The sequence below is a fragment of the Anser anser genome, assembly GCF_964211835.1.
Source record: "Anser anser genome assembly, chromosome: 13".
In the NCBI taxonomy this organism is placed as follows: Eukaryota; Metazoa; Chordata; class Aves; order Anseriformes; family Anatidae; genus Anser; species Anser anser.
In genome coordinates this window covers 13653864-13925114 of record NC_139734.1, presented here as the reverse complement: position 1 = coordinate 13925114, position 271251 = coordinate 13653864, and the positions used below count along the sequence as shown (strand labels likewise).

The window sequence follows — 271251 nt, the reverse complement described above, 5'->3', positions numbered from 1 at the left end:
AGAAAAGGACTATAGGCAACAAATCTTCACGCATCAGCATCACCCTGCAGTGACCAGGAAAGCAGAGAATCCGCTTCATGAACTGCTCAAACTCTAAGCCCACCGTGCACTTCTTGTAAGTCATGGACCAGCTCAGTTCCGCCAAACAAGAACAGAATCTCTCCTGAGCACTCAGGCACCTTCTTAGCATAAAGGTAAGCTCTGTGAATGGATGTTAGACTTCTGTATAAGTACCTTATCTAGTGAGCACTTTGCAGGGATGCTTACAAGTTCTTCGTGAGTATAGTACATATGTGCTGCAACACAGGAGACACAAGTTAAATAGTCTATTTTTATTTCTGTAATCTTCTATTTTTATTTTCTAATGCAAGTTAGATTCTATGCTTGACACAGATCAGATACTTTGCTTTACAGTAATTATAACTTAATGAAAGTGAGATAAGATTTATGATAGGCTACATTGTAAGGGAAAGCAATTGGTATGTCTTATCTGCACAAGCTAGTTAACTTGCATAAGCTTTGCATTTGACCACAATAAGCAAAAGAGGACTAAAGCAACAGCCATCATTACTGAAACAAGAGCAGAATGATGACTCTAGATGTTTGGAAATTACAGAAGAGTTCTGCAGACACACACCTGGATACAAGCTGATCCATAGTAAGCCATTAATTAATACTAACAGAAGAAAGTAAAGCTAGTTAGGCAGATGACCACCTAATAGACAGCTAGCCAATGCACATCTAAAAGCTTGTGATACTTCAGAAAGCTGAAAGAACACCTTGAAGAGATACATGGATAGTAAGTTAATTGCTTATAATCTTCAAATATTTTGGAGCAGTTAAAAATAAAATCCACAGATAATGAAGTTCATTACAGGTAGGCATTTAAGTCATATGTCTGCCTATGCAGGAATTATCAGAAGATAAAATGTTAACTTTCATTATCTGAAAATAAACAACACCAAAAAAAAAAGTATTTTCTGCTGTAGTTTCTTCCATACTTTCCAGTAGCAATTCTTCACCAGAACTGTTCAGCCACGATGTCAGGCCTCTCCACGTTGTCAGCCACTCCATCTGAAAAATCAGTTTCTTACTGAAAAGTTATTTACATTTTCCTGCTTTCAATGGGAGAAAAAACACACCTTTCCCCCCACCAACATGTAAATTTAAGAAAGTTTTCCACATCACTGCATAAACACTTTCTGCAGTCTAAAGTAGATGCTTTTTCCCATAAAACATAAGCACTTTGGCCATAAACACAAAACACAAGAATCCACATATACTAACCCCCAGAGATATTGATTGCACAGCAGCTTTAAGAAAACAGAAGAAAAAAAACATTAAGTACAGACTACTAGCTAGAAGTCCCCCACAACCTTTTACACTAGTTAAAGGCTCAGAGAAAAATTCACATAGAAGTTACTGAAATAGAGCAATTATGGATATTTAAAGTATGCATCTTTAACAGCCAAGTAAGAAAACAGAAGGCAGACAGAATTAGGTTTTTTTCAGTTCTAACATTTTAGATACATTAAGTAACTCAAAAGAATCTTTATCTAAACAAAGATATTTATTACTGAATAAAGGCCTTAAATATGCATAATAGAACAGATCATAAGTGAATAAAATATGCATAATAGAACAGATCATAAATGAATAAAATCATGAAACTATACTTAAAGTGAACTAAAAAAGTTAAGGCAACCATTCTAGACCCCACTTTAAATTAATTTAAAAAAAAAAAAAAACAAACTACATATCAGTTTTTCCATAATACAACATCCCATCCCTACTACCCAAGCAAACACAAACACCACCTCCCTACCAGATTACTCACCACTCCCTAACAAGGGCCTTTTATATAAACCTACCCTTAGCACAGTGCTCTGGAGGCTGGTCCTATAAATTTGGCAATGGCAAACAGCTGCTGCTTATATACACCAGAGAGTTTGAGACAAGAAGCTGCTTCTGCCTGGTAAGTGTGCCAGTTTCAGGGTTCTTCTTTCTTTCTAATGATTAAGCTGATAGCTTGTGCTCCTTGTAAAGTATAGGATACAGCTATGTTCTGTATGTGGTGAAAGCTGCTTCTAAAGAAGTATTTGTTATAAGTGAGTTATCTTTCCTAAGATAACAGGAAATGTCCTAATTGCTCTGTGAAGCACTTTCTCCCTAATAATGAGAACTTGTAGGTACTGTAAGGAAAAATGCCATAGCTTTGCAAGTATGATGGGACTATCACTGGCTGCAGCACATCATGACTCTCAAAAGTATCATCTGTCCTCAAATAACCTATCTGAGAATAAGGAAGTAATAGTCAATTAGGCAACTTTGCTCCCTTTGTCTGGATTTACAGCAAGAGGATAGTATCCCACAAGTGATGAGGCTAACAGGGTATTAAAAATGTTATTCTTAGAATAACAACTGATTTCAGCTGTTATCTGTGTTGATGCTTAAATACAAAGTGAGGACTTAAGTGCTTGGGAGCTGGACCTATAACCTATTAGGTATTTGTTATAGTTTAAAAACTGAGTTTTTCTTTGTGAACTGCTTCTTAAATTAGCTTTTGACACAAAAACTGATTTAGAGTCTTATCCTATATAGACTGCTGTTATATCCTCAGTGATGCTATAAGAAAGTATGTGGCTTAACTGTAAAATTAGCCAGCTGTAATGCTTTTATTAAAAGCTCCTGAAACAATGGGGAAATAACCTTAGTTTAAGTAACAAATAGACTGTGGTCTATGGTATGCCTTAATATTATGATCTTGCATTGAATTTTATATCCTGAAAGAGAAAAAATGTAATTCTACAGTAACCATAATTCTGAATAGAAGTTAGAGATGTGTCAGGAGCAAACGCTCTATTTTAAAGACTTACCTCCAATGCAATAATAATGGTATGTTTTAAGTTGGTAAATAATGTAGGGGGTGGAGGGGAGAAGAGAGAGGAAGAAGCTAAATACACATGATAATGTAGTAGAGCAACTGAAGTAAGCAGTAGACACGAGGTGTTTATGTTTATTGGCAAGGGAAATACAACATTTTTCTGGAAAAACATAAGTACTGGCCATGGAACAGCACAACCCACTGACTCTGCTCTAGAGTCATCATATATTTCAATGCAGGGCAAGTGGAGCTGGATCCGTGGGGTATGTGTCTGTATTGCTTCATTCAGTAAGTTGTGTCTACAGTGTAATTTCTAGTAAAGCTCTCTATCTATACAAAGGCAAGTGACTAACTAGAAACACAATTGTGTTATAATTAAACCAACCAGTTCCTTTGTAGACAATACAAAAAAATAAGAATAGTTTCAAATTATGTGCAAGTATACCCTGGGACTACCTCCTATCATGTCTTAAATGTAATACTTAAGATTTGCTTTGTTTGTTATTGTGTGGCTTCAGTTAAATATGCAATGATAAGGCAATTAGGAAATGGCAAATGATAAACATCTTCAAAGTCTAAACTAGTTTACGTTCCAAAAAGAGAATTCTACATCTAAACAAAACCAATTATTTCAATCTTAGGAACCATCAACAAAGTATAACATGTAAATCTTACAGGGCAGATCTCTAATAGAGATAACAGAATCTGGTAACTAAACTTTTTTAATGAAAGCAAAACTTCCTTGTTGAACTCTTTTCCTTCTTTCCCCTCCTCCAGGGACTTAAAGAAAAACCTTGTTTGCATTGCTATAGCTTTAGATATGCCATGTTACTCTTCCCTAAAGTTAATTTCCTGTTTATCAGTGCCCAATCTGAGATTTGCTGTGGTGTGCATCATGCACTCTTTATGCTCTCTAGCATTTGATCCTCAGAGCTCCTGCCATTAATCTCAATTACAACAATGAATGATTAGCACTTACAAAAATCAGTCCATGCTGTTTCCATGTACTTTGAAAATGAAAACTGTAAGGACCACCCATGAAAAGTTTCAGGCAAGTGATTTGCCTCGTATCATACAAGCTCAGTGATGGGAGATGAAATAAAATCAGCTCTCCAGAGAGGATTTTCCCTATCCTTAACAATACTCTCACAATCTATACTCTAGATCTGCTTAACTACCAGACTTCTGGCGTGGAGGGAAAGCTATCTGATAAGCTTGTTCACCCCAGACTTTAATTCCTTGAAGGGTTCTGGCCTTCAGGAAAAAGCAACCCTAACCGTTGAGCTTAGGGCTGCGATCCGCGCCCCCTTAGGCTGGCAGTTTACTTCTGGGTAATTACTTCTGGCAACCCAATGTCTCAGTGTGCCTATGCCAGGTAGTTTCTAATGTAACCAGTTCCATGTTACTGCCGTTTATCAACACGTAGGGATCTGTAGATTCATAATGGAGATATCTTTGCCTTCTCCTATTAGCTTATGTGGGTCAGTTGCCAGCTGGGGTGGAAGCACAGCCTGTGCCGCTGGCTCTGGTGGTGCACTGAGTTTTCATTGTTTGTTACATGCTGAGTGAGTATGGAATAATGATTATAGAAACATGTGCTTTCTTCACGGGTCTTGACTCCCTTAGGAGATTAAATAAAAGCACAAAATTCCCTAAAACGGTCAAATTAGAATACCTGTTTCTCGTAGGATAGAAGCGGTACAGTGAAAGACGCATCCAAAGGGTGACTTGCAGCAGTGCTCGGCTCAGCACGCTGCTGGTCGCCACTGGCCGCACGAAGGCCCGAAATGTGCATAAGAGCAAACGAGGTGTAACCGCACGTCACTTCCAGGGCCCTTTGGCAGCACCGAAGCGCCCCGAGCCCGGGCTCCCCGGGGCAGGGACGCGGTTTGGGAGCCCCCGGGCGAGGCGGCGGCAGCGCGGGCCGAGGCCGCCCCCTGGCGGCGCTGAGCGGCGTGCCGCCTGCCCGCACCCAACATGGCGCCCGCCCCTTACGCTCCCTTAAGCGACGCCACTGCCCGCACTCAACATGGCCGCATCCTGCCGCCCAGCGGCGGGGGGGAAATGGCCGCTGGTTGCCAGGGAGCCGAAAGGCCTCGCAGCAGCGGGCCTGCCGCCGCCCCCGTCCGAGCTCGGGGCAGCCCGGGGCCGGGCGGCGGCTGCAGGACCACAGTGCGGGTCGGCCGAGCCGCGGGCAGGCGGTGGCGGCTGTGCGGCAGTGCCCTCTGCGGGGCGGAGACGGTCCCTGCACGCCTGGTCCGGCCCTGGGTGTCCCGCGGGGTCTGCCCCGGGCTCCCCCTCGTCCCGTGTAACCTCAGCCTCTCTGCTCGTGCTCGGGTTTTCCCGCTGCCTAAGCTGTTTCTTGGCTGAAGTGCTTCATCCTTCCCTGGTGCACGTCTTCACCGATTTATAACCTGCAGCCCAACATAAAATGTCTTTACTGGTGACACAGGCTCTTTCTCCGTTCCTTTGCACCCTGGGGGCTCTGGCCCAGGCAGCAGAGCTGTGTAACAGCACCTAGCGACCTTTGCTTCCTGCTCCATGGCACCAGTGTTGGTCTGTGCCATGGACGAATCTTGCTGGTAGCTGCTCGCAGCTGACTGTTTCGGTGACCTCTGCTCCCTGCCAGCTGGGTTCAGTGACGTTCTTGGTCATCGCAGTGGCATTCTTCCTTTCTGCTCACTCCTTTGGGAGTGGGGCAATTAAGGTTATTACACCACTATCCCTGCAGTGCTCCAATCCATATGCTGATAAGGCCTTGCAGATGTACTTAATCAGCATATTCTGCAGAGCTATTTGCTGGTTTGTGCCAAAGACGTAAACAGTGGCATAGAATAACAACAGCTGTAAGGGTGAGTAGTGAAACATCTGTCCAGCCTGGCAGTTGCCATGTCCCTGCAGGAAGCTGTCATTTCCCTGTCAATCGATGCTCTCAGCTCCATTCCAGGTTGTGGAAGATCATGGGGAAGGGTCTGACTGTCTGTTGGCACCATGGACTACAGCTGTGCTGACACCTGGAGCAGAGGACACAGCTGTGCCAGGGGGATGGAGGGAATTGCCCTGTCCATCTGTTGTCTTGGAGCCTCCTTTCTCTGTTGCTTTGGCAAAGTTTGGGTGCGTTACCTCTGAAGCATTTCCCATGGCTAAAGACAAGAAACCGCTTCTACCTCTGCCTCAGGACGCTTCTGTCCTGGGCTTCCTCTGCAAGGAAGGGAAAAGCCTCCCTCGCATGAGGGGCTCTGAGCAGCTTCTCGCTGAAAGGCCCAGCAGTGCCAGCAGCTGCCTCCATCCTCCCTCCCTGCTCCCACAGCCTTAATCCTCCCTGTGCGTGGGCTGCCTGCAAACTCCCCTGCGCTGAGCCGTGCCGCCCCGCGGGGCCCCTTCCCCGCTTCCTGAGCGGCCACAAAGACCCAGGCACAAAAGGCTCTCCCGGCACCCTCCCTGACCCCCCGGCAGCAGTCCGCCCTCGCCGGCCTGTGCAGGCCTGCAGGCGGCACCGGCAGCCCCGCCGGGCCACGAACACACCCAGCAGGGTGTGAGCGGGCGGCACGGAGCCGAGTTGCGCACCAGCACCCGCCTGGGAGTTCAGCCCCGCGCTCACCTGGCCACCCAGTGCCCGCTGCGGGAGCCCGACAGGGAGCAGGTATTTCCCCGGGGGAAGCACCGAGGGGGTGGCAGTGATGCTGGTGGGGCAGCAAAAGGGGAAGGGGTGTGTGGGGGTATTGCCCTGCTGGGGGGTTGGGGGGAAAGGAGCTGTCTGTGCCGCTCCCACAGGCTCTGGAGAGTGGGGATGGTGAGCACAGGGGGATGTGGGGTGGGAGGCTGGGAGTGGGGTCTTGTGCTGCTGTTGCTGCTTTGGGATCCCCCCCCACTGGGCTCTGCTTGCCCTCTGATGGGGACAGCAGGGCTGGGGACACTGGCCAGGTTCTACGTGACGTATGGCACAGTGTGTGAGCAGGTGGCACCCAGCCCTGCTTCTGGCCACCGGAGTGTCCTGCTCCAGCACCCGGGTGGTGTGGGGGCTCTCCACGGGGCTGTGAGCATGTACGCTGCTGTGTCAGCGGCTGTAGAAACGTTATCTGATCCCAGCAAGCCCTCTGTGCTCGGGCTGGCTGTGTGCCTTGGAGCTGTCTGCTGGGAGCTGAAGGAGGGCTGCTTACACCCCCAATGGTCCCCAGCTCCCCCCATGGAGCTGTAGCTGAAGCTGTGCAGCATCCGCTACCTGTCCAGCCCACCTGTTTGGGACCTGTGCCCTGTGCAACGGTGACGCTTGGTGACATTTGGCACTGCCGCTGCAGTCCAGCCCTGGGATAGGGGAACGGGGGGGCAGTTTCCCTCCGATCCCACTGCAGTACTTTCAGTACCCTCCCGATCGCTCCGGTGGGGTAGGCGTGTGGCCAGTCCCGTGTTGCTGCTGCCAGGCTCAGCTGTGAGGTAGACAGCACAGGGCTGAAGTTCAGCTGGTGACCACAACCACTCCCGCTGTACTTTGTACCCTGTGTGGGAGTCAGCTGGTGTCGTGACAGCATTCCTCTGGTGCCAGCAGCTGCCCAGTGCCCAGCTGGTTTGGGCAGTGAGAAGGGGTCAGGGTCAAGTGCCAGGGGATGCTGGCTGAGCCCACTGCTCCCTGGTGAAGTGGTACAGCAGGACAAGCAGTAACGGAGATGGGGTTTTGGGGCATGAATAAAGGCAAGCCCCTTATTATTTTTTTTGCCTGCTTCCTGCAGCTGAGCACTAGGAGTGCAGGGACCATGGCAAAGCTTCCCAGCCCTCCTCCCCTTGCCGGTGTGTGAGGAGCCCTGCACGCAGCCTGGGCTCTTGCAGTGCCTGCGGTCCTTGCAGCTGGGGGTGCTGAGGCTGCCGGAGCCTGGAGCCTGCTGAACTGGTTGTGCTGCATTGCCCTCCCTGGGCACTGCCGCTTGTCCTGGCACCGCACCTCGCCTGGGGCCATGGCCAGTAGCTCTGCTAAGTCCCGGGGCTCTGGGGCAGCTGCTGTTAGCTGGAGCCGGGCTGTTGTAGTGCCCCATCCCCATGGGGGCCGGGCGGCAGGAGGTGTGTGCCGACACGCTGTGTGCATCCCTTGCAGGATTGTGACCCATTGGCCTGCGACTGCCCTGCGCTATGGCTGATCCCCCCGGCTGCTGCCGCCCCTGTGCCACCTGCCTGCTCTGCCTCTACAGCTGCCAGTGGATCACTGCCAAGAAGGAGAAGAGGAAGGGCCTGAGAACCACCAAGGTGATGCCGTGGGAGATGCTGAGCTCGGGCTGGCCAGCCTCTGTGTGGGGAGCTTCAGAGTGGTGGGGAAGGGCTGAGCCCCCCAGCCCAGATGTTGGGCTGCCGGCCCCATACCACTGGTCCTGAGCCCCAGGAGAGCCTGGGGTGCTCTGGGACCCTCTCTGTGCAGGGGCTAACAGTGGGAGAGAGATGCGAGGGTGTCAGGGAGAGGATGAGCCCTGTTCCTACTAGGTGACGAGAAAGGCAGCGCAGCAGTGTGAGTCTGAGCCCCAGCCATCCCCTGCCCAGCTGGGCGCACGTCTGTGGCGAAGCTCGCACGTGCCTGGGCGGGCAGGTCCTCGGGCACAGGGTGCCCCGCGAGGCACGTGGAAGGCACGGTTCCCGGGCAGGGTGCATCCCCATGGGGGTGCTGGCAGGGGGTGTCCCCAGTGATTTATAACCCAGGAGGGGTGAGGCCCTGGGATTTTCTGAGGTCTCCAACTCCCATGGGAGCGGCTGCGCTGCTGCTTGCCCCGTCTTGCCTGGAATGTGAGAGCTGGTCCAGGCTGCCAGGTGTCCCGCTCAGCACCTGGCACCTTTGTACACATGCGGGGCTGGGGATGGAGACCTTGAAGCTGGACCTGCCTTTAGCTGGGTGGCCAGGAGCTGTCTGGGGGCTCAGAGCTGCCACTGCAGTTCTGGGGCACAGCGCCCTTCTCTGCCCAGCCCTTCCAGTTAGACCAGCCCATGCTCAGCCCAGCTAACAGGACAGCACCTGGTCCCTGCCCCTGCTGCAGGCTGGATGCTCCCTGGAGTCTCAGCACCAGCCGTGCGCTGGGTGCCCTGCAGATAAGTGCATGGTTATCCTCTCTCTCTGGCTTTCAGTGTGACTGCAGCTGGTTCCTCTTCCTCTTCTGCGTCTTTCTCTTCACACTGGTGTGGCTCTACTTTGCCATCATCATCCTCAATGATTTCCACAACTTCAACGAGTGAGTAGGATCCCCCATCCAGCCTTGCTCCCCACACGCCCCCATCCCTCCGACCATCCCCTTTGCTTGCAGGTTCATCTTCAAGCAGCAGAAGCTGTGGCTGGACTGGTCCCTGGTCCTGCTGATAGCAACGGCAGTGCTCATCACCTACTCAACTGCGCTGCTGGTGAGCCTCGCCGATCCCCCCTGGGCTGCCAGGGGATGGATCCATGCTGGGCATGGGCCAGGTGGAGCCTGCAGCATCCAAGCCTGTGCGGCTGGAGACCCTGCATGTGTTCAGGGGCCCGGGCTCCTGTGGGAAGGCTGGGTCTTTTGCCCTTTGAGGGCTGAGGTATGGGGTACAGCCCAGCTCTGATGTCTCCTCCTTTTTCTTGCAGGTCCTTGCTTTGTGCTTGCAGCTCTGCGGCCAGCCCTTGAAGCTGCACTGGCTGCACAAGGTGAGAGGCTGGTGCAGAGAGATGCTGCCAGCCCTGGCCGGCCCCATGCCATGTGTATTCTCTGCCCAGACCCTCTCCTGCAGCTTTCTGCTTCTGGGCAGCAGGATGTTATATGTGCACCCCTAACTGCCCTGTGCCCTGCCCCACAGACCCTGCTGATCATAACTGCCCTCGTGGTGGCCGCGGCCTTCACAGGTCTGGGAATAAAGTGGGCAGAGGAGTGGAAAAGTGCACGCATCTCCCTGCAGGTGAGTCAGCTCGACGTCAGGGACACCCCCACTGTCCCATTACCTGACTACCATGCTGACCCCTCAGCATGGCTGTGTGCTGTGGGGGCTAACCCCTGCTTCAGTCTGGACTGTGCAGCCCTGCCTGGAGCAGTTGCAGTCAGGTCACGGATGGTGGTGGGACTGGAGGGGCACCCTGTCCTTCCCTCTCTGGCACTCTGCCTCTTCCAGTGGCTCTAGCTACACCAGCAGCTAGTGATCCCTGCCATTGGACCACGTAGATTTTGGGGGCAAGGGCTGGGCTGGTGCTGGCTGACACCCTGCCTTTGCCTCCCCAGGAGACAGGTCCCTTCCTGCATATTGGAATCGTGGGGGGAATGACGCTCCTTGCCTGGCCACTGGCCAGCGTCATCTACCGCACCCGCAACACAGGTAACCCCCCCGAGCTCCCCACCTCTCCCTGTGGCTGGGCGCCCAGCCTCCTGCACCCCACTGAGCAGCACTGGCAGCAGAGCAGTGTACAGGGTGCAGTAGGAACAGGTCCTCAGGACTTAGTCTGGTAGTGATGCATCACCCCTGCTCGTATTTGTTGCTCATCATACCCGGCCCTTGGCGGAGCTTCAGCCCTGACTGCTTTGCAGCTGGAGGAGAGGTACAGATGGTAGACTGGGTCCTGCAGAAGTCCTGGGTTAGGGCGCAAGGGCATGTGGGGGGCTGAGAAAAAACCTGCAGTGTTCTTGAGGCTGGGGATGCAATATTTGACCTAGGGTAGCCATAAGTGAAAGCTAAGTGAGACAGCCTTGGCTTGTTCCTAGCAGCTCCCAGAATGCTTCCTGTGTACCTCACTCCACCTTCTGTCTGTGCCTGCAGGTCTCAAGGTGTTTCTGCTGCTTGCGTACTGCGCAGTGATGATCGCGCTGTACCTGGCTCCTCTGGGAATCACCTCCCCTTGCATCATGGAGGAGAACCAGCTGCCCCCCAAGCCAGCCCTGGTTGGCCACCGAGGAGCCCCCATGGTAAGCGACAGCACCTGCAGCGTGCTGCCACGGGGCTCAGGGTGATGGGCAGGCTGTCCCTGGCTCTGAGGCACTGGCACTGGACCCTTGCTGCTGCACCCTGGCTGAAAGGGGTGCCTGGGCCAGCACAGGGCTGGAGGAGGTGGGTGAGGAGTGTGGGTGCTGCTTGCTGAGCTCTGCTGAACCAGGAGCAGGTAACTGCAGAAAGCTGGACTGTGTAGCACGCTGGGAAATGGAGACCAGACATGCTTTGCACCCATCCCTCTCCAATTCCCCACCACACCAGGGTCACATAAGTCCTCTTGTGGGTGCCCTAATGCTCAGCTGAGCTGCTGGGTGCTGTCTGCAGCCAAGTGGGTGAGTGCCTGCCCCTTCCTGTGCTGACACCACTTCCTTGACAGCTGGCCCCCGAAAACACCCTCATGTCGCTGCAGAAGGCGGTGGACTGCAATGTGCAAGTCTTTGAGACGGACGTCATGGTGAGGTAAAGGGAGAACAAGGACGTGGAGGGTGGAAGGGGCCCTGTGATCCCGGGACACTGCCCGCCATGTGGGTGCATCGGGAGCAAACCTGCAGGACTGATACAGCTTGCATTTGGTGTTAGACCTGTTAAAGGGCTCTGCCATTCCCACCTCCCCAGCATGGGACTGGGTTGGGGGCTATGCTTAGAGTGGCTAGGAGGGGGGTAGAAATGCTGAGGCAGGGTTAGGAGGCAAACAGCATGTGACAGCCTCCCTCTCTGCTCCTTTGACAGTGCTGATGGGGTCCCATTCCTCATGCACGATGAGAAGCTCACCAGGACCACTGATGTGCAGAAAGTGTTCCCTGAGAGAGCTGACATGAACAGCACTGCTTTCAACTGGACAGACCTGCAGCAGCTGAATGCTGGCAGATGGTTCCTGGAGGTCAGGATGGGCGCACTGGGGGGCAAGCGAGAGCCCTGTCCTGGGGAGCACTCCCTTTGCAGATACCTGAGCAAGGTGCAGGAGCACTTCCATGCCTGCACGAATCCCCGGGGTGCAGTTACACCCTGTGCTGGCTGCTGCAGCTGGGGTTTGCTCTGACTCCGCAGCTGAGTCATGGGGAGGCTGGTTTGAGGGCAGATGTCTGATGTGCCCTGACAGTGCTTGTGCTGAGCTGTGCAGCCTGCCTGGGCTTGGAGGCAGCTGTGGCAATGCTCTTCAGGTGACTAACAACCTGCTGAATGCCCACAGGTGCTGGGGCCTCTGGAACAGGGCTGTTAGCAGGGAGAAGGGGAGAAATGTCCTGTGGATGTGCAGGCAAATGAGCCCTGTGCCCCTCCACAGAGAGACCAGGATGGGAGGCTAGAGCCATTACAGGCACGAGTCTGGGAGATGGAGGCTTGCAGGCTCTGCATGGCTGACTGACTCTCTGTTGCAGCGGAAACCATTTCCCACTGTGCAAAGTCTTTCGGGTGGCGATCGTGCCTTGGTGGATGAGCAGAGGATCCCGTCCCTGGAACAGGCACTAGAGGCAGCTAAGGAGAGCAATATCTCCATCATGTTTGACCTTCGGCCAGAGAACCACAGTGATTACTGGAGCTTTGTCAATGCCACCCTGGATGTCATCTTAAAGTCAGGCATCCCGCTGCAGAAGGTGAGCTGGCCTCCACCCCACTGCTGCTGGGCCCTGCTGTCACCCTGCTGCTCTGCCACCCAAAGCACCCCCACTGCCCCGCACACCCCATGGCCACATGTCCTCCTTGCTGGGCATCCTGTTGCACAACGGACCCTGGAGCAGCTGTTGGCTAGGTCCAGGCATAGCCCTGATAGAGATTCTGGGGATTTCCAGCTGAGATGTTGCCAATGATTAATAGAGGTTAATGCCCAAAGCTTCAGACCCCTGCAAATACTCCGATTCCCCACTACTGGCCACCCTGGTGTGTAAACAGTGACTCAGTCAAGGGAGGGGAGCACAAGAGCGTGAAACAAGTGCTCATATTTCCACCTCCCTGCACTGCACCGCACCTCTCCCTGCAGCTCCTTGACTTGCTGCAATCTCCTCGCTTTCCTTTCCACTTTACCCAGCCTCCGCAGCGCAAGACACGTTTTGCCCTGCAGGGATGAATTAGCACCCAATTCGCTTTCACTCTTGGCTCTTTGGGAATTCAGGGCATAGCAAAAGCTTCCACTATAATGTTGGTCCAGGGTACATTCTTGCTGCAGAACTGGGGCCAAAAGGATGCCCTGCTTGATCTATTCAAGACATAATGACATAAGAAAGCTGCAGCAAGACATTTAGGCCAGAGTTGCTTTCCCCTTGCAGTGGGGTTTGTTGTGCTTGCTTCTTGGCTGGGACAAACTCCTAGGAGTCTGCCCTGGCTGAGATCCTCCTGGGAGACCTGAGCACGGAGGTGGGCAGGAAGCAGCTGTCAGAGCAGGCAGCGTGTGCCTGGGTCTGCAGGGAGGTCTCTGAAGTGCTTGAAGTGCCTCTTTGCTGCATGTGCTCCCTGGCTCTTGCCTAGGTCCTGTGGCTGCCGGATGGGTTCAGGGAGCAGGTCAAAGAGAGAGCTCCAGGCATCCAGCAAATTTATGGCCGGAAGAGGCTCCAGGATGAGGAGCCACTGCAGCATGTCAACCTGCGCTACCAAGACATGAGCTTTGAGGAAATCAGGTGAGAGCAGCAGGCTGCGATGCGAGGTCAGGGCACGGTCCCAGCTCTGTCCCAGGGTCTGGCAGAGGTGAGGTCCCACCAAGGCCACGCATGCCCCACCAGGCAGGGCTGGGGATGGAGCTGGCTGCCGTCCTCTGCCTGGCCAGCAAATCTGCCCTGGGTCTGGCTCTCCAGGCAGTTCTCCCACGTGGCTGCAAGTGCTGGATAGCATCCCAGACATACGGGCCTCTCCGGCTGTGAGCCCGGTGTGCTGGCACCCCCCTGTCTGCCACGCTGACCAGGCTCTCCCCGTGCAGGCAGTACCGCCGGGACAATATCTCGGTCAACTTGTATGTGGTGAACCAGCCCTGGCTCTTCTCCGTGCTGTGGTGCTCAGGGGTGAGCTCTGTCACTACCAATGCCTGCCAGGTGCTGAAGGAGATGGAACACCCCATCTGGCTGCTGGTAAGTGAAACCTCCATTTTCAACAAGCCTTGTACAGCACAAGAATGTGGGTCCCATCCTGCAGCTGCCAGCAGGGTGGGCTTTGTCCCATGCTGCGCTGCTGTGGCAGCGTGGCCCTGCAGGCCCCCGGCTGGCATGGTGGGCTGCGTGGTTCCACCAGCACGGTGCTCACGGCTTGGCTCATTGCCTCCTTGCAGCCTAGCAGCACGTACCTCATGATCTGGATTGTCGTGGACTGTGTTTCCTTCCTGATGATCCTCTGGGCCTTCCTCTTGCTGAAGTAAGTTTGACCCCTGGGGCAGACTCAGGGGAGGCTGGGGTGGGCCCTGGGTGGCTGGTGAGTCCCTAAATCTGTGGTGTCTGCTGCCACCCACCCTGCACTCAGATCCTGAGGTCCTCTCCCATCTGGCTGGGTGAGACAAAAGTGCATGGAGGCAGCTTTTTCTTGTGCAGCCTGCTGCTAAAAATCTGACCTGACCCTCTCCTAAGCTGCTGGATGCATTTGGCCTGCACTCACTACCTTGCTGTGCTCACAGGCCAGGGGCTGCGGGACCTTGGGCTTCCTCTTGTACCAGTGCCACATCTGCCAAGAGCAGATTCCTGTGGACTGGGTGCTGTGGGGCCCTAGAGTCTGCGGCTGGGAGCTTGGGGGAGGGATGGGAGGGGCATGGACTGAAGCACTAACATCGATCCTACTCCATCTCCTAGGAAATGCTCCCAGAGAAGGCAGCCAGTGGGTAAGTGCGTGGATACCAGCTCCCCTCTTCCTGGGGGCTCCCCCCTGCTGGCTGGCAGCCTGCTCCAGCGGAGCGTGATGGAGCTGAACGGGCTGGCAGAGGGCAGGGAATCCCAGCACAGGGAGCTCTGGTCCTGCCCTTAGCAAACAGTCCTGTGGGGTGGTGCTGGGGAGTCCCACGCTCCCCAAGTCCCTTCAAACCGGCTTTTCAGGCAGCTCTGCCTGTCGCTGCGGGATGGTGGCTGCCCACACTGACTGTTCTTTCTCTCTGGTCCCCGCAGAGTCTGAGACGGACGTGCTGCTCACCAAGATCAACAGCCTGATGCAAGATTGACCCCTCTAGCCTGCATCAGCCGTGGGGAGGGGCAGACAGACGTGCGCAGCTCAAGCAGGGAGTGTTCCTCTGGCCAGCTTCGAGGCTGCTTTCCTTTGTAGACTCCTTCCTGAGCTTGCAGTTCCTGGCTCCTGGCGTGGTGCAGAACTGCCCTCATCTGAAAAGACCTGGCACTGTGTCCCCTGCTCCTGCTAGCAGTGAGGGGACAGAGCCTGGGCGGGGGGGTTGCTGGTGCTGGCATGTGCCCTAGGGGCTGAGCTTTTTTCCAGCCATGCTGGGGTCAAGACCTCAGCTTTGGGATGCCGGTTTAAAGGCTGGTGGGGTTTTGAGGCACTGTTTGGTGCAGGTGTATGGCGGTCTCAGCCTGTCACCATCACCTCTTGTGACAGGGCCACCTTGTTTAAAGTGCTGCTGCCCACGGGGCGTGAGGAATTAGGACTGGATGCAGTAGGGGCGTAGGATGGAGTGGGATACAGGAGCCCCGCTGCTGCTGCTGCCTTCACACAGCCCCTGCCTGTGCTGCTGGTGCTGGGGGGGGGGGGGGAGAAAAGGGGCTGGGGGTGGAGGGGGCTGGCTGGGCCACGGCCCCCCGGGGCCGGGAGCACTGTTACTCAGCATCGGGCACTTTGCGGCGGGGCCTCGACTTCCCTCGCTCCTCCTTATTTATGTCAATAAACGTGCTGAGAGGTAGCCGGGCCCGGCGGCGGAGGCGAGCTCGGCAGGACCGCTTCCTCCTCCCCGTGCCTGCGGCGGCGCCAGCCGGGGCTGGGCTGCGCCGTGCCCGGCTCGGGGCGGGCGGCGATGCGCGGTGCGGCCGTGCCACCTAGCGCCGGCACCGGGGAGCGACACCGGGCCGGGGGGGGGAGCGGCGGGGACACCGGACCGGGCGGGCCCGGGGGCTGCAGCTACCCGTGCGGAGGAGGCCGGCGGAGCCCCGGCCCGGTGTCGGGGGGGGGGGCTGGCGGGGCGCTCCCGGAGGCGGTGCCGGCGGCGGGGGTGGGAAGGGGGTGGCGGGGGCGGCTCCGGTTCCCGCTGGGCGGGGCAGGCGGCGCGGCCGCTCCCGGGCTGGCACCGAGCGGAGCGGCCGCCGGTCGCGGCGGAGCGATGATCCGCAGGGAAGGTAAGGAGCGCCCTGCCCTGCCCCGCCGTGCCCTGCCCGCCGCACCGGGCACCGCGGCTCAACAAGTGGCCGCCCCGCCGCTACCGGAGAGCTGCGCCCCCCGGGGCTCCGTCCTGGCGCCGCCGGGGCTCGGGGAGCGTGGCCGCGGGGTGCTGAGCGCCGCACCCCGGGGTGCTGCGGGAGAGGGGCGTGGGGGGGGGGGGGGACGCTGCCGGTCGGCGCGGGGTGCGCCCCGAGGCAGGGCGAGGGGAGCCCCCGGCACCGGCTGCTCCTTCCTGGGGGTGCAGGAGGGGCCGGGGCTGCCCCCCCCCCCCCGGGTTTGGGGTGCGGGGTCACCCCGCTCCCGTCCCGCGTCTCCCGCTGCTCCTGCACGGCACGGGCCGGGGCGGGATGTTCGCAGCGGGCTCCCGGTCCGTGTCCTGCCGGGGTGGCCCCGGTTCTCCTCCTGCCTCTTCAGCCTCTGCCGATAAGGTGAGGAATGACCAGGCGAAGATGACTCAACCCGGCTCGCAGGAGGCTGGGCACTTTGCGGAGCTGCCGCCTGCTCCTGCCGAGAAGGAAGCGCTTGGTGCTAGCACGGGGCCGGGACGCCCGTAACGCCCGTAACAACGCCCGATGAAGCCGGAGGGCTGGGAAGCGGGAAGTCCCTGCTTTTCCCAAAGCCGGCGTGGAGCCCAGCTCTGAGCAGGGGCGACTCGCACTTCCCCAGCCTCCTTTCTCTTCTCCTCCCGCGTTGAGTCAGTGTGGGCTGGTGGCACGGGCGAGCCCCCTTTCCCTTTCAGGAGTCGGGAGGAGAGCCCGTCGGGGCGGCAGGTGGCACGCGCCCTGCCAGACACAGGCCCCCTTGTCTGGTGACCTGAATTCCCTGCCGAGAGCCCTGGGACAAGCAGGCCATCCTTTCTGCATGAGTTCCTGGGTCAAGAGATGAGCCCCTGACAGTGGCGGGATGCCTCCCCCGCCTCCTCGCACAGACGCCCTTTGTCTGCGGGCCGCCAGCGTGACAAAGGGAAATATTCAGTGGCAGGGCCGGGACGGGCTCAAGGTCCGTGGGAGCTCCCCACCCATCCGATATGGGTCCCATCTGGGGCTGGCGCTGGATTTTGCCCGGCTATGGAACTGAGCTCGGCAGCTCCGCACGTCTGCCCAGAGAAGCATGGGGCCACCCAGGCACGGGGAGATCACAGCTCTGCTACTTTGGGTCCGAAATTGTCCCACGGCTATGGTGAGCCCAGTCTTCACAGCAGCCTCCTGCTCCCCTCCCGGCCAGCATCCCTCCTTCCCTCTTCCTTCCCTGCTGTGTCTCCTGCTGACCCAAGGCTGCTCGCTGCCTGGAGCAATTCTCACACCTCGCCCTGTAAGGTTTTTCTGCTCGTGGAGCTGAGCTGTTTGCAACATCTTGTGAACGGGGCAGCTGCAGCTGCACTCGTCTTTGCTACGGCCATCTAGCCCCTCGTGCGAGAGTGTGCAGCACCTCGTGGTAATGCTAGCAGCCCTGTGCAAGGGGGATGTGTCTGCCTCCTGAACAGCTTTTCTGCCTGGCTGGGAGGTAGCAGTGGTGCTCAGGCTGCCTGCAGGGACATCAGCACAGGTCTAGCTCTGATTTTCAGGGTCAAGGAAGGCCAGCATGCAGGATGAGCTCCCTTACAGTCCCTGTCTGCCCCTTCTCCATGGCTGCTCTGCAGCTCACAACAGGGTTAGCTGCACTCACACATTTAACTGGTGTGCCTGGGGTTTACCAGATGTAAAAATGGTGAAAGAACTCTTGCAGGTGTGTGTAGAAGGCTGCTTTGGTGGCTCTCCAACTCTTTTAAATCCAGAGGTAAAAGACAATTGAGGTATTACCTAGATGAGCTCTTTGTACCACTCCGAGGGTGCACTCGAGCCTTCCTTGAGGATGTCTGTCCATCTTTCAGTATTAATGCCTTGTTACTCCTGTGTTGCCTCTACAGACACCGAAAAGGCAGTGGAAATCCTTACAAGATACCAAAGCACCCTGCTGTCCCCAGAGGAACAGGAGTTAAAAGCCTCCATCGGAAAGATCTCGCACATCTTCCAAAGTGAACTATTCCAGGCTCTGCTGGGTGAGCCCCTTTGTTTTGTTCTCTGGGGCTTTGTGGTCAGTGGGTGCTGCTGGTGGCCTGATCCTGCGTGGGTGCGTGGCACTGACCGGGCTGGGTGCGTCCTGCACAAGCACCTGGGTGCCTGTAATGCCGGGGGCCTGGACTGCGTCTCCTCTCCGGGGCTTGGGCAGGAGGTAGAGGGAACAGGGGCTGCAATCACTGGCTGTTCGTAGTGTGAACAGGATTCCTCAGGCAGGAGACTGTGTCAAGGGGTAAAGCCTTCTCCATCCTATCCAGCACCTCTGATCTATCCAGCACCTGCTAAAGGATGCTGCGATGCCCTAAGCGTGCCCTGTGTGTGCAGACAGAACGTGTCTGCAGCTCCTACTGGGTTTGCAGCCCTGCTGCCGTCGAAGGACACCCTGGCGGCAGGCTCCCATTCCTTCCTGCACCCCTCAGCCTGATTTCAACCTGCCACTTCCCATTCTTGCTGCTGACCTGAAAGAAAACTGGATCTTCTTACCTCTGGGAGAGAATCCGCGTGTGCCCAGCTCCTTGCGGCATAGGATGGCCTGTCCGTGTTCAGCCCACGAATGCTGTTGAGCAACGTGCTGTGTGGGCACCTTCGTTTCATTTGAGACGTGGACGTGATGATGAGGCTTGTCCTTTACCTGGGACCAAAAACGCAGTTGGGAGTACGGTGTAGCTCTCTCCATGTGGATTTAGGCAAACACAGCTGGACTCTCATCAGGGAACACAGCTCCTCTGTGCAAAGCGCAGCTGTCTTTCTGAATGATGCCATTTGAAAACCCGCTTTCTTCATGAAGGTCTTTTTTTTTCTTAAAATGGAAGATCCAATGTGTTTGGGTTCAAAAGTCGCTTGAATCCACTCTTTGCCGGAGCAGACCAATTCCTAGCTGGGTGATATCAAACACAAATGTGTGGTGGGCACAAATTTTGGACGTAATCCCATTTACAGAGGATCTGACATGCCGAGAGGTGCAGGAACTCCTGCTCAGCTCCTCTCCTCACTCCTGCTTGCTGCAGGCTCGGGGGAAACGTGTGCAGCCCTGGAGGTTTCCATCCCAGGGCTCCTGCAGAAAAGCCAGGATTGCCTTTCCGACCTTGCTCACACTGACAAACCCCAAACCAGCCCAACCCCTGTGTCTGCCTCGCGTGCTCCCCCAGCCCAGCTCCGGCTGATAGGAAGGCAGCAGTGCAGCTCTCACAAAGCGCGGGGCTGTTTATGTTAGGACAAAAGTGGCACGGAAAGAACAGACCTGGAAGGAGCAGGTCCGTGCACATGGAGCCAGCTGCACGTTGCATGCTGGCGTGCAGGGAGGGAGGTGGCACGGGCTGCTCAGCAATGCTGTAAGCCGCTGTCCCAGTGTCCTGTCAACACTGGCACAAGGGAGTGTCACTTGATTGCTGGTGACCTTTTTAACTGGTTTAACAGGATATTAGTTCCTGTGCAACAGCAAGTTTTCTCTCGATGTGTTTACCAAACTGGGAATTTGCATTAATTACTTCCGCCCCCTTCCCCGGAGTGTGTGTTTGTGAATTCCTTGGCCCTGCACGGTGCTGTGTCCGGCTGCGTGGTGGCCGTGCCCGCACAGCTGGCGCATGCCAGGCTTCTTCGGTGTCCCTGCCGGGGCACGGTGACAGGTGGTGCTGGCTTGCTCCCGGAGGGTGGAGCGCTTCCATTTTATCTGCTTTTCACCCACCCTTTTCCCAGTGGGCTGCTGTGTCTCTGTCTGAAGTTTGCTCGGAGCCGGAGGGCTGGGTCGGGGTGTTTCCGAGGCAGGCTTGCAGGGTGTGCCGGCTCTGGCTTGCGCCCGTGCTCCTCTTCACACAGCAGCAGGTGCTGGCTGCAGACTGCTCTCAGCTACAGAGCTCCATCCACTTCCATGGTGTCAGCAGCACGTGCCGGCTTTTTTTTGACCCCTAGAGAAGGCAAATGCATGAGGCTGGTACCTGCTTGTCCTCAGACATACACCGAGTTTGAGCACCAGAATGCATTAAGCAGTAGTAGAACTGCTGGAAGTGCTAAACGTCATGGAGCTTTACATGTTGTTCCACATGAAAAATGCAAGGGATGTGGCTTCCCATGCGCTTTTTTAGGAGTAAGCTGTTTTGTGGACTCCAGAAACGCCAACCTGCCCAGCTCCGGGAGCGGATCCGCTGGGATGTTCAGGTGGAGCATGCCTCGTGCCAGGGCTGGATGTCCCGCTCGCTGCGAATGTGCCAGTGTCGCTTGGCCCATACACCACTTTCTGCCAGACTGCTCAGAGTACACACAGCACAGCCCCTTACATCCCTGTGACCGCCGTGCAGGACCCGATCACCCTCCCTTGAGCACTTGGGCACGCTGACCCTGCCAGGACGGATCCTGCCCCAGCAGGGTCTCAACGCAGTGCAGGGCAAGCAATGCGGGAGCTGCTTTGTGCTGGAATGCACCAACCACAGCACAAAAGAAATTCCTTGGCTGCGCAAGCTTCACTGGTTCCCTCCTCCCGGCCTCTCTGAGCGCGTTCGAGGCCGCAGAGCCAAGCTCGTGACTCGCAGGGAAGTCTCCTGGCAAGAGGGTGCTGAGCCCGGGGTCAGGAGCAGCCGCAGCTGGGCTGAAAGGGGCCCTTGTGCCCTTTGCTGCTGGGGAAGCTGGGTGGACAGGCACAGCTTGTGCGTGCTTGGCCACCCCATCCACCAGCAGCCGAAAGGGCAGCCCCTCCCGAAATCCCTCCGGGGCTTGGTGCTGGTCCATGGCTGAGCAGTCGCTGGCACGGCTGCTGCTGGATGCTGTTCCCCTGCTGCGTGGGCCCCCAGCCCTCCCCCTGCATCCAGGAGAAGCCCACCACTGGGGTTTCTCCTTGGGGGGAAGCTGACCTCTTCTGTGCCAGCAGCTGTCCCTCGGATGCAGGTGCTATGGAAATGTTTAATGACATTTATTTGATGCGTTAACCCCAGGAGGAAATTGTTAAAGTCTAATCTCTGTTCATCTGCGTACGTCTTGAGTTACTCTTCCTTATTAGATCTAGAATGGATTTACACTTTCACCAAAGAGAAACCAGCCTGTAAGACAGAGCACGCAGCATGGCTTTTGCAGGCACGCCGTCTTCTTACTGAGCCTTTTCGGGTAGCACCGCTCTTGGAGTGTGCAGGTGAAGCAAACCTGTGTGCAACTTGTGATGCATGAAGAAATGAAGGAAATGAGCATATATTTAAATAAGCATTAATGACACAGGCACACACAACCTAAAACATCCTTCTGTCGCTGCTGTGCCCTTTGCTACCCGAACCTCAGCTGCTGATCCCAGTGGACTCCTCTGATCCCTGGTGCCAGCAGCAGTTCCCTCTCCTGCAGTGGGCTGGGGGCTCGGAGGTGGTGTGGCTGCTCCCCAGGACATCCTCCCTGCATCCCGGGCTCCTCAGCAGCCTGGCTGCCCGAGGCCACGTTCCTGCAGCAGGCGGGCGACGAAGGAGGCTGCCAGCAGCGGTGCACCCCTGCGACGGGGCCGTTCAAATCCTGTTTTCGTTTGCGTGAAGCTGTGTGCATTCCAAGGGTAAGCCGCGCAGCGAGGAGCTCGTGGCATCCCGTTACGCAATGACTATTTTTATGAGCAGGGGGAGAGATGTTTGTGCACTAAAACAAAGTCCCGACTGTCTGGCTGTGCGACGAGTGCTCGCTGTGACCTCGTGGCTGATTAATGATGGCTTTGGGGGCTGCCGGCGGTGTTTTCGGCACCAGTGGAGACGCACCTGATGCGTGGCGGGTGGCCCTGGGGACTCCAGCCCCTCCTGATGTTGCCAGCTGCCCAGTTTCTAACGGGGCACAGAACAGAGCCTGGTGACGATGCAGCCTGAAGCAGAAGCTCCAGAAGTATTACTGAGCCTGGGCAGTGAGACGGTGCTGCCCGGACAAGGGCTCCCAGCAGGCACAAAGCTGCGCAGCGGGTGGAGTGGATTTATAGCAGCGTTTTCCCCGCAGCCAGGAGGTAACCAGGAAGTGCCCAGGAGCAAGGCGATGGAGGATCGATGCTGTTCTTCTTCTCATCTGCAACGTGGACGCACTGCTGCAGCAAACGGGCACGTGGTGAAGCCAGGGAGAGGATGGGGATTTCTGTATGGGGTGTAATCCTGCTTTGTGAAACCCTGCTTGGCAAACAGCCTTGGACAGTGCTCAGCATGTCCCTGCCTACGGGCTGGTGCACCTGTTTTGTTGTTTTTCTATTACAGTTATTTATTTCCCTGGGGTCCTGCGCAGTTCTGGGCACTGGGATAGCTCTTCTGAGCACTGCTCAGCCCTGTGCTGAGCACTGGTGCTGGGCTTTGCCTGGGGTTTGCTCTCCCGACAGGAGAGGCGTGCACAGAGCAGGGTTTGCTATGGCTGAGGCAGATTTCTGCATTACACGAGCACGTGCGCTGTTGCGCAAAGCCTGGGGACAGCAAGGCAAGAGGCCCTCAGCACTCTTGGTACTTTCTAAGCTCAAGGGAGTGAATTTAGGTTATTATTCTGCCCAGCCTTGCTCCCTGTACAGCCCCCCGTGCAACTCTGCTCGCATGTTCTCCGCTGTGACAAACAGCGCTGTTTTCCTGCTCCTGTTTCCTGTCTTATGACTTTTGTCCATCCACATCTCCCCTCTCTTCCCATGGCAGCGGGGTTTCTTGCAGGGGACCCTTGCCAAGCACCAGGTTTCCTTTGGAAATCTTATTAAACGTGCATTCAGTAAGTACCCCTTGAGCCGAGAGCTTCTGGCTGCCCTCAGGGCCGCCTGCAGAACTGGTGCTCTCCAGGCTCCTCTGCAGTGGACTCAGAAAATGAATTTGGTTTTCCTGCTGTGGCTTTTCCCCTTCCAAGTGCTTGTTTACACTGCAGTCACTTTTTGGCCCTGCAGCCTCCTACCGGCTTCCTGTCTCCCATGTGCCTGAAGGGATTTATTACTTTTTCATGCCTTGTACTAAGCATTTACCATACTCTCTTGGCTGACCCCTTGGAGCTTTACATTTAACCTGGCAGCATTTACCATCCTTTCTGCTTTTCTCATTTGGACACAGCTTAAGCCGTTTAGGAAAATGCCTTCTCCCTTTTAGTAGCCTCCCTCCCCTGCAGTCCAGCCGTGCTTTCCTCCGTTTTGCCTTTACAACATCCTCCGGGCCGGCGCTGCGCGTTGGCTCTGATGTCTCGGTGTGGTGCCTCTAAATAGGCTCGCTGCTTCCCACCCTCTTTGTTACCCCTTTCGGTTTCTTTTTAAAGAGCTTCTCGCTTCTTATGCAGTTCCCCTTCTGAAATCAAACACTTCTGCCGTAGTCGTGTGAGCTTTTGCTCTTCCTACAGAGATTCTGAACCTTGTGGTCAGAGCCCAGCCGGACTCCGGAGCGGCCTGGGCGGGAGGAGCTGGGTCTGCTGAGCGCAGCAGGGGCTTCAGTGGGAAGGACCAAGGACCGGTGCAGCCCTGCTGCTTCCTGCAGTCCCCTGTGGGTGACCAGGAGAGACTAAAGCACTCTCGGCAGGGGTAGGAGGGGGTCCAGGCACCCACGTCCTCTCTGGAGCCACCCCCGGGGCAGTGGCTGTCCCACTGCCGCCCCATAACTGTCTCCGGAGCAGCGGGGCTGGGACGTCCCGTTCTCACACCTCTCTCCAGAGCCCCTGTGTTTTATAGCGACAGGCCAAGGTGAGGATTTCTGCTTGTGGCACTCTGGTTGCATCGTGCCAGGTGGAAAGAGGGAATTTATCAGGGAAGGAGCAGGAGGTAACACAGTGGCAGCTGTCAGCTTCAGAGCCTGTACGTCCTGGACCTGGAGTCTGGTGCCCTGTGACCGCACTCTGGGGGCAGAGCCGGTGGGCACAGACACGGCACCCCTTGCAGGGTCAGGCCGCCTGCCCGGTCCTGTGAACATTTCTCACGCTGTTTTGCAGATATCCACGAATTCTACGACTTCACGCTGCGCTCTGCACCCCTGCAGCCTCCTGGCCCGGACGCGCGTTGTGGCACAGCCCGGCAGCAGCATGGGGCCGGCAAGCCCGGCTCCTCAGACACCCCCAGGGAGCCCCAAAATCTCCCCGAGGTAAGAGTCCCTCCGGCACGATGCTGTGGGGCCGGACTCTGCCCCCCTGCACCAGGGGACAGGCTGGGCACCAGCTCCCATGCCCGCAGCATGCAGGCAGCCGCAGCACCACAGCCCAGCCAGCTCACGCCACAGAGCGATTCCACACCTCCTCTGTTGTAGCTTGTCTCAATAATTAGGCAACATCTCTGGTTCAGAAGTGTTAATTGAATTATTCCTAATGCAAGGAGCTTTAGCTCCAGCTCAGCTTCCTGTTCTGATGCGTTCTCCCCTGGACACGTTGGGACTGTCTGATCTAGCCGCCTCGCAGGCAGCTTTTGATGACTGAAGTAGGTTGGGCCTTTTAAGTTTCTTTTTTTTAGGATTTTTTCTGGCTCTCAGGTAACTTCCATGTCTCTTGTTTGCGTTCTCTTTAATTTCCAACAGCCTTTAAAAAGATAATGGCGGCAGGCAGGGAGGCAGCAGTTGAGCAGTAGGGTCTGAGTTACCTCAAAGGCATGAAGGCAAACCAGATTGCCTCGTGAGAGCAGGGGCAATTTTGCCTTTCCAGGCCCTGCTCCCCGCGCAGCTCTGCTCTGTTGATTGCTGCCTCGCACCTTGCTGAGGGATGCTGTGGGATGCCTCTGTGCTGGGGTTACGGGAACATTTGTGAGAGTCATCTGGTGATCAACAGCAAGAACGGGGGGGGCAAAAATGCCAACAATCAGTGCAGGAGATATCCGTCCCTCTGACTCAGGAACCATCTGAGCCCCATTTTTTCTTGAGCCCTTCACATTGGTGGTCTTCTCTTTAAAGGCAAAACTCCAGATGTAGTCTATTGTTAGGGATCAGTTTTCAGTGGAATTATACCTTATTTCTGGAGCAACAGGCAGTGAGATCCCATTTTGTTCTCATGGGTCTCTTGCAGCCCCAGTCTCTGCAGACAGGCCAGCCCGTCAGGCCCTGAGGGATGTGATGGTCAATAAGGGCATTTAAAAATCCATGTGGAAACAAGTGGGAATCCAGCAGCAGGCTGGAGGGATGCTGCAGCGCTGTGCCCTGCTTACAGGGGATGCCTCCTGCACTGAGCGAGCTGCAGAGCAAAGCAGCAAGGTTTTGCTTTGGCCGAACACAGCCCGAGCACATGGACACCATCAAATCCCTTCTCCAAAAAATACGTATTGATGCATCCCGTGTTGGCGGAACATCTGTGCAGAAGAAAAGCAGCAGGGAGCTGCCCCTGGCCAGCTGCGTGATGCAGCCCTGCCGTCCCCCCTGCCCGCAAGCTTCTGTTGTCCCCTGCAGTGACCCCGACGCCCATCCAGAAGCAGTGGGGGAGATGTGGGTGCATCCAGCCCGCCCTACCCACCCGTGTCCCGCACCTCGTTTCAGGAGCCGGCCGAGGACGGTGAGCGGAGGCTGCCCGTGGCCACCTGCAGGACGCCGGGGACCCCTCCGCGGCTGGTGAGGGTGACGGCCCGCAGGACGGAGGCACCGACCAGCGTCTGCAGCCTGGTGCTGGGCTCCCGCAGCGCCCTGCCCCAGGTGAGCCCCCGCACCGCGTCCCACCCGGCCGGCGGCTGCCACCGCGGGGACAGCACCGGGGCCGCGTGCCCGTAGCACCGTGGGACGGTGCCGGGGAGGTGCTCCCCTCGCCGGGGCTGGCGGTGTTTCCTCGGGCAGTTCCCATCGTGCTGGCGGTGCTCAGGCTGGGAAATGTAGCGGCGACCCGCGCCTGGCCGCATGGCTCCGAAAACATCCCTTTGTGCTAGCGCTAGTGTGGTCCGGTGGCAGCCCGCCGTGTTCGGAGGGCAGATGGATATGGCACGGGGATAGAAGCTGCGTGGGATGGAAATCCACCCAGCCCTGTCTCTCTTGCCCCCCAGCTCTGGCACTCTCCCACCTCGCAGATTTCCAAATTTTTCTCCAAGATCTTAAATGGCAGGTCCATTCCTCAGCATACCAGGAGCTTTTCTCCGCTGTCTATTTACCTGCAAACACCGTCTGTTCGGATGTGCATCGTAAATCTCAGCTTCCTCCTGGTGCGAGTACATCGTCTGGGCTACGCATCTGATGCTAGTTTTAGGGACGAGTGAAGGGCAAAATGCGCTCTGAGCCTTTTGGGAGGGATGAAGTGGCCGTGATGGATGGAGTTTACCGCAGATATAAAATAATATGAAAACGTTGTTTTCCTTGGCATGGTTTGAAACAATGCTTGTTTGCTAGGTCGGATTCTTCTTCCAAAATATTTTAAAGATGAAAATGACACTGCTTCTTTTCTCACCTTTTTAAATGTTTCCCTTCTTGTTCTAGACCACAATAAAATGGGTAATGCCCCATTTTTTCCTTACTGTTTAATTTCTCCTTTTCCTCCTGCTACTCTCTACATTTTCAAACATTCACCAAGTCTTTACCAGTGGTGGGAGGGTGGGACTGTGGTTGGATGAAGACGACAGGAGGACAGGAGCAGTTCGGATCCGCTCGGACGCCGGTCGGCAGCGGGAGGGAACAAAGGAGAGGTGCAGGGGCCAAAGCTAGGAGCCTCCCTCGCAGAGACAATGGGCTGCGAGAGAGAGAACGGGCCAAATGGTGGCTCTGAAAAGAAGTGTTTTTACAGATTTCGGGAAAAGGTTGCTTCGGAAAAGAGCGTATTTTTAAAATTAAGCAATTGGAATAAATTCCTGGGCTGCACCTGCGGACATGGGGCAGGCCCGGGGCAAAAACCCACAAGGGGCAGGAGCCTGATCAGCCACCGGTCAGCCTGCGGATTTCAGGGGGTTTCTTCCTCAGTGCCCCAGGCTGTGGAGTTCGGGTCTCTTGCATCCAGCCCCACGTCTGCCTGAGTTGCAGTGTTTCCTTCAGTAAACGACACCTAGCCTCAGCTTTGGGACTTCACACGATGGGGAATCTGCTGTGGGGAATCTATAGCCTGGTTGTCCTGGTGGTTATTTACCTTTTCCATTAAAAACCTGCACTTTGCTGCCAGCCTGGATTTCTCTTGGTTTAGCTCCCAGCCCCAGGAGATTTTGCTGCCTTTGTTTGCTAGGATAAAGGGCCGCTGCGATCAGAAACGTTCCCAACATGCAGGTATTTATAGCTGCGTCTGAGTTCCCTCTTAACTTTCCCTTAGATAAACTAAACAGATTGGCTTCTTCACTCTCTCAGTGTGAGGCAGGTTGTTCCAGCCCTGAAATAATTCCTGTCGTTCTTTTCTGAAGCTTTGTTATTTTCAGCCTCCTCCTTTCCTATCCTGTATCAGTACGGGTCAGGAGCAGGCGCTGGGTGCTGGTGCCTCCAGCCAAGGATCTCTCACCTGCAGCCTCATCTGTCCCAGAGGATTCCCATGCGCAGAGCAGGGACCTGGAGGGATAAACCTTTGGGACGGTGGCCTTCGGTGCTGGGCTTGGCCCTGCCTGTACTCAGCTTGTAGTCCTGCCTGAAACTCAGCTTTGTGCGCGGCGTGGGGCGGCTTTCCTGGAAACCGGGGCCAAGCTGTGCTGGAGAGCTGCGGGCTCGAGGGCTGCTCCTCTCTGGGCGCTGCTGAGCCAGGATGCGGGCGGTTTGACGTGGAGGTGAGCCCGTTCCCTCAGCTGTCGTCGTCGGAACGAGCTCGTCGCTGAAAGCACGCTTTGTCCTGGTGGAGCAGGACAGCGGCAGGCCCCGCGTGAGTGACCCAGACCACGAAGTGAGGGCAGCAGTGCCTGGGGGCAGGCTGGGCCACCGGACCGCAGCGCGGGCTCCTGCTTCGCATCCGCGCCTTCGTGCTGAGGATGTCTCGGCTCCTGCCCAGCGCTGCCTTGGGTCTTGGCTCTCAACAGCCCCAGCGTGCAGGATGTCTTCGGGGCTGGTTAACCCCCCGCACCGCACTCCTGCCCAGCTCCGTAGGGAGTTCCCGTTCCCCAGCTTTTGGTGTGAGCTTTTTGCCACGGACATTCCCAAAGCGGGTTGCAGGAAAACACTTAAGTTGGCAAAGGGCATTCAGAGGAACCAGGGAAGCAGCTATAATAGGTGATGTTTGATGATAGGGCAGGTGGGCACCAGCTGCAGGGCAGAGCAGCTGCACCCTGGTGCTATCAGCCCAGGAACAAGAGCTGTAGCGGACACCCTGCCACTGATAAAAGGCGGAGAGATTAACTGGCTTGTCCTGCCTGAAGTAAGTGCAATTCTCTTATCGCATCCATCAGTGTAAATGAGTTTTCTGTTGTCCTGGCTTTGTCCTCTCCCCTGCCTGCAGCTCTCCCCGGCGGCGATGGCAGAGCAAAAGCCACCATAACCTGCTTTAGCCGGGAAGACGCTCAAGAAACAAATTGCCTGTCTGCACAAATGCTTCCAGGAACAGGAAATTTTCTGTCTGCTGGCAAGGCTGCACGTGCACTCGGAGTAGCCCTGCAGCGTGCAAATGGCTGCTGCTCAGGAAGCGGGACCGGCACATACAGCACCAGCGTGGTTCCTGACGGTGAGGCTCAGGGCGCTGAAAGCATCCCTCAGTGGAAAAGTGGGTGTTCAGCCTGCTAAGGGGCTCAGCCAGCTGAAATGCCCTGCTGAAGCCCTCGGAGGCACAATCACGCGTGAGCTGAGGGCTTCATGGGGTTTTATCAGCCAAATCCTCCATTTCAACCTTTCTCTGAGCTCCGCGGTTGCTTTAGCAGGGCTCCTCAGGGCTTGCGGGTGCCTGCTGGGGGAAGACCCGCGAAGCTGCTCCTGCGGCCGGTGCTGCTCGCCTGCGCCCGGAGGGTGGCAGGAAGGCTTCATCCCTCTGAAAACCCCGTCCTCATCCCCCCCCGCTGCGGGGAGCAGAGAGCAGCCAGCTGGAGAGATGAATTCACGAGGAACAATACCGCTGATGAGCAGAAACTCTGCGCCTGCGAGGAAGCGCTGCTCTTCCCCTGCCATCCCCTCCTGCCTCCCGGCACAGCTCCGGAGCTGCTCTGACTTCATCTCTGTCATGGTGCCAGCGCTGTGCCGCCCCTCCTGCAGCCGCCTGCCCTGCGTCCCTCCTTCCCCGCATCGCTGAGCGCCGCGGCTCTATCCTTGCTCATCCCAACAGCCGCCGCTGAGCACCAGCAGATCTTAGTGTGATGGGGAGAGAGAGCACACGGGAGAGGCTGCTTCAGTAAACAGACGTGCCTTGTGTGCTTCTGCAGTGCCAGGGGATGGGCAAACTCACTGGTAGAGCGTGCTGCTGCTCCCCCAGGCTGGGGGTGCAGGGGGTGCTGCGGAGCCTGCCTGCAGCGTGCTGGGTGCGGGCTGCGCTTTGCCGCTGCTGGGCTGAGGCCAAAAACATCCCCTTCCCCCCTTACATCCAGGGAGGACGTGTCCCAGCTCTGCAGAAATGCCCCTGCCGGCTATTAGGAGTCCTCCCTGCTGCCGTTGCCACTGCAGAAGAGGCATCTGTCCGCTCTGACCTGCGGCTTGGGTGCCAGAAAGGTTCATGGAGCTCCCCAGGGGCTTTGGCAGAGAAAGGCAGGCTGTACCGCCAGCATGGCGACCGGCTGTCTGGTTCCCCTCTCCTTCTCTTGAGTGCTTTTTCCTGCCTCCCAATTTCCCGTTGGCCAAAGATAAGGATGTTCCCATGCTCTGCGCCTTTGCTGGCAGGCGCAGCTGCTGCTGCAGTGGCTCAGGGCACCTGCAGGGCTGGGGTGAGACCAGCAGATGCTGTGGCTGCAGAAAAGCCCACTGCAAGCTCCCCGCTGCCATAGCTGTAGCCCCACAGCTCTTCATTTCCTCTGCAAGGTGTGCAGAGGGAAAGGGAGCCAGGCTGCCCGGCTCCGGCCAGGGCATGCCAGGTTGCTGGAGCATCGGGTCAGAGAAGCGGGTCCTGAACGCAGGTGGGTGTCTGACAATTAATGCGTCCCCTCCCCGTTCTGAGAATAACATTTAATTTTAGGAGAAGCAGAGAAGAAAAGCAGCAGCCCAGAGGCCCAGGAGGTGAGCTTTGGATTCTCAGCTTAGTTGGTCTCCAGCAGTTTTGTGGTTCAGCATTGCAGACGCAGCCTCGAAAGCCAAAGCACTGAGGCCAAGAGGATGTCTGCCTGCTGTAACTCGCTCCGACTGAGCCGTACGTCAGCCTGTACAGCACGGACACCCGGCTGGGCATCTGGCTGCCTGCATCGCGAGGATGCTGCTGTGCGAAGGGGATTTCGGCGAGCGCTGTGTCAGTGAGAGCTGTCACTTCGGTGGACGTTTTGGGGTTGAATGGCCTCGGCTTTACTAGAGGCTCTTGCTATTCCTGCTGCTGAGATGAACCAGGAGATGCGTAGACCTCAGTTCTCCCAACTCAATATACAGCTCCAGTGAAGGATGAAGAAGCTGGTGGAGCCACCAGCCTGTCAACCAAAGGGTCATGCACAGCCACCTGTTCCTACTCTATTCGTGGACTTTCTGTCTAAAACCAGTAGCAAAAGGAAGATCCTCATCAGGCTCCGAGGCTTTTCTGGCTCCACAGCGTCGGAAAGCCCTGCTGGAGAAAGGGCTGTTGGTCTGTACGTTCGTTCAAGTCATTGTCACTGATTTGGATTTACTTTGTTTGGTGATGGTGCAAGCATGTGCGGTGGTGGGGACTGTCCCACAGATGGCCACCCAGACAAGCCTGGAGTCCGTCCTCCTTTCACATTCATGTTCCAGCTTCATTTACACCCTTCTGGTGCACGTCTGCTGTCCCAGAAGAGCGGGGCTGCTGTGGTTATTTGTACACCGAGAGTCACGCTTTTCCAGGGTTTAATGCAGAGCTCTGAAAACAAGAACTGAGACCGTTCACCGGCATCTTTGTGGGATGGGGAATAAAGGGGCCAGCCCCCTCAGTGCCTTGGCCAGGACCTCCCTGACCACTGCGCTCTCCCTGTTGGTTTGCTCATCGAGTTCCCAAAACGAGCTGGTGCACCCTGCTGCGGGACCCACAGCAGCACCCAGGTCCCCGCTGTGCAGGAGGTGATGCTGTGGGGTGAATTACTGTGTTACTTCTGGAGCCCACCTCCCGCAGCACAAAGCAGCCAGGAGCTTGGAAGGGATCCCGGTGGTGCTGCGCCGCCTCCTTGCCGCCACCCTGCTTTGCTCTGCCGCCCTCCTGCTCTCTTCTGCCTGCTCCCCCGCCAAGCCCCAGGTGCACGCACATCGTGCCTTGCAGCGGCGGCTTTTGCGCCAGAGTAATTTGGATTATAGGACAGGTGCTTGCACAATGGAGCAAAATCCTGCTCCGAGGCAAGCGCAGGGGGTCTGTGACCCACGGAGGAGCCTGCAGCGGGGGATATGCCACCCCAATCCCAGCCCGCCTGCACTCCGCTCCCCCTCGCAGCCTCCCCAGTCTCTCAGGAGGCTGATGACAAATCTCCTGGGTGCCTTTCTGCAAAACAAACGGGCTCTCCTCTCCATTTTTTTTTAGAGGAACAAACCAAGCTTGAACGCGGAGCCTGGCAGGCCAGCTGCTTTCTATCTGGAACGCTGGAGCTGGGGGAACGTCGCTGCATCTTAATGGCATCGGGCTGGACGGAAATCAGGATTCTGGTGGCAGAGGCAGCACCAGCGCTGTTATAAATAGAGCAGCCATGATAACTGCTCACGAGGGTTTTTAGTCTTTAGGATTTGGAGGATCAGCCCTGAGCTACGCTGAGAGATCCATTATCCTTGGCTTTTGTAGGAATTAGGGGAATCTGCAGGGGAACGAGGGCAGTGGATGAGCGCAGGTTTGGGAATTGTCCCTCGCGTGAGTCTGAGTGTGAACCTGTTTTAAAGGAGCTCTGCTACATGCTGCTGCCTCTGGCTTTGCTCTGCTCGCTCTGAGGCGGTTGGACCACGCGTGGCTGCGGTGACACGAGCGTTTCAGTCAACCCACTGCCCCGCTGGGGGAAAGCAAGGATTCGCTCCGGCGCCCGTTGTAGCCATGCAGCCTGCACGCACACAGCACCGTGCGAGAACTTGGCTGGCGTCGCGCCTAAGAAATGATTCCAAGCACTGGGATTCGGGCAAAGGACCTCTGCGCTCTGTGGCCTAGATAGCTGTTGGAGCTGGCACCGCCCCGGCGTGCCGGTGCCCAAAGCAGTGGCCTGCAGAGCATCGTTCCTGGCCGGCATTGCTTCCCCAGCCCCACAGCCAGGCGCTCACCTGCGCGTGTCCAGAGCAGGGCTCGGGGCTGCCAGGACCACGGCAGTGTCCTGCCAGACACCTCCCCGCTTTTCAAGGTAATTCTGAGAGCAGGTCACTTCGCAGCCGGGTTCCAGCAGGCTGCAGGAGGGTTTGCAGAGAGGAACGGAGGAGAGAACTGCACTGCGGTGCTGGGGGAGGCACAGGCTGGTCCTGGGGCCGGTTTCACTGCTGAAACCGGGGCGCGCTGTGCCCGCTGCACCATGGACGTGCTGCAGCCCCCTGTTGTGCTCTCAGGTCCCTCTCCCTGGGCCAGCTGTGTCGCCGTGTCCCACCCCGCAGCGGCAGATTTTGCAAGCTGAGGCTCGCGTGGTGTTCTTGCAGGGAGATTTTGCGCGCGTCGGCGTTGTGCTGCTGCAGGGGAGCACCCGCGGCACTGCCTTGGTGCACAACGGGAGTGTGGGAAGAGGAAACCGCTCTCCCCGTTGCCTGCCCTGGCCATGCCGTGGCCTGGTGGCAGAGCGCGTGGCTCGGCTGCCCTCCCGGTGAAACCGAGCCCGTCCGTGATGTCCCACTGATGGCCAGTGCCTGGGACCCGAGCAGTGCGTGTCCAAGCCTGAAGCCGTGGTGGGGGCAGCGGCACTGTCACCCCTCCAGGTCTCCTGTCACCCCGGCCTTGTGCCGCCGGTGTGTCAGCCCTGTAGGTGTGTCTGTGCCTCTGCCAGGCCGAGGTGAGCGTCCTGCGTGCCCGCGGGTAGGCGCACACCTGAAGGTCACCTCAGGGCTTGGGAAACGCAGCTTTCTGCTCTCGCCGTGCGGGCGGCGGAGGGGAAGGGCTGGCGGTGACACTGCGCCTTTAAGAGAGGGCCGGGAGTCGGCTGCGGCCCTGCGGCGCGCCCGCTGATTGGCCGAGCGGGGGGCAGGCGGGCGCGGGGCGGGGGCAGCCATTCAGAAATTCCGAGCGGCGCTTGCTCCCTTAAAGGGGACGCGGCAGTGTCCGGAGGGAAGGCCAGCGCCGAGGGGGCGGCCGCCTCGCGTCCGGGGCGGGTGGCTCCGGGGGCCGCCGGCTGCCCAGGGACATCAGCGGGCTGCTGCCCCGCGGCGGGGGTGGTCCTGCTTGGGGTGGTCACCGTGCCCCCCTGGTCGCAGGGATGCTGCGCCCGCTGCGGGGCTCCAGCCAGCTCAGTCCTTCTCTGCGGGTGCGTGTGTCCGCCAAAAACCCCAAAAGCCGAAAAAAAAACCGAAGTCCGACCCGCTGGCACCCCGTGTGTCCCACCTGGCTGGGGCTGCACCGACCTGTGCAGGCGGGGGCTGCAGGAGGGGGGATTTGTGGCCCGGGAGGGGCAGGTTGGAGCAGGGCTGCCGGTTCCAGAGAGAGAAGCGAGGACGCACTGAGCTCCCTTCTCGTCCTCCCGTGCAGGCTGGGAACAAACCTGGCTCCCTGCACCCTGGGTGGGTGGAAAAGACCCTTTGGGCACGACTGTGTTGTCCTGGCTCTGAGCAGAGCGGTGCCAAGCCCTTGCAGCAGTCTCGGGGCCTTATGCAAGGAGTCATCAGATTTCCCTCCTGCAAGGAGACAGAAGATTTCAAAGTACCTCTTTTCTCTGCCTCTGGCTCTGAGTTGTGAAGTTGTGCCCTCGCCACATTCTCCAACTTTCCCTCTGCTCCATCAGCCACAAGTGTGCTCTGTGTACGAGGAAGCGAGGCGTGCACAAGGACTGGGCACCCGCAGACCACGAGACGTGGCAGTGCCGTAATTGCCGTGCCAATGCAGCAACTGAGTCCTGTTAATGTTTAATCTGGAGTAAGGGCCTTTTCCCTGTATTTTATGGGCTTCCAGCTGTGCCTTTGGTGCTTAAAATCACGGCTTTGCTCTGACACGTCATTTCCCCAGTGGACATGTGCTGCGGAGCCCCCATAAAACCCCTGTGCTAGGAGCAGGAGCGTGGGCTTCAGGGCCAGGCAGGAGGCTCTGTCCCAGGTAGCTGGGGAGAGTGGCTGTGAGCACCGCAAGGCCCTCAGTGAATCCACAATGCCTGCTGCAACTGCCTGCTGTTAAATAGAGCCCTGGGCTCCCCTCCATGTGGAGGGAGCTCAGGCTGTGCTGTAGGGACCTGCTGCAGATCTCCGCCAGGAAGCTGCGGTGCTCTGCTCCTCTGCCCCTTCCACACGCTGGGGAAGAGGTTTTGTTTGCTGGAATTGCAACTGCTGAGAGTAGGTCTTGGTGTTTAGTGAAGAACCTTGTGCAGTTGCTGCCACAAGTGAGGATACGGGAACCGTGGCACTGGGCAACGTATCAGGGATCATTAATAGAATGAAAGTGGTTTTGCCCTGGAGGAGAATAATTTGTTTGGCAACTGCGCTGAGAGCGCTGAGAGCGATTGGTCCCTTGGTATGCCCTGTTATTATTATCCTAACTGCGCTTTTCCCAGCGTGAATCGCTCCTGGTGGGGTGGGGAAGCAGCCTCAGCAGGAGGGATTTGCTCTCCTGCCCCTTCCTCTCCCCTGTGGCAGTGCAAACCCTCGGTGGCTCACGGGACCCCGCCAGCCCCATTTGCTGCTCTCTGCGGCCCAGGCAGGGCGGTGCTGCAAGGTTTTCATTTGACAATCCACAGACATCGCAAATCCCTGCTGGAACTGGGTCTGGAGCCAATTGGCAGGGCCGGACCAAGTTTGTTTGGTTCTTCCCTTTGCTTCTTGTCTCCCTGTGACCTGCTCCCTCTGTGCCTTTACCTCCCATTGCTCCTTGTCCCCGCTGTCGGCCCTGTGGTTCGGATGTTGGGCAGCTTTCTGCAGGTGCTTGCAGTCCAGCAAGGTACCTCTTATGCCAGACTGTTCCCAGCTTCCTCCTCATATATTAATTAGAAAAATGAGGCTTTCCCCACCTGCACCCAGGCCCCACACTAGCATATGGCCTTGGGGCAGTGGCAGCGCACCCCGCTCGCTGTCACGCAGGCACCGCTGGTGACCAAATCGCCCCCGCGAGAGCCAGCACCGCTTGGGCTAAAGGCATCTTCCATTCCTAGAAAGGCTACAAGTGCTACAGAACCCTCTGAAACGGCTCAAACCCCTTTCTTCAGACTGCCCTTGAAAGGCTGCTGAGGGAAGGATGCACCGTGCCTCACACTTGCCTTCCTCTTCCCGCAGGGCTTCATGTGAGAGGAAGGAAGCGCCAACAGGGGCTGAAATGCCGGCAACGCCAGATAAAACCTAGCTCCGTGCCGCCTTCGTGCCGTGTACATAGCACCATCTCCGGGGATTTCTTGATGCTTTGCAGAAATTAGCACCTGTAAAAAGAGCAGCTGCCAAAGCTGAATTTAAATAAGACGGGCAGGCTTCTGGTAGGAAGAGGCTAGAGGATCAGAGAGCGCTTGGTTTCCTTGAAATGCTTCCGTCGGTGAAGGCACCTGTCTGGAAACCAGCTCCCGGCTCCTTTAGCAGTGCTCAGTGCCCAGGTGAACAGGGCAAGACGCCCACAGCTGCCTGAAAGCGTGGGGCACAGCTCGTGCCCCACGAGACCCAGGTGTGGGCGCACTGGGGCAGGCGCTTGCACCCCGGGGGTACGGCGGTGCCACCCCCAGCAGCTGAGATGCAGACACGCACTGAGGGTAGCTTGGGCCAGGCACAGCCTGGATGCGGCTGGCACTGGCCTCCTTGTAAGCCTGAGAACGTGTCTCAAGCCCCACATGGTGTTAGGGAGTGCTGCAAGCAGGCAGCAACAGCCAGGGAATTTTCCCCTTTTAACTGGGGCTAGCAGACAGCACGTGTGGCTCACTGTAAATGAGGAGGAATTAAACAGCTCTCCCGGCAGGGACAGTGCAGAGGAGATGGAATGGGATGGGAGGGCTTTCAGGCAGGGAACTGCAAGTGGTGGGAAGCTGGGAAGGGCTTTGTGAGAGCAGCAGCGCGTGAGGCTCGAGGGCAGGAGGGAGCTCTCAGTTTGCGGGTGGTGATAGGGCACCCACAGACAAGTGGGTTGGGGGAAGAATGCCTGCTGCATGTACGGCTCTCCTGTCTGCAGGGGTGCCAGAGACTGACCAGGGAGAGCACCAGAGACCTTCCTTGTGAGGGGAACATTTCAGCCTGCCACGGGGGAAAAAAATCAAAAGCTTCTCTTGTTTATTCAGCTCCTTATTAAAGTGTTTTTCCCTAACAGGTCTTGTCCTTTGCTTTTGCACTTCTTCCTCTAAGTGAAAGCCCATAGCCCGACCTGCCCTGACTGCAGGGCTGAGTGAAGGGAGACATGTCTGGAGCTGGGCAGCTGTGAGCAGTCAGGGCTGCAAACACAGCACGTGCCCTGCCCTAGTGCTCTCCTCCCGCCCAGGTCTGCCTCTTCCAGACGTGGGCGTCCCGCCTGGCCATGGCCCAAAGACGGCTTTGGCAGAGGTTCACGGGGGCGGAGGGGGCCCTGGATCCGTGGTGAGGCTCCGCAGCCAAACTGGGCCATCTCTAGGGTGGGAACTGCGGTCAGAGGGAGGCGTGCAGCCGGGTCAGAGCAGTAATTAGCTGTCGTTGTGTTACAGACTCTGGGCATGTCTCTTTGATGCTGCTGTGACTCAGATCTCAGTGTTGCAGGGTGGGAGATGGCAGGAGGCCAAGATGGACTTCATGTCCATTGATGTTCACGGAGGAGGTGCTGACTGCTTGTTTCTACAAGGGTTATTGCTCTGCTGTGGTGCATCACACTCCTTCCTCAGCTAAATTCCTGCCCCGGTCCCTCTAACCCTTCCCACCTCTACCCTCACTGCTGCCAGATGCCCTCTGTCCATCCTGGTCACCCCCAGCTGTCAAGGTGCAGCATCTCCCCAGCACAGGGACATCAGCCCAGCATCCTCCAGCACCACGTGCTCTGGGAGATGGCAAAAGGAGCAGCAGCAGATGTGTAGATTATCCTAATTGCTTAAAGCCTGAAGTGTAAAGTTCTCTATTAATTCCAACGCTGCACGCTTTCCTTCCACACAAAAACAGAAACAGTTTTTCATTGATGAAAATCACTCGGCACAGCCTCGCTTTGCTTGCAGGCATCCGATCCTTCTTTGCCTTACTGAGCTCTTGGTGGCTGCAGTGTCCTGTGGCACTGGGCTCCACAGGTCCTTACGTGCAGCCGTTGGTTTCACCTTGCTGCATCTCCTGGTCACTGGGTCGGTGCCACAGTGTGCCCAGGTCCCGTAACTGCCTGTATGTCAGCGAGAGCCCCTGGGAGCAGCAGGGTGAGCCTCACCCGCAGACGTGCTTTCTGAGAGCTCAACAGACTTGCTTGTCTGGGGACGTGATGGCTGTCCGAAACTTAGCGCCAGGGGAATTTCCGCGTGAGCCTGTTCGAGACACGGCACAGCTCCGTGTCATTAAGCACAGAGCAGCGCATGACTGTAGCGTCCGTCCTGCGACGGAGGTAACCTGAGCAGCCCAGAGGCAAGGAGGTGCAGCCGGTGCTGGAGAGGACGGGCTCTGCGCTGCGTGGTGCTTGGGGCTTCTGGGACAACGTGGATCTCACGGGGGTGTCTTCTGCCCTCTTCCCTTCACCCAGAAGCAAGCGTTGCACTTGGCTGCTTGGGAGAAAACACTGCAGGAGCTCTTCTGTCTGCCTTAGTAAAGTGCAGGATTTCTGCAATGGGGCTTAAAGAACTAAAGAAACAAGGCGCAGGCAGGGGCATGCGTTTGACCCACTTGTGCTTCCTCCACCTGTGAGCTGGGCCAGCCTCACGGAGGCCAGTAGGAGCCCATAGATCTTGCAGCCTGAATCGGGGTGTTGAACCACCACATCTTATGGACCAACTTGTGCACCCCTCCTGCTTGTCTTACTCCTTTACCTGTGCCCTGCATGAGCCCTGATACACTCCTTTCATCCCTCTGATCTTCCAGAGGGTTTTGTACTTTTTCTTCAAATAATTCTCCACCCACCCCAGTGTTTATTACAACTGCTAAGGAACAGAAGGCCAGGTTCAGGTTCTCCTAACTGGTCAGGTATGCTTTTTTTGCAGTGGTCTTTCTTTCTGTCCTTCAGTTTGCCTCGGTGACTGTTCTGCACTTCTGTGCCAGAGGCGAGGGGCTGCTGAGCTGTGCTGGGAGTGGTGTCCTCGCCCTGCTGCACACACGAGGATTGCTGCGGCCCCAAACACTGCACTTTCATCGTCCCTGATGGCAGTATTTGGAAGGCCCAGCGAAAGCCCTCGGAGTTTCTGCACCGCAAGCATGCCTGTGGCAATGGTGGTGTCCCCAGGGCGTTGTGCTAGAGCGTGCGGTAACAAAGCAGGGGGAGGAAGGAGCTGAGGTGGGGATGCGGCAGAGCTGCTGCCGGGCTGGTGACCGTCGCTCGGGTCTGGAAAAAGGATTTCGTCCTCCGGGGCGGATCACGGCCGGTGTGAAGTGAACCCGTCCGGGTGGGAACCACAGAGCCGGCAGGGCTGGCGCGCCGGCAGCACCCATGTTGTCCGGAGCTGGGGATGGGCTCGGGGTGAGGGCGGCCGCAGGTGATGCGTGACACCGTCGAGCGAAGGCTTTCCCTTCCTCTCGGATTCCCGCACGGCGCCCCACGGAAGGACGTCTCCCGGGTTTGCCGGTCGCGGGCGGGTTTTGGCAGGGCCGCCCGAGGGGAAGAAGCGGCCCCGGTGGGTGCGGGCAGCGCGGCCGCGGCGCCCCCTCGTCCCCCGCCTCACCCCCACCGGCGCTCCGGGGGCGGTGCGGGGCGGTGCGGGGCGGTGCGCGGAGGCTCCGCGGCGCAGATTGGCGGGGAGCGGGGCCGGGGCGGGGGCGGGGGTGGGGGGGGAGGCAGAGGATGCTCGGCGCCGCCGCAGGTGCCGCGCTCCGCGCTCCCGAGCCGAGCCGTGCCGGGCCGAGCCGGGCCGGGCCGAGCCTCCCCATGCAGCCGAGCGCCCCCGAGCCCGAGCGGAGCTGCGGGCGGCGCGGCCCCGCGGAGCTGCCCGCGCCGTAACCGCCCCCCGCTCGCCTCCCGCGGGGCCCGGGGGCGAGGAGGCGCCTGGAGCGGGGCGGGGGCCGCTGCCGCCCCCCGAGCATCCCTCCCCGCGCCCTCCCCGCTCCCTCCCTCCGTGCGCGCATCGCTCCGCGCCGCCCCCCGCTCCCTCCGTCCCTCCCTCCCTCCCTCCCCCCTCCCACCCTGCCGGCTCTATGGTGTAGGGCAGCGATGCACAAGCACCACCACTGCTGCAAGTGCCCCGAGTGCTACGAGGTGACGCGGATGGCGGCCCTGCGGCGCATGGAGCCCCCCTCCTACGGCGAGTGGCAGCACGAGCAGTACGGCTACGGGGGCTACGGCTCGCAGACCCTGCCGGCGCCCGGGGGGGCCGCGCCCGCCGCCCGCGGCAAGGCCAAGCTGGGGCCCCCCGCCCGCGACGCCGCCGCGCTCAAGCCGCCGCCGCCGCCGCCGGGGAAGAGCGCGCCCAAGGTGAACGGCAGCGGCCCGGGCTGGTGGCCCGAGTGCACGTGTTCGAGCCGCGACTGGTACGAGCAGGTACGGGCCAGCCCCGGGGCCACGCTCCCCGGCGGGGGTCGGTGGGGACGGGGCGGGCGGGCCGCCGGGGGGCTCCCCGGGGAGGGCGGCGGGGCCGTGCCGGGGCGCGCCGGCACCCGCGGGGCGGTCGCGGGTGGCCGCCGTGGCGGTGGCTCCGGTTGGCCGTCATCGTCGCCGGCGTCGCTTGGCTTGGCCGCCACCATGGCTCGGGCCGGCCGCCGCGGTGCTGCCCAGCGCAGGGGTCGCGCACCTGTGCCTCCTCCCAGGGGTCTCGCCACGCACCGGGCGGGCGTCGGGCGCGATGGTTTTCGGCGCCCACCCGACATCCTCGCCGCTCCCCGTGCCGTCGCCTGAAGCCCCGGTGGCGTCGAGGGCGTCTCATCACGCTGTGCTTAGCAGGCGTGGGGCACGCTGCCCGCCGGGCAGCCTCGTGGGCTCTCGGTGCCGCTTGCCAGCGCTCCCAAACCGGCACCCGCTTTTTTCCGTTGAGTTGTGGATTCCTCGCTCTGCTGCTACGTCCCTGCTCCCATAGATTATTACGTAACCCTTCTCTGATCGCCGGCATGCTGTGTGCTTTCTGCCCCATTTCACTGCCTCCATTTCTTCCCACACACGTTCATTTTATTAGTGTTCTCCTCCAGGACCCATTCTCAGGCTCTCTCTCTCTTTCTCCTCTAAATGGAGAGACCAGTCTTGTTTTGAACCCACAAGCCAGCTCAGAAAATGGTTGGAGCTGTTTGCAAAGCATTAAAATGGAGGCTAGACCCTGCCTGAAAAACAATTTACCCTGCTTTAAAGAAAGGCATTTCAGTTTGCTTCTTCTGCCTCTTTCATTCATTATCTTCAAGCCTCACATGATTTCTTATTGATCCTTCTAATTATTATTTCAAGATGCAGTAGCAGGCAGACACACAGGAATCAATGGGAATTCTCTCCTCCTTTCCCCTCGGAAAACACAACCCTCTTCTTCCCTTTCTGTGTTTTTCTTCATTACTGTCTGAGTCTGTAGCTCTGGTCAAAATAATCTGATTCCAAGCTGATACGCTCAGAAGATGTTTACAGAAAGCACCCAAAACCCCGGCTACCTCGCTATAAACCTGCTTGTGGTTTCTCTCTGCTTCTCTGCCACTCTTTGCATCAAAATCAGTGTCATCTCTCTCTCGCCTGCTGGTTCTGGCAAGTGGTTTTCATCTTTCCTTTGCTATCTCTTTCCTTCGCTCCATCCAGTGCGGTGAGCTCTGGGAACTGGGTAGGAGCAGGGGACTGGAGCCGGTCTGCTCCCTCCTTTCCTTTCCTCTCCTGCTTGCAGGAAAGGTCTGGCCCAGAGCTGCTGGTGAGATGACTGCAAGCAGGCTGGGAGGGAAGCGATGCCAGCTGCAGCACTGCCGTGGCCGGCTGGGCAGGGGAGCCCCTCGTGCATTGCAGTGGTGGGAGAGAAATCATTGTCTTTGTGGTGCTGCCACAGAGCCCCAGGGCTTGGGCTGGTCCCAAAGTCCACGTAGGGAATCTCTGCTCAGCCTTAGCCTTAAAAGATGAAAATCAAAACCTCCTCGCTGCATTGCAAGCGACAGAGGATGCCAGCGTGCGAGGCTACGTGAGCATAGCGGGGTCTGCATGTATAATATGACGTGTGTGGTATGTGCACTGCCTGTATCAGAGAAGGCAGGATTGCTCCCTGGTGTGTAGCAAATGTATGCAATGAGTAAAGCTTTGCAGCAAATGCCTCGGCACTGTTCCCCTTCTGATCCAAGGGTGCAAAGTGTCTGAGCCATCAGGAATCCACGTTCTTCCCGGTCTGGCCGTGGGCAGAGGGACAAAAGGTGGTGAAATGGGAACAGCCGAGCCATGCTCGCACCTGGCCGAGGGTTTTGGCTCCAGGGGGCCAGGAGATGTCATGCTCCGGGGGGTGGAAATTGGCCGGGTGCCGGGTGCGAAGCTGCTGTGCTTTGCTGGAGACGAGGAGGCAGCCCCTCAGACCTGGAGAGCGCCGGGGAGAGGCAAGGCTGCCATTGTTCAGGGCTGCCCCTTTAAGCGGTGTCCCTGTCCCTGGAAGCACTTCCAGCAGCAGAGGTGGGAGCAGGCAGAGCGGCGAGGAGGCAGAGCAGGGCCAAGAGGCTTCCCCATCAAAGCGAGGACCTGCTCACCTCCCTGGGAGCTTCGCCACCCCCCCGTTCAAGCCTTTTTCTCCTCTCCCATGCGTGCAAGCAGAGGAGGGTGCACAGCCAGCGCGTTTGCTGGAGCGGCCGCGTGTGCAGATGCTCTGACACGGGGAACATGCTCACGGTTGCATGTGGCGGTGTGTGTTGCTGCCATCATGCGTACTCGCAGACCCTGTGCACAGCCCCACGGCGTGTGAGCTGTGCCCACACGTGCCCAGCACACAGCACAGTCCCAGCATCAACCCGCACCTCCTCCCACTGCCGGCAGCGCGTCGTTCCTCTCCTTCTGCCTCTCCCCTTCCCCAGGACACAAATTAGCTTGCTCAGGCAATGCCAGTAACTGAGAACCCCTAATCCTGACCACAGGGAGAGAGGAAATCTCTCCGCTCTGGGTTTCTCATTTCTTTTTGCTTCGCTTTTCTTCCCTCCTCCTTTTTCCCTTTGGAGATCCCTTCCATTTCTTCTCCCTTATCTCACTGTTTATTGCTTCACGTTCCCCGTGCTTGCTGCCATCGCTGCTCTCCATTGTTTCCTTCTCCGTCCCTCCATCCAGCCCTGCGCCCTCCCCGTCCCCCCTCGCTCACTGGTGGGTGACACAACTCCCCCCCCCACCACCACCACCGGACTGGGGTGAGAGGAGGACTCCCCGCTTTGGGGGAGGCATGGCAGCGCGATCCAGGGAAGCATCGCTGATGCGCAGCGGCTGGAGGAGCCAAGTGCTCCAAACCCCTCCTCTCCCCGCACAGTGACGCCCACGGCTGCTCAGGAGCGCAGCGCTGAGATGCTCGGCCGTGCTCGAGCCCCTTCTCCGGGGCTGCTCCCCGTGCCGGGGTGAGGCAGCCGGCACCTTGCCAGGGAAAGGTCCAGCCCCACGGCTTGTCTCACCCCGGGTCCCCAGTGCCAAGCTGGTGCCGGAACAGGACCCAATATGGGGCTCCAGAGGGGTTCATCAGCCTTTTTTTGCATATTTGGGGTGCCCTGGGCATGCGCACCTCCCTTCTGGGAAGGGCACGGCTGAAGGTTGCGTGGGGTGGGTGGCTGGGAAGTGCCCTCCGCCCCTGGAGGCTGCCCCGGCTCTCCCGGCCCTGCTCGGCCAGAGGTGCCCTCCCTGCGGGCACACGGCGATGCCCTGCTGTCCCCCGTCCTCCCTCCCCCGGGGCCGGGGGGATGCGGGGTGGGTCAGAGCAGCACCGCGGGGAGTCCCTGACCAGCTCGGGGCCACACCAGGCTTTCGTGGGCCTCCTGGGTGGAGGCGTTTTGTGGCCAGGCAGGTGGAGGAGGGAGAAAGGACCTCGCTGCCTGTCTGGGGCTGCGAATGTGTCACCGAAGGCGGTGTTTTTCCACGCACAAACATTGCTTGTTATAGTTCCTCCCGTGCGCTGGGGAATCACCTGGAGGAGGTGGGCACAGTCTTGGCGGAAGCAGCAGCCCTCGCACAGCCTCTGGCTGGGCGCAGCAAAGATTTGAGGCTCCTGGGGGGTAGGAAATGGAGGGGGGGAAGAGCCTTGGGGGGGAGCTGGCCTTCACCCGGCGAGGACGTGGTGGCCAGGCCAGGTTTCTGAGCGATGGGCAGGCAGGGCTGGAGGGAAAGAGGGTGAGCGCTGAGGGGCAGGCGGGGAGCCAAGTGCGGGTGGCTTCGTGGGAAAGGGCTGGAGCCCCAGATGTTCCCTGGGGAGGTGCGAGGGAGGGTGAGAGGAACGGGGTGCCGGGGACACGGAGGCAGTGGAGGTGGTGAGGTTGGCAGGGTGATGTTGCTATGGCTACTCATGTGCTATTCATAGAAGAAATTAGCTAAATCTTTGCACTCGAAGGTGGAGGAGGAGAAAGGAGGAAGGCGTTCTCCGTGTTTGGAGGGGAGGAAGGAGGGAAGGAGAGAAGCCAAAACAGGAAGGGGGGGGTCAGTTTTCCTCCTGTGCTCTGTGCCCGTGCCACGAGGGAGCATTTGAGGAAAGTGCTGCCGCTGGCCTGCCCAGCACTGGCAGGGTGGGGGGGGACACGGCAGGGATGAGCAGCCCCATGGGACAGCCCCCGCGGTGTCCGTGCAGAGCCCCGTGAGCAGGGCGAGCTCTGCGTCACGCCGGGAGACAGGAGACATCCTTTTAATTAAAGACATCCAATCTGCCAGAGGTATTTTTGGCAACCTAAATGTAGATACAACTGTAGTGAAACTTGCATTTCGTGCCTGGCTCCCTCACGCTCAGCGGGGCGTTTCGGTGCCCGACCCCGTCCGCCCGCTCGGCCCCGCGCTGCGGTCGCTGGCTGTCCCCCGGCTGCCCCGCCACCTCCGGCGGCTGTCCCCGCCTGTCCTCTTGGCAGCCGGAGTCCCGCAGGGTCTTCCCTCTCCACCGCTCCTCATCGCACCCCACTCCCTCGCGAGAGTTTCATTCCCTTCCCACGGACCCGCTTATCACCTCCTCACTCACGATGTGTAAATCTGCGTGTCTGTTCCTAATATATCTCCTTCCATCTGATTTCACCTCTCAGCTTGTTTCTCGGGCATCTCCGTCTGGTGATCCTGCCGTCACCACCGACTCGGGTGGCTATAACCAGGCACCGAGCTGCTCTCCTTCCCCCAGCCCGTGCCCCACCACCAGCCCGGCCCCTCACCCCGCAGACCTTTGAGGCAGCCGCTGTTTCTGATGATCTGGACCTTCTTTTCCTGCCACCCAGCCAGTAACATGGTCCCGCCAACACTTTCTCAGGTCATTCCCGGGGTCACCTCCCTTCTCTCTGTGTCTCCTGGGAGTGGTATTCCTGAACACCCGCGTGCTGGCTCGGACTGATCCCCTCACCCACCCTGAGCGTCCCGTGTCCTGCTCTCACCCGAGAGCATCAGAGAAGCGGCAGAGCTTAGGCCCAAACTGGCTGTGGCAGAGATGTGGCTGCTGCTGCGAAGGCCGAGTCTGAAGCCACGCAGGTGGGAGAGATCCCATCAGCACAGCGTGGAGGAAGAGGGAGGTACCCACTGGAAATAGGAAGACGCGGCCCTGCTGTGTTGCTGGGGGAGGAGGAAGGGGAGAGCGCTGTGGTGAGGCAGCCAGGCCAAGGACAGGCAGCTTCCAGCAGGGAAGTGGCCAGTGTGGAGGAAATGGCTCCTCATGAGGAACGTGGTGGTGGTAGGAAGACGTCAGCCTCCCCTGCCGGAGGGTTCCCCCCTGTGCACTGTGCTTTCAGACGGTCTCTTCCCCCTTGGCTTCGATGTTAGTGATGTGGTGGGACCTGCCCCGTCCATTCCTGGTCATCTCTGGGGTCGTGGTGGGGCTCTGCCGGCTGGTCTCAGGGCGTGCTTGAAGCAGGGAGGGGTCTGTGGGGGCTTGGCATGAGAGGCAAACTCTGGGTCATCCATCCATCCATCCGTCCACCCGTCCACCCATCCATCCGTCCATCTGTCCATCCGTCCATCCATCCTGGTACCCTGGGTGGGAAGGTGGGAGCGAAGCAGAAGCTGTGGCCATCCCCAGAGAGCCACCTCGCTCGGGTGAGGCCCTCTGCACACAATCTGCCATGATCGGAGGAGCTTCCGCTCCTTCCTTCGCTGCGGATGCTCATTTAGAGAGAGGAAGTGATTAAGACTAATCAGGCCACAATCAGCCGTGGCTGCGTGCCGTGCCGGGCGCTGCGGCGCTCAGCCCCAGGCAAGATGCCCTCCCGAGGGGTCCTGGTCTCCAGTCCCCAGAGGAGAGCGGATCCGGCACGGGTCTGCTCTGGGGTAGGGGAGCTGGGCGTGCTGGGGCAGCCCCGGAGGGACAGCGTGTCCCTGGCTCAGCATCCCGGCTGCAATTTGGGAATCAGCTTAACCCTCGCTCCGCCTGTAAGGCAGTGAGGGTGCTGTGAGCGGCACAGGGCGTGCAAGCGCTCGTGGCTGTTTGGAGCACGTGCAAACACGGGACGATGTGGGGATCCCTCAAGGGCACTTGTAACTCCAGCAATATGCTATGAACGTGTATCAGTAATGTGGAGAGAAAAGGCTTTAACAGAGCATTTAACATGCTCAGAATACCTGAATTTGAAATGCGGTTCACAGTTTCGTCTGCAGAAGCTCATTTGAGCAGGGCTCGCTGAGGGACTGTTCAGGGGTTGTAATTATTTTTGGTGACATGTGGCACTTCAGAGCACCCTGGGACCTGAATACCCTCTTGTTGCCTTCATATTAACTGTAATTTAGTTTGAGGCCGTGGTGATGGATCTTGGTTTGCTTTTGCAGCACAGAAACAAGTTTATTGAAATTTTGTACCTAGGCGTGCATTGGAACTTAGAGAAAAAAGCAGGATATTTGAAACCCAAAGAAATCTTTAATACCGTCCTTTCTTCACTCTTTCTTCCCCTGTATATTTGCATTTGTCAGGGGGGAGGCATGCAGGTTTTTCAGATGATAATAATTCTCCCTCTGCAAAAAGGAATAGAGTCATTTTTATTTGGCAACATCAGGTCAGAAGGAAGCGATTGGAGCCCAGCACCTCTGCAAATTGGGTCACTTATTTTAGCGGTCTGAGCCTGGAACAGGATGTCTAACTTTCAAGCATGAACACACTGGCCTTAATGGCTTCTAAATGGAAACTTAAACTCCACAGAGCTCCTGTCTGGGGAAGCTTTCTTCCTTTCCCACTGAGTGAAGGCTTTTTCCAGTCCCTATTTAAGTGTAGTCTTTAAAAAAAAAAATGGGGGAAAGAAAAGCACCAAAACAAAGATTAAACCCTCAGTAGCTGCTTGTGTTCGCATTAAACTCTGGGCACTTCAGTGGCTTTGCCAACGATCCTTGTGACCACGGAGCTTTCAAGTTCTGCCGGCGCTCCCCATCTCCAGGATGCCCGTGGTGCTTTGAGCCCGTGCCGAGGCGCAGCACGGGGCGGGGGCTGCTCACGCCACCGAAGTGACCAAGCTGCGAAATGTCCCTGACGCAGCCTGGAGGGGACGTCTGGTGTCACCGCCTGCGCACGGCGCTGGCTGGGAGCCCAGCACGGGTGGGTGGGGAGCAGGCGGCCGGACAGGGCATGCTGCTGGGGTGTTATGGCAAAGGCTCAGGGGGAGCCAGCCCAAGGAGTGAGAGCCAGTGGGCAAAACAAAGTGCAAAAAGAGTTATTTTGTCTAGTCTGGTCAAAAGGAAGGGAGATTCATCTCTGGCCATGAAATTCTTCAGCCTCCAGAAGGTTTCAGCCCGTTTTCCTTCCGTCATCCTACCCCTCGGCTCATCCGTCTTGCACTGGGGTGGTTGCAGCCCTCCGATGCTCCCAAGCAGAGCTCAGCTCCGGCCACAGTGTGGAGAGAAGGCAAAACCAGGTGGTCACAGAGAGCTGTGAGAAGGGGACAGCCCCTGGCAGCAGTTTGTTACCTCTTCCATTAAGAAGTGGAGGAGTAGGAAGACCAAAGCGTGGATTTGGTATTGAGAGGTAGGAAGAACCCATGTGTTACCACGGAGCCAGCGTTCATTCCAGGGAGTGATGCGCTGAGCATCATTTCTTGTTGGGAAGGCTGTGAGGTGGCTTTGGGGAGCCTCTTGCATCAGGTGTGTGTCCTGTGCTGAGCTTGGAAGCGACACCTGGGTGTCTGTGGAACAACCGTGTCATCTCAGATGCTTTGGGAGACGATGTTTTTGGCAGCTACAGGTTTGGGCTCTCTGTTGGTGCTGGGAAAGGCAGTGTCTGCGTGGAGGGCAGGAATGCCTGGCGCAAAACAGATGAGCGTGTCAGCGCTGATCAGGGTGAGCCGCGGCGAGCACGGGCTCACCGGCTATGCTGCGCCGCCGGGACCTGGGCTCGCTCCTGGGAAGTCCGTGGGTTTGCACGGCGTGACCCCGCTCCCCGTGCATCCCGCGCCGACACCGCTCCCCGGCATCCGTCAGTGCCAGGACCTGCGTGCTCACAGCAGGGCCCTGCCCTGCAGCAGCTGTTCTCCACGCTGCACATGCACAGCTTTCACCAAGATTTTACACCCTTAAAAAAAGAAAAAACAGCAACAAAAAAAAAACACAAAGCAGATGGAGCCTGGCCCCGCCTGTCCACCCGGTTCAGATGCTTCTGTTGGGCATCTCCCCACTTGGTCTCTGCCCCTGAGAGCTTTTAAAAGGATGTAAAGACTGAATTCCACTTATCTCCAGAGCCATTTCCTTCTGAGTGTTGCTATTATACCTGAGATGATATAAAGGAAAGGATATTAAAAGGCAGATAGACTTTTCACTCTGATCCAATCTGGGAACGTTGCAAAAATCAAGCAGATAAGTTAGTGCTTGGCTACTTATGCACGAGCTGAGAGTAGCAAATATTCACTCTGTGTTGCGGATCCCTTTGTGCGTGACACCCAGGGCACGCGGGCCTCCTGCAGGGACCAGCTCTGTGCATCCAGACATGAATTTGTCAGCTCTGGAGGCTCCTGCTTCAGCCCTGTTGCTGGTTGAGATGGAGATGGGTTTGTGTGTGGGCACAATCCAGTTGCAGCAGGTCTCAGCGGTCTGCAGCACATTTATTTTGTCTGGAGGAGGTACATAATTCCTGACCTCTGCAGGCCAGCCCCTGTGCCAGATCTGCGGAGGATGTGAACCTGATGCAAATCTTGGGGATATCAGCATGGAGAGAACAGCTTGGGCTTCCAGTTCAGAACCGACCCAGTCCTCGTGGGAATGCTGCAGGATGAGCCTTGCTCCCTCTGTAGCACGCTAACAATCCTCCTCCATTTGCATTTAATTGCAGCTTTTCTTTCAGTTGGAAGTTTTGGAAAATTGTCACGTTTTGCAAATCCTACCTTCGTCCCAGCAGATGATACCAATAGAAACGGAGGCAAAGGGGTGATGCACTAAAAATACCTGGAGCTTGACTGCCCACTGGTGACTGGCACTAGTGCCCCTGGGCTGACAAGCCTCTGCCTTCCTCCATCAGGCAGGCACATTTACCAAGCCCTCTGCTAGCCAGAGCAGGAGAGAGATCATCGTTATTTTTTGCTGGGCAGCAGGAACATGCTGGTGAATTAACCATGCCCTCAATTCTATAGGGAACGGTAAGTAATTTATGCCCTAAGGAGCAGGGGGTTGCTGCATGCAGGGAGGAGAGGGAACAGGGCTGTGCATTCAGGTCACATTCAATGGGGGCTGTCAGATCTCTTCCGTCTAAAACGCTTCATCACACTATTATTATTTACCAAGCCCTGCTGGTGCTTGGCGGTTTACAAGTGAAAAGAGGTCCAAGCCCTGTGGCGTTCACCACACGGCAGCATGACCACCGAAGCCTAGTGGAGCTGGAGGTGCCCTGGCCTCCCTCCACCAGGCAGAAGCTGCACGGATCCTGCGGCTCAGTGTCTGAAGGCTGCGGGGAAGGTGGGACTCAAGGAGGACCTTGGGGAGTGAGGGGGGTCACCGCACATATGCAGAGAGATTGATCTAGGCACAAAGCCAGCGAGGCAGAGGACAGCTGTTGGGAAAATCTGGGCAGCAACAGGAGCTGAAGGGAATAGCGTTGAAGGGGGGTGAGGTTTGAAGGTCAGGATTCAAGTTTTCCCTGGTCACTGGGGCCTAGAGAAGTGGAGCCTATGCTACCAGGCAAGGTGCAAATGTTGGGATATTTGGAAGTGGAAGTCAGAGCTAAAATCCAATCACCTTTCTCGTAGTAGCTGGAATAGCTGGCCACAGGAGGCAAACGGGGATTTCCTGGTCTGAATTCCTTCTGACCATGTGCGACTTCGTTTTAAGCAGCCACTCTCATTCAGCATCTCCTGGGTCCCATCTGGAGCCTGAGTGGGAAATTGTGCTCCTAGCAGTATTCTGAGATGTAAAAATCACTAGTGTGGAATGGCTGCAAAGGATGCTCAGTGCGCAGCGAGCAGGCTAGACAAAATATGTCCTTAGGGCTCACCGCTGTGTGAGTGAGGCAATGCGATGTGTGATTTGTGGGCTATTAGTAATTCAGCAAAGAGACTGCAGTGGGGCTCACTGGAGGACTCAGGCTGGACCTGCAAACGCCTCTATAACATTATCATACAGAGCACTTCTCCCTGGGAGGGATCCAAAGCATCATTTGTGGGGTTGAATTCATGTCATAAATCAGGGGGCACGTGATGGACTGCATTTACTTAGGCTGCCTCTTCTGCATCCTTCCTGGAAACTCATCTAATAAGAGCTGGCCTCTGGCACACCAAGGTTCAAACATCCACCGTTTGTTAATTGCTGGCAGTAGAAGTGCTGCTTTTTTGCCTTGAAATGTGGAATCCCTTCCTAGAATTGCACTGGGGACTAATAAAAGCCAGTGCCAGGTTTAATATATGCTATCTCACAAATTATCTGGATTAAATACAAGGACTGTGTACTGCCAGAGGGGGGATATTCCCAGCTTAACACTGCTTCTGGGCCATGGAGATCCCAAGACATTGGACCTGAAAATTGTGATTCTCTTACGTGTGTGGGAGGGGTTTGGCAGGAGAGCTTGGAAGTGGTCATATTTGCCTGAGCTAGAGAATTAATTGCCATAAAAACTATGGGTTTGTAACCAATAGTTACAGCTGCAGGAAAGATCAGAAAGCATCTGAATAAATCAAATTAAGTACCTCCTGCTCCCATCCTTATGAGAGCAGAACCTTTCTGGGCAAGATCAGAACTACAGTCCAGCTGACCCTTAACTCTCCCGCTTACAAAACCCCAAGTCCGGAAATACCGTCAGCTAGAGCAGGATAAGGTGGGGAGTGCAGTGCTGGGTTATGGGGTGAGGTGGGTCTTCATCAGGGAGATATATACCAGAGGAGGGCAGCGAGGCCGTAGTCTGCTCCTGAGAAAGTCTCACAGATTTAGAGAGGCCACCGGGCCGTGCAACCCGCAGTATTGGACAGTCCGTGGTTCCAGTTAACTGCTACCCTAGCCTCCACGATGACTCAGTTGCTCCTTGCCCTGACTGATATTTGTGATGCCCCAAGGCAGAGGACTCACGTCCCCTTGTAGCTCATGTCTCTCAGCATTTCCCCATCCAGCTCTGGCTGTTGCTTTCCACGCAAACCTTGGAATGATGATCCCAGCGCACCCCCGACCTTCCAGATTTTGCACCACTTGCTGGTGTATGCCGGTGAGGAATGTTGGCCTTGTATTAGTCTGAAATTCCTCCTCTTTAGGAATTTAGGAATTCCTCCACTTCTCCCTCACGCTCTTGTTGAGAAGCCTCCCCAAGCTGGGGATGCTCCAGGGGGAAAGGGCAGCGCTGCAGGCATGGCACAGCACCTTCAGGAGGTTGTGGTGCTGGACAGCTCTCGGAATGGCTCAGCACGGCACGGAACAGCCCGGCATGGCTTGGCATGGCACAGGACGGCACTGCTTGGCTTGACTGGGCACGGCTCGGCTCGGCTCGACTCGACTCGGCACAGCGGGACCCCCCCAGGGTAGCCTTCACCTCAGCCCCCGGTGCTGGAGCACTGCCCTGTCTGCCTCCCCTGAGGGAGCCTCCCTGCCTTCAGGGCCTCGGCCCTGCCTCCTGCCTTCTCCTGCCGCTGCACGCGTGTCCCTCCTGCGCCCACCCCTGCCTGTTGCCTCCTCACCGAGCCTGGTTTCTACCCAAATGTGAAAAGCCGCTCTGGAAGCCGTCTCCTCAGCATCTTTTGGCCTCAGCAGCATCGGGGCTGGTGCTGGTCCAGTTGTGGGGTGTTCGTGCCGAGTGGGTCAGGCTGGGAGCAGCTCAGAGCCGTGGAGGAGCCGCAAGGAATCCAGGGGAGCCACCGTGAGCTCCCAGAGGGCAGCTCCTGAACTATGAACTGAGCTAACGGGCAGAGCCCAGGTGGCAGAGGTGAAGAGGGGCATGGAGACAGATTTGGGGGTGTCCTGCGAGAGAGGGGTGACATCTGCTCAGGAGGTGTGCGTGAGGAGATGCAGAGGAAGAACCAAGGGCACCGAGCAGAGGTTTTACCCAGGGGTAATGAACATGGGGGGTCCGAACACCGCCACCTCTGCAGGCCATGGTGGTCTCCCCATGTTTAGAGGGGCAGCAGCAGCTGCTGCAAGGTGCCTGAAGGTCTCAGGGCTCGTCTGCTGGCAATATATCCCCCCTGCAGAAGGACTTCCTTCCCTACCCCTCCTATTTCCTAATCCCTCAGCAACGTGGATTTCACGTCAGTTTTGGTGCTGGTGTGATTCTGGCCCGAGGCTGAGAGAGAGTTTCTGGTGTTCGCTGTCTCCTTTATTGCAGCCGAGGCCACACGGTGTTTGGGAGGCCTGAGGAGGGGACCCATGCCCCGAGCCGTGCTGTGTCCCCACGTCCATCCCAGGGCTGCTGGGCACGTGGAGGAGGGCCAAGAGCAGAGCCCTTCCTCAGCTGCCCTCTTCTGCCTGGCCTGGAGGGCCTGTGGTGGCATGGCCGGGCGAGGCTGTGCGCCACGAAGGGCTGGGTTCGGCGCTCAGCTCGGTGACATGCCGCTTTTGTCTCCCCACAGGCCAACCCTGCTCCCATTATCGTGAACACAGACTCGCTGGAACAAGGGCTCTCTGTAAGTCTCCTGGTTTTGTTTCACTTCTTTTCCACAAGCGGTGCTCGGCGGTGCAGCAAGGCTCCTCCACCCGGGGAGGCCCCAGCCAGGTGGCAGAGGAGCCTGGGGCCTGCGCCACGTCCCCGCAGCGCATCCCAGCCCTGAGCCCCGCTGGAGCTGGGCCACGCTGAGCAGAGCCACGGCTGCCAGCAGCTGAGCAGCGCTTGGTGACGGGGAGTGTTTGCAGCCATAGTGCGCTTGGCACTCTCGGCTTGCTATAGAGCTACTCCTCCTCGGCTCGTTGCAGAGAGGGTTTGCGAGCTGCTGCATCCCTCACCAGAGCGTCTGCAAATCGTTCCTGCAGGGGGGATGGAGGGAGCGGGGCGGTCGGCGTGGATTTCTGCACTGCTGGCTCTGTGCTTCGGGGGTGCTCCCATTTTCTTCCCAAAAGGGAGCTCAGTTGACGGCTTGCCAGGGCTGTGTGCTTTGCACCTGTTTTTCTTATGATGCAGCAAGTTTCGGTTGCCTTCCATGTTAATGAAGCAGCACTGGGACTTGTATTAGACTTGGTTAGCCTTTGAACTCGAGGCGGAAGGCTGTGGGTTACTTCTGGTGGTCGAACCTTCCTCCTAACAAATTGCAGATGTCAGCCCACGGCCTCTCATAGGCTTGGTGCACATCAGAGCCGTGCTGGGCCAGTTGGGCTACCAAAAGGAGGGGAAGCCCAGCCAGGCCCTCTGCAGCCCTGGACACAGTGTTTAATTGTGCCTCAGATGCTGAGCCAAAGCCTCCTGGCTTTCGGGAAGAAGGTGATGGTGGTCCTGGGCCCAGCAGCCTCATACAGCCGTGGCAGAACCCAGTAGTTATACCCAAAGGATGTTCTGCTTTGTGTGGTACCAGTGCAGAAACCAGCCTTCCCCGCTGGAAACTCAGTGCCAAAAAATGGCTTGCAAAGAACATGTCTCCCACATGGCTGTGGCCCCACTTTGGAGCCAGGGCGAGCCCTGCTCCATCCTGTCACCCCCTTCCCAGGGAGCCGGGCTCCAGGGAAAACAAAGCTCAGAGGCTCCCCTCAGCAGTTCCGCAGGTCGGCAAAGGAGCCACAACAGGGGATTTCTGCAGAAGAACACGGTGAAGTGGCAAGTCTGGCACAGAGTTCTTTTACAAAAACAAAAGCTGAAGCCTGTTGGTACAGTATGTATTTGGAAGGGTTAATGTCACGTCTTCCAGTCTTTAATTACTTAACTATTCAATGCTTTCCTTAATGATAAACAGATGGATGTGGTCTAGTTCCTTCCTGTTCTAGCTCCATTGATTACATTGGACTAGCTGCTGGGCTGAATTTGGCCCCGGCTGTTTATCAAGAAGTCTGCTCCACATTTCAGTCCCTCTGTCCACCCACCTCCATCCCCAAGAGCATGTGGCACCACCAGCACCACAAGGTACGAGCTGCGGCCCCGCATCCCGCTTGCTGCCGGGGCCAGTGCTCAGCTATGCTGCCTACGGCTACAAACCCAGCACTCCCAGGGTGTAAAACCCCAAAAAAATCCTCATCAATTTCCTTCTGTATTAAAAGCAGCCCCTGAAGGATAGGTAGTCTGTAGACGGTAGTCAAGCTGGGCTCACACAAGCACCCACCTACTGCTCCAGGTTGCCGCTCACCATTTCATCCACTGGTGTGTTTTGCTCGCCCTGTCCCTAGAGGGTAGATGGAGCATCGGAAGGACAGCTCCCATGGCAGGCAGTGCTGTCTGTGTTTCAGAGCTGCCTCTCTGAAGCTGAAACAAGTTATTTCTGCCCAGCGTGTGCAGAGACTGCTGCCAGGGAGCAGGGAGGGTCACTGCAAAGCCCCGTCGTGGGGCTCGGCAAAGGCTCGGCTGTGTGCCCCGACCTGCAGCCTCAACCAAAGCGAGGTGCCGGCGCCTGGCCCCACCGCGTGCTAACAGCAAGGCATGGGCCACATCCTGCTCAGAAAGCAGGAGGATTACTCTTCCTGTGGGTTATTCTTCTTGCAGCCTGTTGGGCTATTTGGGTTAGTTTGAGGAACCCCATCTTATCCTTCTAAATTTGGCCTCCTTTTTTTTTTTTTTTTTTTTTTGAAAAAACCCTGACTCTCTAGCAAATTGCAAACTGCGTTCCACGTGCGACGGTGCGGTGTTGGCCGGCTGAGCCTGCAGACAGCTTGCAGTAGCTCTGGAAGGTGTGCGCTCTTCTGTTTATCAAATGAGTGTTAACTCTGCAGCCTTCTGTTGATGATTTAAATGTCATCATCGCTAACTATTTCCCTGCTGCTCAAAACACGAAAGAGAAGCGAAGGCCAGAGAGGGGGCCTCTTCCTGAGGCCTCAGGTGGGCTTGCTGCGTGGGATGGGCTTGGAAAAAATACCCTGACTCTTCTCCATTACAAACCAGCTGCTGCTCAGGATTGGGCTGTGCTGGGAACAGCTACTGAGCCGCACACCCCCTTGAGCTTTGCAGGTGGTACCCAGGGAAATGAAAGCAGAGTGGGGTGGGCTCACCCTGCCCAGGAAGGGATGGCCCCGGGACACATCCCAGGACACCCCCATGAAAGCCTGAAGCCAGACATCTCCCAAACAAGCCCCAGATAGGAGCTAAAATGTGTCAGGTCTGCACCCCTCCCTTAACAGGAAGGCAGCACTTACATTGGGAGGGAGCTCAGCAGAGAGTTGGACAGGGAATCAGGGCATCCCTGGGAGTTTCTCATCATGTTGCATGGGACACGGTCCCAAAGCAAGCTGGGGAGGAGCACGGCGTGCCCCCTGCGAGCACAGGGACAGCAGCCTGTGGCACATTCAGGCCGTGGTGGCTCCGGTGGGTGCCACGGGCGGGTTTTGCCGTCAGTGAGTGACTGGTATTCAATTTTCCGATGCTGGAACGTTTGCTTTGTTGGCTTGTTCCCTTGGTTACGTGGTATATATTAAGGTCTCCATTTGGCTTCCTTATGCAATTAACTGGCGTTCTGTTGCACGGGTTTTGGAGACGTAATCAGAGCTAGAACTTCACGTCCAGGCTTGGCTCACCTGGCACACGCTGTGCTGGGCAGGTGCCGACCCTGCTTATTTTCAGGGAACGATGCAAAACATGACACAGAATGCAATACGAAATGCCCCTCGCCATTGACAACCCCAAGGTTTTGAGGGGGAGCACCGTGGGGCCACGTCCCGGGTGCCCCCACACCCCGTGCCGCGGGTCCCTGCCCGGGTGCTTCCCGGCGCGGGCGCTGCTGGCTCTCCCTGCGGCTCACAGATTGTCAAAGTTTTCTGCACATCCCCATCCTGGAGGTATGTATGTGCTGTTCCTCTGCGGCCGTGGGTGTGCATATGGCTGTCTGTGTGGCAATAGCGTTTAATGCCAAAGCGGAGAGGACAATGTGTGTAGTAGCGGCGGGTGCCAGGAATCTGAGTTGCTGGAAAGCTGGGGGGGAGGCAGAGCCACGCACCGCACGCCGGGCCACCAACTGCGGCGGCGAGAGGAGCCCGGGGGCTTGGGCGAGGGAGGCGGTGAGGGGGACTCGGGATTAGTCAGTGCGGTGGGACGGGGAGGAAAAGCGGTGGCGGGGGGGTCCTGCAGCCAGGCAGCGACGTCCCTGCCCGTGGAGGGCTCGTCTTCCCCCTGCTCTGTACCGTGCCGGTGCTGGCCGAGGGGGTGCAGCGTCTGTGCCCCCAGCATTCATGGGCAGAGCAGGAGCTGGAGGGGAGAAGGTCTGCCAGCACACCTAGCGAGTGCCTCCCAACTCCTGAAGCCCTTCCGAGGGGTGGCCTTGCCTGACTCCAGCCCAACGATGTTTCCGCAGCTGTCGAAACCCTAACAGCACATCCTGAGGCTTTCCTTTTTCCCAAAGCTTTCTTTATGTCCCACCTGGATCTCCCTTGTTTCAGGCCTCTGACTCCTTCTGGTGGTCTCAGTTGACACAAAGGTCCTGCAAGGCTCTGGAGCTGGCCTGGCCTGGAGCGGTGCCGGGGCTGAGCACCGCCGGGCTGACCCATGCTGTGCATCCCCAGCAGGCTCCTGTCCTTCCTCTGCTGCCACCGTTTGCATTTGTGTCTTGGGTCTGTGTTTTCCTTCTGTCGCTTCAAGGGCAAACCCACCGCAATCCCTTCAGCCTCCTCTTCTGGCCCACGTTCCCCACAGCCCCAGTCACATCCCGCTGCCCCGGGCTTTCTCCAGCCTCATTCTTCTGGAAGCACGGTACCCACAACGGGCTGGGGGACTTGCAGTGGGGGCCTCTGCAGCACTGAAGAGCACTTAGGTTGGGCAAAACCACTCTGTGGGGACACGGCTGTGCCATTCAGTGCCTGCCTCGGCCATGGTCACCCTCCTTTTGTGCTCCCTTTCCATTAACGTCCCGCAGGGCACATTCAGGGACAGGAAAGCCGTGGAGCCGAGGGTCGGCTGCAGCTTTGGGAGCTGGCGCTGGACAAGGGCACCCATGAACAAGAGCACAGCAACACCAGTTTGGGAGCTCACAGAAAGCCACCCGCAAGCCATCCATTGATGACCAGATTAAAAGCTGCATTACGAACCCACAAACTGCTCAGGGGACTGAGCCCAGCTCCTCTGCCTTGCAGCCCTGTAGCCAGGTCCCCCGTCTCCCAGAGGGACCTGAAGTGTGAGGTTTGAGCCAACCGCTCCCAAAGTCCTGTGGCCACGTAACAACCCCGGAGGTTTGAACATGCAGTCGTTTTCAAATCTTCCTTATTCTGAGGCCTTCGCAGCTGCTTATGGCCTGACTAATGTTACCCGGAGCATGCAGGCGAAAAAGTTGTTCGAGTGCGTTTTAAAACTGCCACCTTATTTTTCTGTACGTTTGTGGTGATGGGGAAAATGGAAGTTTTTGACCTGTGCATTTAGCGTTTGTTATTTCAGAGCCTACAGCTGCACCCCTTTTGCTTTTGGTTTTCTTTCTGATAACCAGTGCCCATTTCTCAGCCCCTTCGTGTGAGAGGCGATCAGGCCCCTCACCGTTACATTTCATCATCGTTGACGTGATGGCTGTGGGAGTTTCTTGAGTGCAGGGAGCAGTATGGCATGCAGCATCGAGGCTATACCATTCTGTTGTTTAAGGGGCACCTTATACGAAAGGTGTATATACCACTTTGTTTCCTTTGTGACCAACTAATTCAACAGAACAGATTATTCCAAATTACTTGCTCTTCCATGTTAACAAAACCAGGCTGCAAAAACATTTAGAAGATATAAGCTGCTGAAGATGTACATTGTGTTATTACAGACCTTTCTTTTTTTTTCCAGTCGACCAAGCCCCTTTCCTTGCTTCCTGCAGCAGTGAATTCCCGAGGTTAATTACATGCTGGGTAACAGAGGCGTCATTGCTTTGTGTGGATTTGGTTGAGCTCCTTTTCATTCCTCACAAAATGAGCTGCCAGAATAAAAGGTTTGAGCTAAAGTACATTAAAGTCAGTGGGCTTTGGGTCATGCCCAGAAAGAAAAGCAGCGAGCAGTTTAATTCCAGGGCAGGCTTGCACAACTGCATTTGAGGTTTTCAGCTGTGACGGCACGGGTTTTGGGGTGGATTCTCCATATTCCAGTGCCCCGGGATGCATGCGGAGCCCTAACGCGCTCTTTCCCTCTCCCCAGGTGAACGGCAGCGATGGGATGTTTAAATACGAGGAGATCGTCTTGGAAAGGGTAAGTGCTGGCCGGGCGGCACGGTGCCGACCATGCGGGCGCCTTCCCCATGGCAGCCCCCACTCAGCCCCCACACTGATGGGCACGGGGGGGGCTCCGCTCCCCTCCCCGGAGGGATTTGGGGGTGTCTGGCTTTCCTTCCCCCGCGGCAGGGGGCTGGGCTCACCGCTCCCCCCGCGCACCCCTCCAGAAGGGAGGGAGGAGGGTTTCTCCCTCACCTCCCTCTTTCGCACCCTCGCCCCCGCAGCCCCGCCAGCGCAGAGCTGGGGCTGGGGGGGGGGGGCTCTTTGTCACCGTCTTTGCCAGAAAATGGAGGCAGAAGGAGCTGCACTCGCGGGGGGGGGGGTTCTGTCTCTCGCCTCTCGCCCAGCTGCCGCCCCCCTGCCCCAGTGGCTGGCTCTGGCTCGCCGCGGGGCACCGAGCCTGCTGACGCTGAGCAGCGAGGACAGGTTTTCTTGTAGCCCGGACTGCAGCGGGGGGAGCTCCTGCCTGCGCCTTCCCCCGTCCCTTGGTGAGACCCTGGCCACGCAGAGCTGACGCTGGGTGCTGCGCCACAGCCGATAAAATCGGCTCCCACGGGGGACGGGGTCGGTCCTGGGAGCAGCGGGTGGCGCGCAGAGGCAGCATCTCTGTGTGCGGGAGGGATGGGGAGGGAGCAGGAAAAGCTGCCCCAAGCTTTGCTCCGAGGCGTGGGCACAGCAGGGCCAGGCAGCACCACGGGACGAGCGCAGGGCTCCGCAGCCGCAGCCCTCCGCCGCTGCGTGCCGGGGGGCAGCCCTGTCCCACCCCGTGCAGGGTCTCCATCGCCTGGCACAGCGGCACGAGCGAGGCGAGGGCCTCCTCCTCGCCGCTTGGCCAGCAGCGCAGGGGAAGACGCATCACTCGTTCTCCTGTTCCTTTAGTCATCCCCCTCCTCCCCCCGGCTCTGCATCACGGAGGTGGGTGGACGGAAGGTTATCTGGGGCTGCAGCCTCACCCACCGCTTCCCCAGCGTGCCTGACGAAACGAGCCCAGGGGATGCTTCCTTTTTGGGCTGAGTGCTGCCTGCTCCGGGCCCTATTTAGAGGCAAAAGCCTTGTTTTCGGGGATGCTGCAGAGCATCCTCAGCCCACAGCCGGGGGGGGGCTGGCGGGGTCAGGCTGGTATGCAGCTCTCACTGCTCTGCTGCTGCGGGGATTTGCTACCTGGCTCCAGGCAGCCAGAAACCACAAGGGAAATGCAGGGCCAGGACCAGCACGGACCTGACCCAGGTCTGTCCCCTTCCCCTGGCCCAGTGGGACCACTACGGCCCCATCTCCTTGCAGGAGGAACTCCTTGCCGCCTGCAGGTGAGGGACTGTCCCCTTGCTGTGATGTTCAGCTCCCAGAGGCAACCCCAGCATATCCCAGCATCACCTCTCTGTGATCGATCCCTGTCTTTGTTGTAAAGGGCAAAGGCAGCAGCGTTTTGGGGCAATAACCAAGGGAGCTCTGCCCGCAGAGGAGCGTGGCGGTAGGCTGATGGACACTGCACGTGTCTGTAGCAGGTGCTGCCCCCCACGGCTCCAGCAGCCCCGATGCCAGCAAAGAAATCCCTTGAACTTGATTTCTTCTGGTTTATCGGAATAAAAAAAAAAAAAACAACTCCTGGATTGTTTCCAGATTTCTTAGCCAGCATCGCAGAGACGCTACCCTTCCAGGGCCGGACAGAGTCAATGTCAGGAGTCCACTTTAGGCAGCCACACCTCCCAGTGTCGTAGTGTGGGTGCAGCCCTCCTGGCCACGGGTCCGTCAGGGGGCTTCCAGAGCTCCCCGTCACCACTGGGTGAGCAGCAGCACCCCAGGAGCCCTGGGCGGCTGGGACAGTGCTTGGCCTGGGCGCAGTGGTGTGTGAGAGGCGGGCATGGTAGGATGTGACTAAGTGTCAGCTCTTCCGCATGAGAAAACAAGGCAACGAGCCATCTGATTTTCAAGGCAGAGCAGGGGAAAAAAAAAAATCGGTGATTGTCCACTTGCATCAGGCACGGCAGAGGAAGCGGCGCCCCTAAGTGTGTGACCGAGCGGGGTCCCGTGAGCGGGGCAGGCAGCGCGGGGCTGGGCAGCAGAAGCGCCTGCTCGCAGTGGGACGCTGCTGGGACACAGCGAGCGTGCCAGGACAGGGGCACGGCGTGGCTCCCTCCTTCCTCTTCAGGCTTCATCTCCATCCCTACAGCCCCCTCCGCTGCCCTAGGGCAGAGTTTGGCAGCAGCACTGCGCGGCTGACGAGGGAGCCGCTTGTTTCATGGTGCCGAGACCCAACGCGGCGTTGCAGGAGCCGCCAGCCAGCCGGCACCCTGAGCCTCGGGGTGCGCAGGGGACAGATGCTGGTGGTCGGTCCAAGCCCCGCTTCCCCGCACGGGCTGTGCTGTCGGTGTCTCCTCCTGGGGAGCCGCCAGCGAGGGGAGGTTTGCTCCGCCAAGGACCACCCCCTCGTCCCCCCAGCTCGCTGCCTGCCTCAGTCTCTCGGCAGAGACGTTGCGGCGAGGGAGGTCCTGGCGGCTCCCACGCTCCCGCTCCATCTGTTGGGTGCTCCGTGCCGAGCGCCCGGGCTGACGAGCGCCGGCCTCCCCTCAGCCACGCGCCCGCTGCCCTCCCGGACCACGGCGGATGCTGTAAGGGGGGTGCTGCCGGGGGGCTCGCTGCTCTCAGACCGGCGCTGCCAGCGAGCAAGTGGCCGCGTGGGACAGGCGCCGCGTGTGGTTTCCCGCAGGGTAACTCCGGCCTCGGCTTCAGCATAGCAGGAGGGATCGACAACCCCCACATTCCAGATGACCCGGGCATCTTCATCACCAAAATCATCCCCGGGGGAGCGGCAGCCATGGACGGACGTTTGGGGTGAGTGTATGGGGCTGGGGGGGTCACCCCGGATCCTGACTCCGTCTGCCCCGCTGGTCAGCCCCCACCCCTGCTCCCTCCCAGCCCCTCCAGCCCCTTACCCATGGCCAGGTCACCTCTGCAGGGATCCCCCTGCCATCAGCATCCTGCCAGCCCTCCCCGCCTCTGGCTCCCCTCCTTCCCTGTGCGCCCTGGGGCAGGATCCATCCTTCCCCCATCTACCCTCTCCAGCAGGGTGACAGCACGGGGACCAGCCTCGCTGCCTCCCCCCTTGCCTCCGCCCCCTGGGGAGGGACCCCGCTGTCACCCCACATTTTTCCTCCTGCAAACCTCCTCATCCCAAAGAGCAGGACCTGGCCAGCTCAAGCAGTTCCCCCTTGCACGAGGGTCTGCACAGCCGGAGGAGGGTGGCAGAGGTTCTTGGGAGCTCAGGGTCACGTTGTACCCGCAGGGTGAACGACTGCGTGCTGCGGGTCAACGACGTGGACGTCTCCGAGGTGGTGCACAGCAAAGCCGTGGAGGCTCTGAAGGAAGCGGGCCCCGTGGTGCGGCTCGTGGTGCGGCGCCGGCAGCCCCCGCCGGAGACCATCATGGAGGTCAACCTGATGAAGGGACCCAAAGGTGAGTCCCACGGGCTGGTGTGGGGTGTCCCCTGGGTGTCCACCCCAGCGTTGCAGGGTGGGATGCGACGTGGTGCAGGGTGTGGGGCAGCCCCACGGTGAGGCACGTAGTGGCCGGGCAGCGAGAAGGTGGCCCATTGGGTTGGGAGCGGGGTGGGAAAACCCAGGGAGCTGGCAGTGCCAGCCCCAAAGTGCAGCCAGCCGTCCCTCACCCCGCTCCTCCCCTCCCGCTCATCCCCAGGACTGGGCTTCAGCATCGCAGGGGGCATCGGGAACCAGCACATCCCCGGGGACAACAGCATCTACATCACCAAGATCATCGAGGGAGGCGCTGCCCAGAAGGACGGGCGGCTGCAGATCGGGGACCGGCTGCTGGCGGTAAGCCCCGTGCCTGCGGTGGGCAGCCGGGCACCCGCAGTGCCGCGGTGCCCATCCCTCGTCCCCTTTCCCGGGGTCCCTGCTGGGACGGTGCTGCGGGAGGGGACAGCCACCATCTCACCGCCCCCCTTGCCCCCGGCAGGTGAATAACACGAACCTGCAGGACGTGCGGCACGAGGAGGCGGTGGCCGCCCTGAAGAACACCTCCGACATGGTGTACCTGAAAGTGGCCAAACCCGGCAGCCTGCACCTCAACGACATGTACGCGCCCCCCGACTACGCCAGCAGTACGTACGCTGCCGGTGCGGCAGCCCCGGGGCACTGCGGGGACAGGGGGGGGATGGCGCAGCGGGGATGGGGGATGGCACATGCCGGAGCTGGCAGGAGATGCCGGGCTGGTCTCTGCCATCCACGTTGAAGCCGATTTCTGCTCCTGACGCCTGTCTCCTCTCCTGCAGCCTTCTCAGCCTTGGCTGACAACCACATAAGCCATAACTCCAGTCTGGGCTACCTGGGCAGCGTGGAGAACAAACCTGCCTACACCGTCCCCCCTCAAGTGACCCCCTCCAGGTACTCGCCCATCCCTCGGCACATGATTGGGGACGACGACTTCACCAGGTGAGAGCCAGGCACGGGCATCCCCAGAGCCTGCCCCTTCTCTTCCTTCCCTTTCTCTCCCTGACCTCATCCCCATACCCTGCTGTAGCGGGTGCGGAGCCTCAGCCGTGGCTGACAGCCTCTGTTTGTGGGTGCCATGCAGGGGGTGAGGGGCTTGGGGGGGGGCACAGCTCTCGGTCCTGGTACAGCTCCTCTCCCCGTGCTCCCCAAGCCTGGGACCTCAATCCACCTGCGCCCAGGTGCTGCGAGCCCTGAGGCGAGCGGTGATCCAGGGCTGGATGCTGGGTTCCAGCTGCGTGTTTAGGGCTGATGCTTGGGTCAGGACCAGGGTTGGCTCCGTGGTTATGAGCGAGGCTGCAGCCTCGTCCGGGCTGGGACGGTCCCATTCTGTGACGCTGATGGATCCCGGAGCGGAAGACCCTGGTGTGCCATCGGGCATCAGGCAGGTGGTCCCGGAGAGCCCCTGCCATCGCGTCCACCCCATCCATTCCTCGCCTCTCGGTGGGCCCTGCTGTGCACCACGACCTCTGCAGCGCTCGCCTCATCCAGGCCCTTGTCTCCTGTGTGCTCTCGGCACCGATACCACCGGCCCCACAGCCTGTCCCCGCGCTGCTTCCTCTCCGGATGCAGCCATTCGTGTGCTGCCCGGGCACCGGGGGAGGATGCTGTGCTGCAGGAGCTCCGCTTTCTCCGTTTGTATTGCACCACGGAAGGTGACTGATTCCCAGCGCCACCGCACCATCTGTCCCTCCTCCAAGGACCCCTGATCCCAGCGGATCCCACACGCGCTGATGCCCTTACTGGCGGGCCAGAGAGGGACGAGAGCATCCTGCGACCCAGGCACCACCCAGCAGCGGTGGCTGCGGTGCAGCAGGAGCCGGCGGCCGCTAGAGGATGGTGCTGCCTTGCGAGGGCCCCACGGCAGCAGGCTGAGCCCAGCGCCCCGGCTGCTGCCTCTTCCCCTCCTGCCGGCACGCGTGCTGCTGCAAGCACGGACCTCGAATCATAGAGTCATCGAATATCCCGAGTTGGAAGGGACCCACGAGGATCATTGAGTCCAACTCCTGGCTCCACACAGGACCACCCAAAAATCAGACTGTGTGTCTGAGAGCATTGTCCGAATGCTTCTTGTACTCCATGCTGCGACGACTGCCCTGGGGAGCCTGTCCCAGTGCCCGACCACCCTCTCCATGAAGAACCTTTCCCTAACACCCAGCCTGACCCTCCCCTGTCCCAGCTCCATGCCGTTCCCTCGGGTCCTGTCGCTGTCCCCAGAGAGCAGAGCTCAGCGCCTGCCCCTCCGCTCCCCTTGTGAGGCCGCCATGAGGCCTCCCCTCAGCCTGCTCTGCTCAGGGCTGAACAAACCAAGGGACCTCAGCTGCTCCTCATACGTGTCCCCAGTGACCCTCGTGTCCTGCGGTGCCCGGGACCAGAGCAGCTGCTCTCCCCATGAGCTGCACCACGGACCTGCAGAGCTGGCACAGCCCCGCTGTGTGCCCAGATCAAGGTGTCAATGCCACAGTGTCCAGCGTGGGATCCATCTGCAGGAACGTTGTCCCGCTCAGGGTGCCTGGAGTGCGTACCGTGACTGAGACCTGGGATAAGCGACTTACCTGCCTGGGGCTTTGTTTCCTCTCCTTGGTTCTTGTGGTGTCTCTCTACCTTCTGTCTTCATCCATGCTGGGGATGCTTCCTCCAGGGCAGCAGCGAAAAGCAAGGGGCAGAGCGAGTTCATCGGCTGGTTGGAGGCACGGTCTTGCAGACCCAGAAACCTGACCTATTTCTTCCTCAGGAAAATCTCTAGCTCCAGGCAAGGATTTGCTGCAGAGGGACAAACAGCTGCAGCCCTCCCTGCCCCTGGGAGCCCCCTGCACCTACCTGGCCCCACAGCCTCCCCACCACCGCTCCGGGAGCAGAGGAGCAGGCTCCAGGAACAAGGCGCTGCTCAGACCCCGAGGCTGGGCAGGCTCCCAGGCAAACACACAAGCAGCAGTGGAGCGAGGACCTGGGGGCTGAGCAGCAGAGCCAAGTGCTGGTGGCAGCCCCAGGACGTGGCGCTGAGCCTCCATGGGACCCAGCGATCCCAGGGGGGGGCAGCTCACTGGTGTCCGCGTGGAGTCTCGTGGGTCCCCCCAGCCCCAGCGTGTCCCAACCAACCCAAGTCCTGAGCTCTGCTGAGCTCAGAGCTCAAACGTGTCCAGAGGCTGTAAGGATACAGGCGGTATTTTCTGGAGGACGCAAGGTTCGGCCCCTGCTGCATCTGACACGCGGAGCTGCCGTAGGCTGCGGTTGCGATGCTGCTGTGCCTTCGCGTTGGAGGGAGAGGTGCCCCGGCGATGCGCAGCGGGGGGCAGGAAGGGGTTAAGCCCACTGGGTCTAGCAGGCGCCAAAGCCTGCGTCCTGTCGTGCTGCCATAAAAATCCCAGGGTGTGGGTATGGGACCGGGAAGCCGCGTGCCCCGCCGCCGCGCCAGGCGGGAGGCAGAGAGGAACAGCGCGGGGCGCGGAGCTCGGGGTGTTCCTGCCCCTCGCCCTCCTGGCCGGCCCCGCCACGCCACGATGTTCACCGTCAACGTCTCCTCCTCCATGTCCTACCGGGGACGGCCGCCCCTGTCCCCTGCCAGGCAGCAGCGGGGCCACGGGAGCAAGTGCGAGCAGAGGTACGGGGTGGGGACGCGGCACGGCACGGGGAGAGGAGCTGCTCACAGCCGGGAGGGTCGGGCAGGGCTGGGTGTCCTTCACGTCTGTCTGTCTGTCTGTCTGTCTCCTGCTGTCCTTGCTCCTTATAAGGTGACAGCCCGAGCTGTCTGAGTGACATTCAGCCCATCGGGACTCCCCCAAGGGGAGGGAAGGTGGGACGCTGTTCCTGGGGTGCTGGCTTGGGTCCCTGGAGGTAAATCCTGCCTCCTGCAGCGCTGAAAGCACCAAAACCTTCCCCCGTCAGCCCAGGTGACGGCACTGATGCTCCGGGCTGGCCAGGGGGGGGATGAAGAAGACATTTGCTTGCGAGAATCGCCTGGGAGAACGCTGCCGGGCTGCGGGCCTTCGTGCTGGCTGCTGAGCCAAGCGTTATTCCCCTGGGCCTCCCCACCTTCCTGCCTGCCACAGCAGCCGGGGGGCAGCCCCCTGCCCCAGCCTTCCCTCAGCACGGGGCTGCCAGCATCGTAGGATCCACCGCGAGTGCCGTGGTGGTGCCTGAGGCTCTGGCATCGCTTCTGCCACATCCCAGAGGACGCGGGTGGGTCCTGTCCTTGCGGCACGCACCCCGCATCCAGCCCATCCATTTTGGTCACCGAGCCGACATGCCGATGGTCCCCGACGTCGCGTCGGCTGGCAATTGCTGTCGGTCCGTGCATTTTTTGTCAGGGTGCGCTCGCTGGCGTCACTTGTTCCTTGTGCTTTTAACGCAGCCCTTGAGCTGGGAGCTGCTGCCGTTCCTATCGCGCTTATTTTTTCCTAGCTGAAAATCGGCGCTGGATTTTTGCGATGCCGGGCAGTCTTTCTGCCTGTGCCTGCCTATTGTTTGAACTGCAGAAGAATTAAGTCATCGTTGAAAAATTTAGGGCTGCTGGTGTGCAGCCGTGCGGGGCTGCGCCGTGTGCGGCTGTGCGGCTGCGGGCACGTGGGCCGTGCAGGGTGCAGAGGGCTGCGGTTCCCCTGTCCTGGCACCATCCCCAGTGCCTGGGCTCCCGGTGCCTCCGCACCATGCGTGACCCCCCCAGCTGATGCTCTGTCCCCGTGTGCATACTGCTTTGTGTCACTGTGAGCCCCAGTTGTGCGGTGCACCTCCCCTGCCCCGGCCCCTGGCCCCATCACCCGCGTTGCTTCTCGTCACCCTGACGTCCCCATGTCCCTTGTCTGTCCCTCCAGAGAGCCCCGGAAAATCATCCTGCACAAAGGCTCCACCGGCCTGGGCTTCAACATCGTCGGGGGGGAAGATGGAGAGGGCATCTTCGTGTCCTTCATCCTGGCCGGAGGCCCCGCCGACCTCAGCGGGGAGCTGCGGAGGGGAGACCGCATCCTCTCGGTGAGTTGGCCTGGCGGGGAGGGACGGGCACCGGGCACCCAGGTGGGGGCAGACCCGTGTCCGGGGGTACCGGGGCTGCGGGGACGTGGTTCGGCAGCAGGTTCGGCAGCATCCATCCCGCAGTGCTGGTGTGGCCCTGGGCCCTGGGTGCGGGGCCCTGTGGTTCGCTGCCCGGCGTGGTCCTGGCATGGAGCAGGGGCTGGTGGGGTGGGCAGCCCCGGGTCTGTGCTGGCTGGGGTGTTGGTACCAGGGGTGCTGGTACAGGGGGTGTCAGTACTGGGGGTGTTGGTACTTGGGGTATGGGTACTGGGGGTGTCGGTACCAGGGGTGTCGGTACCAGGGGTGTCGGTACCAGGGCTGTCGGTATGGGGGGTGTTGGTATGGGGGGTGTCGGTATGGGGGGTGTCAGTACCGGGGGTATAGGTACCGGGGGTGTCAGTACTGGGGGTGTCGGTACTTGGGGTATGGGTACTGGGGCTGTCGGTATGGGGGGTGTCGGTATGGGGGGTGTCAGTACCAGGGGTATTGGTACTGCGGGTATTGGTACTGGGGGTGTCAGTACTGGGGGTGTCAGTACCAGGCATATTGGTACCGGGGGTGTCAGTACCGGAGATGTTGGTACCGGGGGTATCAGTACTGGGGTGTCGGTACCGGGAGGGGGCGGTGGTACCGCAGGCACACGGCGGAGCAGGGGCTGGGTGACGGGGACACGGAGAGCACCGGTACCGCGGTGCGACGGAAGTCCCGGTGCAACGGAGCCGCGGTGTCCCGGCAGGTGAACGGCGTGAACCTGCGCAACGCCACCCACGAGCAGGCGGCGGCGGCGCTGAAGCGGGCGGGGCAGACGGTGACCATCGTCGCGCAGTACCGGCCCGAAGGTACCGCCACCGGCACCGGGAGGGGGCGGCGCGCCGTATGCAAACGAGGGGGGGCGGTGTCTGTATGTAAACGAGGGGGGCGGGGCCTGTATGTAAACGAGGGGGCGGGGCCTCGCTCGCTCGCAGGGGGCGGGGCCGTGTGTGGCGCGCTGAGCGGGCGGTGCCCGGGGGGGGGGGCACCCCGGCGAGGCGTGGATTGGCGCGGAGCCGGTCCGGGGGGCGGGGCTTGGCGGGGAGCGCGGGCTCCGATTGGCCGGCGCGGCGGGGGGGGCGTGTCTCCGGCGTCCCGCCGGCGGTGCCTGCGCGGCTTTGTGTGCGGGCCGGGCGGCTCCGGGGCTGCTGCCGGGGCGCCGCCGCCGCCTCCCTCCCGCCCGCCCGCCCGCCCGCCCTCCGCGCCGGCTGCAGGTGAGCGCGGGGCCGCCCGCCGACAGGCCCCGTCCCCCCCCCCCCCCCTCCTTCCCGGGCACGGCCGAGCCGAGGCCCCGCCGGGCGGGGGCTCCTGCCCGGGGCGGGGACCCCCTCGGGGCCGCCTCCCTCCGGCCCCGCCGCAGACAAAGAGCGGCCCCGAGCGCTGCCCCCGCCGCTGGGCGAGGCGCCGGCCGCCCCCCGCTGTCCCCCCCTCCCCCCCGTTCGGCCCGGCTTCCGCCTCCCCGCCGGTCCCGGGCCTGGGCGCCGGGCAGGAAGGGACCGGGGGCAGGCAGCGGAGCGGAGCCGTTAGCGCCGCCCGGGGTGCCGGGGGAGCGGGCTGGGCTGCTCGTGGGGCTTTTTTTTTTTTTTTTTCCTCCTTCCTTCCAGGAAGCGCTCCCTGCTCTCGTGTCCCTGGGCTCCGCTTGCCATTGAGCCCTGGCACGGGACGGGACACGAGTGGTTCCTGCGTGTCCCGGGGCACGAGTCGCTGCGGCCCCCCCAGACGTTGGCTCAAACCGCAGCGCCCGGGAGCTGACGGCCCCCCGGGGCCGTGTGTGGTGTCCTCCTGCCACGGCTCCTACGGAGCGCATCTGTGCAGCACCGCCCGGCACGTGGGCTGCCGCTGGGAAACAAATACAGGCGGCAGGGAGCCGAGGGGACCTCGGAGCTTCAGGGGCCTGGGTGCGACTGCTGAAGTGCCGGCTGGCCCTGGCACCGGGCAGGGCGGGCGGTGTTGGGCACCCCGAACCCTGCGGGGAAGGGGTCAGTGGGGCCGGCCTCCCCCCGAGGAGGTGCGGGAGGTCCCAGGTGTTTGCCTTGTCTGCGCAGGTCACAGGTCTGCGCTGGTGGAAGAGCGAGAGCTGGGTCGTGGAGGCCCCAAGGAGTGCAGCGGCACCAGTGAGCGTGCTGGCTGCGCCGGCTTCCCAAAAGCGCGACCTGCTTGTGCAGAAGGAAATGGCAGGCCTGTAGCAATGGCAAGTGAAGCGTGAGCCCGGTTGCAGCAAACCCGACCTGAAAACAGGGCAGGAATTGTTGCTAGCCAAAGGCAGGTTGTGAGGGCCCATCAGAAGGGGCTCTGAGGGGCGAATCCGTCCCAGCAGGCGTGGAGGACTGCCATTCAGCTGTCTGCTGCGTGTGAGGAGGAGCAGGGCTTGCGCAGGGTGCTGGACAAACACGCACGTGCTCAGGGTGTGCTCTGCTTTAGTGCAACCTCCGAGGCTGCTTGCATAAGCCTCGTGGATGAGGTGCCCTCCCAGCGGGGTCCCGTGAGCGGTTAGGAGTGGAGGAGAGCGAAGACAGAGCGGGGGAAGGACGGCAAGTCGCAGTCCTGTCTCTCTTCTGAGCACCCGTGCCTGGCGCAGCCCCAAGCTGTCTTGCGAGGAGGCCGCTCCGTGTGATGCTGCCTCTGAGCTGCTTGTAAGATCTCTTTCCTCAGAGTGTTTCTCCGTGTGAACTTTGTCTGCTGTTATCACAAGTGCTCGGGTTTGGCAATTACACCTCCTGAAGCCCCGTGGAGCGCAGCTTTGATATCCTTCGCTTTAAAATACAAAAACTTGAGCGGCGGCGTTTCTCTGAGCTGGCTGCTAAAAGGAAACTGCCGAGACCTTGCAGCGGCTTCCAGAAGTTGCCAAAGCTCTCGGCACCTCTGTGCTCACCACTGCTCATCTGAGCGTGCAGCACAGCCTGCCCTGGGTCTGTGCTTGCCGTGCCTGGGCGGTGTTTGTACTTCGACCCCCCAGCTCAAAGGTGCGTGGACTCAGGGCAGTAAAATGCTTCGCTGAAGAGGAGCGATGGAGCTGATTGCAGATTTCACGTGTGACAGGCGCCGGGCTGGAGCCTGCGGCTGAAAGGTCCCCAGGATCTGCTGATGGCCGGATCCAGCCTGAGCCAGGCTGGCGTTTGTGTGCCTAAAGCGGTGCACGTGCTTTGTGCACAGGCTTTGTGCACGCTTAGGGATCGCTCTCTGATGCGGCTCCCCATGCTCTAGCTGCACTTTCTCCCTTCGTTTTCTGGACACGAGGAAATAGCACAATTGCCGGGGCTGCAGCACAAGAGAGCAGGTCGGGAGGAAGCGGCTCCATCGCGCTCTGGCTCCGCTGCCGTGTGCCAGCTCCATTTGCTGGGTTTGTTTGCCATAGAAACAGCAGCTCTGTAGGGAGATGAGCCTGGGGATCACAGTGAGCATTAGCCCGTGCGGAGCTGAAGCCAGCGCTATTGAAAACAGGATGCGTTTTCCACTGCGAGGGTGGAGAGGCAGAGAGAGCGGCAGACAATGGCCCTGTGGATGTCTAATCCCAACGCTTTGAAACCTGGGCAGCTGAAATCCCTTTGGGCTTTCTCGTGGAAGAATGCAGAGGCCAAAGGTTCCTCCGGGATGGGATTGGGGCCACGGGGGGCTGCTCTGTGCCCCGCAGGCTCAGCCCCTCTCCAGGAGCACCTGCATGGTGCTCGAGCTCTGGAGGAAGAGCCACAAGAGCGCAGAGCGTTGCTTCGTCGCCTTGCTGGGTGGAAATAACAAAGCGCTGCTCCTCCTGGCGTCAGGCTCCCACAGGGGGACCTCTTGCAGCAGCAGCAAGGCGGTGGCACTTGAAACAAGAGGCGCGAGTTCACCTGTTGCATATTTTCTATCTTGATAAGTGTGTCCTGAACATGTCCAGCGCCTGGGTGCTGTGGGAGTGCCGGGGAGGTGGGGATTAGTAAGAGCTCCTGGCGCTCACCTCCCTGCTGTGCGGCGGGCAGGTTTCCCAGGCGAGTTTCTGCCGCGCGGCAGCTCTCCTTCCAGGATGCAGAGGCAAGGTGGATATGAGCCAGTGAACGGAGATAGAAGTGCTGCTTGCTGGAGGTTATCTGCCGATAATTGTCGAGGAGGCTGTTCCAGCACGCAGATAAGGGGGGGCCCGGTTGCAGCCGAGCACATCCTATGCTCGCTCCTGGGGTAACCCTGCCTCCCCTGTGCTCGCAGGGAGGCTCCGGGTTTGCTTTTGCAGCTGGCTGTTCCTCCTCCGCCCAGCGCGCTGCTGAGCTGCTGCTTGGCTGGCACCTCTCGCCTCGCCCTGCTTCCCTTCCGTCCCGCAGCGGTGGCACCCTGCCACCCCGCTCCCGCCTCGCTGCTGCTGCTGCTGCTTTCCCTGCCCTGCGCGGGTGCCGTGCGGGCTGGCGGCTCCATCAGGGAGAGCCACGGCTGCTGGAGGAGGGCTGCTGGCAGAGCCCAACCCTGCAAGGAGACATCTGGGCTCGCCCCGTGCAGCGCTCGGCTTCCCGCACCACCTGGCAGTGCCCGTGCAGCAAGGTGAGGGTGCTCGGAGCGGCTCTGCCCCGGACACGGGGTGTCCAGAGGTGGTGGCACTTAGGGAAAGATCGAGGTGGCCGGCGCTGAGCACGGCAGCGTGGCGAGGAGGAGCTGGCTGGTGGGGGGACGTGGCCGCAGTGCAGGCGGAGCGGTGCCTTGCCCGTGCTGGGAGCCGGCACGGAGCTCGAGCCCCTCTGGGGTTAAACCTGTGCAAAGCAGTCGCTGCCAAGCGCAGCACGCGCAGTAAGCAGCTCCGTGCTCGCTGTCGCAGTTTCCTCGCTGGTCTCGAGCCCCGTAACGAATGAGGCGTGGGGCTCGGCGGCGTGCTGGGAAGCCCAGCTCCGCTCCACGCTCCTGCGGAGCTCCAGGACGTCGGTTCCGTGGCCCTGATCCGTACTGTGGGTGCCGCAGTCCTCCCTGGCGCAGGGTGAGAGGTTGCCAGCAGGGCTTAGCTCGGGCTTTAGCCCACTTCTGTCTGTTGGGTGCCGCATCAGTGAGACTCCGGTCTGGGTGCAGTTAGGGGCGTGTAGAAGTGCTGCTTTGGTGTGATAATTTTATTTTCTACTGGGATAAGCGTTGCCCTTGTTGTGCGTTTGCCTGTGCAGGCAGTAAGGCTGCCCCTGCCTCTTGATGTCTGGGGGCAGCGCCTGCTGCCACGGGGGCTCCCTTTGTCCTGTTCATCTACAGCCAGCCTGTGCTGGCTGGGGCCTTCAGCATCAACCCTTGCTTCTCAGAGGGCAAACCTGTGGGTAACACGCAGCTGAGGAGGTGGCAGCCCTGTCTCTAACATCACGTAGGACACGTCCTAGCGGCTCAGGACCCAGGCGAGCCCCAGGAGCAGTCCCGCTCCCTCCACACTTACCCAGCCGCGGTAGCAGCGCTCAGCTCCACGCAGCCTGGCTTGCGGGCGAGCTCAGCAGCACCCTGAGCGCAGCCGTGGCCCTTACAGAGGGGGAAGCTGCTGGGCTAACGCACCCCGAGTGTGAACTTCCACATCAGGGAGCGTTGCCCGTGAAATTTTTAACACGCCTCCGAGCACATCTGCTGCCTCTCTGCCCCTGCCCTGGGCTCCCTGCCTCGTTCTCTGCGCAGTGCAGGTGTTACGGGGTGAAATGGTGGCGCAGGTAGATGCAGCGCTTCCGAGCTTCCCACGGGGCGCAGCAAATCCATCAGCCAGATGGGCCAGGAGAGGACGGGAGCCGCAGCCTTTACGTAGCCCCCCGCCCCCTGAGCCACGCAGAGGGGGCTGCGGGAAAGGCGAGCGCAAGGCAGGCTGCCGCTCGAGGTGCCGCAAAGAGGAGGAAACCCGGCTCGCTTTACCCTTCTCGCTGCACGCCCGCCAAGGGTGATGCAGCGGCAGGCTGCTTGCAGATGGCTTTTCAAGCTGTCCCAAGCGGCAGGTTCACATGTGCTGCATATGCTGGGGTTTGGGGTTTTAAGAAAACCAGCAGAGCAGGCTTCAGAGGCTGGGGCTGCAGCACGGCTCCTATACGTGGCTGTGGAATTTTTATGTGTGGCTTGAGGTTTTCGGTGCGTATCTTTTTTCTTTTTTTTTTTTTCCTGTAGTCTTTGAGTAGCATTCGACAACTCTGTGCAGAAGGGAAGTCTCGAGCAGGGTCTGGCTGCACGGTTTAGGGCTAGGTAGCCAGGAAATGCCAAGCCACGGTTGCATAACCCCAACCCCGCGTGCATCTGCGCCGACGGAGCAATCTCCCTCCGTGCACAGCGAGGGGCTGTCTTTCAAACAGCCCGCAGTGCATTTCTCAGCGGTGATCCCGCCGCACGTGCGGGATGCAGCTCTGCAGGCTGGGCAGCGCCCTGCCCGATCCTTCCGCGGAGGGAGCTCGGCGTTGGGGGCAGCACCCCCAGTGCCCACAAGCGGCTCGTGCCACCGTGGGGGCTTTTGTAACCCATGTGTCCGTGCCCGGTGCTCCCCAGCAGGTTGGCCGGTCTGTCGCTGCAGCAGCAGCCGCCGCCACCCGGTCACGGCGCCAACGAGCGCCCTTTGCTGGGTGCTATCAGGGGAAGGAGGGAGCGGGGCCACCTCTGTTGCTCTTCGGCTGCGTGGGAGCAAACCCTCCCTGCTCTGCCCTGGGTGCGCGGGGCTGGAGCCTCCGCCCTCCGCTTTGGGGCCGACCTTTACACCCAGCTGAAGGTCGCGCTGGCGTGGCCGCAGGGAGGGAGGGAGGGAGGAGCTGCAGGTGGTGGCAGCTCCCGTCCTGCCGCTGCTGGAGGTGCCGCTGGCTCCCGGAGGGTCTCCTGCTGCCTGGGATGTAGGTGACGACAGGTGAATTCCCCTTCTCGCTTCCTAAGGCTGCGGGGTGTGCTTTGTCCCCCACCCCGAGCCGGGGACGGGCTGGGGGCTGCCACCGAGTTGGGGGCCGCGCTGCAGCGGAGGTGGTGCCGCGTGCGGGGCGCTCGCCCTGTGCTGGCACCGGTGGCCGGGTGGCAGCCGTCCCCCTGCTCCCGGTGCATGCCTGGGGCTCTGCTGCCAGGCACTGCTGGGCTGGGACCCGAGGCGTGGGGCTGCTGCCCTCCAGCCGTGCCACGTCGCGTTGGCCAGGGGGTGACAGTCCCCTGCGAGGTCTCGTTCTTTGTCTGTGCTTCGGCTCGCTCTGCAGGGCAGCAGCTCACGCAGGGAGGCGATCGCCGCGCTGGGACAGGGGCGTGCAGGGCAGCTGCCCCCAGCCACACGCCCCGTGGCCAGGCTGTAGTCTCCTCTCAGTGCTTACTGGGTTAATCCGGCGCGCTGATTGCGCCCTGCTCGCTGGGGCGGCGGTGGTGGAGGCTCGGGGGCAGCCCCTGCCTGCGCTGACCCTCTGTCTCCCCGCAGAGTACAGCCGCTTCGAGTCCAAGATCCACGACTTGAGAGAGCAGATGATGAACAGCAGCATGAGCTCTGGCTCTGGCTCGCTCCGGACAAGCGAGAAGAGATCCCTCTACGTCCGGTAAGGCTCTCCCCCGTCTCCATGTCTGTCGTTGCTCCGGGCAGCCAGTGCTGGATGCACAGCGCGGGGGGTGGCGGTGTCTTGTCCCACCGTGTACGCGTGGGGCGGGACGGTTCGGTCTGAGCTGGCTTTGCACCCCTGTGCTGCGTTACGCAGGGGCCCTCGTCCCTGCACGCGCGTGAGATCTCACGCAGGGCAGAACGCCCGGTGCCACCTCCCAGCTCTGTGGCTGCTTGCCGCTTCTGAGCTCGTGCCAAGCGCTGGGTCGAGGAGGTGGCCCTTCCACCCGAGGGGGTGTCTCAGAGCGGGACCCGCTCTTGCTTTGCCGCAGCCCTGCTGGCAAGGAGGCCCGTTCCTGAGCGCGCACGCGAGGGTTGTGCTGTGCCTGCTGGGGGAAGTGCAGCAAACCCAGCGCTGCTGACACGAGCGCGCCTTCCAGGAGGTGTCTGTGGTTCCCCTGGGTGTGCCCGGCAATTGGGAATGAGGAAGGAAAATGTCAGTGCAGCCTTACGGATGAGCAATTCATCCCTGGGCTGGTGCTCCCATGCCAGCTGGGATCGCATCCTTACACCTGTGCAGCACCTCCGCGGATGGGTGCTTCGCCTCGTCGGAGGTCACGCTCCCCTGCCGCTGCGGGGCGAGGGGAGGGGGCGTTACAAACGAGGCACGAAGCCTGCAGGGTGGAGCAGGGGAGCAGTGGCTCTTGCAGGGGTTCTGCAGGGCTGGGTGCTCTGCACTCGGATGCCTTTTGCTCGGGCTGCTGTGCAGGGAGCTGGGCCGTGCTGCGGCCGGGCGGCTGCTTCCAGGGTGAGCCCTCAGGGGCTGGAGGAACGGAGCGGGTCCGAGGGAGGACGCAGGCAGCGGTGTGAGCAGTTGGCTAAGGCCCTGGTGGCAGCAGTGCCTGGCCCCTCCAGGTACTGCCGTCCACCCACGAGCCGTGGGGCAGCCCAGCCCGGTGGGTCGCTCCCCCAGCTTGGCAGCAGCCCTGGGGTCTCCAGCAGCTGGAACAGCCCCGCTTCTGCCCCCGCAGCGTGCAGGGCGCTCTCCTCTAACTGCTCCCCACTAACTGGCTTCTCCGTCTCCTCCCCTGCTGGTCCTGCGGCAGAATCTGGCTGGAGGGGAGCTGAGCTCTTAGGAGGATTATTGCTTTGATCCTGAGATGCGCTTTTGGGTTGGAGCCAGGTGCGGAGCAGGCAGGGGTTAAGCGGCCGCGCGGCGCTGGCTCTGTACCTGCTGCACGTCCTGGCCATCGCAGCCCCGTGCCCGTGCTCGCTGCTGGCTCCTGCCTTCTGCCCCTGCCGCCTCCCGGCTTGCTGCAGCGCCTTCTCTCGCAACGAGAGTCAGCGTGGTGACAGCTAACAAGTAATTTTAACTTGCTCATTAAAATAATCCCATAAATCCTCACCTTGCACAGCCTGTTGCGGATGGGGATTGGCAATAGCAAGGGACGCTGCTTTTCCCTGCGGTGAGGAGGATGAGAGCTGGGGCTGCTTCAGCCTCAGCCTACGTCTCCTGTGGCATGGCTGCGCTGTGCAAAGGGGCTTCGGGTTGTAGGGGACCGCACGGCCAGCGTGAGCCCAGCCTGGCACAGGGGAGGACTGCAGCAGTAGGCTCCTGCAGCTCACAATTTCACGAGGCTCTGCAGAGTCTTGCTTGATTCAAGATCTGCTGTCGCAGTGACATCCTCATAAATGCAGCAGGGGTTTAGACCAGGTCCGGCATGAAGTGAGCGTGCAAACCTCTTGTTCTCTGCCCAGGTAGCCGCTGCATGTGCCAGGGCAGGCCTGCAGAAAAATGCTGCTCCACTGGCAGGCTCCCTTCACTCTGCTTTTTAGCATCCCACATCTTTTGAGAGCTGCCTGCTGCTTGCTGGGGCCCTTACACAAGGACGGGGTACGGCTGCGTCCCTCTGCGTGGCTCCGGTGGCATCTACGGCGCTGTGCCAGACAGGAGCTGGGCAGCACCTCGCTGGCTCCCCCAGCTCACCGGAGGCCAGCCCGGGGCTCTGCCTGGCTCCGGCGGCTGCCGCACGCTCCCCGTGAGCGTGTGAGAGCTGCCAGGGCTGCCCCAGCCCTTCTGGGCGGGGTGGTTTCGGGCGCAGGTTCCCTGAAACCGGCTGAGCTGCTGTGTTGTGGACAGGACATCAATTACGGGACCTGCTACCAAACTGCTTGAGTCAGCCCAGCGAGGCCGCGGTGCGCCCCGTCAGCGGGGCCCGGGGCCGGGCACGCCACCTCCCCGTGCAGCGCCTGCCTTCCTGCGGCTGCCGGGGCTGCTCCTGGCCCCGCGGTGCTCGGGTCGTGTTTTGGGGCCAGGACCGTGTTCCTGCGGGGCAAAGTCCTCGGAGCCTGGAGCCGTGCCCGGTGGGTAGGGGCTCGGGCCGGCTTTGTGCCCAGCGTGGGGAGCGAGGCCCTGGCGGGCTGCGGCCCCACAGGTCCTCACGTGTGCGCTGCCGTGCAGGCTGAGGATGGGCCCCATGGGAGCGGAGGCGCCTCGGGGAAACGCTCCTGGGGCCCTCTGGAAAAGGTGCCTCGTGCCTCCGCTGTGCCCCATGCGTGGGCCTCGCACGAACCCTGCTGGGGCTGGCAGCGCGACCCGTTTCTGTGACCCGTCAGCTCAGGGGCCCTCCTGCTGCCAGCAACACCTGGGTGACCTCTGCTTCGTACCTGCCCGGGGCTCTTCCTGCTGCGCTTGGCTGCAGCCTGCCGGCTTCTCTGCGCCTGACCTTGGCACTGGGGCCGCCGGTGCCGAATTCCCCGTGCGGGCGCTGGGAGGAGCGGGGCAGGGCTGCCCTGAGCACGGTGCGGGGCTGCAGCACAGCAGCTCGGCTCTCGAGCACCCCACCGGTGCCGTCTCCTCTTCCCCCAGCTCTGCTTGCCTGAACTCCCCTTTTCCCCCCTCCCCGGGGCCGTGGCACGACGCTGTGAGCCCAGGGGCTTTGCCGGGAGCTGGTGGCAGCGGCAGCAGAGGTGCACGGGGCGTGCTGTCGGTGCCCCCGTGCAGCAAAGTGAGCACAGGGCTCGGGCTGAGCGCCCCAAAGCCTGCGCTGGCTCGGGAACCTGCCTGGCCAGTTCTCCGCGCTCTCTTTCCTCCTAATTGCGCTCTCTCCTTGCTCCTAATGGCGCTGGTCTGGCAGGGGCGTGCCAGGCACGCAGGCAGCCTTATCTCTTGGCAGGGAGCAGGTGCCTGTGAGGGCTGCTTGCCTCCAGCTGAAGGGCCCTGCAGTGTTTTCGCCGCCGGCTCCGGCGTGCCACGTGCTGTGCCTGGGGGCCGCCCTCCGTTCCTGTTCTCCTGCAGGACTGAGCACGAGGGCCTCCCGGCTACAGCGGGTGAGCCACGGCCCTGAGCAAGCTGGGAAAAGGAGGGTGGCCTGGTGGCCGAGCGAACTCGCACACGAGACTTCATCAGGCCTTCAGGTCACTGCATGAGAGACTGCCGCGCGGTCCCTCGGTCGTTCCTGTCCCGGCTGGAGGCTGGGGCAATAGCTGGAGCTGCCTCTGGGGCTGATCCAGCCAAAATCCTTTTTTTGCGGCCTTGCAAATGACATCTGGTATTTGAACTCACCGGCTCTCGTGCAGGCGGGTGCTATTGCCCACTTGTGCCTGGTGCTTGGGAGGTGGGAGGAACGTTAGGGACGCCAAGTCCAGGCATGTTCAGAAGGGGCAGTTTCTTTGGTAAGGCTCCCTCTGGGCTGGAAGATGATCTGGCTCTTCCTAGCTTGCGCACCGACACCATCACCAAAAATAAGGTCCTGCAGGTCGATCTTGGCGTCTTAGTGAAAGGCAAACCAGGCAGTAGCTGTCCCTGCAGCTGCAGCCACTCCGCGTGGTGATTTAGCCAGTCACGACAGGTGGGAGAAGCTGGGAGCAGGGGCAGCTTTCCTGATGGTGCAAGAACTGATGCATCCGTCTGCTTCCCTGGTGAGAGGAGCCCCGGCTCATCCCGAGCTGCCAACCACCGCCGGGAGGGAGACCTGCCCTGACTCTTGTCAGCCGTGCTGGGCAAGGAGAGGTGTCTTGTTAAATGTAGCGGGGAAGCAATTTTTGAGAGCGTTATCTAGGCAGCTAACTCTGCAGGAGGCTGATGCACAGCATGCCTGTTGCTTTTACTATTTATGGAGCCACGGTTAAAAGGATTCAGCTCGAAGATCAATGTCACTTGCGCTGTGTCGCTTCAGACCCCCCTTAGGGTTCCTTGTAGGGGAAGAGGGTGATGAGCAGAGCAGGGCGGGGGGGGTTGTTCTTGTGGCTTTCCCCTTTCTTTTCTGCCTGGATGAGGCCGGCAGCTGGCTGAGCCAGGCTGCTGGTGCAGTAAGCACCCGTGCTGGCCGTGCCCCAAACCCTGCCACGTGGAAAGAACGAGGGCAAAAACGGGGCTGCCAGCAGCAGGGCTCTGCGTGACCGCTCGTGTGTTTCCATTTCTTGCAGGATGGACACATCCGAGGAAAATAGATCTGGTTTGAGATCTGACATTAGTAGAAAGAGTTAGGAAGCCACTGAAAGCAGCTTGTGGCAAAGGGCTGCAGCACGGGTGTGTGATAACTCGCACAGGAAGAGCATTAGTGCTCCTCTTCCTTAGTATAAAAAATAATCTTTTCTGTAGCTGGATAGTTGAAGAATATTGAAGATAAAGCTTCTCTGTCGTAAATTAAAAATTTGTCCGTAAAGGAAGTATTTACAAGTCTGAAAAGGAACAGCTGTAGGAGCAGATAAACATTGAGATGCATTCATAATTCTCAGCCTCTGGAATAAAGTGCCCGTGTACGTAAATAAAAGTGAACGCTCCGCATGCCCTGCAGTCGTCTTCTGTGTGACTGCTCGCCGGCAGCAGGGCAGGGTTATATCCTATCCGCCTCCACAGCCTTCTTGGTCGTGGCAGAGGAACAGGGCAGACGCTCTGCTCCCCGCTGCACGGGCAGACTGCCGGCCCGTGGCTTTGCTCCTGAGCAAGGGTGCGGGGGGGTGAGACCCAGCTCACCCCCGGCGATGAGTGGGCGGCTGGGTTTTTCCTCCTGTGCTGTTTTCCTGATGGGCAGCGGGGCGGGAGGTGCCTTCTCCGTGCCCGTCTGGGCTGGGAGGGTGTCATAAGGCAGGGCCCTGGGGACGGGTGGCTGGTGGGGGCACGGTAGGGTTATAGGGTGAAGGGGAGCAGGGAGGGCTTTTTGAAAGTTCACCCTGGGGTACCACGTATGCGCTGTCGTATTCTTGAGGCCGCTGAACTTTGAATGACTGTCTACCTGCTTTCTAACCACAGCCTTCTTCAGCGTTTCTGTGGTTTGTGTGCCTCTTGCAACTAAAGTCAAGAGCTAGTTTGTTGGTCCAGGACTGCTGTTTCTGTGTTGCACACTGGTGGGTTCGTGTTGAGCACCTCACCCTGGCCTAGAAGGGTGTGCTGGTAGCTGCACAGCACGGTCAACTGCAGCAGAAGCTGTCCCAAAAGTTTGGTTTTAAACCCTCGAAGGTGTGAGGGTGGCAGTGCCCTTGGAGACCTGCAGTGCAGGTGCTTGTTCGTGGCCCTTGATGCTGCTAGGCTCGGTAGAGGAAGGTTTCGCTCCTCTCTGTTCCTTTGCAGAGCTCTGTTTGACTATGACCGGACCCGGGACAGTTGCTTGCCCAGCCAGGGGCTCAGCTTCTCCTACGGGGACATCCTGCACGTCATCAATGCCTCTGATGATGAGTGGTGGCAAGCCAGGCTCGTGACACCCCATGGCGAGAGCGAGCAGATCGGGGTCATCCCCAGCAAGAAGAGGTGAGTGCCCATCAGCAGGAGCTGTCACACACGGGGCATAGGCCCCCCAGGCCTCGGGGCCTGCTCCGTGAGCCTTGCAGCCCTTGGGGCCCTGCTGGGAGCCATGCCCTGTGGTGCACCTTGTGGTCTCAGCACCAGGAGCCCATCTGCCCCTCCGTGTCTGCGTGGCGTTAAGGGCGCTGTGGGATTTGAGCAGAGCCCGACCCTGCTGCCTCTGCAGTGCCCCTGGTAGCACCCACCCTGGTGCTCAAGAGCAAAGCCAGCCTTTGGCCTCCCTGGAGTCAAGGGGGAGTTCTTCAATGCACGTGCCCCGTCTCCTCTGTCCTCCATCCTCCTCGCAGGAAGGCTGGTTTGTTCCCTCTGTAGGCCTTGGGTGTGGTTTTCAGCCTGCCCTGGTCCTGATCAGAATCTGGGCTGATGCCACCTCCATCCCTCCAAGGAGAGGAGCTCCCGTTTGTGAGAGGGCCCACCACCCACGGGTGCTATGGGCAGCCTGGCAGCCAAGGGGAAGCCTGCCGGGCCTGGTGGGGACAGCCCATATGCCGGACCAGCAGCATCTCTCTCTTTTAACTTCCAACCAGGGTGGAGAAGAAGGAGAGAGCGCGGTTGAAAACGGTGAAGTTCCACGCCAGGACCGGCATGATAGAGTCCAACCGGGTAAGTGCTGGGGCTGGGGCTCAGGAGGGCACGCTGAGCCGGTAGCTAGCGGGGGCAGGATGAGTGCGAGCAGCCAGCGCCGTGTTCCCACCAGCAGCAGCTGGAGCAACCCAATGGAAAGAGCAGCGCGATTGGACTCAAATTCCTCAGGCACGCGTCCACCTGGCTCGGCCCAGCACGGGTCCCCTCGACAGCAGGGGGGTGAGCGGAGGAGCCTGGGCAGATGTGACAGCGCTGGTGAAGGACACCCGTTGTGGTAGCAGTGGTGAGGGAGCGGAGCACATCCCACTGTGGCCTGGGCAGAGCACTGGTGGCTGGGAGCTGACTGCAGGCAGCTGGTGCAGGAGAACATAGCTTCCCTCACACGGAGCGCTTGAGCGATCGGACGAGGCAGGGAGAATGGCCTTGCTCCTCCTGCAAAACTGCTCGTTGGCTCATCAGCTTCCCAACATCCCTAAAACACATTTTTTCTCTGCACTTAATTTTTTTCCTGCATTACAGTTTTCATGTAATCTCCATGATTTCATTTAAGGGTAACCGCCCTGACACAGCTCCTCATTGTCTCTTCATTTTAATTTTCCTTGCATGCATTAAACACCATTGTTTTTTCTGTCCTCCCTTCCATCTCCATGTTCTTCACAGTCGATCAAAACGAAACGTAAAAAGAGTTTCCGCCTCTCTCGAAAGTTTCCATTTTACAAGAGCAAAGAGAACCTGGCCCAGGAGAGCAGCGGACAGGAACGTAAGTAGCAGCTGGCCAGAGAGGGCAAGCGTGCGATCCCCCCCGGCCCCTCTCCTGCCTCGGGGAGGAGAGATTTGGCACTTTTCTGTAACCACTGAGCCTGGCACCTGCCTGCATTGGCCAAACAGCGCTGTTCCTGCGAGGCAGGCAGAGGCCAGGTCTGTGTCCTGCAGTACTGGCAGGTTTCCTCCCAGCCACAGTCAGGCACAGATTTGACCCAAGGAGCAGCTTCCCTCCCTCAGGAGGCGTGGGGACGAGGCACCTTCCCCCTTGCTGAATGCTGGTGGGAGAAGTGTTGACACCTTGTCCGGCCTTCCCCTCGGTGGCTGCGTGGGGCTTGGATCAGGTTCTGTGCCCTTCAGTCATGCCATCAGGGAACAGTCCGAGTTGGAAATAAAAGCAGTGGCTTCTGTAGCACTTGGGGCAAATGCCACCCGGATGAGGGACCTCACCGCTGAATTTCTCGTCCCTTTGCACCCACTGAAGTCCCGGCCACGAGACCTGTGCACGGGCAGGCTCTCCCAGCTGCTGCAAGTCCGGCTGCCCCTGGCCGTGTCTCTGTGCACGGTCTGGCTCTCTTTCTCTCTCATGTTTGATGTCTTCATCCTTTCACAACTTTACACTCGCCTCAGTCTCCGCTCTGCCTCCTCCTGCTCTCTCCCATGTGCTGTGGGCTCTGCTCCCTCCCTCTGCCTGCCAAGGGCTGCTCCCCTCCCAGAGCAAGGGGCCGGCTGGGCTGTGCAGAAGCTTGTCTCCTGTCCTGTTAGGGGCTGGCGATGCCCTGCCTGTGCTTCCTGCCTCCTGTAGAAGTGACTGTGGGCTATGCATTCCTGACAGCCTCAAAGCCCTTCCAGGGGGGTGAAACCCCGTGGGCGTGAGGGACGCGTGCCCTCGCTGGCAGAGGCGCTGCCCACACGCAGCGGCTGAGGCACGTCTTTGGTAGCTGGCTCCAAATTTTGGGGAATACCCAGCTCTCACCTGGGCCCCGGGGCTCCCAGCGAGGGCAGGCCGTGCTGCGGCTCCTGCCGCTGCTGCTGCTTGCTCCCTGCAGGCCGGGCTGTGCACAGACACATCCCGGGTGTTGAGGAGGGTGGGAGAAGGGGGGGTGTAAGCTGGGGACACCTCCAGGCTTGAGAGCTGCTCTTTCCTTTGGCAGAGCGTTCAGGTTATTGCCCCAAAATCCTGACATCAGGAACGCTGGGGCCTGGAGCACGGGGAAAGCTGGCTGGTGCAGAGCAGCTGAGAGGCAGCTGCCAAGCACAGAGCTCCTCCTGCACCGGAGCACACGTCTGGGAAGGGCTCGTTCCCCACCCTCCAGTGCAAGGACAGAACAGCCTGCCCTTGCCGGGCACAGCTGCTCACCGAACCCAGCTCCTCCTCTTTCCAGATGCTAAATTGCATCCGCTCCTTCAGCAAGCATCCACGGAGAGAGCTGCGGTCCTTGCAGCTCTGAGCAGAGGAGGTGGGCAAGGCAGAGCGGTGCCCGTGCCCAGGTGCCAGCGCAGTGAGTGCATCCCCTCCGGCTGCTGTCCTGGGCTGGATGCAGAGGCGGGTGGGTGGCTGGAGCCAGGCTCCGTGTCCCTCAGCCAGGCTGCCAGCGGGCGTCAGTGCCCTCAGCACCCAGCCTGATGGCAGTGGTGGCCTAAGTCTGTGTGTCCAGGAACCAGCAGAGCGTGCGGCTGGGCTCACAGCAGACCCCCTGCCTGTAGCTTGCTGGAAAATCTCTGTGATCAAACAGACCTGCCTGCAGCGGGCAGGCTCAGCCGTAGGAAGCTCTTTCCCTCCCGGCTCCCCTTGCTTTGTGGTGGGGTGCAGGCACCCCGTGCTGCTGTGCCGGAGGTGGCTGAGCAGCAGGACCCGGGAAGGTGTGGGGAGGAGGTGGTGGCGAGCAGGGGTGCTGGCAGACCGTGGCTGCCATGTCGCAGCCCCCCCGGCTCAGGTCAGCGCGGTGCCTGCAGCTGAAGGTTGTTGAGGTGCTGCTCTCAGCCGGCCCTGCGGCGCAGGGACATATGGCACGGGCACGGGGCAGGCTCTGCTCTTCGCTAGCCCACGTCAGAGAAGCCTGCAGCCAGCTCCCTTGCCACGCTCTGCTGCACTGCCTGTCCCGGCGCGCTGCTTGCAGCGGGGGGGTCCTTTCCCCCTGGTTTTCACAGCCCGGGCAAGTGCTGGGGCATGGGCAGCTAACGCACAGGTAGGAAAAAATGTGTCCCCCTGCCGTGCCGCTAGAGGTACAGCAGTGTGCTTTTCCCCTCTAGAGAGGCTATGGGGAGGCAGATCTTCTGTACCTCATGCAAAAAAACAAGCGGGGCATCAGATAAATGCCTCGGAGCTGCTTGCCAGCAGCTCTGCCCCGGCCACGCTTCCCTCCCGAGCCCCGGTGCAGCAGAGCGAGGGGCCCTCGGTGGCCTCTGGGGCTGCGGGGGCAGCGTGGGCGCACCCGGCTGGGTGCAAGGTGTGCTGGGGGGGGGGTCGGCAGCACGAGGTGAGATGTCGGCACTCGGCTGCCCGTGTCATCTCCGAGAAATGTTTCTTAACCTCACTTGCAGTTGCAGCTCTGGGCCGTTCTGCACTCCTGTCACTAATGCTCATCTGGCTCTGTCTTCTTCTCCCCTCTCTCTGACCGCCCCTCTCCCGCGCTCTCCTCTCCCCCTCTCCCACTTCTCGCTGTCTGTGAAATCAGGACTTCCCTGGGTTAAGTGACGATTATTATGGAGCAAAGAACCTGAGTAAGTCGAATTTCAATGCGCATCCTTCACTTTCCGTTGCTGGCATGCCTGGTGGTGCCTGGGGGAGGCCGGGCTGCGGCCGGGGCGTTCGTGCTTCTCTGGGTGCAGGGCACGAGGAACCCCGCGGGCTTGCTGCCTCTCCCAGCGGAGGGTCCTGGGCTTTCGGAGGTGCTGCCTGCTGCACGGGAGAGGGGACGGGGAGTTTGCTTGGGGATTTCTGCCGTGCCCTAAGCACATGTGAGGGGACTGCCCGCGGCACCCAGGTGGAGCTGTGCCTCCTCCCCTGCACCCAGCCGGGCTGGTTGCTGGCTCTGCTCCGTTCTTGGAGCCCTGGAGCCGCTGGCTGCCGGTGGGGAGGTGGCTGTCCCCAAGCCAGCTTCCCTCAGGGGCAGGTGAAAGCATCTTGCCGCCTTCCTCTGGAGGTATATGGTTGCCTGTGTACTCAGAGCTCCACAACAACAGCTCCTCGGCTCTCCCTGCTGTGCCGGAGCTCCCGCTCACTGCGTTCCCAAAGCCCCTGTGGGGCTGGGGACAGGCAGCAGCAGGGCAGCCGCCAGCCTCTGCGGGGAGGTCACAGCACTGGGATCAACCTAAGCAAGCAAAGCCCCGAACTCTGTCCCATCCTGTCCCTGTCTTGTCTCTGTGATTCCCAGCCCTGTCCCCGCAGGCAGGCTCCCCTGTCCCCCGCCCTCCGTGTGCATGCTGCACCCGCTCCCTCCCGCGCCTGGGCCAGCCCTGCCCCTCAGCCCCGCTCCCGGCTCCTTCTCCCATCCCTCCAGAGTAGCCAAGCGAAAGAGGTTCCCCCTGCACGTCCCCCCTTTCCCCCTGAGAGCGACAAAGGGCGAGAGATGCCCTCCCGCCTTGGCACCCCGCTCCCAGCCCACCCGCCCGGCGGGCGCCAGGACCTGTATTCTCCGTGATGCCGGTGCCGCCTGGCCCCCTGCCCTCCGTCACTAGTGCCGGGTGACAGCTCTCGCGCCCTTGGCGAGCGCTCGGTCTCAAGGGGGTCTCTCTGGTTGCTTTGCAGAGGGCGTGACATCAAACACCAGTGACAGCGAGAGCAGTTCCAGTAAGTGTGCGTCTCTCCCGCTGTCTCACCTCCGTGTGTGTGTGTGCGCTCTCGTCTCGTCTCGTCCCGGTGGTGTTTCTGTTCGGAGGCCGGTCCTTTCTGCTGGTGACACCAAGATGCTGTGGCCAGCTCCCTTCCCAGGGGTCAGGAGCAAGCCTGGCTGGTTCCCCGGGCTCCCCTGGCCGTGCAGACTCCGTGGTGGATTTCCCAGCCCACAGAGGACCTGTCTTCAGGGCATGCTGCGGGAAGCAATGGCCAGGTGCTGGGTCTGAAGCACGAGTGGCTCCCAGAGCCCGAGCCTGTGCAAGAGCATTCGGGTCCAGCTGCAGCCAACGCTCCCGTTAGCTCTAGCAGGTCCTCTGAATACCTGCAGCACACCCACTGGCCGTGCCCCCCCAAGTCCAAGCGTGCAGTGGAGGGGAGGGAAAGAGGAGGCCAACCCCAGAACTGATACGTGAATAATTAACGCGAATAAAGGGCTGATTACTGGATGGGCTTGAGAGCCTGTCCCCAGGGTCTGAGGTGGCTGGGGTCGGAAAGCTGCTGGTGCTCACGTGCCTCTCTTTGGCTCTGTTTCAGAAGGACAAGAGGACACTATCCTGTCATACGAACCGGTGACACGGCAAGAAAGTAAGTGCTGGGGCTGAGCTGTCCTGCTTGGGCACGGGCATCAAAGCCTGTGGTCACAGCTGTGCTGTGTGTGGGTAGCTAGGACAATCTCCTTGCCTGCCCCAGTGGGACAGGGGAGGGTCAGGCTGGGTGTTAGGGAAAGGTTCTTCACCAAGAGGGTGGTTGGGCACTGGGACAGGCTCCCCAGGGCAGTGGTCGCAGCCCCAGGCCTGCTGGAGTTCAAGAAGTGTTTGGACAATGCTCTCAGATGTAGGGTTTGGTTTTGGGGTGGTCCTTTGTGGAGCCAGGAGTTGGACTCGATGATCCTGTGGGTCCCTTCCAACGCAGGACATTCGATGATTCTGTTCTAGTCCCTGCCTCAGCAGCCTGTCCTTGCCAGGAGCGGGATCAGACTCTTACAGCCCTCTAGCTCACATCTCCAGATATCCTGGTTGTCTGCTTCATGCCCCCGGCAGTGGAGCAGCTTTGCTGGTCTGCGACCCGTGAGACCCTCGGCACCTTCCCCAGCGTGCGGGCGGGCGCCTGCTCCCCCGGGGCAGCTCCTTCCCCTGGGCCGGCCTCATGCTGGCAGGGGGGTGGAGATGCAGGCATCCACGGCAGCATTTTGCCTGCCCACACAGCTCATCTGGGTCAGACGAGAAAGATTTTGAACACATCCAGGAGGAGATAAACTTGCACAGGGCTTCCTGGAGCGCAGGCTTGGTCTCACAATGTGGCTTTTGTTTGCAGTTCACTATGCGAGGCCAGTGATCATCCTGGGGCCGACGAAGGACCGAGTTAACGATGACCTCATCTCTGAATTCCCACACAAGTTTGGTTCCTGTGTGCCACGTAAGTCCCAGCAGGTGCTTGGGCCTTGCTGCAGGGAGGGGAGGGTGGGGGCTCGGTGACCCGCGGGTCCGGGCGTGAGGAGGAGGAGGAGGGCTGTGGGGACGCGCAGGTTTGGTGTGGGTCTCTCTGGGGTCGCCCCTGAGGCCTGCTCTCCTCCAGACACCACCAGGCCTCGGCGCGAGAACGAGGTGGATGGACAAGACTACCATTTCGTCGTATCCCGAGAACAAATGGAGAAGGATATTCAGGACAATAAGTTCATAGAGGCTGGGCAGTTCAATGACAATCTCTACGGGACCAGCATCCAGTCGGTGCGGGCGGTCGCGGAGAGGGTGAGTGTGAAGGGGTGAGCATTCCTGGGGCCGGGGCTGTCACTGCGCCAGGCGGAGGCTGGCCCAACCCCAGACACGGCCAGCAGTGCTCTTCCTCTCCCCGTGGTCCTAAGGAAGGGCTGTGACCCATCAAGTAAGTGTGGAATGAGCTTCTGCTCCCTCTGTAGTCCTGCCAAACCACGTAGCTGCTTTTCTCAACCGTGTTACCCCACCTTGGTGTCTGGTCTCCTTCAGCCAAACTCCACCCAAAAGCCCAGCTCACGTTCAGGAGTTCACAGGGCAAAGGTGCCCGGCTGCTCTCAGAGGAGCCGAAATGTTTCCTGTGCAGGACTGCTGGGGTGTATTGATGATTTGTGAACAGCTTTTCAAGCGTTCAGAGAAAAAATCGGTCCCCTCACATTGCTGCTGTCCTGCCCTAAGCAGATGGGAATGTAAGGGCATTGGGAGTTGGCCTGTGTCTCGGGACTGGTGCTTCATCTCTGTGGCTCCTCTCTTTTGTAAGCGTGTCTGTATGAGCAAGCTGTTTTCTGCACAGAGCAGACTGTGTGGGTAGGTCTGATCCTGATCGTCTCCTTTCCAGGGGAAACACTGCATCCTGGACGTATCTGGCAATGCTATCAAGAGGTTGCAACAAGCACAACTTTATCCCATTGCCATTTTTATCAAACCAAAATCCATCGAAGCTCTCATGTAAGTGTAATGACATCTCCTATTGCCTCTCTGGGGTGAGCAGCCCTGGCAAGTCAGGGGTTCGTATTTCTGCTGCCTCTACTTTTTGGAAAGCAGCAGAGGTGGTTGCTGGTGCTGAACTTTTCCTTAAGAGGAGCTGGGCCCATTACTGTCTCTGTGGTGTTTTTCCACATCCACAGTGGGTCTAATGCCGTGGTGCATCCAGTCTCCATGTATTGCTGTGGCTTAAAGCCCTTTGTTTGCACCAGGGGATTTTCTGTGGGCAGTGTAAAAATGCTCGCAAATATGTCTGATGTAACCTGCTCACCTGGGCCCTGAGACCAGCCAGGAGAGCTGCTGATAGCCCAGAGTGATGGATCACAGCTGGAGGAGACGTTTCCTGTGCCCCTCAGGGGAACCTTCTGCTGCTCATGGCCCTGGGAGGGGTGTGAAATCTTCCAAGCATCGACAGAGAATGTTATCTGTGAGGAAATTCTGTAGCTAGAGATGGACTTTAAGGTCAGAAGAGACTCTGCTGGTACCAAGGGGACTGGGAAAACCCCTTCTCACCACCAGCAGTAGAATTGTTCATTCTGGTATTATATGAACATGAGGGAACCTAGGCAAGGAGGGTGGCGATGGGCTTTGGAAAAGCAAGGAGATTTTTTGCAGTGGTCTTGCAAATTTAGAGGATTGCCTGGACTTCCATGCATTTCTGTGTTATGGTGCAGTGGGAAGAACTTCACTGTTGGAAGTTGGGGTGAACTGCCAAGGCAATAAAGAGTGTGTGGGGAAGGTTCTTGCCTTTGTGAACTGGGTCTCATGCAGCTTCCATTTCTGATGTGCGGAGGCTTCCCAGGCACCCTGGGTCTGTGGGATATTTTTGCTTTTGTTCGTTGCTAAGAAAGAGAGCTAAGTTTCTATTTTTTGTGCGCGACAGGGAGATGAACCGGAGACAGACATACGAACAGGCCAACAAGGTCTTTGACAAAGCCATGAAACTCGAGCAAGAATTTGGAGAGTATTTTACAGGTGAGTGTCCCGAGTAGGTTTGTGTCTGATTTAATATTTTCTAGCTGGCAGCTGTGACCTCTGCCAGCACTGTCTTACTGCAGGGTCATGAGAAAATGTCCAGCTTCATCAAAGCAAAAAGAGATGGCGCTCTGCCAGCATGGCTGTGCGAAGGGACTGTTCAGAGATCAGCGGATAAGAGTAAACCAGCTCTAGAGGAGAGGAGTTGTCAGGCAAGATTTTCTGAGTTTGTGAAAGCCTATCACCAACTTTAGTAATAGTAATTAAAAAAAAAATCCACACAGCTAGGGGAAGCACAACGTAGATTCAAGGTGCTATAAGGCTGCAGGAAATAAAACTCCTTACACTGGGGAGAGGGGAGCATTTTCAAAAAGAGAACAGAGTCTTTTTAAAGAGGAAATATAAGAATTAGTGACCTAAACGGTGGAGACTGTCCAGAGTTATTACAAAACATCTTCCAAAAAGGACTGGAAGTTTGGCTGACTTCCTAAGTAGTCTTTTTTGAAAGTCAGGGGCTGCCTGGTAGTTTGTGCTTGCAGGGATGAGCTGCTCATGACAAAGGCATCCTAGTGCATTAAGGAACTAATGTTTGTAGCATGTGGTTAATTCTGGAAAATCATGAGCAGGCAAAGAGGCAGAGGAACTGGTCTTCCTTCTTTTCTCCATTGTGGTAACTGTTTCCTCTAAAGCTGAGGAATGATAACCCTGTCAAATACTGTGTTACCCACCTAACAGTTACCATGAGAAATCACAGGCAGAACATTTTCCAAAAATGGATCTTTGCTGAGCAAATGTCAGCATAAAAGCCTTCCCCAGAACCCCTTTCTTGGGGAGCACTTCCAGAGCTGCAGGCTGCTCTTCCAGGAGCAACACAAAGGAAACGCACACCGGAGTTTTGCCAAACCCTCAGCGTGCCGTCGTGCAGCCTCACGTGGACAGTAAGCTTGCAGTTGACCCGAGGAAGGAATGCTCTTGGCTGAAACCCAGCCCAGTTGAAAGAAGTCAGTAATGGGCAGTAAGTTGGAGGCAGTAGGAAGTTCTGTGCCAGGAACTTATAATTAGGGAACAGAGACACTGGAGGACAGCCCTGGCTTGGCTGCAGAGGTAGGCAGAGTTACCAGAAAGCGCTGGCCCCCCGTGCACATCTTCCCCTCCTGATGTAGGGAACACGGTGAAGTTCTTAGCGTTGCATCCGTGCTAAGCAGCAAGACTGCAGCTGGTCTTTGGGAAAGCATTACTGCTGGGAGCAACACACGTAAGCTGGCCTTTTCCAGCACGACAGTGCTGCAGTTCCCATCCCGAAGTAGAGGAAGTAACAAACACGAGGAGTCCTCAGCAGGAGACCAGACTGGATGGACAAATCCAGCACCTCAGGGTATGCGCCCGGTGCGCGCCGGATAATCCGAGCGAGGCTCCTCCCGCGCATCACAGCGGCGCAGCGGAGAAGGGGAGCGTGCGGGGGCAATGACTGCGGCCCAGCCGCTGTGCTGCTGCGAGTTCACACCCTGCCCTGCGCCGCCGTGCCTCGGCCAGCTGCCCAGAGCCTCAGCGCGGCTGTGTGACACGGTTCGCAAAGCTGATTAGCAGCCCTTGTGGAGAGCCCGGCTGGCGCTTCACACGCGCAAGTAGCTGTGCCGGCGTGGGATCAGCGCGATCTCTCGCTAATCCCCTTGGACACGCTGGTTTAACCCTCTGTGTCACCGCGTGCCTGTTACGGCTCCTTTGACGCAGGCTGTGCCGGTTGTTGGCTGCGCTGTCCCGGCCCCTTGGCTGCAGAGTGAAGGCCTTTCCCGTAGCTCACGGCCGGGAAGGCGCAGCGCTGCCCCACGCTCAGGGTCTTCCTTGTTCTCTCCTCTTTCAGCCATCGTACAAGGAGACTCTCTTGAAGAGATTTACAGCAAAATCAAACAGATCATTGAGGACCAGTCCGGGCACTACATCTGGGTCCCGTCCCCAGAGAAACTCTGAAGATGACCCCCACCTGCTTCCCCGTGAGCAGAAGACCTCTGAAATCCCACCCCACCCGAGCCCTCTGCCCCAAGGGGGAGGATATGAAAACTATTCCTGCCCCCTTTTTTAGATCGTCGCAAAATTGAGTTTTCTAGTCCTGTTTCTTTTGTTGGGATGAACTGATCTCATTCATCACGTGACTGTTCCTACCATTCCTGCATGGACCTTCCCACTGCTCCATTAGAGACAGACGAGAACCCATTCAAGAGTTGTTTTTTATTATTATTATTATTATTATTATTATTATTAACTAAACCAAGAATCAAGATGGGAGGAGGCGGCTAAGGACTAATGTAAGAAACAAGTGAAACAACGGACTCTGAGAACATGAGCTGGTATCAGAGCTCCAGGGGCATTTTTCCAAGTGTGACTGTCTAGCAGCTCTGAACAGTGCGACAGAAAGGCAGCAGAAGGCATTTTATTTATCTGTATATGTAATTTATATATAATATAGAGAAAGATATTATATATATATTATATATATGTGTGTGTGTGTGGACTAGGAAACCTGAGGGACCTCTTAAAAGGTACTGTATTACTGCAAGGATCTTTCAGTTTCTTTGTCCCAGCCGCTGGGCATAGGGAGTCCACTTGGGCAGGAAGAGATGAAGCCGGTACCACGCGCTTTGGGAGCGTCTCCCGTCCGCGCCAGCCTCCTGCCAGCCACGCCAGGCCTGTGAGCAGAGCAGAGACTGGGACGCTGCGTCTGCGGAAGGGACCAGGGGTCCGGAGTGACCCAGCAAGGAGCAGCGGCCACGGAGCTGGGTGAGGCTGGGAGGCATTGACTGAGCAGGAGGCTGCAGAGCAAGAGAATGGATGATGCTACATATTAAATTGCACATTGTTTTACACACCACCGTACGTGTTTGCATGAGAGGTTTCCTTTTGGTTCTATTTTTTTAAGCTGATGTTAAACCAAAACCATATTGTGTTGCTGTGTTGGCTTTTTTTTTTCATTATTCCATTTTTTTTCTCTTGTTAATAATGAACTGAACGGGTATAAAATCCAGTTTTTTAACTTATTTTTTAAGCTGGCTCTATTGTAAATAGAATCTAGACCTGCGGTGTTCAGTTAGGAAATACTCTACCAGCCACATGAAACAAATGTACTTGCTGTCCTGTGTTGCTGTGGAAAACCTGGGAGAGCGGGCTGGCGCTGTACCTGCGGTCACAGGTGCAGTGATCCCTTCTGGCTTGTGGCAGCACGCTGGCATTAGCCACTGACAGGAAAAGCCCCCGGCTGTGCCTTGGATGGACGCTCACGCTTTTCCAGATCAGTAACAGCTGAGCAGCAACAGAAAACCTCCCTCCCTCCCTCCCTGCGTGCCAAATTCACTGCTCTGCTTCCTGTGCGTGCGGCGGTGGCCTTGCCGGAGGAAGGGCCGTGCTCCCTGCGCTGCGAGCTGGGAGAGGCAGGGAAGGGAGCGCTCACCTCGCCTGGTTCTGCCCCTGGCATCTCTGCACGAATCCTCCAACTGAAATTGGGCTCTACTCCCTCTCTCAAGTTCACCTTGGGAAGCTGTTCTGGGTGCCCTGTGCCCACAGCTCTGTGGGGCCGGGGTGATGCAGCTCTGCGCTGGTCTCGGTGCGCTGCGAGTTTGCGTATGAGGCAGCTGCAAGCGCTGAGACAGCTGGCCCAAAATGCAGAAGTGTCCAACCTGGAGGAAACTTTGGCCTTTGCCTTGGGGTGGGGCTGCACTGTGGGAAGCGAGCCCTGTGTCAAGCTGTGGGGAAACTCACACAGCCTCTGAGCTTGAGCTGCTTTTCCAGGTACTCATAGAAATAAGGTAGAAGAGCCCTCTGTCCTTACAAAGACCTTGCCAGTGCTGTTTCTCAGGCACAGCCCCATGCACCAGAACAAAGGCAGTCACCGCGAGCGTAAGCAGGTAAGTCTTGGCCCATTCTCCCTCGCCCTTTTGTACGGGGGTAAGTGAACGCACTGGGTGCCAGTCCCCTTCCCCGATGGTAACGCTCACCGGTGTGTCAGGCGGCGCACAGCACGCAGTGTTCAGAACTGCTGTGAGATTGTACAGGTGCTCTGGTGAGAAGCTGTCCTTCCTCGCCCTGCCTCGAGGAGCCCTGCAGGGACTGAGCAGCCTCCTGGGACTGAAAGCAGTGCTGCAGAAGAGACGCTGCTGCTAGCACAGGGGAGCGGAGGAAGGATTCTGCTGCCAACGGGACTTGCCCTAAAGGAGCGAACTTTGGCCGTGGATCCCTGTTCAGCATCCAGCGCCCTGCCCCGCTGGTCCTTCTCCAGGGGCTGTAGACATCAGTCTCTGGAGAAGTGGAGTAAGTGAAACAAAAGTGCTTAAGATGCTAGACACACGGTCGGTTCCTGTCTCGTCTTTTTTTCTAATAGCCTGTCTCCCTCTCATCAAGTCACATGGAGAAAAAAGCTGCTGTACTCCATGGCATAGCTGACAGTATCGAATCGATCATGACAACACTAGTTGGTTACCAGTGTTTCTTCCAAGGAGACATATATTTTTAATAAACAGAGCGTTGCAAAGAACTCTGTCTTTGAGACCTTCTTGTGGAGTCTTTCATTGTGTGCCAGGTCTGTTTTCTGATGCAGATCTTAGCAATTATTGATAGGTCCCTCCACAGCAATTTTAAGTGTTGAAAGCATCATACTGATTAAAAAAAAAAAAAGCTTCATACTATCAGGTGGTCGCTGTGCACTAGCCTAAAAGAGAAAAGGAAGTGGCCTTCTTTATTTCCAGCCATAACCAGGCCACCGAAAGGCTCTCTTGGGTTGTTGTCACACAGGGTGATTTCAGTTTGATGAGTTGACACAGTAAATGTATTTTGGGTCACAGCTTGAAGTGTATGGAGTTTTCTCTGTGAATGTGGGTCAAATAATAGGGTTTCTATGCTGCTAGATAATTGTTTCTGTATTGGATGGAAAGGCAGCAAAGTGTGTGTGTGTATATATGCGTGTGTGTGTATACATAGTCCAGCTAATAGAGAGCATCCTTTTATGGTTTAATGTTATTTATACAGCAGAAGAAGACAAGCTGTAAATACAACAATTATCTTCTTCTAGTATTTTAAAATACAGAGAACAGGAGTGTTCACTGGCAGACAAGTGTGCCTAATGGGGAATCATTATACATTCCTGTCTGAAGCTGCTTCGTCATCTAGCTGAGCTAATTCAAAGGTGAGAGGAGTTTTGTTTCTTAAATCTTGAAGGTTTTTTTCCTTCTTTTCAAACTGCACATTTCTGCCTCTGTGGTTCTGGTTAATTAACCCTCTGGTCCTTACCAAGCATGGGAGCACAGTATCTCTGAGGCTGCTGGGAGAGGGTTTTACAGGGAATTTAGTAACAGCTTTCTCTGAAAGTTTTTTCTCATCAGCGCCTGAGGTGCAGGCACCTGGATAGCTGTCATACGGGGCTTGTCTTCCTACCGATGCTTGGCAGCATAAGCTGCAAGGATTACTCTTCCCTGCTTTCCTCAGCCCTTCACAGCAGGATTCATGGCTCTAAAGCATCTGCTGTGAAGACGATAACGTCATTGTCATACTAAAGGAGTCTCTTTCCTCGAAGAATCCTTAAGCACTCCCTGTTCTCCAGTGTTTGTTTACATCCCTTGCCTCCAAAATGAGGGGCATGTGGTTTGACTTGAGTTTTTTTAACCCTAATTAAAAACATTGAGTTGTTTGGGTCAGTCAGTGTAGCAACGGCTAATGGTACAAGCATGCAGAAGCCGCTGACTGTGTGATTAGCAATATCTTGTTGGGACCACACTTGGCTCACCGCAGGGCTGACAGTGGTATTTCCTCCCTATTCTTAGTTCCAGTGCACTACTTGACAAAAGCTTCTGCCCAATCCTCTAATGAGCTTCAGTCCTCTTCCAATTACCTTGATTTCTGATTACTGTGATCACTTCAATTCTTCTGGGCTTGACCTAAGTGCTAGTGGCCAGGCCAGCCCCTCTTCCTGCCTCTCCAAAACACTCAGTGCAAGCACTACAGTAGCAGAGAAACACTTCTTAAACTGTACGGAGGGAGGTAGCCCTAGGTGCATCGTAAGTGGAAGGTTTCCTTGCTCATCTAGACTGTTGCTGCTTCCCAGATAGTTAAGAAATTATCAGATTAGAAGAAAGGGCATAAAATACAGGCTTGAGGGGGAAGGATTTGTGAACTACTGCCCTGGAGGATGCATTTATGTTCTCAGAAGCAAGGAGAAACTGCAGTTGCAGAGCAAACACCCCAGCACACCCTGTTGTTTGCACAGTGATGTGTAAATCAGAAACTGCTGCTGCGATGCCACCTTCTGGAGCAATCTGTTAGCATCTCAGGATAAGCACCTGAATTCTCCAAGGTGAAACCATGCTGCACAAAACTGAGCGATAAAAGGAGACTTGTGAAGAGAACAGCACCAATTTTTATTATTTTTTTTTCAGGTCAGCTCTTGTTGACTTAAGAAGATTTATATCCCGTAGTCATCCTAGCTGGACTAACTGGGCTATAATGCAATGTTTAGCTTAGTAAAATAAAACTTGAGACCAGCTTGCATGGACCAGCCTGCATCTATGCTAGCAAACTCAGCCTGCAAAGCAGGGTGTTTGCACGCAAACTACCTGTTGGAAATGGTCATTGGAAATTGAGCTAATTAAGGTCTGATTCAACTAAAAGAGGAATCTTTGTGCTGCTTAAAACCTATGGAAAAATCTTACGCCTGGAATAAAGCATACAATGTTAAAACGAGCAGCGATGAGGTAAGAAGTATCATCAGCAGTGTCTGTAACTGATCTGATTTGGACTCATGAGTAAAGTCTGTAGTATAACAGAAATCAAACTGAGCATCTCCAAGGAAAAAATTCAAACGATGCTGGCTGTAGGCAAAAACACCTTTAATGCTTACTGCCCTTCTACGGCTGTATGTAATTACCTGCAATACTTCCTGGGCAAACATGACCTCCTCATCTGGTGCAGTCTGACACCTTTACCTGTTTATTTGTGCAAGTCAGAACTCAGAACCATAATTAAAGGTGGCCTGGCAGGCACCAAGGAGATGCACAAGCAGCAAGGAATACCTTTGACTCTGTGGCATCCATTTACAGTGCCTACATTAGTGTGATGCAGCATCTGTCTCCAAAACTGTTACTCAAGAAGAATTTTGTGACAGTTGAGGCCTGGCTTTTTATGGGTTCAGAAGTGTTCCTTAGTTAAATAGCCAGCACACAGTCCATTAAAGATCCGAAAGTAGCTGCCCTGAGAGGTCTAAATCAGACCCCTTGGAGTGAGCTTCCAACAGGCCCATCCTCCTACTTGTGTGTCACTGGAACCGTCTGCAGTCAGACAGCCTGGCTCATTTCTCTGGGTACCATCAAGGGAATGCCACACAAGTTCAGTGGAAGCGGCTTCCACTGCTTATACCACCTCAGCTGGAGGAATAAAGGCCCTGGGGACCCTCAGGAATAAAATCAAGTATATAATCTCCAGTTGAGGACAATTATTTTTTGCATCCCACTTGACTATTGCCACAAATGTACCTTCCTAATCCTACCACGACATAGTTCTATCAAGCTGAGCCTCAAGAGCAACGAAACTCTTCATAACAAACTCTCTGGCAGAGGCACAGCTCACACAGCACCAGTCTCAGCCACGGTATCCAGTATCTTGCTATCACTGGCACCAGATCCTATAAACTTCTCAGTACTTCCCTGTTTGCCATCTTCAACGTAATGCACTCCTGGGGGAAGGCCCATTCTTGCACTGTTATCCAGAAGCTGATATTGACCCGTGCAGTACTGCAAAGTATCTGGTACAATATGTTCCAACTTACGGTTGCTGTAAATGCCACACTCTGTCACACGTCTGCACGTAGCTGCCTTCAGGAAATGAGCCAGTATCCATCTGCGTAACAGGCAAGAGGATGTGGCAGCTTTGCTGAAGGCTGCTTTCCAGCGTCAGCAGTAACATTCACCGTGGTGCCTGATGCACGTGAAAAGCAGAAATCACTCCTATTATTTGCTCTACTCAGACTGGGAAAAGAAGACGGCCGTGGAACTTAGAGACTGCAGTGCAGCTAACTGTTCTAATTACTTCTTGCTTGCAAGGGCCCAGACCACTGCACTAAGCACAGTAAGCTCTTCTTTCAGAGCACGTCAGTCCTTCAGAATGCAGTACAACTACTGCAATTTCTTCTGTTATATAGCCAGCATCCTGCTGTTAGCAGCCATCCTCTTTCTGAATAGGCTTTAATAATCTGATCGTAAGTAAAATATACTTCTAATTTTTTTTAAATGAAGTTAGATAAATAGTGATCACAAACCACATGATCTTATAGCTGAAACATACTGTTCCATCAGTATATTGGTCCATCAGCCCTCCCTTCTGTGTAAAGCCTGTAAAGAATAATTACCAAAACACTTACAGCTCTCTAGTAAGCACTAGAGAGGGTCCCAGTAGGTACAATGTCCCTCAGGGGAGCTTGAATTTCTTCTTACAGAAAAAGCAGAAAAATCTATTTATAGGATGTATGCCCAGTTAAAAATCATACAAATTGTATACAATGTCTATCACACAAAAGACAGAATACACGATATTAACTTTGTTGTGCCTTGTGCCTTTTTACTATAGTACGCATCCCTAACTGAAAAGCAGTCAGCACATATCTACTAGCTATGATATCTCCTTACCTCATCTTCTAAACAATCAACTGAAACCACGAATTTTTTGTTTGTTTGTTTTTTATTTTTTTTTTGCTCAAGCACCCTATCAGCCTTTTTTTTTAAACTTCTATACTAAGTGCATTTATCCTCTGCTAGAACTCACAGTACTGGTCCCCTAGCACTCAAAGGCCTTCATGACAGTGCGCTGTTGCTTCCCTCGACTCAAGTCACCTTTATTTCCTTCCAGAGAAGGACCGGGCACATCAGAAGAGGTATGCACTTTGACCTTATGCTCATAAGCACATAAAATGCAACCATGATTTATCCCCCGGAGTTAGGACACCAAGGTGCATCACTAAGTGCATCTGTCCCACAGCACAGAAGACAGCACTCAGGCCATGTATCTTCTGACTTCTGAAGCTGCTGGTAAACCAGCAATGGTTGCACAGAAGTAATAGTATTTCGTACCTCCACTCCACCGCACTGAATTTCAGATGGGACATACCTCCTTAGGCAATCCAGCTGTAGTTGAATCCATCTATTTACCAGCCTGTGTTTTTATATGGATTTGGGGGGATTTTATGCCAAACTGGCACGTCACAGTCAGTAGTCTATAAAAAAGCAGTACCTAGTTAAAGCTTTAGCTTTTTTTTTGTAGCACCTGCTCTTTTATATTCTAACTAAATTGTGATCCTGGCAAACAGCTCTGAATTCTTATCCATACCAAAATGGACTGAAAACTAAACAATCTGATAAATATTTATGTAGCAAGGCAGCTATGGCATCCAGAGGAGATGCCTGGCCTTGGAATACTATTATTGTTCACGGTGCCACTTACTACTAAATTTAAATTTAAATTCTGATATTTAAATTAACCTGTTACGCAACTGCAGGCCCATCTCATGAGACAGCTATATATTTATTTCTGTTATATAGATCCACAGAATGAAAATTTTTCCCTAGAAGAAAACAATTACATTTATTCAATAAATGCTTCCTAAAAAGTACGTAACTTAAACACCAACAAGAGGGAGATCCTGGTTTCTTTTCCACTGCTCCTGTGACCTCATGCCTTTTTGCAGAGCTAACAGCCTCCTTCAGTCAGCAGGATGTTTCCACGAGACTGCTGTCCTCCTTCTTCCAGTTGTGGCTATCATTATTCTTCATTTGGAATAAACCCTTTTGCTCTGTCCAATTTGTCCAGAACCTCACTATAAAGACCAACCATCTGGAGAATATAAGCACCATATTTGTCTGAGTCAGCAAGGATGGATAAAGTATCATACAACCAGGTAATTTAAAGAAATGGCAAGGAACAGGAGTAGGGGAATAGGTGGGAGACTACAACCAGCTTCTAAATTTAGAATTCATGTAAAAATTTAAACAATTTTGGATTCATAAAAAGATTTAAACATGCACAGATTTAAACATGGGGCTTTAGTTTAAATCAGCTGCACCTCAAAAAGGTGGATTTATTTATACTGACATAAAGCATAGCCCATAGCCAAGTCTTTCATCAATTAACAAATCTATTCTTATTGTCTTAACTGATGTACTTAAAATAATACAAAAGTTGCAACCAGCTCTTGATTGACTGGCTTGCGCATAAGAGACTGACTGACGATCACGTAACACCAACCAGGCTGCGCCGTGTTGCAATCAAGAGGAGCACCAGCCAAAAACTACAGAGAGAAGCTTACTTGTGACAGAGTAAGAAAAAGCGTTGCTGCTTTCTGTAGGGGTACTAGCCCTGAAATTTCTCCCTCACAGAAGAATTTCTCCCACAGAATTTCTCCCTCAGCTAAGCTACTCCTGAGAAGATGTGCTCTAATGATTTCATTCATGTCACTTAAACCCTAGTTATAAGATATTAGATCATACTGAAAACCAAGCTTTAAAGTATTTATGCAACAGATGATTTAAGTAAAATGGTACAGCATCATGCCTTTAGCAAGCAGGCAAGGTACAAGGAATTCCCCACAGCCACAAATAGTCTGAAGTTTACTTCCAGTAAGCCATTTGTGCAATCCTTCCAGTAAAAAGACATTACATGGCTCTTTCTACCGTGTATCAAATCTATTCTGGCCTCACTTTGAAAAAATTCTTTAAGCATCAAGCTCCCCGAAAATATTTAGGTACCATGCTGCTTCTGAAACCCTTTAAAGATCATAGGAAGTGATTTCTTCACCCAGATCCATTCCTTCAAAATGAAATTTCACTTCCTCCCGTCCACTACTACCTATTCCTAACAAATTCAACCCAGACATTCACCCCCATTCCTCATAACCGTCTGGTTACACTTACATGGCCTTCGTAGGTTTTCTTCAGAGATCCTAGATGATTGAGGAAACGCATTCCTAATCCACACCATTGCTCTGCTTCCTTATATTTACCAATGGTATACTGAAATATTCCCGTGTTCCAGGCTCTTGTCATCAACCAAAGGGTCTCTATCTCTGGGTAACCATCCTGGAGTAGCAAACAACAAACAGCAGCTCATCAGAAAATGGACTTTTCTCTTGACTAGCCAAGAGTACATCAGAGCTTAGTTTTCAAGTGGGAAAACAGGGATGTTTTTTTTCTCCTAAGCAAACGAGAATTCTTTCAGAGCTATTCTGTACTTCACAGTCCATCTGCACTATTGTCAAACAGCTTGTTTCCAACATGGATAAGTCACGTTGCAGTTACTTATTGGTAGGTCAGAAAATACAATTCTGTGGGACTGGGAAGATGCTAGAATGGAAGTTTGTTTTCCTACAGTCCATCTGCAGACAGGCTGGTCTTACTGCTGCAGTACTTAGCAGTTTATCCAAACAGTCCTGTATAGCAGGACCTAGCTGCTCAATGAAGATCAAAAGCAGTCCTTGAAGTGTTCAGAATTTCTTTACATGCTGTGGCAGTGCCTTACCAGTGTGAAAGCAGCCCTTAATAATAACTGCAGAACAGAAGCTGAAGTACCCAACAGGAGTTAAAACCTCATTCAGTTAGGGAAGGCAAGGGCAAGCAGATAGATTGATAGATCCTTCTCATCGTAAGTATGAGGGCCCAGAGTGAATTTCTGAACTGTGGCATCCATTTCTGAATAGGAGGTATAAATCATGAGTGGTATCCCAGTTTTCTAACTGACAGTGTTCTGTTGTGCTGCTCCAGGCTCCTCCTCTTAGCATGGTACCAACTAACAGCCATAAGCAAGACTGCAAAAGAAGGCCTTCTAGTACAGATGAAATTATGCTGTTACGAGTATCAGTCCACGTTAACATATCATTCACACCCCTCACGATATGAACATGAAGTTCTATACAACAAGAACATTACCAAATTTATAGACGAGAACTTTAATGAAAGGCAGGTATGAATGTGGGCATGTTCTTTTTTGGTAAGCAAGGAACAGCGTATCTTTATATTATTTTTATAAAAGAGACATTCAAACCTGACTAAAGAAACAGTCATGCACTGGAATGAAATTATGAAACCGTATTGGTTCCACTAGTCCTGCATAACAGGAATACTCCTTAACTGATTAACTCCTTAGCTATTGATTGTAAGTAGAAATATCTGACTTCCTCATTACAACTGCCTTTGCTGTACAGCACATGCTTCAGGCCTGAAAGGAATACCAGCAATGCTTACAGAAGAAAAGATTTTCTTCTCCATATACCTGTCGTCATAGAAACAAGGCACTCAAGAACAAATGTGGTTCAATAAGTACTGACAGCACAGGAATCTAGTTCTAGGTCATTTGGAAAAAAAATAAAAATACAGTAATACATTAAGTCCCTAAATGCATCTACAAAACATTGAGGGAAAAAAAAAAAAAGCAGGACTGCTATCCAAATTTTAGCCGGCTTTAAAACAATCCAGAAAAGCAATATGCATTTACAAAACCATATTCAGCAAAAGAATGTAGAAAGCAAGAGGAGGAAAGATAGATGTTCTAGCTCAGGATGTTTATAAAAGAGGCACTGAAAATTTGGGCTTAAGTATCTCTAAAAAGCCCTAAAAAAATCTAGGAAAATTCATAATTCAGTTATAAATATCCAAAAGCCATTTCTTTTGAGGTAATTTCAGTGCATCTTTTACTGAAGAAGTCTTAGCTGCTTCATATATAACACTGTATAATGTTCAGTCTACTAAGTATTCTCAATCTGATGGGAAAGTTTTTTTAAACTTGTTCAGAATTTCCCCATCTTTTGTTTTCCTGTTCAACTTACTGTGCTGCTGATTACACTCAGAGCATCTTCAAAGTAGCCCCATACCTCTTGCAGCACACAAGCATCCAAGTCTGTTACTCCAGTTGGCAAAGAAAGATTAATCAAACTATGTAAGCATTTGCTGTTAATCAAAACAGAGTGAAAGAGGAAACATTAAATACCATGTGCACAGAACACACAGCTACATTTTAGCACTAGCAGCACACTTATTTGTGTGTCTATTATGATTGCCACCCTGGCATGTCCACCCCGTGCTTATTACGTTCACAGTCTGACAGCAGAGACATACATTTTCCGAGCATCAGAACTCATTCATACAGACTGTGCAAAAAGGGAACCAAGAGCAGTAAATACTTCTTTATTTTCATATAAAGTATGAAAGTAGAAATTCATTTCTAAAGTAACACAGGCTTATAATGTTTTCATGGCTTGCTATACACGACAGCAAAGAAAAAGAGAAGATACCTTTTCTAATTTCACCAAGAGCTAAGTACTCAGTGTCCTTAGAAAATCAGTAACAAATACATAGGTTCTAAAAACAGATCTTTCTTTCTCAGTGTGAAGTAAGAAAGGCAGTGTTAATGGTTGCTTCTGCCCAGTGGTTACTGCACAGAACTTGGTAAAATGGAAAAAAAAAATCTATTACGAGATACAGCTGAGAGAGAAGGACACACCAGGTTGTTTTTCAGATTCCACCAGCAACATCTGTTGCAGAGCTGGTTACCCAGCAGAATAACTCATGTATGTACTATGGCATCATGTCACTAACTTACAGCTCGTGGCTTTCTTTTTAGCTTTTGTCTTAATTTTCCAGATCACTACTTCACTGCTGCAGAACAATGTTTGCAATGAACACCTTTATCACAGGAAACAGCCAGAGATCCTTTCTAGATCTAATTTTCATTTTCTATCCTCAATACGTTCATTTATTGAAAATATGCCTAGCGAATAGGTTGCAGTTAACACACCTGTTGAACAGTCATACTTCAGTGGTATGTTGGTTGGCCAGCGATTAGTGAAACTTTGAAAATAAGCCCAAACCCACTTTTTCCAGTTGCAGGCTTTATTCCCTATCACATTTCCAATCAGAGACTCATGGCAAAGCTATGTGATAACACTAACCTAAATTTCACAGCATCAATGGCAGTCTGCTTTCTGTGAAGGTTTAATGCACCCTGCAGAGCTTTCTTACACAGTACAGGATACCGAGCTGGAGGTTCCATTGCTAATGCTTAAAAACAAAAGAAAATAGAGAACAAGAAAGAAGTGACTGGAGCCAGACTTTAATCTCATTGGTCACTAAAAAAAGCGTGGTATAATATAGAGAAGAGCTATTTACAAATTAACTACGCTAAGTTGAAACTCCAAATCTAGCCAAAGTACACATCCTAAAACTTCTGTCTTGGGGCACGAATCAACTAGGGCCATTCTCTTGCCTTTGCCAGTTTGGATGTTGTAAAAGTTTATCTGAACAACATTTTCCAGACTCACAGCCTCCACAAATGTCTTAGGTTCTAGAAATGGAAGGACATCATTAATTACTGGTTCATCATCCATATAATACAATGACATTTCAAAATGCAGATCTCCTAATACTGCTGAGAACCAAAGAATATTTGCTTCAGGACAAAAGTGTATCATTTTTTGCATGCTGTGCAACACAGAATAATCTATGTCACCTCAAATGAACAGGAAAGAGTAGCATAAGCTGTTTTTCATGACTTGAAGAACTATGAAAGTACAAATGCAGTCCTTACATGCAATGATCTCTAGCGTCTTGACCTCTATTTGTGGCTGCTCCCACACTGACTCCATAAGGTTATTGAGCGTTGGATCATTAAGTTTGGATTTTGCTTCAAATTCATACAGCAGCAGCAAAGTGTCTGTGGGATCTTTAGCAAAATCTCCTACAGGAAAGACAGAATTGCCTGTTTGTAATGGTTCATTCTCTTAAAACTATATGGTGTACCACAAGGTACACATTTTGCTTCCAACAGGCAGGAAAACCCTCATTTAACAGTAGAGCAAGTGGAACACAGCAGGAGTCTTGGAGAAAAGCCTCAGATGTCCAAAGCAGAACATTTTCAGCATCCTCCAGGGCAACAGACTTATCCACACACTGGCTAAGGTCCAGTGAAGAAGTGAAGGAAACACCAGGCTACCATCCCACAAACCTCTGCAATAAAAACTCTGATCTAGTGAAATGTCCCTGTACTGAGATCATCAAACCCACGGGTTTTAAGGATAGGAATACACAGAATTCAAATGCAAGCTATGTAATGAAACTTTAGTTCAGAAACAATAAAGTTTATGCAAGTAACATTTTACAACAAGTAAATTTCTTGACAAAAGTTAACTATTAATGCATCTTACGATGGAAACTCCACAATGTCCAAAACCTAACACTGAAAAGAAACTGGACTGCAGGTCAGACAAGGACTGTATAAATTTGTCTACCAATTTATTACCAAAAAGGGGAAGCGTGCAGCCTCTAAGCTAACAGTCACACAGCATCTCAGCTGTCAGCTGAAACCACTCCAGACTCCTGTGATTAGTCTGATCTAAAAGGACACAGAACAGTCAAGGAACAGAGGATGGGTTTTGGCACTTCAAAGTACAGCAACAGGTCTTTCTGTAGTATCTAATGCCTTATATGGGAAGAGTCCAGTAAAACTATTGAAACCATATCTTACTCCAGCACAAGAATAGTGTGAAAAAGAAAAAAAAAGCATGGTAATCTGGCACCAGTCTAGTCTAGAGCAAAAAGATGGAGTTTCTTAACAGTTAAGACAGAAAAGTCAATCAAATTCACCCTGAAAGATCTTTCCCCACTTCACAGCACCTATATAATAAAAAGCCAGCAATGACATACAAAAAAACGTTGTCAATTCTTATATCATATTGCCATATATTTGCTTCAACACTCCTCAGCTAAAACAGTAATTCCACACGTGCTGTATTTTCAATGAATTCAGTGACTACACCGTGTGTACTGAATAGACACACCTTGCAGCTTACCTGTTAATTTCAGAACTTTCCATATCTCCTTGCATGCCTGGAGATGTTGAAGGGCCTGAGTCAAAAACTCCATCTAATTCACAAATTTTAGAATAAATTTTTGTCATAATTTTACAAGCAAAAGGAATATACAATTCACAACTAACAACAGAAGAGAGTTCTCCATATCTAATTATATAATAAATGCAGAACCAGCCTAATTAATACATCATCTACATGAGTTATTGTTTTGTTTTTCTCTCTCTCTCTTTTGCAAAGACCTCCACATTTCAGGCAAAGACTCTTCATACTGAAAGTTCCATTAGTCCAGAAAGGGCCTTATGTGTCCCTATGGGACATAATTTATTTTAGCTCTCAAACATAAAATAGTGTTATTGAGACTGAGAAACCACTGAATCCCACATAACAAATTCCTTCTTACCACAGTAAGTAACAAACCCTCAGAAAGGATGTATGAAAAAATAAAAAGGTGAGCTTTATCATAACCATATAACCACACTGGTAACTATTTTCAGTGATGGCATAATCCTAAAGACACAGTAATTATCTGCCTGACAAACCTACGTTTAGCAGCAGACTCCTTACATAACAAATGAGGTAGACTGACATTCCTTTAAGAAAAGACACTGTCCTGACCCTTTGCTGATATAGATCTGCTCAGATCCACTGAAGTCAACAAAACTACTTTACAGACATCCAGCATTTTCAATTGCCTGAAAAGCATTAGGTGTATTGATTCAAATTAATTATGGAAGGTTCCCATGCCTACATTTTAATATCCTGCTCTGAGTAAAACAATGAAGACTTCAAAATCAAAAGAAAAAAACACTGCACTGAATGTTCATTTCATGAATACCTACCAAATCAGGTAACAACAATGCCCTACCTGTTCAAAAGATGTTATTTGTTGTCTCCCCAATTCCAGATCAATCGCAGCTGCCATTAACAGGCATGTCTTCTGAGCAATTAGAACAGCTTTGTCAGAAGGACAAAACTGGGACAACTGAAACCAAAAATAGGAAGAAGTAATGGGAATTCTGACTATATAAAGCAATTTGCTCTTGAACAGATGATTGCCAAGTGTCCTCTACGACTTGTCTAGTAATCAGGCATGAATAGTATATACATATATATATATATATTTTGCAATACTGTTTGTAAAATTACACAAGAAGATTTTTTAAATATAAAGAATACATCAGTGTTGGAGCCCCTTCCCTACAAACACATACAAAAAGTACATTGTTGGTAGAAGTTCTGAATGGAGATCAGGACTCAAGTATTTCTCTGTGTAACATATTCCTATTAATGATACAGTTCCCAAACATCAGAACCTATTTATTTTAGAAAGTTCTCACTGAGGTCTAAATTTCTTACAATATTTTTAAGCAACAGAATGCAAAGTATGAAAATAATGCTTTTTTTTTTTTTTATTACAAGCCAATTGCCTTCTGACAGAAGCACTCCATCTTTGGAGCAGACACGCGTGTCTCCAACAAGATACTTGATACATGGATGTAATTTCTAACAGAACTAGACAGATAACAATATTCCTCTATCAGAGATATTACAAGCAAGAGAGTACATACCTTGAAAGACAGTACAAAAAAATCCCTCATCTTTTCAGGGCAGTCCTTGAACTGTACAGCTAAGTTCCAAGCTAACAAAGACATAAAATGGAGACTAGAATAAAAATCTTCAACATGTTATTGGTTATGCCCATCTAATCTCTAGTAATAAGCAGTACACATTGTGCAATTCAATTTCTTAGTCAAAATATCAACACCTCATTTAATAGCAAGAGATATTAGTGATTTGTTAACATAGTTTTTTCATGCTTTCAAATCTTGTTTTAATCATTTTATCACAATAAAGTATCTGTTCTAACATGTACCCTACCCACAAGAGTATGAATTGGAAGAAGCACTTTCTGGTTAGTAAACAAGAACAGAATCTGAATAAAAGTGTTGACTAATATTCCCAAGACAAGGAGAAAAAAATATAAACTTTCTTTTTTTTTGAAACATTCTCCATTTTTTCCCAGTAGGGTCAGTTAAACATACAATTAAACATACAGCTCTGATTAGTAAATGGTTGAGCAATAGCCACCTAAAGACAACTGAAAATTATGTACGAGAATCCAATCCAATTACATGTTTAGATTCTACAGTGACTTTGCAGATTCTAACTTTCACATTAATTTATTGCCTAGGACATTTTTTTGCAATGCGTGAATTGTTTCTTCAGTGCATGAGAATGCTGCCTCGGAAAAAGCACAGCCACCACAGGTCAGTTCCATTCAACTCGTGTTACTGGATCTGACCTCTACAGTTTCTCTTCCTTCTTTGCTACCCTTTTAGAGCACTGCTACGTTACAGAGGATGTATGCAAAAGCTCATCTTGACAGATGTCTTCTGCTATTGATTTCAACTATTTTCTTCCCTGTATACTCTGGCTGAAGCAAAAATCTAAAAAGTTTTTTTCCATTCTTTACCCTACCCTCATATTTTTATTTACAGACAACAAATACACTAACTTCCTCACCAAAACAGTTTAACAAAGACTGCTAAACAGGAGAGACATACCGTCTCTAATAGGAGACATACCAGATAGTTTCAGAAGATAGAAAAATGCATCAAAACTTAAACACTAAGGCAGATACTGCCAAAGGTGACAAGTTCTGTAATACTGCATCTTTAAACCCTTCTTTCTTCCTTAAGGTCTGGCTAAGTGAAGGTGGAGGTGATTCAGTTTAGATCTTAAGAATGCAACCTACCAACTTTTCTAAACCAGTGGGCTTCAAAGGTCCTTATGTCCCTTGCCAAATTCTCTTCTGTGAAAGGCTCAGCAAGTTTCCTGTGAGCTGCAGAAAATGTGTTGTTCAATATATGTTACATTTTCTGAGCAGAATAAAAACATTTCCAAGTCAAATAACTACATTACAAATATCAGTTTCCAAAATTCCCTTGTAATTCCCAATGAAGAGTTATTTTCACAACTTAAATCTGATATGCTTGACCAGAAAAGCTTACAAAAAAACATCAAAATGTGACTTAAACAGCATTTAAGGTAAGATACATAAGGCTGCCAATAGGTATTGCCTCCTCACAGTTTATTGACACTGAAGCCTAATGCAGAGAAGTTTTACTTAATTTGTACAAAAAGTTGGGTGGGGATTAAATTTAATAGCTGTTGTTTAAGGCCTTTCTTTAAGGAACCTTTATTTTTTTTTCTTCTGTTCTTCATTCTCTTCTCTGAGTTGCAGTTAAGAATGACTAGTATAGAAAAAGTTCTACAATTTCATTAATTTTCGTTTCCAAGATAGGAGGAAAGGGGTAAAAAAGATTTAGTGAAAAAATTTATTTTGATGGAAAAAAAGAAGTACTCTGTGAAACCACTGTACCTCTTACAATGCAAGTAAGACAATTCTACTTCAAAGGATGGCACAACTTAAAAGTGGCAATCAATTTTGACAAGCATTTCCTGTCATTCAACAAATTGCTATTGCTCCTTGCAGTTTTCTAAACTGTCCAGGACAAAATAAACAAACAAATAAATAAATAATAAGAAATAAAAAAGCACTAACTTAGTTTTAAAAATCCTTCCTTTTAAACAGCTAGAACAGCAAAGACCATCATTGGCATTTAATTAATGCCAACAGAAAGTCATGCTGCTAGTTCAGAGTACAAAACCAAACTTCTTCCTTTTGTGGTAGCTCTGCTACTAAAGATACTAACTTTGTCCCTGCCAGTGCAGTCAGAGTATGAGACGGTCATCTGAGGCCACAGGGGCTGTGGCTTGTACCCAAATATCTGTTGCTTGCACGCGTGGCCTTATGAAGCACTAAATTCTCTTTCCTACAGCAAAACTGCCTAGAAGAAAGAGTCCTTTGTCTCAGAGAAGCTGCCAAGAAAAGGCTCTATTGGAAACAGTTCTTCCTGCACTACCCGACAAGCTTTCCATAGCAAAAACTTGTACGTCTGAGATCCAACTTCACAGCACTGCTGAATCTCCAGTGTTAGGTTGACCCCTAACTTTCAATGAATTGGGAAGTTGAGAACCTAGACTGAACTAAGAATTCTGAACATGTGGACAGTATGGACCTAATTATATCGTTAAATGTTCAAAAATGGAAGAACTACAGAAAATGTAAACAAAACAGAAACATACCTAAGGTCAAATAAGTCAGCATTGACTTGATATCTTTATCTCTAGAATGGAGGAAAAAACAAGTTTTTAAAAGGTTTCATTACTTTTGTTATAAAAGAACACATTATTGATGTTGGAATACAACAGCTTCATAAATATGGCTATAATCATTCTTCCTCTGACAAATGTCTCAGGCATTACAAACTTCTAGTATCTGAAGATGCAAAAGGAGTGCTGAAGGTCTGCAAAAAGTTTCATTGATCTACAGTAGTGAAGGTCACTGTGTGAGTGTAGCGGGAGGTTTTCTCAGCTATTAGGTTGCAGTTAGGAGCTGCAGGTTAAACTTCTAATCTCACTGACACTATGCTGTTTTCTTGAAGGTCTGAAAGATATCTTATCCCAGTGTTAAAGTTAAAGAGGCTGCTTAACTCACATTCTCCATCAAACAATAACTGACTGTCTTAGCCATTAATAAAATTGGAACACAAAAACAAAACATCTAAAGGAAAGGTTATACAAGTAGATGTTCTAATGTGACATCATTAGCTCGAGTTGGGAAGTCATCTGTGCGAACTTTTAACTAGCATAAAAACTAATCTCGATTACTCTGTAAGAAAATAAGCCCTGTATATGTTACACTAATTGTGTAAGATATCCACTGTGGAACACGGTTTTGAAAATGTACTCACCTTTTCTCTTCATTTTCTGCTACGACCTTTGACAACACGAGACGAACCAAGCATCTGAATATGCGAAAAAAAAAAACAATGAAGAAACAAGATAACTTTTTCCAACAGTGTACTTTGACCTCAGGTTTCAGAAAGGATCCCACTTTCTTCTTTACACCACCAGTCCATGTAACTCACAGAATTCAGTGTCAAACTGAGAATAAGATTGTAGTATTTCCCTTCCTACAGCTTTATTTTGTATACTATGTTGTTAAATCAGGTAATAGTAAGTAAATAAATATACTTTCATAAAAGTTTTAAGCAAAAATTGGAAGGAATAGATCTTTCTCATAATATTTGTTTTTATAAAAGTGATAAGAGTATTTCAACAAGAAAATAGTACTTCATCAGAGGATACAAATGAACTTGTATTTTCACCGGACATATTGCTGCAATCTCATCAGAGTTGCTGTTGGTCATTTGTTCAAACACAATGTCGTCATAAAATTGAGAGCTACTAATATCAGCTTGGAAAAGACTTGGAATACCTGCAGCTACTAAGAGTTCAGGACTGAGGTACATATGCAGTACCAAAAAGACTGCTAACTAATCATTCATCTACTCTGTTTTCCACTTTCCTCAACAAAACAAATTACGTTTGAAAGAGAAATCAGAGTTCTCTATCCTTGTAAATAGTTTGAATCCTCACTTTAGAGCTGCAAATACTTGTCGGCAGTCTCGTGAATGTTCAGATAAATACTCCAAAGCTTTGATAGCCACAACTTGTTGTTCATTCTGAAAAGAAATTAAAACATGTTTTGTATAAACCGCACTAGCAATATGCAATGTCATTTCTAGTTATCAATATTTGTAATTCAGAATCACTAATTTTCCTGGAAAAAAAAATAGTTTCTTCATATGTGAAACCATTTTTTACTTTGCTTTACGCAATGCATTTGAAAACATATAGTGAGACCTTGGTTACACAAGCAGGAAATACTCAGAAATGCATGAAATACATAGAAGTACTAAAAGTAGATAACGTTACAGAGTTTACAGCTGTTCTATTTATATCAATAAAGCAAAATAAAGACAATGCTATCTGTTCTACCTCTAAAGCAATTTGGGCAGCTAAACTCAGGAGGTTAGTGCCTGTATTTTCATCCACTGTCGGCTTGTCTTCACGTTGAGATGACTTTTCTGCTAGCTTCCCAATTTCAATAACTGCTTCCACAGCTGAAATATGCATACAGAAAAATTAGTTGTTGGGGTTTTGTTTGTTTGATTGATTTTTTTTTAGTAGAAAAAAAAATGGAAGGTGGAAAGTTCTACTGTTTTAGTAAGGCTTTAGACACAACTTACTAAACGCTATATTTTTATTTTTTTTAATATGAAAAAACAAGACAAGAAAACCTGACCATTCCAGCACTTCTCCACAATTACACATTTCTTCCTAGAGAGGTGCCAAAAAAGCATTCCAAGCTACTAATCTAAGGAAACAAGGATGCCACACAAATGAAACTATCTCACATCCTTAATTTTGTTCTGCTAAATATCTGCTTGTCACGGAAGACTTTCTCTTAATATATTGTCTGGGCATGATTTCAAGCTCCCACATCTTGGCTTATGTTAAGGGTGCTGCTGCTTTTATGCTCCCACTGTGCTGTGGTTACCGCTCTGTATTATGTGAACAAATTAGGCTGCCATTAAAAAGATGTACACAGAATAATTAATTGGCACAGGACTCATTGGAAAATAAGCTCTGCATGTTACTCTGTATTCTAATTAACTATAGACTATATTTCTCAATTTTCATTATTTGAGCTAGGATTCTCATTAAAACATGAAATGGCAGAACTCATTAGAAAGAATAAAAAGTCTATAGAGATATGTCATTCTGTAGGTCATCTCAGTAATTCATGTATTTTCTCGTAACTTTAGGTTCTGCTTGACCAGAAAAATCAAGAGTGGTAATATTGGTTCAATTAAGGTTCATCTAGCTCAGTAGCATTTTTGCAACTGCATATGCTTTTAAAAGAATATTAGGAATAGTATAATACAGTGATTCTAATCTCAGGATGCTGCTCTGGCTTCTATCCACGAGAAGATTACAGAATTCCAAGCCAGAGGCTCCAGCCAAACAGTATCCAGATGTGGCAACGGACTCCACATATTACATGTCATGTGCTAAAGCATCCCCCTCTGACAGCTTTAGATCTACAGCCTGACAGTTTTAATGATTTTATAGATCCTTCTCCTATCTTCCCTCTGTTGTGCCTTTCCCAAAACAAACAGTCCAGGTCTGCTCAGTATTTTCTAAGACACTTGACACTCCTGGTCTTTGTAGCTGACTCTTTTATCTTTCAAGTTCTACCTTTATCAGTATCATCTTCCATCACTGCAATCTTATATACACTGAATTGGGTAAAGATGCTGTTTGGATCACACCTCTCTGCTTCTTTAACTGCCTCTTTAGCCTATACACAGAAAAGATTGTAGGAATTCAGTAATGACATCTTGTAATCAGTCATGCAGGTTGCAATAGGAGAGAGCTAAAAAGATACGCCAAATATCAATGGCTACATTAGATATATTTATACAATTACTGACCAAAATTGGCTTGGCAACAACCTCCCCTGAAAGAAAAATAAAGTGATCAGAGCGTAAGATGGCACCATGAGCTGACAGTGACTAGAATTCCTGATTCCTCAGAACTAGAGCCACAGAATTAGAAAGCAAGACGCTGAAAAAATCAACTCCCCTCTGCCACTTTGAACTAAGAAGTTTAACATCCCCAAAACAAAAGACCTAAACAGGTAAAGCAGGTGCAGTTCTCTGCAGAGGTGAGGGCTAACGCACTTGTGGAAAGTTCTAGTGTCACCTGTCAAACATTTTTCATGCTGAGGCTCATCTGTTTTGAAGAGAGAATGGCCCCTAATCTGAGAAGAAACCTGATATACTGAGGCATGGTCACACAACTTGTGGTCTGTTCAGAATGACAGGTGATTAGAAGGGGCTCCCAAAGCAGCTAAGAAGATGAACAACATATCTCTGCCAGATCATGAAAGACATGCAAAGACATTTCCCTCTCTCAAAGAGAAAGAGAGAAAGAGGTACAGTAACAAAATTGTTAATTAAGTTCAAATGATATAACTACACATATAAAAGCAATGCAAATAAATAAATACATAAACATACCTTGTCAACTTCTTTCAGATGAAGATAGCAAGAAGCCATGTTCCTCTGCAACTTAGCCAAATTCTGATCTATTTGCCCAGGTGTGTAGAAGCTGACAGAATAGTTGTACCAGTGAAGAGCTTCAGAATAGCTTTTTGCCTAGGAAATTTAAAAAAAAAAAAAAAAAAAAAAAGGTGATTAAGTGGCCTATGTTTTCCTAAAAGAAATCATAGGAAATGAAAGATTTAGATAGTCAAGTATATTCTAGTGTAATCTTTCCCCCAGAAGAGTGACCACTGGTCCCACAATGCAGGTATATTCATTAGGAGACTAGGTGTGTCATTGGTCTGATCCAGAAAGGACAATTATATGACTAAGTACAATATTATTTAAAAAAAAAAAAATCCCTCTCTCTTCATGATACAAAGTAAGTGAAAGTCAGAAAGTAAGAGAAAAAGACAAATGTTTTTATGTCATTTAGACACATGAACTTCTTGATACTAGGCTGAAGGGTGTACTCCCACCTACGGTTCCTATTTGGACAGGGTAGACTGTGAAAACTGTACTAGGGCCAGCGAGCCCAACGCTGAGGTGCATTATTCTTTCTATAAGTGAGCCAGCCTATCCCCACTGGTGGAAGAAAAGCAGTAAAATAGCTAAGAGAAAACAAATTCTAGATTCTGGAAGAAAACAGACACATGAAATCAAGCTATTAAAGAGCTTATGTCCAGCAGACAAAGAGACTTTGAAATACAACCTTTTTTCATAGCAAGCATTTATGTATCTGTCACAAGTCCTGTCTTGTCACAACTTCACTGAATCTGCAGAGACCGCTAGTGAAGGATTATCTGGATAAAGAAGAATTCTGTGTCTACTGGGACCAAAATGTTGTTATGAGTGACAAACAGCTTTCGCAGGTTCCAGGGTGATATCAGTATGGATAATCAGTCTAACTGCCACCGTCCAGCATTAGATCTCTAGAACCATATAGGGAGGGAAAGACTGTTCCTCAGGAAGAATATACTTTGAGTCACGTGTACTTTTTTAAGTCCCTGCACTGGTGACTTGAACCAGAACATCCCTGTAAAATTGTCTTTCAAGACAAGAACAGCCTGTGCTATCAGAACTCCTAATCCAAGTAGGATCCAAAAAGGGTCATCAAGCAAACAATGGCATCATCTTACCTTGCACATACTCCCACCTTCCAAGGCTGACAAACTGAGGAATCTGTCACCAATGGAAAAAAACAGGACTTTGGTGCTAACAATAAGAATGGAGGCAGCAGCTCAGTGACACAAAATTTGGGAACAGTCAGTACTGCTGGTAATATGGTCATGACAAAACATTAATAAGTGAGAGGGCTAATAAGTGACTTTGCACGTCAGAATCTGGTAATAAAGTGCAGTTTCCTCTTGCAGGATTCCTTGGGATGAAAAAGGGGGAGTAGTAGGAAAAGCCTCTTTGCACAGTAAAAATGGGTAGCAGAAGATGAAGCCAAACAAAGTCATGAAATCTAGCACCATTTGGTGCTCAGACCAGTGCCAAACATCACTGATATGACAGCCTGCAATGAGGACAGACAATGAGAAGGCAGCTGAAACAATATCCTCTGGTCCCTTGATGCCAGAAATGAAGACACTATCAGTTCTGTTGGCACAGGCAAAAAATTCACTGCCAGGACATTATTTGGCTGACAGGAGGGTATCATCACAGAGGAGCCCACAAGATTCAGTCATGGCAAGAAATAGAAAATATGAATCTTTATACACTTGTCTTCATTTGCTGCCTTGAAATTCCAGAGGGAAAATGGTCATCCTAGGTATTACAAAGCAGAACATATTAGAAGAAGCCATAGATACAGGATTCTCATAAGAAAAGTGAATTCAGATTGGTAAGAAGTAAAAAATTCAGTAATACAGGGGAAGAATTTATTTTAAAATGAGGAGGAAGCAAGCTGTGTCATTAGCATAGTTTTTGTTTTAGCAAAACAAAACGAACATCTCAATGTAAAGAATATTTTAAGTTTTTTTGCACCCTTCCCAGGGCAAAACCAGAATGAAGGGCCCATGTTCCCATGTACAAACTTTGAGATGAGACTACCTGAAGTCTGATATTATAGCGGAAAAGAGCACCTATTGGGATGAAAGTAAAACTAGTTCCAACTGGAATAGGCATCTTACTAACAACTTACGCTCTAACCAAAAATAGACATACCAAAGAGGTCAGGAAAATCAGATCTTCATTTTCACTGATACAAATAACAACAACACTACTTGATCCCAAACCTCATAATGTTTGGCAGCTGTGTCCCACAAGATGATGTGCAGCCGGTTCAAGGTTTCAGACAACAGCTGCTTTCCAGTATAATGACCTGAAAAGATAATGCAAATCATCACTTTATAAGAACTTTAAGAACCACACTGAGAGAAGTACCTAAGAACTATCTAAGAAAGATTGTCCCACAGCCTACAACAAGAAACAGTAACACGGCAATAGCTTCAGCCAGGACCCAGTGTTCCATATACTGCTTCTGAAAAGAAAAAATGTAGTAAGCAAGGGAATAAATATCGTCATGCTTTAATGATAACAGCATGGCTTTTGCACCTAGCTAGATGCTACATAAAACACAATCTGATTTCCAGCAGATCTGACAGTCAAAAAATGCTACAGGTGTAGAAGACCTGAAAAAGAACGTGTAAGTCAGCTGCTCAAACAAGGATGTGCAAATTGTTTTAATACTGACAAACAAAAACGCATTGGGCTGGATAGACAAAGTATTAACGCTACACAGAACTCCTAGTAAATATTTTATGATCCCACATACATCAATCATACAGACTAAACTGAAAAGTAGGAGCTGTTTCAGCATGTGAATTTAACCCTGAGCTCTATCACAACTGTCATCCATTATGGAAGCCAAGAGCTGCTGTGCAAAAGAAACAGAAAACAGACATAAAAAAAAAAGACGAGAATATATTTTAAAAATGAAAATCAGAATTCAAGACTAGCCAGCTAAAACCAGCTTTCAGCAAACGACAGCAAAAGATGGATACAGACCTATAATAATTTCTTCAACCTTTTGCTTAGCAAGCAGCTCCCTCTTATTCTGCAACAGGAACTCAATGTAGAGCAGGGTTATTTTTCCAAGGTCAGGTGAAGATTCAAATCGTTCAGCAACAGAGTTCAGAAAATCAAACCCAACTGATTCCCTGTTCACACAGATGGAATTTTAAGAAGCTGCACAGAAGAGCTGTTAATTTTCCATTCTAAAGAGTAACATTCACACTGAACAGCATGTTTCTCATTAATACTACTGGCACACAATCACATTGACAGAGTGAGTCAAGGTATGAATTTACTGCAGTTCATCTGTTCTGTAGGTACTTCCTATTTGCACATGCTCGTTACACGGTATTCACAAAACAGCTTACCCCTCACAATGAGAGCATGAAATTACTGCCAGACAGAAGTGTAAATGGAGGTAATCATGATGGAGCATTCAACAGTGTTAAATTTCATGCCTCTATTTTGCAGTTCGTTCATCCTCATACTGATTTTCACAAGAATGATTCTGGGATTCCAGAAGCTTTAATTCTGAGTATTTGTTAATATGGAAGCAAAATTTCAGTCAGATAATTCCAGACCCAGGATAAATATTAAAATTGCATAGGGACAATCTTAATCATTCTGAAGTATTTGCTTGGTATTGCAAATTGCCACCTGACATTATTTCACAGCCTGTTCTGCCACTGTAATAATCTGTATCACCTTGAGACAGCAAAAACAGGCTGCCTCTCAAAAATGTTTACCTACCTCTGTCAGTTTTTATTTAAAATAAAGTGTCACTGTGTAATAGCCGTTCTTTGCTTACAGAAGAATAGCTACAAAGCCCAAATATTGTGTTCGCTCCACTTGATGATGATTTCATACCTTCCATTCTCCAGCAGCAGTTTAGCAGCATTCAAACAAAAGTCTAAAGACAACTCATGGTGCATGAATTCTGCAACAGCTAGACAGAACACAATGACATTGAGATTATCCAATCAACTTACATACTTAACTGCTTATTATATGGTCTTACAGCTTCTTTGGAAAAAAAAAATATATATAGTTCTAAAACCAAGGAAGAATAAGACATCTCCATTGTACTTTGACTTTCCTTTCTCTGTCTCGCAGTTAATGTAATACTACAGAAATGCAACAGACTGACAGCCCTGGAATTCTAGCCTTCTGTCTCTCTAAACAGGAACAGAATAGGCATTAGTAGCACAAATGTTTGCCTCAAGCTGCTTTCCATCAAAATGCTTCATCCTTATCTAGAAGGAACCACTTAAGATGAGGACAGAACTCAGGCTGTATGGTGGCATGGCAGTGCAATGGAAACTACTTAAGCCTAATGGTCTTTAGCATCACCAGTCTTAGACAGGAAAACATTGAATTTACTGGTGCTGATAAGTAGATATCAGTTTTAGAACACTCAGATAAAGTTTAAAAATTGCAAAACTGTGCTGGATGGTTTAATAACAGGATTTATACATTCATAGCTTGTATGAGATAAGAGAATGAATACACTAGTAATGTAACGTGACTAACAGTTGTTAAAAAAAGCACTTCTAAGGCAGCTGCGTACAAGAGCACAATACAAGATTTTAGTCAAATGCCTAAAACCTAGCAGGAACCTTCATTCAAAGGAAGCGGGAGTTGCAGTACAAAGACACAACATTCTTTTGCCAGCCATCCAACAGAAGACAGACAGCCACTTATTTATAAGTTGCTTGAAAAATTGACTGGAATCTTCATGCCATTGCTATAAGCAGTAACATGCTATAAGCATTGTGTGTTTTGATAGGCAACGCTATGGCTTCACAATTCAGATTGTAGAACAGAAACCAGCTATTCCAATGGTAAGTTTTGAATAACCGTCTACTTGGAAGCTGGCTGAAATTCACCAGGAGCCATCTCAAGTGAAGTTTCCTTTCCTGTTCGTCTGGCAGCAGTCAAATCATGCAGCTTTCTGCAAGAAATTCCTTATTTCATTGTACATTTATTTCTCAGAGTATTTGTTATGTATCTGATACTTTCTAAGCATAAAGAGAACTAAGCCCCTCCTCCTTAAGATTCCATTATTGATGTAGATAATATTTTCCCAATACATTAACCTTTTTATACTAAAATCTCCCCTGAAAACTTTCTCCTCTTCTAGTGCCAACAGAAAAATCAGTTCTATTCAAATTACAAATCTGATTAATAAGAAGGGTTAGTATGGCCTTATAAACCGAGTAAACTCTGGTAAAACACGCTTACACCAACACATTGGTCAGCACTTCATGTCTCTTGGCCAAAATGTGCAACATAACACACAGAACAGCAATGTTTCACAAGCCTTTCTTCTATGCTGAGTGCATGAGATACAACCCAACTTCATCCTTTCTAAATAACCTCAGGCATATGACTAAAATCAGCCATCCTCTTACATTGCTATATTGCTGCTGCCTTCATTCTAACAGGCTTCAGCCTTCCCCTTTCCCTATTTCCAGCAAGTATATTTAAGCTCTCAACAAAATAAAATCATGTTTAATTATAATTTAATTATTATATTGTCCTCTAATGCTGACTTCTATGGCCCCCACACCAAACCAGAATTGTTACATTTGGCTAATGAAGATTCCTCTAAAACACACAAGAAAGGTTTGGCTCTTTTTTCTTTTTTCCTCTCTCCAATGCACTACTCAGGCTGTCTTCTTGGATATGGAGTAGTATGACCTTACTGTGAAACATACACAGAACTGTAATACCTGAGTTGATCTCTTCATCTGATGCTCCACTTTTAAGAAGAATTTTAACTTTCAAAAAAAACCCTGCTGGATGCAAATTCTCCTGCACAATGAAAAACACTCCATTACTTGGACAACTGTTTGTAGAATACAGATTCTGTGAGAGTACAACACATTCATAACACAGAACCACATACACTCCACAGCATTCTTCAATTCCATTTTATTATCAAAATATAAACTATCAAAAAATAATGATAAAAACACTCTTACACCTAAAAAAGCTTTGTGAAGGTAAATACAATAAAAACTGCAAAGGGCTTGGGTGCAAAGGTTTATACCACCATTTATCCTGATCTCACCAGCACGTGCATTATCATCTGTCTGAAAGCCCTATCAGCATGTAAAAAAGTGACCTTGAACTTTCACTTAAAATAGGATTTTATACTTTGAATTTCTTTTGAATGAAATGAATAATGGAAATTTTAAAACAGTCAACCAAAGACAATGTTTTAAAATTTAAGTTACTCTACGTAAACCTGAAGAGAAAGAAGCAAAAAATCAATCCAAGTCACTTTCACCAATGATTAACGTGGTCTACATTATTACATTAGTAAATGCTTGAGTTTCAGTTATTGCGCACATAAATATAATTGCACATTACTACCTCATTCGCCAAGCTTATAGCCTTCAACGCCTTGTCAAGATACTGCTTACAATCCCACTCAAAATAGGCTGTAGCTAACAGTCGCAGCACCTTAGCCTGGAAAGAAAAATAAACTAGAAGTTTAAATCCTATCTGCATAGTGGGGGGGGGGGGGGAAGCACACATGACCACACATATCAACACAAAAGGCTTAAATTTTCAGGCCACAAAAAGCAAAGCTCTTTGAGTGAAGAGAATGCCTGTCTGAGATCAGACACATGAAGTGACTGCTCAGCTCCAGAGCCTGAGTCGGAGTGCTGTGTCTGGTCTTCAGCACTGCAATTTGCACAGCACATGAATCAGCTCGAGAGTTCAGAGAACGGAACAGTAAAAAGGAAATGCAGAGACCTGGAAAAACAGAAAGAAGTGAAGGAACAGGGGCTATCTACTTTACTGAGAGAAACACAAAGACATACGTGGCAGTGGCCTGCAAATATGCAAATGATTTATATAAAGGGGAAGAGAATAAAATCTCCATATCCACTATCGGTAGCATTAGGAGTAATAGGCCTATGAGACAGACAAACATCTCTCAGAAATGACACAGCTATACCTAATGATGCCTTGGAAGAAGAGGAAGGAGGGAAGAAGAGATGGCCTCTCAGTCTGAGTCTTATTTCCCAAAATTAAATTTCTGTGAAATAGTAGATTCAAATGTGATTAAGGGCACTCATCAGTGACTCAACTCTTGCTATGATGCTCATAGAAAGTGGATTTGCAACTTTGCCAAACTTCATAGCAAACAGTACTAAAAAGGAGGCCAGAGAATCAATCACTGGTCAGTTTTGGCATAGCAGAAGCAGTGGAGTCAGGTTAACAAAATCCTCCTGTGTGTAAACAGCAATTTCTCTTTTTCTTACCCGCATTTCTTTGCCAACAGAATATTTCATGTCCATCTTCCCAATGTCATAACTCTGGCTACCAATGATAAGGAAAAGTTAAAATTACATGGGATGACAGAGATAAATTCAGACAGGTATGTGCCACATTCCTATCCTACCCCACTTCTTAACTAGAGAGCAAAAGATTTTTTCTTCCTAATGCCTCATATCAAAAATTGTAACCTACCACTTCCTTCAACCTAGTGCACCACATTCTGTAACATCTTCAATTCAAACATTTTAGTAGGCTTTACCAGTTTTAATTGAAGGCATTTTGAGCAAGTCACTGTTCTTACTCCCACCTGACATATAATACAGGCATACACAGAAGTTACAACTGACCCAGCCTCAAGATCACAGCACAAGAACAGACACCTGGGAGTCATGATTCATCATTCTTTTCCTGAAGTTAAATGACAGCACAAAGGACCACCCAGAGAAAATGCACCGGGTCCACAAAACCAGATCTGATGGCAAACAGTGCAGAGGAATAACTTTTTAAAAGAAAAACAGAATAACCAGACGTTTGTTTCCTAATATAAAACACTCTCAGTACAGGGAAATCTTAACCCACTAGATGGAGCTAAATTGCTATATCCAGATAAGTATTTGCACTTGGCAAAGGTTTATTTCCTCCTCAAATTTGGCCATCAGGACTCAGTATTTAATTTTCCACAAGAACAAAATATAAAATAATCAACAAAGCACCAGCTTGAATTAATTCTAAGCACTTCTAAAAATTCTTTGATAGCATGTGACCATAACTATTATGAATTAGAGGTGTTGTCATTTGTTTTCTTCAGAGAATTTAAAACAAAAAGAACAAGAAATAAAAGCAAATTTTCTGAGCTCAGTCTGTGACCTTGGCATGAGGATACTCTTCCCAATAGCCTAAATATTTTCTTCCCTAGCAATAACACATTGCTTATTTGGATCCTACCTAAACCATCTCAAACTATTCATTTTTCACCTTGGTGGTTGTGCCTTTCATCAGTCAAGGAACTGCTGTCAATGAAGCACCTCCTTTCTGAGAGATTCAAATACTGCTTAAAACACATCCATTTAAAACTGGCCAGAATTCCTCTACCCTTTTCTGAAGTTTTCAGATTTCTTCAATATTGTTTATAAATGGCACAGGAGCTGGGAACAGCCTCATCATTAAAGTAATCTCTTTGGAAGAAGAGTTAGGGAGAGAATGGATGAGAACCATGGATATGACTTCTACATGGAAAGGTTTTCATTTTAATGACATGAAAATCAGTGTGGAAAACAGACATAAATGCTAGGCAACAGCATTTGTAAGCAAGACAGTCACTAAGTCAGTATTTGCTCAGCCAGCATGGTTCAGTTAAAAACTTGTGTTCTGATTTTTTCAATTAAACATCTACTTTTCCTTGCTTCCCCCTCTCCTTCACACAGATTTTTCCATTTGAAAAGTAGGATATTATTTTGTTTCCCTTTGCACATTACCTGAGCCAAAAGGAGCTCTGTTCATACTTCTTCCGTTCATAGGTTTCCACCCCGAAGTTGTAACAGAGGATTGCCAGGTAACAGGTCTGTAATAAAAGACTCCTGCTTCTGTAACGTTCTTGTAGAAACATCAATACATCTACGGCACCCAGTCTCTGGTTCTTTAAAATGCTTTTTACTTTGAAGACAGGTCTAGAATTACCACTTCTGACCTTATTTGAGGGGGTATTGAACATGACTAGAATCAAATTGTATTGTTCCGTGGGAAAGTGCAGCAATATTAACCAGTCTGGGACATGCAAAACAGGGGAATTCTTCAAACACACAAAGTAGAATAGTTCCTCAAGAAACCAACCTGAAAGCACTAGAACTGTGCACAGTAAACTACAAAAAAATAAAACCTAAGAAGAAAAAATGGCATATTACAAATTCATTTTTAAAGAGTTTTACATAGTTAAATGAATAGGACTCCACCTCTTGCACGGTAGGCTTTTTCCCAGCACGTCTCCTTTGCATTATAAAAGGATGATCCACACTACCAATGTGAGGAGAAATATATTTTTGAATGCTTGATTATTCAGAATATTGCTGCTTTCTGCTTTATCAGTCAGCCCTGACAGTATCTCTTCATAACAACTTGTCTTCCCATTGCAATGATTTGCAACTGTCTAATGCTGTCCAAAGGGAGACAAAAAGCTGTTTTAAATGCTAACAGACCACTAATATTTGCATTCATTTTGCCACTGGAGTAACCTTCTTCTCCAAGTACAAGAAGTGTCTCTTGCAAGGGACTTCAAGTCCTCAGGCAAGAACGAGAGACACAGAACAACATTTTGCTTTGAACATTTTTTTTTATCTCATTGCCATCCAGACACAAAAGTGCAAATTCAGTATGGATGAACAAGAAAAAAAAAATAAAAAAATCACTCCCATATTTAAAATACTATTTCAATGAATGAATGTGTTCCAGGCATCAAGCATAATCCTAAATACTCCCATATGCCTGGCATCACTCTGAACGCTAAGTGTTTGGAACAACTCTAGCACTTCACCCTTTAGGGCTACAGCTCCCCATTGTGGTTCATAAGACCACTGATGATCCACAAGCTGCAAATCCTCTCCAGCTGATTTGTGGTATCATCCATTAAGATAATGCAACAACCTCCCTGTGGTGCTCTGCAAGTGCTCTCTGGTAAGATGCAATTCTGGAAGAGTTAAGGAGTGACAACTACCTAGTGGTCAAAAATTCCAAAGTCACTCAGAGCAATTGCTAGCGCTTTCTGTTTTTCTCATTGTTTAAATACCCCTCTTTAAACCAGAGGTGAATTGTATCTCTCGTGATCAGAAACCTCTTCCTTGTCTGCATCAGTGCTCACGGTTTCTGAAGAGCCTTCACCATGAGAAGTTTAATATTATTTAATAGAAGAGTTAAAATGGAAAGCATGAAATTCATTCAAAATGAAATGAGAAACAGAAACATAAAGATCTTAGTGAGCATCTTTAACAAATCAAACAGTGAGAAGCTGCTCTTATAATTGAAATGAAAGTTGGACCCCCACAGCTGACTTAGTCACTCAGATGCTCTGCACACAGATCACAAAAAAAACAACCAACAATTAAACTCTAACCAACTGCAACATAAACAGTGCCATATTTCTGTTTCAGAACTCACATCTATCCCTTTGGATTTTATTACCTGTACCACAGAGACAAAAACAAAATGTTTCCTAAATGTACAAAAAAAAAATCCTAAAGGTTGGGAAAAAATTAAAATAAGCAAATGAAAATGAATGTGGGGAAGCTTATTCGGATACAAACATATTAGCCTTTTATCTTTGCAAACAAAGGACTAGTCTGCATATGTCAAAGTTTGTTTTCTTTGGACATTGTTCTGTAAAATAAAAACTACAAAAAACAGTTTAGTACAATGGGAAACCGCCATTCATAGCTTTACAGCTTCATGAAGACGAAGATTTTAGTACTAACTTGCATATGAAAAGCCTGGAAGCTCAGCTCTTCTCTTGTCCCACCTGTCTCCAGACAAAAGTTCACACATAAAATGGAAGAAGCAACAGAGAAGATCAAGATGTAAAGTGCAGCTGTTTTTGCAGAAGAGGAGGTGGCATATTCAATATAGAAATCTTTTTGCCTTTCTCGATGATTTGTTTTCACTCATTCTTTAGAAAGAGTTTATCATTCTATTTCAAATGATAAACTATGAGAAAAAGAAAAAAATACTGAATTTTGAAGGGAAAAATCTGCTGCTTTCATGCAAAATATGTAGCAAGAAAATCTCAGAGAAGCAGAAAAACACAGAACACATACAAAGAGTTCTCAAAGTATTTTTCAAAATTTTATATGGCATATGCCACTCGTTAAGATATAGATAGGAAAGCAGATTTTCAAACTTTGGAATGATAAAGAAGGTATGATTTCACTAACCTCTTTTGGCAACTTCATCAACATATCTTTACAGCGCTGCACACACATCGCTGCTTTCTGAAAATCCCCTTGAGCAACTGCCTAAGAAAGCAGTAGAACATGCCAACAGACTGTAAGTGACTTGCTTGCCTCTAAAATTCATTAAAAGACCAATCTCTAAAAAAGACTTGGATTTGCATACATTTTTCACGTTCACTAAAGCTAAATTTGGGATTAGATATCTGTCCTTATAGTGCTACAATAATTCTGTTTATTTCTATATATTGCCAGATGACAAAGACATCCAGAAGTACCCTGCTGTCCAGCCATGGTGTGAAAGGGACAGATAGATGGTACCAAATCATTCAGATGCTAGGTGACGTAACAAACTAGCAAATCTTAAAACACCTCTCCAGTAACATGGGGTACTCTTTTTGTCTCCATTATCAACTAGAAGCTAAATGAAAAATTTTTGCCACTGTTTTGGTCTGCTTAGGGAAGCACTTTTCAATCAGCCCAGCTGCAAACTTGACGAGCATTCTGAAGTGACAAGTCTTGCTGCGTACATATGGCACAAACGCAGTTTTGGGGACCCAGGCTCCCCTTTCTTCAGTAAGCACAAGACACCTTTGGAACCGAAACATTTATGACTCAGAAGGGCAGCTGTTTGTTGTATAAACACTCATGCTAGCCAAATCACAGAGCAACAAATCTGAACTAGAAGATACAAACAACACAGCAGAAATGACTGCGATAAACCAGACAAATTAAAAATCATCAAATTATTGCAACACTGAATGCAAACATCACGTCTGATATCTTACATCTAAGCAAAGGAAATATATCCTTCAGCAAGTCCTCAGTGCCAAGCATTCATACATCTAATAAACGGGTCAGAGTTTCCTTTGTACCCCCTGGTGACTTATAAAGAAAGCTGGGAAGAACACATACTGATTCAGCCTGATAAGAGAGCACTTTGAAGAGGTCCTTCTCCACATCAGCTTTGTGCACATGAATATCTGCTTCACCATCGCTCCCCTTACGTAATTTTGTGTACAGTTTTTCTATGCTCTGGAAAACAAAGCTTAAGCATCACCCATGGAACTTACAAACAGGTGTGTTTATAAGAAACTAGAACCAGAAAAGAACTTACGTTCAAGGCAATCTCTAGAAATTCATCAGCAAGATCAGCTTTTCCAATATCTATCCATCCTTTACCAGTTTTCATTGACATCTGAAAGAGAAAATGATGTGTGCTTTGTGACAATTTAGTCACTTCGAAGAAGCAGTGTTAAATTTCTTCTTGTTAATGCACATATCTTATGTAGGAGAGAGGTATTTCAGCTCTTTAATTTGTGACAAGTGCCTCTCACATCTGAGTTAACTCCATAGCACCTAGATGCGGCGTAAGACTTACAGCGCCCTACTACACAATACTGTAAGATATCAGAATAATGCTGCTCTCAGAACATTTTAACATATGACAAAGATGCGATGCTAACTGCACTAACTCAGCAAGGTATGCCTGTGATAGGGGCCCACCTTCAACGTGCACACTCCCCAGAATTACAGGCTTATTTCACTCACTTTCCAAAGCAATTGTAATGAGTTTGTAAGATTTTCTTTGGTGATCAACTGTATTTCACTGCTTACCTGCCATCAGCCTTACCAAAATCTGTCTTCGAATAGTCCCCTCCGGAGGATCACTGCCTTCACAAAGGCACACCAGTCTACAAGCAACAAATCGCACTGCAAGAAAACAATGTATAACATATTCTTAAGTTTCCTTTTGTCTTTTTTTTTTCTTAAGAAAGTCAGGCCCTGCCATATCCAAAAGATGGTTTACCATTTAAAATTGCAGGAGAGAAAAATTTGAAAGCTTCAGTAGTCAAAGCAGTCTGAATTTTAGCCAAGCTGCTTAAAACTGCCTTTTAGGCATCAAGAAAAAAAATATATATATATATATATATATTCTCCTCAAAATACCTATTAAACTTATTAAATACCTAAGTTAAAGACACAGTATTCAAAGACTTAATTACATTACAGGTGCTCACAGTAACATGTCTTGAGTGCCTCAGAATAGCCTTCAGCAAAATAGGGAAATCAAGTTTAATAATCTTTACATTTTCAAAGTAAAAAGCAAAAATATTTTCTGGCCTTTCTTAAACATCAGGGATAGAAAAGACACCACTTAATATATTTTAAATAGCCTCTCCCTGGCCCTTCAGCTGTGATATAAGATCTGAGAACATTACGCTACAATAATTATTACTTATTTTGTGTAAACTTACCCTTTTCCCTTCACCTGACATCACTTATATGATGCAAAGTGTACATAATTTTGACTATAATCCCTCAAGACAAAAATGTAGGCCAGATATTGCAATCCTGCAGAACTACATAAAGAACTGGATGACAGAGAAGACCAAAAGCTCACTTCTGATTTCCCCCAGCCCTGCTTCTGACTCTAAGCAAACCTACCAGCTGTGTGCCTGGCTGAGGCAGGGGAGTCAAAAAAAGGATTTAGATTTTTTCTGTAAACATTAGTGAGATAGCTATGTTATAAAACATTCTCACTTTTTATAAATTAAGTGACCAACAGTCTAAAATTTACATCAGTTTTATTTCCATACGCTCTCAGATTAAAATCATAGCATTAAAAGGCAAACTACAGTTTCCTTTGGCTACACCACTGTTTTATTGATGCTCTGGCACAGAAGGGGGAGTGGTAAAAATGCCTATCCTGATTCTGTGTCACTAGAAGATCACCATTACACCAGAGTGACCCTTCCTGAACTGTTTAAGTCTAGCTGTAGTTTCCTCTGTCTGTATCCTATCTGCAAATATCCACACAAATCTACAGCACTGCACATATACCTGTCAGCAAAGAGCTTTTCCTTTTCACGCTGCAACACGCAAACGCGTTTAGAAAGGAAGGGAACCCATACGTACGTTTAGCTCTTTGCTCGTCATTGATGACAGAACCCATGTGTTTGGTCACAGCCCAGTTCCACAGGCTTATTGCACCTTCTTCAACCTGAGGAGGAAAATTCTATTAGATTTAATTTTGTCCTAGATTTGGATCACTTTGAAATTTACTGCTGGAAAAGGAACCTCCTTTCACGCTCATCGTGTTAACGATCTGTCCACGTTTGTGCAACCGCCTTTGACACCGGAGTCAAAGGCCTGAGTTTTCTGTGAAGCTGTTACGTGAACTGACCACCTCCACAGGGAGAGCTGGGATAGCGACCCCAAAGCAGGCACGCTGAGCGGACCACCCAGTCTTTCTTCAGCTAAAAGTCTGGATCATTCTTTTCTACAGAACACGTATTCCAGAAAACTGATAAGCAGTTGGCAGGAATCACATATCCTTGCCATTTCGTAAGATATACTCAGTCTTCTAAAAGACTGTTTCACATCTAAAAATTTGAGAGCGTTTCTAAGATGAAGTTGAGAAAGAACATGGCTGCAAATCAAAGGCTGACATGACCTGAAACTAAAAAGAATTAAGGAATCATAAGACCCACAGCAGTACGCACGTATATGTCACGTCAGCCATCAGTGCCTTCAGCTCCAATTAGAAATTACACAAAACAGCAAATTCTGTGTGTGAAGTGGTGGACTTCGGAAACATTCAAGCATGTTCCTAAACAAATCCCATTAATCTGTCAAATTACTGAAATATCCTAACATATGTTTCTGTCAAGTCCTTTTCCAAACTTCGCAAAACATGACCTGACTTACCCTACCCATCTGGGATGAAGTTTTCTCAAAAACACTCGCACATAAAAAAATTTGTGCAACAGCACATCGGCACGTCCAACACAACTGATTCACTGGCAGCTTTCAGAATACATTATGTATGCTTTAAACAGATGTTGAAAAATTAGAAGGGACTGGAAAAGAGCTGTAAAATTGCATCAGGTTGAGAAGTGCATCTATAGTAAGACTTCACCTCTTTTGCCTATAGAATGTTACGTTTAATTACTTTAAGCACCTATGCTGGGAAATTTGATAGCAGCAAACAAAGAGCAAAGGCTCCTGACTAGATATTCTTGTTTAAAAGATGATGCAATCTTGCATAAACACAATAAGCTCTTTTAACAACCCATCTTGAAGGGTAGTGTATTTTCTATCAAATTGTAGTTTCCAGAAGAGATGTTGGCTACAAATATGCTTTTGCTTAAATGAGAAAAATGTTATGGACCCTTTCATTTAAGAGATCAGACTACAAATTAATTTCTCCTTTCTTTAAAACTCATTTAGCCCAACAGGAAGAACCAAAGGATACCAGTTTTACGCTCCCATACTTCTTTACAGACAGCACTAGAAATATTTCCTGTTGTGACACACGCTAACCTATCCTGCCCTTTGTCACAAATTCAGGACTTTCAAAATCAGTCTTCCTTCAAGGATAACCACTGTGAACTAAATCTCACTTCAAAATATAATTTTGGAGGAAATCTTTGGGCAGTATCTCAGCTGGCCTTGTCTTCATTCCAGATTAGCATATTTCTCATTGATTTCTTTTGGAAAAAGACCTTTTAAAGTAGAGGTTTACCACTCATAGAAGTCCTCTAGAAGGCCCTACAAAGAAAATCCCTAACATTATTATAAGCAACGACCTAATTCACTTGTGTAACGTATGAAAAAGAACGCCTCCCACTGTGCTGGGTTTACCAGGCAGGTAAAAATGCGTGTGCTTGTTTGTTTTTCTTCCGCCAGGACCTGCTATTCCCTGTCAGTGTGAGGGACGGGAAGGGCCTCAGCCGATCCCCCATGTAATTCATGTGTAGCAACACTCTGCCACTCGCGTTTTCGTATGGCAACGTAGCGAGGCACGAGCGGAAAACTGAAGCGTTAGCACTGAGACCCCGCTAACTTTTCACGTTAACGCTTTCTGCTTTATTTGGGACGTTCGCCCTGCCTGGTTACGGGATCGGAGGCCCGAACTGCTTCGCTCGCACGCCGACAGGCTCCGGTTTCGCCGCACTAAAACCCAACGCCGGGAAGCCGGAGGCTGCAGGGCCGGAGCCCTACCTCCGGCTCGGCCCCCGCCTCCCCGCCGAGGCTCCCCGCCGCCCGGAACAGCTCCTCGGTGAGCGCGGCGATGCGCCCCGGGGCCTCCTCCCGCAGCAGCTCCCGGAGCAGCCCTGCAAAGACAGGCGGGGAGCGGGGCGTGAGGGCTGCCGCCGCCCGGGCACCGCCGGGAGGGCGGCGCCGACCCCCGGCCCCCGTCGGCCGCCACCTTCGGCCGCCGCCCGCCGCGCCGCCATGCCGGGGCCGCCCCTCAGCGCGCCGCGCATGCGCGCCGCCCCCTCCCGCCGCCCGCCGCCGCCGCGCTGCACGCCGGGCCCGCCGCCACGGCCGCGGGGGAACGCGGCGCTGCCGGTGCCTCCGCGCGGCGATTGGCCGCCCGCCGCCTCGGCCCCGCCTTCCTCCCCCGATCGGCAGGTGCGGCAGCCAATAGGGAGGCGCGGCGGCCGGGCCGCCCCGCTGGCCGTGAGGCGGTGTCGGTGGGCGCCGCGGCGGTTCTGGAAGGATCCCGGCGGCTGGGGCGCGGGGGGGGGGGGAGCGCGGGCGCCATGTCGGGGCTGCTGCACACCTCGCTCAGCGGCCTCAACAGCGACTCCTACTGCGAGATCAGCCGCTACCGCGACCAGCACTTCCGGGTGCGGCCGGGACCGGGGCCGGCGGGGGGACGGGGCCGGGGCCGGGGCCGGGAGCGGGGTCGGGGTCGGGGTGCCCGGTGCCCGCTGACGGCCCGCTGTGCCCGCAGGGTAGCAAGAAGCTGCAGGAGAAGTTCCTGAAGATCTCCTCCACGCTGTACGTGGGCAACCTGTCCTTCTACACCACGGAGGAGCAGATCCAGGAGCTCTTCTCCAAGTGCGGCGACGTCAAGCGCATCGTCATGGGGCTGGACAAGATCAAGAAGACGCCCTGCGGCTTCTGCTTCGTCGAGTATCCTTTCAGGGCCCTCCCGCTCTCGGCCTGTCACCGCCACAGCCAGCTTAGCTGTCCCACACCTGCAGAGGGGGGAAGCCAAGTGCCCGCTGCCAGGCATTCGCTTGTCTCCCTTCCCACCGCCTGCGTGCCGTAGGTGGAACTTGCATGGGCTCCCAGCTCAACCTGCATGGGCTCCCAGCTCGTGCATGGCCAACGCTAAGAGCGCGTGTTCGCCTTCTCGTCTTAACTTCGCACCCGAAGGACCTAGCAGAGCGGTCCGTGGCGCTGCTCCCAAGCACGGGGTGCACGCTTGTACAAGTTGCCCCATGAGCTGTCTGTGCAAAGCTCTCCTGTGAGGCCTGCGCCTCCTGCTCACATTTAATCAAGTTTCATATGGTATAAAAAGGCATAATACAGATTTCTTGCCTGTAGCAAGCCTTTAACATGTTTGTTTTATCTACTTGTGAAATAAGTGATCCAAAACTATTTCTTGCCTGTACAGGTACTAACATTAAAGTTCAGAACCTTAGGAAGGAGTGGGAGCTGTTTTCAGCTTGGATTTACATGACTGCAGTTTTTTGATCCCAGGGAAAAGAACAGGCAAAGTAGGAAAATCTGGAAGGCAGGGCTCTTCTGCCTCTCAAATGCAGTAGTTCTCTTTTTTTTCCCTGCAGCCAATAAAATAGCACACGTAGTTTTCCTTAGAGTATGTTTCAGATACTACACGAGGGCAGACGCTGAACACGCAATGCGATTTATCAACGGCACACGACTGGACGACCGCATCGTTCGAACAGACTGGGATGCGGGGTTTAAGGAGGGCCGACAGTATGGAAGAGGAAAGACGGGAGGACAGGTAAAAGCAATACCAGTTCAGACCTTGAGTCAAATCCCCCTAAGACAGTGTAGAGCTTTTCTAGTTTTGTCTCCTGGAGAACAAAGCGTAGGTGATAAGGACCTGATAATGAAGTACAGCTACACTGGGTGATTTTGGTAACTGACGCTTCCCTGCTGTTAAGAGCTAGAAGTAGAACTAAGGCCGCTGCTGGCTAGGGCTCCAAACTTCCTGACTGTACAAGTAGAATTTTCCCTATTCCAAGCTAGTACTCTTAAAATGGTGTAGAATTTGAATGGAGAGGGACAGCACATTGTTAGGCCAATCTCAGAATCCAGCAGTTTGTCCTGTGAGAAGGTAAGTTTCCTTTGCAGACTTTTTTTTTTTTGGGGGGGGGTGGGGCAAGGGAAGTAAATGTTCTGGGGGCAAAGCCTGGCATTAAAATATTCTGGCGTTGTCTTTGCTTCATATCTAAAAGGACCTCAGCCATCAGACATATGTCATTTGTACCACCATCACCTTTCTGGTGGATTATTTGAGGAGATTTCAAGTGGGTCACAGTGCTTCTAATCTGAACTTCAGTTCTCCGCCAGCTGAGCAAGAAGAGGGTGGTGATTCTGAAGGACACAAGCAGTGCAGGATGCTAATATTTGTGTCATTGCTGTGCCCCAGGTGCGAGATGAGTACCGGACAGACTACGATGTGGGAAGAGGTGGCTTTGGCAAGATTATTCAGATGCAGAAGGCAAATCATCAGCCTGCAGTCTATTAATTGCCTCATAGGTCCTAGCTCGTAGAGGGTTCTGTCCTTCCAGAGCTAGCCCTGTTCTCGCATTTTGGATTGGGGTAGGGAGTGAGATCCAAGTTCCAACAAAAGGTGACCCTCCTTAGACTGTGGATATACATGTGTTCATTCCCCCTTCCTTCTGGGCTAGAGAAGATGTTCTGTGCTGATACAGGGCAACGAGGGAAACAAATGGACAGCTCTGCAGGATTCTGGGTAAGAAGAAATGCAGCATGGCAACACCTCACGCTATGACGTACTCTTCACGTTGCAGCTAAGCAGGTGGCTTCCTCCAAGTCGGGGCTGCAGCTGCGGTTGCTCTCAGAGAGAACTTCTTAGGAACGTGCCACCACTGGAGCCCTCCAAGTGCCAGGGCACCTTGTGGGGATGCACGAGAGTTGCAAATTTCTAATTAACAGCCTCATCTGCTTACAAAGCAGTGTCACTGTTTGGATGAGAGAAGCGCAGCAAGGTCTTAGTGTCCACTTGGAGGTGCTTGCCTGCACATCTAGCCCTTGGGTTGGTCAGGGCCTGCAGAGCCTTTCTCTTTATGATGCCCCCAGTGCTGCCTGGCTTTTCAGATCCTCACTGTTCGGCGTGGTTTTGTTAAAAGTTTCTTTCAATTTTTTAAATAAACAGTGAGTCCTGTACCTGTTGCAGTTTGTGCATCAAAACTACTAGCTCTGTGACAAGAACTGGGGGGAACATCTGTTGGTATTTTAAAGTTGCTGTCACTTGCAAACACTAAGATGGACGCTAAAAGGGGGCGCGAGTCTCACTGTATTTCTCTCGGCTTCCCTCTTGCTACTGGCTTTTCCTCCTCTTCTGTTTTTGCAATAGCTGATGGCTGACACCAGAAGGAAGTTGCTTATAAAGTGTACAGCTGCTCTGAATAAGACAAGTCTGTATGTTTCACACCAGCAGATTCCAGGAAAACTTCACTGTCCTGATACCTATTCCATGACTTGAGGTGTGTAGAAAGCAATATAAAAGTCCAATGTGCACTTAAGAGTGGAAGGAACTAAGAACTCCCTTCCTTGTGTTTGTTATTAACCCCCCCCGTGCTCTCTTCCCCATTTAAGAAGAGCATGGCTAACGCTATTAAGCTGTTTGTAGGGCCCAGACAAGGGACCAGAAGAGATTAGAACACCTACTGATCTGTCCCTAAGCACCTCCCAGCCAGGGTAGGCAATTCCACTGGACAAGTTAAATTGTGACTGTAAATTGGTTTAGTGCGATGAAAATAATAGCAGCTGCTCCCTCTCCAGTAATGTGTAATTGGGATTTTTCATGCACTGTCTCATCCAAGATAATGAATGCTGTTCTGTTGAGCACATGTGCAGACCAGGCATACAATTTAAATTATTTTAACACTTGTGTTAGAACTGAGTGGGAGCGGGTGTAGCATTTAATTTGTTGAAATGTCTCCTACCTGCTTGTTTTGCAAGTCAGGTTGCTGCATCAGTATAGCTGTCACGGATCTTGAAGGAACTGCACATTTAGACCTCGGCAGACCTAAGGAATGACAGAGTTGACAAGCCTGCGATGCAGGCTGCCCCTGACATGCAGCGAAAAGGAGGGGGACGTTGACATAAGAGCAAAAAACAAGCAGTCATCTGTCCAGCCTGGCAAAGCAGCATCAGCACGAAGTCCCTTCTGGAGGTTATGGATTACATAGAATAATTGCTTGGGCAAACACAGCAAGCAAAAGGGAATATGTGGGGAAGACAGGGAGGGAAATCTGCCATGAAACTCAGATTAGCAACAGAATCTTGCGTATATGAGGTAGGGAAACAAGATAAACTCTTGCTTTGCTCCTGGGAGAGCATGGTAGGGCCTGTTGGACGTATCATTCCTATGGATCTGACAGAGCATGTGGGAAGCTGTTCGGTCAGGTGCCTGGGTTATGATTGTGGAAGGCATTTCTGTCCCTATTTTTGCAAGATACTGGAATTTCAGCTCTACACAGCTCTGCCTGTCCTGCTCGCTTTGGTCTGAAGGGAGAGTATCTCCATCCTCTTCCGAGTCTCAAAGCAGGGTTGGCAAGTTGTGCACCATTCTCCTTTCAACATAACCTTTGCAAAGGGCTTTTTGCTGACTTTTATTCAAATACATGTATTTGCATAAAATAATCCATCTCAAATACTACAGCTGCAGTAAATGACGGGGTCCCTTCCTCCTAAAGGCAGCCCAAAGAGAACCAAAGAGAGACGAGAAGGTTTACAAGTAAATAGGCGCTCCCAGATCTTAGCCTGTGCTGTGGTGCGGCAGCACCCACGTGGCACCGCGCTGCGCGGGTTGGAAGAGGTCTCCTTTCCAAGAGTGCTGTCACGTGCTGCTCCTGCCCGCACGCTGGAGCAGCCCCTCCTGTCCTGGCCGGGCTCCTCGCTGACACCGTGCCCAGAAGCCTCAGGCTCCAGGGTTCCCTTTCAGGCACCTTTCATCGGCACACAAAGACGCTGTTAGAAGAAAAAATCCTTTGTCCTCGCAGAGCTGGGGCAGCGCCAAGCTGGGCAGTGCCAGCCCACAAACAGAGACCTGATGAGACCCAAGAGAAACTCGGTGCAGCTAAGCACAGGCCTGTGGCTGCCTCTCCGAGCGGTTAACAGTTAACGGCTCGAGGCAGGGGCCGCTGGTCCTGACTGACAGCCGAGCTCTTTGTGCAAAGAACCCGATGCCGAGTGCCCACCAGCACCAACCAAAGGAGCTGACGCACCCTTCAGGCTTAGTGAGTCTCTCCGCTGGATCCCATGTGATCTGCAGGGACCTTGTTCCTGCAGGACAGAGGACAGAATGAGGTTTAGTGCTGGAGCAGTTTTGGCAGGAGGTGCTGCTCCTCCTCGTGCTCCTCAGCCGTGCATTCACTCTGCGACACCACGCTCAAAGCCTTCTGCGCTGGGGAGGGGAAAAGGAAGGCTCCAGTTCTCATTCGTTCCGGCAGCTTTTATAGTCCCCTTTGATCCAGTAACAAATCTGAGCAAACTTCGGCGCAGTCAGGCGAACGGCGACATTATAGTCATGCTGCTCCCCGGCCACCTCGAGCCACTGGTGCCCAGAGAAGACCCCAACCACCTTCCTCTCCCATTTGTGCTGGACGGGGTCCCACACCTTGCCATACACCCCAGAGCCGGACGCGCCAGGCCTGGCATCGCAGTGCTGGTAGATGAGGTGGGCCGTCTCGTCCTCCACCCCACAGAAGCGGTAGACCAGCTCGCCCGGCCGGTCGCTGTCAAACCCCGAAAAATGAATCCTCTTCCCAGCCATCTCCTCCGCTGCTGGAGCCACCGTCAGCTTCATGTAGGGGCGCTGGTGTGGCCTGCGCAGCTCCAAAAGGGCGTAGTCGTAGTCCATGCTGACCGAGTTGGGGCTCCGAATCCAACCCTTGGGCACCTGCGTGCGCCGCACGCGAGCCCAGCGCATCGCCAGCCCCCCCGGCCCCGTCCCGTTGCCAGCGCTCTGCAGCGGCGTCAGGAAGCCCACCTTGATCTTCTTGGCCCCCTTCACGTAGTCTTTGCCGTCGTGGATGCAGTGGGCAGCTGTGAGGACGTGCCGCTCGGACACAAGCACCCCCGTGCACCCCGTGGAGATCTTGACGGCGGCGGAGAAGGGGTAGTCCAGCAAGAAGTGGTTCCCGCTGATGGAAAACCGCCCGTCCGTGCCGTAAATCTGCCGCTTGCGCCGCTTGTGCCACCTCTGCCGCCTCTTCTCCGTGCCGCCCCCCTGAGGGCTCAGCTCCACCGTGGTGAGGGTGCGGGTGCCGTTGGCGTACACTGTCTCGTAAGAAAGGTACTCCTGGAAATCCTGGGGGGCCAAGGCAGCCTCCCGCCGGGCGCAGGCGTCGTCGCAGCGTGTCGTCAGCTCCAGGACAGGCTGTGCCGAGAAGCGGGCTCTGCCTAGCTGCAGGGTGGACCGGGGAACGAGGGCAGGAAGCAGGGCACCAGCTGCAGCGCTGGGAAGGAGGGAAAGCAGAACGGCAACCACCCGGCAGCAAGTCATCCTGCCAGACCTGCAAAGGCGAAGCGAGGAGACCATTAAGCCTGCCCGATTAGAGGGCCGGCCACCTGCCGTGGCTCGCGGCTGGGGGATTATCGGCCGCACGTGGCCCTGTGCCAGCTACCGGGGAGTGCGTGCTTCAGCAGCTGCCGCAGAAAGCAGAAGGGTCGGGACCTGCCTGGAGCTGAGTGACTAACCAGAGATAGAAATCTAACCCAACCTTTGATCTCCTGCAGCTCTTTTGGATGGGGAGGCCCAGCAGCGCAACTGAGCGCTGCTGCAGAAATATCACGAGCAGATGAGTTTCCTCCGTCACGCCAGAAACCCTGCCTGCCCCGGGGTGGATTCCCTGGATTCCAGGGCTCGAGCCCCACCGATGGGACGCGTCCCTCCCACCCACCCGGCAGCGGCAGCCCGGCTCCACCACCCATCACCCGCGGGGAGAAGGAGGAGGAGGAGGGTGTGACGGTACCTGCTGACTGCAGAGGGAGACGACAGCTCTGTCCGGCTGCTCCTGCGGGGAAGAGAAAGGTGCAGTAACTCCAGGGCTAGACCTGAGTTGAAGTATGTGGTGTCACAGAGCAGTGAGGACAAGACAGCCTGGTTTAACTCCAAAATGGATTACTGTACCCAATCTGCCATTACTTCTCCGTGCACCAGGCCACCCGTTTTCTTGCAGGGGAGCGGTCTGAGGGGCAGGTTCTCCAACCCCAGCTCTGTGCAGCAGCTCAGCCCTCCACCTCCATCCTGCCCTCGGCGCGTGTACCGAGATGGGCTCCCCTTGGCCGACCGCAGAGGCTCTTCCTCGACAAGCAGCTGGAGCACAGGGAGAGCAGCTCCGACACCTCTGCCGGGCCAGCCCCGTGTCCCCCCAAGGCAGCCGGGGTCTGCGCCGGACACGTGGCAGCGCGCTGGGTTATGAAAGTCGCAGGGGAATGAGGGGTGGAGCCACGGAGGGAGGCTGAGAGCCACGAGCTCTCCGCACCCCGACCCCTCGGTGCTGCAGCCACGAGCACGTCACACGAGCCGATGGCCGCAGCCGGGCCTTCGCCGGGACGCTGCCCCAGCCACCTGCCCCTCCGCATGGCTTGGGCCAAAAGCAGCCGGGGCACAGCGACCCTCCCTCGGGCTGCCTCTGAAATCCAGGGGACGGCGATGGGGAGGTGGCGGGGTCCTGCCTGAGTGCCCCCGCTCGGCACAGCAGCTAGCGAGGGCTTTGCGGAGACGGCACCAAGGCACGAGCCAGCCCTGGCTCCCCTGCCCACGTGCGTGCCCGGCCTGCCTGGCACCCACACAGCAGCAGCAGAGCCGGAGGCACACGCAGGGGAGCAGCTCCAGCCTCGCTCGGTTCCCTCTGGTGCTCTCCCAGCTGGGCAGAGCCATCCCCCAGAGCAGAAAGGCCCCACACAGTGGTACAAACATCCATGGATGGCTGTGTGCAGGGCCTGGGCTCGTGGCAGCAGCGCCAGGCTCCAGGGTACTGCTTTTTGCTGCATTTTCTGAGCAGAGGACTGCCCTTTCAGGCTCGCAGGGAAGGGGGAAGTCCACCTTGGAGCCCCTAACACCTGGGAGCTGAGGTCTGTCCCTTCACCCAGAAACAAGCGTCCTTCTGACCCCAGAGCGCTGCATCCCTATCGCAGCACCTCGCCGGGCCACAGTTCAGGCGGTGGGAGCGGCGCAGACGTCTCCCTTGAGCCCACACCACGCTGGGGCTCCGGAGCCTCATTATCCTCCTCCCCAGCCGACACGTGGAGCCTGCGAGACTGATAACGGCGCCCGTGGAAGGCAGAGGCGCTGCCCGGGGCTGGCACAGGAGTCCTGGCTGCCACCCCCGGCCCTGCCCGGCCCCGCGGGGACGGGAGGCACCTACCTGCACCCAGCCGGCACCGGCCCGGGGAGGATGGGGCTGGCACCTGCTCCTAGGGCAGCTCGGCTTGGCTCAGGCCGCGGGCACTGCCCTGCACACACGCAGCAAGATAGGCACGGCCGCGCTCAGGGGCGCGTGTGGGGATACAGGCACAGCACACAGCCCGGGGGGTGCCGTGGAGCCGGGCAGCCCCTTCTCCTCCCCGCCGAGCCCCGGGGCAGGGCTTGCAGCTGCAGCCCCGGGGCCAAGCAGAGCCGATGGTGCGGGGCCCTCGCTGCTGACCGTGCGGTGACCCTGCTCGGCTGCCAGTAAACAAGGAGAGATGCCAAATCCACGCAAGATCCATCTGCCCTAAATTAGTTTATTTCGCAAAATAATCTGTCAGGGCTGATTTAGACCAGACCAGAATCTGGGAAATCATCTTCTCACATGGGTGCAGCCCACCTCCTGGCCCCGCTTCCTCTGCAGGCTGGTGCTGGAGCCTCTGGGGGATATCTCCAAGGTCTTTACCGCAGCCTGTGCCCCGAGACCTGGTGGCACGCTCCCACGCCATGCAGGGCAAGGCCACGGCAGGCTGGTGTCCTGCACCTAGGCACCAGAGGCATGGGGTGGGCCACCCTGGGGCACCGCTCCCTATTTTCCCGCTGACGTGGGAGGCTTGGCCGTGAGCGTGGGTCGAGGGCCTGCATGGGGCAGGGGGAAGGCTGGAGGGGCCTGTCCCCAGCTGGAGCAGAGGGCTGTGGCTCTGGTTGGCAGCTCTCCCACCGACCGCTCCACGCCAGCAGCGGCTGGCAGCTGGCCCAGCGGGGCACGCGGTCCTGCCCTGCTCTGCTCCCTCTCACGCCCCAGCTCAGGCAGCAGAGCACGGGCATTAAAGTAAGACGCAGCTGGGCCAACAGAGCAAAGCGGTTAAAAAACACTTAGAGTTTAATAGGTATAAAAATTGACATAAAAACACCAATCGTACAAAGGCAGACGAGTACGGACACTGACATGTCTATACTGCTGATATCTTCACAGGTGACTGAGCCAGATGCTCACACCTAGCGGCGCGGTTCCGGCAGCACAGGGCTCAGCGTGGGGCACGAAAGTGGAGTGGGGCCTCAGGCGGCTGAGCCCTGTGCTGCTGGAGAGCCCCAGAGCGCTGGCGGTACCAGGACGAGCCGCGTCCAGCCTCACCGCGCGGCTCCGGGCACGGTCACAACTGCGCCTACACAGCCAGCGCTTGGGAAGCACACAGAGGAGGTGACCACAGCCACACGGACAGACGAGACGAACGAAGCTGCACCATCACACGGGCCTCTTGTGGGAAGGAAAAGCAGCATTTCTGACAGCAGCTTCCACGGTGGGAGGGCCGTGCCGGTGTCACTGCCCCTCGGCAGGGGGGGGATTGCAGGGAGCAGCCCCGGGCCACCAGCTCGCCCACCCGGCCCGGGGCCTCGTCTCCGCAACCTCTGCTCCGCGAGGGGAAACGGCAGCGCACGGCCCGGCTCCGCGGGACTCTGGGCTCGCTCCCCGCGGGCTGGGGGATGCCTGTGCCGTGCGGGTTGCAGTCCCGTCCCAGCGCAGGAATACTGGCAGAGTCCTCCGAGTACCGGTGTCGATCGCGGCCGCCGCCTCCCTCAGACCGCAGTGGCCCCGGGGCTGAGGTCCAACTCGGGGTGGTGCAGAGGCTTCTCGGCCACGGCACGGGGCTCCTTCGCATTTTTCCCTTCCACGCTGTTCCGAATCCCGTAGCCAAAGTAAATCATAAAACCTGCAAGAGATCCTACGATGAGATGCACGGTAGCGGGCTGCCAGCCTAATGGCCTCTCCAGGGAGGCCCTGCTGATCGGCAGAAGCCAGAGAACCAAGATCACCCGCAGGGCCACCCTGCAGGCTGCCCAGCACAGATGCTTCCACGCACAGGCTCCTCTGCACATCCAGCAGACACGAGGCCACCATGCTGCAGCAGAGGGCAGACCCCGCACCACGCGAGCACCACGCTCCCCTCCAGGCCACCTACCCACGGCCATCCAGACGGCAAATCGCGCCCAGGTGCCGGCACTCAGCTGCACCATCAGCAGGATGTTAACGAAGATGCTGATGAGCGGCAGGAGCGGGAGGAAAGGTACCTGCAAGGGACAAGAGGTGCCACATCAGCCGTGCCCGAGGGACCTGGCTGGGACTGAGGATGCTCTGCCACCTGGGCACTTCCATGGGCTGCGCCTCGGAGAGCTGTGCCTCCAGGCCCTGGACATTTCTGGACGGTAAAAGCCCAGCAGCAAGTCCTGGCAGATCCTGCACCAGCCTTGGGTCCAGAGGGATGTAGACAACAAGCTCCCAGAGGCTGCACTCACTTTGAAGTTCAACCTCGCGTTGCTCTGCGGCTGCCTCCAAATGATGATGGTGGGAATGAGCAGAGCCACCACGAGCAGCACCAGGGCCGAGATCCAGCCCACATCGGCCTCCTTCAGCGCATTCACCTTGAGGGTCAGGACCACGCAGATGACTGTGATTAGGGTGGCTGCAAGAGAGGAGGCAGTCACTGTGCTGCACAGCGCGTGGCTGTACAGACCCACACCTCCCTGGCAACTCTCTGGGCTGTGGGGCTGAGCCACGACCTCCTCTTGGTCATCTACAGATCCTCGAACATCCACCCCAAAGCCTCAGCACTTTACCAGGAGGAACTCTCCAGCCTGGCAAGCCGAGAGAAGCCTGTGCTCAGCTGGGCTCAAACCCAGCTCCAACACCTACACAGACCTTGCTAAGCTGCCCTGTTCTGCCTGCACAATGAAACCACTGATGCATGGATCACCGGCTGAGCCTGAGCACTCTCAGGTCCCTTCCCGGGTTTGCAGGGACACACCGACACACCAACACGCCCTGGGGCAGTGCTGCTCTCCAGCAAGGAGCCAGCAAGCCCAGCCGTGTGGCAGGACGGGGCAGGCCAGGAGCATCAGCCGCTGCCTCCCACTCACTCACCGATGACGGAGACGCAGGCGTAGACGATGCGCCCCGAGAGCGCTGTGGGGGTGTCTGAGGACGGGTTGAAGAGTGTCGTCAGCGACAGCTTCTCTTTTTCCTTGGTGCCCATGGCAGCGATGGTCGGGTTCATGACAACCCTCTCCTCCTCATTCCCGTTCAGCTCCAGCATCTCCACGGCCTTTGGGGAGTTCAGCTGCCCGGACTGGTACCTGTACAGACGGGACCTGCTCAGTGCTGCGCAAGCTGGAGCAGAGCCTGAGGATATTCCCAGCCCGGGGACACGACACCACCCTCTGTACCCCTCCTGCGCTGCCAGCCCCATGCTGCTCCGCCAGCAGCCCCGTGGTGACCGCCCCACGGATGTGCCTGGAGGCACCACGCAGCCTCCATCTCACGGGCTTCAGCTGTGGCCACAAGCCCCGGGCTGGCTGCGAGGCCAGCGAGGAGCGTCCACCCCAAGGCGAGAGGAGGCACCCACCGGAGGATGAGCACGCACACGGCGACCAGGGAGTAGGCCAACAGCGTGCCGATCGACATGAGGTCCACCAGGTCTTTCAGCTCAAGCAGGAAGGCCATCACCGCTGCAACGAGGACGGGCAGCATGAGCACAGCCCTGGTCTGCTGGGGGACTGAGAGCAAGGTGGCCACCAGAAGCCTTACCTGCAAGGAGCCCGGAGGTGATAGTGGCCGAAAGAGGAGTCTTGGTGCGGCTGTTGATGCTGGAGAGGAACTTGAAGAGCAGCCCGTCTTCTGCCATGGCGTAGATCACGCGGGGCATGGGAAACATGGAGCCCAGCAAGCTGCCGTAGGGAGAGAGAGCTCAGGGCTTGCCGGATGGTGGCCAGACAAGCCGAGCCGTCTGCAGCCACCATCCAGGGAAGGAAAGGACCAGCTTGTGCTGGGAGCAGGACAGGAGCTGCATAGTGCAGACGCCCTGCTCAGCTGGGACACGTGCCCCCAGCCCCGCGGTGGGACAGGCGGCACCACGGATGGGGCTGGTCCTACCTGGTGGAGAGCGCGCAGAGCGAGCCGACAGCAACGGCGTAGCGGGCGGGCTCCCAGCCCACTGCCTTGAAAGCCTCGGGCAGCGGGCTCCCCTTGTCCAGAAGGAAGTAGGGCACCATGAGGGTGAGTGCCGCAGAGACCCCGAAATAGGCCACGAAGCAGATGAGGAGGGACACGATGATGCCGATGGGGATGGAGCGCTGCGGGTTCCTGGCTTCCTCCCCTGCACGGAGGAAAGGCAGCGTCTGTTCCCATCCGTCCCCACTCTGCAGCGCAGCCCCGCGGCCATGCCCAGCCCTCTGCCCCCGCCTGCAGCTCCAGCTCCCTGCTGTACCCAGATCCTCCGCATAAGCGTGGGGGTAGCACCGCAGCCACGCTGCCCTCTGCCCTGAGCTTTGCACAGGTGTGCTCCCTGCGGCACCGCACCCCCCGGCGAGGGGCTCTGCGGTCGGCACAGGAGGCGGCTGCTCCAGGCAGCCCCGTGGGGCAGGAGGCTGGGCAGAACAGTCTGTACCAGCAACCTGCTAAGTAGATTCCTGGAGGAATGAGGGGAAATTAAGAGGGCTCCCTGCACGCCACCGAGTCGATTCTACGTGAACTTAGTCATTTAAAAGAACATTGCTTGAGGCTGTGAAATAAGCACGAGCACCAGCAATTCCCAGCACGGCTGCAGCCTCGTCTCTGCAGCTGAAAGGCTCCCTGCAGCCCCGGAGCTGCCCAGGCAGGTGGGGAGCAGCCCTGCTCTCCCCATGCCTCACAGGGAGCCCCGATTCCAGGCCTTTTGTGCTGGTGCAGCTGGGAATGGAGTTGCCACAGCAGCGAGACGAGCCATTTCCCATGGCCAGGAGCGAGCACCGTGCTCCCTCCCCACGAGCTGCCAGGAGCCGCACTGGGAGCAGCTCACGGAGCCGTGCCCTGCTGCCCCCGCTCGAGGCACTACCTGTGGTGGCGATGCAGTCGAACCCCACAAAGGCATAGAAACACGTGGCGGCACCAGTCAGGATCCCTTCCAGCTTAAAGGGGACAAACCCTCCGGATCCGAAGTCTTTTATTCTGGAAGAAAGGAGCAGAGCGGGTGAGGCTGCGGCGGGGTGCACGGCACCCTCCTGCACGCGTGGTGCTCCAGGGGACAGTGCGGTGCCAGCCCTGCGCTGCGCACTGGCTGGCCGGACCCCCCGCTGGCACATCTGCTCTCCTCACCTGACCTCCTCATCCGGCACGTCTGGGAACACGAGATCGAGGTAGTCCTGCTCCGTGAGCTGCCAGTTCTTGATGTTTCCCTTGATGAAGCCGGCAATGATGACGAAGCCCAGCACCAAGAGGTTCACCGCCGTGAAGATTTTGTTCACCAGAGCGGACTCGCTGACGCCGAAGGCCAGCAGCGCTGTGGGGCAGAGGGTGTGAGCGGTGTCGCACCTGCACCATGTCACCCGCGGTGCCACGGAGCCGCTCCCGCACACTCACCAGTAAGCAGCGCGATCAGGATCAGTGCAAAGAAGTCCGGGCGCTCGGCCAGCACCCCCGGCACATGTACCGTGGTCTTATTCATGAAGAAAGTGGAGATGTGGTTGCCGATGATGTTGTCAAACGCTGCGCTCCAGGCTCGGGCCACGCTGGCTGTACCTGGCCGACGGCAAAGCTGCACGTTGGTCCTGGCACGTGGCAGCACCGCTCCCCCACCCCAACACCAGCTCCTGCTGAGCCCCAAAGCACCCATCCCGCACCCTGCTCCCGCACTCCTCAAAGCTCCGCTCGCTGGGGCTCCATCGGCACGGTGCCGGCATGCTTCCCGTGCCCGCCCGGCAGAGCCACGTACCTATCACGTAGGACAGGATGAGGTTCCAGCCGGTCGTGAAAGCCCAGATCTCGCCGACTGTCACGTAGCTGTAGAGGTAGGCAGAGCCAGTCTTGGGGACGCGGGCCCCAAACTCTGCGTAGCAGAGCCCAGCCAGTACCGAAGAGAGCGCAGCCACCAGGAAGCAGAGGACGATGGAGGGACCAGCCCTATCCTTGGCCACTTCCCCGGCCAGCACGTACACGCCAGCCCCCAGCGTGCTGCCCACCCCTAGGGCTATGAGGTCCAGCGTGGAGAGGCAGCGAGCGAAACGCGTCTCCTCGGAGCTCAGATCCACCATGCGCCGGCGGATCAGCTTCTTCCCAACGCTGCTCATTTTTCCCCCGAACATCTTGTCCTCCGCAGGTGGTGCTCAGCCGCTCAAAAACCCTGCAAGAGAAGCCACCGTAGGAGCGTGAAGCTCAGAGTCCTGCGTGGAGCCGAGGCCAGACGCAGCAGGAGCAGGGCAGGCGGCGGTGCCACCAGCAGCCTGGAGGAGCTGTAGCTCTGACTTGTCAGCACCGAGCCCCAGCCACGCTGGCGAGGCAGAGGCCGTTTGGTTCCCCCCGTCGCGGTGTGGGGCTGCGCGCACCCCGCCTGCACCGCTCCCACGCCAGTCCCCAGGGGCAGGAGAGCGAGCCGGAGACAAACCCAGCGAGTCCGTGCTGGGAAACAGACTGCTTAGACAAACACTGTGTGGTCCGTGCCCCGGGGCTCCGGGCACGTCCCAGAGCTTGCCCACTGTCTCTGAGCAACTCCCCGCTGATTTGGCAGCCCAGAGATCCCTCGGCCCAAACTTGACTGCTGGCGCATCCTCCCGGCCTGGCGCGTGGGCGTGCGCAGAGGCGATGGCAGGGAGACAAAGCATTCCTCCAGCCGAGGATTCGGCGTGCTGGGCTGAGTCACTGGGACGCGGCGATTCCTCCCAGCATCTGCACTGCACCCTCGGCGGGGATGCGCGGCCGGGCAGGCAGCGGGCACGGCTCGCAGCCCCCAGCGCACGACCCTCGTGTGCGGGCGGCCCTTGCCGAGCACCCCGCACGCTCACCGTGGGCTTTGACCCTAAACCTGCCGCTCCCCCAAGCTCCCCACTCCCGCCATCCCCAAACCCCCCGGCACACGGGCACCCCACAGGGTGGGCAACGGGCACAGAGCGAGGGAAGGCGCCAGGAAAGCGGCTCCCGATGCCCGCCAGCGCCTGCTCGGCGCCGGCTGTTCCCTTCTCCCGCACCGCACCTCGGCAGGGCCGTCCCGCGGCAGGGACCAGCCCGGGCACACGCTGCCAGCGCCCCGCGGGCCGCTCCCCGCGCTGGGGATTACCGGCGTTGCGTTCGTCGCCACCGGCTCAGCCGCTTCCCCGTGAGCAGCCGGCCAGCCCGGGGCTGACGAAAGCTGCTCCGGAACCGCCGGGTGCCGCTCCCAGCCTTGCCCAACGAGGCAGCCCCGCTCGGGACCGGGCCGGCTCTGAAGGGACGAGTGCCCCACCGCCGGCACCCTCCCCGGGACCACGTCCGAGCCGCTGCCGGGACGGCCCCGGCCGCCCCCCCCCCAGGCGCCGCCCGACTTCCCCGCGGGTTCCCCACGCCCGAGGCCGGCCCCGCAAGCCGCGGGCACGGCGGGAGCCCCGCTCCCCTCCGAGCGGCCGGGAGCCGGGGCTCGGGGCAGGACGGCTCGGGGCAGCCGCCAGCTCGGCGCTGAGCGGGGCGAGCCCCGAGCATCGAGCCCCGAGCCCGGGGCAGGCGGCCCGCGGCCAGCCCCGCCGCCAGGCTCCCGGCAGCGCGCACGGGGCCGAGGGCGGCCGGGGGAGAGCAGCTCCCGGCACCGGCACCGGCACCGGGCGGCTCCCGGTGAGGCGGCCCCGTCCCGGAGCCGTCCCGGAGCCGCCTCCCGCCCCGCTCCGTGCCCCCGGGCGGCCGCCGGTACCGGCCGCACGTGCTGCCGTGGCTGATGCAAGCGCGGCACCGGTTGCGCCAGGCTCCGCCCGGCCCGGCGGCGGCGGCGCCCGCTGCGACTCACCGGCGGCTCGGCTCGGCTCGGCTCGGCTCGGCGCGGCTCGGCGCGGCTCGGTTCGGTTGGGCTCGGCGCGGTCCGGCTCCGTCCGGCTCCGTCCCGCTCCGCTCGGCTCGCCCCGGGACTGCCGCCGCCGAGGAGGGCTGGGGGGGCGGCCCGGCTCCGCCCGCCGGATGCCGGAGCGCACCGCCCCGAGCCGAGCCCGAGCCGCGTCTTACAGGGAATTAAAAAAAAAAAAACAGTCCTAAGCGGCAGCCCTGCGATGGCCAGGTCCGGCTCGGTCCCCCCCCTCCTCCCCCCCCCCAGGAGCTCTCCAGCCTCAGCAGCCAAAGCCGAAGGGAGAGAAAACGCCCAGAGCGGCGGGGACCCTGCCTGCCTCGGGAAAGGCCGAGCGGCGAGAGGCGGAGGTCTCCCGGAGCCCGAAGGTGGCAGCGGGGCAGAGCCGGACACAGCCTGCCCCGGGCACGGAGGGCAGGGGCGGCACGGGGCGGCCGGCCCGGCCGTGGGGCACCGGGAGCGCGGGCAGAGCTCGGCCGGGGGCGCGTCGTGGGGAGCTGCCGCCACGTGCCGCGCAGGCGGCGTGTCCCGCTCGGCACCCACGCTGCTCCTCTCCCGCCTGATCGGTGGAGAAACTCTTGACAGCAACAGGCGGCTCTGCGCCACGGGGGACACCCTCTCGGAAAGAACTGTTGGGCGCTAACGCGCTTTCCCGTCGCAGAAGGGCCTGGCGTCGGGAGCGAGGCACGCGCCAGCCTCCCAAAACCCGGCTCCTGATGCAATCCGGCGCTGCCGCCTCGCTCGGGAGCGGTGCTGGGATGCGAGCCAGCCTCTCCCTGCCTGGGCGCCGGCAGCGCAGGCGAGCCCGGCTCCAGCACAGGAGGCTCGCAGCCGGGAGCTGCTGACAGCAGAGCGGGCAGGAGTGCCAGGCAGGGCCCCGCGGGGGTGCCTGCCCACCCGCCTCGCCCCGGCGCTCGCACGCACGCACAAGGGCCGGAAGACAAAAAGGCCGCGCTCGGAAAAATGACGAGCTCAAGGCAATGGAAACGGCACGGCGGCATCCTGTGCGCGCGGCTGCCAGGCCGTGATGCAAACGCTGCTCTCGCTCCCTCGCGGATGAATGAACCGTGTCCCAGCAACGCCCCTTCCCGTCCCCTCCCCGCTGCAGCTCCCCGCCAGCAAGGAAGCGGGCTCGAGATCAAGATGCAGAAATCCCCCACGGCCTCCCTGTTAGCGCCCAGGCGCTTCCTGCTACTGCTTGGGTTGCCGGCAGGGACCCGGCTGGGCCAGGCCAAAGCCCCGCGGTGCGTGGGCAGTGGCGCCACTGCAGGGCAGGTCCGGGGCGCCCTGGGGTGCAGCAACGCAGGGACGTGCTAGGGGAAATGCCCGGCCCTGCCGAGCAGAGGCTGAAGTGCCCGGAGCAGTGGCGTGGTGGGTGGCGACACCGGGACTCGCCCGTTCCCAGAAACCGTCTTACAGCAGCAGCCATCCGGAGGATGCTTTGGGGCAGGGAGCAGCACCGGGCACGGAGCAGGACAAACGCACTCCCAGCTCCCAGACCTCCCACGCAGCCCCACAGTCATCTTCACGGCACCCCATCCTCACCTCCCTGTCTAACGCGGGGCCCTCATCCGGCAGCACGGGCCAAGGGCTGGGGGCCTGCAGAGGCGCAGAGCAGCCAAGCACACGTCCCAACAGGAGCAGCAGGAAGGCAGGCAGCAGCAGGGTGCGCGTAGCCAGTGCTACACGGAAGCGCAGGTAGGAGGTAGCTCCAGGCCAGAAAGGGGCTGAAAGCCCTGCAGAAGCAGAGCTGAACCGGCCCGTGGAGCCCCATCCCCTTCCATGAGCAGAGCTCCGTGATGGAGCGTCCCCAAGCAGCCACCCCAGAAACTCGCAGCCACCCCAGAAGGGGCACAGGCTGCTTGTGGCACTCAAAGGCAGCCAAAAAGGCCAGCCTGAGATAAGAGGGGAGCAGGAGCACGCCAGCCTTCCTGGCCCAGCCCTGGGGCACTGCCAGCATAAAGCAGGACTCAACCAGGGCCTCACCCAGACGCGAGGCAGTTGGACGAGGCACCCACATCAACCTACCACAGACAGAAAGCAGCGTGGCAGGGCTTGCAAGCAGTGCTTGCAGCGCTGGCAGGCAGGAACGGGGAAGAACGGAGCCCCACGTGTTGCTTCCATGCCCTGCAAGCAAGCCACCAGTTAAACTGGGAAGAGGCAGCGAAGAGCTGCAGGAGCCAAATGTGCCATCAGCAAGCGCTGGCTCTTCCCACTTCCAGCACGAAGGTTAAGGCAGAAACCTCCCCATGCAGCTACGTGCCACCACCACGGCTGTCACCAGCACGTGTCCAAACATCGTGCTTAGAAGCTTCAGGTTTCTCCAGAAAGGATTCCCCAGGGCCAGGCCGTGCCTGGGTCCAGCAGCACCACCCACCTCCTCCCTGCGTGCGGCAGACCCACAGGCCGGTCTGGCAGAAGCAGCCGCAGCCTGGGACAGAGCTGCCCTTTCTGCCCGGCCCCTTGGGGAAGAACGGGCAGCACGGGGCGCTGACCCTCTGCCAGCAGACAGGAAGCAGCACTGAGAAAAAGAAAAAAAAGTTTATTTTAAATACAAGGAATTAAAACATCCATTTGTTCAAGTGCTCCACAAGTATCACTGGCCCAGCAGCTCAGGTGCCTGGACAAGTCGCTGTTGTGTCTGCCCCGTGTGCCAGCTGTCAGTCTCTCCCCACGACACCGCTCTCGTCCACTGCTGCATCTTCTGGCCGGATTCCTGGGGAACAAGAGCAGCATCACAGCCCTGTTGCTCCCAGCACTCAGCACCTGCCCCACAGGGAAGGCCACGAGCTTTGTCCCTTCCACCTGGCAGCCCTCACTGACACCGGCAAGGGATCACAGGAGCATCCCTGCAGCCTGCGCAGAACCAAGGGCTCACCCCGGCGAGGGGACATACCTGCTGCTCTGAGCTGAGCCTGCAAGGAGGAGATTGTCTGGCGATAGGCTTCACACTGGGCAGTCCTGTCAGCTGGGGGCAGGAGGCAAGTCAGCGGCTGGGGTCCTGCTCTACCCCCAGACAAGAAGCCGGCCCCCTCCCCACAGAGCTGCAGGCCCTGGGCTCCTGCCACAAGCACAGGAGGAGTCAGCCGTTCTGCAGCTCTCCAGCCCCAAGGCAGCCAGCCCCACGTACCGAGCTCGCCCTTCACTCGCTCCAGCTCGTCCTTTACACGCTTCAGCTCCTGGGACAGCTGATCACCTGCAGGCTGGCGAGGGCAGGGTGTCAGGGGGGTGCAGTGACCCATGGCCCAGCCCCAGCACAGGCTCTCCTGGCCCCAGACTGGGATGCGTCCAAAATATCAGGAGGTATAAAAATGACAATGGCACAAGCTGTAAGGGTTGTAAATCTTTCAAAACTTCCTTAAAAAAATTAACTAAACAGAAGCCTGTAGTGCCCTGAGCACTGGGGAGGATGTAAAGCCATGCAGCAAATGCACAAGGTCTTGTGTAAACACCAGGGAAAGGCCAGGACAGCTCGGGTGCCAGCTCAGAAATTGGCAGCCCCAAGGCAAACCACCTCCTACCTCCGGCACACCTGCCCCAAGCCCCAGGGTGCACCCAGGCGACCTCTGGCTCTTACCTGCTCAGCAGGGGCTGCCTCCCCACAGCCCGGAGCAGGGACGGGGGGCAACACGATGGGAGAAGGGGATCCCACGCACACCCACGTCTGGTCAGCCTTGCCTGTAAAAAGAGTCGTGTTTTCACTAGAAATGTAACTGCCACAGCCACCAGCCCTCCTCAGCCAGGGCACAGCGCTGCCCCAGACACGGAGCAGCAGGCCGGCAGCAGCCGTGAGCTGCTGGAGGGGCTCGAAGGCCTCTCTCTGGCTCCCTTGAGCAGGTTCTGCCCTCTGCAGGGAGAATCAGCTCCCACATGGCTGCTTGGGGCCAGCCAGCACAGGGAGGCAGAGAGCTGCCCTGGGCAGGGCAGGGCTGTCCCAGCAGAGGGACCAGCTTGTCCCAGCTTCCCTTTCCTCTGCAGGGCCCAGGACAGCTCACTGCGGAGCTGCAGTCCCTGGGGAAGGCAGCACGCCCTGCCCACAAAGCAGGCCGGGACATCCCCGGGTGCTCACGGTCAGTTAGGGCCCTGCAGCAAGAACGGCGCTCCCCAGCAAGCAGCTGCCCCGGCTGGCCGCCCACGTTTCCCAGCGCTCACCCCAAGCGAAACACAAAAACCTGACAGAACACAAGGCAGAAACACAGGCTCCTCCCGCTGGGGCATGCTCCCAGGACACTGGGTGTTCAGCTGGCCTTGAGCACTCCGGAGCCAGGAAAGGCTGAGCACGGGCTGCCTGCAGCAGGCCCTGTCCCGAAGGGCTGCGCTCCTGCGTGGGGCCAGGCCTCCGTCCTGCCCACCCACCCCACGCTGCAAACGGCCACGCTGGGCTCTCACCGTTTTCCTTCAGCTCTCGGGTCCTGTTGCACAGCAGCTCCTGGGTAGTCGATCCTGAAGTAGGGTCCAGGAAACCAAAAGGAAGAGCATCAGAGCCCTGCTCAGGGAGCGCCCCGACAGCAGCCAGGGCCGCTCGCTGTTCCACAGGTGAACCAGAGCACCGGGTTTGTTCAGGCTCTTTTCTGGGTGCCTCTCCAGGGAAAGGGACTTCATGCAGCCTTGCTGCTCTGCCTTTCGCTGCCCTTCCTCTGAGCCTAAGCACACACTGCCCCCTCCTGTCCTTTCCTCAGGATCAGCCTTGGACTCCGCAGCTGGAAGCCGAGTGTCCTCCCCGGGCCTCCAGCTCTCCTCCTCCACGGTGCTGGAGCCCAAAGGGCTTCTGCCCAGACTCCCCCTTACCTAGGTAAGAGCGCTTGGGGGAAGCCACTCTTCCTGGCGGCCGCAGTCGGGAGCGAGAAGCCACGGTAGGGATTGCTGTAGAAAGCCTCTTCGAGGGCTGTCTGTGACCCGCAGCCTTGCCAGCAGCTGGAGGGGAAGAACATCAGGCGCAGGGACTGCAGCTGCGAGGCAGCTACACCATGCCGCTCCTGGGGCAGCCCTGGGCTCGGCCAGGTGCCCGTCCCACGGCCAGGGGCACCAGCACCGCTGCCCCCCCGCGAGACCACGGGGAGAGGCCGCAAGCCCCCAGGTCGCCAGCGCGTGTGGGTGGGAGGCCAGGCACCGCTCGCAGCACGAGTGCATCCCCCGGGATGCTTCCAGGGACTCCCCACTCCCCGTCCCTTCCCCATGCTGCAGCCCAGGCCTTCCTCTGCTCCCTTCTAGGTGCCACATCAGGCCCCCCCGAAGCTCCCCCGCCGAATTACTTTCCGTCTCCTTGTCCCGGGGGGTGGGTCTGGGTACGGCGGACGGCAGCGCCAGCTGCGGAGCCCCACCGGGGTGCTGCAGCCTGGGCTTGGCGGCCGGCTTCGGCTTCGTACCTGGGGGACGCAGGGGGTGTCGGGCACTGGGTGATGAGAGCACGGTGCCCGGAGCCGGGCTCCCTCCGGCTGGGCTCACCTGAGGGCAGGGGGAGCCTCGCTGCGGGGGCTCCCGGCCCCCGGCCGGCCCTGGGGGGCTCCCGCCCCAGCGATGCCCGCGGGCGCCCCGGGGACGGCCTCGCTGCTCCGCGCCCCGGGGACCGGCCGGGGGGCCCGGAGCGGCTCGGTGCGCCCTGCCCGGCCCCGCGGCGGGCGGCCCTGCGGGGCTGCGGCCGGGCGAGGCGGGAGCGGGGCCGCGGCTCCCCGGGCTCCCCGGAGGCGGAGGGCGGCGGCGGCGGCGGCTCCCCGGGGGCGTCCCCGGCGGGGGGCTGCGAGGGGCGCAGCGGCGCGGAGGCGACGGGCCCGGAGGCGACGGGCGTGGAGGTGACGGGCCCGGCGGCGGCGCCCCCCGGGGACGGCCCCGCGGCGGCGGCTCCCATGCGCAGGCGGGCGGCGATGGCGCTGCACTCCTCCTCGAAGAAGCTGAGGAAAAGCGGCGAGAGCGGCGAGCTCGGCCCGCCGACGTGCAGCAGCAGGTCGGGGCAGCCCGGGGAGCCGGGCCCCGCCGCCGGCCCCTCCGCCCGCCGCATCCCGGCCGGCCCGAGCCGCGGGCACCCCCCCCTCCAGCCCCGCCGCGCCCTCTGCCGGGCGGAGGCCGGCCCCGGTTTCCCCCCCCCCTCCCCGCCTCCGCCCTCCCCCCGAGCCCGCAGGACGAGGCAGAGACTTGGCTTCACAGTGGTTTAATGCGAACGGACCCGAGGTTACACTGGACGGGGGGGGACAGCCGCGTGGAGGCAGCCCCGCAGCGGGACACGCGGGGCGAGGGGAGCCCTCCCCAAGCGGGGGCCGGCGGGGACGAGGGACGGCGGGGGGACCTCCGCCGGCCCTGCAGCCCCAGCCGGCCCCCCGGAGCAGCTCCCTCCCGGTTTCAGCAACTCGTCCTCATCTCTCAGATCCAGCTCTCGCCCACGAGCAGCGGGTCCTCACCAGAAAACCCAGGAGACGCGACAGAGGCCTTGGGGGACGTGCTTGGCAGGAAGCCTGGCAGGGACGGGAGGTTGGCCACCGCAGGCCTGTGCCCCGAGAAAGGCTCAACCGTGCTGCCACAAAATGACCGAGCGTTGACCCCAGGAGGTCCCGAGCAGAGGCCAAGCCCTGCTCGATGCAGCTGTGAAAGCCAGAGGGGTCTCCAAAGGACGGCTCTGGTGCAGCAAGTCACAGCCTCGTGGTCCCTCCCAAGCTCTGGACGGTTCCCTGACCAGTCTCGTGCCTTCCCTTCCACATTAGTAACTGCCTAGCTCATTGGAGAGAAAAAACAAAACACAAACAAAAACCTATCAGTCCTTACCCTGCTCCATACACAAGCGCCTAGCCCAGGACTGACCTAGCACTTTCTGCCGTCCCTTTCCGGAGAGGTGGTGCCACCCTCGCTCTGAGCACCGCACCAGGCTCCTCCCGCAGCTGCCGCCACCGCTGCGCTGCAACAGCCCCCAGCCTCCTCCTGCTCCCTCCTCGGCCAGACGGATCCCCTCCCTTCTGCAGCTGGGGCACAGGATAAGGTCACCGCAGCTCAGCTGAACCGGGTGCTGCTGGCAACGCCACGGCACCAGCCCACGGCAGAGCTGCTGTGGCATTTTTAAAGCCTGGGCCGAGGCACCGCAGCACACGCCGCGACGGCCCGGGCTAGCCCAGCTTCCACACACCAAACTGCTCTCACAGAGCATCAGGAGAGCGCACGGCGTGGAAACCCCCCGAGCTGCCAGCAGCACGCGAGAAAGGAGGGGGATTAACACTAATACACCAAACAGGTCTGTACGCAGGAGGCTGAGAGCAGGGTTAGAGTAAGTCTTGGGTCTCAGCACTTCCAGACAGTGAGGAATGGGGATTTCATGCAGGGCGAAGGGGGTGGACGAGGGACCAACACACCCAGGCACCTATACTCACTGTTTTGGATAAGCCTTACTAAAACTCTAATACCTGATGCAATCACTGACCAACATGACAACTGCTATTCTTCAGAGTCTCCTGCAGAGATGCTTGGGGCTGCATGGACAGGGGAGTGAAGGTCATCTCATACCTTTCTGTACAGGGAGAGAGGCAGCTCCTACACCATAATGCCATAAGCAAGTTCCTGCTCCACACCTATACACACCTGCCGCTAGGTGCGGGACAACACATTCACTTGCATAAATCTTCATACCTTTAGGCCAAGACCACAGCCCAGTAGAACAAGCTGCTGCCAGTTACAAAAGAGGAAAATACTGAACAAACTGGGAGGTTCAAGAGAGGAAAAGCTGGTTCAGAGAAGACAGATTTAGTGTAAAAATAAATGTCATTTTTGCAGGAGGGAGGGTGGAATGGAGGAAGACAGTGCCAGGTGCTCCTACTGGCGCACTTTCCCTGGGACGTAATTCCTATCAATAGTCTCCTCTTGCAGGAACATATGTAAGCAGCGCTCGTTCTGTGCCAGTGGGTGTCCAGCAATTCTGGAAGAAAATCAGATGTGGAGGTTAGCACAGGCACCGCCGAGATCCCCACACACCCACTTCTGTGGGGAGAGAGCAAGGCAGGCCTCATCCACAGGCAGCCAGCCCCAAGCACAGCCCCGCTGGACTCAGGCCAAGGTCACCAGCTCAGTACGGCAGGGCCAGAAACAGATGCTTGAACAGAGCGCACACCCCACAGCATGCACTGCAGCAGATCACAACCATCCTGAGCCAACACTACCCAGGCAGCAGGTCTCTAACACAGCCGTTTTGCTAATACTTGCTTCTCTCTCAGAACAGAGCACTGAACACAACCTACACCGGGGGTAGGATTTACTTCAGAACTGTGGTTTCATTGCCTGGCTGCAGGCACCATCCTTTAGCACAGCAATTGCACGCAGCAGATCAAGACTCCTTCCTGGTCAACCCACAACCCTCTTCTGCCAGCAGTAGCTGGGAGGGCAAGCACACGGCAAGCCCAGGACATCAAGCTTACTTGTTAATAAACTGTTCTAGGCCCTGTCTCCGCTCCTCAATGAAGGACTCCTCAAAGATGCCTTCGTCTCCTCGGAAGGGAAGCTGTCGTTTCAAAGCTTTTCCAGGCAGCGGTGGCACTACAATCTGAAAGCAAAGAACCACTCCTGTCAGCAGAAGTGCCACCCGCGAGAGGGCATCCTAAATCACTTGACACTCATCTCCAGCACCACCACATGGCCAGAGATCAAGCCCAGCAGCTGCCCCACCACAGCCTCTCTTCTGGGCAAGACTGTCACTACAACTGCTCCTATAGGACCCACTTGCAGGAACAGGCAGGTCTGAGTGAGACCTCACCTTACTGTCTCGCTCCAGCTCATTCTTCAGCCATTCAAAGTCACTGTATCGTCTCCTCACGCATGACTCCTTCAATTTGAAGATCGGGAGGTTTGTCTGTAACGAAGAGAAGCAGTTAATTTGCAGGTTTGCTTCGGAAGCCAGATAGCATTTCAACATGCAATTGAAACCTGAAACTGCATTTAGAAAACCAAGCCCCCTGAGAAGAACGCATCACAAGAACACCCAGCTTCGTTATTCAGGACAGAGCACAAGCACCGAAGCCCTTCAGAATCAAGCAAGCACTTGCCAGGCTACTTGGAGCCAGCCATTCCCTCCCCCTCAAGTTACTATTTTGGGAACACGCACCCCACCCAGGGGCGCACACTGAAACCAGGGCTTACAAATGCAGACAAAGCTGATTTTTTTTTCTCCCCTGAGTTCACTCCATTTTGAGGTGATCTACGAGACAACTTCATGGCAGCCTGCAGAGCAGAAGAACCTCCTACCCGACAGTGGCGTTTCCATGGAAGAAAAAAGGGAGAAAATCTTGTCCCTGCGACTGCCCAAGGCCAGACCCGGCGCTACGATCTCCTCTCAGGACAGCCTGCCACCCTAACGGACGAGCAGCTTTTTCTGGTGGGCCCCGTGCCACCAGAGCAACTTGCAGCAATTCCCCTTCCTCCTCCAAAAAATTCTAAAGACTGACATCTACAGGGACTTCATCTTTGCACTACTGAGATGCTCTGAAACATTAAGGGAACTTAGGCAGCACAACCTGACACACAGCATACAAGTCCCCCTGCAACACATTTAACCATGTTCAGGGTCAGATCTGCAAAATAAAACCGTCTGCCTTCAAAGCCTCTCTGCGAGAGCTAGTTTCAGTGAGACTACGAGGCTCTCATCGCCGTCTGCCAACAGGCTGACGGAAACCAAGAACCAGGACAGAAAAAAAAAAGGAAATATCCAATTCTTCTGAAAGGCAGCGGAGACGTAGCAGTCAAATCATGCTGCGAACACAGGGCTGTGCCAGCACCATACCAGGCACTGGAGGTAACTCTCTTTTCGGGGGAAGCTCCGTTTCGCTTGCTTCGGCTGTCAGATGCGGAGCCTTGAAGGGGTCGCAGCTCAGCCTGGTGAGCTGCTCCACCCGCCCCGCGCTCTGCCGAACGACACAATTTTGGTACAGTGACCAAGTTCCCTCCCGGGGGTAACGAGACCGCCCCGTACGCGCCAGGCGGTACCGCGGGCACGTCCCGGGACGCTGCCACCTGCGGTCCCTCCCCGCGCAAGATAACCAGCCGCACGCAGCCGCGGCCTGCTCGGCACCTCCCGGCGGTGCCCGAGCACCGGGCCCGGGGCTGCCTGAGGGAGGAGGAGCAGGAGCAGGAGCCGGGCCGGCACCTCCGGCCCCTCCCGCGCCCCGCTCCCCGCCGCAGGAGGCCCCCGCGGCCCCGCCGGCTGCCGGCGCCCTGACCTTGAGGCCGGGCCCGCCGACGAGCCGCTGAGGAGCCGCCCGTCCCCGCCGGGGCTCGGCTCCCGGGGCTCCCCCCGCGGCCCTCCCCCGGTCCCCGGCCTTCCCCCGGGCCTCGTCCCGCCGCCGTCCCCGGTCCCCGCCGGGGGCCGCACCCTCATGCGGAGCTCGTAGCTGGTGTATCTGGCGCGGCCCATGCCCACGGTCTGCGGGTTGAAGATGTCGATCTCGAGGAAGTTGCTGGGCGGCCCGTACGCGTCCGTCAGGTCCTGCGGCTTGGCGTTCAGGCGCCGGGTGTCGGCCACCGCCGCCTCCGACATGGTGCCGCCGCCGCCGCCCCGCCCGCCTCGGCCCCGGCCCGGCCGCTGCCGCAGCCCGCGCGGCCCCGCCCGCGCACTGCGCCCCGCCGCCCGCCCGCCGCCTGCATAAACCGACGCTTATACAGGGTCCCGGGCCGCAGGCTCCGCCGCCCCGCCCGCGCATAGCGCCCTGACGCCCGTAGGCTGCCTGCATAACGCGGCGGTTATCCATGGTTCGGGGCCGCTATCCACCGCCCGTCTATAGACATTCATGGTGCGGGGCGCTCCCGCTGCGGCCCCGGAACCTGCATGGCAATAACACGCTCGCTGCCCCCCCCCCCCGCGTACCACCCGCACCGCAGCGGCCGGGACCCGGTGGGACCACACACGGTACAAGGCCAGGCCGGGCGTGCTGCGCGGGTGGGCCCGGAACCGGGTCACAGCCCCAAAAAAACACCGTGGGGCGGTGGTTATGTAAGCACAACTCGCCGCGGTGCCTGCCGGGACTTGTAGTCGCGCCGCCGCACCGCCTGCCACGCTCGCCTTTCGGAGCCTCGCCCCGCTTCCCCCGCCCCTCCGCCGCGGGCGTCGCCGGGACTTGTAGTCCTCCCGCCGCTCCCGGCCGCACACCACCGCCCTGCCGGAACTACCGCTCCCGGCGTGCCCCGCGCGCGCAGGCGCAGAGCGCGGCGCCGCTGCTTGGTAAACAGAGCGGCGCGGCGGCGGCGGCGGGGCCCGGGGCTCACAAAGGGGCCTGGGGCCGGGCCCATGCGCGGCCGGGGCGCGCTGCGGGGCGGGCGGCGCTGAGGGGGCGCCCATGGCGGAGCCGGGCGGGAGCGGCGGCGGCGCCGCTCCCGGTGCCGCGGCTCCGGACATCGACCCCGACTTCGAGCCGCAGAGCCGGCCGCGCTCCTGCACCTGGCCGCTGCCCCGGCCCGAGCTGCCGGCCCCGGAGGCGGGCGGAGCGGCGGAGGAGGGCGCGGGCGGAGCGGCGGCGGCGGCGGCGGCGGGGCCCGGGCGGGCCGAGGGGGCGCGGGGGGCAGGCGGGGCGGCGGCGGCGGCGGCGGCGCGGAAGGGCGGCTCCCGGCGCAACGCCTGGGGCAACCAGTCGTACGCCGAGCTGATCAGCCAGGCCATCGAGAGCGCCCCCGAGAAGCGGCTGACGCTGGCGCAGATCTACGAGTGGATGGTGCGCTCCGTGCCCTACTTCAAGGACAAGGGCGACAGCAACAGCTCCGCCGGCTGGAAGGTGAGCGGGGGGCGCGGGGGGTGCGGGCTGCCTGGGGCGGGGGGAGCCCCGTGCTCGGCCGGTGCCCGCCCGCACCGGGGTATTCGGGGCTGCCCCGAGGTCCTGAGCGCGGAGGAGCGGGCTGCTGGCCGTGCCGGATCAGGCCGTGGAAGGCTGCTCCTTGCGCCCTTCGCCTTCGGGAGGCTTTCCAGGGAAGGAGCGAGGGGCAGCTACGAGGCTGTCACCGAGTTTCCGCGCGAGACGAGGCGTCAGCCGAGGGATTTTTAAGTACAAGGCTCTGCGGCTCTTCGTCGCCCAACTGCGCTGCAGCTCAGTATAAATAACTGTTTCATAGCAGGCATTCTTGGCTTCCCAGAAGCTCCCTTTAAAAAGGGTGCTGTGTCCTAGAACAGTGCCGACGTTTCTTCTCCACAGTGACTGAGGACCTCTGCTGGAGTTCAGAAAAGGGAAAGTAGGTCTCAGGACGTACAGCTCCAAAGCCTCGATATTGTTCTCTCCTGTTTTTCTAGAAAGGGCACGTGCTAAGTTCTATTAAAAGCTCTCACTACCGTTTCCGTCCTCTGCAGGTGGCAGCCTGGTGTCCCTGTTCTGTTTAGGCAAACAAGCTCCGGCAAAGAGAAAGGGAGATGTGAGAACTGGCTCGTGAAATAGTCCCTTGGGCTGTCCTCATACACGTGCATATTCATATATGTATGTGACTGGATGCCACCAGAGTGGGATCTGAAGAGCGTGATCTGTCGCTCTGGCAGCAGAGTGGAGTGACAAGTGTGTCACGCTCCGGTCTGTTCACAGGGCTGGTCAGCAGCTCCTCTGTGCCGCAGCTCTGCGGCAGGTTGAGCCAGGGAGGTTTGGGACTTCCACAGCTCCAGCCACGCATTCGTCTGCCTGTGTGAGCGATCGCTAAGTCAATGCAGAGAGGTAATTTTGGAAAAAAAAGGTGGCTTTTTCTGTTAGGTTAGCTTTCAGCTGGCTCAGCTCTCTAAAGGGGCACACCGTGTGGCTGCGTGAGGAGCGCTGATGTTCCCTCGAGAGAGGGTAGGAACGTGGTGAGAGGGACGCAGCTGTCACAGCTGAGGTTGGCATGGGCTGATAGATGGCTTCTCACGATTGCTGTTCATCTGGCTTGCTGACAGCTCCCAGAGAGCGCGTGTCATTTGACTGAAATCCACTGGCCATCTTACTTTCTTTTCCTTTTCTTCTTTGTGCAGGTTGAATTCTCATTGTTAAGTTTTGATCTGGGGCAGCGTGGGGGGTGTATTTGCTTTCTTTTTGGTAGATTTGTGGTCTCACTGCAAGATAGCTCTTGCTTCCTCTGTCTAGGCGTGCTGTCCTGGTCCTGCTGCTGTGTGGGATCGTGTTATTTTGGCAAGCAGTTCACAGAACTGGTGTAGTTTCTCTGCAGCATTTCTGTCAGCATCTGTTTGGCAACGGTGCTTGAGGCCAAAGTTGAATTTGTCTTCTTAAATGTGTCCCAAGATGCGGAGGGGAAGTTGGAACGTTGTGAAGTATCCTGCCAGGCTGGACGCTGGAATAGGCGCACTTCGGGCTTGCTCCAGTGTGGATGTATTTTTATATCCTTTTCTGTATAAAGGGGCCTTCAGTCTTGGGTTTTAGTCTGCGTTTTCATCAGGTATCCCTTCTGGACAACGTGCGGTTGGGTTTAACACGTGGAAAGGCGGAGATGACAATCTGCACGTGGGAGAGCTGTGGCCCTCGCTCAGATACCACTGCCGTAGCCATTCTGCGATGATGTTTTCAGCGACGGAGTTTATTTGCAGTCTCGCGGGCTGGGAACAGAGGCCGCTTTAGCGAGGGAAGAGAACTGAAACTTCCTGCTGGGAGAGATGAGGGAGGGCAGAATGGCAGCAGCCGCGGTCGGAGGCAGCCCGCCGTGTCATTAGGGCAGTTCAGCGCTGTTGACTTCAACCAGCAAACAGAAAACCGTCGTGGAAACACAGCTGAAAGCAGTTTGGATGCCAGGGGAAATTCCCATTAGAAGCTTTTCGTTTTCAGGACGTTGTCCGTTGGGGTTGGTACGGGGGTGGGACGTGGCTCTCGTACAGTGACCGTCGAGCTCCGACTTCGGCCCTCTTCAGTGCTGACACGGGTGCGCGGGTTGGCAGGGAGCGCTGCTTTGTTCTGCTTACACGAAGAATTCTTCTGGTGAAGGTTTTCCTAATCTGTTTGCATCAAGGTACGTTAGATGAAGGCGTGTTAGACACTCACAGTTTAAATGATACTGAAGCAATCAAGTCAGCTCAGTTTGTTTTTTTTTTTTTGTGGGTTGAGAGTAAATTTAATAGGTTCGTGTTTTGTATTTAGGACAAAGTGAATAAACAAAAGATGTGTCTTCTGCTGAGGAATGTGCCTTGCCTATTTTTCTGTTTCCCCTGCTCTTTGGTATTTTTAGAACTATGAAACTCTGCATATTTTTAATTTTGTAAAGTAACAGATAAGCTTCTCTGGTTGTCTTAGCTTTATGGGTTCCTCAGTTTGGAACCGAATGAGTTTGGATGAAGGAAATGAATGCAGAGCTGCTGCTAAATGCTGATAGAACATTGTGGTGCCTTTTAAGAGTACCGCAGCTCCTAGAGTTCTGGTGCTTCTGCCGTTTTGGCAGAAATATTCTGACGTTGTATTATGTTCTGTTTGTGTGCAGTGCGGCTCAAATAGAGAATTTAAGAAGTGAATATGTCAGAACACTTTTATTTGTACCTGCTTCAGTTAAGGTAAAACCCATAAACCTGTTATTACTTCATGACTACTTTCCAGCTGTCTTGCTCCGATACACAATAGAGGGAAATACAGCTGTTACGGACAGCCAGGGTGTAACCTCTGAATTCCGGAAAAATCTGTTTTCGAGGAAGGTGATGGTCGCTGTTCTTGAACTGCGTGAAGTACTTCGTTAAAGGGACGGGCTCGCAGGATGCGCAGTCTCTTTTCCCTGCAATAATTCAGCCGGAGTTAGGAACTAACCGGGCTGAAAGGCAGAAGTGTCCCCGCAGGGGGGTGTCCCCTGACTCCTTTGTAATCCTCTCCTCGGTGCTCTGCAAGCTGCTCTCTGGATAAGAGGATAATTCCTTCCGGCTTTCAGACTTTGGGAGAGGAGGGCGGTGAGGGTTTTGAGTAAAGCTCTGCTCTGTTCAGCAGGAGCACATGAAGCCCTCTGGAGCAGTTTGCGTGCGCTGCTTGTCGCGTTCCGTGCATCCAGGAGTATGAGCAAGTTTGACGCAGTGATGAGCAATGTTGAGGACTGGGCTTTCTCAGCGCAACGCTCTGTGTGTTCTCCCAAACCTGTTGTCTCCTCTTCTGTAGGAACAGAGTGAGCTTAAAACCACCCTTTCCGCCCTCCAAAGGCATTTTACTGTAGCAAACCCGAGATATTTCCTATTGGAAATTTCCCAGTTATATTTCCCTGCTGCATTGCATTAGTTTATAGGAGGTTGAAGTCACATCTGTGTTCTGGTACTTCACATTCGCTTTGATTCAAGTGCGTACGTGTACGTAATGCAACAATTTAAGGTAGCTGCAGTACTAATTAAAAATTTACTAGGCATTCTGCTTGAAACAGGTGTCATCTCTCTGTACAGCTCAGCTGCCTCTTTTACAAAAAAGGGCAGCATTTTGCTTAAAAAATCTTCCGCGCAGTCGTCTCTGCGTGCTCGTGTGATGCGCACGCCGCGTGTGGTTTGCGCTAACTGTTGACCCGAGGGATCAGGTCTGCCTGATGGCTCTCAGGCGCTTCCTGGCGTCTCCCCTGCGGTTGTGCCCAGGATTACAGAGCGACGTCCCCGCTGCCACCGCTGCAGCCCTGGCTCTGAAGGTCTCCTAGGACCGAGGACGTCTGACCTGCAGGCAGAGCGCGCACGGAGCTTCCTCGCATTGGAGCAGCTGCTCTTCCCGTGGCCCTCTGAGGTTCCTCGATGAAAGGCTAGCAGGCCAGGAGACAAAAGCAACCCTGTTCAGTGTTCCGGGCTATTTTTGTCGTGCCGCCCCGGTAGGTTCTGCCAGCTTGTCTTTACACCTTGCAGATAAGTTCCAGTTCAGTGGATACAACGCTAAGTGAAGGCTTCTTTTGGTAAAGATGAAAAGTTCATCAGTCGTTGGCTTGTTGACTTCTGTCCAGCCAATTTTTGCTTTTTCTGTATGCAGATCTAGAAAAAAGCAACAGACGGTTCCTTAAAATAGTCGTGCTAGCTGTTTGCTTATGTCCGTCTGCACTGTGCTGGAGTATTCTTGTGTCCTGGAAGCTTTTTTTGGCTTAGGCTCGTCAGAATTGTGGCTTCTTAACATGGACAGGTGAGGGCCCAAGTCGGTAGCAGGAGATTTTTCTTTTGTTTCATGAACGAAGTCTTTGTCTGGGAAGGAACGTGTCATGGTGGGAATATTTGCAGAGGTTTGCTTTTGACTTTTGGTGACGGTAATTTCGAGATGATGATCTGAGAAGACATTCAAAGTATTTCCCTGTTGTTGCTCACTGAGGCATAACCGACTTTATGCCAAAAAGCTGTAACACAAAAGGAAATACAAAACTTAAAACTCAGCGTCGTAGCTCTGATCAAAGCATAAATCTGCCTGAATTTCAGTCCGGTGCACGTTTGTTTGTAGGGGAGGCTCGGCCCAGGGTCTGATTCCCTACTTTTTGTGAGGAAAAACAGCTGCGTTGTGCTGGGTGTCCTGAGGAAGGCGGTGAGTTGGTGTGCCTGACGCGATGATACTCTGTTAACTATTCTGGCACTAAAAATGAAAAGGTGCGCATCTTAAATCGAATTTGAACGCCAGTGTCATTGCTGCCGTCGTGGCGCTGAACAAAACGCGAGTCCCCTTAATCTTCAGGGGCTGTGGCAGAATTGTGGGTGCTGCTTTCTGGTAAGCAGGCCTGGTTTGGTTTCTTTGAAGTCGCTGTACGGTGAGGGGAGGGAGCGAGGGTCTGTGTGTACCTGGAGTAGCGGTGGTTGGGTGGAAACGACTTGTTACTACTTGCTGTTACCTCTTACAACCCCAGTGCGTTTGTCTGGTGCTAGCAGCGCAGGGAGACGTTCTTTGTCTCGGCGGCCAACAACCTCGCTGGGTTTTCTTAAAGTGTGGGGGGGAATAACAGACAGAAGCCAGAACAGAAATAACGGACAGGAGCATGACAGAGCAGCGGTGGGTTTTCTTGGTGTTTTTTTTTCTTTACTTGAAGCCTTGCAGAGCGTAGTCCTCCCTCCCGAGCAGGGGAGAGCTCTCCTTTTGGCAAAAGTCCGTCTGCCCCATGCAGTGTCAGGCAAATCACCCGGAGCTTTTGCTGCTGCTCTTTCCTGTTCCCTGTCAGTCTGTTTTGGAAAGCTGCTTTGCTGAAAGATTATTCTTTATGGCACAGCTTCATTTTCCAGTCAGCCCTCAAAGAAGGCTGCTCCCGGGATGCTTGCGCTACTTGTTCCAACAGGTTTCTTCTGCTCTATCTAATCCTGCATGGCTTCTGCTGCCTGCCTGTCTTGGTAAACGTGTAAATTGCCACGGTGTTTGCTTTTCTGAGAGCTGGGATTTTCTTCTTCTGAACTCCGATTGAAAGATTACAGAAAGGAAAATGTTCTTCATGAGCTGTGGCTTTGTGTCTCCCGAGCTTGACGTCCGTGCTCACGTGTGCTTTCTGGAAGGAGGCTGCTGGAGAAATGTTCTAGCTCTGGCTGTGGAGCGGTTGTTTACTTGCTGGAGCGCAGCTTTGCAAAATCTCTGCAGCGAAGACTTTTCCTAAAGCCTCTGGAGCCAAGCGACTGGGTGAGTGCTGAGACAGGCACTGACAAATGTGGCAGGCGGGGCCTCCTCCCTCTGCAGCCTCTGAAGAATGTGGTGGCAAATTATAATTCTGCACAATTACAGGCCTTGCTTTGGAACATGGCCCTGCTCTGGGATGTGACCGTGTTCTTTGTGTGCCTCCAAGGCAGTGAGAACACATCACAGGGAGCTGCAGTGATTGTACGTCCAGCTTTTTCTGTCCCTGATTCTTCAGAGACTTCTTTTTTTTGCTAAGAATTCAGGTGCCTCCATGATTTGTATCAGGAACTTGAAATTTCCCAGGAGAATGGCACTCGTGCTCGGGAGTAGTCATGGCCAGACCTTGAAAATCCATGTGAACATGTGTAAGCTCAAAAATTTCAAGGACAGATGTTGTTTTGTGTTTTGCTTAACATATCTTGTGCTTGGCCTGGCCCCGAGCGCTTTGTTAGCACGGCTCTTGCACCACCGCTCCGTGTGCCTCCTGATCCAGGCACGGCACAAAGGAGCCTCCTCTTCTGCCCTCTCCCAGCTATGGAAAAGCTGTGTCACAGGACGGTGCGTTTCGGCTTGTTGCTCTTCTGTTCTGTGAGGAACCTTTGTCTGAACACGCTGGCCTGGAGGCTCTGATTTGATGCGAGTAAAACTCGAATTTTATGGTAGGCAACCTCAGTCTTACTGGGAAGCCCCGGAGTCCCTTGGAAAGGCTCTCACCGGCTTTCTGTCTTTGGTAAGAAGCACTCGTGCCCCTCAGACAGTATTTCCATATCCAGGCAGTTATCCGGATGGCTGGCCGGAGAGCTGGTGGCTCCGTAGTGCCAGCTCGGGTGGTTCATGCCTCTCCTTCAGAGCGAAGCGCGGGGCCGGGCCTGGCCTGGCCGGTACGAGGGCAAGGAGGGTTGCTTGCCCTTAGGAGATGCTATCAAAGGGGAAGATTTAATGTTTTGGTGGCTTCTTGGGAATTAGGAAACGGTGTGGGGCTGCTGTTAGTCACAGTGCTGTGGCTGTTTTATGTATCCTGTCCCGTACGCGAAGCGGCTGGGCATGCTGAACGCTTCATTGTTCGGCGTACGGTAAGTGCTCCTAGCCGGGCCTTAACTTTGCGTAATGTCTGCCATTAATTTCATAATGGTTTTGTCTGAATATGTGATTTACAGGAATCATCTTTGATCTGTGATGGCTTAGAGACCCAGACCGTCTTTTTTTCACTTCAGTACCTAACATACAGCAGTGCTCTGTAGGAACCGCTGTGGGATGCAGTAACCGACCCTCCTCCCCTCCCAGCTAGCTGCTGGAGAGATTCCTAAGGATTTGGGCCCAGGCTTTTCTGACTGCTGCTTCCTTCAGCTCAGGCTGCAGTCTGGTCAGAGGCGTCACGGAGGTAAAGGCTGGGGGTGTGGATCCCAGGCGCTCTGCGGCGCAGGGGGGATCCAGGCAGCCATGAAGCTGAGCATCTAAAAAGTTAACTTCATCTCTACGTTTTTGGTTTGAGTTGCTTAACATCGAAAAAGGAAACACGTCAGGGTTGCCTAGGTGACCAAATTCTGTCATTTCCCCTCCTGCAAGGTTTGACTTGGAGTTCTGTGATTATTTTAGCATCGTTAATTTTCCACTCACCCTCTCGATGAGATTTGAGGGTGCCCTCCGCGCGTTAGGCCCATTAAATCGTGCTGGTAGCTGCGTTCTTGTTCCGGAGAGCACAGAGTGTACGAGCCTGACAAAGCTAACAGCAAAGGAGCTCCCCTCCTCGTGCCTTGGTAAGGTTTAGCACCTGCGTGACACGAAGCAGCTCCTTGTGCTGGCCGGTCCTCGCTTCCCCGACGCCCCTTTGTCTCAAAACACAGGGCCTGGTAGGGGAGACGAGGCCCTGTTCAGATCTATTTTGGGACGCCCTGGACCGAGTATTTCAGCACACAGACAAGCCCGGTCATGCAGATATGTGATGACTCCGGGTGCTGTGGTGGTGAGCTGCCTCACAGAGGCTGCAGCAGAGGTGTGAAAGGCGTAATTTAGGCATTGCACTTCTGACAGCAGCTAACTGTAATATAAGAAGTGTTCTGTTTTTTTTTTTTCTTCCTCTTGCCTCCAACCACACATTCTGTGTTTCTGTTAGCACTGAGGTGCCCGACCCTCCCCACTGAGGTAGTTCAGAAAATAGGCAGAGCTCCAACAGGCAGAAATCATTTTCAGGGAAGGACGGGGCTGCTTTTTGGTCAGATCAGCTCTCTGAAGCAGCTTAGAGTTGCAGATGCTTGTGTTATGGGAGGAGGGGAGTTGGAAGACAAGGAAGGAAGGAGCAGTACAGCAATTACCTGTGTTTCTAGCTATTAACCATCATCTCAGTTGAGCAGGAGCATGTACAAGCACTTTGAGACTGTTGCATAAAAGGTACGGGGCTTCCCAAATCTTGATGTAATTCTTAGACTTGTTTCAAGATGTCTTGTTTCGAGCTTCTTTTTAGCCAGAAAATTAGGCACTAAGACTTTCGCTTAGATACAAGAAGTGACGTTACTTTTCTTCAGGTTGCAGTGTTCCTGAAATGCTTGCACCAGTGCAGTGTGCTTTTGCTAACGAAGGACTCAAAACCCAGCTATAGCAGGAAATAGCTTGTAGTTATTTGTGAAATTCTGAAGTCTCAAACCCGTTGGTTTAAAGCTTCATTTTGGTAAACGGCGCTAAAAGCGGTTCTGAAACTTTCAGTGCGTGCTCCAAACAAGCTACCAGGTCGTGCCTGCCAGGGCTGGGTGTCATCAGTAGCTCACGGATTGCTTTCGGGAGGATAAATGAAGGATTTGTGACAGCTTGGTGTTCTTGCAGCCGCAGGCACGTTCACCTGGGAAATGGGGGTGATGCCTTGGAAATCAGAGCAGCAGCCTTCGAGGAGACAGGGTTCCAGTCTGGTTACTTCTTGGGGAAACTGGACGGAAAAGAGAGCTTTATTTCAAGAATATGCTAGAGAGGAGCGTTGTTACAGCTGTTAATGTGAATAACTCAAAGCGTAGATCTCTGTAAGAGCGTTGGCTCGCACGTGTTCCTGCAGGCTCTGGCTCCGCAGTAACCCTTGGGGTGCTCTCCAAGTAGGAGCTTGTGTCTCCGTAGATAGCGATCGCAAGCAGCCAGTCTTGTCCAAATCCTCAGCAGCCAAAGGTTAAAATGAGAGCTAATTCGGAACAATTCACACGTCTCCTTCCACCTCTGTGAAAACTTTCCACTGTGCTGTATTGTTTGTGCCTCGCTGGAGGACAGTCCTTTTGGCAAGGTGGACAAAATTAGCATGGTAAGGGCTTGGCTGAGAGGAAAAGGGTGGGGAGAGGGAAGGCAGCGGGCAGGAAAGAACTGTGGTCAGAGGCAGTGGGAAAGGATGATAAAAGCACAGTTAACGTGGTTCACAATTAGGACTATGCATGGAAGTTGAAGGCTGCTGTCAGCCTTTCAGTTTATATGAAAAAGGTGTTGCTCTTGGACCGCCGTTGTGCTACCAGTGTAGCACCTTTTAATTATGTGTAATTTGACTATCTGAACAAATTAAATGCAAATATGAAACAAATGCACAGCGCAGGCTTCAGAGGGATCTTCAGGGGGTTCTGCGCAAACGATGAGATTGTTGCACGCTGATTCTAAAGTGCTGGGGGTTATCAGCACAGCTGCAGGACTGAAATTCAGTTTGTTGGGGTACAGACATTTGAGCTTGCAGTTTCTAGCAAAGCTAAGCCAAGTGAAGGGTGTTAGGAGGGACAAGGAGTGCGTGCCTTGCCAAAGGGAAAGATGGGAGAGGCTAAAACTGGCACGTACAGCGTGGGAGTGCATTATCAGCCTGAACATCTTACCCCATCAGAAACGCGCACAAAGCGTGCTGCCTCCGTGTGGAGCGCAGCTGGCAGCGCCCAGACTTACCGGGACTCTTGCTCCACGGATTCTGTCTTGTTTTGGGGATGAAGGTAGCGATAGGCAGACTGAATTGGGTGGGTTTTGTCATTTCTCTCCTTCCAGGCTGTTTAACCAATTCACTTCCATGCCGTGCTCTGGTCCTGCTGAAAGCTCACTGTACGAAAAATAAAAACTCCAGCCACGTTTCTGCTCTGTGGCTAACAGGGTTAACGGAAGGGTGGGAGCAGGAGGGATGGTGAAGGTGACACTCTCCAGCAGCAGCCTTGGCTCACGTTCCATTCGGCTCATGTTGAACTTGCAAGCTGTATTTGGGAATTCGCTTACTTGCCCCGTGGTATGTTCAGCTGCTGCAGGCTTTGTAGCAACAGCATAGGGTCTTGAAAAGTTCTTTTTGTGTCAGTGCTGGCCATGCCAGTTGGAAGCTGCTAGTTGTCATGGCAGCTTTACCCCTGGTGCATCAGGGAGACATTGCTCTGCCTGCTCGTGCTGTCAGGCGTGTTGGAGCTGCAGTGGCAGGTTTGGTACGCGCAGGTCTTTGTTCTACCTTTCTTCTCTGGATACTGTCTGAATGCAGTTGTGCTTGTGAGATTTCTAGGTGGAGACGTGGTGTAAACTGTCAGCTCCTCACAGCTCCTATTTTTTTTTCTTTTCCAGAACTCTATTAGGCATAACCTGTCTCTGCACAGCAAGTTCATTAAAGTTCATAATGAAGCCACTGGGAAGAGTTCTTGGTGGATGCTCAATCCTGAAGGCGGTAAAAGTGGAAAAGCACCAAGAAGAAGAGCTGCCTCCATGGACAACAGCAGCAAGCTCGCAAAAGTCAGAGGTAAAGCATCCAAAAAGAAGCCCTCTCTCCAGTCTGCTCCTGAAGCCACTGCTGACAGTCCTGGCTCCCAGTTCCCGAAGTGGCCGGGGAGCCCGTCCTCAAGAAGCAACGAGGACTCCGATGTGTGGAACACCTTCCGGCCTCGAACCAGTTCCAATGCAAGCACCATTAGTGCCAGGCTTTCTCCGATCGTGACTGATCAGGATGACCTCCACGATGAAGAGCTGCTCCCGTCTATGGTGTACTCCAGTGCATCCAGCAACGTTCCACCAACCGTGACTGAGGAGCTTGAGCTCATTGACGGGTTAAATTTGATGTCTCCCAGCTCATCTGTGCTATCTACCCAGCAATCTGCCTCCAGTGGTCAGATCCAAAGAGATTCCAGCTTCTCCTTGCGGAGCCCAAACGCAGCTGGTCAGACCACTACTTTTGGCAATTCCCTCTTTAACCCTGTTGATATTTCACTGCAGAGTTCTGTCAGCCATTTCTCCGGCCCTCAGACCTTGGAAGCTCTTCTGACGCCCAGCTCTCCGCCTCCAAGGGATGTTATGATGACTCAGGTGGATCCAGTTCTCCCACAGACTGGTAGCAGGATGAGCGGCCGAACTCTTCTGCTCCTGGGTGGACAAGCCACCCAGAGTAAGATGAGCTCAGGCAATCCGCGAGGAAAGCCTGCAGAGCAGCAGGCAGAACCAGTTGGTGCCAGTGTTTTGCCATCAACGCTTCCTGTAGTAGCATCTCCTCAAAACGCTGGCAGCATCAACAGTTTGAAGGCTCCAGTTTCTGCAACAGCTGCCCAGTCAGTCCAGCTGGGCAGCCCACCACTGCTTTCTTCAGCCAGCCCTGCTCCTCTGGGGCTGAACCAGGACAGGCTGCCCATCGACCTGGACATTGACATGTACATGGAGAACCTTGAATGTGATATGGATTACATAATCAACAGCGAACTCATGGATGGAGAAGGACTGGACTTTAATTTTGAACCTGTTCTGTCTACTCCCAGCTATCCCAGCACCTCGCAGGCCTCCAACCATACCTGGGTACCAAGTTAACTTCAGGAGCACAAAAAGGTAGGTGTAGTTACGTAAAATGCTGCAGTGCTGTATCGGGATCGACTCTGAGATTTTTCCTGCGCCCCACTCTGCAGTAGCTACAGACAGATAACTCTCTGGAAGAGCATGTGCTCTTTGAGTTAAAAGTTTCTGGGAGAACTGCATTCCCTTTTAGAAGGAGAAAAGGGCAGGTAAAGGTAACTTACCGGGCAGTAAACTCCTTAACGGAGTAGAGCAGCAACCTGAAAGAAACTCCTGCCCTCTCTTGTCCCCAAAGATGACTGCTCTACAGGACATTGGTCTCTGCCACGTGATATCTGTAGCTCTGAATTTGACATGAGAGCATGTGCTGGTTCTCTGAAGACGTGATGCTGTGTATACAGAGCAGTTTAATTGAGCAGGCGCACACTGTTCTACCCAGGTTATGATTATGCTTGCAAAATTTTCTAGTATATGAGGTTGCAAAGTATGTCTGTTTCATGACTGCCTGCTTTGTCCTGCATGTAGCAGGACAATCACCCTGTTATCAGACCTTCTGCCCTTCCCTTATCTGGGGAGAGTGTCTGTAAAGTCTGGTAAGCCTGTTTGTCAGCATCAACTGCTGAATTGCTTATGCAGCCATTAAAATGGGAAAGGAAGAGAAAATGGGAGTGTGGTGTGAATGGAGATGGAAGGAGGAAGGTTGTCACATGCTTATGCTTTCAGAAGCAGCACAGCTGCCTTTCTGGTGATCTTTCGTGCTCACAAATTCCTTGAATCACTTTGGCAAATAAAGCGTATGAGAAACAGAGTTAAAAACATCATATTCTCTATGTCATCCTGATCTGAAGCTCTTTAACCACCGATGCAGTCGAAGTAGAGAACTGGAGCTGAAGGTGCGTTTCATGCTTGGAGCTCAGTTAGCCAGCAGAACGGGCAGCTTCTTGTATGGACTAGAGCGCAGACTGGGTGTTGGTTGGAAGGTGGAAGCCTTGCCAAGACTATTTCCTGTGCAGGAGACAGATGTGGTATTTGTTAGCGTTGCAAGTTCCGTCGGTAACAGTGGCCAGCTGAGCAGGCAGAAGTAAGGGCAAACTGCAGATACCGCTTCACTTGCGGGAAGCCCTTGAGCTTCAAGGTGATGGAGAAGGAGTGAGATTATCGTGTGCTTGACCTAAATGCTATTTCCAAGGCACCTGAGTAACCTGAAGGTAGCCCTGCTTTCAGCGGGGGTTTGGACTCTGGACCAGTGACCTCTGGAGGTCCCTTTCAGCCTAAATTTCCTGGTGATTGCTGCTGCCGTATGTGCTGGAGACCTGGTTCTAGGGTAAATATTTTCCTGTGCAGCTGTTCCAGACAAGTGTTTGGGACTAGACAAAGTGAAACGCTGTTCTTTGGGTCTGTGGTACATAAACCCTGTGAGCACACTGATACGCTATTATATATGGACTTTTTAAACACAATTTAATGCCCTGTTATTCCAAATCCCATCACACCGCTTAGGACTTCATTCGTTAGTAATACTCTTCTGTCCTTACTTAGAAGATCTCTACTGTAGAGAGAAGGAGGATCCATCAGGCCTTCCCCCGTTTCCTTATGGCTTTTTATAGTCTTGTGCATTTAAGTGTTCTCGTGCCAAATTACAGAGTGTCTGTCTTAAATCGGATACCCACACTTCAGGTGGAATAGGGGAACTCGGTTCGGATTTCAAAGACCAATTTAGTTGACAAAACATCCCTAGTGTTTGTCTGCCCAAGGACTGTTTGTGAGATAGTGACAGAGGCCCTGGCTGTTTCAGCCCTGGGTGTTGCTCTGAACTCCACTCGATGTTGCTCTGAACTTTGGTGCTTTTTGTATGCTGCGCTATTGCGGGTCGTCATATTTGGGGAATACGTTGGCTTTGCAGGGGTGAAATGTTCTTCGTAGTGTTTTCAAAACATGGAAGATAGAAATATCCCGCAGTCCCGGGTGCATTAATCACCTGGCCTGGATAGTCAAGACCTCTGTCTGCAGAATACCAGGCACAGATTTATTATTTTAAGGGTACAAAACAGGAAAGCTGATGAAATGTTCACCAAAAGGTGAAGGTGTGGCTTATAATCACGTGCTGAAGAGGGAGAAGGGATGTTCTTAGCAGCAGCTGTGCTCTTGGTCCATGTCGATACTTGGTGTGTGCGTCGCTTATCGAGGCAGAGGAGTTGCTTGAGATTAGAAGCCCTGGATTTGCTTTCTTTATTGCGTGAGTTTGAAGGGTTGCTCTCTGGGGAATGTGCTGGACACATCCCCACTAAGGAAAGAGCAAAATGTTGAGCGAGTTCCGAAATGTGATTGTGTATCGGCACAAAGCGTGGCTCCTCCGTGCTTCTGCGCGAGCAGTCCTCAGCTGCAGTATTGCTCTAGGAGGAGAAGCATGCCCTGGTCACTGTGCTTTTTTTTTTTCTTCCAAGTCTTTTATTCTGCCCTTTGATTGTCTGCTTTCTTCTGAGCTTTACAAAGCTTTTAAGTTCTGCCTGTATCCGTGGGGTGAGTTGAAGGGGAGTTTTTTCCCCAAAGGAAGGCAGGCACGATGCAGAATGCTGCCGAGGCAGGGAGGTGGGTCAGGAGTGCATCAGGGCTGTAAGAAAAGGGGAACAGGATGTGCGTGGAGAGAAATAGGAGAGTTCCTGGAGGCCATGAATAACCCTGGGAAAAGAAAGCAGACTGTTTTCTCAAAATTTAGGAGTTTAAAAAAAAAATGCTGCAGACATCAGCGTCTGTGAAGAGGTCAAGATTTGTATCATCTGTCCTTTCTTTGGACCTGTTACTGTGAAGAGTTGTGTCCCTGCTCGGAAACCCCTGCTCAGGGAAGGCCTGGCTGCCCTTAGGTATTGTTCCGTGTGCCAGTCGTTCGTGTGCTTTCTGTGAGCGGTTTCTCCCCACGTGAAGTTGACGTTGGTGAAAACCGACAGAAACGACTGCTCACCTGCAGCCGTTCGGGGTAGCTTCCGTGGGCTTAGTCTCCGCCCTGCCGGGTCAGACCCGGGCGTAACGCTGAGCGAAAGCCGACCATCGGATCCCAGAGCGTGATCGCCGGCGGTTAGCGAGCAGCCGGGATGGAATAGGAGCTGGATAAATAAATACTTGGCCTGCCCACAGCACGGGGGAGGACAAATTCCTGCTGCCGGCGCTCGCGCAGCTGTAGGCCCTCCATTCCCCGGCCGAGGCGCTCGGTGTGTGAGCGGGACGGGGACTGAGCGGCGCCTTCGTGAGCAGGGCCGTGCCCGAAGCGTGGCCGCAGCTGGAAGGAGCCTGTGGTCCGCGGGCAGCGGCGCTCCCCGTGCGTGTCCTCTGCGGGGCTGGGAGGTGCGGCTGGCTTTTCCTCAGCGGCTCAGGGCCCTGCTGCTCGCTCAGCTCTGTACCTCAGGCGCTTCACTGCGGGATAGCTGGGGGTACAACTGCCTCTTCTGCGCACTGGTGTGCGGTTCGTCCCCCTCCGGTGCGGTCCGTCCGTTCCCCCGGCGGAGTTAAGTCAGCAGCCTGCGGTTGTTCAGCTGGGCTCCGCGTAGCTTCCTGGCCCCTCTGTCCCGTGCCCAGCTTGGCCTGGACCCGGCGTTTTCTTGCTGTGCTCTAATTCCCTCTGGTCCCAACGCTGCGTTTTCATCTACCAGAAAACTAATAAATAAATAACCCCTTCCCCCCATCATCTTGCAGTTTCCCAAAGCCTGTTGCTCTGACTTTTCGTTTACGCTAGTGTATTTCCTTGTTCAGGGCTCACTCCCCTTTGTAGTTTTCCTTTGCCACGAGTTTATTTCATACTCAGCAGCGCTCCCGCTGAATGCCCTGACTTGATGCCCTGTATTTATCTTGCTATTCTGCCTTCCCAAACGAACCGTGGACCTGCAGTGGAGGTTTCATGTCAGTGTCTTAAAGCAGCTCAGATGTCTTCCAGGGCTTGCTTGAAGGAGCTGCAGCTGCTGCTTTGCCGCTGCAAGCTGACTCTGCCCAGAGTGAGGCAGAAGGCCTGAGAAGGGATGTCTTAAGGCTTTTTGGGTCATGAAATATCTAGAAATACTTACTTTTTTGTAGATAGATATGGGATTTCTTTAAGTGGTTGAGTGTAAGCAATTCTTGTGTGTGATCTCAAAAAAAAAAAAAAAAAAGCCTTCATCTCTTCCTTCCCAATTCACATTTGTGGCTGCTTAAGGTGAGGAGTAACTTTCCTCTTCCTCCTTGCTTTCCCGCAACGCTTCTGGTGTTAGCAAAGTCCTTTAAACCTGCTTATCTCGCAGAGCTTTGATGGTGCCATCAGCTTGCCGGAGGAGAGCTTACTTCTGTCCTTTGTGTTTTTGTTTTGTCTTTGTCTCAGTTGTATTCTGAAGCTAGGAGCTGAGCAGCCGCATCCTCCACTTGACTCTGTTGATCAAGGTCTCTTGTGCTCTGTGTTCGTTCCCTGGTGGAAGTGGGCATTCTTTGAGCGGCACAAGCCTGGCTGATAGCGGTTAACTCCTTCTCTGTGCATCCAGGGTTCCCACTGAAGCTGAGATCTAACCATTCGCTCTTTTTCTTCTTCCTAGTGTCCTTCAGGTTTTGAACATCGGGTTCTGACTTCGCTTCCCACCCCTGGCAGAGAAAAGAACGGAGCATGTTGGATTCAGTTTCCCTGCGCACCACACCTTGGGCAGAAGGGGCTGCCCACCTGGGAAGAAAGGGCAACCTGCATCTGGCTGCAACGGGAAGAGTTTAAAAATAATCCTGTTACGTGCCACGTCTCTTCCTACAAACCTGACCCTGCCTTGGATCTTCTGGGGAAACCCTGGGCTGTGCAAGTCCAAAGAGGAGCCCTGGTAGAAGCCTTGGCCAGAAGCCTCTGCGTTGGGCAATGTTTTCCCATGTGAAGAGTTGGGTTTGCTGGAGGAGCATCCCAATGGCTATCCCCTCTCTCTGCTACGGCAGAAAGTTTCCCAGTGCCTCGGACTGGCGGAGGGCCGGCTCTGCTCGCGCTCGGCTTGCCCTCCGGGACGGAGTAGTTGGACGTTTCCATTAAGCCACCAGATGTGCACTCGGTATCCCGCAGACTCGCAGAGGAATTGGAAGAAGCGAACTGGCGGAAACCTTGTCGGGAAGAGGGCGTGCTGTTCCAGCGGTCGGTCTCGGTGTTTTCAGCGTGCCCCTCTCGCTGGAGCGCCCCTCGTTGTTCTGCGGGGAAGGGTGGTGGTCACGGTGCGGAAGGCTTCCTCTCGTTCGTCCGAGTGGGACGGGGGGACGTTGAGTTTTTCCCTGTGCCAACTAAGCCCCGTTGAATGAGAAGCATGTTTAGAGAAGTCCCTATGCTGTGCTCGGCACATTCCCAATACACCAGGCTGCTGTACAATAGGCACAGGTGCTAATAGCTGTTTCTGGGACACAAAACCATCAGTTGGGGTTTGTTTCTGATCTCTCTTGCTACAGCAGAGAAAAGGAAAGCCTGGGTGTGGCCTTAACAGAGCCCTGGTTGCTTTTCAGAAGGGCATTTTCTATAGATGAAATATTTTTTTACTAATCTGGGAACTTTCTACAGTGAACATGAAGCCAATGTTAAGTGTGTCCCCTTTAGGCGTATTGGGCATCTCTCCCTCCGAGGAGGTACCAGTGACAGACTTCTTTTTCAGAGCTGCATTAGGAACAAACACATTTGCTGTTTGGTAACGTATATGATTGATTGGGGGTAGGAACTGGCAAATCCCCGCAGTTTCAGCCACCTTGGGGAAGGGTTGTACATTATTGTAATCTATATGTAAAAGTAGCTGCAAATTACATAGAAGCTTTTCTAAACCTTTTTAAATATATATTATATATTTTAATTGAAAATGAGATTATTGGATAAAAACCACACTTGCTGCATCTGTCCCCTTGATACCAGATAACACTACAGCATGGGAGGGACAAGGCCGAAGGCATTTTGGGCCAAGAAGCTGAAAATGTCGTTAGAAAAAGTGGGAAGGGCACTGCGGTGTGACCGGGGAGCGGCTAGTGGAAGGTGCCCGCGTGGCCTGGCTGTCGGCCACCGCTCCTTGGGCCCTTCCCTTGGTCGGGCACTCCCAGCAAGCCAAGAGCACGACGTTAGGGAACGCTAACCATTAACAGCGCGCTTGTTCTCGGCTAATCCCTTAAGTGGCTGGGCTGTAGCTGATGCACCAAGAGATTCCCTACTCTGCTGAGGGGACGGTGTGGACTGGATCACGCTAGGTCTGCTGACGCCCTGGGTAGCCCTTAGGGAGGGCGCTTTGTTGTGTTCGGTAGCTGTCTTTTTGGTTTCCGTGGATTTTCGTTGCTGAAGTTGCTGCTGCTGCTGGGGAACTTGGGGCCCGTAGGCACACCCGTGGGGATGTGTGTGTCACATTCTGCCCCGTCTTTGTTCTTGCGAGACAGAAGCTAGGAGTCAGGAGATTAGCTGAGAGCATTAGCTGGCGTGTTCCTGTCACCTTATTGGTGTTCGCCGCGGTAGGAGCTGTGGGAGATGCGATGCTTTCACCAGGTCCCAGTAATCTTGGTCTGGCAGAAAGCCTCTCAAATCCTTCCCGAAGGCGGTGGTGGCTTCTGCTGAGGCTTCTATCATGCAGTGCAATTAGCCGCCTTCTTCTACCACCTTGTCTGCTCTGTTCTCATGGGTTTCATTTCATTTTCATTTGAGTGGAGATTGGAACAGGAGCGGTTTGTCTGGCTACCTGCAACGAGGAGTCTTCAGCAGCCTTATCGTTAGCGTGCTCTGCCATTAGAGCCCTTGAGTAATTTGATAACCTGGGCTTTGAAGGCTGCCTTGGTGGCAGACCTCGCGGTGATACGTTCAACACTTACCCACAATCTGCATGTCTGGCCACACCTCACCGTAACAAAAACAAAACCAAAAAATTAAGAAGTGCAAGACCCGGCATCCCGGCCTGCGCTCTGCCGGCTTGAACCGCGGATGTGTGTTCTCACCACACCTAGTTCATTACACAGATCGACAGCCAGCCCTTCCACAGGCGCCTCGTGCTGCACGTGGCGCGCGTTGCACGCGAGGATCAGCCATTGTGCTGATTCAGTTCAGAGATGTGGCGGGACTTGTGTTTTTTGGCACATTGCGTGCCACTTTGTTCGCTTGGACCCCGAGGGGGGATGAATCCCGGGAGCTCCAGAGCCAAGCCGAGAGGCTGCCCGGGCTTCGCAGGCACCGACGGTGCGGTGGATGGCAAGTGCAAGCAGGTCGGTCCCGTTGCTTCACAGCTCGGTACCAAAGGACAGGATCCCAGCGTGCGTGGCGCCGCTAAACGCGAACCTAATGCCTTCAGCGTGGAAACAGAGCCCGAAGAAACAGGAAGGGCAATGTCATGTACCAGCGCTTCAGACCCGCGTGTCCTTGGAGCTGTTCCTGCCTGGGCTGGCCTGTGGGAAGAGGTGGTCAGAGCCCTACGATGGGGGCTGATGAGAAACACTCTGCTTTTAGTAGGAATAGGAGCCTTGTGTGCAGGAGCCTCTGCCCCCTCGGCGCAACGGGAGCTGGCAGTGGCTGAAGGTGCTGGAGAGCGCGCTCGTGTCGAGGACGGTGCTGGGAAGACTACTGGAGCTCCGGGAGAGCTCAGCGAACGGCGAATGGGATGTTGTGGGACAACAAACGGGATGTTGTGGGCTCAGGCAGCCTCGCTCCTCGTTTGTTTGGGCAGCAGGAGGGTTTGGATCGCAGGCGCGGAGGGCAGGGATGCAGAGAATTTGGGAGTTCTCCAACCCCTTCTCGAGTAACTTCCTCTTTGTAAACCGTGACCTTTTCTAGCCTGGGACGTTTCCTCAAGCGACACGAGAGACTTTGAAGTTCTCAAACTGCTGCTTGCTGGAAGGATGTACCTGGGAGGGGGCTTCCCCACTGCTTGCCGTGGTTTTTCTGTTCCTTCCCAAAGTGTTTGCTACCGGGTTCAGCATAGTGTCTCGGCGGGTCTCTGTTCTGAGTCGGCAGCAGCAGGCCCTGTGCTTACGGGTACTTTTTTCTCTCATGAGGGGTTGGGCTGGGGTTTAGAGAGCAGCTCTGAGCTTGGTGGGGAGGGAAGGGGGCCGGCGACGGGGGGAGTGATGCTCCTGGACAAGTGCCTGAGAGGAGTGGGCAGGGAACTGTTGGCACGAGGCCTTGCGCTGCGTGCGTTTTCCTTGTCCTCGCTGGGCTTGGTAACAGGTTCCTTCACCTCCAGAGGATCAGACGGGGTCTTCTGCGGTGCGAAGCCACCGCACAGCTCTGGGTCCTGAAGGATTCTGCTCGCGGCTGCCCGTGGAGCCTGGTAGGAGGCAGGCTTGTTGCTTTTATTTACTCCTGGGTTTAGCTAATTGCTTGAGCCTTCTTTACAACTTGAGCGCATTTCACTGCTACCAGCTTCCTGTAAAAGCTTGGAATATCGGAAGTTTCTTGGAGCCCTTGATTTTCATAGCTGGTGTGTCTGAAAACACGGCGTCCCCTACCCTGTGCTGCTTTAAAAACAGCAGCCGAATCGTGCTGGTGAGAGGAACAAAAGCGGTGGGAGCGTTCCAGAGCCTGTGTGTACTCATAAGCGAGGCTCACACTAGAAGCAAGTAGCACTAATCAAGTTTTCCAAAGGAAATGCCTAGAAAGCTTTTATATAGTTCATGATTTGTTCATTTTCTTACTTAGTTGCTCATTTATAGCCACACTCAAATGCTCCAGGGCTAGCCTTGCTCCAGGAATGAGAAACCTGTCTGGTGCCATGGGTAGGAGTGCCTTGGGAGTGGTGTCCTGGACTGTCACCAAGATAATGTGCAAGTATGGACCCATTATCAACAACAAAAAAAATCAGTTTGGGGATGTGAGCACGAACAGGGATGGCTTTGGCTTCGGGTTTGCCTCAGCTGCATGCCTAATGAGAAACTTGTTCTAATTAACGTGGGGAAAAGCAAATGAGGTGACTCCAGATGCCTGAAAGATCTGTCCGTGTGAAAGCTCAGGAGCGTGCGATAACACATCACTACAGTTCGTAACCCTTCGAGGAAGGGATCCCCTCTTTTCATTAGCCTTTGCATCTCCCCCTGCGCCAGGATGTGTCTGTAGCTGATGGAAAACTCGCTGATGGAATCAAATCTCTACCTGGCATCGCGGTGTAGCGCAGGGAGGGGAGGCAGCAGACGCTGGCGGTGGAAGAGCTGATGGTTTGGGTGTGTGGCTCTCCGGGTGCGTGTCGGAGGGGATGGCTGCAGCTGGTGCCGCGCTGCTCGGCATGGTGCTACCCTTTGGTGCTCCGGTTCGGCTGCGTGGATGGCAGGTGACTTCTCCCAAAAGGAGCCCTCTTCGTCAGGCACCGGGGGGGCTCTGTGCAAGTGTTGCCAGCACCGGGGGGGCTTCGCCTGGTGAGACCACAGGAGGGCTTTGTGCAGCGCTAGCACAGCCGCCTGCTGCGTACGGGCAGGCACCCCTAGCTGCCCGAACTTCCACCCCATCCCCTCTGCACTCTTTCACCCGTTTCTCACAAGAATTTTTTTTTTTACATAATCTCTGCTTTTGTTTGCTCTTTGTAGCAGTGTAACTTCTGAACCATTACAGGCTCTTTGTTACCATCTGTGCTAGCAAGACTGTAGAATGTGCTAGACTAGGGGGGAACGTTTGACAAATAAAAACCTGTAATCCTCTGCGCTGTGTCTCATGCAGTTTGTTCCGTTTCACTGGTGGGGGCCAGTTGGCTTTTTTGGGTTTTTTTTTTCCTTACCTTCAGCTCCTTTCCTTCGCCTTCCTCTGCTGTTAGGCCAGAGGTGGGAGGGTCGATGTGTGAGAGCCTACAAGGGCTCCAGGGTGCTCTCAAGCGCGCAGAGCCTCTTGTTACAGTGTGCAGGCGGTACCTGGGGGCCCATCCACGAGGTGACGCTGAATTAGGATAGCTGAGCACGTTAGTGACCTTTCATCTTCGCTTGCGTACCCCGACTCAAGGAGATCAAGGAAAGTTACTGCAGCTCGGGAGCACTTTCTGCTGGCGGAAGGTACTGGCTTGCTGCCATCCCGGGGGCCATGGAGGTCCGAGTGGAAGCCAGCTGGTCGTCCCTGGGGCTGGCCGGCCTGCTCAGAGGTGTGCAAGCAGGTAAGAGGCCTCTCCGGGAAGGAGAAGGCTTCAGGTCGGTGCCTTATGGGGTCCCTCCTTGCTACGAGGCACGGAGGAATGAAGATGCAGCCCGAGCCAGCGCAGCAGCTTGCGAGGGATGTGGCGGAGCCCTTGGCTCCGAGCAGGATGCCGTCCCGGCAGGTCTGCTGCGCGGCTGGAGCACTGCGCTGCGGGACGGGGATGGCTTTAAACTGAGGAGAAGTTCTCGGTAATGAAATTGCACAGTGCTGACGGCCAGAAACTTGTATTAAAAAGGCCGGGGTACCCTGATACTCAGTAAGGTGTGAGAAAATGCCATTGAAAAAGCGTGAAATCAGTTGGTGCAGATAACTCCGGAAGGGGTCTTAAGCTTCCTGCTTCAAGACTTAAGCTGATCCCCAAAAACGGGGTTTTAGGTGGACATCCTTGTGGGAACTGACTGTCCCTCATCTGCTCCTGTGCCACTTCCTGGAGCTTCCTGCAAGTGTGCGGCGGTACTTGCTGGAAAAAAAAAATGCACAGGGTGGGCCTTGCGGTTGTTGGTTGGCTTGGCGTGGATGCACTCACCATTTGACGTGCAACAGGGGAACGCTCCCTCCTGCCCAGCAGCTGTTACCGTGTTGTGTGCCGATCTCTGCCCCGTGAGCAGTGCCCAGGAGAGCAACGCGCGGAGCAGCTGCCAGCCGGGGGCTCGGCCGCCTTGCCTGGGGCTCGCTTTTGGCTGGCGTGACGCCGTCTGCAGTAGTCACAGCCCCGCCGTGTTCTGTCCTAATGGCTGCTTGAGCCTGGCGCACCTTTCTCGCAGCCGGACGGCCTCTCCTGCGGGCTGGGAGACTGCGCAGCCATCCTGGGCGCTCACCGTAACGCTTTGGCCCGTGGAGCGGCTGCCAGCAGAGCAGCACTGCCTGCAGCCGGGGCAACGACTGCCTGCAGCCTCTGCTCAGCTGAGCCTCTGGCCGGAGACCTGCTCGCTTTCCCCCGGGTGCTTGCTTGCTGACCAACGTTCCTCCTGCGCCGCTGGGGACGGGCTGAGGTGTGGGATCGCGGACGGGGAGCCCGTTGCCTGACTTCGGGTGGCTTTGGGGTGGAGCTGCGGGTGGTGCGTGGGGACGACAGGCCTGGGAACGGGGGGATGGCAGGGTGCGTGCTGCCTGCTGCAGGGACTGCTCCAGAGGCAGGGCAGGCTGCCCCAGCTCCCGGGTGCTATTTTTCCTCTCCACCGCTGCGGTAAGACCAAGAGCGGTGCGCCTGGCTTTGGATGGGCGGGTTGCAGGCTGGGACCATTGCTCCGTGCTGGGACCACAGCTCCGCTCCTTGCCTGGCTGCTGGCACAGCTCCCTGCTGCAGGAAACTCAGCACTGGCCTTGGACACGTCCCGTGGCCTCCCTTCAGCACGGCCCGGCAGCGGCGCCATGGCCCGGCTCCCAACAGAGCGTGCAGGGGGTTGGTAACGGGAAGGACCAGCTCAGAGCTTTCAGAAGCTGCGGTCGCCAAGCGTGCGTGGCGCTGCCCTGAGGTATCTGGCAAGCACCATCACCAGATTTCTCCGGTGCTGCAGCCCCTGGTACTGGGGGTACCTGCTGCAAAGCCCGCTTGGGGTGTTAGAGCACCGCTGCTGGCTCCGCTCAGATGGGGGAAGGTGACTGCCGCTTTCTTCAGCAGCAGCGACGGGGCTGCTGTACCAGCACCGCCAGTCCTACCCAGCACCGCCAGTCCTACCCAGCACCAGCGGACCTGGCGTTTTACTGCCCAGACCCAGCGCCAGCTCTCCAGGTACCAGCGCTGCCTGGGGCTGGCCTCGGTGCCAGCTCGTCCCGGTACAACCAGCCCAGCCTCTCCAGGCAGAAAGCAAGCACGCGTCCATGTCAAACATAATATATTTATAGCAAAAATAGGCTTTTTCTGTAGCTTCCATACACAAGGTTTTTTCCCCGTACATTTACGCAGTAAACAGGTCGACCGAAGCAGCGTGCGCTGGGCTGACGTTCGAGCTGCCCTCGCTTCAGACTCCCCCCGATGCTGGGTGGCCCCGTTCCCCTTCTGCGGGTGCTCTCCTGTGCCCGATGGAGCCAGGTACCCTCGACCCCTGCCCCAGCTCGGGGCTGGCACACACGCACGGAGCAGCCCCGGGACGGGGGCGTGGGGTGGTTGGTGCCTGCTCCTGGCAGGGGCCAGGCTGCTGCACGGGCTGGTGCTGTGGGGACAGCCCCAGGAGTCCCCCAGCCAGGGTCTGGGGGTTCCCTAAGCTCACCTGGGCTGTTAAAAGCAGCAAGTGGCTGGGCACACAACCCCAGCCCTCTCACTGGGGGAAGAAAACGCAAGCCCTGCACATTCGTGTTAATTCAGGAGGCCTCCCTCGCGTCTCCTGCCCACCCACCAACAGGAGACAGTGGGGCTAGCCCAAGGGGACAGCCAGAAGTCCCCTGCACAAACCTCCGGAGCCTGAACGCTGTTGGGGGCCCTTCTCACCCTGCTGCCAAGGACGGCAGAGTGCTAAGGCGCCCACCTGCAGGAGCTTCACAGTTCGGAGTTTGCACGGGTCATTGCTCGTCCGTCCCGCAGGGGTTTGGCACGTGGGCATGAACGGCAGGGCACGTACGCAGCGAGTGCGTCCCTTCCAGTCCCAGGCTGGGACCCAGCACACCTCCCCTCCTGGGCACGCAGCGCAGGGCATCGCAGAGCTTCCCTCCGACACGGCCCCGTCCCCTCCCGCCCCCCTCGTCCCCCGCCTGTGTCTCTGGCAGTCCTCCTCGGCCGGGTTCAAGTCTTCAGCATCACGCGGACATCTCAGCAGCACGGACTTGCCTCACAGTTTGGTAATTGCACGTAACAGGGCCACTCGGCGTGCCCCACAAGGAGGAAAAAAAAACAAAAAAAACAAACAAAAAAAAAAAGGAACAAGACAGTCAAGTAAACTAAGTTGAGTAATCCCTCGCCGCCCGTCCCAGCACGGCGGGTCGCACACGAGTCCAGGGAGAGGAGATGCTGGCCGGCCCTGCCGCAGCGCAGCTCCCCGACGCCTACGAGACCATGTACTGGGTGATGGCCTGCAGCGCGTACAGCAGCTCCGCCTGCATGCGGGCTTCCAGGATGAGCAGGTTCACGTGGACCTGAGGGAGGCAAGAGGACGTCAAGCGGCTGCACGTGCTGCGGGCAGCCGTGCGTCAAGCGCCCACCCAGACGAGGGGTTTTTTTGGCACGGGACAAAACGGCAGCGATGTCTCCAGCACGGGAAGGTGCCTTTTCCCCCTTTCATCCTGCAGGCTGTGGGGGCCCCCAGCACCAGCACGGTCCCTGCCACCCGCAGCAGCCCCCGCTACGGCCAGGCCAGGGGCTCACCCCGAGGCGCTCACGGATGGGGGTGACCACCTCGGAGCTCCCCGTGCTGCTGGTGGCCACGGTGCCCACACCCTGCTGCGTGCAGCTAGGTACGGACGGCAGGTTTCCATTTTCCCCTCCCTTGGTGTGGTTTGGTTTCTCCTGTGCTCCCCCGAGCACCCCAGCCCTCGGCCCCTGCTCGCTCCCAGCCCAGCCGCGGCCGGTCGGAGGCAGGGGCTGCTGCCCTACCTTTTCACTGTGCTTGAACTGCTTCCAGAACCTGTCGAACATTTCGGGGTTTGTCTTCTCTGGGTAGCAGGTTACAGTCTTAATGTAGACTTTGAGCATTCGCTCCAGGAGGTGATTCACCTCTGCGTAGTCGTAGTCATCGTACCTGCGGGGAGCGCAGGGGCTGGGCACCGCCGGCACCCGGCCCCGACCAGGCACCTCTCCCCTGCTCCACCCCGGCCACGCCGCGGGCACGGGACAGGGACACGCCAGCGGCCACCGGGCCCTGAAGCGCCTTGCCCTAGCCAGAGAAGCCGAGCATCTCTCCCCTGCCTGGCTCAACATCCAGGCGGGTGATTCACCTCGCTCTCTTTTCCAAGCCCACGTGCAAGACATCCCCGAGCGTCTGGGGACACGGCAGAAGCGGCCTGCGCTCCTCCCGCCTGGCTCAGCTCGGCTTTCTCCCTCGGACCGCGAGGCTGGTTCCGTTACCTGATGCCAAACATGCAGTGGATGTAGTTCCAGATGCCCCGCTTGAAGACTGAGGGTTCGCAGCCCTGCCGCTTGGCCATGGCGCTGCTCTGCAGGCCTCCCACCATCCGGAACTTCTCATCCAGGAGATGCCCGATGTCGGAGTAGAGACGGTTCACCAGCGAAAAGCCGTGGTCTTCCCAGGAGTAATCCTGTTGAGCACAGCAAGAGGCTCTCGCCACTGCAGGAAAGAGCCTGGGGCACGTTCCCAGGGAGAAAGGCTGCTGAAGATCTCAGGATGCAGCAGGATTCAGTGGGTTTGCTCTGCCGCAAGTCCCAACGTGCCTCATCGGGCAGCTTCGGAACGATTTTGGAACAAATTTTAACCCCCCACCTCCGTGCCGACCCACACCTGGCCCAGAGGGGACCCGCAGCGGTCCTTGAGGACAGAAGGTGGCCTCCCCCTCCCCAGCCCTTGTCGGAGGGGTCCCCTTGCAGGGCAGAGCCTCCCAAGGGTGCAGCGAGGCTGGGGCAGCCCCTCTCAGGGCCGCACGGGCACCCCACGACCACTGCTCCCCGGCAGCAGGGGCTGCCGCCCGCTGGGAGCGCAAGGAGCCTCACCTGGACTCTGAATACCTGCGTCTGATCCTCATCGCGCCGGGCGAAGTCCTGGTAGCCAAAGTCGGGGTCCTGCATGTAGCACGCGAGGTTGGCGGCGCCAGTGACTTCCCCGTCGGTATCTGGGAGAGGGGAGAGACGGCGGGCAGGTCAGGGTGGCTCGGCTGCCCCGTCCCCAGGCAGCCAGAGCTGGGTGCCCGATGCCGGCGTCCCAGGAGCACCTTTCTGGCAGGGTGCTCCCATCCTGCACACACCCCCCCCCGCCCTCACCTTCCTCGCGGTCCGGCGGCAGCAGCCTCGTCTCCTCCCTGCCCTCCGTCTCTACGTGGATCCGCTGAATGCGCTCCCGGAGAGAGTCCAGCTCCATGCAGGAGTCCAGGGACTGCTCAGGAGCACAGCGTGCCGTGAGGGCAGGGCGCTGCCCGTCCCCGTCCCCGTCCCCGCGGTCCCGCCCCGGGGCTCACCCTCTTGCGGTTGATGCGCAGCAGCTCCTGGCTGCAGCCGTTCCCGGTGGCGGCCTCGCAGAAGCACTGGTTCCCGGGCGGCGAGGGCTTCAGCGACCCCCGGCCCCCCGGCCCCTCTTCCTGCTCGCAGCCGCAGCCGAAGACAAAGCTGGCGAGCGCGTGGCAGTGCGCCAGCAGGACGACGGCGTGCACCAGCTCCGCCAGCGACCAGCTCCACTCGCTGATCTTCAGCAGCTTCTGCAGGACACGGGCAGGGCGGCGAGGCGTCAAGGGCAAGCAGGGGGCCAGCGCCCACCCAGCCCCGCGGGGACACTGCGGGGGCTGCCGTCCCCAGCACCCCCCCCCGATCCCCGGGCAGAGCGTCCCCCCGCTACCTCGATGTGCTCCTTGGTGATGAGCCAGGGCCGGTGGGCCAGGATCTTGTTGATCTCGTTGAGGTTGCGGAGTTTGGGCGGGATGAAGTCGAGGCCGCGCAGCCACTGGGGATCGCCCCCCGCGCGCAGGAACTGCAGCACGTGCAGGTTGACCAGGTACCGGCAGTGGTGCCGGGCGGCCGCCTGCAAGAGCGCGGCGTCAGAGCCCCGTGCGGCGAGCAACCAGCGGGGACCCCGCGCATCCGCCTCGCCTCCGGGACAGCCCGCTTTGGCTTCTGCGGGGAAACCCGCGGCACGGCACGGCACGGGGAGCCCCGGGCAGCTCCCGCGGGGGGGGGGGGGGGGCTCACCATGATGGCGATGTAGTGGCGGCAGTCGAAGGGCAGCGGGCCGTCCATGTGCAGCAGGTAGTGCTGCGTCTTGAGGAAGCTGTCGAGGTAGCGCGGGTGGTAGCCCATCTGCTGGGTCACCGCCTCCAGCCGCCCCCGGCTCGCCAGCGCCTTCACGAAGAGGAACTGCGGGCGCTCGGGCTCGCTGCCGGACATCTTCACCACCTGCGGGGGGAAGCGCACGGCTCTGCGCGGGGAGCCCGGCTGCCCCCCCCCCGGGGCTCTGCAGGGGGCTGGCGCCCCTTCTCCCGGCTCCCTCCTCCCAAAGTGACCCCGCCAGGCCAGAAGGCGCCGCAGCGGGCTCGGGGTGCCCCGGGGGAGGCAGCACCCGAGCGCACCCACGCAGGACCGGGAGGAGCGAGGCGCAAATGGAGCTGCTGAGCTGCTCCGGGCTCGTGCCTGGGCGAGCGATGTCCTGGCACCCACAGCTCGGTCGGGAGCACAAGGAGGGGGGCTCGGAGGTCCCCCCGCGCCCTGCCCGAGCAGCCAGCACGCCGGCCCCGTTGGTTCGGCCGCGGAAGCCTTGCTGGGGGGAAGTCACAGCTCCCTCCCCGGGCTGCCCCGCCGGCCGGGACACTCGCAGCCCTCGGAGCCGGGCACCCCGCCGCCTCCCGCCCCTCACCCTGCGCACCGCCTTGCCCGCGGGGGCTGCGGCGGGCCTGGTTTTCGGCGAGGCGAGGCAAAAGCCGCGCCGCTCCGGGCGCCGAGCGCAGCGCCCCGGGGTGCCGGGAGGCTGAGCGAGGCCGAGCTGCCCGCAGCGCTCACAGCCCCGGAGCGGCGCAGGAAGCGGCCCCGGCTACTTGCTACCAGCCTGCCTCCGGTGACGAAGGCACGCTCCGCTCGCTCAGGTGTCAAGAGCCTTCCTCGGCTGCCCTTCGGAGCTTCCTCTTCGGCCAAAAGGGGCGCGCAGAGCAGAAGAAGGGGCTCGCAGCGGGGAGGGACGAGCAGCGGCAGCCTCTCCGTCCCAGGGGCGAGGGTGCGAGGCGGGAGCCCCCCGCGGCCCCGAGGAGCTGCCCCTGCTCCCGGGGGGGTCCCGCCGGCTCCGGGCGGCTTCTTCTCACCGGGTGCAGACGGACCCACGGACAGCCCCCGGGCCGGGGTGCAGGGGGACACGGCTGGCCCGGCCCGGGGCTCCCCCGCCTGCGCCTCCCAGGGCTCCGCCGCCACCCGCGCGTCCCCCCCGGCCCCGTCTCTCCCGTGCCGGTCCCCGGGACCGCGGTCGTTGCCCTCCACGGTCGCCCCCCGCCCCGGTTCCTCTCCCGGGATGCCCCCGCCCGCTGCCCCTCGACGGCAGCCGTCGGGGCCGGCGCCCGCCTCGGCCCCCCCCGCTCCCGGTGCGCGGCCCCGCGGGGGGCTCCCCCCGTCCCTCCCCGGTGCCGGTGGCTCCGCCGGTGATGCTCCCGGGGCCGCGGGCAGCCGGCCCCCCGCCCGGTTGTCCCGAGGAAGGAGGGAAGTGCCGGTGCCGGTGTCCGGGCAGGGGGGGTGGGGGGGACCCACGGCGGTGCCGTGCCCGGTGCCTGCCGCCGGTAACCGGGGCCCCATTGTGCGGGCGGCGGCAGCGGCAGCGCCCCCGGTGCGCGGCGCGGGCAGTGCAGGCGGAGAGAGAAAAACAACTTTGATTGGCAGTGATGGAGGCACGGCGCCTCCCGCATCCCGCACAAAGGGGACGGCGCCGCCGCACCGGTACCGGCACCGGCACCGGGCCGCGGGACACCGGGCCCCGCCTTGGGACAGCGCCGCCCGGCCGCGGGCACGGCAGGGCAGGGCAGGGCAGGGCAGGCCGCCAGCTGCCGGTGCGGCGGGAGGGTGCCGGCGGGGGCAGCGCCGGTGCGGAGCCGAGCCCGGGGCTCCGCTGGGGGCTCCGGTAGCGGCGGGGCGGGTCCTACCTGCCCCGGCAGCCGCTGGCACCGGCTTCCTCGGGGGTGCTCCATGCTCTGGGGACACACGATCATGGTGAGCCCGCGCCGTGCGCCGCCGCCGCCGCCCGGTGCCCGCTGCCCGCTGCCGGCCCCGCCCCGCCCCGCCCGCCCCGTCCCGGCCGGTCCCGTCCCGGCCGCCGGCCCCGCCGAGCCGGGCACCGCGGCAGCCCGGTCCGGGGCGGGGGGCGTGGCCTGGGCGCCGCCTCCGCCAATCACCGCCGCGAAGGGGCGTGGCCACCGGCGCCCCGGCCGCCCCGGGGGGCGGGGCCTCGAGGGGGGCGGTGTCCCGCGGCACCACGTGGCCAGGGGTGGAAAGTTACCCGGGCGGCCCGCGCCGCGCCCCGCCCACCGGGGGAAAGGGGGCGGGGCTTGGGGGCGCCCCGCCCACCGGGGGGAAAGGGGGCGGGGCTTGGGGGCGCCCCGCCCACTCCGGAAAAGGGGGCGGGGCTTGGGGGCACCCCGCCCTCTCCGGAAAAGGGGGCGGGGCTTGGGGGCGCCCCGCCCACTCCGGAAAAGGGGGCGGGGCTTGTGCTGCCCCGCCGCTAGGGGGCGCCCGCGGGGGGGGGGGGGGGGGCGCGGTCCCGGTGCCGGTGACCCCGTCCTCAGGCAGCACCACGGCTTTATTGGGCTCAGCGCTGCCTCGGCTGCCGCTGCCGCCCCCCCGGGGGCTTCGGCGCCCTGCGGGGAGCCCCCTCCTGCTCCTCCCCGGGTCGCGCCGCGCCTCGCGCCGCCGCCTTGCCCTGCGGAGAGGGGCGGGGGTGACACGGGGACACGGGGACGGGGGGGACATGGGGATGGGGGGACGGGACGGAGGGGCAGGGGTGAGGTGGGGACGGGGGGACCGGGACAGGGATGTGGCCATGGGGCGGCGGGGCTGCAGGATGCGGCCGCGCGGTGGTGCTGGGGACGTGGGGATGGGGTGGGGGGGGGCGGCACGGGGACACGCAGGGGGATGACGGGGCACCGGGACGGGGATGAGGGGTGGCACAGCGTGGGGACAGCGGGCGTGGGGACAGCGGGCGTGGGGACAGCGGGCGTGGGCACTGGGCAGGTCCCACCGCCGGGCACCCCGGAGATGCTGGGGGCTGGAGAGGTGCGGAAGGGCCCCCGGCCGTGGTGGCGGTGTCCCCGTCCCCGGTGGAGGTGGCCTTGTTGGAGGCGGTGGTCCCAGCGCCACCCGGTCCCACGGGCCACCCCTTACCGCTCCCTGGGCCTGGGTGCCAGCGGGCAGCGCCTCGGTGGTCGGCGTCCTCCTGCCCTCCGCAGCCTTCAGCGAGCGCTGGAGCCTCCTGTGCGGGTGCTGCCCGTGCTGCCGCAGCGCCTCTGCGCCGGGGACAGGGCTGGGGGCTCCGTGGTGGCCCCCGGGGGGGGGATATCCCCAAACTACGAGCCCTGCAGGTCCCCATCCCCGCACCCACCGGTCAGCGCCGCGCTGGGGTCCTTCAGGAGGGGCGTGAAGGTCCGCGACGCCTGCTCCTGCGCGGTGCCTGCGGGCACTGCCGTCACGCCTCCCGCAGCGCCCTGCGGGGACCGCGGGGACGGGGGGCTCTGCGCCTACCGGGGGTGCCCAGGTCCACCCTGCAGACGTAGTAGGTGCCGGGCGCCGGGAGGAACTCGCTGGCCCTCTCCCGTAGGGTCTTGACCTGGAAGAGCAGCTTGGGGGTGCCCAGCTTGTCGCACAGGTCGATGACGTCTGGAAAAGCCGGGGCGCGCGTCCCAGTGGTGCCAGCCCCATGGGGAGCCCCCGCGGGGTCCCTCCCGCTGCCCCCCGAGCTCACCGGTGGCGGGGACCCCCACCTTGCTCCTCAGGTGGGAGAGCAGCAGCAGGACGGGGCAGTCGGTGTTGACCAGGAAGCTCTGGTTGTCTGCGGGGACAGTGGCGGTGGCCAAGGGGACGTCCTGGAGACCCGCAGCGTCCCCCCGCCACCTCCTCGTGGCCGGGAGGGGACTCACCGCCATGGCTGATGCAGATGAACATGCTGCTGCGGGATGGAACCGCGGGGCTGCACCCTGCCCCGCGGCGTTTGTGAGGTCGGAGCGGGGGTGCCGGGGTGCTGGTGAACCCGAGTTCTCCCCCCCCGAGAACCCCAGAACGAGACCGACCCAAACCAAAGCGCAGCAGAGCTTTATTGCAGCTGGAAACCCGCGGTGCAAGCAAGCAAGTGGCCAGGCTGTGCTCGCCTGGCGCCCGATGAGAGCAGGGGTGGCCCGGTGGCTCGTCCCCGGGGGGGGCCCTCCGTGCAGCACCTGTCCCTCGGTGCTCCTTCGGCCGCACGTCCCCGCCAGCCGGCCCTGCTGCACCGCCGCGGGGGCCGGGAGCGCAGCCTGGCTGTCCCCACTGGGTGCCACCGGGGCTGCCCCGCACAGGGACACGTCCCCGGCGTGCTCACGGGCACCGCGGAGCAAGCGGGGGGCTCTGCGGCACCGCCAGCGCTGAGGGTCCACGCGGGCAGTGGGGGAGCCCCCCCCCGCCATCCCACGGCTCTGCCCCCCCCACGGCAGCCCCACGAGGGGCTCCCCCAGGGGGCCGTGCCCGCAGCGGGACGTCGCCATGCCCTGCTGGACACCCAGCGCTGAGGACGGGGAGGGTGCTGGCGCACCGTGGCCGCGGCAGGGAGCAGGGCTGGGGGCCTGAGGGCGTTCGGCAGGGGCAGGGCGGGAGCGGGGGGCAGGATGGATTCGGGCAGCGGCGCTGGCGCGGGCGTCACACTCCCACATAGTTGTTCTGGTAGGGGCTATGCTCGCGGGGGCCAGCCGGGGCCCCAGGCCCCCCCGGCGGGCGGTTGCTGCCATCCCACTGGGGGTCGTGGCTCTCCCTGGAGGGCAGCTCGCTCACGTAGCAGATGCTCTCGCTGTAGTTGGGCTTGAAGCTCTCCAGCATGTCTTTGGGGACTCCAGCCCATTCCTCGGGGGACAGAGCAGGGTGAGAGGGGTCAGGAGGCGCCGCCGCCACCCAGCCCGGCCCCGCGGCAGGATGGGGCGACTTACCTGGAAGTTGCCGTTGTGGGTGATGAAGAGCTCGTCGAAGTTCTTGCTGGGGTTGGGGATCCGGGGCATGAGGATGACCCAAACCCTGCGTGGGAGAGAAGTGTCGGAGGGGCAGGCGCTGCCCCACGCCCGCCCCCGCGCCCCCCGGGCCGGCCGCTCACCTTTCCATGCGCACCAGCAGGACGACGAGGACCAGCAGGAGCAGGCAGGAGGCGATGGGGACGAGAACCGTGTGGATCCAGAACCACTGCAGCTGCTCCTCCGCGAGACCTGCAAGGAGCCCTGGTGGTGGGGAACCAGCCGGCACACGGCCACCGTGGGGCAGAGGAAGGAGCCAGTGCCACGGGAGCGCTCCTACCCTTACTGGTGGTGTTTCTGCCCCAGACCACGGGGACGCTCCACTCGCTCCAGAGCTGGGTGCTGCCGCAGTAGCTGTTGATCTTGCTGCGCACGTAGAAGGTGTAGTACTTCTCGTAGTCCACGCTGGGGAAGGAGAAGATGTCTCCCTTCACCCCGTGCTCCTGGGGAGAGACGAGGGATAGGCAGTGAGGGCCGGCACTGTGGGGACGGGCGGAGGCTCGGCGCCCTCCCCCGGCGCCTCTTACAATCCAGCTCGTGTCCTTGTTGCTCTTGTACTTGACGGCGTGCTCCAGGCACTGCGCCTTGGGGTACGGGGAGCTCCAGGTCAGCTGCAGCTGGTTGCTGCTCATGTTGCGGATGGTCAGGTTGACGGGAGCCCCCGGTTTCACTGCGGAGCACAGACAGCGCCCGCTGAGCGCCGTCCCCACGCCCCGGTGGCCCTGCTACCAGCCGGGAGGTGAGCGGGCGGCCCTGGGGAGCCTGGGGACCCCCCTGCCCCGCTCCGTACCGAGGTCCTGCAGCTCCATGCGCTTGCTGCGGATCTCCAGGGCCTGGCCGTTGAGGCTGGCGTTGAGGAGGACGTGGAAAGGCTGGAACTGGACGATCTCGCTCTGGTTGAAGTGGCAGCCGATGCTGACACCCCGGTCCCACAGGTAGCGCTTGCACTCCACCACGGGCGACCTGTTCTCGTACCTGTGCCCGGCGGGTTACGGGGGCTCCCCGGGACCCTGCTCACCCCAACCCTTCCTGGAGCCCTCTCCTGGTGCGTCCCACCCGCAGACGGAGCCTCCAGCCCCGGGCTCAGCACAGAGGTGCCGGTGGGGGCTGGAAACCCTGCGGGGGGCTGGCGTGGGCGGGGGCACCTACCAGTAGTAGAGGGAGTAGTTGGTGGTGAGCGTCTCCCTGCTCCCCCACACGCAGGTCATGTACTCCTCGTTGAACAGGACGCACTCCACCCCTGCGGGGGACAGAAACCACCGGGCACTTTCCGCTTTCGCGCTGTCCACGGCCCACGGCAGCCCCACGCCTTCCTCCGGAGAACCGCCAGCTCAGCGGCTTTCCCTCCCGCATCCGTGCTCGGCTCTTCCTGCCGTAACCGTGGCACCGGGCGCCTGGCGGCACCGCCGGCTTTTACGGGGCACCGCCAGGGTCTGCGCTCTGAACTGGTAAAAAAAATAAAACCAGCCCAGTTCGAGGCGCAAAACCCACCCGGAGCGGCCCACTGCCCCGCTCGGTGCCAGCTGTGGTTGCGGGTGCTGCGGCAGCAGGGTGCTGCGCCGGCGGGCTGGGCTGAAGGCCGCTCTCTCTAAGCGTGTTTTTCCAGAGGAAACGTGGGTTTGCCATTTTGTAACACCAGACAGACCATGAAGCCGAGCAAAGGTGTGCCGAACACCAGCCGTTTCGGCGTGTGGAAACGGAGGGCGTCCTCCCGGCTGGCGGCAAGGTCCGGAGACAGCAGAGGGGCGGCGTTTATTTGGAAACCAGGTATTTTGCCAACGGGCAGCCCACAGCCGGGCTTTCGGAGAGCAACGGCAGCCACGGGGGCACCTGGTGCGAGCGAGGAGCCGGCCGCCCCCGGTCCCTGCATACGTGCGGCACCGCCACAGGGTTGGAAACGGAGACGGACGCAGACGGGTGGCCACAGCTGACGCACGGGACCAACACGGGGTGCGCCCGGTGTGCTAGGAGGCTCCCAGCCCTCCCGCAGCCCCCCAGCACCCACAGGGTCCCCATCCGGCATCTCCTGGGGTCTTAAAGCTGGGCCTCGGCTGGGGAGCTGTGGGGCCGCCCCGATGGCCAGGCTGCCTCTGCCCTTGGGGAAGGGCTAGCCGGGATGCGGGGCTGCGAGCTGTGGGGCTGGAGGCTGCGGGGTGGGAGAGCGCGGGGCCGGCACCCACAGGGCCAGTGGTGCTCCAGCTCCCGGCCGGGAGCCCGGACACCCATGGGGATGTCCCGGCACAGCCCGGCTCTCCCGGCAGCCCCACTGCTGGGGGGCCTGGGGCACGGCGCGTGGCCCTGCGTCCTGCCCTTGGCCGCCATCACTGGGGAGTGCTGTCCCCGTCCCCGACACCCACGGGGCTCCCCCCTTACCTGTGGGGCCGTGGGCAGCGGCGAGGCGGGGGCCCAGCCCGCAGAGCAGCAGGACGGGCGCGAGGAAAGCCACGGGCACCGCCATGGCGCGGCTGGCGTGCGACGGCCCCGCGCAGCCCACCGTGCTCAGCCGATGGCTTCCGCACCCGCCGCCGCTTCCTGTCACGCGGCGCCGCCCGCTGCCGAGGGCCCACCCTGTATGACGCCCCGACGGGGCCCCACGGCTCACCCCGACGGGGCCTCACCGCTCTTCCTGCCCGGCCCCCGCAGCTCCGGGCCCTCCCCTGGGACCCCACAGCTCGGTCCCCCGGGATGGGGCCGCCGTGGGGGGTTCCCGAACTGCGGGCAGGCCCGTGGGCACATATGGGGTGGTGGTCCCGGGGGGGCTGTGTCGGGGAGGTGGCCACGGCGGGGGGCGGCCATGGGGCAGGTAGGGGGGGATGGGCTGGGGGCGGTGGCATGGGGTGAGGGTGCCGTGGGGGTGCTGTGGGGTCCCCTGTGGGTGCTGTGGGGTGCTGTTGGGGTGCCGTGGGGTCCCTGGGGGTGCCATGGGGGTGCAATGGGGTGCCCTGGGGGTCCCGTAGGGTGCCCTGAGGGTGCTGTGGGGTCCCTGTGGGGTGCCCTGGGGGTGCCGTGGGGTCCCGTAGAGGTGCCCTGGGGTCCCGTGGGGGTCCCTTGGGGGTGCCCCGGGGGTCCCGTGGGGTCCCGTGGGGTGCCGTGGGGTGCCCCGGGGGTGCCGTCGGGGCGGGCACGTGGCGGGGCGCCGAGGGCAGCCCCAGGGTGCGGCGTGGGAAGGCGGGGGGGCGACCACGTGACCCCGCCGTCTCCGCCAGGGGGCGCCGATCGCCCCTCGGCCGCCTTCGGCACTTTCCGCCCCCGCCCGGCGCAGGCTCGGGCCCTCCCCTTCGGGCCTCTCCGTCCGCCCTCGGCTCGGCTTCGGGGAGCTCCGGCTCCCCTCGGCGGCTCCGGCGCCGCTCGGGCCCGTCCGGAAGCGTTCGGGCCGGGCCGTCGGCGCAGGCGCAGCGGCGGGCGGCCCCGGCGGTCCTTGTTGTGGCCCGGCCGCCGCTGCCCGCCGGCCGCCCGGGATGGCGGCCTTCGGCGTCCTCAGCTACGAGCACCGCCCGCTCAAGCGGCCGCGCCTCGGCCCGCCCGACGTCTACCCGCAGGACCCCAAGCAGAAGGAGGTGGGGGGGGGGGGGGCGGCTGCCGGGCCGGGGGGAGCCCCTCAGGGCCCGGCCCCGCGGGGGGGGGAGAACCCGGCACGGCCGTGACCGGGGCTCCGGGGAGGGACGGAGGGAGGGGGGCGGCCGGGACGGGCCTCGTCCCACGGGGACCCCCCCAGGGACCCCCAGGGACCCCCAGGAACCCCCCATGGACCTCCAAGGGACCCCCAGGGACCCCCCAGGGACCCCCAGGGACCCCTCATGGCACGCTGACTGTCTCCCCCCCCTTGCAGGATGAGCTGACCGCCCTGAACGTCAAGCAAGGCTTCAACAACCAGCCCGCCGTCTCTGGGGACGAACACGGCAGCGCCAAAAACGTCAATTTCAACCCCGCCAAGGTGAGACCCCCCCCGCAGCAGCCCTCCCGGCAGGTCTCGGGGCTGGGCTGGGCTGTCCCGGGCGGCCGTGGGTCTGCTGGCGGCCTCCTCGCCCTCGGGATGGGTGCCGCGGGAGCTGCCCCTGCACGGTCAGAGTTCGGCGTTGGCAGGCGTTGGTCGGCAGCTGCGGCTCCCACCTCTGAGAGCAGATCCTTGTCTGGCTTTATCTCCGCTTGGTAGATACGTCCTTGTATCCTGCAGTTAAAGCAGGAGATCGCGGTGCTGGTAGCAAGAAACTTCTTCAGTATAGACCTGGTTAGATCATTGCGATGGTGGAAGAGATGCAAGATTTGTTGAAACACCTGGCAATTTAAACACAGGGGTTGCAAAACAGGCTTCAACTTCGTTTTTCTGATATCAAGGCGTTAACTGCTTGGTCTCCCTTATGAGAGGACTGGCAGTGACCTGGGATGGAAGGCAATCGATAAGCACGGTGGTTTTGTTTTCTTTGGCTCACCTCTGTCCCAGAAGCCCTCAGTCTGGTTTGACTTAAGTGTTTATAAGGAGTTGTGTCCATCTCAGATGGAGTCCTCGCTCAGTTATTGTATTGTCATCTAGAAGCATTCCTCTTTGCGAGTATAGTAACGGAAATTATTGGCGTTTTTGTGTGTGTGTGTTTCAGAAGTTCATAACCGGTGAGACTTCTGGCAGGAAGGATAGATGGGATTTTAAGTGAGCAGAGCAAATTTTTCAGCTACGAAATGTAATTTGTCCTTTTTCTTTCTTTCCTTCCTCCAGATCAGTTCAAATTTTAGTAGTATTATTGCAGAAAAGCTGCGGTGCAATACACTGCCAGACACGGGAAGACGGAAACCCCAGGTGAATCAGAAGGATAACTTCTGGCTGGTGACGGCGCGTTCGCAGAGTGCCATAAACAACTGGTTCACCGATCTGGCTGGAACTAAGCCTCTCACTCACCTGGCCAAGAAGGTATGTCACAGGGGAGGCTGCCTGGCAGGGCAGAGCGTTTTATCCGTGCTTCCTTCTGAAGTGTTTGCTTAGTAGAAGGTTTTACTGCTTGGAGGAGTTTCTTCCGTCTACATCTCTTGAAGTTTTCATCTTGAGCACGTCCAGGATGCGTGTTGCACTACTTGTAGTCTCCTTGCTCAATCCGCTAGTCCCTTGTCTTTTATTTGGAGGTTGGGTTCAGCTCTGTTGCCTGCCTTGTATGGCGTGACTGATTTCTGGTGAGGTTCTGATGTTTTTCAGAAGAGCTGCTACTGTCGCCTTTGGCCTGTTGTTTAGACGAGGACCTTTCCTATTGTGGGGGTTTCCAACTTCTCCAAAGCTGTAGTGGGAATTACTGGAAATAATCAGCTGAGTTACTTCCCAGACCTCTGTTGCAGTGACACATGTTTCTGGTTTTAAGCTAAGAACAGTGCACGTTAGCCTGGCTGAGACCAAACTGTAAAGCATGTCTGTGCTCTGGGGTCTAGGGTTAGGGCTTACCCTGGCAGCACTGAATGCTTTAGGGTGTGGGAGAAGGAAGAAGGGTCCTACTCTGCCATTTCATAGGGCCCAATTAGAAGGGGAGCTAACTGCCTATCCTGCTGGGCCAATAAACACTAGGAATCTACTGTGTAGCGTGGAAAAATATAACTTCCAGTTGCGAAATAGTAGCAGAGCACGGAGTTTAGAAGCTGGAATTTGCCTGGCCCTTTGAATTCTGAGTCAGCCTCGGGAAAATAAAATAATTGGTTTTCCCCGCAATCCGTCTCCAGTCTCTTAACGAATTTAGTCTGTATATCTTTCTTTGCGCATCGGCCGTCAGGTTCTTGAGGTCACTGTGAAAACTTGAACCTTTCAAGGCCTCTCCCAGTTTTCTGCAGTGTGCCCCATCCGTTTTCACGGATTTAGACGTGAAAACAGCTGCAGTTGGTAGCCAAGCAGTCCGTGGCAGTGAGGCATCAGAGAATAATTGGGCAGAATGCAGGAAACACAGCGAGTAAGTGATTCAACAGTCAATAGTTTGGAGAACTTGATACCTGCAAAATGTACCTGTTCCCTTTGAATTTCTCATACCTCTGTGAACCCACGCGTACTTGTGCTCTCCATAGTATCCCGTGCAAGTGAGCTCCGCAGCTGTGTGTTTTCCTGTGATGTGTTATCGCTTCCTGTTTCATAAATCTGCAGTCTGATTTCACTGGTATCCTCCCGTGCCTTCTCTTGAATTTTTAAGTCTTGGATTAATGAATTTCTTTCTACTGTGGTATTCAGTTCCCTGTCTCTCGCAGTCTTCTGTTGTCCACTTGTGATATTACAAGACTTGTAACCGTTCTGTTTTTGTTTACAACGTGAAGAGTCCTGTCTTCAGTCTGTCCTCATGCTCGTTCCTGACTCAGTCCTTCACCTGCACCTTTTGCAGTTGTTTACATCCTCTCCGGAGGATATCCTCAGAGCCGTTTGCAGGATTCAGAGAGTGGATTTACAGCGATGTAATCGTGTTTTCTGTCTTCTTTCAAGTTGTTCTGCTTCTGTTTATGCTGAAATGCAGCTCTGGTGCTGTTGCTTTCTGACCAGAGACAAATCCTTGCAGTAGGTTTCTCGAGACACAGAGCAGCACAGTACCTTTTTTCCCTGCACAGGTGGTAGTGCCTGCGGCGCGTGGGATTGCTTCGGAATAGTTCCTGTCCAAGTCCGTGGTTGCGATTCCCCCTCTCCGTTCTGTTACAGGTACCCATCTTTAGCAAGAAGGAAGAGGTCTTCGGTTATTTGGCGAAATACACTGTTCCGGTGATGAGAGCGGCGTGGCTCATCAAGATGACTTGTGCCTATTACGCAGCCATCACAGAAACCAAGGTGAAGAAGCGGCATGTCATTGATCCCTTCATCGGTAAGCACTTTGTGTGGAGCTCTGCTTTTCTCCATCCCAGGTGTTTCCTGCACAGCCTGCTCTTGAACAGTGAGAGGTAGCCTGGAAATCAACATAAACTTGTTTCCTGCTGATAAATCCTGGTGCTTTGATGTGCATAACTGTCTAAAATAACAGAGCCCACTTGTGAGAGTCCTCTGTTGAAAAAGAAGCCTTGGCACCCAGAAATCCTTCCTCAGAGCCTACCTCTTCTTTTTCAAAACTCCCCGTTAAGTTCTGCTGTGCTTCTCTGCAGCATTACTTGTTTTTTCCTTACCCTACAAAGACTGCAAATGTTACTGCTTAGCTATGAGTGATTAGCTCCTTCCTGAGTAAGGATCTTTCCCAGAGAATTCCCATATGTTATTCCGCATTTCCAGTTTCATTAAGCCTTCCTGGATCCCACATCTAACATCCTTTGTGCTCTGGCCTGCTCCAGATTGCTGCAGTCTAGAGGAACTCCAGTGTCTGTTTGCTGGCTCGTGTGGCTGTCACTACAGGACCTGACCACAGTCCCTTGAAAAGCAGTATTAGCAGCTGATGTCCATGGATTTTTTTCTTTCTTGTTTATCTTTGGTTTACAAATTGCAGAAGCTTCGTTTTTTTTTTTGAGGTTGATCAGCTTGCTGGATATATTGATTCTAATTACTTTCCTATTCCTTTGGATATTTGTCCTATTGCTGACCCAAGTTGTTGTGTATTTCTGCCTTGGGTTTTGTCATCTGCATCGTCCCGGGGGAGTGTAGTCGTACTGTTATTTTGTGTGCTGAGTTTGTCTTTTTTACAGTTAGATTTTAGTAAAAGAAAAAAATATATATGTATATATATTTAGAAATTGGTGATCATGGCTTTGCACTGGTGTCTGAAATAGATTAAAGACAAGTTCAGAGCTGAAGTGTTTGCAGTGTTTCTGCTGTCTGGAAAGTGATTGAGGATGTTCAGTCAGGCTGGCCTAACCTTGCATTTCTGTGGTTCCCCCTGCCTCAGTGCCACCCCCAGTCCAGAAACAAAGCTAACAGTGTGATATTTACTTTTTTCTCTCTTTCTCTACTTTTCAAATGAGAGGAGCTTTTCTGCGTTTCCACGTGGATACTAGCCTAGGTGTTGGTTCTTTTCCTTCTGTTCACCACCGTGCTCGTTGTTAACGTGTTCCTTTCCTCCAGAATGGACGCAGATCATCACCAAGTACCTGTCAGAGCAGCTGCAGAAAATTGCGGAGTTTTACAGGCAGCTCCCAGGGCAAGGCTGTGGTTCGCCATCCGGGCCGATGCCTCAGGAGGTGGAACAAGCTTTGAAGCAGTGGGACTACAACGAGAAACTAGCGATGTTCATGTTCCAGGTGAGGGACTGTGGAGGGGGCTGCTGGGTGGGTGTGGAGCAGAGGAGGGCTAGGGGATGTGTACCCCAAGTGATTTCTTTTTGCAGAATATTCTCTTTATGAATAGACCCTCAGGGCTGGATGCAGTTCTGCTTCTTCTAGGGCAGGATGAGCTCGGTAGTAGAATGGGGTAGTACAGGGTTGTGCATACTTCCAGAGTTATTTCCGTGATCAGAGAGCAAGCAGCTGCTGCCATTCTGCCTTACCGTAGCGAGCCTTGATTCAACTCTTGTCCATTTGCTCTGCCTTTATCTGTGTGCAGGATGGCATGCTGGACCGGCATGAATTCCTGACGTGGGTCCTTGAGTGCTTCGAGAAGATACGGTCAGGAGAAGATGAATTTCTCAAAATGCTCCTACCCTTGCTGCTACGGGTAAGAAATACCTGCTGTTTTAGGAGGGCTCTGACTTGTCTGTTGTCAGTCCCCTCCAGACTGCCTAAGGCATGATGAGCTGTTTTGCACTGTGAATGCTGGAGAATGTCCTCCTGCTAGAGCATCGTTCTTAGCTGATGCAAGGAAACCTTTTTGAGTCCTGCTTTTTTCTGTTACTCCTTTATCCCGTTTCCCTGCATTAGACCTGGCAATCCCTGTCCATCTCATAATTGTGATAGTGGGACTCCTGGTACTCATCGTGCACCTCTACATGGAAACTGCTTTTCTTTCTTTCTCTCTTTTTGTCACAATAGATTTTAGATAGACTCTTGAAGCCCTGGGGAGGCTGGGTGTGGGTACATTTTGATGCATGGATTCATTGTCATAGGAGAGCATTTAAGGAGTTTCCCTGATGCTTAGTAGCTAGGGGGTGGTAGATGATGCCAAGGTGCACTGTGTAAAGGGACTGTCTCTATAAGGCAGTGCTATGCTGTATTCAGCTTTGGGAGGATAAAGGGTTTCCTCCATGTTGCTTGTAATGAGGACTTTTTATTTTTTTATCCTACTCTTCCCTACAGTACTCTGGAGAGTTTGTGCAGTCTGCGTACCTGTCCAGACGTCTGGCCTACTTCTGCACCCGCAGGCTTGCTATGCAGCTGGATGGTGCTGGTGGGCACCCACCCCACATCCTGTCTACGCAGACGGGGAATGCTCTTCCTTCAACTCCCACCCCTCAGCCAGCTGCCGGGAATCCTCCTCCCAGCCCTTTCAGTGACTTACTTCTGTGCCCTCAGCACCGGCCAGTGGTATATGGACTCAGCTGCATCCTTCAGGTAGGTCCGAGTAGTAGCTGATGACAGCAGGGTCAGCAGGAACAGTTCATATTGTATGCCATTGCAGAAAAGATCATTACGGCTTGAGACAATAACTTCCTGAGTATAGAAGTTTCAAGCCATGACTGTCGAAGTGTAAGTACTTGCTGATGTATTAAGAGAGTTTGGTATCAGACTTCAGTGCTGTAGCAATGTCCTTGACTGAATTACGTAAGGAAAAATGGGTTGGAACAGAGCCTTTTGCTCTATTCACATGTGCCTCAGATGCCTGGGAATGCTTTGCAGAAGAGAAAGCAAGGGGGGGGAAAAAGGGACGTTTCGCCTAACGTAGTGTGTGTCATTTAAAAAGTTGTCGTCTAGGAGAGGAAGTTACACCAGACATGAAGAAGAGCACATGATAATTTTGTGAGCTCTTCAAAAGAAAAACAAAACAACAACGACAAAAACATGCAACTGCCAAAACAACAACAACCCTCCAAAAAAAAAAACAACCAACCCCACGCACTTTTATGTATGGAAGAACTTTAACTGTTTAGCCAGACCACTTTCCTCAGAAACGATGGCAGACTAAGAAAAGTGACTCTGAACTTACAGTCCTTATACTTGGAATTGAATAAGCCATAGGTTGCAGTAAAAGGGCGAGGATGCTGAAGCCTTACTGGTAGATGTTTGAAGGGCAAGTGCTGTTGTGTCACTGTGGGACGCAGTCCAGACCATGCTTGTGTCAGAGGGAGATAGGTGAGTTCTGTTCAGTGTGTTTTTTCATGGCTGTGTTTTTCTCCTTCAAGAGAAGAGTGACTAAGTCAGGTAGATCCGTGTGCAAGCACTGGAGATTGCCCCTTCCAGGAGCATGCTGAAGCAGAGAAGATTCCAGAGAGTGCAGGATGGAGCAGGAGCTGGAGAGGAAGAGTGCACAGAGCTTGGGAACCTGCAGCTCAACAGAAAAATTGAGATCAAGGAGCCCTGACAGGATCAAGAAGCAGCCTGCCAGCTCTCAAACAGGATAGAAAGAAAATTCCTAGGGTACAGCTGGCTAGAAGTAAGATTGCCTCTGCAAGGGCCTAGAGAGCAAGGTGGGGGTTATAAATCACCCCTTTGTATTTGTGTTAAGCCTTACTTAGTCACTTTCAATTTAAAACATTATTCTTCTGGTTTATGGTAAAACATGACTTCCTGAATATAAAAATCCTTTCTGGGGGAAGCTCGCTTTAGAGAAAATATAGGAGCGTATACATCTCAGATTTGGCTGATCTGGGGTCTGAACAGCCTGCTTAAAAAGTTCAAATTGGTTAATGATGATCGGATTATTTTTATAGTATGTATCAGAAGAGCCCTTCTGAGAGAAGATGCACAGATTTTCTGTCTGCAGACAGTAGATGAGGCTAAGGCGCAGTAAGATCTAGTGGCTGGAGCTGGGTGAAGTCGGGCTGGAAACAGATGCGTTTCTATCAGTGTATGTAATTAACCTTTGCTCAAATGTCCCAGAGAGATGATAGATTCTTTGGTTTGAGCATTTGTAGCAGCCTTGGTTGTCCATCTTAACGTCTGGTTCCTCATGACCCAGAAGCTGGAGAGGTGTATGCTAGGAATCATTCAGTGAAGATTTGTGTTTGTGGGTGTCTGTACAAGATCAAAAAAGAATGAAAACGTGTAATAGTATTGATATTATAATATACATATAGTTATTAAAAAACATAGTATAATGAGTTAGGGGCTGTTGACTCATATTTCTTCTCACGCTTTGCTGATTTACAGTCCGCATCAAGAGTAATGTAAATGCTGCTCCTGGGCCAGGAGGGTCGGACTGTGCATTGACAGTGCGAGTCATAGGAAAATAAGGTCTGTTTGTAAGAAGCTGGGAGCTCTGCAGCAACGTGTTGATGCTTTTGGATAACATGGAACTCTGCTCCTGGCTTCTTAAGCATACCTGGACTAAGACATTTAATACGGCAAAAATACTGCTCTACTCCCTTCTACTCTTGTATGGTCTGAAGAGTCTTTCAAAGCTTAGAACAACCACAAAAAAAAACCCACAAACCAAAACAGTAAATACGTGCACAAGATGATGAATGTCTGGGCGGTAGAATAAACGAGTGTCTCTTTTTGTAGAAAGTAATTTAATTTTGACTGTTTTGACATTAATTTGCTGAATGATACTCATTTTTCTGTCTGTTGCAGAGTATAATTTTGTGTTGCCCAAGCGCCCTTGTGTGGCATTACTCATTGACTGATAGCAGGATAAAGACTGGTTCCCCACTGGATCACCTGCCCATAGCCCCGTCGAACTTGCCTATGCCAGGAGGGAATTCAGCCTTTACACAGCAGGTGAGCAGCCTTCAGAACAGGGAGAGCTGGTGCTCCAGGCTAATAGCTGCATCGTAGCTCTTTCAAGATTTTCTTTTCACGTTGTGTGATAAGCGCGGTCAGAGGTGCTCCCTCACTCCCCAGGAATTAACTGCTCCCGTTCTACCATAAGCAAGATAGTGGTGTACTTGGAAGATGGGCAAAATCTAACGTCAAGTGGAGCTACTGTCATGTTCTTTGTTTTCTGATAATTTTTTACACAGGACTTCTAAGGCATCCTCTTGGATGTTTACGCAAGTCTATTGCTTTTAGGTTCGGGCGAAGCTCCGTGAAATTGAGCAGCAGATAAAAGAGCGTGGCCAGGCTGTGGAGGTTCGTTGGTCGTTTGACAAGTGCCAAGAAACCACAGCAGGTAACTTGCTGTAGGTTTAAGTTTTTCTGCCATGTTCCATATGTTACCCTGAGAAGTTTCCTGTCTGTTTCTTTGTTTTTCATACCTGCTGGCATTGGTGTTCACTGTCAACAGTGAAGAGAACCAAATGGCTCGTTTTCTTTCCAGTGCAAAATCTTGCATGGGTCAGTTTCCCTGGGTATAGTGCAAGTGTCTATTATTGGAAACTGGAAGTGCGTACCAGAGAACTGTAGTCCTGTATACGTGCCATGCTTTAATGTTTTCCCCCAACATCTGCTGTTGGCTATGGATAGTCAGGATATTAAGCTAGATGGACCCTTGCCTGACTGGTACAGCTTTCTTCAGGCAGTCTCCTGAGCAGTGAGCTCATATAAACTGTTTTGTTCAAGAGTTGTAGCAGTTGCCAAACATGAATTTCTTTTGTCTTCTCTTCCAGGTTTCACTATTGGCCGTGTCTTGCACACTTTAGAAGTTCTGGATAGTCACAGCTTTGAAAGATCTGACTTCAGCAATTCTTTGGATTCCTTATATAACAGGATATTTGGGCTGGGTCCAACCAAAGACAGTCATGAGGTACCTTGGGACTTTGCATCTGGGCCCTGGTCCCGGATGTGGCTGTGTTCTTGTTTATGTTCCCTGGTTACTGTCCTGTGTCTGGAGATCATTGACGAGGTAGCGGCCTATGGCCGAGAGATGTGATCCCCACTGAAAAGTATTTTGTGCAGCCGTAAGTTAGGGAGGTGCTAAAGTTAGAACAGGGGGAGTCTGCGCACTAGTCTAAGTCTATGCTAAGAAATGTGCATAAGCCTGAGACAGTCCCCACAGCTGGCTGAAGAGAGTGAACAATTTATGATGGATAGGGCCACAGAGCAACTAGTGCTCTGTTGGTTCCTAGAGGTGAGCTGCAAGGCTGGTAGTTTGAGTATTTGGTATAATGCTGTTGAGAAACTGTGTTTCACTGTGTGAAGATTGTCACAAAGATTGACACTTCATAGATGTGCTGCTGAAGGAGATTATTTTCTGAAGCAACACAAGCCTGCAGTATTGTCAAAGGCTGTGTTTCACCTCATGTCACAAAGCGGAGTCAAACAGACAAAGCAGGAAGACTTCACCTTGACGTCTGTGGTGCACGTTAGGAAGAGGAGGATGTAGCAGACTTCAGGCTGTGCTTTAGCTCTTGGTTACATCCAACCTGAGGCCTTAGGGCTGCTCACCTTTTTTGTTTGAGTCCCATTCTCACAATAGTGCTTGTGTCTCCCCAGATCTCCCCAGATGATGATGCAGTGGTGGCCTTGCTGTGTGAATGGGCTGTCAGCTACAAACGCTCTGGACGCCACAGGGCTATGGTCGTGGCCAAACTCCTGGAGAAGCGCCAAGCAGAGATAGAGGCTGAGGTACGTTCTTATTCTTGGAAAGCTAGCAGCAGTAAAGCAGAGCAGAGGTTAACTAACTTCAGATTGTTGCAACAGTGAAAGGCCAAGGCAGATCAGCACAACGTCTCTTAACACTGGTACTGTGAATTACGGTGTTTGCTCCGTCTAACCCAAAGTAGGTCATAAATGTTGCTTTGTGTGTATTCCATTTCTTGGATGATTCTGAAGACAGGTGCTCGTGGTGCAGAAGTCCTGGCCTACTTAGAGACTATGAAGCAGCTTACAGAAACCTATGTGGGGGCTTTCCCAAAGTGCAAGCTAGGAATAATGTAGTGAAGGCTTCTTTTTTGAGTTTATGGACATAGAGTTTCTCCTCTGGGACAGTGGTTGGTACTTTTGTCTGTTTCTACAGAGATGTGGGGACTCTGAAGTCGTGGATGAGAAGGGCTCCATTTCCTCAGGATCCCTCTCGGCAGCCAGTGCTCCTGTCTTTCAGGATGTCCTTATGCAGTTCCTTGACACTCAAGCTCCTATGCTAAGTATGTAATAAGAACTTGTGCTCTCCCAGTTTCTAGCTTTCCCTCTTCTGCAAACTGTGAACTAGCATGCTATTCTATATCTAAATCCATTCTATATGTAAGTACCCAGATTCTCTCTCTGGCTTCCTTGCAATCCAGAGCATATCCTGGGGAGGGAGGGATAGCAGCCTGGAGGGCCAGGTGGCAGGATGATAGTGCAGAAGTACCTCTGTTAACAGAGTGTTGGCCAAGAATAAATGAGTATAAGCTAACCTGGAATTGATTCAGGCTGAGAACTAGAGGACGATTTCTAACTAGTAGGTGACAAAACTCTGGAATAACCTGTTGGTGTAAATACTGCAAATGGATAAACTAACGGGGGCAGGATTCAGTTCTGAATGATGCGGGGATCTGTGGTTTGCATACCCAGGAATGGTACCTCCAGTCTAAAATCCCATGACGCTGGTCTGTGATACTAACTGGAGAGGTTTTCACTTAATTGCCAGCTGTTGAAGGTGGGTTTTCTGGTTCTAGCTTCTGGTATAATCTCAGAACTATGTATCAGTCGCTTACTACGTTGAGATCTCTAGAAACACATTTTCTGACTCTAGGTTAGGTGGCTTTTTAGTTTTACAGAAGAGCTCTGATAAGTACTGACCGTCTCTGCTGTCCTTTCAGCTGATCCTGGGAAGGAAAATGAGAAGGTGGAATTTTTTAACCTGGTGCTGCTATTCTGTGAGCTAATCCGACACGATGTCTTCTCTCACAACATCTACATGTGCACACTCATCTCCCGGGGTGATCTTGCCATGGATTCTCATGGGCCTCGCCCACCCTCACCCTTTGATGACCCTGCTGAGGAGCATGACAGGAAGGAGACAGAGGGTAACAGTGGCATCAAGCTAGAGGTGAGAATACAGGCACCATAGCTCTCATATGTGCTGTTTCCCTTGGTTATACTTTCCCGTTTTTACCAGTTTTGCAGCCTCCTTGCTATTACCTGCTGGAGAATGTACCAGTGACTTATGCTTTTCATTCCCCTGAGCTATTTCCTTACCACTTCAGTTGCAAAAATAGAAGGCTGTGTTCTAAGTGTGTGGAAAGGTCCTGCAGAATGTAAAGGGGCAGACAGGAAAATCTTGCTCTGCTCAGAGCTGAGCAGCGTAGCATAAACTGCTGTGCAAGGCCTGTAGGTGATGTCAGGTGTTTGTAGTGTATTTAATTCCAGCTGGGTTTCTTTTGGGAGGTGCTATGGGTGTTGGCATTGCCCAACGTGGAAGTGGGGTGCTGCAGTAAATGAATCCTGTCTTGTTCACTGGTGTATCAGTGAGGTGTAAAGCTGCTCTGTCTGTTCCCAGGACACAGGTCTTTCTGAGCCCATGGACATTGACCACAACTCCAGTGCGCTCTTTGATGACATGGAGAAGACAGATTTTTCGGTATGTGTCTGCATTCTCCAGCTGCTTCTCAGTAAGTAGGTCAGTGTGTTGTACTGCGACCAGGGACGGCAGGTGCCTCACTTTTGTGTGAGTGCTCTCTCTCTACTGCAGAGCCAGCGTGCTGGAAGTGGCTAGCTTGTAAGGCAGCTGACGCTGTAAAAAGGTTCATATAATCTGTTCAGGTAAGTCAGAATGACTCAGGTTCTATCAATCAGAGTCAGTCCCTGTCACTCCTGGGATTTTAATTATCTTCTGTCCACTGCCAGCCCAGGATTTGGGCTGGGTAGGAAATGAGCTGCTTGGAAGTGGGTTGGAAATGGATGACCATAATAGCACCTGGAGTCTGAGGGTGGCCAGGTGCTGTTGGCAGGGAGTTTCTTGATCCCATGAGAAAAGACACAGGTCTGCTGTCATTGTACTGTGTGGCCTTCAATACTTTTTCAGCTTCACAGTTCTTCATGATATTTGTGGGCGTAGATCATAATTGCAGAATGCTTTGAAGTACTTAATTTGTAATAAAAATAATTTGTGGTGATTGAAAATTCATGACTACCTACTTTCTTCCACCTGTTAATGGATTTTCAAAGTACTTGCTAGGCAGGTGTGATGCAGAGAGCTATATTGTTTTCCCAAGATCCTTACCTCTTCCGTGGAGGTGATTGCTCCCAAAATCCTGAGGTGTGGTTATTTATTTCCTCTTTTTTATTATGCAATATAAAATTTGAACCAGAAGCAGAAATGGAAATAGTGTCTTAGCACAGTGCCTTAGGTCAGTGCCCTAAGATCTGGATGTTTCCTACCCTCCCTCTTCCTGCTCCTTTTAGGCCTGAGCAAATGTGGCTTTTTTGCATTCCCATGTTCCCTAAATGCTTTTTTAAAAAATCTTTTTATGCTTCCCTAGATGTTTTCTCCACCAATGCATTGCGAATCTAAAGCCAGCCCTTCCCCTGAGAAACCGGATCCTGAAAAGGAAGCAAAACCTCTGCTGAAGGACAAGTCTGCAGAAGGAATGCTAGCATCTCTGTACGACCAGCCTCGGCACATCCAGTATGCAACACACTTTCCTATTCCTCAGGTATGAGACCTGCTCATAACCCCTCTCCTGCTGCTGTCTTGTGCTCCAGTCATGCGGCTGCTGTGTTTCCCTGCTGCACTGTTGTAAGTCGAGCTGACTGGCGTTGAACCTGATGTCTTTCAGTACTGGGTGGGTGAGGAGCACAGTCGTGCTTTACTGCACTGCTGCAGGAGAGTGATCTACTTAAGGTGTCTCTTTGCTTACTCCCAGAACAACTTCTGAGATGAAGCTTTCTTTTTGCTTTTAAGAGGTCCAGATGTGAAATGAGATTAAGGCATTCAGCCTGATAGTTGCTAATGGAGTTCTCTCTCGGTTTCCCAGGAGGAGTCATGCAGTCACGAATGTAACCAACGGTTGGTAGTTCTTTTTGGGGTCGGAAAACAACGGGACGATGCTCGGCATACAATCAAGAAAATAACCAAAGACATTCTAAAAGTTTTAAACAGAAAGAGCACTGCAGAGACAGGTCAGTATTGTTTGAGCCACTCCTTTTTGAAAAAGGAGCCTTTCCACTTGGCTGCCTCCTTTGTCTGGAGTCTCACAATGGAAGGATTTCATGTAATCTACAGTGCCTGGTTGGCTGTATCAGTCACTGACAGTCTGGAATGGTGCTCTAATCTCAAATATACCAAGCAGCAAGTAAGAAGATCGATTTCCTTCTGACTCCATACGTTTAATTGAACTTATTTTCTTCAGAGGGCAATTAAGTCATAGCAAGTACAGAGCGAGACCCTGGCCAAAACATAGAATTTTCAAACTTTTTTTTTCTTCCACTTAGATCTTTGCACAGAAGCAAAGAGAACTTTGCCTATGAATGTTAGGCAAAAACCTTGATTAATTGTATTATGCTGGTATGCTTGGAGATTGGTAGATTTGGTTAGCTGTGTCAGTATCCATAGAAAAAATCTAATTTCTATCAGTTGAGAATCTGGCTACTTTTTTTTTTTCCTCTCTTGGTTAGTATGATTCCTGAAAGGCAACTTGAAAGTGGCATAAGGAAGATTCTTTAAAACATGAGATGCTCTGACAAATTTTGAGGCAGAACCATCTCCAGTCTAGAATAGCTGTTCTCAGCAGGGAGTCAGCGTTACTTTCTCTCCTGATTTAGATGTATCTTCCCTCTCCAAGGAGTACCTTCACTTGGGATAAACTAGGTGTTAATCATGCTGTCATTTTCAGTCTAGGAACTCCTCCCTCAACAATTTATTGTTTTGAATTCAGGATGGTCCTTATCTTAAGGATGGGGACTCAGGCTCTTTGGCTGTGCTCCTTGACAGGGGCTGGTCTTGCTGAGGGACTGGCAGGTGTTGTTTGATGTGTAGTCCTCTTCTGATGAGGAAGGTAGCCTAATGCTGTTTGCTGGTCCTCCTAACTTTGCTAGGTGGAGAGGAAGGCCAGAAGAGGAAAAAGAGCAAGCCAGAAGCATTTCCGACAGCTGAAGATATTTTTGCAAAGTTCCAGCACCTTTCTCACTTTGATCAGCACCAAGTCACGTCTCAGGTATGAAACTTTTAAAGACTGCTGTCTTCCTTGGGTCCTGATTGTGTCCCTTTTTATTACTGAGGGCAGCTTCCTCGAGGGGAAAAAAGGATGGAACTGCTGAGGGACTTCTGCAAGGGAAGATAGTACTGTGTGTCGTCTTGCGCTTGCAGGTATCTCGCAATGTCTTGGAACAGATCACCAGCTTTGCCTTGGGAATGTCCTACCACCTGCCTCTGGTACAGCACGTGCAGTTCATCTTTGACTTGATGGAGTATTCACTCAATATCAGTGGTCTTATCGACTTTGCCATCCAGGTAAGCGCAGTGTGCTTAAGCATTTAATGGGATCGGTTCATCAGCTGAAAGGCAGAAGATCTGTGCTGTGATGCTTGTGTCATGGAGGTGGTCAGATTAGGTGGTCATTGTGGTGCTCCTGGGCTGCAGCTGTTTGGAATAAGTTGTTTGTGGCAGGTAGTCTCACATGTCCCTTGGGGGGATTATTCTTCCGGAGACTTCAGGATTGTCTTCAAAGGTTTTGCATTGCATCTCTGTTCCTGGCTGCAGCAAGGCCTGGTTCTGAGTGAGAAAGGGGGATGTCTTTCTCTGGCAAGCCTCCTGCCTTTCTCCCTTGGAAGGATCCTTGGCACGTGGCAATGCAGACTGCCTTCTGGATCCTGCTAAAATTCTGTTGCTGTTTTTGCAGGCTGTGACACTTGTCTTTTGAAGCCTTGCTATGACTGCTGATGAAATTGAGGTTATTAGCCTTTAAAAGGGAGGATCTCCCTCCACAAAGTAATTTGTGCTGGACAGAAGTACTAAAAAAGCTGCCTGCTACAATCTGTGGCCATAAACCAATCTCCTTCTGACACGCAAGCACTGACAGGCCCTTTGTGAGACATTGTGCCTAAATATTGAGCACTAACTGTTCCAGGGTTATATTTCTAGGCAGAAAGTGCCTGCCAGTCCCTCTTCCTGGCAGGCCCTATAGGCTGTGGGTGTCGTGTGCCTGCTCCATCTCTGACCATACCTTACCCCTGTGGCTGTTGAAGGGTTTTTCTGTCATTGGGTGCAGTTGCTGAATGAACTGAGCGTGGTGGAGGCAGAACTGCTGTTGAAATCCTCCGACCTTGTTGGCAGCTACACCACCAGCTTGTGCCTGTGCATCGTGGCTGTGCTGCGGCACTACCACTCCTGCCTTATACTGAACCAGGACCAGATGGCTCAGGTCTTTGAAGGGTAAGGGAATACTCCCCGCACCACATGGAAGGGGATTGTAAGGGGCAGGGATATATCTGCGTTCTAAAAGGTAGCAACATTGCGTCTGAGGGTTCAGCTCACAGAATTTGAGGGGAAAGGGATATGTTACCCAGTGAGCACTGTTGCTGTGGGCTCTGTGTGATGAGATGAGGATATTCCTTCAGATTTTCTTTTTGTGTTGCTGCAGCTTTTTTTCTTTCTATGCAGTCTGTGTGGGGTAGTGAAACACGGCATGAACCGCTCAGATGGCTCCTCGGCAGAGCGCTGTATCCTGGCCTATCTCTATGACCTGTATACCTCCTGCAGTCACCTGAAAAGTAAATTTGGGGAGCTTTTCAGGTGAGTCTGAGGCAGGTGGAGTGCAGCGGGTGCCTGTGAGTATAGAACATCGGTGTAAGCTTTGCTTGTCATCTTGTTTGATGGGATTGTCCCTGAGATCCTCTCACTGGGGGCTGGAAGTCTTGGGAGGAGTGCTGGTTTTGCAGGCAGCGATGACCCAGTGCATTACCTTGGCTGTTAGATCTTCGGGTTCTTTGTTAAATTGCCTTCCGCAGTACCCTGCGCTTCCACAGGTCTGTTCTTACTCCACTCCTAGAGTATAGAAGCAGAGAAGTCTTTTCCTGCCAAACTCTGCTGCGTTTGAGCCAAAAGTCTTGGCTGACCAAGCAGATGATCCTAAAGGTTGCTCTTTGCTCACGCTCAGCTCCCTGGTAATCTTTGGGCCACTTCTGAACCTTTGCTTGGTTCTGGGTTCGTTCCTGTGCTGTTCTCCACTCCTTGGCCTTGTTCTGCCCCTGTTGGCTCTTCAGGTTCCATCCTGCTGATATTTCCCCATCTCTGGTCTGTCCTGTGGGCTCTGTAGCCTTCTGTCCTGTGCTTTCTCTTGGGAACTGTCCCCCGGCAGCTCCCTGTGGGACTCCTTGGCAGCACAGAGATGGAATCCACCAGTCTCTCTGGCTCTTTACTCAGGTGATCCTGTGAGCGGGCAATTGACCTCAACAGGTCTGTTTCCCCATACAGTGCTTCACTCTGTCTTCTTCCACAGCCCTTGCTCCCTATTAGTGTTTCCTGAGCAGGTATACAGCAGGGATGTCTAACCCTAGGTAGTACCCGTGTTAAGGGGCTGTGAGAGTTACTTGGGCCTTCGTGTCAGCTGGCTAGGCTCCTGGCTGCCGAGCACCTTTGAAGTTTCTCTCTTGACAAAATTGAGAGCAGGAGGAATTGCACTGGAGCTCTTTGCAGGAGCCATCACACATAAGGGAATGAGAAACATGATATTGGTGTAACTGAATTCTCAAAAGCTATTCAGCAAGGCCTTAAATGGCCACAGATAAAAGGGAATATCCTCTTGCAGGCAAACAATAGGTTAGAGATTGATACAAAGAGTAGGAAAAAGTTTCTTTTTGAGGGTGATCCCTCTCTGAAGAAGCCCTGCAGGATTCTGTTAGTGCTTGTGTTGTTCAGCGTATCAAAGGCTGTATGAGTGGCGACATCAAAACTTTTCATATAACTGTTAATCAGCATATAAAATTGAAGGTGCCTGCAAGTTAGTGGGGCCCAGTGATCATGACTGGATGATAAACTCACAGATGAAGCTCAGCGTCATTGTAAAAACAGCGCACGTAGGATTGTCCTCACTGCCTTGCAAACTCTACATAGTGACGGATATATGGTACTAATCAGATGAACTGTCTTGTACTTGTAGTAGATATGTCAATAAAAATATTCTCTGAATGTTCAGTAGCAGACAAAAAGCAAATTAAATGTTAGGTATAGTTTCGAAAGGAATGGAGAACAGAACAGAGGCCGTCACTAAGCCACAATATAAATCACGGTGCGACTGTGCCTTGTGGTTTTGGGCACCTGATGCCAAAAAGCATGTGGTGGACTTAAGTCTAAAGGATGGTGAGTGGATGGATGACCAGTGGTTTGGAATTACATATCTACGAGGAACTGCTTGGTAGAGTGGGTCTCCTCCCTGTAGAAGAGAACTGAGGGGAATTGACAGAAGTTTTGGTTCATATGGAAAAGAAACTGAGTATTCAATATGTCTTATATTAAAAGCACAAAAAGATATGATTAGAAAATAACAAGGGGTAGGTTCAGAGCAAAAGAATGAACTTCATTGTTCTCATAGTTACCCATGGAACCCGTTCCATGTTGTAAACGCCAAAAATCTGCTGAATTCGAAAAGCAGGTGGACAAATTTGTAGGAGGATAATCTGTTGAGGTGAGTGTTACCTCTAACTCTGAAGGTTTCTGAGCCATAAATTGCAGCAGAGTCGGGAAGGATGCTGGGGCACTATTGCCACATACCTTCCTTGTTCTTAAGCTTTTATCTGGGCATCGACTGTCTTGGCACCGAAGTCTGAGCTAGGCGTTGCTCTAGCCTGACCTGGAATGCCCATTCTCGTGCTATGTTCGCTGAGCCCTGCCCCCAGTAACTTCCAGGTGCTTCCTGAAGAAAGAACCGTCCTCAGTCTTGTGGGAGAGTCTTTCTCATACAAACTGATCTTGAATCCCCACACGTTCTTGCCCAGGGCTGGGTTTATCTTACACAGGATTGCTTTGCTTATCGGAGTTCAGTAGAAGCAGGGTGTTTGTTTCTAATCTCTCTTTCCTATCCCGTTTAGTGACTTCTGCTCCAAGGTGAAGAACACAATCTACTGCAATGTTGAACCATCTGACTCCAACATGCTCTGGGAACCAGAGTTCATGATTGACACTATTGAAAATCCATCTGCACATAACTTTACGTACACCAACCTGGGCAAGAGCCTCAATGAAAATCCAGCCAACCGCTACAGTTTTGTCTGTAATGCACTTATGCATGTGTGTGTGGGGCACCATGACCCAGACAGGTGAGTGGCAGAGCTTTCATCGTTCTATTGAGACAGTAACTGTTTTAGGTGAGGGTAAGAAAGCTAGTAGCCCTTGCTTGGCTGTCTTGGGGTGACAGGAAGGAGGAGCCAAAGCTGGGCTGCCTTAGAGAATCACTGACCTAACTGTGTGCATGAGAAGCAACACCAACCCTCTGCTTTTTTGTTATTTATATATTTAACAGGGTGAATGACATTGCTATCCTGTGTGCTGAGCTGACTGGCTACTGCAAGTCTCTAAGTGCCGAGTGGCTGGGTGTGCTCAAAGCTTTGTGTTGTTCCTCCAATAACGGGACCTGTGGATTCAATGATCTCCTCTGCAACGTTGATGCAAGTGCAAACATTCAAAAGGGGGAACGGAACTGAAGCAGGAGTGGAGGGATCCATCGGGAGGAGGCAGGAATGAATGAGGGATGGAAGCTGTGTCTTCTGAGGATGGGGGAAGGCTCTGAATGCCAGGGCTACCTTTTAGTGCTTGTTGTAGCCTGGGCTGATCGTGAATGTTGACCTGGGGTTATGGGCACCTCTACCCCCCAGCTCCTAGTCAAGCTGAGGAATTGCTGATAGAGGGAACGAGGCAGAGGCTGTTGTGATCACTGGCTGATCTCCTCTCTTCCAGGTCAGTGACTTATCTTTCCATGATTCCTTGGCCACCTTCGTTGCCATTCTCATTGCCCGGCAGTGCTTGCTGCTGGAGGACCTGATTCGCTGTGCTGCTATCCCCTCGCTCCTCAATGCTGGTAAGTGCATCCCTGCAGAAAGCTGGTCTTACTCCCAGTGCTAGCCCAAGGGGCTGTGCTTAGTGAATACTTGATGAACCCCATAGCTGTGAAACTTGCTTCTGATTCTTACTTTATAGCATGGTACTTAAGAACTGAACACTTTGCTTTAGAGAGTTTCTGACCTTTTGTTTTCCATCAAAAAAATGGTTACGCGAAGGTTTTTCAATGTCTCACTCTCCGGAGTTTCTGTGAAGGCTGAAATAAGCAGAGAGATGTGATCAGCCACACTGTCTTGACCAGCGTACTCAGCTCTGAACGGCAGCAGTGCAGTTCCTGCTGACGGTTTGGGTTAGAGTTCTGGCTACAGCAGCCGGCTGACCTCTTGGGCCTACAGTGCCGGGGTCACCCTGCCTTATTCTGACACCAGCCTTCCTAGCTTTGCCCTGGGGGTTGCAGCATCCAGACTCTGGCAGGGTGAAGTTGGGAAGAGAGAGCAAGCAGAATGCAGCGCATGTCACTGGGAATAATACTGATGTATTTGCTCACTTGCATGTTAATTGCTGCACATGCTCTGTATCTGTAAATACAATGAGGCTGCTGCAGCTTCTCAACTGGCTGCTCCGGGGCAGTGCGCTGTGAATAGCTTTTGGATTGAGAGTCAGCTGTCCCAGTACTTAAGAAATCTCAGTTGACTGTTTTCTTTACATAGCCTGCAGTGAACAGGACTCAGAACCAGGGGCACGTCTGACCTGCCGGATTTTACTCCATCTGTTTAAGACTCCACAGCTGAACCCATGCCAGCAAGATGGCAGTAAGTGAATGAAAGTAGAGCCTTTCTTTATTGTGAAAGTACTGAGGCTCTTGCACCCCAAGAAAAGAAATGCTGGACCCTATGATTAGAGATGACCTGCTTACTTTGAATAAAGCGAGCAAAGCATGATAGACTGCTTTCTGCAGAGGACAAAGAACAATATCCTTCCATTTATGTCACTCTCTGGTAGCCTGGCATGTTGGGGGAGGAAGCTCTGGAGGCCAGGAACCCACCAGTAGAGGTGGCCTTGCTGTCACTAAGCCATTAGAGTAATGATCACTTTTTTTTCTTTTTGTCTAGAGCTTTGTACAGCTTCTTAGCTTGGTGCCAGAAGCTGTTATTTTACAGCGCTCCCTTTTTGTCTGATAATGGAACCAGTCCAGGAAGCTCTGTTTTTGGCTCCTTGTCAGTATCCTGATAGCTCAGATCTCTAAACCCAGCCCGTATTCTAGGTTAGGGTACTGTTGGAGCTTAGAGTTCATGACACAGCCACTGCTCCCCATTTGGATTTCATGGTTCAGTTGTCACAGCATGATTGGCACTGTGCTGCATGAAGCTTAATTAAATTGACCCCATGTTACAGCTGGGAAAAGGACTAGCCTCAGGATTCTCTGAGCTTGATTCTGTGGTACTGGCTGGCACATAATACAGGCAGCTCTGAAGTCTGTGCCTTTCTCTCTTGATGAGTATTGCCCTTCCTTATTGTCCTCTTTGCAGACAAACCCACGGTGGGAATCCGTTCTTCTTGTGACCGTCACTTACTGGCAGCTTCCCAGAATCGTATTGTGGATGGAGCAGTCTTTGCAGTACTGAAAGCTGTCTTTGTTCTGGGTGTGTACCTGCTCGTGTTAGCCTGTACCTGTAAGAAGGTCTTCTGGGGCAGTGGGAGACAGTACTGTATTGCACAGAGAGGAGATCTGTTTTGGTGGGTGTGTGGCTCATCTATCCGAAGCCCTCTGGCTGAACTATAAGCCTGCTTTTTGTATCTCTTAACTGCAGAGAGATCACTGGTCACAGGGAGCGTTCTTCAAAAGCTCAGGATGTTTTGTGGGTCAGGCTTTGGGTTTGGCATCAATGATTAAGTAACACTTGCTCTTTCCTCGTAGGAGATGCAGAACTGAAAGGCTCTGGCTTTTCCCACCCTGGAGGTGTCGATGATCTCATGGACGATGAGTTGGGTACCAGGAAGGCCGGTGGTCGGGTAGTAACTGTAGAAACAGCTAGCTTGGATATTTATGCCAAGTACGTACTAAGGAGTATCTGTCAACAGGTGAGTCTGTCCCATCCCTGTGCTTGTCCTTATCTCTTCTGCAGATAGATACATTCCATGTGGCTGTCTGCAGATTGCGTTTGGCAGGTATTTCTTTGAAATATCAGTAAAGAACCAGCTGTGGTTCTGCCACATGATGGCGCTAAGGATTGCCCACCATTGGGAAGGAAAAAAAAAAAGGCAAACAGCTGTCAAGAACTAGGTGTTGCAGTATGCAGGGACTGCACATCCCCTTTGCTCTGGCACTGGCACAGGGCTCGTGTCCAAGGAGGGGAGTGCTGGGAGTGGTTTGCTGAGATGTGTGCCGGAGGCAAAGAAGATAAGAATAAGACAGACAGCTTGTTGAAGTGATAAATGGCGCCTCTCAGAAAACAGCTTAAGTGTGGCTTGCAGCTAGGCTGTTAATGTATCCCTGGGCTTTGCAGTGCCCTGTTCAGTTAATTAAAGAAACAAAACCAAAAATCTTTTGCTCAGCCCCTAATCTGACAGCACCAGTATTTCTGTTCCTTTGAGGAAAATTGACATTTGAGGAACTGAAACCTGGCTAATAAGATACTTAGTTCCAGGCTGGAGTGCCTGTTACTACTACTGTATGAAAATGGGTGTTGAAGGGTGTCTTTGGCTGTGGTTACAAATTTATTCTGTCAACAGGGAAGATGCAGTGTTGCAATTTGAAGTGCACATTCCACTTAGTACTGTGTTATCCTTGTGCTTTGTGATGCTGTTGTTTTTGTTAAATGGCTCAATATATAGCGGCGTTACCAGCTGACCAAAGAAGAATTGGAGCTGCCTATTTAGGAGCACAAATACAGCGTACTTGGTGCTGCTGAAACCTGACTATAACATTAACAGAAGTAATTCTTCCCTTACTGGTCCCAGTCTATGTAGGAAGGACCCACAGCAAATAGAACGTGTATGGAAAGGAATAGCAGCGTGTCAGGTATCGTTACAGCAATGGTTGGCAGAACTGGTTATATAGGAACGAGTATTTGAGCAGACAACAGTGAATACCACCAATTTGTGCCAGAGCTCCTGCAGCTGTAAAGGCTGGGTAAAATAATACATTTATCATTAGCTCCTCCAGTGTGAGCAACGGATGCTGTAGAACTCACAGTATCCATTCTGAAATGCCTATAGGATGCCTTAAGCCATAGATGGTGATTTCTCAAACTCAAAAAAAAAAAAAAAAAGCTGTATCTCATATTTAGGTATGTGTTTTATATTAGACATTGTCATGATGATGTAGGGAAAAAAAGTAGATTATAGAATTAAGATAAAGGTTTCATAGGTGCTAATGTTTATAACCAAATTATTGGTCTGCCCTTTAGCCTATTCAGATCAGTACACGTAATGATGATTTTCCCTTTGAAAAGGTTAATTACACAGAGTCACAAGTGGAAGTCAAGAGGGAGGTTTGAGATAAAGCTGCTAACTTGAATCTGGTGCTTGGGATAGTAGAGTTGTCCGTAGTGCTTGGAAAAGGCGTTCATTGTGCTCTCCTGTGAAGAGAGATGAAGGACTCCGTTTCAGTAACATGGAGCCTGTGGAGGTGACTGTCCTATTTAAAGAAAAAAAAATCTTGGTGAGAAAGAGGCTGTTAGTCTCTTGAGGACAAAAATGGTAGTTGACTTAATACCTACTTGTAAGATTATCCCAATAAAGGGATAATTGCAGACAAGTCCCAAGGAATTCTTTTAGAAAGGTAGGCAAGTGGCAAAAAGGGTCTTCCCAAGGATGTGCATATTACATATACAAAGAAGCGAAGTTTTGAGAAGAATGATGTTAGTAAAGGGAATAAATATGATAGGCATTGGAGGAATTGCCAGATCCACATGTACTGGCAAAGCACAGTTGTATTTTGGGATGAGGTCACTGAAGACTTGAAAGTCTTGTGAAAGCACAGCCTAAGTCAGAGACTGTCTTTCCAGTCTTCATGCTCTACTTAGCGCTTAGACTACTGCCTACTGGAAAGAGGGACCATTCCCAGCTTTCTAGGCTTAGCATCAGCACCTGTGCTTCATGAACTGGGTCCTCATCTCTCCTCTCGTCTCCTCTGGTTGTCACTTCTCAGTGGAAGAATTATCTGATCCAGCTTGATACGCAGCTGCAGAAGTGCTTACATAGCAGTCCTCTGTAGATTTTAATTTTCATGAATTAGCCTAATTGATTTTCAATATGAAAAAGTCCTGCAGTAATGAAAGCTGCAGGTTAACTGTGAATTACATAAAGAAGTATCTACCTCATATTTGTTTTGGAAATTGCCACCTGATAATACGTTTAGAGGCCACCAACTGAAATTGAGAGGCTGACAATAATAGTTTTCTGTCCACCTTCTCCTCATGATTTGTGGCCTTATAAACATCTTGTATCCAGTCAGTTATTTTCCCTTCCAGGCAGTGAGAAGCAAGGTGAATGTTTTTCACTGAGGATGGCAGTGTGTTTTCCATTACCATTTGAGAGTTAAGGGATGTGCTTTTCCTTAAGACACATTCTAGTTTAGCCTTAGCTGCAGCCCTGAATTATTTAATTTAGCACAGTCCTAGGGTTTTGCTCAAGAAATAGACTAAATAAATTTAAGTGATCCCTTCTGACCTTTGAGCCCAAGTGGCAATGTTGATAAAGCCTGGGCATGGCAGTGACTGTGTAGTGTTAAATCATGCTAATACTTCATCAAAAGAAACAGCAGCTACTGTGTTTCTCCACTGCTGATTTGTCAGAGTTGATATTTCCTTTGTCGTGATTGCTGTGCTGTGCCTGATGCCTGCTGAATCAGGATAGTGCAGTTCATGAAGAAAAATGATTATCAGGCATTACTGCGTACTAATAAGGTTCTTAGGAGTTTGTTTTCCCTGCATCTATCTGATACTGAAAGCAGAAGCACCAGTTTGGTATCAGAAATGAGTTTAACTGTTCTAACTCTGCCTTCATCCTGCAGGAGTGGGTAGGGGAGCGATGTCTGAAGTCCCTCTGTGAAGACAGCAATGACTTGCAGGATCCTGTCCTGAGCAGCACACAGGCCCAGAGGCTGATGCAGCTGATTTGTTATCCACACCGATTGCTGGACAACGAGGAAGGAGAAAATCCTCAGCGGCAGAGGATTAAACGCATCTTACAGGTGCAGGCTCTTGACAGAGTCCAAGAATGATCTAGTAACTGCCTGATGTGACATTAGAATGGTGGAGTCGGCGCTATCTGAGTGGTGCAGCCCCCTCTGAGGGATCTGAGACTCATTATTATGGGAGCTGAGGGCAAGGGTTGAGGACATAGTTCGAACTGAGATAAGGACTCATACGAAGTGTGTGTGTGTTGCAGAATCTGGACCAGTGGACCATGAGGCAGTCCTCGCTGGAGCTGCAGCTGATGATTAAGCAGACTGCAAACAACGTGAGTTTCTGCTCAGTGGGACCATGCAGGGATGGGTGCTGCCAGCATTGAAGTGGCTGCTTGTGAGGTGGTAGGTTGGTGACCTGGCAGAAGTGAGAATAGGGAGAAAATAAAGAGCGTGCGTTGGTGAGTCTGGCTTGTGAAAACCAAGCATGAGACGGATGTGAGGAGTCTGAGACCCAAAGAAAAGCATTCATGGGGGAGCTGGCAATCTAGATTTCTACTGAGTTTAAAAGTGTTTAAATGTGGAAGCCCTATCAGTGGGTGCTCTCAGAGCAGGACTTAGCTCTCTTTTCTTCCCTATCTCCAGGAGATGAACTCCTTGTTAGAAAATATAGCCAAGGCCACTATTGAGGTATTCCAGCAGTCAGCAGAGACCAGCTCTGCTAGTTCTGCTGGCAATGGAGTCAACAATCTCAGTAGCTCAGCAAGTGCTACGCCAGCCAGCAACAAATCCAAACCCATCCTCAGGTAGGTGTAGTCTCAGCATGAAGCTGTCCTGTAGACAACTTGAATCATAGGTTGGATTACAAACTGCTTTTCTCTTTTGTATTGTCACAGCTCCCTGGAGAGGTCAGGAGTGTGGCTGGTGGCCCCTCTGATTGCCAAGCTTCCAACATCAGTGCAGGGCCATGTGCTGAAAGCTGCTGGAGAAGAACTGGAGAAAGGACAACATCTGGGGTCATCATCCCGCAAAGAGCGGGACCGCCAGAAGCAGAAAAGGTGAGCCCTGGGGAGAGAGCAGGCCCTGCTTGCTATGCTGATCCCCCAGCCTGGCAGCGTAGTTACATCGCTGTCCTCTCTGCAGCATGTCCCTCCTGAGCCAGCAGCCGTTTCTGTCACTGGTGCTAACTTGCTTGAAGGGACAGGATGAGCAGCGGGAAGGCCTCCTCACCTCTCTGTACAGTCAGGTCCAGCAGGTAGGTGTCTTGCTTCTCCCCTCACTTTCCTCAAAGGCTCACTCCTGAGCAGACAGGCTATTGGCATGTCCTTGGAGATGTTGTCTGTCTTTGTGCTCAATAAGGCAAAGATCATACCAAGGTTGATACAGAGCGCTTGAGCTGACCTCTCTGAGTCACTAGCCATTGGGAAGCACAAGCTGCTCTCTATAAACTTCAGCGTACAACACGTGAGGTCTGTCCTCTCTTCTAAATCTTAGATTGTTACGAATTGGCGGGAAGATCAGTATCAAGATGACTGTAAAGCCAAGCAGCTGATGCATGAAGCCCTGAAGTTACGACTGAACTTGGTGAGCAGTTGCAAAAAAGAGGTTAACCGTATGAAGTGAATAGTTCGGTGCCTTTTTTCCCCTTTTTTTGGAGCACACACACACTGGCAGGGCTATAAACGTCTTGAAGTGAGGGTCACCCCTGCTGCTGTTGGGTTTTAAGCCCTGAGTGGTATAGGATGTGTGGAAAAACTTCCTTGTTCTGTTGGACCAGGGTGAAATCCACAATCTTGGTCTCCATTTCAGAGACGTGCCGTGCAGGCTGCTCACAGTATTGCCTTCTCATTGTAATGCTTTTGTGCTCCCCATTGTGACTACTCGTATCTGAGGTTTGCCCTGTTGACTGCAGTCTCCTTGAGCTCTCAGAAGGAGTTGCCGTAGCACAGGAGTTGCTCTGGTTTAGGCTTCTTTCTCACTTTTAAGTCTTAGTGTTTCTTCTCGGTGTATTTTTGACTAAACTGCTCTTCTCTGTCAGGTGGGAGGGATGTTTGACACAGTTCAACGCAGTACGCAGCAGACAACTGAATGGGCTGTGCTTCTCCTGGACATCATCAGCAGTGGCACCGTGGACATGCAGTCAAACAAGTAACTTTCTGGCTGACTTCTGATCCATATGGTTCCCAAGGGAGGCATTCAGGCATTCATTAGCACAGCCCCTTTTCTTGTGGGAGCTAGCTGTCTCTCTCTAGACGCTCTGTTGGAAGCACAGTGACAGGTGAAAGACACTTTGGAGTAATAGCAGGCTGTAACGTAGGTCCTAGTGTCCACGTATACTCTTCCAGCATACCCAGAGCAAACTCTGCTTTCCAGATGCAGAGAGAGAAGCTGGGGAGAGCTGAGTCTGGACCTGCTTTTCAGATAAGCTGAAGGGGTGGACAGGAGGCCAATCTTAATCTGTGATACTGCACTTGACTGAAGTGTGGACCCCTGGCAGCATATAACCAAAAGGAGGATCACTGTGGGAGGCTGAAGAGTGCTTGGTGCTTCTGGCTGTAGGCACTACTCCTAGCAGGCTAATAGTGTTTGGTGTGATGGCGGGGACTTTGTCTGATTCTTCTGTGACTTTGGCCTTTCTGCTCTGACCAACAGCGAGCTCTTCACTACTGTCTTGGACATGTTGAGTGTTCTCATCAATGGCACCCTGGCTGCTGATATGTCCAGCATTTCTCAGGGCAGCATGGAGGAAAACAAGCGGGCATACATGAATCTCGTCAAGAAACTCAGGGTGAGGGACACCAGGCCCTGTACGGGGAGCTGTGTGCTGCATCGTGGTCATCCAACTCTGCATATTACCTGTCTCACACTGCGCTAGTCCTGTTGCCGTTTAGAAAAGCAGTAAGGGTTGCCCTAGTGGCTCTGTGGGCCTTGGGCTGAATGGTGCAGAGATGACAGGTAATGCAGGGGTGGAGGCTGACACCACTAAAGGCACAGGTAGGCTTTGTGTGTGTGGTTTTTTTTCTTTTCTGAGCAATTCTTGAAGTTTTCTCTATTCCACTGGTGCAGAAAGAGCTGGGGGACCGGCAGTCTGACAGCCTGGAGAAGGTACGACAGCTCCTGCCACTTCCCAAGCAGACCCGAGATGTCATCACCTGCGAACCTCAGGGATCCCTCATTGACACCAAAGGCAATAAAATAGCTGGATTTGACTCCATATTCAAGAAGGAGGTAAGTGAAGCTTTGCTGTCTGCCTCACAGCTCCTGAGTGCAGGTTTCGCCTTGTCTTCTGATGCCGGGAGTCTCCGCTGCTTGGGAGGCATCAGTATGCAGCGCCTTGTTGCCTGCCGAGCTTGAAATGGCTGGCTGCACACAGGCAAGCTGGCGCATAACTATGTCTGAAAAGGGCAAAGCTGGGTGTTAATGCTCAGCAATACCTGCTGCTATGGCCTGAGAAATTATTTAAACCTTTGTTTTGTACTCATGGCTATATGAAGTAAAAAATCTATAATCCCTGTCACATGACATAACGGGTACTGTCAGTGTGTGGCAGGAGACTGTCAGAGGTGGGATGAAGGAGAATGGCAGTTTTTGATGAAGGTTTTTAGAAATGACTGCTTTGCCCTGTGGAAGAGCAGAACCACTAGTAAGCCCTTACCACTAGTAAGGGCTCAGGCTGTCTTTTTTTTTGTCCTGGAACACGTGGAATGGAGTCTGATGAAAGTGTAGTTTCCTGTAGTAGGAGAATAAGCCCCTGTTCTGAGGTTCTTATTTCTTTTGATTTCAAGGGTTTGCAAGTCTCTACAAAGCAGAAGATTTCCCCTTGGGACCTGTTTGAGGGCTTAAAGCACTCAGCCCCTCTGTCCTGGGGGTGGTTTGGGACAGTCCGGGTGGACCGCAAGGTGTCTAGATTTGAGGAGCAGCAGAGGCTTCTTCTGTACCACACGCACTTGAAACCCAAGCCCCGCAGTTATTACCTGGAGCCCTTGCCATTGCCTCCTGAAGAGGAGGAGCCTCCTACACCTGTGACTTTAGAGCCAGAGAAGAAAGCTGTGGAACCAACCAAGGCTGATAAAACCAGCTCCAATCCTGCCACCTCCACTGAAGAACGCAAGAAGAAACAGAGCAAAACCAAGAAACGCAACCAGTCTGCCAGCAAAAGTGAGGTAAATGACTGCCCGACAGATACGGACCTCCTGTGTCCAACCCCGTTAGTCCAACCCTGAGCACTCCCTTGGGTCTTTCTAAGGAGCCTGAAAGCAGTAGTGGTGAAGATGGGATAGGTTTCCTCTCAGATGGGATTGCTGGAGCTCTGTCCTGTTTCTACTAGCCTGGGGCAGGGCAAGGATTTCCTTAATCCCTGATGGGTGGGAAGGAGGCTTTCAGCTCAGGCAGTGACTGACCCAGGCTTCCTCCTGTGAAATTTGCAACCCTTTCATACGCTTGAGCCGTTCATGAATTTTCAGTGCACGCTGATCTCTCTTACTCCCTTCTTGGTCCTTGCAGGATTTTGTGTTGGGTCCCAGCCGAGGGGTTTCGTATGGAGTTGGCATGCCTACGGATCTCTTGCATCACCAGGCGGGAAGCACTATGTCTAGGCTAGCATATGGGCAATCACCGGTGGGTCTCTATGCCCAGAATCAGCCTCTTCCAGCAGGTAGGTGTACAGGGGAGGTGAGAGTGGGGCATGTCTTTGGGAACCTCTCGTAAGAACCCCTCTTGCGAGATGGTTCTGCACACACTTGCCCTTCTGCCTGTCATGTATCCAGATATAGTGATGAACAGTTATTCTGGAGCTACGAGGCTCAACAATAGCACGTTAGTCACTCTGTTTCTTTTGCTCTTGCAGGTGGCCCCCGCCTGGATACATCCTACAGACCTGTGCGCATGCCATTGGGGAAACTTGTTCAGAGTCGTCCTCCATATAGTGGGGTGCTGCCGTCAGGGATGGGGAGCATGATGGGCATTGACCCCTCCTACAAGCCAGCAGTGTACAGACAGCAACCTCCGGTGTCCCAGGGACAGATACTGAGGCAGCAGCTTCAGGCAAAGCTGGTAAGTCAGAGATGTGCTCTTGCTGGGCCCCACAGCACAGCAAGTCCTAGCTGTTGGCTGCCACTATCCGCTGTGGCCAGAACTCTCCAACCCTATCTCTGTTTCTGCCCTCAAAAGGTGTTTGTTCCTCTGGGCAGCTCTGTGTTTGCCAATGGCTTTGTTAGACCCGTTTCTCCAACGGTTGGTGGAGACTGTGAGTGAGGTGCACTGGGGACATCTTGCAGCTGTTGGGCAGTGAGGGGGCACATCCTAGCAGTGGAGGGGTGGGATGGCTGTGGCCTGTTTGCCCCAAGTCAGGGCGAGGCAAATGTCATTAGCATCTGGGTGCCATGAAGCAGCCTTGTAGGTTTAGCAGTGAAGCTCCTTGTCTGGTATGGCGGGACTGCTGAGGAGAGGGCAGCAGCATCCTGGCCTTTGGAGATGTTGAAAAAACTGTTCCTGTGTTGCCTTCCAGCAGGGCCAAGGCATAATGGGACAGCAGCCAGTGCGCCAGATGGCTCCAACCCCATCCTATGGAACACTGCAGCCCTCCCAGGTAAGTGGCAGTGACCACAGGTAAAACTGGAGTCTTGCTACAGCACATGGCAGTGTCTTCATTTCTGCTGTTAAGTCCTGGAATCTCTTGGCTTTTTTTGCTCATTTTCTGGCCAGCACAAATCTGAATCCCAGAGATGAACTGTCTTGTGACCACATTTACAGGAGAATATATGCTGCCCCATGACTAACAAAATTTTTGTTTATTTCGTTTCAGGGTTACACATCTTACGTCTCCCACATAGGCCTTCAGCAGCACCCCTCCCAGTCAGGCACGATGGTACCTCCTACATACTCTGGCCAGCCCTATCAAAATTCCCACCCCAGCTCTAATCCTGCCCTGGTGGATCCTGTTAGACAGATGCAGCAGAGACCAAGTGGCTATGTGCACCAGCAGGCTCCAGGCTACGGGCACACCTTGGGCAACACACAGAGGTACCTCCCACCCTACTGGATGTTAATAAGCAGTATTTCATCAAGGGCTTCCCTGCTCTGCCCAGACAACTTGAACAGCAATCTGTGCAAAGCCTATTCTCCATGCTGTGTTACACAGCATCTGAGTCCTTTACACCCTCGGGGAGCATCTTTATCCAGCTTTCAGTCCCGAGAAGAAACAGAGAGATAGGATGAAATTCGGAGATGCTAGCTGCAGGCAGGAGTTGGTGTTACTAACCAGAGAAAGATGAGATTGTGAAGTATGAGGTAAATGACCTGGGAAAGTCATAGTCTTTTGAATTTAAATCTAGCCAGCAGCTCACCTTCTGAAGGTGCGATATGGTACTTCCATTGCTCCTGGGCAGGCATAAATCCGTCAGTGAGACAGTGCAGAACAGTGGGCCATATACCATTACTTGGGGCTTCTGGAAAAACAGGTTGGATGGAGCCCTTGAAGGTCCCTGGTGTCCCTCACCTTTCTGCAGAGAAGCAGCACGGGTTGCAAGCAGCTGTTTGAGCTGTCTTGATGGCAGCAGTTGGGTTTGGTTTTGCGAAGCTAGCTGCCTGTGAATCTTTCACTCCATGGGCTTGTCCTTTTCTCTTGCAGATTCCCTCACCAGTCAATACAGCAGGCCCCCATGATGAGTGGGATGAACCATTTGGGTCCACAAGGAGTCCCCTCAGGAATTCGACCCAGCCAGATACTGCCTGACCAGCAGCAGCAGCAGTACCTGAGGCAGCAGCAGCAACAGCAGCAGCAGATGCTGAGGGTGAGTGGTTGCTGGAGGGACAAAGACCAATGGAGCTGGAGGGGGCTTGCCAAATGCTGTCCTCTGTCAGTAACACTCTGTCCTGCCCCGGTGTGCCCAGAAGGATGTCAGCTCTTGGGGGCTGTCTGTAATGCTTTGCTAGGCAGCTCTCCCTTCAGTGGAGTTGGCCGCTCCTGATGGAGACACCTGCTGCACTGCCTCTTGCCAGTCACCCAGCGTGAGGCTAAAAGAAAGTGAAGAGCCCAAAAGTTTAGTCCTCTGTGGCCTGCATCCTACCTCTTCCTGCTCAGTTTGGGCCCGTAAGATCATGCAAAATGCTAACTGTCTTAGAAATTAAGTGTTGCAGGAGCTAGAAACAAAACGAACCCCCCCCTGCCCATACCAGGGCAGGCAGAGTCATTCTTTCTAAGATCAGTTTTAGGGGCATGTCTACGTTTTCACAAGATCAAAGTGGGCCTCATTCAGAGGCAGGAAATCTGGTGTGAGTCGGTCCATGTACTCCACATCCAACAGTAGATGGTGAAAAACCGATCCAGTGAGCTGATAGACCTAACTCTAGGTTCGGAGAAGTTCACAGGTGTGTGTTAACTCCACGGCGTATTCCATGGATTTGCATTATGGCCTTATGAATAATAAATACCCATATTGAATATAGATACACATTCCTTGGAGTTATAGGAATGCTTTGAATTGAAAGGGAAACACAAAAATAGGGAGTTTGTGGGTTACTTGGTGAATCTTGCCATAAGGCACACAACCTAGCAAACTGGTAGAATATGGGTGATAACACTTAGCTTTCTGAGAGGGGCCTGAGCAAGACAGTGGTTTCTGCAGAGTGCCACAGTCAGCAGTATTTGAGAATTGCTGCCTTGTACTGAACAAGAGACTGCCTGTAGCGTGGTCAGCAGCTTTTAGCCCTTTTGATGAGTAGCACCTTCTGACTATTCAGTGGGTTTCTTTTAGCATTCTCCATCACTTGTATTTAGGAAAAGAACATACCTCAGACAAGTTGCTAGCAGTTTTCCTAGCTCAGTAACTTAACGTGTACCTTCAGCTTTTAGCTGACGTTGCTTGGTTACTCAAAAAATGTGGAGTGCCCAGAATCTCTACAATTACAGTGACTCTCGCTGTATTATCAGTAGCATACCAGATGTGGAGCAGGCTCCTGATGCTTGAGTTGACTGTCACATGCAGTAGCTTGTAGAAAGGAAGCATGGCCTTCTGTTTTCCATGGGTGGTAGTCAGCTGTTGCAAGGAGGCAGGACATGAAATCAGGAGGAGGGTCTCCAGGCTCACTGAGTCGGTTACCTGCTTATTGAGGTCATAGTATCCATTTCATGAACCTAAGGGACCAAATTGGCTTAAGATGGAAGTTAGGAGGCTGGTCTAGAAACTCACTCCCTTTGATGGGTAGAATCCTTGATCCGAGCTTCAAAGTGTTTGTGAGTGGTTCTTGTACCCAGTTATTACTCTCTGCTGTGTCCTGGCTCTTTTGTCCTTGTTTACTGTCTCTTCTTTCTCTCTGCTGTTTACCCAGTGCGTTCCTAGGGAGCACTTGCATCTTTCGTAGGTCAGGTTTTTCTGACCTCCTCTCATAAGATATCATCCCTTCTCCTGATACGTTTTTGTCTGTTTTCTGAGTCTGTTCAAGGTTTGAACCTTAGCCTTTTGAGCCAGTGATCAGAACTGTATCTATCAACACCATGTCTTTTTACGATAGCTTTTATGATAGTTTTAGTGGTGTTCTGTTTCTGCTAGAAACTCTTCTGTTGACCTAGAGAGTTTAAAACTACCTCAACAGAATATTCTGTCTCTCTATATTCTTCTTTCTTTAACTAGTTCTGTCAACATCTAGGTTGGAGCATTGCATCCAGTTTTATCTACGTCCTGTTACTGACGTGTAGCATCGCTGCCAGGAGTGGCAGAGAAGGGCAGTAAGATGGCTTGAAGAGTTGGGGAATGTTTCTGAGGAGGAAAGGCTGAAATAGCTGGGCTTCAAGTTAGAGAAGGAGAGACAAGGGGAGTCCCCAGATTCTGTCTTTTTAAAACAAACCCACAAAAAAACCTCTTACCTGTTCATGCCCCGTGGCTGTAGGACAAGAAATGACCTTAAATCTTAACATACGAGATTCAAGATAGACTAGAAAAACTCCAGTAGGAGTAGCCAGGTATGCGACGTGAAATGGATTGAATAGAGAGGTTATAGGAGCTGTGCTGGTATGTCCGGAAACATTTTGAGAACAGGTCAGGCAAATACTCACTGAAGCAGGTATTGCTGATCTTACTGGGAGGCAAGAAATGAACTGGCCAGCCTCCAGAGATGATAGCTCTTAGTTGTTTTCCATTCTTGTATTGTGTTTACTCCTAGTCATTCCCCAGCTGACAAGTAGACTTGTAGTTCTCTTCCTGCCATCTGCTGAAAACTCATCTTACAGAAGAATTTTGTTACTGTCACTGTGTTTCATGCAATTTCTCAGCCTGGGGCAGGGTCCTGGTGAAATTTGTGTAATTTAGGTACTTGTAAGGAAAGTGGTGTAAGAGTATGTTACTGCGGTAGAACGTCCTTTCCCCTTCAGCCCTGCCTGTGCGTTGCCCAGACAGGTCCCCGATGGCCCCTTCTCTTTTGTCTTCCCAGCAGCAACAGCAGCAGCAACAACAACAGCAGCAGCAACAGCAACAACAGCAACAACAACAGCAGCAGCAGCCGCCTCCGCCGCAGCCGCAGCCACAGCAGCAACCCCAGGTCTCCACAGTGCCTCAGCCACAGGCGCAGGGCCAGCCCCCAGGGCTGGGGATGCAGGCTCTTCCCCCCCAGCAGCCCATTGTGAGTGTTCCCTCGGAGACAGAGGGATGCAATATTCCAGCACAAATCCAGCCGTGTTCTACCTCCATCCTCCCCTCCCGCACCCTGCTCCCTCCCCTGCACTTCCCAGGGCTTGGGTGAATGCTGAGAGTGCCAGCCAGGTGGTGTGGCTGTAACCACGTTTCTCTCTTTGCAGTTCCAGCGCCAGGGCCTTCAGCAGACGCAGCAGCAGCAGCAAACGGCTGCTTTGGTTCGACAACTTCAACAGCAGCTTTCCAGTAAGCCTTAGTGTTCTCGATCCTGTCCCTAATCTCCTCCCCTGCCGTTCCCTACTGCAGGTACCCTGGTGTAGGGAAGCAGGGCCAAGCCAAACTGTCTGTCTGAGGCCATAAATGATGTTGGCAGGGAAATGGCATCAGGACTTTGAGCTCCTGGCCCAAAGGGGCACGACAGCAGGGCAGGCAGTGCTGCCAGCATGTGAACGACCTTCCAGACCTGCTGCATGCAGAGGGATGAGAGAGCTGAGCCTTTGTAGGGGCTGTCATGCAGTTTTCTCAGAAGGATTCAGTCTGCAGCTTTAAAGCGTTCAGAGATGCTTCCTCTGCTGTGAATGACCTCTGAGGGGCTCAGGGATGTTGTAATCCTGCGGCATTCACGTGGTGGGTGACCCAGAGATGGATCAGGACAAGACTTCTTGGAGGCAAGGAGGGTACTCTAGGAAGCACTGCTTCATACTTGCTGTGTTCTGTGGGCTTCTGTGGCTGCTGTCACAGACAGGGTAATGGCACAGATGATGTTTGTAGTCTGGCACTGCGTAACTATTCCTATAATCTGTATTTAACTGCTGGCCGGGGGGCTAGAAACGGAACCCAGTGCCTGTGCTGTTCCCCTCTGAACCACCTGCTGTTTTACTGTCACCTTACTGGCTTTTGTGCCGTAAAAAATGGCAGCAACGCTATGAAAATGCCTACGAATGGGCTGCACGGGGTTTTTGCAGTGTGTTGAGTGTGCTAGCTGTAACTGTGTGTGGTGGGGGCTGGGAGCTTGGTGGCTGGGAGCTGACAACCCTCCTTTTTTCTTGCTGGGCCACCATTTCTATGGTAGTCAAGGATGTGAATGCCTACAGCTCGATGTCAAGTAAAAATACATTTGGCAGATTTTGATCTATCTGCTTGGTTAATTCAGTTTCTTAAATTGGCTATTTCTCAGAGTAGGCTTGTGCTTAGGAAAAGCTTGATACAATCACGGGTGGAGGTGTTTCTTTCCTATATGCATAGTTCTCATGTGTAACAGATGTCTGCAACAAATAATGGCCAAACAATAGTGCTTACACTTGTTCCTTGATAAAGTTCTTAGTCCTTGTGACAAAAACAAACACAAAAAAGGCAAATAGAAGTTCTAATGTGCTAAGTTTCCTACTGGCCAGCTTCACAAACCACAAGTCTGTGCAAGGATCCCAGCCAGGACATTCAAGTAGAGGAATATCTCATATAAGTATCCGAATATAGCAGAATAGCCATATTTTCCTATCCTGTCGGTGTAGCAAATGGAGCAGGGTTTTATATGGAACGGATGCGTGGGTCCAATGCAGCCATGTGTCAGCATGCAGCTTCCATGCCACCTCACTGGGCTTGCATCAGCTCCACCAGGAACCATCTGGAGTTCTTGTTTGCAGTGTCCGGGGTGCAGTAGAAAGGAGGACGTAACCAAGAACATCTTGTAGGAGGGAGACAAGAATACCTTGGGCTCACGGTGGGTCAGGAGGTTCCAGGATATTCCTGAATATGCTGTTGTCCAGCAGAGTTGAGAGAGGAAAGAGGACGGGCTAGCCTCGGGTTACACTGGTCTCCTTTTACTTAGTCTGCAGCGTAAGACGTGCTGATTGGGTTTCAAGAAAAAACTCACAGATTTTATTAATCACATAGTACCCAAGTATACTTTTGAGCAGTGTGCGTCACCAAGCATCGGTCCCAGCAGTTGGGAAGTTTCATGAGGGTCTTTAATAAAACCTTACCATGTTTCCTGTCCCTTTTGCTCCACCTGGAAGTCCTTTGGGTATGTTGTTCATTTGTACCTACATACTGTCAGGGAGTCAGAAGAGTTCCTGAAACCTTCGGTAAGTCTGGTTTCTGGGTGTACCTGCGGATGAATATTTGACACTAGCTGTCTGAACAGCTTGTTTGGCTCCAGGTGTTGTGCAATCTTATAGGGCGGATTTTCTTTCAAAGTACAGAAATAATTTGCCCGTAGCCTCATCGTCCTAACTTGCTGCCATCTTTCAGAGCTTTGTTGTGGTGCACCAGTTGTGCCTGGAGAGATGTCCTCTGGAGAAGCTTTGGGACTGGGACTGGTGCATATCTGTCTCTTCCTCAAAGAAAGTGGGGTCCTGAGTGTAAAGCCTGTGTAAAGCCTCAGAGAAGTGAGCAGAACAGGGAGTGCCATAAAGGATATAAGCGTGTTATGTTTTGTTTTTCCTCACACACTGCAACATACTCCTCGGAGCTGCGCTGGTGGTGGGAGGGGAATCTGCTTGCTGAACAAAACCTTACTACTGTCTAACTCTTGACCCCAACAGACACACAGCCGCAGCAGAACAACAACCCGTTTGGACGCTACTGATCTGTGGCACTTCAGCCTGGTCCAGGAGGGAGACATCACTGTGGACTGGATACAGCCTCTTCAGCCTGACCTGCAGACTGGGACTGCTCCCAGCCGCTGTCCTTGGGCTCGTGCCCCAAGTGCTGTGTGCTGCCGCTGCCCATCTCGCAGGGAGATGCCAGGAGGATGGTTTTATTGTACAGAGAAAGTGTTTTTACTATCCAATTTCTACAAACGTTTATGGAGATCCCTTGTGGCTGATAGTCTCCCTTCCCACTTTGGTTTCAGTTTTTACTCAGTTTTTAGTATTTTTGTTAAAATAATGATTAAGACATTGTAAAATTTTGTACTTTATTTATACCAGATGAACCCTGTACTGCAGACATTCTCGGATGAATACAGAGAGCTTACTTTGCAAAAGGAGTGTGTATTCAGTCTGCTTTTCCTCCTTCGAGCTCCTCCCAGCTTCCCCGTACAGCCCAGCAGCACCTCTGCGCATGGTCTTTATCTCTTTCTCAGCAGAACTGATGTCTGCATTTCCTGCTTTTGTGAATGGGCATGTTGCTGAGGCAGAGCCTTTTGGTTTGGGAAGGAAAGCCTTTCTTCCTTACTTGTTTCATAAGCTGGTGTTCACGTGCTTTCTAGGGTTTGTGCAAACTTCGTAGGCTTTGTATGTTGATTTAGAGCTTTACTAGCAGTCTCTGGCATGTGCCAATGGACAGAGGTTTAAGAGCAAAGAGGAAGGTAAATGAGAGACTCTGAGCCCTAACAAGGCCAGCTTCCCAGCCACAGCGGTATCAGAGACACTCAAGCTGGTACCTCTGCAATTTAGGAGGAGCTGCAGCCCGAATGCACTCAGAACAGTACTTCTCTCAGCACGGTTTTGCTTGTAAGCACCAAGGCTCATCTGTTAGCTCCTTCCTGACAGCCCCAGTGCTTTTCTGGGTGGGTAACGTTCTGCGTTCTCACCTTCAGACCCAGCTAATGCAGCCTGCTGGGCTGGAGTCTCGTCTGTCTGTGTGTGGCAGACTGCTTCGGCTTTGCTTAGTTGCAGTGCTGGTTCTCTCCCCTCCTGCTGCCTGTTGAAGCTGAGAGCCACGCTGACCAGCACCTTTCTTCTCTCCTTGGTTCTTCCGCAGCAAGTTGCCTGGGGACCACTTGACCTGCGGTAGTTCCTTTAGTACATTTTCTGGACCAGTATTTTACTTCTGCCCTAGGAGGGTGGGAGCATGTGGGGCTTGCAGGGCCTCATGAAAGAGCTCCAGTTAACCTCAACTCTAAGGCAAAATAAACTAAAACGGTTTATTAGCAGTACGTAGGGTGGGCCACAGCAGCGTGAGGACAAGAAGGCGGCAGGCTGTGGGAGCTGGGAGGAAGGAGGAAGAAGGGGGATGCCCTCGGTTTTGGTCAGGCTGATGGACAGGAGGGAGCCTCACCTGCCAGAGCCTCCCTGTGCCCAGCTCCTGGGCTGGCTCCTGCTGCTGCAAGGGCTGGAGCTGGGCCCTTCCCTCGCCGGGGGGGGAGCTGTGCACCCTGCTCATCCCCACCCTGCAGCTTCCTTGCACCTGGACCGGGCTCCTGCTGTGCTGCATGGTGGGGGGAAGGTGCTGCTGGCCAGGACTGATGGAGACAGGCTCCCTCCCTAATGAGAACGGACAGTTGTGTGTAGGGTGACTTCCTCTGTGCACGGCTGCTTGTCCCCTTCAATGAGCATCAGGCCGGGGCACAGCCCCAGCTGGCTGGGAGGAGCAGCCTGCCTGGGCCCCCTGCGCCCAGGGCTCTGGGCTGTGGGGCTCTGCTCGCATGCAGCACGCGCTCAGTGACACAGCGCCGCCAGCAGCCACCAAGGGACCCACGGCCGGGCTGGGAGAGGGCCGTGTCCCCCTCCTCGTCCTGCCTGGGAGCGGGGTGCCAAAAAACAAGCCGCGTTGGGTGGGCTGGGGGCTGGCGCAGCCGCAGCCTGGGCGAGCTGGGCGCTGCCCCTGGGCGCGCAGAGCCCCTCTCTCCGGGGCGTGTGCGGCCGCTGCCTGCGGCCCCCTCCTCTGCAGGCCCTGGGAGGCGGCTGAGCCTGCGCCAGGCGGCATCTTGGATGCTGCCTTCTGCATCGCTGCCGCGCTGCTGGTGGGAGGAGGGCGGCTCTGCAGCAGCCGGAGCGGGCGGCGGCGGCAGCAGTGCCATGGGTGGCCCTGGGCCGGGGGGCTGCGGTGGGGGCTGCGGCAGCAGAGCATGGAGCTGGGGGTTGGCCTCTCGTTTTGTTCCTTTTCAGGGGTCCCAGGGTCTGGTGCCAAGGGCTTTCCACGTCTTCCCGGGGGGAAGGAGATGCCTCATCCCTCTCCGGGTTCCTGCTGCCGGTTGACCCTGATTTGTTGCACAGCCCAGCCCAGGGGCTGCTCCCAGCGTTTGCTCCTGCAGAAGGCTCCCCCCAGCCATGCCAGCCAGGTGAGCACGGGGCAAGCACCTCTGTGGCCCCCGTGCTACCCCCAGGCTGCCCCAAGGCTGTCAGCGGGGGCAGAGGCTGCGGGGGACGCAGGGACTGGAGCGAGACCTGGGCAGGGTGCAGGGCACAGCCGCTCTGCCCAGCCCGGCCGCCTGCCTCGCAGCCCCCCTTGCTGTGCTGCGCGCTAGCACTGAAGAGTGGCAGTTTTAAGTAGCTCTGACAGCTTCCAGCCCTTCTGCTCCTTCTCTGAGTCGCAGCTAAATGCTGCTTAAGACACAGCCAGAGGCGACGGGGGGGATTTTATCACACTGCCCATTGACCAGTGCGCGCAGCCTCCCTGTGGCCTTTAATCGGTCTTGGGGGCTGGGGGGCTGATGCTGGAACCACATGAGGGTGCAGGTCACTGGGCTCTGCGGGGCTCAAAGCCCCAGGGGTGCCTGCGCAGAGCCCGAGGGCAGCGTGTGTGGGTGATGCTGCCCAGCACGTGCCCGGGGCACGGGAAGGGGCCTGAGGTGACGGGAGGCTCGGCGCCGCCGGGGCAGCAGGTAGGCAGCAACAGGTCCTGCCCCGTGCACCCACCCCACCCGGCACCAGCAGCCTGCACGGACTGTGCCGGGGGCAGAGGCAGCTCGTCAGGCACCACGAGAACTGGTGTTGTGCAAGAAAATCGATCGCTGCCTGCTCCAGCTGCTGGAGCCGGGGGCTGAGCAGCCCCGCGAGTGCCCCATGCTCCCTGTGCGGGTGACGAGCCGCAGCTGCGGCCCCCGGCATGGCCCCCCCACCGGACTGGTTTTGCTGGGCAGTGAGATGTGGGGGGGCTGTGCCCGGAGCCCTGCTGCTGTGGGGGCAGCGCAGGGAGCCCCTGAGATGCTGCTGGGGGCGGATGGTCCACCAGGGAGCGTGGGTGCTGCTGCAGGTGGTGCGCAGGGGCTCAGGGCAGGGCTGGTGCATCCATCCCAGCGGGCACAGGGCTCTGGTGGTGCGTGGGGCGACTAAGGGCAGCTCCTGGGTGTAAAGGGTCAGCAATGAAACTGCTCGAGCTGCCGCCCACCGAGGAGCAGCCCTGGAAGAGGGAGCGGGGCAGGAAGGCTCTGACCCGCTCTGCAGCGTCCGAGTGCAGGGCTCCCCTTGGCTGCACGCTCACTGACTCAGTGGCATCGGGAGAGCTGAAATAAATGCCTGCCCTTCACATGCTGCCGCACAAGCATCTTAAATGGGAAGCGGTGGCTGCTCCGCAGAGCCCGCGTCGGGTCTGGGCTGCAGCTCTGGCAGCGGGAGGGAGGCAGAGCCCAGCTCCCATCCCCAGACTGGAACGCGTGGAGGTGTCTGCTGGTAATTGCACGTCCTTCTCTTTGATCAGGCACCGCGGCTGATGCTGCCCTGGCAATGGCAGGGAGCTGCAGAGAACGCAGACACATCCAGCGGGACCCAAATCCGTGCCCTGTTTCAAATGATTTCTGTAATCCCGTCAGGCAGGAATGAAACAGCAAGGTAGCCCCGGCACGGGCAGGCTGGGGGAGAGGCTGTGCCAGGAGGCTGAGCGCGGAGGGGGAATGTCCCCGGGCTGGGAGAGGGCACACCAGGAGGAAATGGGGGGGACAGAGGGGCTGGGGGGGGGGCTGGGAGTGCTGCTGGGGCCGTAGGGCTGTGTCTGCTGAGCCCGCAGCTCCACGCATGGAACGGGGTGGGACGGCTGTGCCTGGCCCCGGGGCTGATGCTGGGACTGGGACACCCTGTACTGGTACCTGATGGACCCCCCCGGACCGGCTGGGTGCTGCGGGGCAGCGGAGAGGTGGGGGCTGCTCCCAGGGCCGTGGCAAAATGTGCTGGGGGGGATGTTCCGACGGGCAGGGCTGTGCCGGGGCACCACGGGGCTGCGGGCGGATGGAGAGGGGCCTGTGCGGGGTGGCCAGGGTGGGCACAGGGCACGGCGGGACAGGCTGCTGGGGCTGGGCGGGGGTGCCCAGGGTGGCGTGGGATGCTCGGGGCCCTGCAGAGGCACCCTGGGCGGGGTGGGACCCCCAGGACACCGCGGGGACCCCCGGGGCCGTGCGGGCTGCCCGGGGCGGCACAGGATGCTCAGGGCGGTGCAGGGCGCCCGGGGCTGTGCGGAGATGCCCGGGCCGGGGCGGGTGCTCCCGGGAAGGGCGCTGCGGGGTGCCCCGGGCGGTGCCGGTGCCGGTCCCGGTGCCCCCCTCCCGGGAGTCGGTCGGTGCCGGTGCCCGGGCGGGGTTCCCGGGGCCTTGGCGGTCCCGGGGGTGCGGTCCCGGGCGCGCCGGGCCCCGCCGGGCCGGGTGCCCTCTCCGCGCATCCCGCAGGGCGGTGCGGGTCCCGGGGGCCGCTCGGCGTACCGGCGGCGGCACCGAAGGGGTGCTGCGGCGGCGGCCCCTCCCCCGCCCGCCCCCGCCGTGCACGCGCCGCGCGCTCCCGGTGCGGGGTCGGGCCGGACTGAGCGGAGCGCGGGGCGCGGAGCAGCCGCCGCCGCCGCCGCCGCCGCCCCCGGCATGGCCCAGCCGCGCCGCCGCCCCCGACGGTGAGTGCGCCCCGACGGCCCGGGCCGGCCCCCACCGGGAGGGAGATGGCGGGGGGGGGGGGCGCACCGGGAGGGGGCACCGGGCGGCCGGGACGGGGCTCCCAAGGGAGGGCGGGGGCCGGGGCCGGTGCCGGGGGGCCGTGCCGTGCCCGTGCCGTGCCCGTGCCGTGCCGTGCCCGCCGTCCCGCGCGGCGCGGCGGGGGTTAACGGGCGGGGCGGCGCGGCGGGGAGGGCGGCGGTAACGGCGGGGGTTAACGGGGCCGGATGAGCGGCCGCGGCGAGCCGGCGGGTTGCCATGGCGACGGGCTGAAAGGGGGATTGTGCGCCCGCCCAGCTGCGCGGCCCCCCCGGCACGGCTCGGCTCGAGCCGCTCCCGTCCCGTCCATCGCGGCTCGCCCCGCACCGCCGGCCCCGTCCCAGCCCGGCCCGGTTCGGCCCGGCGCGGCGCTGCCCGGGGGCGGGGGGACCGAACCGAGCCGGGCCGGGCCGGGCCGGGCCGGGCCGGGCAGGGCGGCGGGGTGCTGTGCCGGGGCGGTGCTGTGCCGGGACCGAGCATCCCTTGGCCAAGGGCAGGGGGAGACCCGCGGCCCGGCCCGGCCCGGCCCGGCCCGGCCCGGCTCGGCTCGGCTCGGCTCGGAGCTGGCACGGGCTGGCGGAGCTGCCGGCGTTCCCGGCCCCCGTGCCCGGCGTGGGGCCCGGCGGCGGGCGCAGCGGGCGTACACCGGGCTCCGTCGCACCGGGCGTGCCCGTCCCCGAGCAGGGCGAGGAGCACGTGGCGCACGGGTCGCTGCCGGGGGCTCCGCCGCCATGTGCTGCGGCCACGGCCCGGCTCCGTCGCGCTCGAAGCCGTGCGGCAGGACAGCCGCCGTCGGCGGTGGTTGGCGTGACCAGGGACCGCACCAAGGGGTGTGCTGCAGGCGGCCAGCACGCCCCCGACAAGGCAGCCCTCGCCCTCGCCCCACACCCTCCAGCCAGCCGCTCTCCGCACCACGCTCTCCCCGACGGCAGCGTGTCCGGGTGCCTTCCCGAGGCTGCACGACTCCCTCGGGGAGGTGGCTGTGGCGTGAAGCAGGAGGGCTGGAGGTGCCCCCGTTGCCCATCACGCAGGGGTGCTCTCGGGAAGCGCAGGTACCTCCTTGTCCCCCCCGCGCTGGACCGGAGCATCCTCGGCACCCCCCGGGGCAGGGCTGGGCGCCCCCAGGTCCCCGTGGGAGCAGGGCTGTGCGGGCGGCAGCCACCAGAGCCGGCGTCTGCAAAACGGTTAAACGCTGACATTTAGAGGTCACACTTTTAGCACCGTGCATGTGTTTGCTTCATTTGCATTTGCAGTTAGCCCAGATCCTCGGTTTGCCGCTTGCATGTGCAGTTGCCATGGCTACACGCACGGTCGGGATGGGGAGCTGGGTTGGACACCTGCGAACGCGCGGCTCCGAACCTCCAGAGCACCGGGGCGCGAGCGAACGGCGCCGAGACGCGGGGCAGGCTCCGGCCGCGGGCACGTGGGCGCCGCGCAGCCGTGAGCTCGGGAAATGGAGCCCCAGTGCCCATCTTGGCAGGGGCTGCGTGCCGCCGCCTCGCGCAGCCTCCCAGCGCCCTTACGAGCCCAGCGGCACGCGCCTGGGGCAGCCCTGCTGGAGAGGAAGGCTGAGCCCTTGCCGAGGATGCTGCCCTGCACCTTACAGCTGGATCTGCCCCTTTTCCAGACCCCGTGCGCAGGCTCTGCCCCGAAGGGCTGGCGTGGTGGTGCCGGGCAGGTTGGTGCTGCCTCGCCCCGTGCCCAGCAGCCTGCCGGGGCTCCAGAAGGTGGTTTGGGAATTGGCAGGGCGCTCGCCGAGGCTGCAGCTGTGGAGGTGGCGGCTTCCCTGGGTCTCCGCAGGGTCCGCTCCGTGTGCTTGGGGTTTTTGTGGGCAGGGACACAACCCAGGGGGCTTTTGACCAGGATGACATTGAGCCCGTGAGGGAGAGCAAGGAGACAGTGGCTGCCAAACCCTTCCGACAGGTCCCTGTTGGCTTTGCCGTTGTGTCAAGGGCGGAGGGATTTTAGGACCCCTGGTTTGGAAGGGACCTGGAGGTCATCAAGTCCTTTCAGCTCCACCTAAGCCATCCCTGACCAACAGCAGCTCTGCCAGCTCCCGATCCTCCCCAGTGACCGTGGTTCTGCCGCCCCCCCAGCACCTCGCTGCAGCCTTCCCTTCCCCTTCCTGCCAGGAGCTGCCTCTGTGCAGCAGGTGGGTGAGAAAGGAAGCCCTTGGAGCCATCCAGAGCCAACTGCGGCCTTGGACAGACCTCCGTGGTGTGTCCAGGTGGCAATGATGGCAGCCGCAGCGGTGAGGAACCCAGGTGGATGTGCGGAGGGATGGTGGGAGTCAGCATGGATGGGGCACAGAGCATGGCGTGCTGCTTTCTGGGCATGGCCTGAGGAGGAGCCACAGAAGAACGTGAGGGGTTTCACGCACAGCACAGGAGGGCTGAGCATCCACGAGGTCTGGGCCCCGGTGCGAGTGCAGAGATGGGCACCCAGGAGCGTGGGACAGGGACAGCCTGGCTCTGTCCTTAGGGCTTTAGTGCCGCTGGGATGGGACGGTCATTTGCTCCCTGTGGCATCCCAGACAGAAATTCCTCTGCTGCTGAGCCGCGGTTATCTGCTGCTGCTGACAGAGCGTTTTGGACGGCTCTTCTAAACCAGGGCCTGGCACTTGAACCTGCATCCCCAGCCAAAGCCAGGTCCGTGGCGCGGAGGGCCTCTGGGCGAAGGCGGCTGGCAAGGGCACGCCAGCAGAAGCAAGCAGGATGGGTCCCGGTGCTGGGTGCTCAGCGGAAAGCCGCGGCAGAGGCGGCACTGCGTGGTGCTGCACGCTGGCCGAGAAGCCCTGGTGGTCTCCTAACGTGACGTGCCTGGGGACAGGGGGCAGGGAGGGGGCTCTGCCCGGCGCTCTGTGTGCCGTCCTCAGCAGGATTCTGCAAGGCGTGTGAGGGGAATGAATAAAAGGTCCTGCCATTGCCAGCGCTGGCAGTTTGAACCCACATCACTTGGCCCCTGGAGGGAGTCTGGCCGAGGGGGAGCCGGGGGGGAGCAGGAGCTCGGGGCTGCAGCTGCCACGTCCTGCCTACTGCGTGCGGCGCTTGGAAGTTTTGCCTGCCGAGGAGGATACGTGCCAGTTGTTTGGTCACTTGTCTGGGCTCACGAGAGGTGATATTGAGGCGCATGATGAAACCCGTGCTCCTGCTTCTTGCAGGCACGTGGGGAACCTCTGCCCTTGCTGCGTTGTCCGTCCTGCCGGGAGCAGGGCGCGGGGCGATGTCTGCGGGCAGGGCTTTGTGCCGGGCAGCGCTGTTTGGGCCGGGACTGCCTTGGCAAGGAGCTCTGGGGATTGTTGGTAAAGAAGCCTTGTTCCTGACACTGCAAAACGCAGAGCAGTGTAGTAACATCTGTTATTTTCAAACTGCATCTCAGCGTGAGCATACCCTGCGAGGTGCCTGGCAAGCGGAGCTGAAGCTCTGCCTTGTGGACAGATGCTCCGGCCGTGCCAGCGGAGCAGGTGGCAAAGTTTGGGAAAGGTTGCGTTAGGGAGCATTACAGGGCTCTTACTGTGCCTGAGCCGTGTTTGGGTCTGCGCCGGGGCTGCTGGGGCTCTCCGAAGGCGAGGCTGTTTGGCAGAGCCTGGCCAGGAAGGTTTCTGAGACGGGCACGGGGAGGAGACTTCTGAGAACACCCTTGGTGTCACGGTCCCTTCTGCAGCAGATTTGCCCAATGCAGCCCCTCGCGGGGAGCTGCCACTCTGCGGGAGCACGAGAAGCACGCCCCAGTCTGCGGTGAGACCTGCGGGTCGCTGGCCACAGAGGTGGCCGCGCACAGAAAGCGACTGAACAAGGCAAGGATCTTCGGGCTGGGAAAGAAACAACAGAGGATGGATCAGGTACAGCTACAGAAATCACAGGAGGCCAGGAGAGAAAGGACGGAGGTTAACTGCTCCCTGGTTCTTGCCATGCAAGTGCAAGGTCACATCAAACGCTGCTAGCAGGAGGTGCAAACCAGGAGGAGGGGATCTGCCGCTCACAGACGTGCTGCCAGAGCACACAAGTCCTCAGAACAAGGTGTTGCGAACAGCAAAACCTTACGCTGGCTCCAGGAGAAATGGGACAAGTTCAAGAAGGACAAGAGGTTCCCTGAGGACCAGTAAATACACGGAGATACGCTTGGACAGCTCCTGAGCTGCAAATTGCTCATACTTCAGACTACCGGCAGGGAAGTGTGCAGGGCAAGGCTCACCCTTGGTTTGAGCCGTTATTTCCGTGACGTGCCCGTGGGAAGGGTGCAGCCAGCAGGAAGCTCTGGGCTCTGCGCAGGGTTTATCCCCTCCCAGCTCTGAGCTGGCACGGGGCAGGCCCTTGCTGAGTGCAGGATGCTCTCCCCGTGGCAGCTGGGTTCCTGCCCCCGTGCTGCCCCAGAGCTTGCTGCATGCGGGGGGCACCGTGGCATCGCGTGGGATCCTGTTTGGGATCCTCTCCCTCTCCTCCCATCCCCTGGCCCTGCCTGCTGTCTCGCACTCACATCAGGAAACAGTCCCAGTTCTGCTCCTGGTTTTGTGCCCGGCTGAGAAAAGCCTCGTGTCCCGCTCTCGGTGAGGGTGCAGCTCAGCATGGGGTGCAAGAAGGCTGTCCTCCCAGCTCCCGGCTGGTTTAGCAACACCCAGGGACAGCAGGGAGCCACGAGGCCGGGCCTGGGAGAGGTCTTCTTGTGTGAGGAGAGCCTGTGCTGGGCTGGGAGACGAGGGCACGGGGCTGGGCTGTAAGAGGACGGGCCCTGGGGAGCTTTTGTCCTGTGTCATGCATGGAGGAGGCCAGGAGGTGGATGTCCGTGGTGCTGCGATGTTGCCGGTGGGAACATGATTTCCATCTCTGTCTCGGTGCCATTTTGTTCACCGTTGCCACCGGGCTCTCCTGTGAGAGGTTGCTCAGATGCTCACACGCTGAGGTTGCTTTGATGCTCGCAGCCTTAAGGGGAGCCACGCAGTCACCTCTCGGCCACAGAAACCTCCTCCGGCCCCCGCAGGGAGCAAGGCTTCAAAGCGGGCATCTGCCGAGGCAGAGCCGTGCTCGGGGACCTCGGCAGGGAGCATGGGTGCGTTCCTGGCACCGGGGCCGCCTTTCCTTGGCACTGCTGGTCCCTGCAGCCTGCCTGCTTGTCCTGCTTCATCCTCGCCTCCCAGGGCATCCACAGGCTGCCTGATTTGCTCCGGTTCAGCTTATTTCTTAACACTAGGCAGCCTTTACAGTAAAACACATTAAAGGATTTTTGCCAGAGGTTTAAGGCTTTCTGCTTTTTGTGCTTGAAGATAGAAAATATGGGAGGAGAAAGCTACAAGGGAAAAATATCAAGTACATTTTGGATTAAATTTAAACAGGCTTCTTTCCTAGCTGCTGGCTTGCCTGGCCTCAAGTCCTCAGCATGCCTTAGCAGCACGAGCAAGAGGGATTTGCAGAGCCGCCCTGCTGCCGGCTGACCCTCCAGCCCGCGTGTTCTCTGTGGTCTTCTTCATGGTCATGCCAGCTTTGGCTTTGTTTTGGGAACACGGGTGGCCCATGGCTCTTGCTGCAGGTGGAGACTGAGCAGAGGCTGCTGTGTGCTTGGGCTGGGCCGTCAGCCCACCTCCATCCCTCCAAGGCACAGGAGCTCACCTCAGCCCTCCCGGTGCTCCCGGACAAAGCTTTGCCAGCAGCGTTATCCTTGGTGGTGGGGTGGGGCGAGGATGCAGAGGGGCAGGGCGGCTGCTGCAGCACCTATGTGCCTGCTCCGGGGGCGCACAAGTGTGAAATTCAATTTGTAGATAAGCCGTAGCGGGCGAGGAGCGCAGGCCCTGGCGTCTGCGGGAGGCAGGCAGTGTCTGGAGCAGCACAGCCTGCATGCACGGCGTGTCCTGCCTGCCAGCTCCTGGCCAGGCTGACGTCACCTCGCAGAGCGGTGGCTGCTGCAGGACGTGGCTGCTCGAAGCCGTCTCGTGTTCTCCTGGGGTCTGCAGCCCCGAGCTCATCCCCCATCCCTGCACAGGGCCGGGGCGCAGCTGGCAGCAGGGGGGGGGCTGATGCTCCCACCACCAGCAGCAGGTGAGCTGGGTGGCTTGCAAGGACAGGCGCTGTGAGCGGGGCTGGCTCTTCCGGCAGCGGTTGGCATTTTCCCACCTCCATCTTCTTGAATTCCCTTCCTGATGTTTCCAGCGAGCCCTGCTTGCTGGCGGACGCAGAGGGAATGGGCATTATAGTCTCAGCAAATGCAGCTCATGCTGTTCTTCTGTTCTTCCCGTGCATTGTAACCAGTGGTTGCAACTCCCTTTCTCCTGCCCCGCTCCAGAAGCGTCTGGGTCTCCCCTCCCCGAGCGCTCTGCAGAGCGGGCAGCAGCACAGCCCCTGCTGTGGGTGAGGAGAAAGCTGCCGTGAGCGGGGCAGTGCGGCCCCCTGAGCACTGAGCAGTGCCCCGGTGCTCCGCAGGGGCTGCCGCCAGCGGTGCAGCCCGGGGAAAGCCACAGTGCTGCGAGGCAGTGGGTGGCTGCTGGTGCCACCGGGTCTGAACAGGCACCAGCGTGGTGGTATTAGGACGATCAGCCTGTCCTGCTCTTCCTTGCCAGTCTTGGCTTTCCAGCATCGTGAGGGAGTGAGCCTAGCCCTGCTGCCTGCACTGTGATCCTAGAGGGGTGGCTCCGTGCGGATCACCTGCACGCCCCTTGCACAGGGATTCGCTGTCCTTGTGGAGCCGCTGTGCTCCACAGCCTCGCTGCCTCGGTGGCTGACTTGGTGTCTGGTGGTGCAAGACAGGGCGGTGCAGGAAGGTGATGGCTGTGCGCTGCCAGATAACTTGGAACATTATCTCTGCACAGGGAAACAGAATAATTACATTGTCATTCAGCTTCCATGGAAAGCTAGTTCCTGCTTCTCTCCAACCATTTTCCTTATATTTGTTCTTTGCCCCATTATTGATTACGTTCATGCTGTATCATCCCCATAACCTGGCTTACAGTTCTGCCCCATGAAACTTTGCTCAGCTGACGAAGTGATGGATAGTGATATCAGAAGAAATAGGTGATTGGGACAGGTGTCAGTAAAGGAAACAATCCTTTATCAGCTCTGCTGTTGAAACTGGAGGTTCTTACAACTGCATTCCAGATTACAACCTGTGATTAAGTGGTTTTGGCTTCCTGCTTTGAGTCAGTAGAAATGAAACACTGACGGCTTATTTTGGTGTAGCTGTTCCTGTTCAAAGCGCTCTTGGATTTTGTTGTCCACCCTCTCCAGTCGCATTCGCAGGAAGTCTTTGTATTTTAAGCTGCAGTTGGTTCCTCTCTGCCCAGCCCACCTCCTTACATTTATAGAGCCTCCTCCGGACCACGCTATTCCACGGGAAGCATTGGCTGTGTGCGCTCAGCCTGCCTGCGCTCCCTGGTGCTTCCCCAGCCTCCCTCCGAGCGTGCGTGAGGCTGTTGGCACGGGCGGTGGTCGGGGCAGGGCAGTGTCCCGTGCACGCTGCCCCTTGCCCAGTGGCCAGAGGGGGACCCTGGCCTTGGTGCACCTGGGTGCCTCGAAAGGAGTGTGGGGGACTGGGATACAAGACATTTTGGGTAAGGACATGCCATCAGCAGCTGGGTTTCGTACTTGCTGTTTAGTTTGGGGCCTTTCAGAAGCAGGGGTGTCACTGCATGAAACCAGCCTCTCTGGCACTGAAGTCTCCTTTCTTTATTAAATTTCAATCCTGCTGTTGCAAACTCAAAAAATACAAACATGTTTGGACGTAGAGTTTTGGAAGCTTGTTCCTCTGAAAAGAGTCTCGTGTTTGTGTAATTGCTCCCTAAAGTGGTTCAGTCATAACAATTAGTGTTAGAGGAAAAACTGGGGGCCCTGCTAGGCACCGTTGTTTTGGAGGTGGTTGTTGGGGAGAGGACACAGAAGCCGCTCCTCTGGCAGATGTGAGGGGGATGGCGACGAGCAGCTGGGATAATGTCAGCGCGCAGCTCGGCGGAGCTGGGGAAGGAAGTGCGGGGAGCGCTGCTTGTGCCGGCAGCGCGCTCTTTGCTGGGTGAGATTTGCACTCCAGTCGCTAGCTGCCGAGTGTTGATCTCGGATCCACGAGTGAGCTTGTATTGCTTCAAAGTAGGTGCCTGGTGCTTGTTTGCGATGTGCTGGAGAGCAAGCGAGCTGTCTCGGCATGAACTCTGCGCTGGTGCCAAGGGCTCGCTGTCAGCTCGCCCCGAGCAGGCGTCTGGCGATTCTGGGGTTCTGCAAACGCACGCTCACATTGCCAGTCAACCCGCCCGCACGAAGTGAGCACCGGGGCGATGCTGCCGCTCGCAAAGCGCTATTTCCCTAGCATGGCCGAGGTGGTCGATGCCCCACAGGTCCTCCCACCAGCCGGGCACTGCTCCTGGAGGTGCCCGGTGCCCTTCAGGTGGCCTTGGCGGTGGGCCCAGTGCTGGGCTCGGCCCGTTGGGTGCTGAAGGAACAGCTCCAGCCCCCGGGTGGTGCTGGGGGCGGCCAGGCACTGGAAGGGCTGCGGGCCAGGCCAGCCGAGAGGCTAGCAGCGTGCCCCAGCAGCCAGAAGGGCTGGCTGTGTCCTGGGGGCTTTGGGCTTGGCATGGCTGAGGGAAGGCAGCCTCCTGCTCTGCTCTGCGCTGGTGTGGCCTTGCCTCCAGTGCTGCGTGTGGTGTTGGGTGTCGCAATGTAAGAAGGATGTAAAGCTATTAGCATCCAAGAGGGCTGTGAAGGCGGTGACGGGCCTAGAGGGCAAGATGTGTGAGGAGAAGCTGAGGTCCCTTGGTTTGTTCAGCCCCGAGCAGAGCAGGCTGAGGGGAGGCCTCATGGCAGCCTCACAAGGGGAGCGGAGGGGCAGGCGCCCTCAGTGCTCTCAGGTGTAGGGTTTGTTTTTTGGGTGGTTCTGTATGGAGCCAGGAGTTGGGCTCAATGATCCTGTGGGTCCCTTCCCATTCGATGATTCTAGGAGCAGCTGAGGACACTTGGGTTTCTCAGGACTGGAGAACAGGAGGTTGAGGGTGTCCTCAAAGCGCCCTACATCTTCCTGAGGAGGGGATGCGGGGAGGGAGGTGCTCCTCTCTTCTCCGGGTATGCAGTGACAGGACGTGTGGGAATATCTCAAAGCTGCACCAGGGGAGGTTCAGACCAGACATTAGGGAAAACTCCTTTACCAAGAAGGTAGTTGGCAAGGGAAGAGCTTCCTAGGGAGGTGGTAGATGCCCAGCACCTGTCCGTGTTTGAGGTATTTGGATAACACTCGAGATAAGTTTTAAGCTGGGGTCTGCCCTGAAGTAGTCTGAATCAGTCTCAGTGATCTCTGTGGACCCCTTCCAACTGGAACTACTACTCTACCCTACTTTACACCATTCTGCCTGTCTAGCCAGCCTGGACTGGGCCTGTTTAGGCTGCAGTACAGCAATGCCCCATCTGGCTATTGCTAAGGGCGCAGGGCGCAGCATGTGCAAGCCTAATGCAGGGGCTTCTGGACAATCCTCCAGGGCTCTCTGATCTGCCAGGCTGGGTCAGGCGCTCTTCCTTCGCTGCCAGTTGTTCTGGCTGGGGAGCAAGTGTGTGTGTATCTGTGCCAAGGCCGTGGCACTGTGTTTGCTGTTTAGACAGTGGTTCTCATTAGCCTCTGCCCCTGCAGGGAGGCATTTGTGAACTGAATCTGTGCAAGCGGCAAGGTGAGGGAGAGGAAAGCTGCTGCCGTTTCTTTGCGCTGAGGTCAGGAAAGCTGCAACGTGAGATAATCCAGATTATTTCTACCCAGAATGTGGCACTGAACGGCCTACTTCCAGCAGCTGTCTGTGAGCGGCGTGGAAGTCCGGCAGCCCACCAAGAGGCTGCTGCCGCTGCCCTCTTCACAGCCAGGGATCTGTCCCACAGCCTCTTGCTTGCACAACAGCTGCTTGCTGTGCCGTGCGGCCCTCCCCCAGCTTTCTGCACGCTCCTGGGAAGCGGTGAGTGGGAAGGTCAGTCGAAATGGAGACAGGCTCAAGGTGAACATGTGGCCCACACCCAGACAGCCCAGGCTGTCAAACACGATTGTCCTTGGATCCTCTATGGAGGCCACCCTGTACTTGCATCGGCAGGATTGGGTGCTTACCCCACCACTGTCCCTGCTGCAGTGCTCACTGGCTGTCCTTCAGCAGCATCGCCGCTCCCTGCACAGTGACACTGAGATACTTCCTGCAATTTTGGAGCTTCTGATGCTAAATGGGAGTTGGAAGTGAGCCAGGTTATGTCACCCGCTGGGTTGTGTGCCTTCTGGAGCAGGCAGGAGCAGGGCATCAAACAGTACACTGGAATCAACACCAAAAATCATAGAATCATAGAATGGCTTGGGTTGGAAGGGACCTTAAAGCCCATCCACTTCCACCCCCCCTGCCATGGACAGGGATGCCACCCACTAGATCAGGTTGCCCTGGGCCTCGTCCACCTGGTCTTGAACACCTTCAAGGTATGGCTCACCCTCAGCTTCTCTGGGCAGCCTGTTCCAGTGAAAACGAATGTCTGGAAAGGCAGGAGTGTGGGCAAGGGAAAGGTCTGCCTAGCTCCTCCTTCCCAAGGCGGGCAGGATCTGCTTCTTCCTGAAGGACCTTTCAACAGGCATGGAGGAAATGGGGACAGGCCATATCGCAGCAGGAGGCCGTTGGCACGACAGCAGAAGTGGTGCTGAAATTTCTAGGGATTTGGGGCAACATTTTTGCTGTTCTGAATGGGAGCTCACAAGGATCTCGACGTGTCTGGGAGTTGTCTAAGAGCTTCTGTCCCACATATGTTCCTGCAGCACTGAGGAACTTAACTGATGCTTCTCTTGAGGTCTCTCATCTTTCTTCTCCCCAGGGCACTGGATGCACAGCGGAGTGTCCCATCAGCTTCTGGTGTTCAGCTTTGCTTAAGTATTGGTGAAACTGTGGGTAGAAGTTAGAAAAGGCAAGTCACAGGGAAGCACCTGGCAATTGAAGCGAATGAGGGTGAGGTTTGCGGCTGTTTTTCCTTCTGTACCAGCAGGGTGACTGTGGTGCCATACTGTTGGAGGTGTTGCAGATGCACCTCTGGGAGGAGGACGAGATGGGGGCACGGGGCTCTCAGTGAGACCTGCAGAGCAGAGGACAGCTGTGGTGGGTTCCATGCTGCTGGGAAGCTTCCATAGCGCTCTGCTCCCTCAGAGCCTCCTACACACTGATGGTTTCATGGCTGAGATGGCTCTTGTTTCACTACATGGTGACAAATGCTGAACCACCGAGGGCAGGGACAAAGCTGTCAGCCAGGGGAATGAGAAGTGTAGGGGACCGGGCTGGAGGGGACACCAAGGTGTCATTCGCTCTGTCCACCTGCCTTGGAGCACCCTTTGCTGATGAGCTTAGCTTTACTTTTTCCTGGTGTACACCTGGCTCTCCTTTCTTAATGTGGTAGTGTCTCCTGTCACCAAAGGAATTACGTACTTCACTCACAAGAGCGAAGCAGCAATATATTTATTGATGAAAATAGTGATTTAGCAGTGCTTAATTGTGAATGAGACAGTGATTTAACAATTTTCTAATGGTAAATGTGACATTAACAAGATTCGTGATGGCAAGGCCACTTAATTATTTACTGCATAGAGGAGAGGGTCAGACTACAAGCCTCAGGGAGACCCTCACATTGAGCCATAAGGTTCAGAATGGAGGTCCTTTTGCCGTCCAAACTCCAAGGAGTCTAGGTATGACCGGATCCTATCCCAATCCCAGACTTAATAGTTTATGCCTAAAGGACTGTATTCACATCAATCCTTTATGTCACTTAGCTAAGGTTACAAAGTTGGAGCACGCTTAGTAAATTACTTGCAAAGTTTCAACAAGCTAGCTAGCAGTCACCTACTGTCACAGGTAAGGAATCTCTCGACTTCAGGGAGTGGCCTTGAGAGGCGTCCCTGCTCAAGGAGAAGATGCTGGCATCCAGCCCGCTGCAGCGCAGGAGAGCTCAACAGGCTCTGGGCTCTCGTTTATTTATGGGGTAAGAGGACTGACGACTAGTCATATGTGCATGCCAGCTGTGTTTGGGTGGTGCATGCTCCCTTAGCCCTTGGATCTGTCTCTCCTGAGTCCACCTTGAGCCCAGCTCAGCTACCACGATGGGATGCATCCATCACGGTCACCACCGATGGCTATCGCCCATGGAGGGTCAGGCTTTGGGGCAGAGGGAGGATGCTGCCATGACTACCGAGCACTGAGTTCAGCATCAGGCTGTTCTGGGCTTTTTTTTGCAGCAGCCTTTTCACGTTATAAAACTGCATCTGCTGACATGGCTTGTCTTCTAGGCTTTTGTTCAAGGCCATGCTTCCCAGGCTTTTTGTGGCCTTGCTGGTCTCCTGTGGCCTCTCTTGGTTGGCCCAAATCTTTTGGGGGGTGAAGCAGTTCTCTAGAGGAGAACAGCATAATTGCTTGATGTATCTTTATGAGCTGGAGGAGAGCTGAATAACGAAAGGCAGTTCGTGTGCCTTTATAAGCTGTCCTTTTACACATCCTACTGTACTTGCCCGTTTCTGTGACAATGACATGCTGGCTCACGCTCAGTTTGTACTCCCCTGTAGCCCTTTTGACCCTTCTGGCAGAAGCACTGTTGCCTTTTCTTCCCCAGCCTGCATTTATGCTGCTGCTTTCTCCTGCCAGCGACTCTCAGCCCTGCCCATCACCACTCAGCCCTCTCTCCAGTTTGTCAGGAGCACGTCAAGTTCCAGCCCTGGCCTCCGAAGCCCTGGGTGTCGTGTGCAGATTTTAAAACGTACTTCGTTCTGTCATTTAGGTCACCCAGAGAAATGCTGAGCGGTAGCAGCAGCAGGGCAGACCTTGCTGAAACCCTGCTTGTCCCCACTCAGTGTAACTGAGTGCCGCTGGTAGCCGTTTATTGCTGTGCACAAGCTCTGTGATGGATTGAATTCCCAGAACTGCTCCCCCAGTGCTGCAGGACAGGGAAATGTCTGCCTGCAGCGTGGATGAGAAACCTGGTGTCAGAAAGACCCGCTGGGCGCAATGCATTGCTCTTAACCACCGCTCCGTAATATTACCCTCGAGCACCAACCCAGGCCAAAACCGTCAGAGGGTGAGAGCTGAGGACGGCTGGCAGAGAAATGCCGGGGCCCAGGGACACGGGCACGTCAGCCCGGTGCTGCTGCAGCTCCTGTGCTGCCGAGGTTTCTGCAGCATCGCCGGCCAGGCAGAAGGCACCGGCAGCTGGCAAGAGCCGAGGCCGCTGCCTGCTGGAGGAGAGCAGCGAGGGGGCTGGCGGGGAGGGAAGCAGCGGGGTGCGGATTGCTGGGAGGGGAGCGGAGATCCGACGCGAGGGCCCGGCCTGGCGGCGCTCGCCCACAGCTCTCAGCCAGCAAAGGTGTGGATCCGGCTCTTCTGGCTGGCGCGGGGACGCCTCGCTGTGCATCTGCAACCGCGGCTTCGCGGGATCCGCCTGCTCAGGTTTCCATGGAGAGCGTCTTGTTGTTGGGGAGGGAGCAGTCTGGCAGACAGTACAGTCGTGGAAATACCGATACAGCGTTTGTTTTCCAAGATGCATGAATAAAATCATTAACAGTTAGCAGCCTCACTTCCTCCGCTCGCACCAGCCGCCCTCAGCGGTCTGGCAGGCCGACCCAGGATGCCTGCAGCGTCTTTATTCTCCCGGCTCCTTGCTCGTGCGCTCGTCACGGTGTCCCCAGCTTGGCCGTATCTGCCCAGGCGAGCCGGGTTTCACTTCCAGTTGGCAGCCTCCATTTCCTACTGGCAGCCTCCAGTGCTCGCGAGGGCTGCGGGGAGGCAGCAGCCACCTTTGCCGGGGGGAAGAGCTGGGCTCACTGGGAACGGCGGGAGGAGCCGTAGGCGGCTCAGCCCGGGGACGCTTTGCTCCCACCTCCCGTGGGATGCGAGGGAATAGCTTCCCGAACGAAGCGTCCTCTCTTGGATCTTCTCCTTCGTTACTGCGTGTGCTTGGGAAGGCTGGGGGCAGGCTGCCTTCGGCCCCGCCGGGGAGAGCGCAGGAGGCAGCGATGCAGGGCTCCTGCTGCAGCCCCCGGGAGCGCCGCTGGCTGCCGAGCCCTCGGTGGAGAGGGCTGAGCGCTGGTGTTGGTGGCAGCCTGTCAATATTAAATTAAGGCTAAATTCCCGTACTAAACGTTACGTTAACACGAAGTTACAGCAGAGAGCGCAGAGCGCAGAACAGCAATATGCGGGTAAGATGTGTTTCGGGGGGATTGTAATCATCCCAAATGAGGCGTTTGAAACCCAGGGAGTTCCAGATTTAGGGCTTGCATTGTTTTTGTTTTTGTAATTGAAAACCAATCCAAACATAGGAGGGTTTAGGAGCATGTTGCTGAGATTGTTTGGGTGCCTTTATTCTGTGCTGCAGGGGCATCGGCAGATGGAGGAGAAAAGTCTTTAAAAAAACGATGGAACCAAGTCTGGAATTACAAATGTTAAAATAGCGTGATCTGGATTTTATTGTTAGCACATTGTGGCTCTCCGAGGTAACATTAGAGTTGTTGGGTCTTGACTGTGCATCTCTATCTGGACATACTTGGCTATTGCTAATGTAACTCACCTCTGTATCTGATGCTTCACACAGCTCATAATTTGAGACAACTGCAAATCCCGTAGCATGATTTTATTTGCATTATGGATGTGTACTTGGAACTTTAATTCTATCGTAACAGACAGTTTTTTGTCTTCAGATTCCCCTGTTTTTTAAAGAGCTGTTGGAAGAGCCATGGATGAGGATTAAGCAACCCAAAAGGATATCATGATAGCATAATCCCGAGGAGATATAGCAAGAAGCTGTTCTGGGTTCTGTTTTACTTTAAAAAATAAAATAAAATAATCTCTCCTTCACTGTGCAGTACGCAATGACACGGTGGCTATGCCAGGTGTGCGGCCACTCCAAAGATGGGAAGTGGGTGGTGAATTCAGCCCTACTTTTGTGGTGCCCGGTGTGCCTCACACTGTGAAATCCCTTGGCTGAGGCAGTGCTGGAGCTGCCGTGCTCAAGGCAATGCACGGCCACGGCTCTGGGAGAGCTTGGAGCCAGGGAATCCTCTGGTAAGCCACAGGGCCGCGGCGTGCGTGCTCCTGCAGAGCAGGAACGAGGGCTGGCAGTGAGATGGCTCTGCTGGGAGTTACGGGCGCTATCGAAGCTGCCTGTAGCGTCCAGGCGTGCCAACGAGATACGACAGTCATTAATAATTTGGCTTCATCCTAACCCATGGCATCCAAAGGAAGAGGAGCAGATGATGTGGGCTGGATGATTTGCCTTCCAGCAGCGCCGTGCACAGCGGATGAGCGATGGTTTTCCTCTGGAGCTGGGGGCAGAGCGGGGCAGCGGCAGCAGCGGTGCGACCACAGAGCTTGGGGTGTTGGGGTGCCTCGGCTGCCTTTCTGGCCCTTGGTATGCTTCTTTTGCTCTCGCATTGCATTTTGTAGGCTTCAGCACCTGTTTTGGGGGGTAACACACCACTGTCAGTGTCCTGCAGTGCGTGCTTGTCTGGCGCCGCCTCCCCCCTTCCCCTGGTCAGGCAGCAGGCGGGGGCAGAGGGGTGCTCCGGGCACAGAGCAGGATCCCCCCAGCCGTGACACCTCACCCCTCAGGGCTGTCCCCAGCCGGGTGTCCCCGGGCCGTGCCCAGGCCCTGGATGTTGCCGCTCCTCCTCGCCCATCGCTCCTGGCACCGTCCCTGTCTCACACCGCTGCTGTCTGTGGGCTCTGGAAGCACGTCTGCGTTCCCAGCCCCGCACAGCCTCGCAGCTCGGGTGGGCCGGATGCAGCAACATGATTTTCTGGGCTGAGTGTTTCTTATGACGCCTGTCAGACACTGATTTCTGAGCCTGCTGTGTTCCCTGGGCATACCAGGAGGGCAGGCACAGCACAGGCCCATTTCCTTAATGACCGGCAGTGAATTGCCTGCACATGTGCAGTGCAGATTTGAGACGCCCTCCGTGTATTTTTTTTTTTTTTCTCTGCGGATTTTCCTCGTTGGATGAGGTGTTCTCCATTAGTGGAGTCCCTGCCCAGCTGAGCCTTGAACAGAGCCTCTTCCTTCCATCTGCACACAGCCCTTATTTTGTGCTCCAGTAATTCCAGTGCAGCTCTGCTGCCCTCCGAGCTTCGGAGAGATTTACCAGGTGGGCACCTAAGGATGCTCTGGGACAAAATGGAGGTGCCCTGCCGCCGTCCCTGCCAGGGTAAGCACGTGTGGCTGAGACGGGCGGCAGCCTCCGACCCCCTCCCCGAGCAGCGTCTTCAGCAGGGACCGGCCTGCCGAGGCCAGGATCCGGCCTCTCACCCACGCCAGGAGCCCACGAGCGAGCGTGGCCGCGATGTGCCCGTCCCTGGGAGCCGGGGGGAGGCGGGGGGGCCCTTACATAAGCCCTGAATGCGGCAGGCGGAGTGGGGAGGGGAAGGGCAGAGCGCCGAAAATCCAGGCAGCCTCCAGCGAGGGCTCCCCGCCGCGGCCCTGCACGCTGACACGCGGCCTCAGGTCCCCGTCCCCGGCCACCTGCCCGCTGTCGGTGCCCCCACCACCTCTGCGGGGCAGCACGGGGATGGGGCTGCAGGCACTGCAGTGCTGGCATGGGGGGGACATGGCCATGGACCCCTGCCCACCCAGCACCCAGTGCCCGGGGTCCCTCTGTGCCATGGATGGGCTCAGCGTGTGCGGACGGGCGCTGTCTGTGTGTCCGCACGTGCTTGGGGCTCCGTCTCCTGGAGCACCTCGGGTGTTCCCCAGCATCCCAGCCCGGGCTCTTGCCCCCGGGGGGTGAACGCCGGCCCCTTCTCGAGCACGGCAGGGGCTCGCGAGCAGGGGAGCGCTTCGCTCCCAGGTAGGAGCGGGCACCCACGGCGCTGCAGCCCTGTGGCTCTTCGCAGGGTGAGTCTGCTGTTAATTCCCTCCATCTCTCCGCAGCATCAGCAATCCCACCCGGGCCGGGCCGTTCGAAGGGGGACCGCAGCAGGCAGCTCGCAGGCTCTGAGGCGCGGCGGCACGTCGCTCCGGGTCGCTGTCCTTGAGTCGCCGGGCTCTCCCGCCCCACGGATCTGGCCGTTCCTGCTGGGAAAACCGGAGGCTTGCCGTGATGGGGATGCGCTGAGCCCTTGCCCCAGGAGCTTCAGGCCTGGATGTTGGTGCTGCTCCTCCCGGACGATGTGGCTGATACTCTGGAGAAGCCCTCTCTTGCCCCCTGTTCTCCAAGTGCCTGAGCTGGTGGCCGGCTGGGACCTGCGTCTCGCCCTGTGGGTCCTGAGCTTCGCCTCGGCCGTCGTGCGCATGGAGGGCCAGGTCTACTCTCCCACCGTCAACACGCACTATGGGAAGCTACGGGGGGTGCGCGTGCCGCTGCCCAGCGAGATTTTGGGACCCGTGGACCAGTACCTGGGGGTGCCTTACGCCGCCCCCCCAGTCGGGGAGAAGAGGTTCATGCCCCCCGAGCCACCGCCCTCCTGGTCGGGCATCAGGAACGCTACCCACTTCTCGCCAGTCTGCCCCCAGAACATCCACAACGCCGTTCCCGAGATCATGCTGCCCATCTGGTTTACCTCCAACCTGGATATCGTGGCCACCTACATCCAGGACCCCAACGAGGACTGTCTGTACCTCAACATCTACATCCCCACGGAGGATGGTGAGTCCCCGCCGGGGCGCCCGCAGGAGCGAGCGCTCTGGGAGGGCAGGGGGGGCCGCCCTGCCCCTGCCCCTGCCCAGCAGCGGTTGGTCTCACCTGGGTGTTGTGTTTGAAGCATGTGGTTGTGGACCCTGCAGCATGCTGTCTGTTCGTGGAAAGCTTCCTCTGGCCACTCAGCTCGCCCTCAGCTGCCATCTCTGTCTCGCGTGCTCCCGCCCCTCCACGCCTCTTGGTCCCGTCCCCCCCCCCCCACCTTCCACCTCCATGGCATCGTCACGGGTTCCTCTCTTGTGTTGCTAAATCTGAATCAGACTCTCTGACCGCAGATCCACAGAGCGACGAGCTGGTTTGTGCTCCCCAGGCGCCGAGTGCCAGGTTCTGTCTTGAGTTGGTTTGGGTTTGTCCTTCCTCCCCCCCTCCCCACCCCCAGGTCCATGCGCTAGCCGTGGGCACGGGCTGCGGCCGCTGCTGGGAGGAACACTCTGCCTCTCCCGGGGCCGGGCTGCTCGGGCCAGGAAGGGGCCACAGAGCCCTTTTTGGGGCCGCAGAAGCCCTTTTGGGGGGGGTCCCGATGCAGGCGGGAGGTTGGGGGCATCGCTCTGCAGCCGCAGCCAAACGTGGGGGGCACGGTCCCGCGGTGGTGAGGCCGAGCAGCACCGGCTGCCTCCTGGCTAACCTTTTCCTTCGCAGGGCATCCCACCTGAACCGTAAGTAGAGGGTGGAGGAGGCAGCGCCTTGCCCGTGTGCCCGCCACAGCCTCACCACCGCGGGAGCCCCGGGGGCTGCAGGGGGCTGGATGGGACACGGGGCGGGTTTGCCCTGCGCAGGGCAGCCTCGCCAGCTCTGCCCCTCCGTCCTGGTGGGCTCTCGGCTGCGCCTTCCCACCCGCCCAGCACGGCTGGCCCAGAGTTTTCCTCCCACGGCGCCGCTCCCTCCCCACCTCCCGCGGTCCCGGGGCGGCGGGTGGGCGGCAGCGTGGTTGTGATTGCATGCCCACTCCAGCCGGTGGAGCCTCCTGTTATTTTGTAGTCTTTTATTCATTTTACAGTAAAACGGATTTCCAAGGAATGCACCCGAAAGCCCAACAAGAAAATATGTAGGAAAGGAGGTATGTAGCAAGCCGACCGGCAGAGAGGCACAGAGAGGAAAGAGAGAGAGAGAATGAGAGAGTGAGAGGGTGCCTGTCGGTTCTCTCTGGCCCCGCGGCGTGCTCCTCCAGCGCCTCTCTGTGCCGCGACCGCCCGCGGGCCCCGAGCAGCCCTGCCCCGCTGCCGCCCGCTCCCCGCCCGCAGGGACCCGCGGGTGCCGCGGCCGCCCCGGCTCCCCGCCCCGCAGCTGGGGGCTGGTGCTGAGCACGGGCTCAGGGCAGAGCGGGATGCTCCTGTTGTCCCAGGCCTTTCAGAACAGCTGCTGGCAGGCTGAGCCTGTGCTTCCCGGTCCCTTTGGTCACGGGGAACGCCTAAATGCGCCTGTGCCCTTAGGGCTGGAGGGGCTGCACCTCTCAGCCCTCTGCCCAGAGCAGGCAAGGGGCTCCCCCCCGCCCCGGGTACCGACCCGCTCAGGGGAGCGCCTGGTTGTAGATGGGGCCTGAGCTCTTCCCCCTGTTGCATCCCTGGTCATTAGCAGCCAGAGCTCTGTGGTTAAAGCATCAGTCCTCGCCTGGCTGTGTAAACGCTGCCATGTTCTGCCCCAGCCTCTGGTCTGCCCTCGGCTGTGCTGGCGGGGCTATATGCATCCCTATATCCGTACATCCCCATGCATACAGACACGCTCACAGACACGGCTGTGCGAGCTCAGGATGTGCTCTCCACCTCCTCAAATCACACCCTCCCTAAGCTGCAGCCTCCCCGGAGGCAGCAGAGCATCTCCAGCGCAGACACAGCTCCGCTTTGTCTCGTCGCTGTCTCCAGGGCTGTGCGGGGCTTCTCCTGCTGCACTGCAGCTTGGGCACCCGGAATAATCCCGACCCAACCCCAGTGCCACGGGCCGGGGAGCGGAGATGCACAAACCGGACCCCCTCCTGTCTCCCTCGGTCCCTGGAGGATGCTCCCTCCGTCCCACCGCCCAGCCCCGCACAGGCAGGCAGAGCCCAGGCTGCTCCCTGCATCGCCCCGTCCTCCCCGCTGCCCCGAGGTGCCCGCGGCCAGGCCGACCAGCTCTTCTGAAAGGCTCAGGAGGGGGTGTCCTGCCGGGCTGGAGCTGCCCTCCCCGCCTGCCGCCGCCGCCGCCCCGCCGTGCCGGGCACCGCGCGCAGCGGGCCCCGGCTCCCGCCGCTTTTCTCTTCGTGCCCCCGCGTTTCACGGGGCTGGCGCAGCTGGGCTCAGAGGTTTGGGGAGCTCTTTCCTTCCAGCGACTATTTTTTTTTGTTGTTGTTTTTTCTTTCCCCCCCCCCTTGAGTTCTGTCGTTTGGTTTCTTTGCTTTGCTTTTCCTGTCGCTGTCCTGGCTATTCACACGCCATCTCTCCGAGTGCCAAGGCTGCCCCTGAAAGGGCTGGCGCATTAGGGAGTCTCCGCACGCCGCCTCCGGCGCAGGCTGTGCCAGCGACACCGAGCCACTTCAAAGCGCTTCCTCTCCCGGCCCCCTGGGGCTGGGGTCCCCGCGGGAGCCCCCCGCAGCCCGGGCAGAGCAGAGGGGCTTGGGGTAGGGCAGGAGGAGGGGTGGCGCAAGGCGCAGTGAAGCACCTCGGGCGCCTTCGCCTCCTTGTTGTGCCCCCCACCAGCTCTGCCCGCCAGCAGTTCCTTTGCAGTCCCTCTGAGGATGCTTTTGGTGGCCCGTGCCACGCGGTCCCCGCACGGTGGCAGCTCCCAGGGAGGCGGCGGGGATGTGCCTCCTGCCCCGTGCCTCCTGCCCCGTGCTGGCAGAACCGACTCGCAGACGGGCAGAGCCAGCGATCTGGGCATCCAGGCGTGATGTGCAGAGGATTAAAGCACCCGGCTGCTGCCGCTGCCCTTCAGCTCCGGCCGCTGAGCCGGTGTCTGTTGACTCGAATTAATTGAATAACTTGTGAAGAGGCACTTAGCTCTGAATGTCCTGGGTTAGTAGTGCTTAGGGCGAGGATAACACACCTGCAGTGCTTGTTTGTTCGGACTCTGTGTCATTTGAACATCATCTCGTCCAGCAATCCTCCTGATTATTATTTCTAAGACCATTTTGTGTATGACTGGTCAATAAGCTCTCCTCTCGCAGAGCGAGAGCCTGTCTAGTATTTTGGTGGTTTGAAATGCCTCAGCTCTCACCTTACTGTTGTTTTCATCTCATAGCAGCCAAAGGGCTAAGATTTTATCAGAATTCATCCCCGTCTCCACGAGACAGAAAAACGTCCCTGTCTCCCTCTCCTATTTCCTGCCTGGGTGCACATCGGTCCCCTCCCTTGGGACAGGGCAGGGCAGCAGTGCTTTGGGACTAATTAGCCGTGCACTGTGCAGGAGGATCTGTTGGACAATCTAGGCTCAGCTGCTGCTCATGTTTTGCTGTGAAAATAAAGCTCTGCCCACCGGAGGAGCGTGTACGTGCGCACAGCATAGGGCCCATGGATGCTCGTGTCAGAACCCACCCTGGTTTTTACTAGCGACCAGCCTAACCTCTGTGGCATGGCTGGGGGCACGTGGCCACCCCTGTGCTCTGCTTCTGTGTCGGGGCATGATGTACAAAGGTGAGGGGCGGCGTTAGTGCTGGCAGTCACCAGGGCACGAGGAGTCTGGTGCTTTTGTGGGGCCCCGGGAGGATGGAGATGGCTCCTCAGCATTGCCCAGGGGTGGGGAGGCGCCGGGCAGCACGGAGGAAAGGCTCCTGCCCGGCTGCTGGAGCCGCAGAAGGACTGGGTCCTGCTCCTGCTCCTCTCTTATCTGCACCACGCCGAGCGCGACGGCTGCAAGGAGCTGGGATCCCTGCCCTCTTTATCGCTGTTTGCACTGGCGTCAGTGCTATTGGAACAGTTTGCTTAAGATAGCACAAATCCGGTGCGGATGCTCCTGTTTAAGGAAAACTGATTTTATTTTTTACTGAACTTGAGCTTAAATCTTCCTAGGGACTTCAGATAAGAGCATATGCATCCTTCCTATCACCCCGAACAATGTCACTCCGCAGTCAGCTCGCAGTTAAACAGCGTAACAGGCACTCGCGCTGGGTGAGCAGCATGAATTTTTGATGGGTGAGGAGAGCAGGAGCCACAAGTCCTTTGGTTTTCCCAGCTGTGAACCAAGAAGCTCAGACAAGCCCAGGGAGCTCGGGGGCCAGGAGGGCAGCGCTGGGCTCTGGGCTGCAGCCCGTGCTGGAGCAGCTCCTGCTGCGGTGGCCTTGAGCACCGCAATAGCAGGTGCTGGGAGGCAACCGAGCAAACAGCGAGGAAGGTGTGAGAGCACCTACTGTGCTGTTTCTCTTACGGGAACGCGGGGCATCGGTTGTGGGGGTGAGCAGCATTGCTGGACTCGCTACAGCTGCGGCTGCCCCAGCCAGCTCCCTCCCCACGCGGTGCCACCTCTCCCAGCTCCGAAGCACGGGCTGGGTGAAGGATTGCCGCCTGCAGCAGTCATCAGAGAAAATCCCTCTCCCTGTGCACTGCCAGGGAAGCTGGAGAGGAGCTCCGCGTAGCAAACACTGCACGGGTACTTTGTCATTTGAGTGCCTTCTGGGCTCGCAGCTCTCCCTGTCGAAGGCGCAGCCGGTCAAGCCCTCAGCGCCTGCCTGCAGGCAGGCTGGGGCTGCGTGCCGGGTGGGGAAGGGGACACAGCAGGGGGGGGGACGCTGGGGTGCCAGGGCAGAGGGCAGGGGCTCCTGGGGTGAGGCTGGGGGGATCGGTGTAGCAGGACGGCTGCGAGGAGGCAGGACCCAGAGCAGGGGGCTGGGAGGTGAGCTCAGGGAACATCCAGCTGGCTCTGGAGATGTCCCTGCCCCAGGACAGGAGCTGCTCTGCATTTGTGCCCAGCGTTTGTCACACCTCTTCTTAACCCCCTCCCCAGGCCATCACTTCCACTGATTTTCTGCCCGATCTGCCAGAAAGGTTTTCTTTTTGTCGGGCTTAACCCTGCCTCCTGTGGCTCCGCAGCCTCTGCCCCGTGGAGCAGGACTCGCTTTCCCGTGTCACCACAGCTCCGTGGCCTGTCCTGCCTGGGGAAGCAGCGAGCACAGCTCCCTTCAGCTTCCCGCTGTCAGCGTTTGGATGACCTTGTCTCCCTCAAGCTTCACTTGCCTGATGGATTTTCCAGCCTCCTGGTCCTTGCTCGGTGGGCTGCCTGCAGAGGGTCACGGCACGGGGTGCTGTGCAGCTCACCAGCGGCGGCTGCGCCTCGCCGCTCCCCCTCACACCCCGCTCTTGTCTTCTGAGCGGGACGGGGCTGCCGTCCCCAGCCAGGGCTTCGGCCGGCACCGCGGGTTCGCCCTGCTGATGATGGCTGCTTCCACCTGGCCCCACGGAGCCGCCCGTATCACTGGTTCCTTCCACGCTCAGATCCTGTCCCCCCCCCATCTCTGTCATCTGCAAGTGGGACAGGTGCCACCCGTGTCACGTCCAGGGGTGGCAGTGGGACTGACTCCCCGACTTCGGCTTCCCAGCCACTCTTGCAGCCACTTTCACCTCGTCTCATCCGGACACGAGGCTGCACCTCGCTGATGGAGCAGCCCCTTGCTGGGACGGAGCCGGGGTGACAGGAGCGGGGCCCTGGGACCATGCTGGTGCCCGGCGGGACCTCCGAGCTGTGTGGGACCTTACAGAAACTGACGTTTTTTGGGGGCGTGGGGGTGCTCCTGTTACAATCCGGTGGTTTGTGGTGCGCCGAGCAGGGCTGCAGGGCACTGTGGCGTTTCGGCCGTGCTGGCGGCAGAGGACGGCCGTCCCCAGCGGCAGCAGAGCCGGCAGCGGGGACCCCTCTGCGCGCCCCATCGCTGTGCCGCGTGACGGGGCCGCAGGGGCAGGCAGGGACACCGCTCTGGGATGCTCGCCGCCCCCCCAGCGCCCCGGGGAGGATCTGGGAAGGGCCCTGGGGAGCGGCATCGCGGCGCCGGGGCAGCCTTGCCCCCTGCCCTGCCGTGGCTCTGGGAGAGGTGCAGTGTGAGTAGCCAGCAGTGCTGTGGGGCGCAGGCCTGGCCCCACCGTCTCTGCTATCATGCTATTTTTGAATTCTCTTTTGTTGTTTTTTTTTTCTTTCTTTTTCTTTTTTTTGTTGTTGTTTTGTTTTGTTTTGTTTTTTCCTTTCTGTTCTGTCTCCTCGTGTTTGGTCCCTAGGAGCCAGCGCTAAGAAACAGGGAGAGGACTTAGCGGATAATGACGGGGATGAAGACGAAGGTATTTCTGTGCTCGAGGCTGCCACTGCATGACACGCAAAGCAACTCCGTTTGCCCGCCATCCGCTGCCATCCCCAGGGAGCCCCGTGTGTGTCTGTCTCGGCGCTGGGCAGCTGCGCGGGGCGGGGGGCCGGGGGGCCGGCTGTGCAGGGCTCAGGCCCTTCCTCTCCTCCGGGGGAAGCTTGTGGGGTTGTGCTTCAGGAGAAGTTTGCTGGCTGCCCCCGCTCCGCTCGAGCGAGGGCCGGGAGGAAGCATGGCAGCTTGGGAGCAAAGGAGCCCTCGGGCACCTGGGCCCATTTCACCCCGAGCCCGGTCATATTCCACCTCCAGCCTCATCCCTCCGGACTCAGCGATGCGCAGCGGGAGCCTGCGCCCTCCCCTCGTGCCCTCATGCCCTCGCCCACTCCCGACTCGCTCCATGCTGCGGGAAAGGAACGCGGGTGCTGGCGAGGGGCGGCCCCACACAGCTCCAGGTGCCATGCCACGGGCCAGCAGTGCCACCAGCTCTCTGTCCCCTGCACCCGGAGCAGGATTTGTACCCGGCCCCGGTGCTGGGGGTGCTGCGCCCACTCTTTTCCCAATGCGAGCGAGGTTTTGCTTGTGGCCACGGCGTCTGTGCCAGATGAGGTAGAGCAAGGGCGACTTCAAATGGGTGCGATTCAGGATCTACACCAGGCTTAAGAAAGCTGCAGAATGGGTAATTTTGGGTAAAACAGGGCTGCTCGTCTGCAGGATCTGGACTCGGCCTGTTTTGTTGCAGGGATGTGAGGAGGAGGCGGGAGGAAAGGTCTGCCAGGATGCAGCTGGAACGCGGCGAGGGCACTGAGACCTCGTGGTCTGCAGGAGTCCTGGGGCAGCTCAAGCCTGTCCTGACAGATGGCATTTGGGTTCTGGGCAGCAGATGAAAAGCCTGTTCATTGGCAGTATCAAAACCTGTTGTTGTCTCCCAGTAACCTGTGCCCCAGGATCTCTTGTACCAGGATGTAAACTGGCGTCCATCCTAAGTGATTTGACTGCAGTAAATCCCTGCACACTAAGATGTGCTGCGAAGATTAAGAACCATTTTTTTTTTCCCTCTTATGCCATTGCTGCCGGTCAGATACAGGGATGTCCCTTCGCATTTCGGTGACAGCGCGTGGCAGGGAGGAGAGTTCAGAGCCGCAGGCTCGGCGTTTGAGCTGTTGGGATTTCACGCAGGCGGCCCCAGCAAGAGTTTTCCTGCCAGAGCAAGGCTGGCACCGGGATGGCCCCGGGCAGGGCAGCCGGTGGCGATGGGGTGCGGGGGGTGAGGGAGGCAGAGATGGGGCAGGGGTCGGGGCAGCCGAGGGGGGGCGAGGGCCGTGCCTGGTGCCGGCCATGCCCACCAGTGCAAGGCACTGAGTGCGGGTGAGCACAGGGGAGAGCAAAGTCCATCGGCACCGGCTCAGCAGCATGGGAGAGGGCTGGGCACCATGTGGGAGCTGGCACCGCCAGGATGGGTGCAACTGCCTCTGTGCAACACGGTGGAGATGTGCCAGGTGCTGAGCACCGGTAGGGACTTTCCCCAGGATAAGAGCAGGCAAGAGAGGGAGCGCGTGGCTGCTCCCCGCCCTAGGCTCCCCCAGCCCTCCCTCCCCGTCCCTCGGGTCCCATTCCCCATCCTCACTCCATGCCTCATGACCTGTCCTCGCCCGGCCTCTGCGCTCACCTCCCGACACGCACACGCGCACGCACTGTCTGCTCATCGCCATGTCTGTGTCCGGGCACTGGGGTGCCATGGGCTCGCATCCCGGCAGCCGGCAGGTTTCTGCCTTCCCAGGGAATTGGAAAGGGGGGGGGCGGGAGAGACAGAGGTGGGAGCGCCCACCAGTGCCCCCCCGCCCTCCAGGTCCTGCACACCCCGTCCCTGCCCCTCTGCAATGCCAGCTGCCAGCATTCCCGGAGCCGAGGGCTTGGGGCCAGCTGAAGAAGGGACACGGGGACAGACTCCGCGGGCGCCCCGGGCTGCCGGTGTCCCGCAGCCGCTGCCACCACGGAGGTGCCGGCTCCTGCCCACGGCCAGAGCCCGGCTCTGGGGAAGAGCAGCTGGGTCCAGCCCGTGCCTCTCCTGCATGTGCTGAGACCCCGGGCAGCTCCCGGCAAGGAGACAGCAGTGCTGGGACGGGGACAGGGGCTGCCACCGCCTGGAGAGGGGCTGGCGGGGTTGGGGTGGTGGTGGGTGGTTCACAGCTCTGCGCCGAGCCTTTGGGTTCTGGGTTTGGCTGCTGCAGCCCCCTCCCCAGTCCTGGCAGCTGGCATTGCCTTCCTCCTCCAAGGTCTGCCTCTCGGCAGGGTGCTGCGGCTGCTGGCGGGGTCCTGTGGTTAACCTCCTCTCCTTCCAGACATCCGGGACAGCGGGGCCAAGCCGGTGATGGTGTACATCCATGGCGGCTCGTACATGGAGGGCACGGGGAACATGATAGACGGCAGCGTCCTGGCCAGCTACGGGAACGTGATTGTCATCACCCTCAACTACCGCGTTGGAGTACTCGGTATGGGCTGTGCCAGCGCCGGGCGGCGGGATGGGGGGCAGGGGGACGGGGAGGGACGGGGTCTGTGCTCCGGCCGAGCACAGTGCCACGTGGCAGCACCCACAGCAGCCACAACGGCGTGGTCAGGCTCCTGGCACCGGCCACCCAGGCTCATTTACACAACCTGGCTCAGCTGAAAGCAAATATTGGTCTGTGGTTAAATAAATAATAAATGTGTTTACCCAGCATCACCTCCTGAGAGGGCTCAGAGCGCTGAGCTGCCAGCGGGTGCTGCCTGGCTGCCCCGGGGGACAGATCAGCTCTCCCCCGCCGGCAGGAGCTGCCTCTTTGCTCCGTGGATGCTGTCCGAGCTGCCCAGGCAGTGCCGTGCCCCAGCAGCCCTGGGACGGGGCCAGGGCAGGCCCCAGGAGCTCCCTTTGCCCTGCATGGGAAATGCACGGTCCCAGATGCATCCCCTGGGGAAGGGAACAGGAGAGGCATAAGGGTGGTTTTGCTCGCACCGTGGTCTCCCACAAGAAGCGCGGAGATGTGCTCAGCCCTCCGAGGGGTTTGCTGGGGAAGAACCCATCCAAGCCACCCCACAGGCTCTGCTGCTCGTACCCCAGCCAGGACGGGGGCTCCCTGTCGCACACCTGGGCACCACGTCCCTCTGACACCCCCATGCCCCACATCCTGTTGGAAAGGCAGCCAGAGGTCAGCAGTCTTGCCTGGATTTACCTGGTAGGAAATAGGCTTTTCTGTAAAAAGAAGCCTATCCGAGACCTTTCAATATTAAAAGTCTTGCCTTTAAGATTGATAGCGCTAATTTAAGAGGTATAAAATACAGTCTGAAATAAAACTTATATGGTGCCATCGGCATCTCCACGGAAGAGCTGCAGAGTGCCAGCAGCACTGCGGTGCCGGCGCAGCACCGTGCCACTCCCTGCCACCGTGTTACCTGCCTCAATTCAGCCTCCATGCCATGGCTTGAGCTTCCTGCTTTGAGTCAAGGCAGGTAAAACATCGATAGCTTATCTTGGGTGTTACCTTTGTTATTGAAAGCGTTTCTTAGCATCTTTCTCACTGAGAGCCTTTGTGTTTTAAGCTGCAGTCGGTTCCTCTCTGCCCAGCCCACCTCCTTACATTTATAGAGCCTCCTCCGGACCATGCTATTCCACGGGAAGCATTGGCTGTGTGCGCTCAGCCTGCCTGCGCTCCCTGGTGCTTCCCCAGCCTCCCTCCGAGCGTGCGTGAGGCTGTTGGCACGGGCGGTGGTCGGGGCAGGGCAGTGTCCCGTGCCCGTCGCCCCGTCGGTGCCTGCAGGCAGCACTCCCAGTCTCCTCGTCCCCACGTGTGCAGCACCGCAGTGTCACCGCAGCACCCGCAGGACTCTGCTGGTCCCGCTGGGACGGGGTCCCCGAGAGTGCCCCCAGGCTCGGGGAGGGGTGGGAGGGCAGGCTGCTTCCCCCGTCCCTAACCGGGCTCCGTTTCACCCGCAGGGTTCCTGAGCACGGGGGACCAGGCTGCTAAGGGCAACTACGGGCTGCTGGACCAGATACAGGCGCTGCGCTGGGTCAGTGAGAACATCGCCTTCTTTGGCGGGGATCCCCTGCGGATCACCGTCTTCGGCTCCGGCATCGGCGCCTCCTGCGTCAGCCTGCTCACCCTCTCCCACCACTCGGAAGGTAGGTGCTGGCCGTGCCCGAGCTGCCGAGCAATTCACGCGGGAGTAGGGGCGAAAGTGGGCGTGAGCCCGGGGAGGGAGCGAGGCCCCGTCGTGCCGGAGAGGTCTGGGAGTGTGGAGACTGGCACGGCGCTTGTGGAGGTGATGTGATTGATATCGTATTGTAAATACTGCAGAATGTTTACTCTAGATAAAGAAAGGAATTGTTTATGCTACAAGATTGTGTTGGCATAAGAGCGGATGCATATAAACCACCTGTGAATAAATTTACATTGAAAATTGAAAAAAAAAAAAGATCTTCAGCAATCAGAGCGGAGTTGTTCTGCCTAAACTTCCTGAAGGAAACAGCGGGAGGAAAACCTGAGCTGAGCACGGTCCGCAGGGCACCAGACTGCCAGGGAGCCCGGTGGACGTGGTCACAGGGGGTTATTTGGGGCACAAGCACTAAGCTCAGGCAGTGCCACATCCCCGTGCGTGGTGCAGGGGAGAAGGGGCACAGGCCACGCTGGGGCGGTGGGCACCGCCATGAATCCGCCCCACAGAAACCCAGGCAAGTATGACAAATGACAGTACTGTGAAGAGCTGCAGCCCTGCTGGGGAGCCTGGGAACAGTGAGTGAAGAAAAACCTTCCGAAACAGCACGGCCGATCAGGTGGCGGAGGCTGAACACGGAGCAGGGCAAAATGTACCGTGCTGCCTGGTCCTGCCGGGCCGGTCCTGGTCCAGGATCTGGGGAATTCAGGGCCAGTCTGCCCCTAAGCCTGCTTGCTCTGCTGTCACCATCACCTGCGCCCTGCCAGCTCGGAGTGAAGAAGGGCAAAGGACGGCTTGCTATAGCCCAAGTGTAGAGAAAGTTTGGAAACAAGGAAAGCAAAGTGTGGGTAAAAGGTAAAGGGGAGGTAAAGAGTGGTCTAGCCCAAGCAACATATATGGAGGACGCATTTGCTCTGTGTAAGCTGCTCTCCCTGCCGCCGTGGGCTCCTGGGACACCCGTAGTCAGTCCATGCTCCTGCGTGAGTGCCCAGTGCCCGAAGTCAGCGCCTCAGCTCTTTGCAGCCCTCTGTCCTCCTGCTGCCCTGGCATCTCCCAAGCAGGATGCTGCTGGGGATGGTGCCTTGTCCTCTTCAGGTGACTTGTTCAAGCACAAATGGCTATTAGGAGAAACCATCTTCTTTGGTAAACCCAGAAGATGCTTCCCTTGTGTGACGTGGTAAATCCAGAGCTGTGCCATGAAGGGTAGATCTCGGCAGACCCCGGAGCAGCAGGAGGGGTTCCACCTGCGCGCAGGGAGGGGATGCTCTGTGGCACAGGGGCCTGTGCGTGGCCGTGCTGTCCCCACGGTGGTGACACCTCTTTGGAAGCACAACCGGGTGCGCTGCTGTACCCGGCAGCATGAGGAGGGGCTGAGGGAGGTTGGGGCCTCCAGCCCTTGCCCCACCTGAGTGGCTGCAGCTGCTCCCTGGCTTTCCATCCACAGCTGGAGAGGCCAGTTCAGACCTTTTGGGGTCACAACAGACTTTCTGCCACTAAACCCCATGTCTGGGTGCCATGTCCCTTGTTGCCCCATTAGGCTATGGTGTGGGCTCCCTGCAGCGTGGGGGATGCTCTCGGAGGGCTCCCATTCTGCATCACAGAGGTGCTGAGCACCCAGCTCTCTCGCTGCCATGGCTGTGAATGCAGTGAGGAGGGAGGGGAGCTCTCGATGCTGCAGCCAGTGCTGCATCAGAACAAACGGACACAGGACGCCCTCACCCAGGCCTGCTCCAAAGCACCCATCTCCCCGGGGACGGGGCCGGCAGCCGGCTCTGCAGCGCGGCAGGGGAGCCACGCTGAGACACAGCCTGCAGACCAGGCGGGTTTGTTTTTATCGGATCAAAATAAAACTCATAGTGATCAAGAGCTATTAATGAAGCTGCTAATTTGTGCCTGCTCTGCCAGGCGCGGCGAGAGGCAGACACAGGAGGCTGGTGCTGCGCACGCTGTGTCTGGCTGCCGGGGAGACCCGCGGCTCCCCTGCCAGCCCCGGCGCACGCAGGCGGGTGGGTTCCTGGCCAAGGGGCCAGGGGCTGCTCCTCTTCCCGGCCGGCCCTGCCAGGGCTCCTGGGGATGCTCACCTCGGAGGGGAACGGGCAGTGCTCTGCCCGCTGTGCCTGTGGGCTGGGCACTGCTTTCTAGGGCACCGGGAGGTGACAAACAGAGCTTGTGACTTCTCTTTGTCCCAGCGCATGGGACTGTACATCAGGTACTTAGCAGAGCAAGGACAGCGTGTGCAGACAGAGGTACGGGCACTGTGGCTGGTAGCCAGGATCCTCCGAACACTGCTGCTGCAGGAAGGGGCACGGGCTCAGGTGTGCAGCCATCTCTCTCGCAGCACTCCGTGCGTCAGTGGGCTCAGCCCCGTGGCCTCTTGGTGCAGTGATGCTGCTGTGCTGGTCCCTGCGCCGTGCACGAAACGGTCTCTGGCAGCAATCAAATGCCAGAGTCCAGCAAGGCGCAGCAGCACGCGGGGCCGCGGGAGAGGGCCGGCCGGAGAGCAGAGACCCCAGGGTGCACCCCGAGCCCGGCCGCTTTCACCGCCCCGGAGGCTCCGCTTCCTCGCAGCCCTTTGTATTCCGAGCACAAGCGCCATTGACATGGGGCTGGAGCCCAGCCACGCATTCCTCCGCCTGGGCCAGGGCCTTTGTGGCCCCGCTTTCCAGGGCGAAAGTCCACTCCCTCTGTGTTCCCGGTGGCAGAAAGGCCCTCTTTGTGCGTCTGGCAGCGTGCTCCCGCGGGGCCGGATTGGCACCGAGCAGCCCCAGCTGGGCAGGAAGTGGCGGGGAGGGGGGCGAGGGGGGCCCTGACAAAGCGGCGGGTGGGACACGCAGGGTTAAGTGTCCCCGGAGCAGGCGTTAACCCTCCCGCTGCTGCCAGGCCTTCCCCGTGAAACGCCTGCCATGGGATCCCGGGGGAGTGCGGCACCCCTGGGCTGAGGCTCCGTGCCAGCCCAGCGCCGCAGGGAGCGCGGCACGGGTTAAGTACGGTGCACGCGCTGGAGATCGGGGTCCTCGCAGGAGCATGAGGGCACCGGTGCCTCCTCCACACTCCGTCCTGCATTGCGGCCGTGGGGTACTGGGGCAGCTCCGGGCTCTCCCCGCTGCAAGCTTCCTCCGCTCCTCGCTTCTCTTGCAGGTCTCTTCCAGAGAGCCATCATCCAGAGCGGCTCCGCGCTCTCCAGCTGGGCAGTGAACTACCAGCCCGTGAAGTACACCAGCATGCTGGCCGACAAGGTGGGCTGCAACGTGCTGGACACGGTGGACATGGTGGACTGCCTGCGGCAGAAGAGTGCCAAGGAGCTGGTGGAGCAAGACATCCAGCCGGCACGCTACCATGTGGCCTTTGGGCCGGTCATTGACGGGGACGTGATCCCAGACGACCCAGAGATCCTGATGGAGCAGGGCGAGTTCCTCAATTACGATATCATGCTGGGTGTCAACCAGGGCGAGGGGCTGAAGTTCGTGGAGGGCGTGGTGGACCCCGAGGACGGCGTGTCGGGCAGCGACTTTGACTACTCGGTCTCCAACTTTGTAGACAACCTGTACGGCTACCCCGAGGGCAAGGACACCTTGCGGGAGACCATCAAGTTCATGTACACGGACTGGGCCGACCGGGACAACCCCGAGACACGCCGCAAGACCTTGGTGGCCCTCTTCACCGACCACCAGTGGGTAGAGCCGTCGGTGGTGACGGCCGACCTGCACGCCCGCTACGGCTCCCCCACCTACTTCTACGCCTTCTACCACCACTGCCAGAGCCTGATGAAGCCCGCGTGGTCCGACGCGGCCCACGGGGATGAGGTGCCTTACGTGTTCGGGATCCCCATGATCGGCCCCACAGACCTCTTTCCCTGCAACTTCTCCAAGAACGACGTCATGCTCAGTGCCGTGGTGATGACCTACTGGACCAACTTTGCCAAGACGGGGTGAGCAGGGCCGGGTGGGGAGTAGTGCCTCACTGGGGTTCTGCACTTGGGCGACGGGGTGGTGGGATCGCATGCCTGGTGTGGGACGCTGAGCCCCCTGTGTCCAGAGATCCATGCGCTGTGCCCTAGCTGGGGTCATCAGCCACACAGCGAGAAGCTGGGAGCGTGGCCAGCCCCAAGGACCTGGCACCATGTGCTCCCGCCCTGGGCAAGGCTGCTTGCGGCATGGCACGGGCTGCAGCCACGGCCAGCCCAGGACAGGCTCTGGCCACAGCCAAGCACAGGGGTGTGGGAGCCACTTTGGCTGTGGTTATCACAGGTCAGGCTTGACTCAGGGTTTGGGGTGGTGCCTATCTGTGCCCTCCTGCTTATCCAGAGGCAGCCAGCTCTCCCTCCCCACCTCCTTGCCTCTCCCTGGCGCTAGCTCTGTTTTGCCTGTGTCTTGCAGGGACCCCAACAAGCCTGTCCCCCAGGACACCAAGTTCATCCACACCAAGGCCAACCGGTTTGAGGAAGTGGCCTGGTCCAAGTACAACCCCCGCGACCAGCTGTACCTGCACATCGGGCTGAAGCCGCGGGTGCGCGACCACTACCGGGCCACCAAGGTGGCTTTCTGGAAGCACCTGGTCCCCCACCTGTACAACCTGCACGACATGTTCCACTACACCTCCACCACCACCAAAGTGCCACCGCCCGACACCACGCAGAACTCCCACATCACCCGCCGGCCCAACGGCAAGATCTGGACCACCAAGCGCCCCGCCATCTCACCCGCCTACAACAGCGAGAACGGGAAGGAGAAGTGGAGCCCGGAGCAGGAGGCGGGCACCCTGCTCGAGAGCCCCCGCGACTACTCCACCGAGCTGAGCGTCACCATCGCTGTGGGCGCCTCCCTCCTCTTCCTCAACGTGCTGGCCTTCGCCGCCCTCTACTACCGCAAGGACAAGCGGCGGCAGGACACGCACCGGCAGCCCAGTCCCCAGCGCGGCGCCGCCAACGACATCGCCCACGCGCCCGACGAGGAGATGCCGTCTCTGCAGGCGAGCCAGGCGCACCACGAGTGCGAGGCCGTGCCGCCCCACGACGCCCTGCGCCTCGCTGCCCTGCCCGACTACACGCTGACGCTGCGCCGGTCCCCGGACGACATCCCGCTCATGACCCCCAACACCATCACCATGATCCCCAACTCGCTGGTGGGGCTGCAGACCCTGCACCCCTACAACACCTTCGCTGCCGGTTTCAACAGCACGGGGCTCCCGCACTCACACTCCACCACCAGGGTATAGCCGCCCGCGGCCGGCGCACACCCACGCACGCACGCACGCACACGCACGCAGCAGACACTGGCAGAGGGACCGGCGGGAGCCCCGGATGGACGGGCAGTGCACACGGACGGTGCGGCACCGAGCCCGGACCTGTGGGACCCAACGCCGCTGGCCGTCCCGCTCCCCTCGGCGCTTTCTTTTGTTCCTTTCTAACTCTTGAGAAGTGCTTCGACTCTCCCGGCTCCCGGCAGGAGGGCCCCTCTGGTCCAGCCGACAGCAGCCACAGGGCTCCTTGTGCCGGGGCTGTGCCTCCCCGCGGGGACACGGCGTCCCCAGCGCCCGCCGAGCACCCCGGGATGGGTGCGCAGTGGTGCCGGGCATCCCTCTCGGCCAGTGCCGGGGCTCCCCGCGAGGTTTGGCATCTGGAGCGCTGTGGATAAGGCTCCGAGCGGCGGCCCCGGGCCATGGTGCTATAGGCAGAGGCAGCGGGCAGGGGCCTGGGGCCCGGCCTCGCGCTGGGTGCGGGCGCTGGGGCCGGTGCCGGGGCGCTGGGAGCCGGGGAGCTGGCCCCGAGCTGGGGACTTGGCACCTCTGCCCCTCTTTGCGCTGCAGAGAACCTCTTTTGTGTCAGTCGTTTCTCTTTGCAGAGACGTTTTTTAAGCAGATCTTTAGTTCTTTACACACTAACGGAGTCTCCGCGTTTTGTCCTTTGTAAAGATTTTAAACCAAGTGTTCTTGATATAAAATAAAAAGCCAGTTAGAAGAACCCCAGCGTGTGTGCACGGTGCCGGCCCCAACGCGGCCCCGCGGCCCCACTGCCCGCGCACGGGGCCGGCGGGCGCCAGGCAGGGCCCTGCCTCCCGCGCCGCGAGGCCGCGCTCTTTTGTATTTTTGATATTCTCCCTCTTCTGTCACCCGTGCCCACGGATCTCAGCCAAATAGCCTACTCCAGGGCCTGGCCGCGAGCACCCCACGGCTCCCCCCTTGACCCATCCCACCCCGCTGCCAGCACTGTCCGGTGCCACCCCCAGCCCCTCCTGGGTGTCACCCGCCGGGGACACCCGCAGCTGAAGCGCAGCCACCCAGGGCAGCAGCCGGTGCTGCGTCCCAGCGCTCCCCACGGCCACCCTGCCCTGCTCCCCATCTGCTCCCCACCCTGCCACGGGGCCGTGCTGCAATTCCTGCCCCAGCTGTGGATTGCAGCGGGCCGGCAGCTCGGAGGGTGAGCCGGCTGCACCGAGGGTGCTTTCTGCCTCCCGGCACCTGGATGTGCTCGCAGCGGGGCCACGGGGGGTGATGCGGCCTGCGTGGGGACAGGGCACCCATGCCGGGGCTGGGGCACCCGCAGGGCTGGTGGGGGCTTCAATGCAGCTGGGCACGGAGAAGGAGCTGCCCGGGAGCCCACCCGGGGCATCCCAGTGAGGGCAGGGAGCGTGTCAGCCGCCAGCATGGTCCCCGGCACCTTCGGCGTGGGGAAGCAGGAGGGGGGACGGGTCTGGCAGCTGGGGGGCAGCTCCTGTGTCCTTGCGGGGCCACCATCCCTCGCCCTGCGCGAGCCGGTCCGGCTGGCAGACGCTGCCCGTGCTGGCGGCCGTGACGCACCGGTGCCACCTGGCCCCGCGCGGCCCCGCAGCCCGCCCCGGCTGAGGGGTGAGGATGCTCGTTGGAGAATGTATTTATACCCTGTCACCCGCGCAGAGTAACAAATTCCAAATAAAACAGAAGTGATATTTTTAATAGCGGTGTGTCTCGCCTCTCCTTGGAGCGTGCAAGGGGCAGAGGCTCGGTCCAGCCCGGGAGGGGGTGTGGGGTGCAGCACGGGGCCACCCCAGCCGGGCGGTCCCCAGGGCCCCAGCACCCACCCCAGGTCGGGTGCTGCACCCTGCCCCCAGGATTACCAGCGTCTGGGGACACGGTGGGGGGCCCTGCGTGTCCCAGCCCTGCTGTGTCCCCATGGCACTGGGGTCCTGGGCAGGACCTCGTCCACCCCATTGGCACCGCGGGTTCCCCTCCCTCCGAGCCCCCCCGCCCTGCCCAGCCCCGCTCCCCTCCCCCTGCTTGCCAACCAGAAAAGCTGCTGGTTTCATTTCTTTTTAATGTAATTTCAGCTGGGGTTGCCATGGAAACCAGGCACGGGGCCTGAATCGCCTCCAGGCAGCGCACACGCAGTGGAGCCAGGGCCGAGGGCTGGGGCCGGGGGGGGGGGGGGGGGGGAGGGTGGGGATATGCGGGTGCTTCCTGGGTGCTGTGCGGGGTGCTGTGCCTCACTTGGGGGTGGCCTTGTCCCGAAAGCCAGCACAAGGCAGGGAGCATAGGATGGCGGCGGCAGACCCCTCGCCAAGGGGTGGATGGAGGTGGGAAGGCAGGCAGCGTGCCGGGCCCCGCTGCGAGACGCCAAGGGGCACCCAGAGGGGCCCGGGGCTGTGCCTTCCCCAGGACTATCGCTCGCTGGAAGCAGAGGTGTTCCCAAAGGCTCGGGGTCGGGGATGGGGTTTGCTGCCCAGCCTGCAGCCCAAACCCTGACCCCGGTGTCCCATCCAGCCCTGCCCCTGCCCCAGGAGCATCCCCTCCGGTCAGACACACCCAGGGCACTCCCTCGCACTGGCTGGATGTCCAGCTGCAAGAGGAACGGGGATGGAAACCCACATCGGGATGGAAACCCACATCGGACCACGGGGGACGGGTTGCCATGGAAATGCCAGTGCTCTGCAGCGCAGCTCCAGCCGCAGCCCGCTCGCCGCGGTGCGAGCAGCGGGGCCAGCCCTGCCCGGGGGCTGGTGGCCCACCCCGGTGACACCAGCACGGCCGCCAGCCGCCCACCCCGCAGTCCCCTCTGCTTGAAGGGGAGATGAAGGGGAGATGGTTTCTACCCCGCAATAAGGGGCTGGCCCTGCCCTTCCGCGCCCCCAGCTGCCCTCTGTCCCTGCCTGCCCCCCCAGCCAGGACCCCGCGTGCAAGCTGGTGACAGGGGACACGCTGCTATTAAGCTGCTGCCTTTGCAGAACTCCCAAGCCTGCCATCTGCTCCGGGTGTCCTTGACCATCAGCAGCGTTTCTTTGGAGACCTGGCAAAGCCCAGGGGACACCGTGTCCCCTAGGGTATTTGCGGTTAACATCTGTGTGGCGATGAGGGACATCCTCAGCTCCGGGGGAGATGTTTAGGGCTGCTGGCAAAGAGAAGCAAAAGGGAACTGAACCGCAAAGCCATCCTGGCACGGGGAAGGTACGAGTGATACCAGTGACCTGTGTCTGGTCCCCGCCTGCTCCAGGAGCCACAGCCAGCAGGAGTGCAGGGCTCTGCACGGCAGCATCCCTAGGACAGTGCCCTGGTTCTGGTCCTGGTTCCCACACCCCTGATGCAGCAGGGCACAGGACAAGACGTGGCTTTGTGAGGGTGCACAACCTGCCTGAGAGTGCTGCGCTCCCCTCTGACCCCGCTCCGGCAGCGCAAAGCATTTCTGTGCTCGCCTGCTGCCCCGGCCCTTCCGGGGACGCCTGTGTCGCCATCAGTCCGGGAAAAGGCAGCTCTGAGAGCTGCACCCTTCTCCTCCCGGCACCCGATGTGTGTCAGAGACTTCGTGCATCACCCTTTGGACGTGGACTGCCGGGCTCTGAGACCTCTGACCCCAGCGGGGTGCCAAGGCTGCCGGCACCGCCGCGTCACCCCGTCCCGCCGCACGGATGTTGGCTCGCCCCAGCCCGTCTCCTTGGCTCACCATGCCCATGTCCTCACACATCAGCCGCCACACTCACCTCGTGATTAACGTCATTAACTAAGAGCCCGTTTTTGCTCTGGGGGGCGGTTTTCTGGAGGCAGGGGACAGTGCTGGCTGCG

At 55.7% G+C, this 271251-nt stretch overlaps 14 protein-coding genes and 1 long non-coding RNA gene across 57 annotated transcripts in view; 6 read left to right on the top strand and 9 right to left on the bottom strand.

Moving 5' to 3' along the window:
* LOC310881138 overlaps positions 1 to 6157 on the bottom strand; it is an 8488-nt gene extending 2331 nt beyond the window's left edge. Inside the window, exons 1-4 of one of the 2 annotated variants that reach the window (XR_014572138.1) lie at positions 1797 to 1821; positions 1288 to 1313; positions 1002 to 1074; positions 1 to 296 (exon numbers count right to left, since the gene is read on the bottom strand). The exon at positions 1 to 296 is cut by the window's left edge and continues 2331 nt beyond it. This is a non-coding gene — a long non-coding RNA (uncharacterized lncRNA). Of the gene's footprint in view, positions 297 to 1001; positions 1075 to 1287; positions 1314 to 1796; positions 1822 to 4559 lie in introns of those variants that run through there. The other variant, XR_014572137.1, reaches the window with a different exon arrangement.
* Positions 1886 to 15099, top strand: GDPD2 (glycerophosphodiester phosphodiesterase domain containing 2). Of its 2 annotated transcripts, none has more exons than XM_083797958.1 (16): positions 1886 to 1975; positions 7971 to 8119; positions 8984 to 9087; positions 9160 to 9253; positions 9465 to 9524; positions 9674 to 9772; positions 10090 to 10183; positions 10622 to 10767; positions 11169 to 11251; positions 11522 to 11672; positions 12169 to 12384; positions 13253 to 13401; positions 13698 to 13845; positions 14043 to 14125; positions 14554 to 14582; positions 14863 to 15099. In XM_083797958.1, the coding sequence occupies exons 2-16, from the start codon at positions 8006 to 8008 to the stop codon at positions 14913 to 14915; spliced, it is 1623 nt and encodes a 540-aa protein (XP_083654084.1). In that variant the 5' UTR covers positions 1886 to 1975; positions 7971 to 8005; the 3' UTR covers positions 14916 to 15099. The 2 variants fall into 2 exon arrangements, with proteins under 2 accessions (XP_083654084.1, XP_083654085.1); XM_083797959.1 differs by lacking the exon at positions 1886 to 1975 and adding an exon at positions 6392 to 6527.
* An 800-nt stretch (positions 15100 to 15899) lies between these two features.
* Positions 15900 to 92903, top strand: DLG3 (discs large MAGUK scaffold protein 3). 13 transcript variants are annotated; one of them, XM_083797936.1, is made up of 26 exons: positions 15900 to 16035; positions 17985 to 18116; positions 24010 to 24158; positions 25530 to 25682; positions 52230 to 52283; positions 57878 to 57928; positions 60656 to 60780; positions 61232 to 61401; positions 61642 to 61778; positions 61921 to 62065; positions 62237 to 62396; positions 66266 to 66422; positions 67198 to 67300; positions 73831 to 73945; positions 79517 to 79693; positions 80275 to 80350; positions 80448 to 80551; positions 80993 to 81092; positions 83773 to 83818; positions 84846 to 84887; positions 85467 to 85517; positions 86247 to 86348; positions 86508 to 86680; positions 87261 to 87370; positions 88290 to 88381; positions 90243 to 91321. In XM_083797936.1, the coding sequence occupies exons 1-26, from the start codon at positions 16020 to 16022 to the stop codon at positions 90347 to 90349; spliced, it is 2847 nt and encodes a 948-aa protein (XP_083654062.1). In that variant the 5' UTR covers positions 15900 to 16019; the 3' UTR covers positions 90350 to 91321. The 13 variants fall into 13 exon arrangements, with proteins under 13 accessions (XP_083654062.1, XP_083654057.1, XP_083654063.1 ...); XM_083797931.1 differs by having other exon boundaries at positions 80445 to 80551; XM_083797940.1 differs by lacking the exon at positions 15900 to 16035 and adding an exon at positions 16058 to 17257 and having other exon boundaries at positions 80445 to 80551.
* Positions 92904 to 97911: 5008 nt separating this feature from the next.
* On the bottom strand, positions 97912 to 128835 carry TEX11 (testis expressed 11). 12 transcript variants are annotated; one of them, XM_083797944.1, is made up of 29 exons: positions 128738 to 128835; positions 128530 to 128642; positions 126442 to 126526; positions 125156 to 125235; positions 124640 to 124720; positions 124438 to 124557; positions 123508 to 123588; positions 121066 to 121151; positions 119575 to 119632; positions 118676 to 118771; positions 118030 to 118111; positions 116165 to 116243; positions 115292 to 115443; positions 114520 to 114605; positions 112256 to 112393; positions 111432 to 111534; positions 110169 to 110293; positions 109767 to 109852; positions 109079 to 109132; positions 108411 to 108451; positions 107017 to 107103; positions 105830 to 105900; positions 105127 to 105243; positions 104241 to 104313; positions 102980 to 103129; positions 102345 to 102453; positions 101223 to 101343; positions 99316 to 99480; positions 97912 to 98239 (listed from the first exon to the last, which is right to left on the bottom strand). In XM_083797944.1, exons 1-29 carry the CDS (start codon positions 128793 to 128795, stop codon positions 98168 to 98170), a joined length of 2769 nt encoding a protein of 922 aa, XP_083654070.1. In that variant the 5' UTR covers positions 128796 to 128835; the 3' UTR covers positions 97912 to 98167. The 12 variants fall into 12 exon arrangements, 9 of the variants coding, with proteins under 9 accessions (XP_083654070.1, XP_083654073.1, XP_083654074.1 ...); XM_083797947.1 differs by having other exon boundaries at positions 101268 to 101343; XM_083797948.1 differs by lacking the exon at positions 107017 to 107103.
* Positions 128749 to 131703, top strand: LOC310881136 (nuclear cap-binding protein subunit 2). 2 transcript variants are annotated; one of them, XM_083797984.1, is made up of 4 exons: positions 128749 to 128943; positions 129269 to 129450; positions 130153 to 130291; positions 130943 to 131703. In XM_083797984.1, exons 1-4 carry the CDS (start codon positions 128764 to 128766, stop codon positions 131039 to 131041), a joined length of 600 nt encoding a protein of 199 aa, XP_083654110.1. In that variant the 5' UTR covers positions 128749 to 128763; the 3' UTR covers positions 131042 to 131703. The 2 variants fall into 2 exon arrangements, with proteins under 2 accessions (XP_083654110.1, XP_083654111.1); XM_083797985.1 differs by lacking the exon at positions 128749 to 128943 and adding an exon at positions 128959 to 129161.
* Positions 131251 to 135901, bottom strand: LOC310881135 (serine protease 23-like). The gene is made up of 3 exons (XM_083797983.1): positions 135813 to 135901; positions 135519 to 135560; positions 131251 to 135059 (listed from the first exon to the last, which is right to left on the bottom strand). Exon 3 carries the CDS (start codon positions 135047 to 135049, stop codon positions 133979 to 133981), a length of 1071 nt encoding a protein of 356 aa, XP_083654109.1. The 5' UTR covers positions 135050 to 135059; positions 135519 to 135560; positions 135813 to 135901; the 3' UTR covers positions 131251 to 133978.
* A 1917-nt stretch (positions 135902 to 137818) lies between these two features.
* SLC7A3 (solute carrier family 7 member 3) lies at positions 137819 to 144929 on the bottom strand. 2 transcript variants are annotated; one of them, XM_083797955.1, is made up of 12 exons: positions 144736 to 144929; positions 142702 to 143109; positions 142350 to 142508; positions 142086 to 142269; positions 141826 to 141938; positions 140886 to 141108; positions 140541 to 140680; positions 140359 to 140461; positions 139878 to 140089; positions 139253 to 139419; positions 138919 to 139027; positions 137819 to 138669 (listed from the first exon to the last, which is right to left on the bottom strand). In XM_083797955.1, exons 2-12 carry the CDS (start codon positions 143069 to 143071, stop codon positions 138536 to 138538), a joined length of 1914 nt encoding a protein of 637 aa, XP_083654081.1. In that variant the 5' UTR covers positions 143072 to 143109; positions 144736 to 144929; the 3' UTR covers positions 137819 to 138535. The 2 variants fall into 2 exon arrangements, with proteins under 2 accessions (XP_083654081.1, XP_083654082.1); XM_083797956.1 differs by lacking the exon at positions 144736 to 144929 and adding an exon at positions 144040 to 144261.
* Positions 144930 to 147308: 2379 nt separating this feature from the next.
* On the bottom strand, positions 147309 to 150826 carry LOC310881134 (uncharacterized protein). Of its 2 annotated transcripts, XM_083797981.1 has the most exons (8): positions 150232 to 150820; positions 150039 to 150152; positions 149575 to 149700; positions 149176 to 149229; positions 148364 to 148464; positions 147917 to 147989; positions 147683 to 147754; positions 147309 to 147502 (listed from the first exon to the last, which is right to left on the bottom strand). In XM_083797981.1, the coding sequence occupies exons 1-8, from the start codon at positions 150779 to 150781 to the stop codon at positions 147447 to 147449; spliced, it is 1146 nt and encodes a 381-aa protein (XP_083654107.1). In that variant the 5' UTR covers positions 150782 to 150820; the 3' UTR covers positions 147309 to 147446. The 2 variants fall into 2 exon arrangements, with proteins under 2 accessions (XP_083654107.1, XP_083654108.1); XM_083797982.1 differs by lacking the exons at positions 147309 to 147502; positions 147683 to 147754 and having other exon boundaries at positions 147933 to 148063; positions 150232 to 150826.
* An 89-nt stretch (positions 150827 to 150915) lies between these two features.
* SNX12 (sorting nexin 12) lies at positions 150916 to 155364 on the bottom strand. The gene is made up of 4 exons (XM_083797986.1): positions 155120 to 155364; positions 153509 to 153604; positions 153174 to 153298; positions 150916 to 152677 (listed from the first exon to the last, which is right to left on the bottom strand). The coding sequence occupies exons 1-4, from the start codon at positions 155282 to 155284 to the stop codon at positions 152575 to 152577; spliced, it is 489 nt and encodes a 162-aa protein (XP_083654112.1). The 5' UTR covers positions 155285 to 155364; the 3' UTR covers positions 150916 to 152574.
* Positions 155365 to 155948: 584 nt separating this feature from the next.
* FOXO4 (forkhead box O4) lies at positions 155949 to 177632 on the top strand. The gene is made up of 3 exons (XM_083797957.1): positions 155949 to 156512; positions 166812 to 168053; positions 172568 to 177632. The coding sequence occupies exons 1-2, from the start codon at positions 156081 to 156083 to the stop codon at positions 168033 to 168035; spliced, it is 1656 nt and encodes a 551-aa protein (XP_083654083.1). The 5' UTR covers positions 155949 to 156080; the 3' UTR covers positions 168036 to 168053; positions 172568 to 177632.
* A 2306-nt stretch (positions 177633 to 179938) lies between these two features.
* On the bottom strand, positions 179939 to 185981 carry LOC310881131 (sestrin-3-like). Of its 3 annotated transcripts, none has more exons than XM_083797970.1 (9): positions 185824 to 185981; positions 183899 to 184102; positions 183549 to 183731; positions 183175 to 183411; positions 182981 to 183092; positions 182714 to 182832; positions 182114 to 182304; positions 181643 to 181787; positions 179939 to 181185 (listed from the first exon to the last, which is right to left on the bottom strand). In XM_083797970.1, exons 1-9 carry the CDS (start codon positions 185887 to 185889, stop codon positions 181096 to 181098), a joined length of 1347 nt encoding a protein of 448 aa, XP_083654096.1. In that variant the 5' UTR covers positions 185890 to 185981; the 3' UTR covers positions 179939 to 181095. The 3 variants fall into 3 exon arrangements, with proteins under 3 accessions (XP_083654096.1, XP_083654097.1, XP_083654098.1); XM_083797971.1 differs by having other exon boundaries at positions 182729 to 182832; XM_083797972.1 differs by lacking the exon at positions 185824 to 185981 and adding an exon at positions 184749 to 185717.
* A 784-nt stretch (positions 185982 to 186765) lies between these two features.
* LOC310881123 (uncharacterized protein CXorf65 homolog) lies at positions 186766 to 187939 on the bottom strand. Its single transcript, XM_083797930.1, has 3 exons — positions 187810 to 187939; positions 187635 to 187721; positions 186766 to 187549 (listed from the first exon to the last, which is right to left on the bottom strand). Exons 1-3 carry the CDS (start codon positions 187832 to 187834, stop codon positions 187359 to 187361), a joined length of 303 nt encoding a protein of 100 aa, XP_083654056.1. The 5' UTR covers positions 187835 to 187939; the 3' UTR covers positions 186766 to 187358.
* A 26-nt stretch (positions 187940 to 187965) lies between these two features.
* Positions 187966 to 191485, bottom strand: IL2RG (interleukin 2 receptor subunit gamma). Of its 2 annotated transcripts, none has more exons than XM_083797929.1 (8): positions 191296 to 191485; positions 190072 to 190162; positions 189713 to 189897; positions 189450 to 189592; positions 189209 to 189365; positions 189006 to 189114; positions 188845 to 188929; positions 187966 to 188761 (listed from the first exon to the last, which is right to left on the bottom strand). In XM_083797929.1, exons 1-8 carry the CDS (start codon positions 191378 to 191380, stop codon positions 188561 to 188563), a joined length of 1056 nt encoding a protein of 351 aa, XP_083654055.1. In that variant the 5' UTR covers positions 191381 to 191485; the 3' UTR covers positions 187966 to 188560. The 2 variants fall into 2 exon arrangements, with proteins under 2 accessions (XP_083654055.1, XP_083654054.1); XM_083797928.1 differs by having other exon boundaries at positions 189203 to 189365; positions 191296 to 191484.
* Positions 191486 to 192222: 737 nt separating this feature from the next.
* On the top strand, positions 192223 to 229532 carry MED12 (mediator complex subunit 12). Of its 2 annotated transcripts, none has more exons than XM_083797911.1 (44): positions 192223 to 192479; positions 192752 to 192856; positions 193634 to 193825; positions 195569 to 195728; positions 196910 to 197085; positions 197387 to 197497; positions 198076 to 198330; positions 200509 to 200655; positions 200947 to 201046; positions 201483 to 201619; positions 202309 to 202440; positions 202832 to 202958; positions 203616 to 203845; positions 204296 to 204376; positions 205278 to 205451; positions 205773 to 205917; positions 206833 to 206951; positions 207104 to 207247; positions 208005 to 208168; positions 208397 to 208528; positions 210823 to 211050; positions 211254 to 211398; positions 211688 to 211808; positions 212500 to 212601; positions 213319 to 213432; positions 213708 to 213871; positions 216807 to 216986; positions 217184 to 217255; positions 217566 to 217726; positions 217817 to 217978; positions 218064 to 218175; positions 218415 to 218504; positions 218959 to 219068; positions 219573 to 219708; positions 219987 to 220148; positions 220706 to 221083; positions 221424 to 221574; positions 221767 to 221972; positions 222427 to 222507; positions 222724 to 222941; positions 223549 to 223711; positions 226350 to 226535; positions 226711 to 226792; positions 229090 to 229532. In XM_083797911.1, the coding sequence occupies exons 1-44, from the start codon at positions 192381 to 192383 to the stop codon at positions 229131 to 229133; spliced, it is 6498 nt and encodes a 2165-aa protein (XP_083654037.1). In that variant the 5' UTR covers positions 192223 to 192380; the 3' UTR covers positions 229134 to 229532. The 2 variants fall into 2 exon arrangements, with proteins under 2 accessions (XP_083654037.1, XP_083654036.1); XM_083797910.1 differs by having other exon boundaries at positions 226347 to 226535.
* Positions 229533 to 233172: 3640 nt separating this feature from the next.
* NLGN3 (neuroligin 3) lies at positions 233173 to 269154 on the top strand. Of its 11 annotated transcripts, none has more exons than XM_083797914.1 (8): positions 233173 to 233341; positions 251024 to 251738; positions 252787 to 252846; positions 257960 to 258019; positions 260379 to 260528; positions 262007 to 262192; positions 265363 to 266152; positions 266601 to 269154. In XM_083797914.1, exons 1-8 carry the CDS (start codon positions 233264 to 233266, stop codon positions 267436 to 267438), a joined length of 2877 nt encoding a protein of 958 aa, XP_083654040.1. In that variant the 5' UTR covers positions 233173 to 233263; the 3' UTR covers positions 267439 to 269154. The 11 variants fall into 11 exon arrangements, with proteins under 11 accessions (XP_083654040.1, XP_083654045.1, XP_083654039.1 ...); XM_083797919.1 differs by lacking the exon at positions 233173 to 233341 and adding an exon at positions 233958 to 234082; XM_083797918.1 differs by lacking the exon at positions 233173 to 233341 and adding an exon at positions 234868 to 248300.
* The last annotated feature ends 2097 nt before the right edge of the window (positions 269155 to 271251 follow it).

Excerpts from the sequence above, each read along its gene's own strand:
- GDPD2 (XM_083797958.1), top strand. The coding sequence starts at position 8,006 with ATGGCTGATCCCCCCGGCTGCTGCCGCCCCTGTGCCACCTGCCTGCTC. Across the intron at positions 9,773-10,089 it reads GTGCACGCATCTCCCTGCAG|GAGACAGGTCCCTTCCTGCA; the intron begins GTGAGTCAGCTC and ends TTGCCTCCCCAG. Across the intron at positions 11,252-11,521 it reads GAGACGGACGTCATGGTGAG|TGCTGATGGGGTCCCATTCC; the intron begins GTAAAGGGAGAA and ends CTCCTTTGACAG.
- DLG3 (XM_083797940.1), top strand. The coding sequence starts at position 17,146 with ATGGAACTGAGCTCGGCAGCTCCGCACGTCTGCCCAGAGAAGCATGGG. Across the intron at positions 61,779-61,920 it reads TCGGGGACCGGCTGCTGGCG|GTGAATAACACGAACCTGCA; the intron begins GTAAGCCCCGTG and ends TGCCCCCGGCAG. Across the intron at positions 83,819-84,845 it reads TTATGGAGCAAAGAACCTGA|AGGGCGTGACATCAAACACC; the intron begins GTAAGTCGAATT and ends GTTGCTTTGCAG.
- LOC310881136 (XM_083797984.1), top strand. The coding sequence starts at position 128,764 with ATGCCGGGGCCGCCCCTCAGCGCGCCGCGCATGCGCGCCGCCCCCTCC. Across the intron at positions 129,451-130,152 it reads TGCGGCTTCTGCTTCGTCGA|ATACTACACGAGGGCAGACG; the intron begins GTATCCTTTCAG and ends AGTATGTTTCAG. Across the intron at positions 130,292-130,942 it reads GAGGAAAGACGGGAGGACAG|GTGCGAGATGAGTACCGGAC; the intron begins GTAAAAGCAATA and ends GCTGTGCCCCAG.
- TEX11 (XM_083797944.1), bottom strand. The coding sequence starts at position 128,795 with ATGCGCGGCGCGCTGAGGGGCGGCCCCGGCATGGCGGCGCGGCGGGCG. Across the intron at positions 110,294-111,431 it reads GGAAGATGATACTGATAAAG|CTGTGGAAGCAGTTATTGAA; the intron begins GTAGAACTTGAA and ends TGCATATTTCAG. Across the intron at positions 109,853-110,168 it reads CTGCCCAAATTGCTTTAGAG|AATGAACAACAAGTTGTGGC; the intron begins GTAGAACAGATA and ends ATTTCTTTTCAG.
- LOC310881135 (XM_083797983.1), bottom strand. The coding sequence starts at position 135,049 with ATGACTTGCTGCCGGGTGGTTGCCGTTCTGCTTTCCCTCCTTCCCAGC.
- SLC7A3 (XM_083797955.1), bottom strand. The coding sequence starts at position 143,071 with ATGTTCGGGGGAAAAATGAGCAGCGTTGGGAAGAAGCTGATCCGCCGG. Across the intron at positions 140,462-140,540 it reads CACCTCCGGGCTCCTTGCAG|CGGTGATGGCCTTCCTGCTT; the intron begins GTAAGGCTTCTG and ends TCCTCGTTGCAG. Across the intron at positions 139,028-139,252 it reads ACGCGAGGTTGAACTTCAAA|GTACCTTTCCTCCCGCTCCT; the intron begins GTGAGTGCAGCC and ends TGTCCCTTGCAG.
- LOC310881134 (XM_083797981.1), bottom strand. The coding sequence starts at position 150,781 with ATGCGGCGGGCGGAGGGGCCGGCGGCGGGGCCCGGCTCCCCGGGCTGC. Across the intron at positions 150,153-150,231 it reads GAGGCTCCCCCTGCCCTCAG|GTACGAAGCCGAAGCCGGCC; the intron begins GTGAGCCCAGCC and ends TGCGTCCCCCAG. Across the intron at positions 149,230-149,574 it reads CCCCAAGCGCTCTTACCTAG|GATCGACTACCCAGGAGCTG; the intron begins GTAAGGGGGAGT and ends ACCCTACTTCAG.
- SNX12 (XM_083797986.1), bottom strand. The coding sequence starts at position 155,284 with ATGTCGGAGGCGGCGGTGGCCGACACCCGGCGCCTGAACGCCAAGCCG. Across the intron at positions 153,605-155,119 it reads GCTACGAGCTCCGCATGAGG|ACAAACCTCCCGATCTTCAA; the intron begins GTGCGGCCCCCG and ends TCTTCGTTACAG. Across the intron at positions 152,678-153,173 it reads CTAGAACAGTTTATTAACAA|AATTGCTGGACACCCACTGG; the intron begins GTAAGCTTGATG and ends ATTTTCTTCCAG.
- FOXO4 (XM_083797957.1), top strand. The coding sequence starts at position 156,081 with ATGGCGGAGCCGGGCGGGAGCGGCGGCGGCGCCGCTCCCGGTGCCGCG. Across the intron at positions 156,513-166,811 it reads ACAGCTCCGCCGGCTGGAAG|AACTCTATTAGGCATAACCT; the intron begins GTGAGCGGGGGG and ends TTTCTTTTCCAG.
- LOC310881131 (XM_083797970.1), bottom strand. The coding sequence starts at position 185,889 with ATGATCGTGTGTCCCCAGAGCATGGAGCACCCCCGAGGAAGCCGGTGC. Across the intron at positions 182,833-182,980 it reads GCCGCCGGACCGCGAGGAAG|ATACCGACGGGGAAGTCACT; the intron begins GTGAGGGCGGGG and ends CCCCTCTCCCAG. Across the intron at positions 181,788-182,113 it reads CACTGCATGTTTGGCATCAG|GTACGATGACTACGACTACG; the intron begins GTAACGGAACCA and ends CGCTCCCCGCAG.
- LOC310881123 (XM_083797930.1), bottom strand. The coding sequence starts at position 187,834 with ATGTTCATCTGCATCAGCCATGGCG. Across the intron at positions 187,722-187,809 it reads CATCTGCATCAGCCATGGCG|ACAACCAGAGCTTCCTGGTC; the intron begins GTGAGTCCCCTC and ends CTGTCCCCGCAG. Across the intron at positions 187,550-187,634 it reads GGTGGGGGTCCCCGCCACCG|ACGTCATCGACCTGTGCGAC; the intron begins GTGAGCTCGGGG and ends CGGCTTTTCCAG.
- IL2RG (XM_083797928.1), bottom strand. The coding sequence starts at position 191,380 with ATGGCGGTGCCCGTGGCTTTCCTCGCGCCCGTCCTGCTGCTCTGCGGG. Across the intron at positions 188,930-189,005 it reads CTGCTGGTGCGCATGGAAAG|GGTTTGGGTCATCCTCATGC; the intron begins GTGAGCGGCCGG and ends TCTCCCACGCAG. Across the intron at positions 188,762-188,844 it reads CCCACAACGGCAACTTCCAG|GAATGGGCTGGAGTCCCCAA; the intron begins GTAAGTCGCCCC and ends CTGTCCCCCGAG.
- MED12 (XM_083797910.1), top strand. The coding sequence starts at position 192,381 with ATGGCGGCCTTCGGCGTCCTCAGCTACGAGCACCGCCCGCTCAAGCGG. Across the intron at positions 201,047-201,482 it reads GTGCCAAGAAACCACAGCAG|GTTTCACTATTGGCCGTGTC; the intron begins GTAACTTGCTGT and ends CTTCTCTTCCAG. Across the intron at positions 211,399-211,687 it reads ATCTCCTCTGCAACGTTGAT|GTCAGTGACTTATCTTTCCA; the intron begins GCAAGTGCAAAC and ends CCTCTCTTCCAG.
- NLGN3 (XM_083797912.1), top strand. The coding sequence starts at position 250,493 with ATGCGGCAGGCGGAGTGGGGAGGGGAAGGGCAGAGCGCCGAAAATCCA. Across the intron at positions 262,193-265,362 it reads CCTCTCCCACCACTCGGAAG|GTCTCTTCCAGAGAGCCATC; the intron begins GTAGGTGCTGGC and ends CTTCTCTTGCAG. Across the intron at positions 266,153-266,600 it reads ACCAACTTTGCCAAGACGGG|GGACCCCAACAAGCCTGTCC; the intron begins GTGAGCAGGGCC and ends TGTGTCTTGCAG.